General features: G+C 40.8%; 4 protein-coding genes and 2 long non-coding RNA genes across 20 annotated transcripts; 3 read left to right on the forward strand and 3 right to left on the reverse strand.

Annotated features, from left to right (window-relative positions):
* Window positions 1-9,185: 9,185 nt before the first annotated feature.
* On the reverse strand, window positions 9,186-91,420 carry ATE1 (arginyltransferase 1). Of its 8 annotated transcripts, none has more exons than XM_065843288.2 (12): window positions 91,313-91,420; window positions 89,633-89,696; window positions 89,217-89,279; window positions 88,480-88,583; window positions 87,417-87,689; window positions 81,909-82,141; window positions 78,868-78,996; window positions 67,245-67,277; window positions 60,288-60,469; window positions 54,821-54,920; window positions 28,224-28,344; window positions 9,186-12,274 (listed from the first exon to the last, which is right to left on the reverse strand). In XM_065843288.2, exons 1-12 carry the CDS (start codon window positions 91,398-91,400, stop codon window positions 12,096-12,098), a joined length of 1,569 nt encoding a protein of 522 aa, XP_065699360.1. In that variant the 5' UTR covers window positions 91,401-91,420; the 3' UTR covers window positions 9,186-12,095. The 8 variants fall into 8 exon arrangements, with proteins under 8 accessions (XP_065699360.1, XP_065699359.1, XP_065699358.1 ...); XM_065843287.2 differs by lacking the exon at window positions 78,868-78,996 and adding an exon at window positions 80,045-80,173; XM_065843286.2 differs by lacking the exon at window positions 91,313-91,420 and adding an exon at window positions 90,953-91,196.
* A 723-nt stretch (window positions 91,421-92,143) lies between these two features.
* Window positions 92,144-104,471, reverse strand: NSMCE4A (NSE4 homolog A, SMC5-SMC6 complex component). Of its 2 annotated transcripts, none has more exons than XM_065843453.2 (11): window positions 104,027-104,471; window positions 102,127-102,207; window positions 101,427-101,557; window positions 100,271-100,422; window positions 98,215-98,314; window positions 95,549-95,639; window positions 94,972-95,066; window positions 94,187-94,235; window positions 93,408-93,499; window positions 92,750-92,841; window positions 92,144-92,226 (listed from the first exon to the last, which is right to left on the reverse strand). In XM_065843453.2, the coding sequence occupies exons 1-10, from the start codon at window positions 104,310-104,312 to the stop codon at window positions 92,758-92,760; spliced, it is 1,161 nt and encodes a 386-aa protein (XP_065699525.1). In that variant the 5' UTR covers window positions 104,313-104,471; the 3' UTR covers window positions 92,144-92,226; window positions 92,750-92,757. The 2 variants fall into 2 exon arrangements, with proteins under 2 accessions (XP_065699525.1, XP_065699526.1); XM_065843454.2 differs by having other exon boundaries at window positions 92,144-92,409.
* Window positions 104,472-105,300: 829 nt separating this feature from the next.
* On the reverse strand, window positions 105,301-119,128 carry LOC139828578 (uncharacterized). The gene is made up of 3 exons (XR_011740357.1): window positions 118,985-119,128; window positions 108,417-108,586; window positions 105,301-107,623 (listed from the first exon to the last, which is right to left on the reverse strand). It is a non-coding gene; the product is annotated as an uncharacterized lncRNA (long non-coding RNA).
* On the forward strand, window positions 111,120-125,813 carry LOC139828579 (uncharacterized). The gene is made up of 3 exons (XR_011740358.1): window positions 111,120-111,270; window positions 124,213-124,290; window positions 125,709-125,813. It is a non-coding gene; the product is annotated as an uncharacterized lncRNA (long non-coding RNA).
* Window positions 125,814-136,856: 11,043 nt separating this feature from the next.
* Window positions 136,857-252,352, forward strand: TACC2 (transforming acidic coiled-coil containing protein 2). 7 transcript variants are annotated; one of them, XM_071812214.1, is made up of 21 exons: window positions 136,857-136,983; window positions 146,123-151,852; window positions 168,992-169,117; window positions 176,541-176,672; window positions 206,594-206,748; window positions 213,675-214,995; window positions 218,299-218,334; window positions 219,779-219,839; window positions 220,854-221,061; window positions 224,678-224,739; window positions 225,558-225,673; window positions 226,448-226,619; window positions 227,968-228,108; window positions 228,963-229,043; window positions 236,305-236,448; window positions 237,347-237,423; window positions 241,623-241,666; window positions 248,189-248,349; window positions 249,272-249,378; window positions 250,519-250,639; window positions 251,774-252,352. In XM_071812214.1, the coding sequence occupies exons 2-21, from the start codon at window positions 146,184-146,186 to the stop codon at window positions 251,837-251,839; spliced, it is 9,000 nt and encodes a 2,999-aa protein (XP_071668315.1). In that variant the 5' UTR covers window positions 136,857-136,983; window positions 146,123-146,183; the 3' UTR covers window positions 251,840-252,352. The 7 variants fall into 7 exon arrangements, with proteins under 7 accessions (XP_071668315.1, XP_071668316.1, XP_071668317.1 ...); XM_071812215.1 differs by lacking the exon at window positions 136,857-136,983 and having other exon boundaries at window positions 150,917-151,852; window positions 225,561-225,673; XM_071812216.1 differs by lacking the exons at window positions 136,857-136,983; window positions 218,299-218,334 and having other exon boundaries at window positions 150,919-151,852; window positions 219,791-219,839.
* An 80-nt stretch (window positions 252,353-252,432) lies between these two features.
* LYPD5 (LY6/PLAUR domain containing 5) lies at window positions 252,433-256,568 on the forward strand. Its single transcript, XM_065843651.2, has 3 exons — window positions 252,433-252,979; window positions 253,674-253,790; window positions 254,370-256,568. The coding sequence occupies exons 1-3, from the start codon at window positions 252,925-252,927 to the stop codon at window positions 254,573-254,575; spliced, it is 378 nt and encodes a 125-aa protein (XP_065699723.1). The 5' UTR covers window positions 252,433-252,924; the 3' UTR covers window positions 254,576-256,568.
* The last annotated feature ends 31,790 nt before the right edge of the window (window positions 256,569-288,358 follow it).

Raw genomic sequence — 288,358 nt, forward strand, 5'->3', positions numbered from 1 at the left:
AAGTGTGCATGAGTTTCACTGCATGTCCTCTATTAAGAAAAAGAAAAGCGAGAAAGTTGTGTAGGGAAGGATTTCTGAGCAGATATCCGATAAAGACACCAACACAAAACCAGTGTATTTGTGGACTATTCCACCAGAAAGGTCGCTCATGGTACCAGCACAGATCCACAGCCCATGTGAAAACCTGCTCCTGTAGACAGAAGTACCTCATGTTACCAGAGGCAAGAGTCAGAGGCTCAGACACAACACATTGAATAATATCTTACCCCGCAAAGAGCCTCACTGAAGCCAACAGATGAAATCATGGGCTCAGATACCATTCAACACTGCTATCACAACATGATCCATGATTACAGCTGCTGGGAAAACATTCCCACTTCTTCCCTCCACCCAATTTTTAGACAAGTTGAAGGGATTTTGTCATAGAGCAGCAAATTTTTATTTTATCTTAGTTCTTTATGGCAACATAAATCTGGAAAATCCTGAAGCAGGTTCCAAAACATGGTCCTATTAATTAGAATAAAAATCTCACAACTTTTTAAGTCCTCTATAGCAAATCGCAATGCTGGACCACACCATGGTGTCCTGGCTCTGGTGGAGTCATCAAAACATTCCTCGTGGGCTTTGCTTTAAGCATCTGCTTATGTGGTCTGCTGAGCCCAAGTCCTGCAATGCAACAGCTCCCTGCCAGAAAGTGGCATTTGTCAATGGAGATACGCTGATCTACAGCGGCTGGTGTTACCGCTGCATTGACTTTTGATACGCTTTGTATTCATTTTAGTTCTTGGTTTTACTTTGCTGACACAGGGAACGACAATTTTGACTTACCGTTAAGGCAATGACAGCCGTTATACAAGATAAAGGATGCAAACGCAGGATGCCTCCCGTTGTGCAACTAGAGAATTCACCTCTGATTTCCTGGTGCTACCCTGATTTCACAACACCAACATCCCAGCGTTTAGTCTTTGCTGCATTTGGGGTTTCTTTTCTTTTTCGATTGCCTTCTTCATGACAACGGCGATGATTCCAGTGTTACTTTAAGCAGTATATCCAATTCAAGTCTCTTACACGGCTTTGAAATTCAAAAACCCTAAACTCCCTTTCAACAAAGACATAGCTGGAAGCACAGGAGGACAGCCCTGATATACACCAATTTATCTTAATTCCCCAAACTCAAGCCAACTGCTCTCAGTAATATTCCACTGAGGAGTTAATATTGATGAAACTCTGCCAAATACAAGAGCAAAAATCCCTTTTTTCAATTAGACGTTTTTAACATCTCCAAAACAGAGTTCCATCACGCGACAACATCTTGAATTAATTGAGCTACGGGCAATCCTCGTTCTTTTTTGTGTACTATGAAATGTAGGAAACACAGATGCTGTCTGTTTAAACTGTCAAACAAGTTTCCTGATGGTAGCTATCATGTCTGCTACAGACTTGCTGGTTTTAACAAATGTTGTGAATGTGAAGTTGGAACATGTGTGCAAAATATTCCAAGCTATAAACATCGGAACCATTAGAAGTTTGGTGAAGGTTTGTACCATCATCGTGAGAAGAGCTGTAACCGCTCTGGTCTGGCTGAAGGGTTTCAGGAAGGCTTTTCTATTTCAAATATGACCACACTTCTTGTGAAAAGCCTTGTCACCCAAAACAGGAGACCCTTACTTAAAACTGCAGGCAACTAAGCAAATAGTTGGTGCATAAAAAAACCTCTGATTTTTCTCAGTTCAAGTTAAGAACAAAAGAAACACTGCAGGTAATTTATGGCATTTCTTATTAGTACAATCCTTGAAAAACAGGAGGCTTAACCCAGCAAGAACTCTGAGAAATCTCAGATGCTGCATCTAACAGCCAGATACCATCTCTCCACACACATTTCTGTAGGTAAAATTGTTGAGAAGTACGACAAGCATGAGATCTTTATGGGCCAGACACACCTGAGTTACTATTGCAGGTGTGCAGCAGGGAAAAGGGACAAGGCTACGGAGGAGAACTTCCAGGAAGAGTTGAAATCACAAGATCTGTGGTTATTCTGATGGGCTTCTGAGTCAGAGCTGACACAATTAAGACATTGAGCTTATAAATTCATGCTACACCCTAACTTTATCCTTTTAAGAAGGGCTACAAGAAGCTTTGCTATAGTACATGGTTAGTTCTTGATCCAGATGATTTTTATGTCCAGTAAAAACAAGTTGTATACACAAGTGTTTGTAGTAGTAGGTGGTTCAGGAGATCATAATCCTGATTTTACTCACTATAAAATACGCTAATGAACAATGGTACAGGGAGGTTTAAAAAGGATTACAGATGCCGGCTGGAACAGGAGCTGGGAAATCTTTCTTGTTATGTCAGAATCAACCTTTTGATTAAATATCCAACTATTACTACACATCAGGAGCAATTGCAGGACTTGTAATGAGGTCAGACTGCTGGCTTTTAAAACCACCGCATCATTTCTGCTCGATGCAGAGTAAGAAAAACAGATTACACCCTGTGGAGCCGATTCAGAAGAGAGCTCGGGCTCGCTGCCAGGCCAGATACCGGTATATTTGATTTCCCTGACCTTCCTTTTGTGAAAAGCGGAGTCACTTCTAAAGGCCTCAAGAACTATATAGGGGTAGGAAATCATTCTGCACTCAGCTACCGAGATTTGGGAGTTGCTTCCCCGCCACAGTCACACTCAGTAAGAGCGATTCAGAGAGATGGGATTTTCTGAGACCATCAAAACACTTTCAAGTACCAGCAAATTGAAAAATAAGGTGCCCGTGGGGAGAGACATGACATTGTGAAGCCAGAGCTCCGAGGCATTTTGGATCAATGTACAACGCGCTGTTCATGGGACTCAACGAAACAATTACAGGCCTCCCGTTGATTGCCTTTGTTTTCTACTGTGAATCAATAGATTATCAACTGTAAATGTCAATGCGTTCATTCTTTCCTAGGAGGTCACTCTGCAAGGTAACGGTGAAGAACACACATTACTTGACTAAATACACTTTTGAATTACTAGCTATGGACAAATGTCTCTGTTTCTAGAGAACCGAAAGTGCAAAAAAAAAAGTGAGGACACAAAAAAACCCTCAAAATGTCCAGGGAACTGTGAATGGAAAATCAGCTCTTAAGATGTATCAAAACCTTCAGGCATAGGAAGCGTATTCCTCTTTGTAAACAGGACGTCTATTTAGACACCTTCACTCCTTTGGATTGAGTGGGTTTCTGTTGGGAGAGTTCTGCCTTTTCAGGAACATCCATCTTTAATTTAGCAAGTCTCATTTTTCTCTTTCAGTATTCTTTTGTTTCCCTCACTATGGAAGCAAGAATTATTATACTTATTTTACAATACAAGGCAATAAAATAAAAATATAGATTTAATATATCAAAAGCAGATCAAAAGAAGATGCGTGAGCTCCAATTTCATTACACTGCACTGGAATTCCTAGAATATCTCTATCCTGTTAAACAGGCCCATGAATACAGGAGGTTTGAGAGGATCAGCACCCGCAGCAGGTATTGATTTGGAGTGAAGGGTGTCAGCCATGAGATGGGGGCTTTGCATTATGTCAGAACCTGAAGCTCGTCGGTGTAAAACTAAGACTACGCGTTAGTCGAGGTCCAGCATTATTCCCTTGACTTTGCTACCAGGTTCCACCTTGGGCAGGCACCTTTTATCTACGTAAATGTCCTTCTCATCCCAACTGAACACTTAAACCGCTGAAGGTTTTTATCAGGTTGCTGCCATGTTTATTTTCGCTGAGAAGGCAGCGTCTCACGTATCCCCCAGTTACAACTTGGTAAGAAAGTGTTAATTTATTCCTGGCTGAAATGTGCTGACAGCCTCCAAATGAATGAAGGAAGCGACAGAAATACTTCTGTCTCACAGCACCATGGAACATCCCTATTTTATCTAAGAACGACAACGCTTCTCCATAAAAGTATTTGTATAGAGGGAACAAGCTATAAGAGTTATCATAAAGTACACAAGCTCTCGAGGATGCTAACATAGCAAGAGGAGTATAAAAATACAATATACAATAATATTATAGAATATTATGTGATAATAATATGATACAATAACCAGGAAATCCAGTGTGGTGATTTGGAAGGCCAGCATGGGGGAAGTCCCCTCTCCTTGGATGGTCCTAAGGCACCACCAACCCTCCAGAAGATACAACATGTGGAGCAAGAGGTTCCTGTGAACCCCAGCTCCTCCCAGCCTTCTGCCAGCTCCTGGAGAGCAGTTTATTCCCTCCCTTTCCTGAAACCAGCTTAGAAAGGAGTATTTATAAAACATCTGGGATGTTGTGGACTGCAAAAAACTCAACTTGAGGATGCCGGCAGCACCTGTCGCAAGGAAGGCTCTTCCAGGCTTCTGGGCACTGCAGTAGTGTATTTGTATGAAAAATAATAAATGATTTTAAACCGGGAAGCTTCTTTTTTCAACTGATTTGTCTTTGACCACTTTCGTCTTGAGCAACAGAGACTGATACGTTCACAAAACAAAGGGGTTGCAATGCCCTTGGCAATAAAGCATTGCAGTCTCGTGACTTCTAAGTTCACTACTAGGAACCTGATTTTGGTATCACTTTATTCCCTGCATAGGTGAGAATGAAGTCCTGATATCAAAATAACTTACGATAAAAATAAAAGAGGGATAAGGAAAGCAGAAAAATAATGTACTTTTTATATTTTCCCCAACTTTCATAATCAATGAAAGAAACCTCACCAAGACAAGACCCCCCAGGGCAGGTGTGAACTGAGCATTGGTTTTTCTTTAACATAAAATGTTGTGTTTGACTTAAAATTATCAGTTGGCTTCTGAAAAAACAGGGCCTTAGCAAGGGAATGGACAAGCTATCAGCAACCAAGTGCAACTGCTAATTGCCAGTGAGCACAACACATACCTCTCCCACCGAAGATGCGACCACACTGTTCATTTTTGGAGACAGCATTCTCCCCAAGATGCACTGATTGAGTTCTTGCAAACCCATTGAGAAATACAGGCTAGCTCTCAAATTGCATGTGATAAACAGCATATTAGACATTATTAATGCTCCGACTGCACATGGTTTGATAAGAGTTGATCAATTAAACTACAACATTGAAAGGAATAACAAGAATTACTTAATCTAGAATAACATCAAAAGCATTTGGAGGTGGATAACTCTGACAGCTGGCCCACCCTCAAGTGTTCTACGGATCTTAATTTCAGTAATATACTAGCAGTATAATTTTAATAAATCTAGAACTGTAAAATCCAGACTATTAGTCTTAAAAATCAGGATTAAAAGCTACTTCAATAAATTTGTGCATCATTCAACTAATGAAAAAATTAAACTTGGAATGAGACGTTAATGAAAGAGCGCCGGAAAATGTGGATACTCAGACAAGAAGTAACCTTAGTGCTATGATGAGGTTCGCAAGCTGGACCATGCCCTCTCGTGGCTGCAGATTGAGAGCATTTAAGGAGAGAAAAATGATATTTGCTGGTAGAGTAAGGGTTGGTTCTTCACCGTATTTTACAGAAGCGTGGTAGATAAACAGAAAATACGGATCTGTGTTAAACAGAAAAAATCAGTTAGGATAGTGACAGTTACTATGTTGAAAAAGCAACACTTATTTGCTGAGGTAAAACACTGAAATAATTATGACATTGATTACTGGAGCAGCTGGCACTAGGACACCACGCTAAAAAAGTGGACCAATGGGGGAATATTTAAGAAAGCTCAATAAAACATCTTAAAAATATGACTATTTTGAAAGGTAACTGGGATTGTTTAGCTTGGAAAAAATAGCAGGTTGACTTGGTGACGGTCTTCTAAAATGCCTAGAGCTGCTGCAAAGAAAAACCTCAGTGACTGCTCTTCTCATTCAGGTAGGACAGAACAAACCAGGTTCACTTGCAGCCAAAAGTATGAAAAATCAATACCAGATATTAAAAACTTTCAATAACAAGGCTACTACTAACTGCAGAAAATCACTTTTAGGAACGTATTGAACCGCCTTCGTTAGTGATTAATGCAAAGAGTGAAGTTCACCCTGTGAGGCTTCAGCCTGGAGAAGACACGGGAGAAGCAGCAAAGAGTTTTTCTAAGTCCCATCCAGCCTACACTTTTCTGATACTTTGTAGACATTGTATGAATTCTGTTAAAATTCTCCAATTTTTTTGCTATAAATGCACTACACTGAGCTTAACTTATTCCCCCCTCCCCCCCAATATTCTACAATGCTCCATTGATTTCTCCTAGACAATGGGAAATGAATAAAACCTGACATATTTATTTTAAAGCCGGCAGCAGACTCAATTGTAAATAAATCCTGCTCCTTCTGCAGCACAAAGGTTGCAGACTGACTGTCCCTGAGGACTCTGCTCTCTTCTCACTACTTAATAGACTTTCTAACACTTTCTTTTGTCCTGATAGCAATCTCTCAGCAGGACTTCTGGCAGACACATGTATTATGTGTCAAAACCAGAGTGGAAATAACGGATGGGAAGCACAAAAATCTGATGGGAATAGTTATAATGAGGAAATGAATATAAATAAAACAGCAAAACATAACCGTGAAGAGATACAGTCAAAAGGCTTCTGAGCTGTTACTTGATTTGCCCAAGATCAGCCCCTGTTTTCAGAGTTAAGACTGTTTTGTATTAATATAGATAGCATTAACACATGCTATACTTGGTTTTATATGTTAATTTCATCTATTTACATTCCTATTTATTTTAATACTGTTAGAAAACAAAGCTCTCCCAAGATGAGCCCTAAATGTGCTATAAAATGCATATGGTAGATTAATTTATAGAATACTATTTATTTAGGAACCTACGGACCACAACTAGCGCCTGAACACTATGTTTAGTATTAGTTGTTACTGTACATCTGTTTCTGTAAATGCGTTTCAGATTATACAATATATTTTGACACCATTATCTTTGTACTTAAGCAGCTCTATTCACAACATTTTCTGTTTATTAAGTGTTTGTATACTTGGCAACTTAATCACTGTACTTTTAAAAAAAGACACATATAAAATGAGCTTATTATAATCAGCCTAGCTGGTATACTCATTCCGCTAGCAGCTACAGTTCACATATTTGGTTGACACCATGTATAAAGGGTGTTATTTATTAATATACAATTTGTTTTCCACAGAGCACTTTTATTTCCCCAGTGAGACTAACCTCTGTCTCACAACTAAAGGCAAATCACATGGTTACTTACCTGTTAATGATCCTCTGACCAGGAGCCACCTTCGGTTCCCCTCTCTGTCACACAGGGTCTCAGACTCACAGAATGTCAGGGATTGGAAGGGACCTGGAAAGCTCATCCAGTGCAATCCCCCCATGGAGCAGGAACACCCAGCTGAGGTTCCACAGGAAGGTGTCCAGGCGGGTTTGAATGTCTGCAGAGAAGGAGACTCCACAACCCCCCTGGGCAGCCTGGGCCAGGCTCTGCCACCCTCACTGAGAAGAAGTTTCTTCTCAAATTTAAGTGGAACCTCTTGTGTTCCAGTTTGAACCCATTACCCCTTGTCCTGTCATTGGTTGTCACCAAGAAGAGCCTGGCTCCATCCTGCTGACACTCACCCTTTAGATATCTGTGAACATTAATGAGGTCACCCCTCAGTCTCCTCTTCTCCAGCTCCAGACCCCAGCTCCCTCAGCCTTTCCTCACACGGGAGATGCTCCACTCCCTTCAGCATCTTTGTTGCCCTGCGCTGGACTCTCTGCAGCAGTTCCCTGTCCTTCTGGAACTGAGGGGCCAGAACTGGACACAATATTCCAGTTGTGGTCTCACCAGGGCAGAGTAGAGGGGAAGGAGAACCTCTCTTGACCTACTGACCATCCCCCTTCTAATCCACCCCAGGTATCATTGGCCTTCCTGGCCACAAGGGCCCAGTGCTGGCTCATGGTCATCCTGCTGTCCACCAGGGCTGGTCATCTCCAACCCTTCCTCAACCAAGGAGAACATCTCATCACCTTGCCCTCTGAAGGACAACCACAGAGTCAGGGCTTGGAAACTCTCCATTGCTCTGACTAACTTCAGAAAATAAACCATTTGGCAAGTGGAAACATAATCATCTTGCTTTTTTTTTTTTAATGCTCAGTATGTGAGATTATAAGTAAAAGGCTCTGAAGGTGCAGTTTTATAAATATATTGGGTACAATACATCACTGTGATGCTTCTGGAAATGCTGATGATTCCCCCAAAACGTGGTGATGGTTTCTGCCCTAGATATTGTCTACACCCTCCCAAAAGCAGGCATTCCTCTGGCAGGACTGGGACAGAACGAGCAAGAAGAACCTTTAACAAACTCACGTCTGAAGGATTATCTGGGACAACCGGACTGAGATGGAATTCAGAAATAAATGGCTGCTCAGGCTGCTTGCTTCAGAACGATCACCCAGAACAGACATTAATGGAACTTCTGACTGATGGACATAGACTCCAAAGGAGCAATGAAACAGAAAATATAAATGTTCCCAGGAGTACGATTTGAAGGACAGAGCCTTGGAAACTGGGCCACCACAAGCCTTGGCACACCAGGATTTCGAGCCCAGATGGCACTGGGCTTCGACAAAAATCTCATTCATGGAATTACATGGAATTCTGCCCCTTTTAATGGGAAAATAAATCAGTGGTTACCTTTGTGCATGTAATCCAGATTTCTGGTTTGCTTGTTTGGCTGTTTGCTTCACATAAAGTATTTTTTCAACCAGCTGGAAATGGTATATAGCTTAACTAGAATAAACAGTTAGCACTATCTAGTCTCCATCTGTGAAAATTATTCTATTCTATTCTATTCTATTCTATTCTATTCTATTCTATTCTATTCTATTCTATTCTATTCTATTCTATTCTATTCTAATTCTATTCTAATTCTATTCTATTCTATTCTAATTCTATTCTAATTCTATTCTATTCTATTCTATTCCTCAAAAGAACTACAAATTCTGTTTCAAAGCATAAACTCTCCGTTAATCTGCCTAAGCCAGAACTAACACTTAGTTGTAAAATATGGGCATATGTTTCGAACTCAGAGGTATCCCTTCTAACCACTGCTACTGTTTTTGACTCCCCTGATTCTGCTGAACACTTAGACAACCTCCAAGAGAATTAATTCCTACAAAGTAAGACAGAAGTCACACTTGTCGCTATTATTTACTTATAATAATTCACAGAGACTCGAAATAAATTTATTTTCTATAGTTAGAAATCAAACAGGCCTGGTGAAAAGCAATTACAAACTCAACATGCAGGTTGTTTTGCATTTAGTGAAATGTGTTGATGCTGAAAATCAGTAAGCTTCCCATTTATTTCCAATTAAAACAAAGAATGGTATTTTTTAGCACTGGTCACAGATCTGCACTTTCTTACAACCATTTTATGCTCATTTATCAACAGACAAGGCAACCTTAGAGATTAAATCTCACAAATTAACTACACTGAAAAACCTCTGATAAAATAGGTTGTACTAAATTAAACATCTCTAAAGTCAACAATTCTCAGTGACAACATCTTATTAAATAAAATTGTAATAGTGGTGAAATTTCAGCTCCTCTGAAGTCAATAGCAAAATTTACAGAACTTAATCCTCAGACTCTTCCATTTCTAAACCAGGGATAGAGATATCAGTCCTGATGAATACCGCACCGATTTCCTTCTAAAATAACACTGAAGAAGCGAGTCAAATCTCGGCATGCTACACCAGATGAACTCAATTTTTGAGTTAATCTCAATGTTGACTGTTTTTTTTTTAGAGACACATATATATTTGAGTTCAGTAAGAGTGAGAAGCCTGGGTGGTGCTGCAGTTCCAGGGGAGGTCAGAAAGGAAAAGCACCATGTCAGATTTCACAGAAAACGGTCATTTACTTTTAGTGGTCACGCCAATCACAACTTCAAGCTGTACTCAATTTTCCATTTTATGCTTACCTCACTTCTCTTTAACTGCAGTTTTAAAAGATGCCCAAGAGAAACAGAGCATCATGTGAAAGTCTACTGTATATCTAGAAGGCAAATCAGTAACAAATTGTGGGCACAAAAGAGAGCTCTTCAAGAACTCTCAGTGATGAGGGTGATGTTACATCTGCTCCCTTACACTTTAACAGAAACTTCTTCAGGAGCACAGCAAGAACCATCGTTAAATGGTTTTTATAATCTTTAAGATTTTGCAAGTCATACAAGAATTCCTCTGTGCCCATTAACTGATTTTATGTAATATATAATGTTTTTCTCATTTAGTTTGGTTTGAAGCCATATGGGCATGACCACCTTCCAACACACTGGGTAGGCAAAAAATGTTACATTATTTAACATTTCACTAAGGGACAAGCGTATTTTCTCCACAGAAAGGAACTCCTTATAATAATGTTCATAAGTCGCATTTAGTGGTTCTCCCCTGACAATAGGTTTAGATAAGACATGGACAAACTACATTGTTTGGTATACAGAAGCTTCTCGGTACCAGGCAAGAGACAAACACATACCAGATTTAATGCTGAGACATAATTGATTTTGTTGCAGACTGGGAGTAGATCAATACAATAAATCCCCTTAATAAGACATGAAATTACTTTTTTAAATTACTGTTGAAGCTGTGCTCTCTGTCAATAATATTAAAATGATCAAACAGATATGGAAAAAAGTTAAATCTGCAATGCACTTGAATCCCCGAATTCTTACGTCTGTTCCACATAAAAATCAACCATTAATATTATTGGCCAAGTGTTTAAGATTAAATCAAGCCCATGAGTGACAGGAGATGTTACTCTCAGAGAGTAAAACTTCCCTGTCCGGGAAAAAATCTACACATATATTCTTAAATAAGAATTTTTCTTCAATGTTTAACAAGAAAGTTCAACTTGATTCAAGGTGAATATGAGCTCCTGTTATCCAAGAAGATACACAAATGCATTGGTATCATTTTGATGTTGTGGTAGATTACTGAATTACACAACAGTGTTATTTCCCCAAATTCCTATAACTTGTATTACTTGGTAGGGACACAAACTACTAATGACAGCGTTCATATATAAGAAAATAAAGTGCTTTGATAAAGCATCACAACTTCCTGTGTTTCCAACAGAAGTATTTAGTAAAACATTATTAAGGATGTTAACCCGTGAAGCTGCTGCACCATAAACAAAACAGTCAGTAAAAATGCAGAAATATGATATTTAAGTCATCCCATACAATTCTGTAGGAAAAAAAAAAATGCAACGAAAGCCAGCAGTGGTACCTCAGGTCTTTTTTTTAGCATAGTTTTGAAATGTGCACTGAGGAGCTTCAGGGGAAACCTCCCAAGCTCTATTTCACATTAGTGATGTGCATTAAAATATCCGCTCTTTTTAGACAAAGGATAAGGCTTATACCAAAAAAACCACTGTGCCACTTGGCTGCATATCTTTGGTATATTTATAGTGCAACTATTCTCTTTCTTCTCTAAAGGGGAAAGTTTTCCAAAGCCCTGCATCATCAACTCCTACATTCACTAGGACCTCAGACACTAACCTACGGCTTTAAACAAATGAAGAATGTACAGTGAAGATATTTTCCTCCTGGTTTTTAAATATACTATTGAAATAAAATTAAACCATGCCAGATTTCACAGTAGAAAGTAACAGCACATTTCAAATTCTCTTGCAAGAGTTTAGGAGCATACAAATGCGAGCATAAATTTCATGGCAATTTTAAATGACAGATAGCCAAGGTGCTATTCAAAAACATTTGTAATTTAATTATTATTATTCTAGATTTAGTCAACCTTTGCCTCTACAAAAAGACGCCTGTTTTTAATTTTGCTTAGATACTTTCAATTACTCAAAATGCACAGAAAGGCTAGAACTACTTAATTAAAATATATTGCAAGCATGTTTTTCTAAGCTTATATTGCTAAAGCCTTGCTGTATTATAAATTTTATTGGAGCTGGCCTTTAAACACAGTACCATGTATTCACACAAGCCTGGATATATACCTGCGTTTTGTACTGCTATTTGCGTAGACATACCAACACACAACTACAGTAGACACCATCCAGTGGCAGTGCAATAAAATGTAGCGCCATCAAAATGCCATTTAATGATTTTTCTTCAACTCCTAAACAACAACATCCTTTCTGAACAGGTCTGGCCAACCAAACTTGCATACTGCTGAACGCTGGCTTCGTCGCTCGGCCCCTTCCTTCTTTTCTTGTACACGCTGTAAGGCATCACGATTCTCTTGTGAAGTACCCTCACCCTACCCAGCTCCTTAATACGACCTTCATCGACTGCAAAAGAAGCAGAGAACACAAAAAATTAGTTATGCATATTGTGCATATGATCTTAATTTATGCAACGAACTTCAATATGCGTAATGAAAACTGTATGAAGCGATAAAATTAATCTGCGGATGAAAGCAGAGCTGATCTACAGAGCTGTCTTCTTGAATCATGGCTGCAAACAAAACCTAGATTGCAACGCAACTGTATTTGTGGTGTGTGAAAAAATAAATCACGCATCGCACATTTCTAATGGTGATATACAGCATTTCTGAAAATACCTCTCTTGTTGTATTTTAAAATTCATGTTTGTTTGATGCTCGCTGGAGGCCACTTCCAGAAGTGAAACTCTATCTGGGAAATACTTCCAAACACAACTAACGAGATCTGCTGTTAATGCCATATTGCACTTAATTGCTACACCACTTGCAAAACCCACCAGCATGGAGCACTCCCCCAATTGTGAAAAGTGTATTAAAACAGCAAGAAGCCTCTGCACTGTTTGCCTCAGGTAAGCATTAGGCAATAAAATACCTTCTTCCCAGGTAAAACTCCCTGGCCCTCCAGCCCCCATCTTTTTCCCCCTCATTTATACTGGTTCCTGAACTTTCCTAGTAGAACAAAGTTAAACAAATATCCTTAATTCAAGTCTGAGTGCCCAGCTCTGCAGTGCAAGCCCTAGTTGAGTGGGCATGACATAATTCCTCAAGCTTTCAAAGATACACACACCATAGTTTAATGTTGTTAACCTCACCTACAGACCCCTTGTGACTTAACTGAACCAGAATCATGCACATAAGGCATCATGGAACAAGTTAAAACTTCCTTATTTTAATGATGACGCTACTATTGCTGAATAATAACATTATATAGCCGCTGCCTGTCAGAAAAATCTGCTCTACAGTGTTAGACGACTCTAAAGAATGTGAGAGAACACACCACATGGCCAAGGCCATTGAAGGATAAATTCATAAAATTATTATAAAACATCAGTAAAAGGAATTTCGGACTTTTTCTGAACTTTAGGTTTAAAAAGCCACCAATGTGAGAGTCAGCTTACACACAGAAGCTGAAATAAGAGTTTGAGAATAGAACCATATACATCCAAACAGTAAGAGAGATGCTCACTAGAGCATCAGCATCTGGGCACATGAAGTACGCAAAGATTCAACCTTTTTTCAGCATGAGGATATTATTCTGACTGACGAGACAGCACAGATAAGTAAAATTATTTAGCTTTAACTATTGTTTGAATCTGCCCCAAACTAAAATATTTTTTAAGTTCATGTGCTTATTTTAAGTTAAAACACTGAGGGCTCAGTGAAGAGGACGGAGATGGTGGTACCCACCCAACATCATTCCCCACCTACAGCACCCACAATGAAACCCTCTGCTGATCATCAGTTGACTCGAAATCAAACCAACTGCTGTGGAAAATCAGATCAGTTGAACAGCTACTCCATAGGCAAAACCAGGTTTTATTTATAAGAAAATAACCAGAGAGAGAGAACTTTTCAGCAAGTTTCACAAATGGCAATAGATGCAAGGCACTCAAGATATGACACCAGTTCTGGGAAGCAAGTCACCAAGTCTTGCCTTATTTTCTCATTTACATACCTGAAGCTCACTAGACTTGGCCCAGGTAAGCTGAACAACTTGTCTGGGAGAATCTGAAGAAATCCATAAGACAAATCTCTCTATTCAAATGTAGTCCTTACTTAAGAAAAACTTAATGCTCTTTATGCTTTATTAAAGACAAAGGAGGTCATTAAATGCTTTTCTTTGCAAGACATTCTTAAGACCCTGTCCTTATTCATCCACAGAAATGCCTTACAAACGTTTTCCTGCCAATTGCTTGAATTTAGTATGTGAAACTTAACAAAGTCTGCTTTACAAAGTCTAAAATGACTTCATTACTTTTATCTGTGTTTTGATTCGTGACATGAAAGCACAATGTATTTCTTAAGACTTAACTAGGAAAATGTGGTTGGAAGGAAGAAAATCTGAATAGTACTTGCTAAGATTGCATTCTCCACTAATTATTGTTGGCAATTGCTTTAGATAAACACTCAAGTAAAAAACATTTTATGGCTTTCTCTCCGTCTTTGAAATCCATTTGGTTTTTGATGTGTGGCCAACACCTTTCTGATATCCCAAGAGGCTGTTTTTCCTACCAGCCCTACCGCCTCTTCTATTACATCCTCATCCTTCTCAGAGTTCACTAAGGAAAAATTTGCAAGTTTAGCTTCTGGAGGTGACACAAGTGTAAAGTTATTTTAACTTCTTAAATTCCAAAGTTTATATTTACTGCACCTCTAGGCTGACTGTAAGTTTGTGCCCTGAAATGGCTTTAGGCCAAGCCTAGCCTCCATAGTCTCACGCCAAAAGCCCTTTCAAAGCTGTTCACTACTCACTGCTGATACTCTTTCAAGTAACACTGACGCACAATACTCTGGATGAGTTCATCTTTTGGCTCGTAGCATTTCTGGCCTGCAGATTCAGTTTCTTACAGTAACTAAACTTACCGTACCTTCAGTTTCACTACAGCCTCACTGGCTCAGCTGAACTCGGTTCTTATTGCTCAGCATATGTTTTTATACACTTACTTCACTTTTATGAACCACATCAAGTGTGGTCAGTGCATTATCCTCCTTGCACACCAGTTCTAGCTCTACAGCCACACAAAACTGCTATTATGACAAAGGGTGTTAGGAAATGTGCTAAGCACTGCATTTTTTACAATCTATTTATTTCTGTGCATCCTCTCCAGACATGTCTGGAAACACTTTATCACTTGAAATGACTGGATTTGGTGTTAGCAGTTCTATCAACTAAGACAGTACAGTACTGCTAATATCCCTTCAAGTTCCCAGGACTTTGCCTTTGTATCTGTGAAAATTACCTTCTCATGGAGCTGTTGAGTAATTGTAGTCTATAGAAGAGACACTGTCACTTCACATATAAAACATACAAGGTTTTACCCCATAATTCAGTTACATGTATCAATATTGCTTGGAGACTAGATACATAAAAACCCTAAACTTCAGAAAAATCAATTCTGTAGGTTGAAAGCACCTGTTGTTTTAGGAAACTGAGCAAGCGAGGATGCCAGATGTCTGTCTTTACAGAAGTATCGTCCTGTAAGTCTCAAAGCTAAGAATACGTCTGAATTCTTGTTGAATAAATAAGCTGTCACTTCTTCTCCCTTTTGGTCCTGAATCATAAAATTACTTACACAGCATTCACCTATTGAAATTTGAATATAGGTGAGATTTCATATATAATTCAGCCTTGCCACTGAGATGTCATACAAAATTGCAAAGATTGCAAATAGGTGTTAAAATTCTTTGTTCCCAGCCCCCTATCACTATTAAATGCAATTCATACATAGATTTCTTTTCTAAAAAAAACCAATTCATATCAGATCTGTTGCAAAGTATCAGTAAAAAACAAAGCACAAAGTAGAAGGGATCTTAAGCCCCTCTACGCAATGGTTTGTCTTGGTAGATAGCAGACACACACTGGTTTGATTTCTTGGTGCAGCTACACACCCACACCCATCTTCATCAAAGATTGTTGAGAGACACTGCATAATAAGCTAAAAGTAAGAGCCGTGGTCTTCAGAGGCAGCCCCATAAATACTTTTATACCCAAGAGAACAGGAGGAATGAGAAGAGCAGGAACCCTGACACACTCCCATAAAATTCTGGTTTTATCTCTTTGCGCAACCCAAACCAACTTCCCCCCAAAACTGCGACTTCCCTCCTGAAACCAAACCATGAGTTTCAAATCCTGATACGGGTTCCTGCTGAAATACCAACGTAAAATAAGGCAGAGGAATTATTTTACCATTTCTATTCACTGCAATAGCATCGTCATGCATTTACACAGAAATTCAACGTTTCACGTTCTGAATTTTTTCCCACAGGTAGGAATTGATTAGCACTGTTATAAAATTATTTTGGGAAGCCAACACCCAAATATTTTTATTCTCTGGGCACATTAATCTTTATTACTATTACCTAACACAAGCTGAAGTGCAAACCAGCTACATCTGGTCAGAGAGCCGGGCAGGCACGTGCGAAGCCGCATCCCCACACAGGCGCAGAGCCAACATCGCGATGAAAACAGCGCGATGGTTCAAAGGCTTTTGGAGCAAGTTGTTGCTAAACCAGCTTTTCGGGGGTGGCCGATTTGGTTCAAAGCTGGTTTTGATCAATAGTGATGTGCAAAGCCGGGTTGGAGCGGCAGCGCTCGGAGCCGCGTGTGATGGGTTCCCTCCTCCCCTTGGATATTCCACACGGACGTGACATTTTTAATTTGTCAGGGGATAATCTAGAAATGCGAGCAAGCTAACTTTCTTTTGATCGTATTTTTCCATCTACAGGAAAATAAGTGAAGAAATAATTAAAAATAAGCGACAAATTTATTGACAGGAAAAGGGACAAGTGCCAATTTTCAGGAAAAAGCTCACATTAGTCACAGGGAAATATTTCTTACGTTTTCTGTACAGAGCGGACTCAGAATTAGATCAGTAAGAAGCCTTACTGAGGTCTGGTATTTCTAATTCAAAAAAGAAATGTGGCAAGCCTGCTAAACTCTGAAATGACGCTGATTCTGATGAAAAGTTTCGGTTTCCTTAAATGATTTCGGTTTCCTTAAATGACCTTCTGGAACAAAGAAAGTATCTGACCATCTTCAGTTTGTGCTTTTGCATCCCTGATACACACAGAACCTGGATATTTTTTTCTCCATAGCAGGATGAAACAGCGGAAGAAAGAAAGTGAACAGGCAAAGAGCCAGTCCTGATTCAACATTCAACATGAACTGAAACCCTTTGAAAGCAGTCTTTGAAGGACACTCCCACGTAAATAACTCATATTATAAACTGGTATCCATTTGGCTTAAAAATGGAATCTTAGAAAAACTATTTTTACCTCTAAGCATTAAATCCACAGGAAAAAAAAAAAGTATGAAGATTAACACTTGACAACTGTTACTTTGAGACTGACCAAAGGGTATCACACACAGAATCACAGAATATTAGGGATTGGAAGGGACCTCGAAAGATCATCCAGTCCAATCCTTGGGTTTTGGTTTTGTTTCAAGTTGTTCTTGGTGTTTAATTTTCCATTTCGAAACAGTGAGGACTTGCATCGTTGTGAAAGATGAACACTGTTCACGTTTCCCAAATCCAACTAAAATAATGTGTAAAATTCAATTTACAAGGAGTTAAAAGGTTTCATGATACCCAAGCTTTCAAACTAGGTGTAAAAACGATCAAAAGCAGCACCCATCCTTTGCTGGTTACACTATAGCAATGTTCATTTTTTGGGGAAACACTACAGCCTTGTTGAAAAAGCCACATCTGGTTTACATGACCTTGTCATAGTTAATGATCAATGATCTTAAAACAAAGAAATCTTAAAAGTTAAAAGGAAGAAACAAACTAACATTTCAAATTTTATGACTGAGATATAGGAGATATGAATTACTGGAAATAGAAAACGCTTCTACCTCAATCAGAAGCGTAATGTATCTGGCCTTTGAATTTAAGCTCATTTATTACAAAATTTAAAGCATTATTTCTTTTCTTTCGCCAGCAAAGCATAGGAAGTCGTCTTCAAAAATGAAACAGACAATACACAGTGACAAAAGAAGCTACACCCATTAGCAGCAATATTTCTATAAAACAGTTGAAATGTGTTTTTTCTCATGTTGCTTCATTCATCCTAGACTCATACATTAAGAAATATTAAAGACTTGTATGCCTCAGGGTATAAAAAATACTAACTTGAACCAAAATAAGAGTACAGTTAAAATGAAGCATAAACAACAAGTACAATTCAATGAAAGGAATTCTTAATTAAAAGCAGAAAGCACAAGTCACAAAGGAAGTACAGTAATATATTCTCAATCATCCAACTCTCTGCAGTTACTCTAACAAGGAAAAAAAAATAGGAACTTCTGAAATAATTGTTCAAAAAAAGAATGTTTCTAAGGAGAAAAATGCATCTTATCTAAATATTATCATGAAGACAGAAGAAAACACAGTTTTAAAAGCATAACTTAAAGGGAACCTTAAAATGGGTAAAGATGGGAAGTTGCCATGAGGGTAAATCCTAAAACCATCTTCCATACAAAACATTTTGGGCTCCGTGCCTGAAATCATACCGCTGGTTTATGATTTGCAATTCAATCTGGAGAAGCAAGCAGCCTAATCACCCGACAAACGCGTTCAAAATCCGCTCCCCCTGCTGCGCCACGCGGAAACAATAACTCATTGTGTTTTGACTCTTATTATTCTAGTAGTAAACATGAATAGGGGCCAATGGAAAACATTTCCTGGGAATACAGGAGTTCAGAGCAGTTCTCGTTTCCAGCTGTAATTCACAGGAATTAAGCAAAGGCTCCTGGTTTACCTGGAAATACGATATTTTGCCTAATGGTAAAATACAAGAATGCTCCACCGGTTTGGACACATTTGAAAGAGATGCACATAAAAGAATAACTATAAAATCCCTGTTTATTTATGAGGAGCTCTCATAGAATAGTATTATTCTAACCTACCTCAATTAATTATCCTGAAATATGGTGTTAGGAAACAGACTGCCTGAGCTTATTGAGACCTACTGACTGAGAAATGGCTACCGAAGGCTGAGTTTAAATGGTACTGATACTTCTCCAAGGATTTGCTTTCCAGGGATGCACCTGGGAAAATGTTAGTTAAATGAGACTGAACGACTGCTTACCCAAAACCAGCATCCAGTGCCTCCAAGTCAAGACACTTAGGCAAAAAAAAACAAACAAAGGAATTTAATCTAGTAGATGGCAAGTGGACAAAGATAACTATTTCACTTTTAGATGCTCTTCCAGAAGACAAAATGAACCAGCCGATTCTTTTGAAGTTGTATCTCTGACACTATTCTTGATGACTTCAGATACGAGAAATGAGAATGTGAATTGCCAATGAAGAATATTAACTCCATATCCAGGAGGCTTTGGTGGTTGTTTTGTTTTGTTTTGTTTTCTTGTTTTTAACACCCTTCCTTTTTGGTACAGGTCAGATTTAGCTGCGGGAACCCTGAAAGACACCAGCTCTATACATGTCCCTGCTGGCTGTCCCCAAACTCTTCTGTGGCTGCAGAACCAGGTTTTGCAGATCCAACCTGGTTAGGACAAAGCTTTACAAGCTCACTCATGCCACAATTCATTTTTGCTGGACTCCGCAGGCATTTCTGATGCCCAATTCTGATCACACTGGGTTCTGGGGAGGTCTATTTGCTCTGGGTCAACATTGATGAGCCTGGCCAAGCTTTCTCCTGCAACTCATCTTCATTAGCTGAGTTTTCTGTTCTTCAAAGTACCTGAGGCATTCAGAACAACATGGGAATGTTCAGTATTCTGAGCTGCTCCTTTCTCTTTAGAGACAGAATGGGAAATCACGACGAAAATCCAACACGCACTTGGAAACAGGACACGAAAGTAAATCTCTAATTCAGTTGCTAACAGGGAATTAAACCACCACACGTATCTTTCCAGAGAGTTTAGCAAGGTACTTGTCATCTTAAGATCGTCATCAAAAGTGACTCAGTTACTGTTGGGAGAGACACATCAAACATGCCATTAAATCTGTGAATTAAAGGCTGAGAATACTAAATTAGCGACGCACCTTAAATAGAAAAGACGAGGGATGGGAAGCAACTGCCACACAAGCACTTCCTATTAGACATGAATGAAATATTTCATTCCTCATGAAAAACATTACTAAATATTTTTCTTAGATAAACACAGAATGCTTACCTCATTACTAACTCCAGCAGAACTTTAGAACTAGGAACAACACTGACATCTCAAACAGAACTGGTTAGTCCATCTATTTCCTGAACATATTTTACATAAAAAAAACCCCAGAAACGCTGCATAAACCGCATTTACCCAAGAAGCCAAATACTCAACTTCAGTAAAATCAGTGATTTTCTAACTACAAAGTGGCACAGATGAGTCAATCTCTGGTTTGTAGCACAAACAGTGACCTAAGATGATGTACTGACCTTCACACCTGGGCGAGAGCAAAAATCGACCGGCCGTCCCAGTATCTGGAATTCTGCAAATTCCACTGATTGCAAAGCTGACATTTATGACATATCAAAGTGTTTCAGACTTTATTATTCATGTCAAATAATTTTACAAGGCCTAACAATGAGCATTTTTGCCTCATTTTATATATTTTTAGAGTAATTTTGCTCAAATTGAGAAAACACACTTTGTAACTTTAATAGGCCACCATCACCCTCTGGAATATAAACTTTCATTCAACTAATTTTTTAAAAAATGTGGCTGAGATAGAAATATTAATTAAAACCAAGGGAATTTTAGCAATTCTGGTTTTGTGGGGTTTTTTGTTTGGTAGGCGAAGAAGGAAGAGGAAGGGAGGAGGGAGGAAGGGAGGAGGGAGGAAGGGAGGAGGGAGGAAGGGAGGAGGGAGGAAGGGAGGAGGGAGGAAGGGAGGAGGGAGGAAGGGAGGAGGGAGGAAGGGAGGAGGGAGGAAGGGAGGAGGGAGGAAGGGAGGAGGGAGGAAGGGAGGAGGGAGGAAGGGAGGAGGGAGGAAGGGAGGAGGGAGGAAGGGAGGAGGGAGGAAGGAAGGAAGGAGGAGGAGGAAGGAGGAGGAAGGAAGGAGGAGGAGGAAGGAAGGAGGAGGAGGAAGGAAGGAGGAGGAGGAAGGAAGGAGGAGGAGGAAGGAAGGAGGAGGAGGAGGAAGGAAGGAGGAGGAAGGAAGGAGGAGGAAGGAAGGAGGAGGAGGAGGAAGGAAGGAGGAGGAGGAAAGAAGGAGGAGGAGGAAGGAAGGAGGAGGAGGAGGAGGAGGAAGGAAGGAGGAGGAGGAGGAAGGAAGGAGGAGGAGGAGGAAGGAAGGAGGAGGAGGAGGAAGGAAGGAGGAGGAGGAGGAAGGAAGGAGGAGGAGGAGGAAGGAAGGAGGAGGAGGAGGAAGGAAGGAGGAGGAGGAGGAAGGAAGGAGGAGGAGGAGGAAGGAAGGAGGAGGAGGAGGAAGGAAGGAGGAGGAAGGAAACAAACAAAAAAAACCCCAAACCAAAACCAAATATAAGAGTCAAGCTGAGAATTACAAACGCAAGTGTTTCCATGAAACAGGCAAAGCTGAAGCAATTGGCGGTAGCTTATCAGCAAAATAAATCAGATTACAGCAATCAATTTACTGGCTAAATTAATTAAAATGTGGAATCAATTATGTTGCAAGCGAAAAGTCGGGATGATGTCAGCAGAGCGGAGTTTAAACAAGTGCTGAGTCCCGAGGATGGGTGCGCAGGGTCTGACCCTGCACCAAACTCACCGCGGCGGCTGGTGCCACGTGGCTGAGCCGGGACTCATGACATCCCTGTGGTGTCCCCTCCACATCTGCTCTGTGTCTGCCCCTAATTACAGCTTTTAACTTTTATCACATTTAGAAACTAATCCCATATGCTAGTTCTCCTCGGCATGAAATAAATCTGCGTGATGGCTCCACTTATCCACGTTATTTAATTTTTTATTTCTGTTCTTGCGTTTCTAACACCTTCTGAGTATGGAAAATGATTCCTGTGAGGTTTGGCAGTCCTTGTCCTTCCCCATATTTCGCTGAATCTTCACCCACTAATGAGTTCACTCCTGGTCTAGTCACAAAAATAAAGCAGAATTATTCCGCTAGAGAATCAAACATCATGACATTCAAATCTTGAGCACACAAAGATTCGTCTCTTCAATGTGGGGAGGGTATGCCAGGATATCTCCATTTTTCAAGCCAAGTCCCCAAAATTAATGTAATTTCAAAATACATCTGTTTGTTACACAACCTCTATAATGGTCATTTTGGATTAAAACATATTTTTAGGAATTCTGCAGCCCAAGCCAGATGTTTCATGAACTACACTACAAGTCAGACAACGGTGCTTCTTGAGAGGCAATGGTTTACTGTGCTATATGTATTATATATTTACAATATCAATAAATGCAAATTTTTAAATCACATATATGTAGCAAAGTTCAAAATTTGCAAGAACAATGCAAAATGGAGTTCACATTATGACCGTACTTCAAATCACATTTTAAAGACCTTCTGGTCCTTGCAATCGTTTTCAAGACTCCATTTCAGAGCGAATGGTTCAGAGTCATTTCCAACCCACAAGTCAATTTATGCTGTGCCAGTTGCTTAGGACCCACAAATTAAGTTAATAACATTAACTTTTTGCTACAGAAGCACTGGAATATTAAAGCATATATTTGCATACAAGGCTAAAATCCCACGCCAGTCATTTGCATTTAGTCCAAATATACTAAAAAAGTGAGGGAAAAATTTGTCTGGCTACACCTTCTTGGCACTATCATCATTGTCCAAGTATCTTGTATGCTCAAGGATCATACTAGGTTTAGAAATATGCATTTTGATGATTCCAAGTGTTTATAGACTTAATGAGAAACAGATACAAACTTGTAAGATGTGTGTCTTCTAGAGAAGCTGCTAGAAATAATTTATATGTCTGCCTTTTTCTTGGTTATAGAATTCAAATTTATTACCTATGGCTCTAATAAGAGAGTGGGCAGTTAGTTCTCTAGAAGAATTGAGTTCATGATCTATCAGGATTTATTTAAACTGTTTCCTAACTCTTCAAAGTACACAACATTGTATCTTTAAACACATTATAAACAGCAATTGTTTGAGAGCAAACCAGCAATTTCTCCCAATCAGATTGCACAGTTCTAAACAATTTGATCTTTTCCATCTGTGATAGTTCTGTGACTACACTGTCCTCATCTCAAGAACTTCGGTGCATTTATAAACATTAATCTGCATCACACTACCCGTATAAACATTAACATGTACTGTCTTTTCCATTAATCCATCCGACTAGACCCAAAAATTCAAAACCACACATGGACATCACTTTGACAGGGATCTAAACCATCAGACGTGACCAAATGACAACCACAGTTCACTTCATGGATACAAATATGTCATCATGGCCTTTTCGTTAGGAGGGGGAGGAAGAATAAGAACAGAATCACAACAATACACTATACTTTAAAAATATATCTTAAAATTAAACAGCCTCTGTACTCAATGGGGAAAAGAATATAAAGAAAAAAAATCAAAATACTCGTATTGACATACACAAAAACATAAAACATTTGAAATACGCCCTATTTATTAGCAAAGAATATCTCTAAATTGTACACAAAATTGAATGTTTTAAAAAACGCAACAGTAGAAATCAAGGTTATTGAAACAGTTGTGATGGATAATTTTTCTAGTGAAAGCACTGTGCGCACAAATATATTTTTAAAATAAATACAGTTTTGTACATCTGCCCAAGCCTGCAGACTTCTGGGTAAGAATTCTAAGTTTTATTTACTAGAACTAACCCCCAGTTTCTTGCAAGAAGCATTAAGATGCATAATCAAGTCGTTAGTAAGAGGATTCAGAAGTAATTAAACACTGGGAATGTGGTTTGCCTTTTCCTACTCTGGCGTATTATGTCCAGCAGAATAACAATGCCACAAAGCTGTGAAAATCTTCATCTTGTACTTAGCAAAGAAAATGAAGTTTCTTCTGTCATATGTGAGAAAGATGCATTTCTGAAGGAAAAAAAATCAGCTTGTGTTCCTAGAAGTTTTAAAAATTTGGTTAAAACTTGCAATAAAAGTTACAAGACTAATATGGTAAAAGTAGTGAGTAATATTCTCTGGTTCACTAACTCTTTTTTTCACTTGTATGTGAACATGAGGCAATTTGTAAGACTTTTTGGCTTTCAACATCTGTCTTCTGCACAGACACAGCCCCATCAGTTCCTGGGTGGCTGCAGGCAGATCACTGAAAAGCAGAGAGAAAGACAAATTATCTTCTCCTGATTCCAATGCCTATCGTCATTTGGGCTCCGACCAGCTGGAAATAGGTCTAAAGCCCAAATTCTTCTAAGGACCTCCAACAGGGTCTGTATTGCTCTGTGGAGGTGGCAAAGCCTGGTCTGCATCAAGAACCAGGAGGAAAGTGGGCGCTGAATTATTGGGCACTGGAAAATTCCTGGTGTTGTAAGACCTTGGCTTCGCAAGCTCTTCGGGTTTCTCATCTAGTTTCTTTCTACATAGTGTACCTAAAAAAGGCCTCTCTTACTCATCTCTACAAATATCCATCTGGATTTTCAAGTTTTAATCCTACCATTACCTATTTTAACAGCTTTCTTTTGTTCTTGTCAAGTCCTCGATGTTCTGCCTATACGAACTACTGCAAAATTTGCTTCCCCATCTTTCCATGTGTGTCACTACCAGGTCCCCACACCCCGATCACATCAGCCTGGCCTCACTTATGAAGCTGTCCACAGGCTGCTTCAAACCCATCTTCATTCCTAGCACCTAGAGGCAGTAATACCAGTTCTACCTCTGACTATGGCCTCTGAGAGCCCAGACTAACATCTGGTTTTGAAGGAAACTCTTTTATGTCTCCCCGTATTCTTAATTTCTCCAACATCTCTCATGCTGCGGAAGATTTCTCCATAAACTCTAAAAGATAACTGATGTATTTCCTTAGATCCCTCTTCAAAACTCTACTTCACTGTGATTACAAAAAAATCATACAGTCAGTTTAGTCTATTATTACTATTTAGTCTTTTAATAATTTAGTCTATTACTATAACTGACCAGACAAATGAGAGGTGGTTCTCTTGTTCTTTCTACCATCGTTTTGCATCCCTCATGGTTTATGTTAGACTATACTCTCTGGAGCAAAGAGGGTCTTGTCTCCAAGAACACATGAAGCCAACACAGAGTCCATGTATGCCTTTGTTATGTGTATTTTTCAACACTGGAGAAAGCCCTTTCATTTTAATTAATATATTCCATTTGATTCCATTTTGATTTCACTCTATTATTAAATATACAGGAAGTTGAACAGATGTCTCTTAGCTCAGCCAAATTATCAACTTCAGCAAACTAATCAGTTTAGGGGTAAAAAAAAGTGCAGCATTAAAGCCCTTTTTGATCTGCACTATTCAAAGCTGCTCAGAGGACTGAGATTGAGCTGAGATTGCCATGGGCCATGCTTCAAAATTCAGATCCCGCCCAGCTTTGTCCCTCGGGTCAGAGCAGCCTGGTCACCCTGGCTGGCACACGTACACCCCACATTAAGCGACAAAGTCAAGAGGTTATGAAACTACAAAAGCTTTGAAGCCACCACTTCAAACTGGGATTGTATCTGCCCTTATCTGAAGTTGCTTCTTAAAGGTGTTGACATCCCAGTGGTGATGGGAAAAAAAGATCTGAAGTTTCCCACTAATTTAATTACCACCCCAAAAGCAGATTTTCATAAAGGTTCTCTCTCCTTCATGAAGACATTTTTCACAGGCTTCTCTCAGGAGCAACAAACTGAAATTCTCAACAGATTTTAAAAAGACCAAGACATGTCAGTGCGCTGGTGTCAGACAAAATGGGAAGTGGAAGGACAGAAGTATTGCCAGGATATCAAGTAAATTATTTCTAATTCCTTTCATGCTACATTTGTTCCACGGGGCAAAGCTGTTACTGAAAGTACCAATGAAGTAAAACCCTGAAGACCAGTTTTCAGATGAATAGTGTGACAGACAGACCATGCCCAGCAATATTTTAGCTAGCGCTCTCGTGTGGCCAAATTTTGCTCATCAGTTTCGATATGTTGTCAAAGTGACTGACAAGTATTTATCTGCAGAGCAATCTTTTAATTACCTAATTTTTTCTTCAACATAATTCCATCTGTACTTGCATCTTCGTTTCACATCCTTATAAAGTAAAGGCTAATGGTCTGTTAAATGGAGTTCAGCACAATTTCAATTTTCAGAATGCGTCAGTATCCAAAGCCTCTATTACTGCCATATCTCACTAACTGCTCATTTATTTGTAAGTAAATGACTGGCTGCTGTTTAATAATAAAAACATCGGAAGCCTAACAAACCTCTCCCATTTATAAGATGGTGCCAGGTCTTCTGAATTTTTCAAATTGAACGGACAACAAAAACGACAAATCCGTTGTAATTTAGGCAAAACCAGTGATTTGTAAAAGCAAGAATACATGACAAACATGACCTTTCATCCATGAATGTTGTCTGAGTGCTGCTATGCAATTTTTCTTTTTGAAGTAACTGATGTTTTTTAATACATGTTAGGAACTGCACAAAAGGAGCCCACTAGTAGTTTATTTAAGTATCAAATTTGAGCATTTGCTGGCACAAGACACCATCGTTGTCTCTGTATGACTGGAGTCCTCTGAGGTTAAGTAAGGCTGAATCTCATTACACTGGCCAGAAGTATTACAGAGTTGGACCTATTTCAACCATCAGGCGCCCATGATTTTCCATCCTACACAATAAAACGTTATTACGTTCCTATGATTTTTCTTTTTATGAACTGTTAGATACTTTCTTAGACTTATCTCTGTGGTATAAAGAGTTAAGAACTTTGTTTAGTTTGCCTGTCCTCTCTTCTTCGTTCTCCAACTGTTAATAAAAGTATTCGACGTCAGAAGAGAAGGGGATGGAAAACAATACACTTTAAACCCATTTGAAAATACTCAATCATGGGACAACCACATAATGCAAAACAGGCAAAAATCCTCCACAAATACCAATTAATACTTTCTGATACTTCAGAAAAGAAAAACTAAATCTGGTTATGGGAAGGAGCTCTGCAATGTAATGTGTATGAATACTCAGAAATCCTTTTCACATTGCAGAGACTTCGAAGGTCAGAGCACAGAGCACCCTCTCCTGAAGCAGCACTTGCTGCTGGTCTATAACACATTTTCATAACCTGGAACCGGTAAATTTATTAGTTTATTGGTTTTTTTTAAGGGAGGGAAAAGAAGTTCAAAAATTGCCAAACATGATGAACAAACAAGTGTTAGGTAACGTTTCAGAAATTTTCTGACATTACAGACAATATTAGAGGATGGCTATTTCCAGGGACTGTTTAATTGCCCCAGGCAGCAATGCAAGTTGCACTATTTCTCCCAGTTGTTTACTGGATCTGATTATTGCCCCGTTTCTACGTCCAAAGTCCCACTCCTGATAAATCATGACCTACTTAAATGAGATAATTACGGGCCGTATTATAGAAAGCTGATTCAAGAGGAATAAAGCCCACCATCATTCCTATTGCTCTTTTTTAAACTCACTGTAACTTCATTAAACTCACATTACTGACTATTGCAGAGAGTGAAGAATTAAGAAGGAAACTGATTTTACTGTTGAGAAATAGCTTCCTCAGAGCTAGCAACTATTTAAACCTCCAATGCCTCACAGCAGGTCCAGTGCATTTCAACGTGTAGCTATGTTTTAATTTCCTTAAACCACAGGACACAAGCCACAGTTCCAGTAGTGTCTGGAGCGAGATACTCATTGCTGATAACGATGTAAAGTTTTACATCCTGCAGTTTCCAAATGTGTGGTATGCCACAGGAATTTCACAGAATCGAGGAGACGATGCCCCTTTGCTTGTATGGGGTTAACACCTTCAATGGCACTAATTTAGCTGTAGTTTTTGCACTTAAATGAATGCACTTCTTAGTGAATAACGCGTGTTTTGAACACTACTGGCCTCCAAAATAATTTCCCTCCTTCCTCCTGTCTTTGACAAGTACTGATCCCTGAGGCACTGCACTAGATCCAGGCCTCAACTGGACTCTGCCCCATTGACCACGACTCTCTGGCTTCTTCCCTTCAGCCAGTCCGCAGTCCACCTCACCACCCGATCATCCAGACCGCACTCCCTCAGTTCAGCTGTTATAAGATAAAACTCCTTATTTGCTAATCCTTGCTGGAGGAATTGTTAATTTTAAACTCTTTATCCTGTATAGACTTGCATAATACTTCAGTAGCAGATGATGCCAATGCATTATGAAAACAAGACAGCAAATTCACAGACCTATCATTACTGGTAACCTTACCTGCCGTTGCGTCCTGGTTGAACCGACAGTATTTCGACTGCTCGAGCAGGGGCAGACATTGCTCAATGGGCGTCCAGATGTACGTCTCTGGACACAACAAGTCTGAGGGCCTGTACTGACCCTGGAAAGGAGAAAAGGAATACAATAAAAATAAAATAAGTCATACCAGTTGCACAAGAACACTCTGGCTACAACTTTCCAGATTTTCCCATGAACAAGGAATAGTTTTCAATCTAATCTACAGCACATGCATCAGGAACAGCTTCACTGAAATCACAGACTTACTCCTTTAGTATTTTCAGCACCATCTCCAGGATACAAACTTAACCTTGGCACTTGAAGAAAATGTAAAATTAACATAACACATTTCTACAGTATCCAAGATGAACTACAATAGTTTTGGCGTTGCTTACTGACACTTTGTATTTAAGTTGTCCTCTGGAGCTCTGCTGAGCTGGTGCCGACACTAAAGAACTCAGCACCTCCAAAAGCAGCTTGTCTCAAGTGTTGGTCAGTCAAGCAAATAATGGAGACTAAAAAAAAAAATCTAACAGAAAAAACCCCACTTAACAGCAAGCAGGATGCTGTTTTTATTGCATTAGTGATAGAGCATTTTGTCGTTGCCGCTTAAATGGTAACATTTTCTTTTTAATTTACGGATTTTTTCCTGGAATAGCTTACAGGTAATGATTAGTGAAATTCCACCATCCTTTGTTGATTTATTTCAAAGATATTCTTTGCAGACATTCCTAGAGACTAAACAGTTGTAATTATTTTCCCTTTAGCTGCACAGAAAATCACCACCTCAGTAATAATAACCTTCTCTAACCAGATCTTCGTTTGATTTAAAATAGGATTATTCATCGGCCTGTAACTTAAGTCAAAAATCTATCTCTGAGACATCATTCATTTAACCCAAACGCTCTCAACATCCAGAGCCGTGTGGTGGAAATATCCAATTAATATTTAAACTGAAAATTCATTTCACGTATCAGCTTGAAAAACAGGAATACAGTAGACAGAATGAAAATGTGTAAGGATCTCAATTATACAGGTCTTGAATCAACAGTTAAAAGACTGGGCACTATATTAAGTTACACTGCAGTGACGCAATTAAGAGTTCTTCATATCAAATACTTTAAATAGGCAATGAAGATGATTGTCTTGATAAGAAGTTGATGTTTTTCCAACTTCTACTACAAAAAAAGGCAAAGCAGCCTTGAATGAGGCTGACCAGCATTTGGGAAGGGACACAGATCTAATAACGGCGACTACAGTCTGGTGATAAAGACATATTTTAAAAAGTTGCATCCACAAGCTTTGCTATTCTTCTTTTAGACACACCTTATGCAGCAACACCCAAGTTTGGAGAATCAGAAGAACCATTTTTCCAATGTTTGCAGAGATTCTCCATTCCTTTTATTCTCTTACTGTTCCACTCAACAATATTTACAGTAGAATTAAGTTTTTTTATTATGTATTTCCCACCAACTGCAAACTGTTGAGTAAGAAATACATAAATTACTTCTGATAAAAACAAAGTCATAGGTGTCCACATAAAAAAAAGCTTCATGCTGAACCTTCTCAAGTACCTGCTGTATCTTTCTGAAATGGGTCTCATTTGAAAAGCAGTCACAGTTGACTTGTAACTACAGTTCTTGTTTTATTTTTAATTAAACGCAATTTTCTATATTAAGTTAAAACAATATTCCTCCAACTCCATGCAGAAGCTTAAACCTCAAGGCCTTAGAAAAGCCTCTAAAGCCAGAGAATGAAAATGACATTATTAAACCGCTTTGAAATGTTATGCTATCTAAACAGAAACAGTTGAAAGGTATGTCTCTCTTGGTCATCATTACTCCAATAAAACAATTTAAGGACTATGGGAAAAATAAGCCTTTTCAGTCAGATTAAAAAGAAATGCTCATGGCTTTAAGCAACGATTGCTCAGCCACTTACTGTTTTCCTAGAAATTACAGTCCCTACACCTTGAAATATATCACACTTATGAATCCCATGCATGAAAATCATACCACCACACAGCCCTATTCTAAAGTTCCCAATTACTCCTACAATGTCACATTCTCTCATAAAACAGGATGTTTAAAATTAACTGCATTTCAGCATTACTAGTTTGGTTATAACAAAAAGATTCTTCAGTACTGAGCAAAACCTAACGGGGAAAATGTGACTATCCAATCCATCACTGTAGATTCAGTATTTATTTCAGGCATCAAAATACCCTACTTTGGAAGGAAAAAGGAAGAAATAGGTCTAAGGTAGTTCCTTCAGATGTTTTCTTCCCCCCAGAATTAGAGTCCTGTTAATTAACTTCTCTGGAGATGTGTGAGGCTGAGGTGATGACACACAGCAAAGAGGCAGCACCGACCAGTGACACAAAATGTAATTAGAGGTAAAAATCAAACAAGCTATTGATGCTCCTCAATATCCCCCCCTTTCTAAAAGTATTTCCAAACATACTAGAAGTATGATATGAAGGCACTTTATTTACTCTACTAGTTAAACCCACATCCCATGACTCATTTGTGGAGGAAGAGGGAACACAAAGACATTCAGAGGTGAGCTTCCCAATGAACAGTGTTGCCACTGTCGCTATATTGACGGAATTAAAAAGCAAATCCACAGAATTTGTTAAATCAAATGCAATAATTTCTGTGGGTTTTTTCCTCTTCTTTTTTGTCCCCTAAGAACTCACTCTCCATTTACTTACTTTCTTAAAAATGTTAAACTCAACATGAACACAATGAATCCACCTCGCTTTCCCCCACCCAGCCTTTTATTGCAACTGTGAAAAATTTGAACCTGAGAACCCAGCCACATTCTGCCTCATCCAGAAGCACCTATAATTCAAGAAAACATTCACATTTCATTATTCCCTCTAAAAGTATTACATCATCTAAAAAAATTGCCTCTAAGCGTGCTATTTATATTCCTTCTTATTCTCAGTATTGCTGATTTGCAGTATACACCCAACATAAATCCAAACTTGAAAGGGGATCTCCTGCAAAGAACTGCTGCAGAGCTATTTATCACAGTAGAACTTCTTCATCAGGTTTGCAAAACTGTTTTTGAAAATAATTTCTCTTTGGCTTCAGCTTAAATTAGCATACACTTTGGAAGTAATTCAGCCTATTGTGAAAACCCACAACTGAAAATATTTTGCTGTCTTTTATCTCATGATACAAAAGTTCCCGCACAGTAGCGCTGTTTATCCTGCCCAGAGCATCCTAGGAATACTTAACTACAAGATTTTCAACAATAAATATCATCTTACAGATCATCCTAAGCACTTGTATTATGTTCCAGCTTCTTAAACCCGATACCACCTGCTGATGAAATTCACTCTGTCAATAGAAAACAAGTGCCCATATTTCTTCTGTCTGCACATCTACATTTTGTTAAGAAATATCCAGCAAGGCACAAGATGTGCTATTTTGAAATGTTTTTTGAAATGAAAAATACATTTGCCTAAAATGACATTATTTTTGATGCTGTTTAAAATTTTCACAGACATCCAGAAACATCCTTCTTGACACACAGCCTTGACACATTTTGAGCTGTTATAACACGAGAATGGTCACTGCAGGTCATGCCAGATGTCCATGGTACAGCCAAATATCCCGTCTCTCATGGCCATCAATAGAAAATACTCAGTGAAAACTTAAAGAAGGTATAAAAGCACACAGCGTTACTCTGCCAGAACTCTCTTGCCCTCCAACAGATCCTTCCACAAGCAGATAACTTCAACAATAATGCATTTTGCCAGTGAATAATCCTAAACAACTGCTTTAATTTACTTCAACCTGCAAAATGTTGTTCTGCTTGATGACCATTCCCACCTCTATTACAGAAAGGCTGTGAACAGTGGTTGCCTTATCACCATGATTTTACAGATAATGTGGTATCTCCATCAGCCTGAAGGGACCTAAATTCTTTACTCGTTCCTCTCACGTAGGCCATTCCGTACCTTTAACCATCCCATTCAATCTGTCCTCTTTCCAATTTTGTTTTCTCTCCTTTGAAACAGGGGGGAAACATCCAAACTTGTTTAAGGAGCAGAAGAACACAAGGTATAATAAAGAAAAGCAAAAGAAAAATTGCATCTTTATAAGTATCCGAGTAATCGATCAAATGGTTTGATTAAAATGCAATACTAAAAATTAGTACAGCTAAGGAACTCCTGAGCAGATGGTTTCTTCTACCAGGTCAACTCACTGCAATATAAACGTGACTCTAATAAAAAAATACCTCCATGACATTTTATTTTCACTAATGTTTGGGGTGCGTACAATATAAAAGAAAGAGCCTTTAAGGTGGTTTTCCTTACACTATTAGACATGCTGCATTTTAATTGGAAACTTTTGGAAATACATTTTACAGTGCGGTCTCCAAGCCTAAATTAATACTTCACACCATGATATTTTTTGTTTTACAGTTTCCAAATCAGAACCGACCAGAACTTCTCTGAACTTTTGTTCCACAGGAAGGGCAAAGGTTTTAATGAGACTTTAGTCTAGAGATTACTTCTTAAATATTTTGCAAAATCTGAGGGATCTGGTAAGCACTTCAGATGAAAAACACCAGGAGAGTTTGTTTTTCTAGTCTAAGTAAAATTTAAAACTTAGAACTACCAAGAAAGAGAATAATCTCAAAAATGAAGAAGGTCAAGCACCAGTAGCACTGGAAAAACAAAACAGGAAGGTTAAACATACATTTAATTCTTTTATCAGGTACAGTTTACATCTGTATTCTATTTTTTTTCACAATAAACCCATTGATCTTTTATTAAAAGTGAATTAAGACTGCCTTCATCTCCATTTCCAGCCAGCTGCTTTAAAAAGAAGCTCTCAGACTACACAAAGAAAATAACCCCAAATTATCCACATCAATCCATCAGAGCCAGGCAGCGCCGCCCGAGAAAGAGCGCGACAGACCCCGGCTTTATTGAATTCAGTCTTTTCCTTGAAAGACAACCCCGCTGGAATCCCATCGGCAAAGCACTACAGCAGACCCCTGCCCCCCGATTTCAGTAGATAAACAAAAATAGAGTTTATTGATCCCCAGAAGAGCCCTCGGCAAGTCACCCTCACCACAGGGTTTGCACAGACGGGGGGTGGCCCGTGCTAGGCCGCAAAAAACCCAAGATGAATACAAATGGAACCAACCAAGCAGCTTTATTTATCAATGAGAGACCGTTAGAGACTTCAAGTTATCACCAAAAGTATTCAGCATACAAGAAGGTATATACCAAAAAGGAGTTTCATCAGCCAATGTGTAGTTTGTGGGTAACTCAATGAAGAAATAAAAACTACTTGGAGTTAGCAGTAGGGTTCACAGCTGCAAGTGCAAACCGACTGCCTGATACTCCACTGCCAGTATCAAACAAACTGTTTTTATTCCAACTGCAAACTTGGCATTAATTATGCAATTTTTAGGGCACACAAGTTGCAACCTGGAGAGCCGAGCCACCTTTCTGTTATCGAAGAATAACACATTGTAATCCTTAAAAGACGTTACGGATAATAAACAAAATTCACTTTCTAGCTCATAAAACTCAAACTGTTTTTGAGAAGTATATAAAGTGCAAGGGAAATATCCCTTCTTCAAAACGCTGTGCTGATTCTCATTCTTTTAGTTACATTATCAGAGGCACAAAACCTGTGCAAAGGGAATTTCACAGGCCAGCCAGGGAGCTGTAATGTGCTTCCCAACACATCTCAAACACCAAAATGTAGAGCAAATGCTCACCTTCTCCTATATTGTTTGATTTCCTATAAGTAAAATGCAAATATTTCAAGTTGTATTTCAAAACAGAAGCGTACCAACACTTACTTACTTCAATTAATTTGTTACGACATTAGTTTTTCATTTTTTTAAATGTGCCCCAACCTTCAAAGTGACCGACAAAGCAATGGCATAATTTGCCAGCTTTCACTTCTTTTCTGTTTATTTCCCAATTCAATATAAAGTATTAACAGAAATAATTAATGATAAAACATTTCCAAGGAGAACACAGTCATGAAACTTGTCTCCTATGTGTCTTACAACTAGTAGGAAACAAATAGTTTCCAAGAAATTCTGACTACATATACATACTTAGCTGTTCTTCACTCAATATAGAAAAATGTTTGTGTTTCAGAAGGTTTTCATAGTGTATCTCAGGTAAATATCTCAGGTAAGTGTAAAACAGGCTAAAATAATGAGTAAAAGACAAAAAAGAAGACAGCCAAGATTCATGCTCAATATCCTACAACTACCATGTCATTATTTGGCCATTAACTGTCTGCATTCCCTTAACCCACCACAAAAATTGAATTAAGTTAAATTTCTCCTAAATTTCATTCAGATTTTAAGTAAATCTCAGCACCTGATGTAGTTATGGTGGTCTGGACAGAAGCACTTACAATGAAATATTATTTTCCCCTCTTAAAATAGTTTCAGGAAGTATTTGTGTTTTCCCAGCACAAGATATACCTAGGAATCTCCTGAATTGTTTCAATTCTGCTATCTTCATAACCCAGTGTACAGTCCACATAGTTGCTTTCGCCTTGTCCTCTTCCAAAAATATAATCTGAAATATTTAACACTTTCCAGCTTGCTTTTGATACTGAAAAATGCCAAAAGGTGTCTGAAAAGGCTCATGGGCTGCTAGAGAAAAAATTGCTTTCCAATTGAGGAAAAAAATGGAAGAATTGGGACAATTTGATATTTTATCTCCTTTTCCATTTAGTCTCTAACTCTGTCCACCTCTTCCTCTTTCTATATGCCAATATTACCCTTCCCTCTGCTCAGCGAGTACAACAAGCTAAGGGAGGCCTGGGGATGCTTATGTGACTGCGGCACATCAATACACAAATGTGCCATCAGCAACATCCAAGCAGCCAACAAAGCGCTGGTTTAGATAATTCTGATTTCCAGTTTGAACGTTAACAGCAATTATTATGGCTGGCACTTATCATCTCTGTCTTACCAGCTTGGGACGCCAATGTCCAGAACTAAAGATAACGCACAACTCTGGGCATACGCCACCAACCACGTTCAAGTGTTGCTCTCTCCTCCGAGACTTCTTGCCAAGAGTTTGTTCTTTTTCCTTTATAAAGATCAGCAAATTAGAGTTTTCCATTGCTTGTTCTAAGCCACTAAAGGCACGCTATCCTAAGTCCCCGTATTAAAGCCACTATATCTGAAATAAAGCAGTGACATGGCTTGCACAAAAGAGAAACATCTCTGTGTTCAGAAATTACATAATGAAAACTATATTTTTAACATCTCCTTGATGACTAGATAGACAAACACATATTTAATGAAAAGATAATTTAAAGATAATTTATGCAAGGGGGGTAGTTGCTAGTTTTTTATGTTCATATTCTTCGCATTTTGAGATTTACTCAAGGTAATGGGTGTTGAGAGTACAGTAACATTTCTGAACTTGGACATAGCCACAAAACATCTGTGCCTATTCCCACCACATACCTGTTCTCACACCTTTGTTTTTCTGGCTTAGAAAAAGAGACGGAGAGATACATACAAACAAGTCTTACGTTTACCATTCTTAGATTTCAGTAAGCTTAATCTAAATAGCAAATTCTACTCTGTTGAGTTTGCATGAGCATTTTACAAGCCATTACGTGAAAACAACCCCAACTTCATGCCCCTTGTGGTAGCAGAGAGCTGGGGAAAACCATTCAAAATTCAACCTTATGGATTCCTCTTCAGCTTCGCTTCTGACTCCCAAAATTTCCTCTGTTTCTTCAACACAACGTATTTATCCAGAATTTCTAGTTTGTACAGTAGAAGTATTGGGACATGCTGCTTTATGATTTTTTAGGTAAGTTTCAGTTGGGAAAATAAGTAATTATAATTATATACGTGCCATGTGATAATGATAACCCACAGCACAAAATGCATGGATACAGCATTTCATACTGGACAGACAAAGTACAAAACATCACGAAATGGTCCCATCAAGACCAATAAGGAGCATATTGTACCCTGGTTCCAAGACTTTCGATGACAGAAACAGCAAGTTTATGGATTCTGAACTGCCCTAAGTTGGCTGTTTATCTAAAGCTGAAATAATAATATCCTAATGACAGACAAGTATGAATAGAACTCCTCAAACTGAGAAACAAAGAGAAATATTACAAGTATGTAGCTACTCAGAAAAGCTTATGTAACATTAGGGTCACTGTTTAAGCATGTTTTCTAAGTACTTTTACAACATCTAACTATTGATGTATCTATTTTGCGTTTTTGTACTTCCCGAGGTTCCTTTTTTTAATTATTATTATCATTATTATTATTATTATTACTTTTTTGCTTATATCTGTTAATCTGTGCTGTACACAATGACATTTAATTAAAATAAACTATAGAAACTAAGGTTAGCTTTCAGTGTTGCTACGAAAACTTGTGTTTGGCACACAAAAATAAGAGATGCTGATATGGGGTGGTACTTATAAGAAAACCACACTCTACATTCCTGCCTGGAATTCCAGAGATAGTCACCCAGAATGTTAAAACATTGTGTAGCTTCAAATATTGCTGGTTTATCTCTCTCATTGACTAATATTTACTATCGGTGACACTAAACTGACATCAACACCAGACCGAAATTCTAAAGAATGTTTCAAATTCAGAGTGTATTTGTAGATATTTAGACACTGAGATTCCCTATGAAATTACAAGAGCCATACGTTCAAAAAATTTATAGGAAAAAAAGATTTTGTGATTTTAAATAAAATATATAAAACCATTTGACATTTACTGCCAATTGCCATTAAACATCCAGTTGAGAACAAGCTAATTAAAGATGGTGCTATATGGACATACTTCTGCAGCTGGTGTCCATCTTGCCCATGGAGAAGCTACTCAAGAACCCAAAAAGAAGTAGCACAGTTAGGGAAAACTTGAGTGGAAAACAGAGAGAAAGAAGAGTTAAGCTCATACATTTGATGAATATTAGCTTCTCTGTATTTTAGCCAACTTCTTCATCAAGTATATTACAGGCAAAAATGTAATACACGTTGTCTTTTTACTTCAAAAAACAAAGGTTTCAGGGAATAAAAAATTTACGATAAGCGAAATGGAACTTGTTTATTTTAAATCTGCCGCAGAAATTCTTATGGAGACCTCAGCGTTAAACTTGGAAAGAAAGATTAAAAAAAACTATGACACAAAGATAAAACCCAAGTAGGGGCCTCAAGAGGAATGCTGCATTAGAGACACACCAACTATGTTGACTTAGGTCTTGCTCAAAAGGAGTTTATTTTGGCAGCTGTGAGAAGTGGAAAGAAAAAAAAGAAGTAGTGAGTGTTTCAATCATGTGGATCCCATATCTTTCTCTTGAAGAGTTGCCATAAACTGACAGTATCTTTTGAGATCATTACATTAAACGTGTGAAAAGAAGTATTTTTTATATTTAACAAGAAGTGCAGTAATTGCAGGCAAAAAAAATACACAACCTAATATATTATACTCACGCTTTACACTTACATATACAAAATTGTCACATTGATATCAAATAGCTTTAAACATTCATTAATACCTCACTAGCTGGAGTCATAGCTAACAGAACAGATTACAGACACACTCCACAGGAAAGCCAAATTAATGCGCAGTCAGAGGCTTCTACTACCTAGTTATCAAAGTAAAAACACTACAGACCATATTTATTTAATGCAAAAAAAAATGATCCAAACACCAAATTAAATTAATACAATTTAAATGAAAGCAAGCATGCTTTAAAGGATTTTTCTATACAGCTGCACAGGGAACCAGAACTTTAACATTCACCAGGACTAAACCACCAACAGAAACGGGTGTGAGGGCAAAGTGCACAATTTTTTTAATTATTATTTTTTTTAAAAGCACCAACTGTGATTATGATGTACCAGAAAGCAAATCAACACAAATTAACTTTTTAAAGCTTCCTAATGGAAGGAAACAGGCACTAAACCTGCAACCCTTCCTCATATGGCTCCCACTCAAATCTGATTTTTCTCGTTTTTTAAAGCAATTAATAATTCTAAAGGATGACACAGGTAAATTCTATAGCAAGATCAGTATTTATATTTCAGTTATCTATGATGTCTCTGATTTACTCTTTTTATACATGTGTAACACAAGCATCACTCTTGCAGCTCAACCCAACCAGAGTTTCTTGACTTCTGGATAAAACTCTTCACTCCAGTGCATCGACAGGGCACACAGAAACCTCTATTTCTAACTTGCCATGAATTTTTCTGTATTTTTAACCCTCTTGGTCATTTTTTGCTTATATGTCTATCTTCAAACCAAACTCCCCGTTACAGCCTCGAACAGGGTTTCCAAAAATTCATCCAGAAACACGCGAAACTTGATAAAAATCTACCCAGACAAGACTCCGAGGGCAAGAAAATAAGACCTACCCAGGAAAGTCTGGGCTGCCGGTAGCCTTATACTGAATAAATAATTTCACACTTCATGCTCAGCTATTGACTCAGTCTGTGGAATATTTGAAGACATAATAAACACCAGACTAATTGACAGCTTTTCAAATGGGGAAACACGGATATTCACGAGCTGGAATATACTCCTAGTTAAGAATTTAGATGCGAGACGTTGGCTTTAGGTTAAGATATGCTACGTGGGATTTTCAAAAGCATTTATGGTATTTTTGCAACTAAATCATGTCAAAAAACAACGTCACTTTAAAAATTTCCACTCTTTTTTTATTTCTGGTTGTTTTCATACATCTAAGAACAAGCAATAATATTCTGCATTGATAATTCAGAACAGTATATAGGATTCTGAACTTCAAAGCTTTCTATCAATATATGGTAGACTTGACGTACTTTTTCAAGTCTAACAATAAAAAAAACTGAATAAAAGCCAAATAATTTACCTTTAGTGGTTCAACACTGAAATATAGGCAACCCAATACTGAAGAAACAACTTCAATAACAGTTGTACATACAAACAAATAGGTGTTAATAGTAATATTAGCATAGTAGAAAAGAGTAAAGTTGTAGGATAAAGTGGAGAAAACAGCACAGGAAAACTCATTAGTGAAAACTTCATTTCTTCAGGATCTTAACTAAGTAATATTGTGAAATTCAAGCTTATACATCCATACACTCAAAACGATGTTATTCAAATTAAAAGTCCGAAGGAGAAAATAAACACTGAGATTGATCTTTGCCTTAAGCGTTACAATTTATATGATCAGGATGGAGTAACACGTGTCTGCCAAAACATCTAAACCTGCTTGTGTCTCCTCCATCTGCGGATTAAAAAATGAATAAATAAAAGGCTTGCTTTACCACAGTATTGCAAGCATATGTTAGAACTTAAACCAACTGCTCTCCATACAAAGTATCAACAATTATCTGTACGAAAACTCTGGACCGAAAGAACGCGCTTTAAATGAACTTCCTTGTCCCTAAAAATGTTTGTTTTCATAGGGAATTTTCATTCATGAAATAAGCAGTCTAATTTTAGGCCTGTTTTGTTTGTGGGGTGTTTGCTAAACAAGCCGGCTTTGTTTGCTGGGAGAGGAGAAGTTGTAACCAAAGTCCCTCTGTGCTGGGTCTGGGCGGGAGATGTTGCGGCTGCACCTCGGGCCGGTTCATCCTGTAGAACCAAAGCCATCGCTGATCTCAGCACCTCGAAACCAGACAGAATTCTGCACTGCAAAAATGGGTACGTTCTGCCACCAGGGAACAGGTGCTTTGTAATCTCCAAAACTAAAAAAATATAAGAATAACACATAGAAAATGTGGCTAGATAAAGAGACCTATTGAATTTTTGTCAAGCTATTTTGCCGGGAAGGACAACTACCTGAGGACATAGTATAGTAAAAATAATTCTATCCTTTCAATGTGTTATTTCAACTTGTTTTCAAACTCCTTACATTAATGAATTCTGTCTCCTTAATCATAAACAAAATATTGAACTTCTAGAACTGCATTTTTCTTACACAAAAGTGAACAAAATGAAATTGTAGCAGCAACTTCTGTGCTGGTAATTCCGCATGCAGATTTGGCATCTATTAGCCATGTAAATGCACACGTGCGTGCTTGTGGCTCTGTAAAACTGCCCAACGCCATTCTCGTAGTTGGTTAGAACAGATTCACCATTATGATTTCATCCAAATTATTACCATTACAAGGTACACAAATGTCTACTTGCATGTTTTGGAAAACATATCGTTTAACATCATGTATCCCCCAAAGTCCTTGAGCCGAAACATCAACACTTCAGTCTTCCCTTAATGCCAGATGTTTGGAAACTGTTTTCTTTATAATCACCTTCACAAAACAAGTTTGAAGGCGAGTGGGCTGGAATCAGTAACTATACCATATGCTACATTTAATCCTGATCATACCCAAACCTGGTAATTCAAGAGTATATTAAACACATACCCAAATATAGGATTAGGGAGGGTATTAAAATTAGAATTTTGCTTAAAGAAAAAAACCAAAACACCAAGCACTTTGTTGGCATTCTAACAGTTTATAATCCTTGCTTTTCAGAGTTAAAATAGTTTTAAAATTGCCCAGGCAATCACCTTGCTGTATTTTAAAATCAATGATGCTCCATACTGTATTTGAGTGCATGCCTACCTTGAAACACAAAAGCAGTTTCGGGCACTTCTATGCATTTTTAACACATTTTTAAAACAGAGAGCAAAGTATAATAAATACTTGAACATTTAGCATCATAGGCCAATAAATACTGACACGACAGTTTAATCCAGAGCTACACATCTAAAGGGCAGCTCAGCCCTGGTGGCATCTAAAGCTGCAGGGACTGGGATTGGCAGAAGGGCAGCACATCCAGCCCCACCACCAGCCCCTGCAGAAGGTCTCCAGGAGCCCCTTGAGGGACATTTTCTGCTGGTGTTGCACTGTCCAAGCAAGCCAAGGCAGCCTGGAGCCAAGGATTTGGCTGTAAACCCAGAACAAGTTCATAAACCTCGGGGAAGGAACAATATTGGCAGTTTTAAGAGACTCTCGGGAGAAGGTTCACACTCGTTCTTGTTTCTTGTTGCTCTAAAGACGTGCAACCACCACCGAGCCTAGAGGATTAAAGAAAGCCCATCTTAACACAGAATTGAGCTTACAGTGCACTAGAGATTTTGAGAGACTCTTGTGGCAGTTTGCAACTTTACCAACTTAACAGGTATCGGCGTGAAGAATTTTATCATCTGTTTACTTGGATCATCACACTAACTTCTTCCCACATCACAAGGAGGTAAATGTACTAGAATTTGATGTCATCATAAGGTGGGGCTGTTAGAACAAGCATAGAATAGAATCACAGAATCATTTTGGTTGGAAGAGACCCTCAGGATTATCGAGTCCAACCATAACCCAACTCTAGCACTAACCTATGTCCCTAAGAACCTCATATAAACACCTTTTAAACCCTTCCAGGGATGGTGACTCCACCACTGCCCTGGGCAGCCTGTTCCAATGCCTGACAGCCCTTTTCCAGGAAGAATTTGTTCCTAATATCCAATCTAAACCTCCCCTAGCACAACTTAAGGCCATTTCTTCTTGTCCTATCACTTGCTACTTGGGAGCAGAGACCAACCCCCTCCATGCTCCAAGCTCCTTCCAGGCAGTTCAGAGATCAGAAGGTCTCCCCTCAGCTCCTGTTCTCCAGCTGAACCCCCCAGGTCCCTCAGCAGCTCCTCACGAGACTTGTGCACTTGAAGATTGACAATTCAGTCACCAATGTGGTCGAGAAAACATTTAATGTACAGAGTTCCTTTCCCATCCCCCACTGACACAGAATAATTTTGTGCTTATAGATTTGTTAAACCATCATCAGCCAACAAAGCAAACCAGACAACAGTTATGAGAAAGAAACCGGTTTGTCTTCTAAAATAAAGTTGCAGTCAGGGCTTACAAATTGAGATCTATTGGAAGCACACAACCATTTATGAGAAATACATAAAACACCTCCTTGAAATAATTGAGGCTGCACAGGCGCTGTCCTTTGGATCCTTTCTCAATGCCACACCTAGTTTGGTGGGAATTATGGTGGAGCATCCCAAAGCTTCTCCCTGTGGAGACCTTCCCACCTGATCTCCCTGCCCAGCACCCTCAGATCACTCAAACTGGGACCAGCTCCCAGCTGGCACTACAGCTTTTCACTCAGCATCCTTCACTGTCCCTGTAAAATAGAAATGGAGGAGGCAAAGAGTAGCAACCACCCCCACTCAAATATACTGTAATATCTCTCTCTGCTTTCCTCTCTTTTCACCTTGAATGGAAGATAATTAAAAACAATTAATAGCAAGCCACACAATGCCAACCGGTAAAGACTAAAGAAGAAAAAATGCAAAAAAAAAAAAATTAATTCATAAAATAAATTCTGGATCAATTTTACTGACCATATTAGCACTAAGTAACCCTTCGGAACACTAGCTTCAATATCTTAAATAAATAAATAAAATCAGTGGAACAAAAAGCTCAGCTTGTCATCTGTCCATTCAAAAAACAACAGCGCATTTGTGTTGGGGCAAACAGAGAATTTGGTTCCTGTGTACTTTTGCTCCACAAACCCATTCTTCTTCAATTAGTTGACAATGGAGTCATTTTCATATCTTTTTTTTTTGTCATTCTAGTTCAGTGTTATTTTTGAAAACATTTTTATTCCGAACAAGGAAGGGGAAGGAAGCAAACAGTGCAATATTCTATTAAAAAGATGATCTTGTCCCCTGAAACCTTTCTGGTAGGAACCCCAAAATTATCCTACACATCTAACATAGTGAATAACTACTCTTACCAGTTTCAGTCATTCACACAGAATCACAGACTCACAGAATGTCAGGGATTGGAAGGGACCTGGAAAGCTCATCCAGTGCAATCCCCCATGGAGCAGGAACACCCAGCTGAGGTTCCACAGGAAGGTGTCCAGGCGGGTTTGAATGTCTGCAGAGAAGGAGACTCCACAACCTCCCTGGGCAGCCTGGGCCAGGCTCTGCCACCCTCACTGAGAAGAAGTTTTTTCTCAAATTTAAGTGGAACCTCTTGTGTTTCAGTTTGAACCTAACACCCCTTGTCCTACCATTGGTTGTCACCGAGAAGAGCCTGGCTCCATCCTCCTGACACTCACCCTTTATATATCTGTAAACATTAATGAGGTCACCCCTCAGTCTCCTCTTCTCCAGCTCCAGAGCCCCAGCTCCCTCATCCTTTCCTCACACGGGAGATGCTCCACTCCCTTCAGCATCTTTGTTGCCCTGCGCTGGACTCTCTCCAGCAGTTCCCTGTCCTTCTGGAACTGAGGGGCCCAGAACAGTTCAGTTATTCAGTTGAAAACTACCAAATAAAACAAAGTTTCCAGCAGTGGTTAACTCATGAGATAAGCAGAAACCTCAGGGCAGTGTCTGGAAATAACAAGGGCGTTTTGCGGTGGGTTTTTTGTTTCACGCTCAAAAGACAACAGTTCACCAAGCTCCCAGGCCTCGCTAGGCCTCCCCAATAAAGTAACCTTTGAAAGTCTTTGGAAATTGATTTTATTAGATTATGGAAAAGCTTTAAGAGGAGCTGTAACAAAAATACTCCACTTCTCCACTGACCCTTCTGCCTGGGGTCTGTGCAACCCCCCAAAGCTCTGGTGCCCTCATGTTGGTCCTTGTGCAAACGCAGCTCCATCCCACAGCCCACCAGGCTTCCCAAACTTCAACTACTGCCTCCAACACCCATTAAATAACATAGATTCAGTTTTAAATCACTTGCATCTCAGTATGTTGGTGGTGACCACAGGCTGAAATGAAGACAGCTCCTCTCCTACTACTGATATGCTGGTGGTGTGAAAACACCATTAATTACCGTCATCTGCAATACAGTGCTAACGAATCTTTGCTCTGGGTTTTGTTCCTTCTCCATTTCATACTTTCTTCAAGCTGTCACTTCCAGTTTTTACTATAATACAATAAATAATAATTTACTACAATAAGGAAGATAAAACTCATCCAGATCTCCATAGGCACTGTAAGGAACAAACACAAAACCCTCTATGTTTTGTCACCTCATTTAATTCAATATTCTCTCCTGAAAGAAAAAATGCAACTTTTAACAGAGACTTAGCTAAACCAGAATTAACATCAGACAGATTCAAGAGCATATACACGTGTGCCTTCCGTCACAAACCTTGGCAAATAAAAATAACTCAGCCCAAGTCCCAATTTAGCACATCCTGAAAACTTTGTAATTGCACAATTCCCTTTTTTTCCTCCTTTCCATCCTTTTTCTTTGCCTCCAGAGCCCACTACCTTCTTTGCTACAGTGAAGGAAATAACTCATGTTATACAAACCAAAGGTAGAAGCTGACCTCAGCATCTGAGGGCCCTATAGAGAAAACCTAATTTCAGACATCGTTCTCTAGGACGGACATGCATCAGTTGATGAAAATCCACTACAGTGCATAAAGAATAACAAGAAGTTTACAAAACATCAGCAGGAGAAAACATAAGAAGGAACTGAAGGGTTTTTTTTGTGGGTGGTTGGCTGGGGGTTTTCTTCAGCAAAAATAAGAGAAGCCCAAGAAGAGACATGACGGCAGTCATCAGGTTTAGAAAGAAGGGTGTTGCAAACAAAAGAGGTTTTAGGGGGTTATAAAGTGCATGGTAGGTAGGACAAATTGTATTATTTTTTAGGAAAAGTTGGGGTCAGACATGACAAAAAACATTCAATGGGAAGTCTAATAAAAACAAGAATATATAGGGATATAACCACCAATGCAGAGAGTTGTGTGTAAGTTTATTGAATGAGCCTTTTGGCACACACGTGCCCAATAGATTTTAAAACTTTGCACACATGTAGTTGACCCTTCCTTGGAGTAAGGGGATAGACGACATAATTCCCCATGGCCCGTCTATTTTCCTCTGATTGCACTATTCCAAATCATTCTCCTCTATAAGGGTCTGGAACTCTCATTCACAGACACTGACGCTGAAATTTTTGCAAACTAGACTGTCAGGAGCATTGTGTTTAATATCAGAATTGAGGATAAATAATAGAACCTCATTAATATACTTTTACTTGGAGACTCAGTACAAGTCACCAGCTAAACAAACTCAGACAAAAAACAATCATTCAAAATAATGAATTGTCATCTAGATTAAATGTACTGTGATACCTCTGTAAAATAAATGAAGTCTTAGTAAAAGCAGACCTCATTAAAGTATCTACCATTAAATCTCTCCTGGAAAATTGGAGAAAAAACATCTCTTATGCACATTAACGGACTTGTCAGCCAGCTCCTACTGTAAAGCCCACAAGGTGAACAGGGCAGAGCCAGGAAAAGTAGGAGTTCCTGGCTCTCAGACCAGATAAATTCCACCTGACAACACTGCCTGATTACAGCTAATACAATCAGCAAAATATAAAGAATAAGAATACAGTAAGACCAATAGGATTTGAAGCTGAGAGATCCAACCCTCCAAGTGTTGCCGGATTCAATAAAAGTGGTGCACAGATAAAACCAACCAGTGTTTCAGTGGCTTACGCTTCAGTGACAGATTTAAAGGGCTGATTTTTCTCCAGGACACAAGAATATTTGATATTTGGCCCAACACTCAAAAACTGGCATCGCTATGAACAACGTTACCCAGAGACGATGTTGGTAGAAGTAGAGAGCATTATTGCCATAAATATGTTTAAACCTTTTGCATCATGGCATTGCAACTCTGCGTGTTCAAATTGACTCACTTTTGGGAATAACCACAGAGACACGGGTAGACAGACAAAATTCAGAAGTAAAAAATGTTCACTGGTGTTTGAGGACCATCAAGAAATGATTCAATCAACAAAAAATGAAGCGAAGCTGACAAAGCAGCACTATATCAATTCATTTGCTTGTTAGAAACCTTAAAAATACACTCATTTCCACGCATTCTTACATTTACTATGAAGGGCTAATGGATTTATAGAGCTATAAATGGAAAATACTGAAATCTGAGTTTTGACCTCATTCCTCAGATGATGGAGAAAAATTAAAGACACATGAATATATTATTCCCTCTCCAAATAAAACCCCAACCAACCAAACCCCACACCTCTTTTGTCTACATATTTCACAGTTTACGGTTCTGACTTTAATTGCTTAACGTTTGCTATGGAGTCCCCAAATAAGCCTTCAACTAACATTTAGTACAAGTTGGCAGTAAGCAGTGAATATATGACTATACAGAGTCATGAATTAGACATGATAAATTTCTACCAGCTATTATCATTCAGAAGATGGTTTACCTCAGGTTTATTAACATGATCCTGAATAAATCTTTTTCGCAGTTATTTTTGACAGAGACGTTCGAGTTACCTCCAATAACTCCAAAAATATCCACCAGTGTAGAACTGGGCTGCAATTTAACAAATTGTGCCCCTCATTCTTATGCTTTTATGAAAATTAGGTCAGATTTTAGATTTTACTTAAGCCTGACACAAATTGACAAAATCACATTGATCAAATAAACACTGTAGGGAAGTTATCCCAAGGTAATAAAATTGCTGTAAGAAGTAAAAGGTGTAGAATTTATCCCTATTGATGTGCATATGTGAGTAGTTAATATCATCTCTATCACATTTCTGCGTTTATTCTTCAGAATATCTGAATTGTGAATCCTGAATATATGTACTTATCTACATAAACGTATCCTGTGGTGTGTGGAAGAATCTTTACCGGTAGATATTAAAATCATTAGTAGCATCAAAAGTATCATCATCAAAATCAGTAAATCATCAATATTCAGGTCTGATACTTAAATCACCTCATATTTGGAATGACTTAAAAGACACTGTATATGACTTTGAACATTTCTCTGAAATAACGTATTTGGGAACTGGTTCTTTAAGGGTTTTTTGTTTGGTTGGTTTTGGGAGGAGGGACACAAAAATAATGTAACCTGATCCAAGCTTCATACAGCAGATAACAAATGGATAGTTTTAAGAGGACCTACTCCTATTGAATAACATTGCTGTCTTCAGTATAGAGAAATAAAGCACCAAATAAAAAGCTTACTCAATTTGAGAACATTAGTAGTAAGAAGTTACACATATACAGCTGAAACTGTAGAGGGGCCAAGTCTCACAACTCACAAACAACTTCAATCCGAAAACAACATTCAGATACAATTCCTTTGAAGCTTGCACAATATACACCCCAGCATTTCTCCTTTTGGACACGTGTTTATTGACTCAAAGGGGCAATAGAGTAATGAGAAAGACTTGTTCACTTCAGAGATCAGCTGAGACCTTTACAACAGACATTTCTTTCTGCCCTGATAAAAGTCTAAAATAATACAATTTGGCATAAATATATGTATTATTTTCACTTCAATTCTGTTACACTTGAATCACTGTAAACTTCAAGTAAACAACTGCAAAGAAATCCACATGTCCAAAATGAGAAAACTAAGGCCACAGGGTCATGTTCATGTTGTTCTAACTGACAATAAAATAAGTCCAGATTACAAATATTTTAAAAGAAAAGTTAAGGAGAAAGACATGCTTGGATCTGTGTTTGTTTCGAGCAGAAAACAATGGGATTCCAACCGGTTTTAACCCTGCAAATGCTGAGTGAAATTCAGCACAGCTCAATGCTTGCACCAAAGAAAACCCATAATTTACCAATTACATACAGTATAAAACAGAGCAGCTTAGGAAAAATCAAAGAATTACAGTCACTATCTTCACCTGCTATGAAAACAACATGGAAACTGATATTTCTGCTTTTAATAATTACATTTTCATTGGAAACCCACTGTCAGCATTCAGTAACAACTGCTGCTATCCACAGCAGAGCATCTCCTTATTCCTGCTTTTTGATGCTCATAATAACGTAGTTTTCGCAACTTGACTGGAAATATCAAAGAAAAACAAACAAAACCTTAGAAAGTGGCCTCAAATACTCTGTAAGATGCTGTTCAAAGTAAATAAGAAACACTTTTTAATATTTATCACTAGCAGCACATCAAGAGCTAAAGAGCTAATGATTTTTCACCTATGGTATTTTTTACTCTGCCCCATATTTTCATAGTTGTTTATTCCAATGTGTTTAGTTCCATTTACTCAGTGTGGGTAATAAGTAGTTAGTAAGAGGTTTCCAGGTGAGAAGAGGTTGAAGGAGAAGGCTTTTATGGAAGAAAGGGACGAAGGAGGAAGAGGAGGAGGAAGAGGAGGACGAAGAGGAGGAGGAAAAAGTGGGCAGCAGCAAATTATGAGGGACACTGCAATCCTTAATATTGCAAACGACTTATCAGAGCTGAAAAACAGAGCCAGCCTTCTAGGCAAAACACATTTAATAGAATATAGGTAAAAAGATCAGGATTTTCTGCGCTAGTTACAACTTGAAGGACTATTAAAGTAACTTGATTTTCAGAAGCATTCAACATATGTACACTGTGTCAGTCTTCCAAAATACATATAGCTGTCCTGGCCAGCAAGAATCTTCTTGGGTTTAAATGCCAAAACTCCGATAGAATTCAGAATAATCTTCCTCCCCCAGTCACCAACCCAAAGAATGAGAAGGACACATGGGGTAAGTTCACAGCTCTGAAGAAATAAATGTTCTCTAGAATTACCTGAAGGGCAGTTCTAGTCAGGTGGGGATTGGGCTCTTCTCCCAGGCAGTCAGCAATAGGACAAGGGGGCATGGGCTTCAACTCTGCCAGGGGAAATTGAGGCTGGAGATGAGAAAGCAATTCTGTGCAGAGAGAGTGGTCAGCATTGGAATGGCTGCCCAGGGAGGTGCTGGACTCACCGGCCCTGGAGGTTTTTAAACTGAGATTGGACACGGCACTTAGTGCCGTGATCTGGTCAATGGACTGGAGTTGGACCAAGGGTTGGACTGGATGATCTCTGAGGGCTTTTCCAACCCAGTCCATTCTGTGTGATTCTGTGTGTGATAATAGATGCTGATGCAGAGTGTCCTGGTCAGTGGGGAAACCCGGTGAAGAAATGGGACGAAAGGAGGAGGGTGGCAGTTAAAAGTCATGTTAATAACACATATAGATAAACAGGGATTTCCCACCATTTCTGGAACTTACAATTCTCAGGGCTTTATTACTATTATGTTTTTGCCTTTGTTTACTATTTTGCTGTTTAACAGTCTTGCCAAAAACACCCATAACCACTGTGTTGCCAAAGCGTTTATCACTTTGACCAGACAATGGTTTTTCAACCCAGATACTTCAGTTCTTTATTAACTAACGGCATTGCAAACAACTTGGCACTCTATAACAAGCAGTGACTTTTCAGAATATTTAGCTGACTCTTTTTTTTTGTGTAAACACGTCATAAATAAAGTTTTGTACTCATTTGTATGCATATTTTTTCCTATAAACTGACAAAATTAATCCTGGGAAAGCCTCTAGTACAGGTGCTAACAGACTTGAGTGGAGCAATTCCAAACTACTCTCAGCTTCTCATCTTTTCCCGTTATCAAGATAAATAGTAATACCAGTTAGAAAAGCAACTTCAATACATGGTGAATGAAGAGATCACTCACAGAGGTATAAAAATCTCTGCTGTTTTTGTGCAGAATTAGTGACATATTTTCAAAGCTGTCAGCTGCACAGTGGCAGAACCCTTGCACCCCAAAATCATTGACAGTCATGTCACATTAAGTCTCTTTCCCTCACACATTTCAGCTTGCAAAGCAAATCCAAGCTTATTGAGAAGGTTAACTAAATTCCACGGTTAGAAAGGGTGAAATAGGCAGGACAAGCCAGGATGGGCCAGACCTTTGTGCATCCCGTGCGAGCCCAGGCTACCACTGCATCATTTCACTGCTGCTGCAGGAGCGATGCTGAAATTCCTGAAAGCAGCCAAAGAAATTGGCTCTCAAGTGCCATAAAATTCCAGGGGCACCGCTTAGGACCACAGTCGGTCTGAGGTATTTAGTTTAAGGATGATTAATCACAGATGAATCAGCCTTTTGTTTCTTTTCTGACATTTCAGAGCCCTTTCTAGTATTCCATCTATCTGAAGTCTGGCCATGCCTTGATACCGAAGGAGACTGTTTGAAATAATTCCATTTACTTTGGCCTACATACAAGTCTGGATAAAGATTTCAGTCAAAACACCTCTTCACATCATAGAATGGTCTTAAAATGGTACACGGCAAGAGGGCATTAAACCTGTTACGCACTTCAAAGCAACGCTTGTGGTTATTTACCAGCTTAGTGGAGCAGCTTCAGGGGATCATTGATCAAAACAAGGAAGGGTAAGTGCTCCAGTTGCAGTTTTGCATGCAAATATTGACATTGAAAAAGCCTGAGAAAACCCAGAAGGAAGGAAACTGGTAGAAAACATAACCAGCAACCTCATCCCAATACAAGAACTTAGAGGAGAACTTGATTTAGGGTGGGCAGAGATCTAAATGGCAAAGGCAGGGCTGTAAGGACACTTACTGTTTACACCAAAAGCACAAACCTAAAATCCATCCAGGTGGACAGGACTCAAAATCAGTATCAAGCAACTGCAATGGAAAGAACAGAAAGGATCCCGAATGCAGTAGTGACTGGAAAATGTGAATTTAGCAACACAGAGCCATGGAGTGAAATGCTTGACTTGGAAAGATGTGGGAGAAAACAGACAGAACATCAGCACAGGGGAAAAAAAATCCTCTCAAGCACCCCTCTGATATGGCCGTTTGCTAAAGGCAGTTCTTTGATTCCTGTAATTCTATAAAAACATTTCTAAACAAATTATCTTCAAACAAAAGGCATTAGTGCACACAGATACAGCACTTAAACACATGAGAGGCGAGCCTGAGACCAATATCATCCTCAAGTAAAATACTTTCTTATACTTCAAATCTTATCACAGACTCCAAAATGCATTAGGAAAAAGACTCTGCATCTTAGGACTCCTGGAAATTTTTCCAGGAGACTGTTTTGCTATATAAGAACTACCACATCGAACAGAGCCTGAAAAGTTTTACCACAGCGTCATGAATTCGTTCAGAGAACCATTTTAATATTGGATCACCATAACCTACCCGGAAAAAATGGAACAAGGCCATTGCTTAAGGTTTTTCATCACATTTTTCCATATTAACATAGTTAATACCACTGAAGAAATCCTTTTGTCTCAGTTTAATGTAGGTTTTATTTTACCAGTTCATGAATATTAACCCATACATGAGGACAAATCTAAGAGAACCTGGGAACTAAAAAATAATAATATTGCAGTATATTCCCTTCTCCCATCTTAAGCAGTTTCAACGTTTTAAAACGGTAGTTTCACATTTTAAAATCACATTGCAATCAAATGCAAACTGTTTGGGAACAAAAGGAAAGGGAACAGAGAGTCTACAGAAAGCTTAATTTTTAAAAGTTTCTGTAATTACGTTTGATCCATGGGATGGATGATACTTGTTAATCATCGAATTTACCACCTGATAATTCTTCAATTCTGAGCATCTTGGGGATGCTCCTCCAGGACACCCACGCCTCTGATCTTCAACTGGACTACATGCTATTTACATCCCAAATCGTACCATTCGTGGAAACACCAAGGCTTTAAAAACCAACGTTTGGCTATTACTTTACATGGACAAACCAGTTAGAATCCAGAAGAGATGTCCACAATTTGCATTGCAAGACAGCACCCATGCAGAACGAAGCTGTGACACGTGGTGTTGGATATCTACACCTCCCATCTAGGAGTCGTGTGCATTTAAAACCAAAACGTCCAGCTGCGTCCTCATGTACACAACATTAACGCATTGGTCTTGTAACACAACAGTTCATTGCACAGATCCCTAATTACTCCACCAACGTTTTGTACAGAAGACTGAATTTCACTCCATGCAAAGCAGAACATTGTCAAACTCCTTAAATCCACATCATAAAGTCACTGTTCCTTACACACCCCAATTCATCCACTATCCCTTCTCAATCAGTGGGGACACAGCTGTTTGGTACAAGCCACTAGTCAAGCTCAGCATCTTCACTAGAAGCAGCCTAGAACTGCATTTCCATCACAAACGTCACTTTAGGCATTTCCATTCATCAGTCTGTGACTACAAGATGGAAAATCTTCAAAGATTTCCAAAATCCTGTGAGTTCACCATAAATAAGTATAAGCATGCACGTGTTCCCCACAAGACACTGCCTATACAAAGAAGTGATACAGTGCCTGGCATCCATTTCTAATCATCCTAGGACAAATAATTGGCAAAATATATTACAAGTAGAGCATAAAAAACAATGGTTAGCTCTTCAGCTCCTTCCTTTTCTTTATTTAATTTGGCAAGTTTACCAACAGTTCCCTACCGCCTGTTGTTCTTCCATACTAATATCATTAAAGGAAGGGTGCCTCTAGCATCTCTATTAAACTGTAATAAAGCTAGATCTTCAACCTGTAATGCCTTCAAGTCAACTGGGAATTACTGAAATTACTTAATCCACAAAGTCAGTGCTCATCCACCCTACTCCACCATACCAATCACTTCACAAGAGGAGGAGCGTTGCCCAATGCACTTCAGAGCTCAGTGTTATAATTTGTTTCTGGTGTGTTACTTCAGTGAGGGTTAAAGTGGAACTGGAGAATAAATGTCAACCTGATTTTCATTTGGCCACTTCTACAACAAATTTATACAGGAAAACAAACAAACCCCCACACATCCCCTTGCAGTAATTCACTAAAGTGTTGCTCTCCCAATAAAGCACACGACTTACCTGCTATTGCATGTGTTCTAAATACATATGTATAGGCTTTCTCCTTCTCCCCACCCCCTGCCCCGGTAATTCTCACACTGTGCCACACTTAATGACCTAAGCACATTGATATCTATAGGTTTTTGGAAAACTAAAATGTATATTCTACCAAATCACAGTCATATCAGGTAGTCATTAAGTCGAAGGAAGGGAAGAAAAGGAACTCTTGTGGAAAAGAAATACATTATACTCTCACTACAATTTATTAAATTTCCATTATTTGAGAATGAAAACTAGAAGCACTGTGAGAATCTTATGTTTTTGGTGCAACCATTTTCAAATAACAGCACAGGCCCAACAGAAGAGATACCACATTATAATAAATAATCCAAATGTATAGTGGCTACTGAGGTTAGCCCCCAGTTTTACAGCATTTAATCTTCATATTTTAATGGTGTGCTGGCTACTTTAATACACTGACTCACATAGGAGTTTTGGTTAATGCATGTATATAAAGTTCACAATTTTATTAAAACTTCTTAGAAGCAGCTGAACACAAAGTTTCTCAGCAATGACATCTTTCACAAGTGGGACACTTTTTGCCATTATATTCAGATTTGTTTCTTCTCTTAAGTGCCCTAGCAAGCTAAATGCGTTCTTTTTACACTTCTTGAATGATGTAGGTTGTAGAATAGACAAGGGATGTTAAATTGTAGTGTTGCACCGTGAACAAATCATCCCAAACTGGTAAAAAAGAGTAGAGCAAGTAACCAGAGTCTACGGTTTAAGCAATAACCTTTAAGGTAATTTGGAGGACAGAGGTGGTGTTTTCCAGCTCACCTATTTGCTTCCTTCAGACTTAATATTCTTCTTGGTTTGGTCAGCAAATGTAGATGATAAAGTCAAGTTGGCAAAAGGAAAGGGGGTAAAAAAGAGGAGAGGGAGGGACATCATGGTCACAATAAAGCTGAAAGGTTTTTTCCTTCACATCCATCACCTCAAAGAGCCTCACAATTGTTTGGTTATTTAAGAAGTAGCTGAAAATATTTCAGATTTTCAGCACACTTTAAGGAATAAAAAGAAAGTAGAAGAAAACACTGCACCTCTTACTCTAGATTTCCTGAGCTTTGTGTCCTTCCACATTATAAACAGATATATTTGGTTATGTGTAAATGTTCGGTCAATTTCTATCCACGTTCAGTGTTCTGAAATTGTATTGTAATATTCAAAAATAAGTTATGCATTAACGAAGAAAAGATACCATATTCATGACACCTAAAAAACACAGTTGAGAGACACCCTTAGGCATTTAGATCTAAACAAAATTGAAGCTAAAGGGGTACAAAGGAGGTTTGGCGACAGATCGGTGATTCCAAATGTTCTGTGGATTCTCCCGATCCTTTCCTCAAAAATCTGCTACCTGGCCCAAAATTGCTGCTAAGCAGCTTCTCTCTGGTTGGGTCTGCAGAGCAAGTCCCCTATTTCTAACAAAAAAACACAGGGGAAAAACCCAAGTGCAGCCAAGACCACGAAGGCACGTTATCGCTGCCCAGAGTCACTAGGCAACAGTTCCACAAATATGCAAACCTAAAAAAAAGGGAGATTTTTAATCTATTGGAAGATATCCTGTAAACATGAGATAGCCAGGTAACCTAATGACAGACTATTATCTGACAGCCTTGAAAACCTCTCCATGTGAACTGCTTTTAAGCCAACTTGTAATAAATACCACATGCAGCTAAATTAAAAAAGAAATACCCTAAGCCAAGTTAAATAGTAACCAATGTTCAAATTTAACCATATAAAGTCTACGCTGAAATCCAAAATGACAATTACAAAAGACTATATTACTATGAACATTGCGAAATCCTTTGAATAAGAGTACGCTAAGGAAATACGTAAAAACACTCTTTACCTTGTATCTCATTTTGGGGCACGAATGAATGTAGAAACCCATATAATAAAAACAGAGATCAGGAGCTTTTTCATGAAGTTGCCTAGTAAAAGCAATTTCCCTGTGAAAGGAAAGAAAAGACTAATTACTTTTGAACACAATTCTTGCATTCATTTTACCTCTTCATATTGAAATATTTTACAGCTACCTGGTTCTTGACCTATTTAAAGGACTAGACTTCTAATAAATAAAACATCAGGAGAACAAACTCAAAACTAATGCTTTCAAAAATCCAAAGATAATGAACTGAAAAATAATGCTTAGAAACCAAACAAACAAAATGCAAAACACCATGTCAGACTTCAAAATACTTTCATTTTTGTGTTTTGTCCTGCCAACTGACTGACTTGAAATTCAAATAAAAGTGACTAAGAGACTCTGTTTAACAGGTTTCTTGTTCATAGTCACATTCATTGGAATTCTACAGAAATCTGGTCCAGTTATTGTACATAGACCAGCTAACGGGGCTCAGGAAAACTGCAGAGTATTTTTATAAAACAAAGATGCTGAAGGGAGTGGAGCATCTCCCGTGTGAGGAAAGGCTGAGAGAGCTGGGGCTCCGGAGCTGGAGAAGAGGAGACTGAGGGGGGACTCATTCATGGGGATCAATATGGAAAGGGTGAGTGTCAGGAGGATGGAGCCAGGCTCTTCTCGGTGACAACCAATGATAGGACAAGGGGCAATGGGTGCAAACTGGAACACAGGAGGTTCCACTTAAATTTAAGAAGAAACTTCTTCCCGGTGAGGGTGTCAGAGCCTGGCCCAGGCTGCCCAGGGAGGTTGTGGAGTCTCCTTCTCTGCAGACATTCAAACCCGCCTGGACACCTTCCTGTGGAACCTCAGCTGGGTGTTCCTGCTCCATGGGGGATTGCACTGGATGAGCTTTCCAGGTCCTTTTCAACCCCTGACATTCTGTGAAACTATTCTATGATTCTAGAAGCCTCTGTTTGTTCTATTTTTTGCATTCTAGCAATTTCATCCATCCCATGTTCGACTGTATGATTTCCTCATTTATTCTGAAAGAGAAGTGCCAATGCATTCCAAAATAAGTTTGCTTATCAGTCAGTGTTTCCACTATAATGCTCATTTTTACAGCATTCGTAACTTCGCAGTTCACTTTTGTAACAAATTTGATAAAACGTGGATGCTTGGTTCTTACTTTCAGTAAGATATAATAAAAAGATACAAGGATGTACATATAGGAAGTATGTAAATACTAGGCATTTTTATAATTGACTGTTAAGTCAGTAATAAAGATGTTTAAATATACTGAAAAGCTAACATTTCAGTCACATGTAGTTTGCTAAGACCATCAGGAGTTCATTATAATTCTGTATCTATAGATATCTGTTCAAAGAGGAGCATGTTTAGAAATAAGTTACTCCGTATCTGAAAATCCAAATAAATACAACAGATTCCAGAAGTGAGATTTATGTACCACCAAAAACGTATACACATGCACTTCATACACATAATATGTAAGACATAGCAGAAGTTAAAGAACTTTACCGTTTCACGCACATTATCCTGGACTTTAATTAAATAAATACCTTTCCGCAATTCAAAAAATTGGAACGCTACAGGGAAAAAAGGTCTTTACATTCCAAAATTTCTTCAACACTGTCCAATTGGACTACATTATCTGATCTAACAAAACAAGAAGTCTCAGAGTGAACAGAAAGTGAAGTAAATAATGTAATGAGGTAAAAATTGGGCTGCAGCAGCAAGTATTATTACTTGGAAGTGAGCTGGTGCAGGTGAGACCAAAGCTGGGTTATTTACAGCTACTGCCAGGGTCTTCACATGTCCTACGGTCTTTGTGATACACACCCAGGTAAGGACCCTTAGCTCAAGTTCTTGCTCTATCTTTCATTTCTCTACTCCATCAAGCCCACTCCAGGCAAAGTTTTTTGGGGGATGCTATAACATTTTGCATCTGTTCAGCCTGGAGAAGAGAAGCTGAGAGGGATCTCATCAGTGTTTGTAAATATCTCAGGGTGGGTGTCAGAGGATGGACCAGACTCCTTTCAGTGGTGCCCAACGACAGGATGAGGGGCAATGGGCACAGACTGAAGCACAGGAGGTTCCATCTGAACATGGGGAGAAATTTCTTTCCTGTGAGGTGCTAGAGCCTGGCCCAGGCTGCCCAGAGAGGTTGTGGAGTCTCCTTCTCTGGAGACATTCAAACCCGCCTGGACACGATCCTGTGTGATCTGCTCTGGTGACCCTGCGTGAGCAGGGGGGTTGGACTGGGTGATCTCCAGAGGTCCCTTCAACCCCAACCAGTCTGTGATTCTACTTTTCAGGAGCTCATTCTGTGATCCAAGACAGGAGAATCCTCCAACTCCATCACGTTACACGAGGAGCAGCAGTGAGGTGTCACCGTATGGCACAACACACCCACATTCCTCCTGCCCAAATCATTCCTATGGAAAAGGGACTACAGACTTGTAATCACCTTTTTGTAAAGCTTTCAGTTATGGTACAATATCTCAAAACTGTTAGCGTTCGGCAAGAGCGGCCAGCTAGTGAGGAAGACATATATTACAAAATTCAGACTATTTCAGTGCTACATCACCCAATTTCAAAAATAAGTTCGAGTATTTCTCCTCCTACTAAATAGAGTTTATGAATGCTATGCTTGTCTAATATTCATGATTTTAGGTAGTATGGAGAAGGTTTAACTTTTTCCTGCAAATAAGACTCACTCAATATTTCCTGATGATCTACCTTCCTTTGGCAAGACGGGTAATTCCACAAGTAGCTTCTTCTCCCCTCATTCTTTACTTACACGCCTACATATTTCGCATGATCTTCAAATCCCATCCTTTCCACGACTCGGCAGCAAAAATCCTCAAAGTAGCATGAAGTGGAAGTGACAGCGCTGCAGAGCAGTTCAACCTCCTCAGAGTCAAATTGGCAACAGCTTGGAAGGTATCGGATTCCTTCACAACTTCCTAAATCCTCCCTAACTCTCAAGTTGGGTTTTTTTTCCATTTTTGAAAGAAGAACAAGCTTGGTCCCCCTCTAAGACTGTTGAAAACTCATTTTTATTGCCTTAAATGCTGCGCAACTTAAAAGCTGCTTTCTCACTAGTTGAGACACGTACACATCGCACCGACAAAGTTTAAAATTAATCATGTAGAAAATTTAAAATAATTTTGAGAATTCGTAGAAATGGGTTATGTCAGTCCATTGTTACATAAAGCAGTGTAATGTGTACAAACACTACAAAAAAACACTCTTAAAAGGACTGAGTATTTTATGACATATGCTCTCCTTGTATGGAAAAAATAAAAATCAGTCTGATTTCAAATACCTAGCATATGTAATAATTCTAAAAATCTAGACCATGCATAGACAAAAAAAGATCAATTCTAAATTATAGGAGTTGCAACATTTTTTCTATATATCTTAATTCTGATTAACTGTGTAAAACCACCAGCATCACTGAACGTCTCAGAATAATGACAATTCAGACTTTTAGATATAGACCACTGGAGATGCTACATCAACAGCGACATTAACCCTCATGATGACTTTGAAGTTGGCCCTGATTTGTGCTGGAGCTGGACCAGATGACACCAAGAGGCCCCTTCTGACCTAAACTCTGCTATGAATCTACAGTTTCTCCTTCACAAAGAACCCTTCTAGTGACTGCAACACCTCAGTTCAGCAGCTATAAACCATTAGACTGACGTCAGAAACTTTACAGTGCACTTTGTGGGAAAAATCCTTTGACGTATGCATTTGAACAACTCGTGTAAAGATGATGCAGAAATCACAAAATTCACCACTGCAATGAGAAGAATACACCCAAAAGGAGAATTTTTAAAAAGTGTATGAACTGTGATAGGAAGAGGTTTGTGCTCCACATATCACAGAATCACAGGATGTCAGGGATTGGAAAGGACCTGGAAAGCTCATGCAGTGCAATCCCCCCATGGAGCAGGAACACCCAGCTGAGGTTCCACAGGAAGGTGTCCAGGCGGGTTTGAATGTCTGCAGAGAAGGAGACTCCACAACCCCTCTGGGCAGCCTGGGCCAGGCTCTGCCACCCTCACTGAGAAGAAGTTTCTTCTTAAATTTAACCGGAACCTCTTGTGTTTCAGTTTGAACCCATTACCCCTTGTCCTATCATTGGTTGTCACCAAGAAGAGCCTGGCTCCATCCTCCTGACACTCACCCTTTCCATATTGATCCCCTCAGTCTCCTCTTCTCCAAGCTCCAGAGCCCCAGCTCCCTCAGCCTTTCCTCACACGGGAGATGCTCCACTCCCTTCCGCATCTTTGTTGCCCTGCGCTGGACTCTCTCCAGCAGTTCCTTGTCCTTCTGGAACTGAGGGGCCCAGAGCTGGACACAATATTTCAAAAATCATGTGATACGTAACACTAGACAATATCTAAGAATCTCCACCTATGGAGAAGGTGCCTCTCAATGGGATGTCTTAAGAATAAAGCTGGATCTCACAATTCTGGCACTTCTTTCACACGTGAAAGAGTGTAGTGCCGATGCTGATACTTTTGCTAGAACTTCTCAGATCCAGGAAAACCTGAAAATAGACACGTCTGGCACAAGGTTCAAACTCATTTGCTTCACAAGAAGCTCCCTGGCAAGACCACGTGTCTGTGATCAGCTCACTTCATGTAAACAGAGGAGCAAAAAAGCTGCAAAAACAAATTGAGATGCACAAATATTTCTACTCATTCAGGGGTTTTTTCCTTATAATGGAATCATAAAATTGCTTAAGGAAGAGAAACAGTAACTTGCATTTTAGCACAGAAGTCTTATTCACAGTGAAGTGTATTACTCACTATTCCTACTGCTTTGCAAGACTAGGTTGGTAGTCAATTTAAGGCTTTAAAATTCATAGGATTACTCTCTCCATCAGGCTTTCGAAAGACAAAGATAATGAGATTAACATACCTGAAAAATATACATGGTGCTAGTACAGCAGGAGACTACTCATTCAGAAGACAAGAGGTTTTAGGTACTCTGTTATTTATGATCTCAATGTGCATAAAACTATAAAAGTGATTAATTTCATTTGGTGATGGGGCTAAGAAAAAGGTCAAAAGAGAAATTATTCCTATTCAAACAAAAAAGCGTTTTTTCCTGCTGAAACCAAGCAATACTAAATTACTTTCAGGAGCAATAAAAACTAGGTATTTAGTTTCTGAGTGGGTTTTTTTAATGTCTAAAAGTATTTAGCTCACTACAAAGACGCATCCCTATTCAAGGATGACAATTAAACATTTATTTGGAATACAACCAAAAGTTGAGAATAAAAAGAACTAAAAAAAAAAATGTACTTTGCTAGAGATAGTGTTACCAGTATATGTTTAGACTGGAAATACGAGCTCAAGTTTAGGAACAAGTATCAATTCTTACTATTACATCTAACCAGATAACAAAAACGTCGTCTTACCGTAATGCAGAGTAGACTCCCAAAGATAAGAAAGAATAGTCTGGATCATAGTACAGATAGACGGAGGACACGCAGTAGGGCAGGATATCAATGACACCCACAGCAATTATCTTCCCATCCAGCCAGTACTGCTGGTGGAAAGAACCATAGCCACATTCTGGTCCATTCGGTCCATCTTCTGCCTAATCAATCACAGAAAAAGGGATATAATTGTCTGACTCTAAGCATTAAAAAAATATATATATATAATTTTAAGACAAAAGCAAATATTGTGAGAAATTACTCCTGCTATCCTTGTTTAGAAAAAGGAATTTGAGAAGTAGGGAAAGCAACGCTAGTTCACGGTGTTTATCTGACTTTCGTTGTACTCATGATTGGTAACCTCTGCACATCCCCCACGTCAAACACAAATCTTCAAACAGCCTCTGTCATCCACCATTTCTAGCACCGACACGATAAAACAATGTGACTTGCCAAGTTGTTAACACATTATTACATGCAAACACATTCTGCCGAAGCCCAGAGGCAGAGCCTGTGGACATGAGATGATGCTGTGTTGGCACAACCCAAATTTGGCTGTGACCGCCACGATCCTCCAACACTTTCTGTCCCCACACAGACCTACAGCTTCTCTCCATTCACCCCACCAGGGGAAGCACCTTGGCCACAGAAATTCCACTTCTCAGAGTGGCCATTAAAGTTGCTCAAGAACATTTATAAAAATAACTGAACAGCTTACTCTGTATGTGAGGTTTACTCTTTACGAGGTTTACTCTTAATGACCAATGAAACACATTTTATCTAAGAACTTGAAACTCTGTGTTGCAATAAAATCTGTGGAACTGATTCTTTGCCAGCCCACATCAGAGTATCTTCTGCAAAATCACTAAGGAACTCGCTATTGTTTTGTGTCGCAGTTTTTGTCATGCACTGAATTAGGTCTCCGGACGGGGTAAACCACCTAGAGCCACAAACCAATGCTTCAAATTAAGAAGAAAATGATCTCCTAGTTTAAAGTGTATTACACAACCCACTTTGGCATGCCATTTTCTCCCATGTCAAGTTTGCTTTAATCCTGAATTCCACGGTGCTCAACTTAATTATCCATCTAGTCATGTTTTTCAGTGCATTGCCAGATCTTCAGAAAGCTGCTTCTCACTCAATAAATCTGACAATATTGCCTACTATTGCCAACTGGTTTGCATTACAACAACAGAAGGTGGGTTTAATCACGTATTTTGATACAGTAGCGCAGACTGAAGAGATGATGGGCAGTAGAAGTTATTCTAATTGGTACCACATGTGTCAAAAGAAATCAATCACGTGAACAAAAAACCATTTCAACCGACTGACCCAACCAATAAGTCCCAAAATAAGGGCCATATAATAAAATGTTTGCGTAAAACTAGACATGGAGCTACAGATACAGTAAAAGTGAAACAATCAAACATTCAAGGGCTCAGTCTGAAGTTTTTGAGGATATTAGACTCGGATGCTAACATATTAAATGGGGTTTCTTCTCATTCAGGTAAAGTCTACTTCTTCAAGAGTCGTGGTTTCATGTAATATCCTCAGCTTTTCCGTAGAGCCAAATGAAATCGTGCGGTCAGTAGTAAAACCCCAAAGCTGGGACACAGTTGAGGAACAGATTTTCCCTGTGGATCCCCCAGCACAGGTTAAGCTCTGCTCAGCTACCAGGGTGTAGTGGGTGAACCATCTCCTGCAAGCCAAGGGCAAATGCGATGGGTAACACAGCACAGACTCGCTTAAATAAATATCAGGTAAAACAGATTTTCTTTCTTTGTCAAAAATTCATCATATGGGATTTAATGAATGTTAAAAAGGGTAATTTAAGCCAACATGGAAAAAATTTTCACTCGAAGCCTCGTAAAGTTAAACAAATGTTGTGTCTGTGTGCGATCCCAAACTCCACGTGGCGTCGTGTGGGTTTGCTCACCAGACCTCTGCAAACTGAAGCAGCAGCATCAGTTAAGAATGTCTAGTAAGTATAAACTACAGTTATTCCTCTAATGCAATTACAGTGAAATGTCATGGGCATAAAAGAGGCTATGTTCTGCGACAAACATAGTAAGCACAGCACTGATTTCAGGCAAAACGTTCAGGGATCTCCATTACATTAAGTAAATAACATTTTAAAAAGAGCAAGATTTTCCTCCTCCCTGAAAAGCTTTCATACAATGTAACCCTTTGTAATGCTTCCCAGTATTATATTTTCTCCAATTTCTCAATGCATACTTGGCTCCTTTAACTTGGTTTCTCGTGCACCATCCAGGCAATTTGACGCGAAACAGGTCAAGGATATGAACCATTTTCCTGAAGCAGGTTGTACCATTTCACACCATTCCCGTGTCCACCTGGGACCGTGTTTGTCAAATGTGATGTAAAATACACCAGTGACACGAGGGGAGCGAGTCCCACGAGAGGGCTTATCTTATCTACCTGAAATAGCAGCCATTAGCCCTGGAATCAATCCAGGGGGGTAACTAATTTAAAATCAACAGTTTATACTCAAACTTTAATACAAGGAATTATTATAATCTGATGATATAGAAACAATCAAAAAAATAAGAACTAAATCCCGGACAAAAATTAAAACAAATGATTTTTTCTACAATGTTTAGACTACAATGCAGAGAAAAACACAATATATTCCTCCACGTTAATTCTACCTGTCTTCACATTCTGCTGTAGCTAACGATTCCGCAAACACGTTTGATTGCTCATATTTTATAACACATTATTAAAATTTAAATATTTAATAGCAACTGGTATTACTTATTGCCCCAGTTAGGATACCTCAATGTAACAACTGCTTACAATTTAACTTCAATGATGTTGAGAGCACTCTATTTTCTTCAAAACACATTGGTCTTTTTTACTTTCAAGATGTTTTACTACTTTGTTATTATGATTATTGTTAACCCACATGCCAGATCAGCATGCAATCGCAGAAGGCACTGAATACTCACCTACCAAAATGGGTCTTGACCACACTCACTGCATGATTATTTTTTCTCTGGAAGGTTTAATGAAATTTCCTACTTTGAACTTTTTCATTTTCCCCTCTGGTCTGCATGGAGGAAGGAGGAAGACACGAAACCCATGCTACCCCTTACACAAAGTAAATAATGAATGGGATAGGATAGGATAGGATAGGATAGGATAGGATAGGATAGGATAGGATAGGATAGGATAGGATAGGATAGGATAGGATAGGATAGGATAGGATAGGATAGGATAGGATAGGATAGGATAGGATAGGATAGGATAGGATAGGATAGGATAGGATAGGATAGGATACTAAAAGCCAGGAAACGCTTGACTTCTACACTCCAGTGGTAATTATTTGCCAAAGAAGCCAAGTGATTAATTCCAGCAGTTCCTTTCCCAAAGGCACACACACAACCTACCATATGGTAGATTTCTATCTCTTGGTTAGCAACATATTTCCTTTTCAGCACGACGTCCTCCTTTCGTTGGGGATTAGTGGAGATGCTGTGAAAGCAGCCTACAAATACCGGCTGCGTCAGCACAGAGGTACCACTGTGTGTTTTCATTAAAAACAGCCAGAAATGGACCCTCTCAAAAAATTTGGGCTGGAGTGGGCAGAGCGGTGCCCACGGGGTGAGGTTGCTGAGCTTTCCTCTCTGCTTCGCACCAGTGAGGCTGCACTGGGACCAGTGCTGGGCTCCCCAGTACAAGGAAACACAGATTTACTGGGTTGAGTCCATAAGGGCCATAGGGATCATTAAGAGGCTTGAGCTGGGACTGGTCAGTATTGAGAACAGATGATGTGGGGGAGGTTTTATTGGTCTGTAGAGATACCTGATGGGAGGGAACAAAGATGAGGGAGCCGGACTGTTCCCAGTAGTCACCTCTGACAGGAGAAGAGGGAATGGGTGCAAATTAAAACACGTGAAATTCAATCTGAACAGAAGGAAACAGGTTTAGCTGAGAGAGTTTTCAAGGAATGGCCCAGACTGCCCAGAGAGCCTGTGGTGTCTCCATCCTTGGGGATATTCCAACCCCATGGTCCTGGACAACCACCTCCAGCCCACCCTGTTCAAGCGGGGACGTTGGACTGGGTGATCCCATGAAGTCCCTTCTAACCTGGACAATTCTGTGATTTTGTATCAAAATAAAGTAAATCAACTGCACCAAAACCTAAGATGCTGTCCACAGAGCTAACTTCTCTACCTTCTTGGAAAAGTATCATATTTCAGCTATACTGGCAACTATTTAATCAGGACAGTAAGCTTAAAATGCTAAAAAGATTATTGAAGGTACAAGGAACTTCAGTAGCAAGAGACCTTGAGTCTCCCCATATAGATATTGTGGGGATGTGTACACCACTATAGGAAACCAAAGTAACTTGCCAAGATTTCTGAATGAAAGAACTTTTGATCTGGTCCCGGTCAGTGCATCAAATGTGACACAGACACAACATTTGACAAAGGTGATCCTGGGAATTACAGACCTGTAACCATATCATTTTTTATTAGATCTCCTAAAAACTAACACATAGCAACAAACAAAATAATGCCAAGCAGAGCTGATGTGTTTTTCAAAGAGCAAAGAGATTCACAAACATCTTTCAGTTCTTTAGGATTCAAAAGCATCTTGATAGAGATAATAGGAAACCAAGTGAGAAGAAATGTTCATTTACATAACAGAAAGCAGCTCATTTTCCATGTTCATTTTCTGCTCTGTTCTCCATGGTGCATCACTGGGGACTGAATGATGCTGCAGCAAACTGAGCTGATGATTTAGAAGTATTCAGGATGGTTAAACAAGAGTTGAGTGTAAAGAACTACAGAAAGATGCCATAATATCAAGTGGTTAGAAAGGCAAAGGAAATACCAAATGTTCATAAATGCATGGGAAAAAATATTGCTATATACACACATCCAAAATAACGGGTATAAATCAGGAATTCACTCAAAAAGATGCTTTTCAGAGCCCTGTGCCCTCCTACCACAAACCCCCTCACCTTGGCAACAACTGGGTACCAGCCCAGATGGGTTTCTGGTTAAGACCCCTCCATGCAGTCCTCCTGTACTGAACCATTATAACCAATCACCTCCAAGCAAGGTAATATTTGCATATATAAAGTGGTAAAATGGCAAATAATTAAATGTAGGTTCTAAGACAAAAGAATGAATTAAAAAAAGAAACATATAGTTCTCTCCACGTTATCCTGTTTATTGCTAAAAAAATTACCAAGTTTTCAGCTACTATGTCCTGTATCTTTTTTTTTAAACTATTCATTTTTGGTGCCAGAGCCCATAGCCAAAACTGGAACTAAACCAAATAATATAATGAAGGAGTAAAAAGGACAGGAAGAGTTTGGCTGTTCATACCATTCACAGTTAATAACATTATCAAAAATTCAAAAAATTACAAATTGAAATCATGTAAGGTTTAAATCCGATCTTCGATTATTTTTATCCAAAAGAGCAAGCAGACTACAGACTACTAGATTTGCTTGTGGCAACTGTTTCAGAATAAAGAATTTCAAGAATCCCTTAGTCTCCGATACACAACCCCTTTTATTTAACTTCATCTAATCGAAGACATCTGCAGCGGTGCCACACAAAATTTAATTCAAGCTTCAAAATGTCAATAAAAAGTGTCTGTAAGAAACAATAGCGGTATAAACCTGGCAGGGAAGCGTGCATCAACATCGACGTAGCCATACAAAATTAAGACTATAATGGCAGTCTGCTGCCTGAGTTGACGAGGTGATAAAAGCCCTTTTCCTATAAAGTCTAACGAGCTCTATTACTCTTCAGCTTTCAGGAATGCAAAGGCCAGTGGACTCGCAGAGAAAAGCAACAAGCTCCCCACACATGGATTCATTCAAACTGCGACGTATCAAATTACGAGTGTAATTACTATAACCTGACAATTTCATTACAGTCACACGGTATTTAACTCTTTAAGACTAACGAGAAAGACAGCGCAAGGAATCCACAGCAGTTCACTTACTTGAATGAAGCAACAGCATCTCCCCTCAACTTTTAACTCGGATCGTAGTCGGCATGTTACTTAGGAATACATTCTTTCATTGCGAAAAAATAAATCAAGAACAAAAAAGACACAGAACTTTCTGCTACTGTGCAGTGATATGAAATTCAGTGGTAGCTTATTATCCAGCTTATTATCCAGCAAAGGTGTCCTTTGAAAACACAGCACTGCCTTCCTTACTGATGGGTGATGACACAAATATTGTGACACTCACCTACACCAGGGGCGTCAAACTCATCGTCACCAGGGACCACATCAGTTGCCTTCAAAGGGCTGAATGTACTTTAGGACTGTAGAAATGTAACTACTCCCACATAACAGTCTATTGAGACCACAGCTGGAATATTGTGTCCAGTTGTGGCCCCTCAGTTCCAGAAGGACAGGGAACTGCTGGAGAGAGTCCAGCGCAGGGCAACAAAGATGCTGAAGGGAGTGGAGCATCTCCTGTGTGAGGAAAGGCTGAGGGAGCTGGGGCTCTGGAGCTGGAGAAGAGGAGACTGAGGGGGGACTCATTAATGTTTACAGATACATAAAGGGGGAGTGTCAGGAGGATGGAGCCAGGCTCTTCTCGGTGACAACCAATGATGGGGCTAATAGGTACAAACTGGAACACAGGAGGTTCCACTTAAATATGAGAAGAAACTACTACTCAGTGAGGGTGGCAGAGCCTGGCCCAGGCTGCCCAGGGGGGTTGTGGAGTCTCCTTCTCTGCAGACATTCAAACCCGCCTGGACACCTTCCTGTGGAACCTCAGCTGGGTGTTCCTGCTCCATGGGGGATTGCACTGGATGAGCTTTCCAGGTCCCTTCCAACCCCTGACATTCTGGGATTCTGTGGTTTGCTGCCTACAGAGAGTAGAGAGGAAAGAACACACTCCATTCAAAACCTGGGTCCAGAAGGACTACGTACCTCCAGGGGAGAATCACAGAGGAATCGAGTGAACTGCACGGAGGGAGGTTCATCAGAAACATGTGCGCAAGAAGATGGTCCAAATATGCAAAGCAGATAAACAGGAAAAATATTAGCAGTACTTCAGGATGCATTAACAGTCAAACAAACACACTTTTTCAAAACCATGTATTCGAAAACACCATCACATTTTAAGTTTTAAAACCAAATTTCCATAAACCATCTCCCACTTAGTATTTTGTTTACAAGTACAAATAGATACAAATAATTAACCATCCAAAGTACTTCGTTTCTATAAAACAGAAATTATTTTTTAAAATGGCATGTGAGAGAATTATCACCTTGTAATACAGGTCTGTTTATCATGGTTTAATTCTAAATTACACATGACCCTTCTCTATGATTGACAGTAACAGGGAGTCTTTTCCCACCATTCCATCGGTACCAGCCCCATCACTAAAGAAAGGGGTTCTAGGGCCCTCATATCTCTTAATATAAATTGATTACATCGATTTATATTCAAAATCATACATAAAACTGTTTTAAGTCTAAAGAAGAGGAAAAGGAGAAAAAGAAAATCAACTTCCTGAAAGTGCAAGCATTTTCAAAACTCAATTCTTCACTCAATACGAAATGATGTGTTGCAGGTAATCAACCAAAAAGTCAAGGTTTTAATGATATGGAGTTTGTTCAAGGTTCCAAGAGTAATCAAATACAATAGTTATTTACATACCATCATTTACTTATTTGATACAAATACTTCCTTCTTGGTAGATTCCACATTAAACACATTACAAAGTTCTAACATATATTCAACCCCAAAATATTCCTTTCTTAAAAAGCCAGTTTGTGCTACACAGTTTAATTCCCTCACTTGTAATAACTGGATGATTTACTAGGTCAGCAGCTCCCAAAGAGCAAAGTAATAGTAAATGGGAACTTTTAATTAAAAGTTTGATAAAAAGAATATACAAGACACCTACAAAAACTTGAGTGTGGCCTAGATTTTGTTGTCAAGAATTCTATAAATTTCTGAGATAAATAAGAGTATTCTATTTAAGGGGTATACAAAATATGGGGTGATTACTTATCAGTTATCCCATTTTTCCCAGGGAAGGGGAGGAGAGGAGGGCAGGAACAATAAAAAGGGCCAATTCTGTAAGTTTCGTTTTTCAGACAGAGTTCCATATACAGCCTAAGCAATTCAAATTTTCTCTTCAGAAGACGCTATAAAGCAGATTTTGGAAATAAAACCACAGCAGCTGGTAGATATCTACATATTGCTCTGCAAACATTAACTGGACCATTCTCATTGTAGCTCAAAGGGAATATTGAACCTGAACCTTCTCTAAGATGCCCCGGGAGGTGCTTCTGTTGATGCTAAAATAATCAACTCTATGGAAAAACACTGAATTTCTCTAAAGTGCTGGTGAAGAAAGGGGATGGTGCATTTCCTATAATTAACCGCTTCAGATCATCCCCCCTCTAAATTACCCAGAGTTTGGAAAAACAAATGACTGCAACATCTTTATTAAATTCTAGAATTTGTATTGATTTGGATAAGGAGAGAGACTAAGAGGGGTCGGAAAAAAGAGATTCAAAGTTTGAATTATTGAGTTATGTTCCCATAAAAAGAACAGACTCATGAATTCCTGCCCTGCGAGTGCATCAGTCCTTACAGCCAGTGATGCTGGAATGTGCAGGCTTCAGAACAAATCAACCATGTGTTACTCATTTTCATGTCAGAAGACCCCCAAGAGTTCTTAATCTGTAACTTTAGCTTTATAGGGCAAGTTAAACCCTGTGGGTGAGAAAACGGAGCCAACGCCACTTTTCAAGCGGTTTTCTCCATTCTGCAGGCCCTGCGGTACAAACCCTTGGCCTTGCGGGTAGGGGGGGACCATTTAAGTGTATTTAAGCCCAAACTGCTTGCCAGGGACTATAACACTTTTCAACTATCTATACTGCTGGCTAGAAGAAGAAAATCTTAACTGCACTTGAATTTGTATCATAATCATATGGCGAAAAAAACAACTGAAGTCCTGTTACGTATTATTTCACCTGTTGGTGCTGAAGTTCCCAGGTGAGACAATTTTCATAATCAGGTCCTAGAAAACTTCAGAAGATTCTGAATCATCTCTAAAAGTCAATTAAGCAACTTTTACCCAATTATTTTTTTAAAGAAAGAATTTGAAACATGAAGCTGGAGAATTTCATAAGTATTTTATATCCACTGACCTTACTCTCCCCTCCCACCCCCAAATCCACTTTCTTCATAACCCCGGAATATACCCAGTCTACACATTTCTTCAAACTGAAGTAAACGTACGATCCGGTTTCTAAATTAACAAACTCATTTTAATACCGCAAGATTATTATGAACACGATTCAAAAGTGATTCAAAAAGTCATGAAAGAAATACATGCAACACCAGCTTCTGACTGTAAAATAACTCAATTTGTCACAATTAAAATTCCTTTCACAAAGGCATGCTTTTCTAATTTTAATTTCAAATGGAATTACGTGAACTTCAGTCTTTTAAAATCTGTCTAATATATATGAAATCTACAAGATTTTTGCTTTGGTGAGAACTAATTGCCAGAAAGAACCAACAGAACAATGGGAAATGAGCTTAAACATAATTAAGGAAACCAAGAGAGCAACACATCACTGAGAATTAAATCAGAGGGGGGAGGTTTGGTTCAACCCAAAGCTACTGGCTTGAGGAATAGCACATGCACAGCTTTTAAAAGCTGTAATAAACCTGGAATGTTAACACTTGCTTCTTTTTACAAGCAGGGGAAGATCTTCAGATGCTTTGGGTTCTAAACCAGAAGCGGTTTCACTTTGTGAAAGTGAGAGTGATGATGTCACACAATGACATCATAACCTTCTCGGGACAAAGCAGTTTTGAGCTGTCACCATCAGGAACCTTAAAATTCCATGAGATCTTCAGTGCAAAGACATCACCGAAAGGCGCTCATTTATAATTTTCCCTTTGACAAAGCTTGCTCACATTCACAATTCACTACCAAGGAAAACTGAGTATTTGCCTTTTCCCTTTGATTAAACGAGGGGTGAGGAACAGATATGGGATTTAGTCCTTTAAAAAAATCTCAATGGGATTAAAACAAATCAAGGCTGTTGGTTGTTATTATGGTTTTGTTGGTTTGTTTTTTCATAAAGGTGCCAGGCTCAAAATAAGAAATGATAATTTTCCATACAGAAGACAAGTCATACAAGCTACGGTTCCAATGTATCATGTGTATCAAGCAAGTTTATTCTCTCTTTCCTTCCCGTGTTTCCAAGACCAATATAATGAACGCTTCTCATCTTGGGAACTAAAAGCGGCGAAATGAATCTTGGTGTACACCAGAAACGAGCCACGAAAAGACGGCATTATTTCTAGAGGGCTCCTGGCATCTTCATTTCACATATATATATATATATTTATATACATACGCATATGTGTATTCTTATTTGATAGAGAGTTTCCTCCTCAAGTAGGGCAATCATTCGGTATCTTACATTTGGAGAGAAACGAAGAGCTCCGATCCTTGTTGAGAGGATGGAGGATTCTTGGGTTTTGCTTCTCTAGAAGCTCCCTTCCAGGTCAAACTCTTTCCTGTGTTCTCCATCTCTTCTTGGCTTCATTCAAGCCCTGCACAAGCACATAGGACACCCTCCTACCCCAAAGAAAGGAGCCACGTCCCCCTTTTCAGCTCTATTACTTTCTAGAATAAATAGGTTTTTGCTCTCTAGTATCAACTTCTTGTTCGTCAACAAAACCTGTTTCTAAGGCAGTTTACTTGTTAGAGAACTTGGTCTGCAGTCGCAAGTACAATTGGCCCTAGGAAATGTGTTAGGATTTATTCAGTATATTGGGTTGCCATATTTTAATTTAAATAAGGCAAAACAGACTAGGATCAATATCAGCCATAAAATTGTGAAGTGAAAAAAGGAACAAATATGCGATCCAAAAAAACTCAGTCAAATTTTCTGTAACGCTGAAAGAAAAATCATTTCCCACCCCTCCAAAAAAGAAAAAAAAAAGGAGAACAAATTGGAATTAAACTAGAAAACAAACAGAATTTTGTAACTTTCTGTAAAAATTGGGAAAATGGGATGAAATGTAGCACATTTACAAGGAAAAGCGGTGCTGAGCCACCCTGCTGTCCTAAAGTGGACAATATGTTAGAGCTGAGGTAGCAGAGGAATCAAAGCCTTATCCTGGGGCTGGCTCTATTTGGCATTTTCAACAGTGACAAAAATACAGGAATGCTATAAAAATACAATTTCAGAGGTATCCACAGACCTGAAGGTGAAGAAAGGGCCTTCAAAGCACAGTATGTAAGGGAATAAATGGATTTAAAGTTGAAATGCGGGTCTCAAATGTAGCTTTCACTACAAGCATCAGCCTAATGAAACAAATAATTGCTGATGGGACAGAATGCACATTTCAGAATTCAAATTTCAATTCCCTTAGTTGAAGATGTCCCTGCTCATTGCAGTGGGTTGGACTAGATGACCTTTAGAGGTCCCTTCCAACCCAAACCATTCTATGATTCTAAGATGAGTCACTGTGGCTTTGTCTGCTCGGAAGAAACTTACTCAAAATAAAGGAGATCTACCATTCCTACAGTAAAGTTATTATTATTATTAGTTTATACGGATTTCTACAGAAAACAGTGCCAAACATCAGGAGGAACATTGTAAACTACTACGCAAAACGAACCTGAACTGAAACGACTATGGACAAGTTGGTTTAGCATCTGGCCACCTAAACTCTTCGGCTGTTATAGGCATTGTAGAAAGATACGGCTGCCAAGGCAAGCTAGAGAACGTTAAAAATAACCACAAAGGCTATTGATCTTTTCTTTTTAAAGCATTGTCTCACTAGAAGATTAAAGAAAAATGGAAAACTAGGTTAGAGAGACCTAAAAGTTTGTAAGTGGTTGCTGATATTAATGCCAACATCAAATGGATGGGGACGTGCTCCTTGGCACCTCCTAGGCTGCTCGCTCCATCTTCTATATTGGTTCAAGTGGGTTTTTGGGAGGTAATTAAAAAAAGAGGGGAAAAGAATAAAAAAAACCCACCACACTATACCTATTTCAGTAATTTTTTGCACCTTTCCAAACAACGTATCTTTTGTGTGTTGCGAAATTCTTCTCTTCCAAGACAAATATTTGGTTAAGCACAAAGCAAAGAGAGCGCCCAGCGAGCTCTGCAGAGGGAACAGAGACACACACTATTTTGCTACAAGTTTGTCATTATAAAACACTTATGAAAAGTTAAATAAAACATTCGCTTCAGAAGGTCTAAACAGCAATAAACTGCTCGCTCCGACTCTTTCTGGAAACTACTGTAGAATTATTTTATGATCTTTTATGGAAGTGTTTTCTGACTCGTGTAGCTGCCACATCGCTTGTTTCGGTTACGCTTCAGCCGTATTTCTTAAAGACAAAGACTATTGTAATAAGATTTAAAGCCTTAAAATCACATTAATGTTTTAAACCACCCAAATCAATCGTTAAATGCGCTACAGAAGCAGTAGGAAGGAAAAATACTTAATTTCAAACTTTGACTTGACAACGTTACACATAAAACTCAGTTTGGAATTATAGGCACTATTTTTTTAGCTAAAGAACAGAATGCAGCAAAACAATTAAAGCAGCTGAGAGGTTTTAGATATATACGTGTGTGTGTGTCTATAAAATACGCTGACAGCTTCTATAATTGACTTCAAGAAGCACTTTGAAAAATGCATTGGGTCAGAAATGCAATGCCTTTGGTGAGATGATACTTCATTAAGAACTGCCACGGATATGCCCTTTATTCTTTCCAAATGAGCCATTTATTACATTACTGGGATCAAAATATATATATATATTTTGGGGATGAAAGAGCCAAGAAATGTTTTCACTGTATTCATTTCATCTTTGCCTCCAGAGCTACACAGCTCCACGTCTGTGTCTATCATTTAAATACCACAAAATACATTCCAACACCTCATATAAAACACAAAAGACATGTAGGTGGCTAAGTGTTCTGAAACATTTACATATAGATTTCCACACGTTCACCATCCTAAAGCTGGGGTAGAGTTGGATTGTAGCATCTTGCAGGTGATTTGTGTTCTGCGAAGTCCTCCCTGTATCTCTTACCTAAAAATACAGGTGGCGAGCAAGAGTTTAAACGTTTGCAAATACAGATTGCTCTTAGCAAAGCACAAGTCGAGCCAGATCTATTACAAATGCTTCCTTAAATCCAATGTTATCACCTGAAGATCCAGCCCTTGGACCCAGAGGCTCCTTCTATCTTGTTTCTTTCTATCACGTTTCCACCTTCAGATTTTTGTACTGTAATTCTACAAAGTTTAAGCATCAAGTACCATCGGGTCACTCTCATATTCTCTGTTTCTTGAAGTAAGGACTGTGGTATATCTGTAGAGAAACCACCCCTAACCACACTGCCCAGCACCAGCACTTGGTTCCATGATTGATCACAGTGTTTCTACCTCTTGGGATTACATAAGGCACATAAACAGTTCACCCTTCTGTCTTATTCTGTTCATAATTCCATACATTAATCTGCACATTTTCTCCGAGAAATATAAACATATGATATTGAAAATTACTTAATTAAAAAAAGAGGCTTCAAAACCATATTTGTCGATTGCTGTGTGCATGAATTACGTGACAAAGCTACGTTACGATTCATTATATTTCTTATGACAAACTAAAAAAGGTGAACAAACTGCCATTCATACCATTTGTGTAACTATGGTAGTCTTGGTCTACTGATCAGCTCCATCAGTTGTGCTCCAACTGACCTTCCACTGATAATACAGGGAACCAACACCTGCTCAATAAAGGATGCTCAGCCCGTTCTCTCCTCTCTGTTCACTGCAAAAATCTCCTTTTTCCAGTTTTTCCAGGCTTTCATGATCTCAGTTGTTTCATTATAGCTTGACTCATTTCGCAAACTAAATATTACAACCCTTCAAGCAGAAAAAAAACCCCAAGCAATTAACCTGTAAACACGTAAATAAATCTTTGCAATTGATTACATCAGTGGCTTTTTGTTTGCTATGGGGACAGACCCTTGTATCAAACACGATTACAGTCTCCTCCTACTCTAGCAAAAAACAAAAATAAACACAAAAAAGCCAGTGAATAACAGCTCTATTATATTGGGAATAGGGCATGGTAACTACCGTCTTGGACCTGAGGTAAAGGTCCATTTACAGCATCTCCATAAAGGGCCAGAAGAAACACATAGAATGTGACAAACACTACAACACATTCTTCCCTTGCACATTTTCACAGCTTCCAAAAACGAGCAGTTCAGGGACTTGGCTGTTTCAGGAGTAGCCCTGAGTGAACTTTTCCAAGAGGCAGCGATACACCTATTTTCCATCACAGTATCTTACCTCATTCAGAAGCTATTGCTACTTCACCACTTGATAATCTGTTGAAGTTTCCCCTAATCCTTCCCAAATCTTCCAACTCTTTAAAAGATAAGAGTACGTACATTATAATACCAAAACAGTAGATGACTCTGCATTAATAAAGTTTTGTGTTCCCACAGAGAAAAACCAGAACATCAGTTCTTCTCCAGCACTATTTAAGAGCAAGTATTATGAAGCAACCTTTAATTAGAAAATCGTTTGCTACGTTTTTCCTCAGGACACAAATTCAATTCAATAAAAACATGCTGACTTAAATATTTTTAGGTGCCAACAAGTTTGTGTAACACCAGCACTTGACTGCGCTCCGAAGTGCAGAGACAACCGGGTCTGTTGTGAAGCTGAAATCCTCCAGGAACCCACTAAAAGTTTTGGAGAGGTTTGAGATTTCCAAGGGAATCTCAATTTATACAAATTATGAGAAAAGGGGATCATCAACAGTGTAAAAGCCTATGCAGAAAATAGTTGTAAGTTTTTATGTTAAGATAAAAACTGACCTGATTCCAGGACCAATGAGATACTCAAACGGCTCTTGGATATTAACTTATTGAGCAGATAGCAAATAAACTTTACCCTGTTCTCTGACACCAAAGATTGTGAGGATACTTGCATAGAAGAGGCAAGTTTCACCACCACAGGGGCAACACCAACTCTGGGACTCGGAAAATGTTTGTTCTGCTATGAAATTTCTGCCTTGTTTTTTATGAGAACAAACAGAAGCCACCGCACCAGGCAGGAATCGGCATCACCAAAACCCACCGCAGGACTCTCTCCAGCAAAATCTCACACTAAAGTCTTGTTACTAATACTATTATTAGTGCTACTGTAAGCTCCATCAGAGATGCAGAAGGGGAGGAGAAAGTAAGGAGGAAAACACTAAATTCAAAAAGCCCCACAGTCCAGTGAACCACCGGTTATTGCGGGGCCCAAACTGGCACTAATGAAAGTGCCCAGAGGTTCAAAGTCACCTTTGGTGTCACGTATTCCATGGATTCCCTGCCCTGGAAATCAACTGTTCCCTCTTCTCACATCGAATCATGATTAAACAGATATATAAAGGGTGTCAGGAGGATGGAGCCAGGCTCTTCTCTGTGACAACCAATGATAAGACAAGGGGCAATGGGTTCAAACTGGAACAAAAAAGGTTCCACTTAAATTTGAGAAGAAACTTCTTCTCAGTGAGGGTGGCAGAGCCTGGCCCAGGCTGCCCAGGGAGGTTGTGGAGTCTCCTTCTCTGCAGCCATTCAAACCCGCCTGGACACCTTCCTGTGGAACCTCAGCTGGGTGTTCCTGCTCCATGGGGGGATTGACCTGGATGAGCTTTCCAGGTCCCTTCCAACCCCTCACATTCCGTGATTCTGTGAAAAGCTGTACAGATGTTGCATGGATGCAATGAGAGGTCCTTCTTCCACACTCCTTCAGCAGCATCAGCTTCATGGTTCACATACTTTTTCTTAATATTGTGAACCGGTTTATAAAGTTCTGCATTAGTGTTATTTTCAAATAATCACCAAAATTCAGAATCTATATCTAAAATTACCTTTTAATGTAATAAGGTTAATATTAAACTAGCAGCTAATATAGGCAGAGAGTATATTGTAATATTAACAATCTAAGAATATGTTCCTAAAAGAAGTTGTCACCATGCCCCGTAACAATTTTTGTTGGATTCTGAATTTAAACATATGCAGGTTTCTGAATGTGAAGTGTTCAGCCAAATATCAAATTAAATACTTTTCCTAAACTAGAAACTTTCCAAACACAAAAGTGTGCATGGCTCTCCCTGAAAAAGAGGTTCATTCACCTTACATGGATTAGCTTGTGCATTTTAAAAGCTAAATTTAATATTTAGATTTATATATATATAGATATCTTGGATGTTTGCCAGTTTAAAGCCCAAAGCAGACTTGTTACTACCCTGATATAAAGCCCTGTGTATAGGGCAGAATTAATTCTACCTTTACTTAAAAACCTGCTCGGCTCCATAATGTCTGTGTGATCTATGGAAATGGCTGAAAAAGAGGAGGAAGAAAAAGTTTGAGCTCTTTCAAACAGCATTTTCCACCCCTCCTGGTAGTAACTTGGATCAGTTTTACCCTACCTGGTATATTCTGTTCTTAAAAGTGACTCAGCTAATTATCCTCCCACACAGATTCAGTATTAAAGCAAAACAGGCTCCTAATCTATGTCAAAACACATTTTGTGTAAAGTATTCTTCAGTTTTCTTTCTGCAGGGATGAAATACAAAATGCTTTTGGTTGAAGTGACTGAGCTTTAGCGCCTGATAACTGTGAATAGATAATCACAAACACACAACATGATTTACTAGTGCTCTAGAAGCACCTAAATTACAAACCATGAGCAACAGGTTGAGTATTTACACTTAATAGAAGCTTCAGACAAGGTTCTACATCTCTGGAATATTATACTGAGCCAGAACAAACCTGATGCCAGAGAGAGGAGATAAAGGCAGAGTAGGGAAACACCATTGGCAAGTAACAAGGGGAAAGAGGATAAAAATCCATTAAATTATGGGCAGTGTGAACAGAAATTCACCCCATTATTCAGCAACAACTCTCCCACAATCAACTTTACACCTTAAGATGGTGGAAACCTGAGCTGTCCTAAATGCAACTCTATAAGCTTTCCCCCCTCTAGACTCCTCCAGTTAAAAAATTAAGTTCCATGGGTGATTGAAGCCACCAAACCCAAATCTACACCAAACCACACACTGAGCAAAACAGAGATTTGAGGAACTGAGATAACCGCTATTCAGCCTGAACTGCAAGCAGCCATTGCGATTTTGCCCTTGATTCTTCATGATGTGATAACTGTATTTAAAAAATCCATAATTTTTAAAAAGACTAAGTATAAAAAAATAACTTTTGAAAATAATAAGGAAGTATATGAAGTTCTTACCACCTTCTCTGCAGCAACAGAGTTTTCAGAGCAAATTCACAGTGGAATACACGCTATAGTGAAGCATTAGAGCTGCAAAACACTCATCGTGACAGACACACCAAGTCCCCACTGAGGGCAGGTAATGCCTGCTACAAATCCAGTAAAGAGCTCAATCTTTCTCGGCCCGTTTCCAATTTTTACATTATTATAATTAACCCGGTTTATGTCAGTAGTTATAAAAAGCGCAGAGACTGCTACTTATTGTTATGAGTCCTATTATTTTACAAAACAAAGTAGAATAAATGTTATGGCTTTCCACAGGAGCATTGCAGAGGTCTCAGAAAAAAATACCACTCTCCTTACGCTCTTTTGAACTAAAGCCAATAATGATTACGTGGTGTTATTGTTCTACCTGGAAAGCAGCCGCAGCTCGCCCGGTATCACTTCTGCAAGTATTTTTCTCAAAACCAGAGAAGTCTGACTTATAGCTGATCAATATTGAAACATTTCTTTTGCAGTAGATAGAAATGACAAACCGGAGATAGCAGATTAATTAATTCCGCTAACGAAAACGTTGTGCCCCCTGCCAGAGAAAGGGAGAACTGCTGCTTGTTTAGAACCCCACCAGCACTTTTTAGAAGTTATTAGATTAGGGTTAGCATCCTGTAAACAGCCTTTTCTACTTTAAAAGCCACCTTTATTCAGTTGCAATGGAGTCTCGTTGTATCTCAGACAATCAGCTGCTGAGAGTATTTTTTCACTACTGCAAAGGTGAGTTCCAGCTGAGAGGTATTAGTGATACAATGGGAATAAAACTGAGATTTTTAAAGCCTTCACCTGTTAAATTAAGCAAGACAACAAAAAAAAAAAATAAGGAGAAATGTGGAAAACGCAGCAAACAGCTTTACAGCAGAAGATGCTTTTGCTGTTAAAAAAGCACTGTCATGTCATTACCCCATTTCCCGTGGAAATCTCACTTCCAGACGTCTTTACAAATCAGGTACAAACAGCAGTTGTACTTAACTCATCACTAATATTAGGGGTTTTTGTTACGATGGTGCATAATCCCTCTCTCTTCAGCTCCGTTTCCCCCAGGCTGAAGCACCAGAAGCTTCCCCAAAACCACAACATCCTCCCTCCCAAATGGAAACTCCAACATTTTACTGCTCAGAATCACTCCAAGAGACACCAGCGTTTAATCGCGTATTATAAAAAAAAGGCTTGGATAGAGGGGCATGCAGTGAACTGTACCTCGTGTTCGCCACAGTCAGCAGGCGTGTCCTTATGTATGGCCATCTGATACTTGGCAAATAAAGAGGCTGACTGGCTGAAGGATGATTTGAACTGGGGGTCCTCAAAGGAGACAGGTACTAACCTCACCTTCAGAGCAAGGGAAATACAAACAGACTGGTTTGAGTGCACGTAAGCAGGTCACACGCTTCTGAAGGGAAGGCTAGTGAAAGATCTCCTCCTCGCCACTTCAAAGCCTCTGAAGTCGGTTTTCTGCTTTAAACACGGCAACAAGAAAATTCTCCGATGGGGGAAAAGCCTGACCTAACACTAAGCTTAAACTAAGCGTTGATACTTTCATTAAAGATTAAAAATTGCATAATGCTAGAACACTCCAAAGAACGAGTTTAGTCAACCTATTTTTTGACACAGTTATCTAATAAATCAACCACAAATTTTATTTTCATTGTACGGTCTCAAGGCCTTTTAAAATGTAATAATTCTAATGGCACATCACTCATTGCTCTGGTTTAGCAATTACATATTCTTGCTACGTATACTTTTTCTCTAAACTCCTGATTTTTTTCCTTCACAGTATTAGAGATGTAATATGTCTGACGGTCAGCTATTACACAGCGCCTGCTCATTACAAGAAGCAGTAACGATGTGTAATTTAGATGGAGTGCACAGACTACTCCTTAAAGGGCCTGAATTGAAAGTGAAGATGTTTATAAAACTTCTGTGAACCTTAAACCAACAATTTGTACGTGCGATAAATTCTTCACTCATGTTGGCCCTGATCACACTTGTTCCTCCTTAGGGAACCATTCAAACCAAAGCCAATGAGACTCGTTATCAGGGTAAGTGTCCCCCTGGCTTTAGTTCTGATGAGATTTATATTTATAAGGCCCACAAGATCCACCTCCCAAAGCCTCCTCCTCTCCATCTCTTCCACAACAGCATCCCCAGGTAACTCCTTTAACTTTTCTGTCTGTAATTAACACCAAATACTTGTGGTACTCACAAAAAGATATCAAAAGAGTTTGCACTTTCAGGACGTTGATTTTATTTGAACGAGTATTTTACATGCTCCTCATTACACAATGGATATAAAATCCACATTTGTTTCTCCTAGAAACAAGACACGTGAAATGGAGGGGAAGCTGAGCTTTGCACAAAATTCATTTGCCCTTCTGACCTGATTTATAGTTGGTTTATCAGGTGGGTCCTTGTGAATAACCATCTGGTAACGTTTATAGACCTGGTAAGACTCCTGAAATGTGGCTTTGAACTGTGAACTTGGCGGAGATGATCTCACCACCCTCACCTTCAGAAGAAGTTAAACACATTTTATTCAGTATCATGCAATAACTATATATTTACACATATACAAACAGCACAACAGAGAGAAATGTTGACTTTCTGCACAAGGGTCCTAACAATTTCATTACTATTAGCCAACAGCCTTCCAGTTCTTCAGCTCAATTTAGGCTATTGAAGGCTTTTATATTGACACTGAATAACACAGAAGGTTTTCAAACTGCAAATTAAGATAACTAAAATGCCTATAGAGAAACTCCACAAATAGTTCTCAGGAAATAATATCAACAAATGCTATGCAGATCAACATTTTAAAGAGATTTTTCTGTACTTTTTTAAACCTTCTCTTGTCGGGTCACACATACTGAAAAATACTTAAAGGACCCATGCACATGGAAGACTCGTATCCGTGCGCTTTATCTGTGCTTTTATTGTAATAATCCCAAGGGGATTTGTTGATATTTTTCAAATTGAAAGAGGAGGAGGAAACAACGTTTCCATATTCAATTATGAGTTAATTGTAATAGGAAGTTTTCCATCTTCCCCACCACCACCCTTACACACACAAAAATATACTTAAAATACAAAAATCTATAAATTAGAAATTCTTCTGGGTAAAAATGACTGCTTCCTAACCAAAATAATGCGATCACATTAATAACATTGCATTTCTTTTTCAAGCATGTTTAAGGACATGGTCATTTCAATAAAACCCCACGTAATTTTCAGTATGGTTCTATTTTCAAAAATGGCGCTGGCTCTGAGCTATTAAAAAAAACCAAAACACAAAATAAACCCCAAAACCACCACCCTTGACAGCCATCGTAAGGAGCAAAGTCAATTTGGGACAACACTGCTGGAACCATCCTCTTTTTCATTCTCCCTACATCTTCCAACTGAAGATACATAGAGAAAACCAGCAGAATTATGTTATACAACTCATCAGAAAATCCGGAGGAGTTTGTGAGATGGATCCATTTCATAGCTGCTTGTCAGTTATTCAGTGAATCTTTTCAGTCATCATCACTGCCTCTTTGAATAATTACCAAAAGAGGATTAAACACTGAATTTCCAATATCATCACTGATTATCAATAACTACAGGAAAATGTTCATATTCAGATAGTTTTCCAGTTTCCAGAAAAAAAAATATTTGGTTTTATGATTAATAAATGTTAAAAGGTCCAAAAGTCTTCGAGATGACTTTGTATTACTAATAGATTGAATGGCAACCAGTATATTAAGCAAAATTTTCTACCATCATTTTTACAGCTTCCAAAGACATCAACATACATGAATGATATATAAAGAGCAGCTGTCTTCTTATCTGCTTATTTCTAGAAGCAGTCACTGCTTTCTTGTCAAGACTGATTAGCACGGACAGTATAAGTATTTCTATACTGCAGAACTAAATATTGAATCTCTCTCATTATTCAACACTCAAAGTTAATTCAAGGTATTTCATTTCCAAGTCACACTGCATGGCATCAATTTACAAGTTATTTTGGTAAATGAACTGGTCTCTGCTATGACTGACTGCAAGTGCACGAGTACCCTCTTGTGGTGACACAGAGCTCAGCTCAACTATATATATATTAATATATATCATGCCATACCATGTATACTGCAAGGTTTAAACTACAACCTTTCCATTAAGTCACAGATCCAGAACATCTAAGCATTTCAAAACCTCCTTAACTAGACTCTTCCTTAACTTGCCTCAAACAACGAATGAGACATTACCTCTAATTTGTGTGGTGCATCATCAGGCAAAGAGACAAAAACGAAGTCCTCAATGGTTTTAGGTTGGTTTGGTTTAGATTTAGAGTTTTGCAAGACGGAACCTGGATCTCCTGCTTGAAATTGTGAGCCCTCGATCATGCACGGCTGGTTCCGAAGGAGCTTCTGCAGTTTTCTTTCTTTCCGTATGTCCTTTGCTTTGCGACAGGGTGGCTTGCTCAGGTCAGCCCCTTTCCCTACAAGGGCATGGACAAAGAGTTAAACCCCACATTCTACAACGAACAAGTAGTTCTTACATAATTACTGCAAAGAAATGGTTAAAAATCACCATTAATATCTGAACATGACATGGTATTTCACATTTGCAACTACCACCAACGCCCAACGCCAAGTGAAGTTGCGATGATTCTTCCTCTACAGCTGTTTACCACGGCGCTTTGACCACGATTCCATCCCAGAGCCAAGGTTATATTTAACAATTAAAATGAAAAGGCTTCCTGTCCATAAAGAAGTCTGAAAAGTCTGTCCATAAATCATTACACCACATTTCCCCCTCAGAAACAAAAGCAAAGCTCCTCTTTCATATGTGGTAGGATGATGTACTATATCCAGACAGCTACGGGATCAGCTTCAAATGCTGAAAAGAACAACCCACACCAAAACTACAAAACCTCGCTGCCAAACTCATACAGAATTGCATTAGAAACCCAGGTGGCTGTGCAACAGACCCATGTAGAAGAATGATGCACAAAATAATGCATTTCTTCTTTTTGTCATCTGGAGTCCTTATGGAGTCATAGAAGTACCCCCAACACCGCTAATGTCATGGAAAAGAAGAGTAAAAGGCCACATGAGCTTACATCTTTGTATAAAATTATATTCAGATTGTATGCTTTTACTAATCGATTCACTGTTGGCGATTTACATCTTTAACATCCCAACTGTTCATAATGTTCTATTTGTGAAAAGTTAGTTACTCAAAGGAGAAGTCAAACCTAGAAAGCAAATGGATCGGCGTCGAAAATAGGACGTAGTAGTACAAGAATTTAGTTTTAAAGCAACACAAAGACGTGCACACAATAAAAAGAAATTCAAGTGGTCCAAATTCCCCAACTAAGAGGCCGGATTAATTTTATACTTAGGACACTAATGAAAAATAAAAAGTCAAGAAAAAATAAGAAGTCCAGAAGCTGTGCAAGAGCCATAGGAATCTGCTGCATCACTGGAAGCAGCGGTGGAAGAAATGATCCATTTTCAGGGAACATCTGTCTCAGCTCAGCAGCTGCTGGGGCAGGTTCCATACAGAGGGAAAGCTGCACTCCAAATTGCATCAGCAAAAGTAACAAAGTAACTCTAATTCTGCATTTTCTTTATTATTTGGAGGGCACTGGTGGATGAGTTCGCAGGCCAAAAAAAAAGTCATAATATTAAAAATTTCAAAAGCAGGAAGACTGAAAAAAACTACTCCCATGTAGGGAAATAGAGTCATATATCTTGCACGGAACCATAGCAGTAGCAAATATTAAGACAAACTGCTTCTACTCCATTCGAATTCTCCTGAAATCCATGTATTTGCAAAAGACAGACTGGCAGCTTCGCAAAGACCGATCTTTTGGAATGGGAACGTTCCCTGAATGCTGAGGTGCTTTCATTCGAAGCATTAAGAAGACACATTTCCAACTGTTAATATTTATAAGTAAAGAAGAAACACAGACTTAACCAGGGCTTATCCCACTTGATTCTCTTGAAGGCCTGAAAATTACATGGAAATTGTTTTTTTTTTCCAGAACTCCTACGACAGCATAATAAGAGCTTTCTCTCCTCACCAATAATTTATTAGCCAAAACTGACTTCTTTCTTGTCCTCTATCCACTCCAGACTGTCCCATGGACACCAAGAACAGCGGAATCCTTCTGCAAACTGAAAATGCTGAGAGCGCTGATATTTTACAACCTCACCAATGCGTTCAGAGTCACTTCACCTGCAAAGAATCACAACCCTCAGAGCTGCTGTCTGTATCTCTCTTTACCAATAGATACACCACAGAAATTGGCAAAATATAATATTGGGATAAACTTTAAACTATCGGTAAAGGCTGTAAATTATTCTTTTTAATGTGCATCCTTTACAGAGTTTATAAGTGCACTCTTGGGGTAAATGAGCAGCGAGCTCTGGGCGGTTCACCCAGAAAAGTCCCGGTTTGGCTTCTCAACGTGGATTCCATGGCAGCTGAAATGCTGAAAGCATCTCAGGGACTCCGAAAAGGAGCAATAACACCCTGGTACTCCTCAGACATCCCATAATTCCACCGGCAGATTCTATGATGGAGTGTTCTTACTTCCTAACTAAGGCTTTTGAGTATTTGTTTCACCCACACAGCTAAAATTGTTCACCAGAAAAGGACAAATATTATGAGGAAATGACAGATATTATGTGACCTGGCCGTGGGCAAACAAGTCAGAAGAACATTTTATTCAAAATACCCGTGATAGATTTGAAGAATGAGGACTTCATTTGTATGGGGATCTGTTTCAGGTCTCGTATCTTCTATAAGCTGTAAGAAAAACTCCTTAAAACAATGCATGTGCACACAGACATAAACAAACCTTCTTTTCTATCTGAGACTGTGCAGAAACAGCCCATTATTCCTAAAGGACAATGACCTGGGTTGTTTATAAAGGAATAAAAATGCAATTAAACAATCTTATTACGGAATAAGTCTACATTTTCCATGATGAAAACTAAACAACTTTCTATCTGGAATATTTTAAACTATATTTGACCTGTGACACCATCTACCCTAAAAAAAAAAATATGAAAGATTAATTTAATAAGCTTGCCAATGCATTTATTATTCACTTTAATATTTCATTTAAAAGTTCCAGAAAGGAAGCAGCACGCTAATGAGTATTTCACCTCTATAAAAGCAAACCCTCTTTTTCTGAAACAATACAAACAATGTTTCAGGATTTCTTTACCATTTTCAGTGCTTAAAGTTTTACCCCATGTTATTCTTAATGTAACTGAAGACCATACCTCACGTTTTGCAAAACATGGGCAGGTTTACACTCATCATCTTTAGCCAAGACCGCCACCTGCTGTCCATGTCCATTTCAGTTTGCTTCCAATATGAAGTTTGCATAACCCAACGCTTTTCATTATTTAAAAAAAAAGGGGGTTTTGAAAATTTGCACAACAAACACAAGTTATATAAACTCTTTGAGGGCTATAAATGTTTCGACTGCATTTTATAAGATTAAAATATAAAATAGAGTCTTAAAAATTCTGGATAAGTCTTCTAGGAATGGGTAACAGTATTGCTTCTATGCAGCAGTTTTCTGATTGAGCGTTTCTGAAAACTTTGCTTATTCTTTAAATGCAAAATTCCATGTTTGGACACGGCACTTAGTGCCATGATCTGGTCAGTGGACTGGAGTTGGACCAAGGGTTGGACTTGATGATCTCTGAGGTCTTTTCCAACCCAATCGATTCTGTGATTCTGTGTTATTCTGTAAACTCGCAGTTATCAGGTTGAGCTGCTGAAAACCTGCACCAATCAGAATGAGTGTTCATTAAGGACAAAACCTTAATTTACTCCAAATTAGCCAACAACCTATTGAAGGAGACAAAAATCTTTACGAAGGAAAAAGTACTCTGAAGTTCTCATAAATACTGGCACGACACGGAATAACAGGCGAGTGAAATTAGGAATTAGTATGATGTCCCAACACACACAGAAACTCTAGAATGTCCAGTCTTTGCTAAAATTTTAACTAATATTACTCATCATGTATTGGTTAATTGCAATTCAGAAAATACTCTTTATTTTTGCAAACAGGCCATTGCAGACGCTGTGCAAAACTGGAAATGATCTGGAAGCCAAAGGTGCCTCATCTGCAACCTCTGGGCCACAAAGAGCCCATCAGCAATTCCACCTTCTTTCCCAGTGCAAGCTGTTGGTCAAACTCACTATTCTGGCACTAATCCATCCATCCCTTAACCATCTTCCTTCCCAAAATCGCCCATGTCCCACAAGAACACAGTCAGGACACAAAAGAAGCTGCAGGAGAAGCAACCCACAGCTTCCAATGCTTCCTCAGAGACCCTCGAGGACTCCTCTGCCTGATCACAACACAACATAGAATCACCCACCATGGCCTTCCCCATCACAACAAGCTACCCAAAAAAGATGAGGACTGGCAACGAGATCATTCTTTTTTAGGGTAAAGATTTCATGGTTGAATTCAGTCCAAAGGCAGCATTTCAGAAAACTTCACAATTACCATGCAAAAGCTTGACCGAGGAATAACTTCCATACTGAAGAAAAAAGTGACCACAATATTAAAATTAGTATTATAATAGAAAGGCCACATAAAACTCTAGAAATGAATAAGCATTTACTTTCAGGTTTTAGCACATTTTGTTGCACTGTATGAATGCGCCAGAAAGTAAAATGAGGGCGACTGCCTGACTTCTTGTCCATACTTACTGTAGTTCCTTAAAGAAATGTAACAGTAACTTCAGAGCAAGAAAAACAGTAGAAATATCTACAGTTTTTCTTAAGTTCAAATCCTCTTCCGACACTGCTTTTCTAATCTAAAGTTGATGAAAACCTAAAACAAGGCAAGCTCCCATACGGACAAAAAATCTCAACTAGAAAATGTCTTTCCTTATATAGGACCAAAAATACCTGTGGTTTTGTTTTTGCGTTTGGTTTTTGCTTGTTTGTTGTTGTTTTTCAAATCAGCAGAAAGCTACACAATTTCCTTCAAGTCTAAGAAATAGAAACACAGTAACATACTAAATATATTTCCAGTGCTGGTTAAGGTCTGTGGCAAATAGGCCATGAAAGCATAAGAAATACAGCCAGAAATAAGTTACTCACAGAGGGGTATTCACGGGGTGTAGACAATATAATTTATAGAACAACAAGATGACTTGTAGAAATTAATAAATATAAAAATGTGGGTCTTAAACTCGTTTTCTACTGCGGCACAAGAGACAAAGTTAAGCCTTCACCTACCCGTGGAACTTCCTGCAGCACCGGCCAAAGCCGCGTCCAGCTCTTTGTCCTGCACGACCACCCCTCAAGGTACATAAAGCCTGAGTCACATCTCATAGAATAAAGGGAAAGCTGGATGTACACCTTATTCTGCACATAAAAGTATCCCAAACTAGAAACTGGTCTGATGAGATTCAATCACCTTGACCTGACAGCTATCTAAATAGCTTACAGAAAATAAAAGCATACAGTATCTACAGACACAGGTACGTACTCTCAGGAACTAAACTAAAAAAAAATAATATAACGAAAATCAATGCAACTTTCAGGAAAAATTAAGAAAACAATTAAGACACAGCACCTCTCGATTTATACACTATCATTCCATAAATTGGCAAGAGTGTAGGGAACAAAAAGAAACAATCATTGGTTTTAGGCAAGATAAGAAGATTTTCACCAACATTTACATCATGATACTATATTCCAATTACTACCAGAAACTTGCCCACCTGGCTTAGGAGGTGCGTGACCAATTTTAGCCAAATGTGCTGGTCCTCCGGTGAGCGGCGTGTCTTTATCTGCGCATATCTGACGAGAACCCGATTCCACCTTCTGCTCATTCACCTCTTCTTTTGTTTCTCCTGTGTCCTCATCTTCATTTTCCACCCTCTCTGTGTGATCCACACTCAGGGGAGTCAGCTCAGACTGACTGACGTGAGATTCAGCTTTGTATGGAAAATCACACGCGACCGCATCTTCTACATGGGAATCCATAGGCTCTTCTGTAAATAATTAAAACTGCATGAGTGGATTTCTCTCAATATAACCACAGCTCACACTTTGCATGATTAACATTCTTTCCAATTTCACAACTGTTTTCCAACAGATAAAGTAACTGTTTGCAACAGTCCAATAACAGAGAGCTTCCTTTATAAACCTGGATTACTAGCACCAACTCAGAGATCAGAACAGCTTTATTTTCTTCACTAAAAAGGGGCAATCAACTAATCTCATGTCATAGATTCAAACAAACACAGATACAAAAATACCAACACACACACACCAGAGGCAAATTATAATGATTCAGAATCAACACAAGCTTCACCACAACTGAGGACAACTGGGTTTGGTGTTGGATAAATGAGGGGTGATTGTTAAGTCACCTGGAAGAAAACCCTCCTTTCCCTGCTCGCTCTCCCTTTTCTCTGCCACCTGCTGCCCTACTTAGTCCTCTCCAGATTATCACCTTTATAACAGAGGTAAAAATAGGGTCTAATTCTCTACAGCACCCAGCTAGAAAGCAAACACATGACCGGAGATGAAAATAAGCTGATCTGTATAAAAAATAAGGAAACATATTCGTCAACAGAGCAAGTCAGCTGCACGGTTTGGTCTCCGGGCTACAAAGAGCTTGATTCAAAACACACTGTAAAGACACGACCTGGCCAGCTCTTTATCAAGGGGTTTATATACAAAAATTTGATCTGTGTCCAGCCATCTGATCACTCCAGCAGGTATCTGATCCTCCTTTCAAACATCAGCACTGGTTTTCAAGCACTAAGGAATTCTTACCTTCACTCGCTGCTTTGGAAACATCTCCTTTGGAAATAAATTTCAACATCTTCTTCAGAACTTTCTTGTGAGATTTGGAGGCCTGAAAATGCAAAGCTTGGCACCTTAAAAGGATAAAAAATATGATTAATTATTTTGTGAAAGATTATTTCAGAAAAAAATAAGTGTTAAGGAACCACTTCAAAAAGTTACGTGGTGTATATGATTTCTAATTCTATCCTAAACTGCCTTACAGTAAGTGGTCAAACAGTTTACCGACACTTTTGAGTTAATAAAGTTATGTTGCCTTGTGCTGCATAATATAATTCTTAATGTCATGTTTTGTGTGTATATAACTATAATATGCCACGGGGGCCTCAAGCACTGCATTAAAAACCTTTCTTAGGAGGCTAATACACCAGGATTTTTCACTTATGCATCTTATAGATGTACCAATGACAGTAACTACTAAAGGCAGAAAAGTATACCTACAATTATTTATATTCATTCAAGTGAGAGCCTCTTATTTGGGCTACTAAAGCGGTGTTTGTAGGATACGGACATGCTGGCTCACCTAAAACCAGTGAGCAAGAGAGCCACTGGTGTGCCTGTGCACAGACCCAACAGCATATATTCATTATTCAAAGCATCATTAAAGCAGCTAAACTTATCAGGTATTCGTATTTAAAGCAGTAAACATAAATAGTTGGACATATTTGAAGAGATCAAATCACAGTAATATATCTTGAGCTTCTTACCTTATTGTGTATTGAGGACAACATGTTTGGTTCATGATAGGTTTGTAGACATACTTTCCACATCTAAAAATAATAATAAATATAGAACGATTTATTGTTGCTTATACTACAAAGTAATTGGAAGACCGACTTTTTTTGTTAAAATATCAAAATATTACACGACAAGGAACAAAAGTCAAGAATCAAGTTCTTCACCTTTTTGCTGCTATGCTAAAAAACTGTTCTTCTAAAATAACCAAATATTTTCCTGTTCAGTAGTACCACGTTACAAAAAGTCACGGACCACTGGACAAATACTTCTACCCCAGTTACTTAGAGAAATTAGTTAACTGGTTTCACAGATCTAAACTTTAAATCTGCATTCTAAATTGAATCAAAATAGAAAACACGGCTTTGTGCTTCCTTTTTCAATTTACCTTCGCCATCCTCTGTCTATGAGATCCTGGTAATCTTGAACTGTCATTGAATGCGCCCACATACCTGAAATAAATGATACACTAATATAATTGGCTGACCACAGCTATGCTTTAAAACATTAAGATACAACGTGTTCTACAGAAATATCACTATAAATCTGAGTAGCTAACCGTAAGTTTCCAATAGATGTCTTGCAAGGTTTTGGCATATTCGTAAATCTCGTAAATTTCCTTCCTTTCTTGTAATTTTTCTTCTGACATCCACATTAGAGTAAGAAAAAATAAAATCAACATAAATCTTGGGATACGATCAACTGCATTGCCCTGACTGTACAAGTTGAAAATTTGCCTCTCCACCTGCTGTCTTTCCCAAAGATACACCAAGAAAATAGCATAAAATTGCTCCTTAAGTTTTGTAATTTGTTGGAAATGTTGGATCACAACTCTCCCAAGGACGCTGAAACTGACACAGACGGTGCACAGGGACACCCTTCAGAAGAACTGACCCCCAGCTGAGCAGAGCTTGGGGACTGTTACCTCTCCACCCTCTGCTTCCCACTGAGCTGGCCTAAGCAAAACCAGCCACAGCTTTACTGGAAAGAATGAAATTTCGTCCTTTACAAAGCTTTCACAGAATCACAGACTGGTTGGGGTTGAAGGGACCTCTGGAGATCACCCAGTCCAACCCCCCTGCTCACACAGGGTCACCAGAGCAGATCACACACGATCTTGTCCAGGTGGGTTTGAATGTCTCCAGAGAAGGAGACTCCACAACCTCTCTGGGCAGCCTGGGACAGGCTCTGGCACCTCACAGGAAAGAAGTTTCTCCCCATATTCAGATGGAACCTCCTGTGCTTCAGTCTGTGCCCATTCCCCCTCATCCTGTCTTTGGGCACCACTGAAAGGAGTCTGGTCCCTTCTCTTGACACCCACCCTGAGATATTTATCAGCATTGGTAAGATCCCAAAGCATTTATAAGGTCCCGTTATGTTTGATGTTTTGCTCGCAAAACAGAGCAGCTCCCCTCTATAACCGGGTCACCAGGTGAGGTTTCCCGCCGAGCCCCAGCCGCACACCGACCCCTCTGGCTGTACCCCGAGCCCGCGGCTGCCGGGCCCGGCTCATCCCCTCCGGCTGCCCCGGGACGCCCGCAAGCCCGGAGCCGGGCGGCTCGGGCACCTCCCGCTCCCGGCGGGACAGACGCGGAAGGGCCGGGGCTGCTGCCAACCCCCCGGGCAGGAGCAGCCCCGCGGCCTCCAGCCGCCCCTGCCCGGCCCGCTCCCGGCTCCGCTCACAGCCCGCCCAGCCCCCGGGCCGCACCGTGGGAGAGGTTGCCGGTGTCGCTCTTGCAGTAGCCACAGCGGTAGCCATCCTCTCCACCGAAGTACTCGACGATGCTCGGAGAGCTGTCGGCCGCCGCCATCTCCCCCACGCTGACCCGCCGCCCGGCTCAGGACAGCGGCCTCCCCGCCGCTCCCCACCGCACCCCGGGGCGCCCGGAAACAGGCGCCGCCGCCGCCATCTTTGCTACGGGCAAAGCACCGGCAGCGCCCACAGGAAACGGCGGTTCCGCCATGTTTACTATGGTTTCCCCATCTTTAGTGCGGGAGGCCGCTCTTCCTCACCCTGGGCCCCTGTCCCGCCACCGCCCCCCGGCCGGTCCCTCCTTCCTCGGCTTACCGGCAGAGACCTTCCCCCGCTCCGAGGCGCAGTACCCGCAGCGGTAGCCCGCCTTCCAGCCCTTGTACTCCACCACGGCGGCAGCCATGGCGCCCGCGGCCCCACCGCGTCCTTCCCGCCCCCCCAGCGCCCCGCCCGGCCCGGCCCGGCCTACCCGGTTGCGGGAGCACGGACCGCCAGCTTCCATGTAAATGACCAGAAAATGATCAAATTCACAGCCTGACCTCATGTTATCACCCTGAGAAACGTGCTCTAAGAGGGGCGCTAGCAGCAGGACGGGTCACTTGCTACCCACAACCCCAGCTGCTCACTCAGAAGCTGATTATGATAAAAGGACGGAATCCTAAAAAAATCCAGAAATATTTTCTGGAAATGGAGGTAGAATTTATTAATTTTGAAGAAAACACTTTTCATGGCCTAGTAGAGCTGTCCTGCTTAAGTTACAAAACCAAATACACATGATGGACTAAAGAAAAGGAAAAGGAAGAAGGAATTTTTATCTGTAATTAAGATTAAATTTCCAAAGCCAAACCTTGATTGCCAGAAGAGTGAGAAAGACAATATTAAACTTCTCCTGCAGCACCCAAGATCATTTAGACAAGATTATCACAGCAGAGGTGGTTAATCAGGTATTAATAAATTCCACTTGCAGGCTGCTATAGGGGAGAGACAGGGGATGAAAGGAGGGGGACAGCATCTCCTTTTTATGGAAGCTTGTAAGTGTCAGGAAACTATATAAAGTAGTAAACATAGCCATAATAAATAGAAAATACACGGTAATAACCTTGTGACATGTGTAAACAAGACGGCTTATATAAAAGCGCTGAGATGTTCCAATAAAAATAAATTTAATTTTACAATATATACATATAAAATTCTTTCTGAAGAAAACATTTTAAAATTCTTTAAGGCACCTAGAGGGAAATAAAAAGATAGAGAAGACCATCAGACAATATGCATTAAGATTTGGAACTTACCAAACAACTGTGACAATAAAATAATTCAGTCTTATCTTTTAAAGCACTTTAGAGGGAACCAGAGTGTCTTCCCTTCCCCTGCTCCCCTAAGTCCTTCAGATTCATGTATTCACTCATGAGCTGTCAGTAGGTTTAAAAAAGAAGTACAAAAACTAAGCTGTTTCTTCACTGTACTGCATCCCTAGTATATATTTCCAAAAATTATCTCAAGCATATCACTTAACAGACCATCAAATGTAAAAATAAAGGGTTATTTTTCAGTGAATTACTGAAGACTAGATGACATTTTGTTCCACGAAGAGATCAAGACTATAGAAATGTTGCAGACCTTACACAGTTCTCCTGCTTATAGTTTTTCTACATTTACAAGTCAGAGGTGGCTTCCCTGCAGCTCCCTCCACATGCATAAGGAACTCATACACTGTACCCTTATTTAGCTTGATTTATTAAAAGAACTTACTGTAAGAATTAAGCTATCTCCATTTCATCTTCATTTCCATCATCAGGAGGGCTAATCATGGGTTCTGTTATTTCGTATGTTTCTACGATCTCCTGTTTAGAGATGACAAGAGTATGTAAGTTACAACAGCTCAATTATTATAATTTAATTGCAGTTACCACCAGGTAAGGAATAAAGTTTCTCATATTAAAGCACTATTTCAAATCACCAAGTTTCTTGTGCACATTCTGAGTGAGGGATCAAGGAGAAGAGCTGTGTATGGTAAAAACGACTTTTTGTCTAAGATTTATTAGCAGTGAGGCAATTGTGTCTTCCCCACTAGAAGCAAGTATCTTACAGAAGGGAAGAAACAGACTCCAGACTTACATCATGCTCATATAAAAATGTAAAAGCAAGTCACTGCACAACTTAAACACACTTAAACTGACCAGGCTTCAAGGATCAAAGATGAAATCGCTACACCAATCGTCAGTTTTCTTGCAGTTAAAAGCATTCTCTAGATTTGTGATTGTTCTGGAATCCATAAAATTAAATGAAATTATAATATACACGGGAACGCTTGCCCTCATCACAGTACTTAACAGCACAGCACTCAGATTTAGTCTCACACTTCAGGAAAATACAAATAATCAAAAGTATCAAGCGCTCTCTATCATACCTTCCATTCTTGCTGGTTCAGAGATATGACAATCTGGTTCCGCGCTCCAGCACCACGGTCGTTCTCTCTTCCCTCGTTGTCTTTTGAAGGCTCTGTTCAAAGTAGAGTTATTTTTATAGTCTTTACACTTTTAAAGTCAGTTCTCTCCAAGAATACAAAAGCAAACCAATTATACCTGCTCCACTAAGCCAGGCTCTATCAACAGCCGGTACCATATGCTTAAGAAATTTCTTCAATCTTACCTCCTAAAAATTTAGAAACTAACATTTTTCAGAGTCTCAGAAAGCCATAAGTATTTAATCCTTTCAGAAATCCCACCAAAGTCTTAATCCTGTTGATATCCTGTGGGAATGAAAGCCGAACACCTCATACATAGGATGGAGTTTCCTTTTCAATTTGGAACTTGCAGCCCTTCCCAGCTCACACAGAGGAGACTTCTTGCACCCCAAAATGTATCTTCTCAGCAAAGTGTAACATTGTTCATGTATTTATTAGCAAAAATATCTCTTAAAAGGAAAGGTAATAACCTTTTACTTCTATTAATAGAATTTGTATGAATCAGCATAATGGCCTTTTCCTGTATTTTGATATGTAAAAAGACTTAATCTTCCATTTAATCTCATTAATCTCTTTACACCTTCAGTTACATTCACTGCATGTCCCCGAGTCTCTACTCTTGCAGTGAAAAATACACCTAAAAGTTTGTGAACACGTAAAACGGAGCTACTTCTCAATGTTGTAACAAAGAACAATTATAGTATTTTAAAGCTAGATTTTACCTATTATTGGCAGTTTATCGTCATCCAACTTTAATCTTGCAAAACCATCCTAAAAGACAGTAGGATTTAAAGTTTCAGAAATTAGAACTAATTAGGATAATGCACTGAGATTTCATATATTTAATAATATTACATCATCATAAACAGGTACATATATCGATAAATAATTGGCATATCAAATAAGAAAAGTTATTTAAATATAGCACTTTATTCATAAAGAATGTAGCTGATATAGGACAGTTGGTAACTGATGGACTTTTTAAAAATTGATTTATTAAAAGTAATTATTATTCATTATATATACTTGAGTCAACCCTTCACAATCACATCACTATTCACTATAAGCCTGCATTTAGTCAAAATATAAGTTTCACCCTTTTTCCAAATTCATTTGTTGGACAAACTAAGTACAGTTTGAAGTGCAAATCTACAAATTCAAAGAGAATATAAAACACTGCACTGACAGACTTTCCTACAACCTCAATAACTCTTCTATAACCTAAAATAATGTGAGCTAGAATCACTGTTTGAAAAGTGTATTGACAACCAATAAAATAATAGTGAAATTTTTGCTGTAGTAGAAAAAGCTAATTAAAAAATTAGTTTGCCAACTCTGTTTTCTTTTTTATTCAATTACCAAAATATCATAGACTGTTCGTAGAAAACGAATTAGGATTCCCGATATTTAAATGCTAATCTGTCAATATGAAAGTCATAAAGCAAATCAGTATTTCCCGACAATTCCAATATCTAAAATAAGATTTCAAGAAAATGTCACGCCTTACCCTTATAATGAAGGACACATGAAAGATGTTTTCCACAGTGCGTGCAAAAGAGTTTGGATCAATCACAAGGTCAAAGAAGGAAATAGGTGTATCGGCTAGAGATGAACAAATGGGTTTGTTAACAAAACCAGCAAGTGGTATCGTATACACAGAGCTAATACACCTGACACAAACTTAAGGAAGTCACTAGCGGCTTTTCAAAGCTAACAATGTTTATGTCAATTTAGTTACAACGCTCAATTCACACTTGCCCTCAGAAAGAAACAAAGTTTCAAGGGACTATTATTTTCTTCCCCTCTTTTGCCACATGCAAACACATAGGCAGCCACTCTTTGCTTTCTAAAAAACCCCATGCTCCAGTAAGAGGGAGAGGGTAGGATTTAAACTTACTTTTCTAACAGAAACTGAGCAGTGTTTGTAAAACAACACATAGTATATACCCTTCAACATAAAGATTTCTACTTGCTAACTCCACCGAATTTTGTTTCTGTAGTTCAATCACTCCTAACTGTAAAAGATTAAGAGTATTCATTTTCTCAAATCAATGCTTTAAAAAGCTTAACTGAATCATACTTACGATCATTTTTAAAATGGGTTTGCAATAATCCCAAAATCCTCTCTACTTCTTTTTCGGTAGCTTCCTGATGAGACTCTTCCATTTTTTTTAACTGGAAAAAGAAACATAGTTTCATCTCAAACAATTACTGTTGTAAAACAAGAATAACAAAAGGGCCTTTTACGACCACGTAAAATAGATTTTTCTCTCTATGCCAACATGCACAGTTACAGACACACGCAAGCATGAGACAACTTACAAGGTGCTTTAGCAATTAATTCCCATATTACAAAGGTCAGTTTACTGAAGAAGTTTATTTGTAAGAGTAGAAGGCCAGTTCATTAAGAATCATAGAATGGTTTGGGTTGGAAGGGACCTTCAAAGCTGATCCAGTGGCACCCCTGCCATGAGCAGGGACATCTTCACCAGCTCAGGTTGCTCAGCGCCCCGTCCAGCCTGGCCTGGGATGTCTCCAGGGATGGTTCATCCACAGCTGCTCTGGGCAGTCTGTTCCAGGGCCTCATCACCCTCATGGGGAAGAATTTCTTCCTTACATCTAAGGTAAATCTCCTCTCTTCCAGTTTAAAGTCATTACCCCTTGTCCTATCAATACACGCCCTTGTAAAAAGTCCCTCTCCAGCTTTTTTGTAGGCCCCCTTTAGGGCCTGGAAGGCTGCTGTAAGGTCTCCCCCCAACTCTCAGCCTGTCTTCAGAGGAGAAGGCTCCAGCCATCTGATCATTTTCACAGCCTCCTCTGGACTTGCTCCAACAGGTCCATGTCCTTCTGATGCTGGGGACTCCAGAGCTGGACACAGCATTGCAGGTGGGGTCTCACCAGAGCAGAGTATCACCAGGAACAGAATCACCTTCTTTGGCCTGCTGGTTATGCTTTTCTTGATGCAGCCCAGGCCACAGTTGGCTTTCTGGGCTGCAAGCACACACTGCTGGGTCACACTGAGCTTCTCATCAACCAACACCTCCAAGTCCTTCTCCTCAGGGTTGCTCTCAATCCATTCTCCACCCAGCCTGTGTTTGTGCTTGGGATTGCCCCAACCCATGTGCAGGACCTCGCACTTGGCTTTGCTGAAATTCACAAGGTTTGCACAGACCCACCTCTCCAGCCCATCAAGGCCCCTCTGGAGAGGATCTCTTCCCTTCAGCCTGTTGACTGCACCACACAGCTTGGTGTCACTGGCAAACTTGCAGAGGGTGCACTCTAACCCACCATCCGTGTCACCGACAAGGCTGTTAAACAACACCAGTCCCAGCACTGACCCCTGAGGAACACCACTTGTCACTGGTCTCCACAAGGACATCGGGCCGTTGGCAGCAACTCTGGGAGTGACCATCCACCCAACTCCTTATCCACCATCCATCCATCAAATCCATGTCTCTCCCATTTAGAGACAAGGCCATCGTGCGGGGCAGAGTCAAATGCTTTGCACAAGTCCAGGCAGACGATGTCAGTTGCTCTTCCCCTATCCACCAACTCTGTAACCCCGCCGTAGAAGGCCACCAAATTTAACAAGCACAATTTGCCCTTAACAAAGCCACATTGCTTTCATTCTCCCAGTCCCTGCCTTTGCCTTCTACAACTTGGGCAGTGCACCCAGAGCTCCTCCCAGTGAAGATCTTTAACTATTTTTCAGGAAAGGAACCCAAGTTTACATGGAAAAAATGTCATGGCATGAAGTTTAACATGCTCAAAGGACATGCTTATTGTCATTTTACAGATTTGTTCATTATCTCTAAAGCAGGGTACCCCAAATCATCCTTCAAGTACTGTAACCAGCAGAGTAGCAAATTGACTTTTCAAGTACAGTCTTCAGTAAGCTGTTTGCTATTGCCATGAACCACCACTTTCCCTTTGACCACCTCACAATAAAACAAGTTACAGAAACTTTCACACAGCACCATGTGTCTAACACAGGTTAACCATGCTGATCATCAGCGTTAATCTAAGCAACCCACAAAGAGCCATCACTCACTTCTGGAAGCAACTCTCTCCAACTCTCCAGCTCCTCTTCTTCCCACTCCAAACTCTATCTGAATCATTTCTATCACTATTTGGATTATTATGAAATAGGCTGTATTTAAAATACATATTCAACATTTTGCCTCTATGTACTGGCATTATCAGCCAGAGGTTCCCCATAACAATGTGGTCTACATTTCCAAAGTTTCAAATATAAGCCTCGCAGTATTCTCAGACTTTTGCCTTTCTGCCAGAGTACAACAGAAAGAAGAGGGAAACAGTAAACATGGAAAATAGTGTATAAGTGAGCTAATTAGCTTCCTGTTGTTAACCACATTTCTGTGCAAATGCCACACAGTTAGACATTTTTAAAATAAAATTTGAAAACACACTAACTTAAAGAAGGCGGGGGGGGGGTTGTTTCTTTTCAAAGCAATGAGCAGAGCAAATAAGCCAATCTGAACTTGAAAAATCAGGCTGTAAATCCTATTTCTGAACTTGAAATCAGTCTGTGCATCGTATTTCCTTCCATTCAGTGAAATACTGCAGTCCACACAAAACAAATCAAGAAGCCTAATAACCAACTCTCAATCCTTTGGTACTACACAAGTCGTAACCACAAAACCCAAACCACCATGAACAGAAAGATTTAAAAGCCACTTGTAATAACTATGCCATAACAAATTGTTAATAAATGTAACACTTCACAAACCTGGGCAGGCATTGCCCGTTTTTCTTGTCCTCCTGGAGCCTTTCTCTGCCTTTCGATCCGTTGCCTTGGTACAGGAGGTTCAGACTTGAAAGATCCCAACCTAACCAAAAGAAAAAGAACATATATATGGAAATATGTTTTATATTGTACGCTAAAAAAAACCCCTAGATACCGAGCAGTTGATCTCCTGATAGAAGTGCAAAGTAATGACTCATATCTAAAAATAAAACATTCAGAGATTTTGGTAAACAACCATCCCCAAAAGTTGCTCCCAATTTATGTTGGCAGCCTCATACCAGATTGTCAACAGGATGTACAAAATTTGATGCAATTATTCCAATTCTTTTTGTTTAAACTGAAAAGTTTAAATCTACTTTTCTTAAAACTACTTAGGAAATGAAAAAGACTATATGGTTCATATTCTCCTATATGTCCATTTCTATTTGTTACATTTCTCTGCCTGAAGACTCTCTCCATACGATATTTATTTCTTTTTCATCTATTGTTTAGTTTCTGTAAGGTCGGGTTTGCAGTAAGCTTTTTTTTTTTTTAATAAAATAAAATACAATAAATTTGAAAAGATAGTCAATTAATAGAACATTCAGTACACTAAGAGATCCAAAGTTTCTCATTAAACAACATAGGCGTAATATACCTGTTAGATTTAGGCACTTTCTGGAAGTGCTTACCTCTCTCCATTGACTATATAAGGAACTTAGGTTCCTAACTTTGGTTGCCTTGAATCTCCATCAAGTTAGATGCCTAAAGGAGAGAGTGTGAATTGAGACTCAATTCAAGTTAGTTCAGCAGGCACCCAAAAATTCTGCAGTACATAGTTTTCCCTATCTTGAATGAGTTGCAACTGCTCAATTTCAGAAGTCACAGACTGACCGTGAAAAAAACCCCACAACTCAGGCCCCACATAAGAATAGATGGAGTAGTTCTTTTCCCAAGCTGAGTACTACGCTTTATTATTTAAAATTAACATTTTGCTAATATTCACACATCTTCCATCAAAAGAAGCCCATCATTACTTAAGATGTCAAAATGTAACTAATGAGAAAAAAAAAAGTCTTTCTCACAATCAGTTTTGTCTTAAGATTATAAAAAATTATTGGAAAATAGACTTATCAGCTAGAGCTTACAGCTTGAAAGTGCAAACACAAGTTTGAAATACGTGAATTAGCTATCCAACATCAAATATCAGGTATTGTATGATCAAGTTGTTACATTCAGCAACTTTCTTACAGTGATATTTACGTGGGAGTGGAACAAGTATAAATGCACAGACAACTCAATAACAGTCTATCAGCTCTACTCTTGATAATATAATTTAACTAGACCCTGCTATTGCCAGCTGAATTCATGAGAGATTTAAATTGGAGCATCATCTATAAACTAGGCAATTACGGGCCATTTGACAGCAGCTAAAAAGGCTCCAACTAAATGGGTTGTCTACACATCAGGAGAGATGACGCTGATTCTACATCAGGCCACTTCCCAGGAATCAGGTGATTTTTTTCTGAAGGCAGAGCCAGAACACAAGACTCTAAATGACAACCCATTAACACAGACATAAGAGAACTGTTGGTCTCTTCACAATAATACAATCATCAGATAAAATATACAGACCCTGAGAAACTGACCTTCCACAACTGTTTAGGAAATAATAAAACAAAATGTTCCTTTATTCATGATTCTGGCTTCAGCTTGTATAGGGAGAGAAAGATGAGGGAAGAATCAGCTTTTAAAGGAAGGAGGATCACGTCTACTGGTTTTGGTCTGAAATGGGTCAATCAAGAACACCCTGCTATCACTACTAGATCCAAGCAACATTATTTTGTAAGTTAAGACAAACCAAAATCAAAGACAAAAATCTTATTATGTATTTTGTAGTCAAGGAGTTCACTGCACCATAAGAACAGAGACCACACAGAAGTTCTTGTTGACAGTTTGTGACCCAAGATTAAACTCTATTCAAGCTCAGGGCATTAAAGAATCAAATAAGGTCATTAGTTTGTGCTGTAACATATACTATTCCCTTAAATAAACTTACATATAGTGAAAAGAAGGTGCTCTTCTGAAGTACTTTTCCGTTTCTTCTCCCAGCTTATGCCAGGCATTACTGGGTAAATAGCCACCTGAAATGCCCTCAGAATCGCTATCATTTTCGTCCATTTCTATGCGATTTATACCCATGAAGGTTAGCTACAAAAGAAAAAAGCTTCAATGAAAATTCAAGATCAGTAGATACACGAATGGTGAAACACTGTATTATGGTGTTTGTCTTGCTAGATTAATATTTAATATCACTCCATAAGGACCAGAAGATACTGTGTGAGGATAAAGACACTCACAGACTTGTGTTCAGCAAGCATCAGCAAGCAATGATTAAAAGAGCTATAGATAAATGGAATCGCCTATATTCCAATATTCTATATTTCAATTATGTATGAATTATTACTTAAATTGCACTGTGAAGCTAAGATGTCGCACAGTTTTCGAACCTCCTCAAATATCAAAGAAGAACTTAATTGGTCTAACCCTGCCTCTACCAATACAGACTTCCTCAGGAAAAACTTCAATAAAACAATGGAACTTGTTGGGGTTTTTTTTATGTCACAGAGCTCTAGACTGGATCAAAGACTCAGAATCCTTATTAATCTACTCTAACATAAGAGAAAATTTTCAGGAAGAAAAGGAAGTCTGTTCAAAGCTATTCTGAATTGACTCTTCCACCCACAGTACAAAGAGACAAACAGGTCAAGTCTAAAGCAGGCAAGTACTCCAAAATCCCATTTCATGTCAGTTACACAGAGCGTGGAGAACTTCATTCAAAAACATATAAAGCAGCAGACAGGATAAAGAAACTACTTAACTGCTGGGAATCCACAAAATAGTGAGTTAAAAAGAAGTGCACAAGACTACCTTAATGGCACGAACCGACTGAACTGTGATTAAGGAGCAATGCAACACCAGGGAGGGTCGTCTGCATTGGAGTTAATTTTCCTCTATGCGTATTGGAAACACTTATATAGTTTTAAACAATTAACAACACTAATATTAAAGCTAATCAAAGCAATTTATAAGAAGAGTTAAATTCAATCAGAACTGCCCCGTACTGCCTGACAACGAGGCTTTTACTTTATGATTCTGTCACAAATCAGGCAAACCTCTTGCAAAATTGTTGGCAAATTCAGTCTAGAACTTACCAAGTCCTCTGCAAATGCTAGTGAATCAAACGCTGTCATCTCAGAATGCAACTCATTGGCCTTCTCCTTTCCTAGATTTGATGCTAAGACAAGAAATTGGGCATCCAGCGCAGCCTCTCGTGCACAGGAAACTGTTACAGAAACGATTTGGGGTTAATAATACGAAATTGTCAAAAAAATGCAATAATAAAATTCAGCATATATCCTGAGTACAGAGCTTTGTAAATAATTTTATTGCAGTGACCTCTAACACAATTCCTGACAACACCTGCATTAAAAAAAACAGAGAGAGAAAACGAGAGGACAACACTGACAAAGGCAAGCATGGAAAAATAACATTCTCTTAAAGAATAAAATGCATTTTTCATTGACATCTTTTCCATCTCTCCAAGTGAAATGAAACCTTCTACACCAATATCTTTTACATGTACTACTTACACATATTGTTCTACAGTGTCGAGATAAAGCAAGGGGTATTGCTAAGTGCAAATAAACACTAATTATATTTATTATATTATTATGTATAGATCCTTATTCAAACAATTCATCTTCAATTGTTTCAAGTTATACTTTAATAATTCTCATAAAGTACTTGGACCTCAACTCCATTCTCTTGCCCAGTTTTGTTCATAAGGCATCATTACCTCACACTTGGACAACTGTCAAACACCTCTAATAAGGACCAAAGAACTGGTTTTACCTCCACTAAAAAGTTTATTGGCTTCTTCCAAAGCTTCCGTCAGTCTGTTGCTTTTTGAACTCAGCATATCCTCACGATTTTCTGGGGGAGGAAAGAACACAAATGAAATCCTAAATTACTTAAATATTGAAGCATCAAGAAACACATACTTCATATACATATACCTATATATATACTTAATATAATATACATATAACTATACAAATATACTTAATAACATACTACCTTAATCAAAAGTGGCTGGTTCGTAGCCCATCACACACAGAAATATATAGAATACAGTTACAGTACATTAATTGCAAGACTATGTAGACTCCAGTTTTATTAATGCTTATGGACTAACTCAGTTTGAAGAGGTAATTTTCCACTTACTTCAATGAAATAAGATTTATACGGTTCCAGTTAAATATGTAAAATATGTATATCTGTGTAAAGGCAACTATCAGATTACCACTGTTTTCTGCCTGTTACCATAACCAAAAGTCATTAAAGATCTTCACTAAAGAAGCAAATAACCCCCCCAAAAACGCATGCTTGGTGATTTCCGAGGATCAGCATGTCAAACACAGTCACTTACATGTAACAGTTGGTATATGTATGATTTAACAAGGGTTTCAGATGTCCAGTTCTGAACAGCTACTCACAGTACTGCTTTTGAGGATAAACCCCATCCTCAATGCACTGACACACCACTGCTGTTTTTCTGCATAAACACAGCCTGGGTCATCCATAAACTGTGTTGTATTCTCTTGTAAAACAACCCTACAAATTTACCAAGCATGCAGAAAACAACCAACCCCACAGGTTGCTTAGTGAAACCACCATTGTTATGCCCTCATGAGAAAAACAGCACACTCCAAACATACATGGGGGAAGTATTGACACATTTATCTAGAGAGGTGCTAAGAATCCCACAGCACTTTCTGTAAAGCCTAGGAATAACTTTCTGATCCAAATACTGGTACTTGCAGTTTCAAGACCAATAGCTTCCCTGCATCAATGTAGTCACACACACATTATATGCAAGCAAATATCTCACAACCTTCCTAACCCTGGGCATGCAAATGCTTCCAGGGAGCCAAATTTTTACTAACTACAGGCTCAAAATTTCAGCAGCCCAGGGAACTTGGAGTTCCCGCAAAAACTTGAAGAGTTCCTCAAACAATAAGGCCAGGCTACCAGCCTGACACCAAAACAACACAATCATAGAATTGCTTTGGTTGGAAAAGACCTTTAATATAATTGAGTCCAACTGTCAAGTCCACCACTAACGCTTGTCCCTACGAACCTCATCCAAACGCCTTTTAAACCACTCCAGGGATGGTGACTCCACCACTGCCCTGGGCAGCCTGTTCCAATGCCTGACAACCCTTTCTGGGAAGAATTTTTCCTATTATGCAATCTAAACCTCCCCTGGTGCAACTTGAGTCTGCTTCCTCTCCTCCTGTCACTTGTTACCTGGCAGCAGAGACCAACCCCCTCCATGCTCCAAGCTCCTTCCAGGCAGTTCAGAGATCAGAAGGTCTCCCCTCAGCTCCTGTTCTCCAGCTGAACCCCCCAGGTCCCTCAGCCGCTCCCATCACACTTGTGCTCCAGCCCCTTCCCCAGCTCCGCTCCCTTCCCTCAACTCGCTCCAGCACCTCAGGGGCTTTCTTGGCCTGAGGAGCCCAAAACTGACTCCAGGATTGGAGGTTTGGCTTCCCCAGTGCCCAGTGCAGCGGGACAACCACTGCCCTGGTCCTGCTGGCCACACTATTTCTCACAACAAGCCCCAGCACCCACTCGCAGCCCCCATTTCCCCGGCGCACACACACACACACACATCCCCGCCGGAGAACGGCGCCCGGGGCCGGGGCCGGGCACAGGCCGCTCCCGAGGGCGCAGCCGCCCCCGGACTTACGCTGCACGTTGTAGATGAGCTCCCGGTACTGGTTCCGGATCATCCTCCTGCTGCGCTCATCGCCGACGCCCCCGGCGCTCTCCGGCTGCCCGGGCTTGTCTCCCGTCGTCTCCGGCTCCTCTCCCTCCTCCCCGGAGGCCGGCGGGCGCGGGCGGCTCGACAGCCGCTGCTGCCGGTGCTGGGGCACGGCGCCGTTGCGGGAGGTGGACGGCAGCGAGAGGCGGCCGCGCTCCGCGCCCTGCGGCGAGGAGGAGGAGGAATTGCCGCTTCCACTCGCCTCCGACATCGCTGCTCGGCGCCCCGGCCCTTCACCAGCCGCCGCAGAGGAGGCGCGGGGAGGCCGCCGCCCGGGCAGCCCGGCCCCGCGCAAGGCGGCCTTGGAGGCGCCGTTACCGGTCGCGACGGCGGCCCGAGAGGGCCAAACCCGCGGGGAGGAACGGGGCGGAGCGGGGCGGGGCCGCCGGAGCGGGCTCCGTCGCCGTTGCCACCCCGCGAGGTCGCTGCCGGGGCGGGAGGAGAGCGGAAGCCGTGGGGCTGCGCGAGTGCGATCGCTCCCGCCGGCGGGAGGCGGCGCGGGGGTGGCGGCCGCTCGCTGCGGTACCGGCCGCTCGCTGCGGTACCGGCGGCCGCTCGCTGCGGTACCGGCCGCTCGCTGCGGTACCGGCGGCCGCTCGCTGCGGTACCGGCCGCTCGCTGCGGTACCGGCCGCTCGCTGAGGTAACGGCGGCCGCTCGCTACGGTACCGGCAGCCGCTCGCTGAGGTACCGGCAGCCGCTCGCTGCGGTACCGGCCGCTCGCTGCGGTACCGGCGGCCTCGTACCGGCCCGGGAAGGCAGGAACCGCGGCCACCAGCGCTCGCAGGCTCGTTCCAAAATAACCTATACCTACATTTCGAATAAATCCCCGAAAATCGACCGCTCTCGCACATCCGAGGCGTGACTGTTTGCCTCTTGGGTTAAGCGAGGGGTTTTTACCCGCTTTTGAAAAGTTGAGCAGAAAAGCCCCTGTTTGTTAATGGTCGTGAAACTGATGGTTACAAATCTTTAATCTGCTTTTCATCTTCTCTCACATCTGAGGAGCAGAAGAGGTGAAAATTAGAGACGAAGGGATGATGCACTTGACTGAGCATTTGTAATGCATATGTCTCTGTATAATATGTATAAATTAATCACTAAGCAGGGACCTGTGCTCTGGCAAATAAAGGAACATCTTCCAACTGAGTTTTCTTTTGCTGTTAATGTGTGTTCATATAGCAAGCTATGGAAATAAGACATTCAAGGCATAATGAACAGTTACATTGGAGATTTTCATTGGTACAGAATGAAATATACATTGTATTACAGAAAAGGCATTAGGATTAAATATTCTGTAATTTTAACAGAAAATTAGTTTTATTAAGGGGGCAGATCATTAACAAAAACGTGTTGTTACTTGCACTGATGAATCCCAGATTTATTAAAAGAACACATAAAATAGCTGAGATTTCCATCCCCATTTCAGGTCTCATATATGCAAAACATTATTCTCATTGAAATGAGAAGACTCACATAGAGGTATCCTAAGTATTCAAAATTTATTAGCAGAGATGCACTGTGTACATATTTCACCATTAATTCTTTGTCTTCCTCTGGAGAGCAGAAGTGCACATGAAGTTTCTGGCATTTAGGAGAGGATCTCCAACTAATTCTGATTTTTGACACCACCTACTTTGTATACACCGTGATACACAGCAGCTCATATGGGTACAGCATTTCAGCAGGCAATACGTGGTCTCCATTGTCATCAGAAACAGAAAAATAATGTTTTTTTTTACAGTACTGAGATGTGAATTACCAATGGTGTTGGCTGTGCCTCTCCTATATCTCTAGAGCTGCCCAGTGTGCTGGTGTTCATCAAGACCAAATAAACTGTGGATCAACCACCATTCAATTTAATATCACATCTAATCATACATCCAGATCTAGAAGACTGATCTCCTGGTGTGAAGACCCCCAACCTGCCAACAGATGTTCCTACACATGGAATAATACATGTTTTCAAATGAAACAGTTTAGTCACTGCCCAGGAGTGTTGCATATGATTCTGAAGCATAAACTCTTTGGATTTCTCTTGAATACATCAAAATAAATGCTATTATTCCAGACAAAGAGATAAAGGAAGAAATTATTTGTCTGAGAACATTGCTGCACGGGACCTGTAGCCCGGTAATGACTGTTACTGACATAAAGATAATCCTGGTAGCCTGAAATGGGCCTGGACTAATTGAAAACATCAGAAACAAAACATCTGAGATGTCACACTTGCCACTCGGCTGCCAGCTCTGCAAGCAAACACAATTAAGGGAATTCATTTTAATGAGTGCAGCTAACTTGAAAAATTGTTGTAGCAATGTGTAAGTGTGAGTTCATATACTTGGTTCTTGCAGAAGTTTTTATTTCCCTATTTACAGATAATTCCATGGGAGGTAAAAATCTTGCACCAGGTGTTTTTTCAGCAGAGTGGATAAGGTTACAGCCCATCAAATCACAGTATACGGTGTGCCGGTCGAAGGTATTTTCAAAGGAATATGAAATAACAATTATTAACAGAACTACGAAAAAAACCTGGGGCCCAATTGGATGGGATGTTAGGAAAAAAGACCCTGTCAGATCGAACCCAGGAACTCTTTAATGACTTTGAAGGTTTCATTAAGTGAAAGACTGAAACAAGGTTGCTACGACAACATGTGGAAGTCATGCTGACGGAGATTAAAGTGCTCAGAACCTTCCACTTTTTCCCTACAGTCACACAGCAATTTAGTTTAGGAAAATAATAATCATCAAAAAAAAAATCTTTGCAAGAAGGAACAGGAAATATATACAAACGTCAATGATGCCTCAGAGCGGAGAAGAGCCAGAGAGCTGCTGCCTTGGTGGTCCAGCCAGTACATTTCTAATGGAGGAACAAAGCAAATGCAGAACAATGTCAGATTTTTGCAAAAGAAGAAGCCAATTAGTGCTCTGTAGAGCTGTGCCCATATTTTACATAGCTGCATGGCAATTTTTTGGACATGGAAATTTTAATAAGCAAATAATTCCTGAATTCCCAGAAAATTCGCAGAAATTCGCTTTTCTTTATAGCAATCTCTAGAAGTTATTGCCCATCAGACGTTGCCAACACCATGCAAACAATTGACCCTGGTGCTCCTGTGATGGGTTTAATCCTGCCACACAAGCGTTTCTTCATATCTTGTGCTGATGTGAATATAGTTTCGTTACATGTGTTTAAAGGCTGGTAACTCACAACCTATTGTGAAAGAAATAAGTTTTTCCTCTCTGAAATAATGCATTACAAGGGAGGCCTTTACAAAAATACCATGTAACTGAAAACATGTTTTACTTAAAAGTCAATTCTACGATTGGTGCGGGTTTCCTCTTCCAGTGACACGTGCTTTGGGGGTTTAGAGTTAAGACAACTATGTACTGAAGTGGCATGTTTTATATTTCCTGAAAGGCTCACAGATGTAACAGTGACTTCAACCACCACATTTGGAGTGGGCTGAAGGATCTGTCGCCTCCATCACGAGAAGAAACAAGCTGCTTTCCCTCTTTTCTGACCCTGTGGGCAAGAGCAGATCGAACACAGGCAAATGGATGAAGAATGGAATGAAGGCAGGAGGCTTCTTTTTCCTTCCTTCCTTCCTTCCTTCCTTCCTTCCTTCCTTCCTTCCTTCCTTCCTTCCTTCCTTCCTTCCTTCCTTCCTTCCCTCCTTCCTTCCCTCCTTCCTTCCCTCCTTCCTTCCCTCCTTCCTTCCCTCCTTCCCTCCTTCCCTCCTTCCCTCCTTCCCTCCTTCCCTCCTTCCCTCCCTCCTTCCCTCCCTCCTTCCCTCCCTCCTTCCCTCCTTCCCTCCTTCCTTCCCTCCCTCCTTCCCTCCTTCCCTCCTTCCCTCCTTCCCTCCTTCCCTCCTTCCCTCCTTCCCTCCTTCCCTCCCTCCTTCCCTCCCTCCTTCCCTCCCTCCTTCTCTCCCTCCTTCCCTCCCTCCTTCCCTCCTTCCTTCCCTCCCTCCCTCCTTCCCTCCCTCCTTCCCTCCTTCCTTCCCTCCCTCCTTCCTTCCCTTCCTCCTTCCCTCCTCCCTTCCCTCCCTCCTTCCCTCCTGCCAGGTAATCCACCAGCATTCCCAGACTTGGAATGTTTATTCTGCACTCCAGCAAAGCATTCCTCATGAAATATGTGGAGCAGTTCTGACTTGCCGTAGTTTTCCTAAGGCAGCTATCACTTTTAGCCGTGCTGTGTGCTTATAACATTCTAAACTGATCCATTTTCCCAATGTCTCATTGCTGTAAGCAAACAGTGTACTAACAACCCAGCAGCCTGCACCCAGCGTGCGGGACCTGTCTCGGGTTATTCTCACCCAGCTACTGAGAATTCCTGTGAAGAACTGATGTGTCACAGCCCTGCAGCTCCCTGGGTCAGATTCCTTACACTTCATAGCTGTCCAGCATAGTGTTCTCCAACATCAGCCAATTCACATTAATAGAACACTTTCATGTGATCCAGGGGGAAAGGGGATCCATACAGCAGCTAGGAGTGAAGGAGTGCAGAAGGCTATAAAAATCAGGGACTGGTATATTTTCATTTTTATTCTAGAAGAAAACGGGGTAAGTAATTTTTTATTAGTTCTTTAAAATTTAAAATGCCTAGGCTCAAAATAGTTTCCTAATCGTGTTTTAGACATTACAAAAGTACAAAGGTAGTGTCTTATAAGTTACAGAAACTTTTCTCCTTACCAGTAAAAAAAAAAACAAACAGTGGCTCCTTTGAGGTTCTATGGCTTCATGGTCTCTTGTATAACTTATTTTACAATCCACATAACCTATAGAGTAGTCCACAGGATGATCTCCGTTTAGTCAGTATCTAAGATCGAGAGGCTGATCATTAAATGTGCATGTCCTAAAATAGCTGGTTTAAAAACATGTTACGACATTACAGACTGTAATAGCTGTTTGCAAACGCTGGAGTTTTTAACTATGGCTCTCTTCTAGGGTTTTGTTTCGAGAAGGATTGCTTGTTGATTTTAAGTTGCCATGTAACAACAAGAATGTGTGTTTCTTATGCAGAAATTCAGAGATAAAATTAGCTGGCTAGTCACTAGAAAGATTATGCAGGTGTTTGACGATGTTCTTAAGTGAGAAATGACTAGATGTTCTGTCCTTTCATGCATAATGACATTTGCTTCAGGCTGTAAAACATAACACTGAACATGTGTATGCAGAACATTGCCTCTGGTGACCCACGCCTTTCATAGATCTTCAGGTATTTGAAGTCACTTCCAGCCTTTCCCACTAGGAGAACTAATTAGATTATAATATTTCACTCATTTGAGATTAACAAGAATTTGATTATGTTATTATTTTGAACATTGATGGCATTATGTTGAAATTTGTTGTCAACATAGAAGACCATTGCCACTTCCATTTTATTTATTTTATTTTTAATGAGCAGGGTGTATATTCCCACTATGTTTTGTATGTTTTGGAAACTATTTTTCAAGTATTCTGCCTCTAAAAAGAGGTTTCTCTTCAGGCAGAAACTAACAATCCTATAGACAGATGCAAAACGATAAGGCAGGCATGCTTCTATCTGTATTAGAAAGTTGGTATTTCATACAAAATCTGATCTTATAAAAAAAATAGTGCTTATACCTGGATTTTTTTTCTCATGATACATTTATCCAGGATCAAGCTGCTGGTTACCTAGGAGCAGACCTTTTTCCCTTTACACAGCCCAAGATTTGGGTTAGAAACCTGCTATACAGGTAGGAGTTAAGGAAAAAATCTCCATCTCTTCATGTCAAAACTTTTAAATTATAGGTTCAGAGATTAATTAAGTAGATGCAAATACATACATCCATAAATATTTAAAGGGATTGTGGAAAGGAAAAAGTTTGAAAGGCTGGTAGTTGGCCTATGGACCATGGATGGAAGATTTAATCTCCATTGACTTTTCACTACCCTGACTCATCAGTACCCTTTCCGGTACCCTACCGTCTGCATCTACAGCTACAACCACCCAATTTTCCACCTTTAAAACAGAGATCTGTGTCAATGACAGGCTTGGACACCCTGGCTTAAAAAGAACACCAGTTCAAAGCCACTCAAACAGCCTACTGCAGAAAAGAAAGAAAATAAATATCCCCGTTTTCAACCTTATACTTGCTACTCACAAGTATGCCTGCAGACCATTTCCCACTTATACAAAAGAAAATGATTTACATCGTAAATTGCCTGCTTGTTGTTTTGCAGGGCTTGATACAAAACAAGCGGGATAGAAATAGAAATAGAAGCAATAGTTTGGAGAGCTGCCAGAGCAGGCAGCGGAGTGGGGAACAACACAGTATTAGAGAACGCCACTATTAGAGAACAGCGGCATTAAAGAATGCATTTGTGGTAGTGTTAGAGAAGGTTTGAGCTGTAATATTGGGCAGATTTTAGCCAGTGCTGTGCTGCCCTTTCAGTGAGGGAACTCAAACCAAACTTTCACACTGACCACCGGCCTTTTTTCTGGAAATGTGGGTGTTCATTGTGAGGGAGGTGGGAGCATCTATCAGGCTTCAGATCAACTTCTGTGTTTTCTGCTGCCAGCGGAACAACGTTTGTAGAAGCCCCTCAAGTCTGCAACAAATCTGAAAAGAGAATAATTTTACCCTGCATCTATGATCTAAGCTTAAAGCTGAACAAATAGCTTAAATTCAGTTAATTCTACATTCACTTGCAGCAACTAATGGTTTGAAGAGTTGTGCTGCTGACAGCCGGTGTAATAGTAGAGACACTGCAGATTATAGTTTTCTTTTTCTTGACATAATCTTTTTGAAACACTGGCTTTTAAAAATCACACGGTGAAACAAAGTTTGATTTAATTTTGGTATGATTTCCTTAGAACCTCCTGAATTCGGGATATCATGAAAATATATCAGTTGATTGAAGTACATATACAGAATATACGAGGCTCAGCAAGTTTGACAAAATACTGAACTATATATTCTTGCCAAATTAAATTTGTCATATAATGCTAGTTAGGACTTGACAGGCTCATTTACTTCTCTGGTTTCACAGCAAGCGTGTGATCCAGCTTGGGCTCTTGGATCTTGGTGAAACCCAAACCTCAGCCAGCTCCGAGTCCTGGATTAGGATATGTTTGTTTGCTTCATGTGTCGTGTGCTGTGGGGAATTTTATAGGACTGTAACAGGACTGTACATAGATAAAAGGTAAGACCAATTTATTCTGTTACCTAGATAAATTGTGCTTCTTCCAAATATATGTCATCAGAAAAGATTGTCTGATTCATGGCAAGCTAACTGGGTGTATAGTGTAAACACTTGTTATTGAAACATGATGCTAATATTTATTTTGTATGTGAATGGTTGCTGCATTTGAAACAGAAATATTTTAGAAGGAAACAGGACCAGCATAATTGTAAGAAAACAGAACCACGAGATGATGTCCTTAGAGGCAATGAAAGAAAACAGAAAACTTCATTAGCGAACCAACACTGCAGCTGTTTCTGCCAAGTAGATCTGACTAAGGAATTAGTCAAATTAGACCAAAAGGCATCTATTTTCAAAGGAGTTCTTTGGGAAATATGATTTCAGAACATTTTCTCCATTCCCACAATGTGCTTCCTTCAGCAGACCTGTAAAAAATACAGCTATTTTGGGGAGATATAGACTAAGATAGAGGAGGATCCGTCCCTCAGCCCTGTTTTCTATGATTACATGAAATGTCAGCCAAACAGCACCATTTCTGTGCACTGAAGGTGCTGTGTCAGTTTTCATTCATCCTCCAGAAGAGGCAGAGAGGAGCAAACCCAGGTTTTGGTGGTAACACACACGGACATCATGAGCAACTCCTAGTTGAAGCCAGAAGTACAAAGTTTGCTGCAGTGAGGAGAGGGGGAAAAAGTACAAAAAAACCCAGTTAATAAGTACCAAAAGCCTAATTTTTACAGCACAGCTTAACAAATCTGCACAGCTTAATAAAAATGCCTAGATTTTATTGTACCCCATTTTGTTTTTCACATGGTATAGACTGAATTCTCCAACACTTCCAAGGGATGTGTGTGTGATGTATTATCCATACAGAGCTGTCTTTCACTTTTGTTACTGTCAGCCTAGTATAATGTGAGCTGTTGACCTATTTTTCATCCTCACAATAAAAAGCTTTTGATTAGACTATAAAGATTTCTGTTTCCTATTTCTGTATGTGCCTGTGTATTATATGTGCAGCATATTGATACAATTGAAACTACAGTAATTATTATTAACTGTTGGAATAATTTTGCATGACTACTTGTTACATTGTCTATTACTCACAGTTTCCGTACCACTTCCAACTGTAAACTGAAAATTATACTTAACCACTTTCTTTATGAGAAAAAGCTGATTTTACCCACGAATTTGGAGCATTGCATGATTTTATTGAACCCATATGAAAATCCCTGCATGATGCAAGGAGGCAGGAGGTTTAAATTCGTGGTCCACATAAAGCTGTGGGTTTTTTGAGTTTCTCTGATAGACTCTTAACTCATTGCAGTGTTCATATCAAAAGGTGACGTGTCAGGACCTTTGAGCATGGAGATATTCTTGCATTCTAATAAACTAGCCTGAACATTTCTTAATTGTCACACATCGAGTATTTAAGCCCTGCATGAAGACTTGCCAGCCCAAAACCAATATTCAAACCATTGCACTATAAAACTCTTTCTATTGGTAAAATATTTCAAGAGTTTTGGAAGCTGCACTTAAACCTTTTGCTTAACATATCCTACAATGTCATTATATCTTTCTATGGTAAGTTCTGTTCTTACACGTGAAGTTTAAAGAGGTTTGATTATACATGTAGGCTATTAACCTTTTCAGAGAGGAGTGTTTTTCCTTTCTAGTTATACAGGACTTCACCAAGAAACCCTTTGGAGTTTTCTTATACAACAAAAAAGAATCACATCTGCATACATGAAGGTCCCAAACTTGATTCCCTCTAGCCCATTTATTACAGAAGGTGGCACTGTATCTACTCCAATTGTACATGAACTTTGAACTGGACAAACAGTTGTAGGCCTTATTTTGTGGTCTTTGATCTCAAATACTGTTAGTATCCACTTTTTTGGGTACTAGTGACTGATACTCGGTTCCCTACTTTCTGTCATAGTCACGTTAAGAGTAGAAGTTTTGTATTTTTCCATTTACTAATATCTCAAAGTGCTTTGTGATTAAAAATGATTGATGTTACTGGGAAACAAAAGCGCCACCTGTGAACTTGCATGTAGTACCAACCTAGGAATTCTTTTTGATATTGGCTCCTGCTCTAACAGGAAAAGCTGTTTTTCGACAGCAAGTCAAGGATGTGCAGCACAAAAAGGCGCCTGGATCTTTAATATCCAAAAGAACCAGTCAGAGGCTTGCATAAACATGTAATATTTCTACCTGAAAGATGAAATCTCAAGAAAAATCTGACAACCGAAAAGCTTGAATTCTACTTTTCCTGTTGCGCTGGTCTTGTGGCATCATTAAGATATTGGTGTGGACTCTTGGGATTTCAGACCCCAATGAATTACCATGTTTACTTTTGAGTCCACATCCAAATATGGATCCAGTCACTGGATTACAGTGATAGCAGCGATACCTTTTGTCATTTTCTTAAGGATGAGAACAGCTCTATGAGAGTGCACAAATAAATATTAATAAATAGAAGTCAACTGCAATATCAAATTTCATCTGTCAAATTCTGTCTGTTGTGATGACCAAAATCGAAATAACTAGAGCCAATGTTCAGAAAACATTATTAGATTTTGATGTTAAAATCTTACTGAGATGAAAGGTGAAATTCCCATCTTTACGAACTGGACTGTTTGCAGACTTGGGAAGCCAATATTGCCACCATTTGCAGGTGATTTTGGAAGATTCTTCTCCCAACTTTTAATTCAGTATTACAATCCCTGCTGAAAAATGTAAATACAGTGCCTAATTATGTATAACAACAATTACTTTATGAGCCTGGTTTCCAGGGAACCGTCTCCAAATCAAAACTGAGATTGAGTTCAAGTACTGCAAAGCCTGCGACGAAGTTATTCACCGATGTTGAAGAAGTGCCAATGGAAAAATATACCTGTAAATTAAGAGTGAACTTCTGAAACCGGATATTGTTTATATTAGTGGAAAATGATGACATGAGTATAAATAGTGTAGACCTAGCAGGACAAGGCAATATGTTATGAGTTTAAATCTGTCGTTAGCAGAAGCTGATTAGGTTTATGTCTGTCAAAAGGATGAAGACTCGGGCCATCTGTAACAACAGTGCGCAGCTTAGTTAACTTTATCTCCTCCAGCCACCCTGGATCACTAGGACAACTTCCCACCAACCTGGCATTAGATCATCTTTCAAAAAAGCCACCACCCCTAAGGCAAACGTGAAGAGCTCCAATTTAGAGGAGCAAAGGCAGTTTAGGCACCACTCATTGCCCCAGATCATCATCAAAACTTCAGGGACTGTCTTTAACTGACTTCTCAATCTTGTTTTTCATGCCTGTTTAGTTAAATCAAAGCAGTCAAGGGGGAAAATAGGTTTATAATTTGCATTCATATTCATCTTTAAACATTCATTCATTACACTAATTTTAAACATCGTAGCAGTGACAAAGCAATGGTAATGCCAGTAAGAAAGCATTCTTGTTATTATGCAGTTGTTATCCTTTGAAAAAAAAGCACATAAAGTTATTTTAACCTTACTGTTTTTCTTTATTTATGATATCTTTAATGATACCTCTGTGATGTTACTGTGCAGAAAAATGTTCTCGGCTGACCCTCACAAATAAGCCTAAGGAAGTATCTTGGTCCTGATTGGCTCTGAGATGTGATGGAGTCTCTTTGTGCAGGGCTAAATCAGTGTAACACCCTTGAGAAAAGTCCCTAATCCAGTCCATATTCCATGTAAAATATAACCTATTATTTTAGAACAGCAATATTGAATCAGTAATCATATCCATTCTGCACTGATATTGCGAGGGCTGAACACTAGCCCTAGTTTCCTGCTTAATCCAGGATAACACAATATATTAATGGCCTAATCACTCAAGCCCTCTGTGCCTCAGTTTCTGCTTTTGTCAAATGTCAACAGTGTTATCCCTCTTTGTAAATCAGTGAGGAATTTGCATAAGTAATACCACCTAAATGCTTACAGTACATCAATGTAAGTGTTGTGCTTACTTAATATCATTATTCTCAAGGTGCAGAAAATTGTAGAAACTCGAGTTTCATTTCAAAGTAAATATTTTTTCAGCCAACTTCAGGGTCTTTGTAAAGAGGACTCATGTCTTTATGGAGACTATCTTGACTACAAAGTTATTTCAGATGTCAGTGACTCACTTCCCAGAGTTAGTCCTGCAAAGATCTAATATATTTGCTTGGACTAGAGTCTGAAACCTACCCCTGCACTGGCCATTCATAAACTGCTTTATGTGCAAATCTCCTGAGACAATTATTTTCATAGCCTGCCCTCGCTACTGGTAGAATACAGCACATCTGGGGTGAGAATAATGCTCACTGCTAAATATTCAGTAGCCGAGTTTATAATCTCATTTTTTCTCACCCAGTGATCAAACAGCTATTATGAAATTATGAAAAACGGCTTCAGGCTAAATGGTGTCTAACTGAGGATGGAGGATATAATCTGTATAGCCTATATGCATTAATATATACATGATATGTAATATATACATGTGTGTATATGTGTTTGTATACATTATGTGCCTGTGTTGGGTCAGCACAAAAAATCAATAAGCATGCACCCCTCAGCATGAGGAAAGTCTCTGAGTGCCGTGGACTTTCCAGAAGCCCCAGAATGAGTCCTCTCCTGCGATATTTGTGTGGGCATGGAGGGTGCGCGAGCATGGAGCCCAGAACACAGCTGCGAGCTGCCAACTCTGCCGTGTCACCACACACCTCAGGCCAAGGGAGCAGGGGCTGGAATCCCGCTGCCACCCGCCATTCGGAGAGACAGTTGGCGACAGCTGGTTCGGGCGCCACAGCTGAAGGGGAGGATTGTCCCGCTCTGCCGCCTCACCTGGAGCACTGCGTGCAGGTCTGGGCGCCACAGGATAAAAAGGATATAAAGCTACTGGACAGTGTCCAGAAGAGGCTATGGAGTTAGTGAAGGGTTTGGAGGGGAAGCTGTGTGAGGAGAAGCTGAAGTCACTGAGTTTGTTCAGCCTGGAGAAGAGGAGACTGAGGGGAGACCTCATGGCGGGAACAGCTTCCTCACAAGGGGAGCAGAGGGGCAGGGCTGAGCTCTTCTCTTTAGTGACCAACGACAGAACCCAAGGGAATGGCAGGAAGATGTGCCAGGGGGAGGTTTAGGTTGGACATGAGGAAAAGGTTCTTCACCCAGAGGGTGCTGGACACTGGAACGGGCTCCCCAGGGACGTGTCACGGCCCCAAGTCTGACAATATTCAAAAAACAACTGGACAACACACTCAAACACATGGTGTGAATTTTGAGGTTGTCCTGTTCAGAGACAGGAGTTGGACTTGATGATCCTTGTGGGTCTGTTCCAACGGAGGACATTCTGTGATTCTATGAAGAAGGAAGGAAGGAAGGAAGGAAGGAAGGAAGGAAGGAAGGAAGGAAGGAAGGAAGGAAGGAAGGAAGGAAGGAAGGAAGGAAGGAAGGAAGGAAGGAAGGAAGGAAGGAAGGAAGGAAGGAAGGAAGGAAGGAAGGAAGGAAGGAAGGAAGGAAGGAAGGAAGGAAGGAAGGAAGGAAGGAAGGAAGGAAGGAATCCCTGCTCTGAGCCGCTTCTCGCCCTGCCTCTTCTCTCCCATTCTCCTCAGCTCTCGGAAAACCAGACCCTGCGGCAACCCTTGGCTCTCACTTGTATTTCCACTGAGTATCTTGGCCAAGGGGAAGAGAAAAAAGAGAATGCATGGACAGATGAAACAGGTAAACACTACAGAGGGAACAGCAGAGAATATAGTTTGAAGGAGAAAGAACCTGAAAAGAGGCAAGAAATAACTCCCCTTGTGATGCATTCTTCCTATGCCTTAAAGGTGCCTCTAGAGATGTTAAACAAACCAGCCCTCACCTTGCTTATATCTCCTTTTCTGACTCAATATAATATGGGTTTTTGTCTCTCTGAGTTGTGTCCCACCATCCCCAGTGCTGTGACTGGACACCACAGCAGGCAGACTGGGAACAGAGAAATCCATCCTTTACCTCAAACCTCCCACCACTCCTTCCAAATCTGCCCCAAGTCAGAATACTGTTGTCCTGCCTCGTCTTTGAAGTTTAGGAACAGTGATCCTTTAAGTGACAGACTGTGCATTTAGAGCATGGAAACACACATGCGCTCTGCCAAGTTGGCTCTAGACTTGAAATATACAGTCATATCTGTCTCATAATCCAAATATGGGTGAGATATTTTTCATAAATCATAATCAGCTCTTTATAGAAGGCAGGCAGTAATAAGAAGGAAATAATTCACAGTCCTGCACAATGACAGGCACAGGGTGACCAGGTGAGCTATATAGGTCAGCCTCCCCTATAGCTACCAAGCCCTGTTAGCTGTTTGTGGCATTATGAACTTAAATACAAAGCCTTTATCCAGCTCTCTCCATTGGGAGATATTCCATGTGGTCAGAAAAAGCGTCAGTGCCGCTGCGCATAGCTGCGTGATTTGTCTGGATCAACAGCCTTCCCACCAATTTCAGTACTGCATGTGGAACCTGGTGAAAAACTGCTGGTGTAAATGTGGTTTGGAAAGAGGAATGCTCCAATACTTGGATGTTATTTTTTAGACCATATATATTTTGAAAAATACTTTTGGCATCACTTTGAAAAACTAAGTCCTCTGCATTACTTTGACATCTTCAGTTGGTGCAAAGAAGAGGGAATATATATGTGCTTGAAACACTTAATGCACCATTCTCAAGAGAAAGATTATTCAGATCCAAAGGTATGGGCATTGAGCATCCTCGTGGGACTGGGAACTAAAATACACAACTTACCTGAGACTTATGTTTTCAGAGACGCAGTTGAGGGATGGGCAGGATACCCTGTGGTGTCCAGTGTGACACTCAAAATTTCTTTTCAGCAACAGAACCACACCTAGTATTTCCAGAATCACTTTTATTTATTATTGCGTGAAACTATCGAGTATTACGAAAGTTCAGTTAAAAGCTGAAATGACAGACTTCCTTTTTTACATCTGGGAGAATATTCCTAGGTAGAATATAAAACAAAGTTAGCCCCCCCATGCTGTTTTGGGCAGGATACCTCCTGGTGGAGGCTTGAACAACATTAACTCAAATTCCAGCATAGCCTGGCAACTGGAGCATGCTGAGGAAGCCAGCGCTGACATCCCAGTTCTGCCACTTGGGGTTTTCATTATTATTATTACTATACCTTAGGCAAATCAATTAATCTCCAAAGAAATATGAGTCCTCTTCTACACCATTTGTGCCACAAATGTTTAGACTAAAAGATTTGAAGGAGGAAGGAGGTACTATCCTGACAAAGACTAACACAAAAGGTAAAGTCTTGCAGAAACTTAACGTCTCTCACTCCTTTCTAAAATCACTTGTAAGGGTGCTACGCATGATAAGGTGGTCACATCTTTCTATAAGTGTTCTCACTAGCATATCCAAGCATGTCTTTACTGTGAGCCTGAATAGAACTTTCCCAAACACTTTAGCTATATGAAGAGGTTGAACCCCATCAGAAGTCAAAAGAATTTTGAAACACAATGTTGTTTCTTTTCCAGGTTTCACACTGTAGCAAAATAATTCCCATTCAGTTCCACCCCAAACATTGTGATTTTGCAACCCAACCACCTCTGGTGCTGCGGTTGAAACCCCACAGTGCACTTCCATCCTCTTAACTGTCCTAATCTGTTTTTATAAAATATTGTTTTGTCTCTTAGTAGCAGGTACTCACAGTTCCTCTGTTTTTTCCTTTGATACTTGCACATTGAGTGGAGCGAATCAGCCAGGGCTGGGCTGCATCAAAGACCCGTTTCACTTGCTGTCCTTTAAATCCTCATTCCTACCCCGTATTCAGCGGTGCAGCCCCACCAGACAATTTCTGCTTATCCTGGGGGAAGGGCAGCAAAACACCGCTTCACAACTTGCACAAAAGGCCAAGCTCAGCTTTTTGTTGCCAAGCGACCTCACGATTTTACAGCAGATCCAGCTGCTGATGTTGCTAAGCAACATCTTTCCTGTCAAGTTGTGCGCTTTTAAATCGTTAGGTGTTTACTAGTTCTCACAGGATTATGTTTTCCCCCCCAGATCTTGATATATGCTCTTTTAGAATCTGTGAGAAAACAAGGGGTGAAGGCTATCATAGATGAGTTCGTTCTTGCAGATCTCTACGATATTGTTCTAATATGCAGAAACTATGAAAGACTTTACATTAGTTACATCAAGATGAGAGAAGAGAGAAATTCTGAGCACCTCCCCTTTCTTCTCTCACCTGTGGGAGTAGCTGCGGTGCAATGGCATGCTCAGTGCTTCCGCAGAGCTTTGCAATGCTCTATGTGTAGCATCAATCATGTGAAAATAAGGAACATAAAAACATTTCCCCTTATTTTGGCAGTATTTATACCGTAAAGTAAAATGAGCTCAGACTAAATTGTCTTACATAAATACCTAAAGTAGCATGTATTCAGTATATAAGAAACTAACATATCTGAGCAGCGTGTGGTTGGTAAGCATACCGAATATTGTATATAAGAGGATTAAATTTGATCACTCATGACAAATTATTTGGACTTACTGAAATGCCTAACTCATTAACCCACTACATAGCTTACCTTTAAGTCTGAGCTATGTTGTCCCCTAGTTTGAGTCCCCCAGTCCTCCTGGGTTAGATCTTCGTCTGATCAAGAAAAGATGGAACATGAAGTGTGGATGAAGAAACACAGGGGAATTCCAGCATATAATAGTAAAGCAGCCTGATGTGAGCACTTCTATCATGAAATCAAAGAGAACAAACGGAGACATCAGAGGATGAGGAATGCTCTCGCAGTTAGTGGTTTATGCAAACTGATTTGAGTTCATACTGGAACAGAGCAGAAGAGCAGCATCTGTGTAGGTGGGAACAACTCAGTGCTGCTCAGGATGGTTGGGATAAAACCTGAGTGTATCCTTGTTTAGACATGAGAGTGGGTCAGAAATCACGATCCACTACCAGAAGGTCCTTTTCCCCAAAGTCTGTCCCAGACAATTGTTGTGCAAGGCAGCGTCTTCACTTCCGCTTTGTGACGTTTTCTGGCCTTAGCTTTAGAAATGGAATAGCACCAAATATGAGTTCGGTTTCTGTTTATGAGGAAGTAATGTGGGTAGCAGGAGTGAGGATGTATTACCAGGCTTGTGTTTACTTGAGCTCCCACAGGATCCCAGTTCGTCAATTCATGGCAAAGAGCCCAAGCAAAAACATTGCATAATTTGTTGTCTATAGGCAACGAATTTTACGATGTCCTATTTTGTTTTCTATGGTAGAGCACACTAGAATTTTGATTTGATGAACTTCAGCTTTTCTGGATTCTGAAGCAAGCTGGGGAGACCAGAGAAAAGGGAACATGACAACCACTTCCATGTCTTTTAGTTTTCCAGCGTCACTATAGATCTTGCCTTTTCCATCTTGAACTCTTAGAGGTATAGCAAAGATTTATTTGACGTATTGTATTACCCACACGCCACCAAAGTGACTCGTATATGCTTTATGACCTGAAAAAGCTCAGGGAATGCAAGTAATTTATTTCTGATCTGTGGAATTCTTTGATCAGTAGCAGTGGCTTAAGGTGGTATAATAATGCTGGAGGCTTGAATTGCTGGATCACCAACAAGAAAAGATTATAGAAGTAGTCTCTGACTTTGCGACTGTTCATTCAAGCTCTTCCCATACCTAATGTTCTCCAGTCAGATGTTTGTAGACCAAGGCTTTGTGGAAAAGAGAACAACCACAGGAAAAACAGCATGCAATATATAGCTACCTGGTGAAATTCTTGCCTCTTATTCACATCAGATATGAATTTGTCATGCCAGAGTCAGTCATGCTGCCCAGCACTTCTCTGAGGTGTCACCCACAGGTGACAACTCCTTTGCTGTGTGGCACCAACAAGCACCACTGGTGTCTACAGAAACTTGTTCATCATGTGGAGTTGCCACTAATAATAAATACAGTGTCTTTTGTTATCAGCCGTCTTTCCAAGCACCACTTGGTGGAAGCATCGCTGGAGCGGACAATGAGCATTAATAATGACAATTAGCGCAGCCATAAACCAGTACTTCTTGCAACATCGCATTTCAAAGGGTTTTTGTCATGTCTCCACCCTTCGGGATGATTAAATGGGAAATTATTTCAGCATAACCTGAAAGGGAACACAAACATTTGTTAGCAGGTATTGCCGAGAGCTGTCGAGAGTAATATGAGAAAATTAAAGACAGACACATAAACAAACTTGAAAACAAAATGCTGAATAGATATTCCCCCCATACTAATTTTCCCTTAAAATATATCCATGCATAGCTTCAATGTGGTGTTTTTACTGTTGACGGAACAAGTTTTGTGGTGCAAGAAGCATCGCTTAAATCCGTAAGCCAAGGCACAGTAGAAGTGAAGTGTGTTTTAACCAAAATCCGTATTCTCTGGGGTTGCTTTTGTGAAAAACCTGAGCGCTGGATTTACAACACACAGAGCAATGGCAGGATCCCAGGAGCCGGGGGAGGAACTTTAACTTGTTTTCTTTCCTTGCCTGGGGTGGAGGCAAGTTGGTTGTTCAGCAGGTTCTGAAGGTGGGTCCCTGCAAGAGAACCCACAGTTCATGCCAGGCTGAGGAGAAGTAGGAGGAAAATAAGGTGAAAACCTGTGAGGTGAAGATGGAAGGAAGGGTTTGAAGACGTGCTCTAGAAGTGTCAGTGAATCCAAAGCTGCAAGATTAATCGAGGAATGTAAGTGCAAAGTTAAACATTCTCTCACTTGCTTTCAGGAAAACGGGTCTTTTTCTGCACAAGTACTAAAGTCTTTATGGGCTGATCAGACCAATTTGTTACCAGTGAGCCATTTTCAAGATATATAATGTTAAAATAATTTTAATAACGACATGTAAATTTTAAAAGATAGTATAGAAAGATGAGAAAGATTATCTTTTGGTTAACCTATGTTTATTTAATGTATGGATTTTTAGCATGTTTATAATGTTTATTTGAAATTCTGTACACATCATAAAGCGCTTGTAGTTTGCAACCTAAGTAACGCTTGTGCATTAGGAAAATGTTTCAGAAATAATGTATGTTAAAAGGATTACAATAACATTGTAATCTGAAATATTATCATAGTTACTCTTCAATGTAATTCATGAATTATTATTATCACGTCTCATTATTGGAGAATCTATAATGACTTTATTCCCTATTTATGACATTTCTCTTCATTACTAAGCAGCTGGTAATGCAAGAATTGTGTGACAATTGTGAAATTTCATACTCTAGGAAAAGAAAAGGAGCTGGGAAGAAAAAATCAGGGGCACAGAAATGCCAGTATACAGGCTGAAATTGAAATGACTTTGAAATTGGGTCCATCTTTTTGAAACACCCTGTATACACTCCTAGGGAAATGTGCTGCCTGTTGCAGGAAGCTTATTGCTGTTGCAAAGTTACTATTTATTTTCTGTCCATTGAAACCTTGGTTATCTGGTCTAACAATGTGAGAATATTTTTATATCAATACATTTTTAAAATATTATAATCTTCACTTCTTTTCTTGGAACGTTTCACTGAGCCAGGCCTGAAAACATTTGGTTGTGCACATTGCTTCATGCTGGAGTACTTCATACTTGGGAATGGTGATTGTGTAAATATTACATAGAATCTTTAATTTAGTTCAGTGCTATTTTAAAACAGGAGAGGATTTGGCAGTAATCTCAGCAGACAAAACCTAGTGTTGCTAATTAATCTCCAAACGTGCAATCCCGGCCCCAGGGATTTCAACAGGAGCAAGTTCAAGCACCAATATATCCCCTGAAGATTCTCAAGTTTAAACAGAGCATGGCACCAAACTTTTCTCTCTCTCCAAGCCTCCTGTGAAGAAAAATAACCTTTTAAGTTTAAAAAAGTGTACTGTAGGAATAAGTAATAACATTCCTTAAAAGCTTATATGGTTTCCTTGGCTAACATACCACAATCTTTCTTTTACAGCTTGACTTTAATTAAGTTTTTCTTGACATATGCCATAGATGAGACTCACATTTGGGAAAAAAAAATAATAAGAGAGTGTGTCATTTTTACCTATCCAATCATACAATAAACACAGTGAATTTAAATTCCAGGCTTTCAAAATAAAATGTCTGGAACAAGAAGTAAATATCTATAAGTGAATCTTTATTGGGTACATTTACTGTTGAGTATCCTTTACAAAATAGTACAGACTGAGTGATGCCTGGGGAGACACTCATTCCACAGCTGCTGGTTGCAGTTGTAATGCTCCGAGGATTTTTTTGAAATTAATTAATTAGAGTTGAACTAGTATAAAGCCTATAGTAATTAAGGCGGGCGGATACTGTTAGCTGTAAAGAAAATGTGTTTAGATCATAAAATTGCCAGCAAAATAATGCCTGTGAAAAGCACTCCAGTGATAAGGATAAAAAAATTTGCTTGTTCTTAAAGCTGAGCGCACATATGGAAAATTGTTTGTGTTACAGTAAGGGTGGTGTTTAATGTTGTGGTTCTGACCATGTGAGTATGCGGCTCAGTCCAGGATCTCCGAGGCATAGGAGTGGGTTGAATACAGCTAAAACAATAAGGTTTTCGTAAGGGCTGTCCATCCAAAGTAACTTGGGCAAAGGAAATGCCTTTCTGCTCAAATGACACGGGATAATCCAGAAGCAGAGTAACAAAGCTGAGTTTCAGGGAGTGTGTTTCTGGGTAAATGAAGCCAGTGTAGGGAAGCCAGCAGAGACACATTCTGAAATAAAACCATTAGGATTTATGGCTTAAAATCATGATTTGACTGAATGCCAAGAGGGTGACTGAGATGACAAGCCTCCAAAATGTCCAGAGTTTTGTGTTGTGGCATTTTTTATTCTCCTTTCTTTAGGTTGGTTGGTTGCTTTGGGGTTTGTGTTTGTTTTCACAGAAGCCTTACAGCTTTTTCTTTTCTCCCAGTGATCTTTCTTTACTTGCTGTGTAATACTGGATGCCAGCACCACAATGGGCAATGAGAACAGCAGTGCAGAAAACCAGGTGAGTGTGACAGCGTTGGCTCATTCCTTCCCTGCCAGCCCAGAGCAAACCCTACAGAAATGAGTTTCACCACCCTCTTACCCCATATTTTTCTTCTCCTCCCAGTTACACTCCTATTTAAGTGTCATTAATGGTAATTGAAGGTAACGTTTTGTTTTGTTGTTTTTTCCTTTGGCAATGACACTGCTACATGGCACCTAGTGCTGGTGGTTGCTCCCTGGGGACACAGACACGAGTTATGGAGGATCCCCATGGGGTGAGCAGGGCTGGAGCATCACCCTCCCCAACCAGGGAGTTGGGGGGCAATTAGGGGTAACTAGGGGGCAACCAGTGGCAGCTCCAGCCTCCTACTGAGATGGATAATCCAGAACTGGTCCAGGATGTCAGTCTGTGGGGGCCATGGCTGTGGTGGAGCAGGACACCAACACCCTACGGCATTGCTGAGGGAACCGGGATGGGATCTGGACCATGGGCAGGATGGGGAGAAGTCCCAGGAGCCAGGTGGTGCCTGTGGTGCCCTCAGAGCACTGAGAAATCTACAACCGTTTCACCAGGATGTGTTGTTGATGCATGTTGGTGTGTGTTGATTTATTTTTAAATACTTGAAATGAAGGGAACCCATATGCCATGGCAAGTGGTGTGCAATTACATTAGAAGTTACTATGTTGATATAAGTTTGAATAAATGTTGTAATTCATTTATTGCAACAGTTAAAACACCAAGACATGTTTCATTCTTCTTCCATACATTATGATAGACGATAAAATGCACTAATGTTAATTTTCCTTCCAATTCAGGTCTCAGCAGATCTGCTGTACCTTGTGCATTGCAAAGGGCACCTTCTCAAGGGAATCGGTATTAAAATTTAGCCAGATATTTTGTAAGGAATTTTTAAAAGAAAAATCTTCTATAATTCTCAGTTGTTCTGGGCAAGTTGTATTCTTAGCCCGAGATTTGGTCCCAGCTTTTTTAAGGGATCACAAAGAGGGGAATATGTTAATTCCTATAACTAAGTAATGAGAATGTCTTCTCCAATGCATGCAACTTTCACTCCGGAAGTTTTTGAAAGTCAAATACATTTCTTCAGGAGCCCTTCTGAAGCTGAGAAGTCTTTAGTTAAAGTTATTGAACTTATTAAGAAATTTAATAAAAAGCTTTTCTGATAAGGACAGTAAGCTATTGGTGTCCATTTCACGCTAACAAACAAACAAACAAACAAACAGCCAAAACAAAACAAATGCTAGAAAATAAATGCTAGAAAACAAAATTAACAGTCACTGTTAACAGAGAAAAAACAAGAAATAATAATAAAATCTTAAAAGCTACTTCATCTGCTGAATAGCTATTGAAAAAGTATTGCTTAATGAATAGTGAAAATCTATGCATCCACTGAAACGTTTAAATATGTTCATTTTTAGTCAGAAGTTCCCAGCGCAAATCAAGTCATCCTTATGCCACCAAACCAAGGAGCACAGCAGGTAGTGGATGATGAAACTGCTTTGCATGGTTTGCATTTCAAAATGTCAGCATCAGGCTTGGCCGCGCTTTTTCTTCTGCATCTGCTTCTGGCTTTTGTTTTTCACACTGACGGGAAGTTTGCGAGGCAGCAACATTGAAGTTTTCAGCAAGTTGTAAAAAACAAATCTGTTTTCTTTTAACTTTTTTGCTTTGGTGGCAATCTACGCTTTGGAGAAACGGCCTCGATTTGACCCTCTTTGCACGCTGCTTTTCCTTCCAACTCCAACACAATTAAAATAGCTCAGTGGGTGTTGTTCTTCTACCAATTGACAGGAGCTGTTGTTTTTGTTTATGTATTTATCAGAGAACACCATGGCCCAGCTCTGGCTCTCAGCTGAGTCACTTGGAAGCCATACACATGGTTTGTATTAAAGATGGGAGAGCCTGCGCTAAGTTTAGAACCCATTTAATAAAAGGGAAGATCTGTGGAATAAATGTGCTACTATGAAGAGTGTAGTGGGCACTTAAAAAGTAAATACCTAATCTGTCTCATAAAGACCAGCCTCTGAGGAAAATACAATTAAATTTAGTAGAAATGAGCGAAGGTAATGCTTGGGTAAAATAGAACTGGGGCCAGCAGTATATTTAACAAAGTTATGTTATGTATATTAACCGTGTTCTGGTTTGGTGTAACAGGATGCGAAGTCCAGGCTGCTGAGTGGTTTTAGGTTTGTGCCCTGTCCTGTTGGAACAGCAAAGCTGGCTTCCAAACAAGGGGCTGTCAGTGGCAAAGCATGTTGGGCTTATCCCAAATATAACTAAATATAAGCTGGTTTTGAGGTGTATTTGCCTTGGAAAGCAAAACTCCACATGAAGAGAAATGTGTTGAAAATGAAATCGTTTAGAAGAACAGGTATTTTTACACGGGTAAAATAGGGAAAATACAGGGGAAGTAAAGGAAATGTTCCTTAATGGGAAGCTATGGAAAGTATCAGTTTCTGGAACTTGAGAAGGTCTCAGCTGTCGTGCTGCCCATTAAACACATCTTCCTTCGTCCATCCAAATGCATTGGGTGGTGTAGAGGAATAACAAGATCTGTTCTCAGGCTTTTCCCTGACTTTTCTGGACAGCCACATGATCAAAAATAATCTGTGTGGCCATAATAAAATGAAAAGGCTCATAGTTTTGTAGACAGTGATGTATTTGTGTGCTTTCTCAGCCCTTGATACTCCTGATAGCCTGGGCTCAGATGCCAGCTGATAAAGTTCCACTTATAAACAAACCCAAGCTCATTTTCTAATATGTAATTATTTTAACTGAGGTTTTTAATTCTTGCCACTGTGAAGTTGTGAAGAGGAGAGCTGTCATCTTTCACAGCCTTTCTCACGAATACAGAAAAGCCAAAGTTACCAAGTAATTTTAAAGCTCTTTGAAGGTGAAAGCTGCTGCTGAATTGAAATTCTAGCAGCGTGTATTTTGCTCCACAGTTGAAGAGGGAATTTCAAAGTCAATTACTGCATAAGTTATTCCTATATATTTTGCTTTGTCCTTTCTTCTCCTCTATTTTCTGAATAAGTAACTAGCCAAACAAAGCAACTTATCCTAGATCTATGTTATTGTCCATTTCTCTTTAAACATAGATCTTAATATGTGGCTATCTTTTTTGTTCTTGTTTGTTTTCTGCTGTAAAATGTATAAGGTACATGACATATGCATAGTGGCCAGAAGGACCACAACTTCTGAAGCGTCTGTTTGTCTGAAGCATCATGTTGTGTCCCTGCTGGGGTTTCTGCATTTAACTGCTACGAATAAACATGACTGCTACACATTCTATAGTTAATATTCTGCATGATGACTTTCCCCATATTTCAACTTCTCTATGTCTGTGCAAAATGCTGGATCTGGTTAGTTGACACGGTTCTTCTTTCAGATCCCAGCATTATGGGGATCAGCAGAGGGTGCACTGGGCACATTAGCAGCTTCCCAGCCTTTAGTCTCCGTTCCCACAGATGAGAACTGGGCAAATTCCTCTCAGCTCAGGTGCTTAAACTGTGTGTTTACATACATTTTGAATAGCGCAAGAACATCTGTATACATTCCATTGCTTATATTCAGTTTGGAACAAAAATACATTCCCATTTCCTGCATAATAATTCTGCCTATAGTGTTTTGATGAGATACCTCATACAGACTTTTGAGTTTGTTGTATCCACATCCTTCACGTCTTTTACTTTCTAAATTTTTCTTTCATTTTCCTTCCATTTCACCCGCTGTACATCAGGAGTGCACAGGACAGAACTGTCCCGCATCCTTTCAGCCAACGTTTGCCCACAACAGGGTGTCGCTGGCATTTGGGTACTGGCCAGCGAGCCCATTATTGATGCTCATGTCACTCTAGCATCCCTCCCATCACCATACTCATTAATGCTTACTTATAATCATAATTACTACTGGTCCAATATTCTATGGTGAGTAATGCCAAGTATTTGTTTGAGTTTACACAAAAAGAGCATTGTCTGTTTTGAGAGATTTATACATCCACTTATGCAAATGCAGCAAATTCTGGGACACTTCTCACTGCAATGAATAATTATTATACATGTTCTTGTCTTCCTTGTGACTGAAGAAGGGAAGATGAAAGAAGAATAAAGATTCAAAGTTGTGACAGGGTTTTTAATTTGAAAGAATAGCAAATAGGAAGTTGGGAGACTATTCCTTCTCTTCTGAATTAATGGTTAAAACTTCCTTTGCAAATGTGATGCCACCACCATTTCTAATGGGAAACATACATTTATGGGTAGAGATGAAAAGTATTTTGTATTTATAATATAATTGTTTACCACGTTTCTCCATTTAGAAATAGTGTGAAAATGTTGGACCTTCATTTTCCACAGCCATGGGTAGTTAGAAATCACTAGGCAAGCAAATGCTTTCAGCTGGGGAGCACAACAGGGTTTAGAACTCAGCTTGGAGATGATTTTGCCAATAGGACTTCATATAAATTTCACAGCACCTTCCTAAGTGCTTTGTTGTTAGACTGCTAAAAACCCCTCATCAGAAAGCTGCTTTAGCTAAAATTCTGTTGACTGAAACCAACAAGTTATAGGATGAAGATTCTTTTCCCAAGATAACCAACTTTATTCTTTTTCCTGCTGTATCTCATGCACCTGCTGTTGTTAAGCAAATTATCTACATGCTCATCAGGCCTTCATCCAGCTCCAGGAAAGGGACAAAGCAAAATAAGAACCTGCAGCAAGACTAGGGGATTTACAGGGATAACCAGGAACTTTCCTTTGCCTGCTGAAGACAGATGATATAAACAGATGGAAAAATATGGTTAACAAGAACCATGAAGCCAGTTACAGACGTGGCTATGCTTCATTTAGCCCAGCGCAGACTCAGACTATTTATGTTCAAACAGACCAAGGCTTAAACAGAGCAGCAAGTTTTTGGGAAGATACTTATGTTGACGTGATAAGGACCTGAAGATAAACAGTTTAATGCCTTCAGTGGATGGGAAAGGTCATAAACACCACTAACGAAGCCTGAAGGTTTGAATTGCTCTTGCTGTAGCTGAGAAGTTGTATATTTTGCGAAGAATGCTAAACCAAGGATAAGATGGTGACTATATATAAAATATATATACGCACACATCCACCAGTGTTTATTTTTACGTTTGCAGCCAGCAGGTATTTCTCAAAGGGGAAAGAAACCCCTTTTCTCTAAAGAACAGTTGTAAGTACTTACAGTAGAATATTATAATCAACTTTTTTAAAGTATTGTTGTTACTGTATCACGTTTTGCTTTGATTCTTGTATTTGTAAGAAGCAGATTAAGTGAGGCTTCCACCAAATGCCAATTTTTGGATTCCTGTCCTGTTGAGGATTTGAATTAGAAAAGGCGTGAACTTAAAATTCTATTCCTGCAAGAGGCAAATAAACCAAGCCAGAAGCAATAGCAAATTACACCATTAGTGATTAAAAGAACACCTACGGTAATTACAAAAATCTATATAGAATCTCCCTTAAGCGAAGAGTCTGCTTTGTGCTTCTGATCATGTCATAGTTCTATCCAACTGATCAAGGAGTTATAAAGTTCAGGCAAAAAACAAGAGTTCATGATCATCATCCCCCTCTAAACTGCTGCACTCCAGCTGCTCTCAACAAGGGGCAGGCACTGAATCATGCAAACTGCTGCACAACTTGTTTATTAAAATCAGAATTTAGCTCCCCTGCAATGTGACAGAGACAAGTTTTGGTGTAATTCTTCAGATCTTGATTGTCACATAGAGTTCAAGCTTGACCCAATATCAGATACCAGTTTGTTACTGTCCTGTGATGGTTAGTTTGGCTGACCGATGATTGCTGATTTGATTGCAATGTTCTGGTTGTTACAGCAATATCAACTCATTATCTAATTTTTGTCTATTTTGGTACTATTTCTCCAAACTGTGGAGAAACAATGATTCTCGGCGAATATAAAAATTGAAAAAGTTAATTTACTACTCAGTTACTGTACCTGCAGAACAGTAGGAAAAAAAAATAGAAGAGCAAAAAAGTAGCTCCTAAAAACTGCTCTGTCTTAAAAAATTTCAACTGCCATTTTAAAAAGATGATTTCCCAACTGTGTGCCCTGTGCAATTCTGCCTTTAGGAAAACGTAGACTTTGAAAGTGTTCTTAAGTCCAGTTTTCTGACATAGACTGGGTTATTCATTTTGATTGATTTCTAGCAAGTATCAGGTATTAGGCAGACTCGTTCATGAACTGTTAACTTGATTGCTTTAAGAATCGCAGCAAGCCATTTTCTCAGTTTCATTTTCAAGGAATAGATTTAATGCTAAAGTGCAATAAAGATAATGAGGAATGGCGTATTGATTAAGGCTGTGGATGAACAACGTTTCACTCCCTGTCTCTACAGCCAGTCCTGCAGTGAAACGAGCAATTGCTGTAAAATATTGCAGAGGGACCTTTCCAAAGAGCCCCATGTGCAGCTTTTCTGCTCGATGCCGCAGACGTGTGGCTGTGACAGGGACAGTGTCCCTGATCCTGAAATCAGAGCCTGAGTGCTGCAGGACCAACCTGTGCTCCAAGTCCCAGCATTCACCTGTCCCCGTCCCCAGAGGAGGTGGTGGCACGTGAACCAATGCTTCTCGCAGGCAAACTTTAAAAAACCCTATGAAAAAATAACAACAACTTGTGATGGAAGATATGGAGAAAAAGAAAAGGTGAGTTCTGGTTTATTGATTGAGGTTTGTAAAGGCTTATTCCAGCTTCCCCCCCCCAATTACCAGGGGTGGTTAGTGGGAATGGAAACTTCATGTAACTCCTCAAATATTGTGTTGGCCGAGTCAGAGCGATGGCATGTCCCAGCAACTGCTATAAAAGGATGTATGGCAGTGGAGGAATGTTGCGGAGGGCAGATGTAAAAGGAAACAACTTTTATTGAGGGAAAGGAGAAAGAGGAATCAAAGACAGTTCACTTATTTGGAGGGGTTTGAGTGTGAATGCTGCGGTTTATTAATAAAACCAGAGCTGATTTGTGCTCTGGGACCAGGAGCCTGGTGACTTGTTGAGATACAGGAGGTTCTGGAATGGCGGTGACACAAGGATGTGATGGTGCCTGATGCTCTTGTGGTGACTTTGAACCGAGAGGGGACAGTCCCTGTTTTGGGGCTGCGCTGTGCACAGGCTCCCATGGAGCACTAAAGGAATTTTCTGGCATGTTAACTTCAGCCGGAGTACAGCAGAGCACATAATCCTTTTGGCTACAGTGTTAATGGAGTTCTCCTCCTGTTCAAAGTCAGCAGGAAAATAAAGTGATCCTGTAGATTCACTCTGTGTTCCTGCAGAGCCCAATACTTATGGAAAGGTTTAATGCAAATTACATTTCCTATTTTGAGACAATGAGTTTTATTCATCTAAATAGTATGCTGGCTTAAAGGAAAAAAAGTATGGGCTGTTCAGTTTTCCTTCTGTTGTTTGTGTAATGTCTGTGACAAACTTGGTGTGTTTGCTGTTGCTGGTTTTTTAAATTACCCTAGATTTAAAGAAAAACTGCTGAGAACCTCTCTGTTCTGATTTTAATGCAATTATTTCTTTAAGTCTTTCTATTAAGTAACATTTTATAATCTCAGAATGCTTTTCAAAAAGGAGTTTGAAATGAATGTAGAGCAAATTTGGCTGCAAGCTTCTGTAGTAAATCACTTCAGAGGCTGTATGTGTTGGAACCTCAAAGTAATTTATTTAACAGCAGCTTTCTGATGATAGTTTTGAACAAAACATAGTATTTCTAATTGTTTTTATGGATGTTAATTAAAAATAAAGCATGCTCTGTAAAGCGAGTTCTGCACCTGATTTGCATGAAAAACCTTAAATTTGAAAACCTGATAGAGAAACTCAATTAGGTTTTTCTGCTGGCTGGCAGGGATTCACAGAGCATGTTCTTTTGTGATGATTAAATTAATACATTAAATGTAGAAGACTAATATATAAAGCTTTCCTATGTCTTGGAATATTAGTAGTTCCTTTTGCATTAAAATATTTATAGTAAGGTGTATTTTAAATTATTAAAATCCTCCTTTGAGCTACTTTTGAAAATATACTTTCCTGGCCATGTGTGCTCTTACCTGAGTAGGTAATAGGGCAACTTCACTTTTTGATCATTCAAACATCTGTCAGACAAGAAAGAAAAAGGGATGTCAACAATTCTGACTCCCTTCTGCTCCAACAGGAGCTACGTTGCAAAGATTGTTTTAATACATATTAAATTTGGTCATGTTTGGAATTGCAAGAACAGGAGTCACATTTTTCTGTGGCCAGTGACAGTTGCTTAGGGATGGCTGGTCTCGAGGGTTAAGATTGTGGAGGTGACAATCAAACCCTGGCAGATGTATTGTTAACCTCCTCTCACCCCCACTTCCCCCTTTTGCCCCTCTCTCTCCCCCCTTCCCACTCAGCACAGGCGATTGGGAGGGAAAGAAGGACAGAGAGAAGAGAGTTGGAAAAATTAAAAATGTTTTACTAATGCTACTGATAAGAATAGAGAAAATAATACAAAATATACAAAACCAATCTTGTAAGTCTCAGCAACTGCAGAGCCAGCACCCAAAGTCCTGGATTAGACTCTGTAGCCAACCGGAGCTGGATTCAGTCTGTCACTAGGCCTCAGTTCGCAGGGACAACTAGCAAGGTCCTCTCCTAATGTCGGCCATAAGCAGAAGGGAAAAAAGGGCAAAGGGCCGAGGTCCTCGTGATCTTCCACTTTTATATGAAGTATTCACGTGAATGGAATGTTATACACAGTTGGTCAGTTTCTTGGTCACCGGTTTCTCGTTGCCCCTCTCGCGAGATGTCCATCCGTGCTTATCAATAAGTTTGCACTCCATTGCTAGGTTTACCAAAACATGTGTCTCGTTCTCCAGGAAAATGCAGCTAATATGAAGGCTTTAGCTGACCGGCAAAATTCAGTAAAAGAGAAACTTGTTTTTTAACAAAACCAGGACAGCTGGGAGAGGAACTGTAGCTTCTTAAACATTAGATTGCTGAAAGCACAACATTATTTAAAAATAAGAAATGTCAAACCCAAAAAGAAGGAAATAACCTCACCAGTCTCTCCCAGACAACCTATGGAAAATATTAGAAGTAGTTTTCGAAACAGTGCACATAACAAACCAGCTTAGTTGTGATTGTTCTTCTTGCCATCTCGATCTGCCCCTCTGTTTTTGTTTAGATATTAAGATTTGGTATAACAGCGGATAATATCACTGGGACATGGGCCATTCTCTGTGTCTTGTGTGGAAACATCCCGGTTTGGGTGAGATGAGCTGTCCATGTATAGCAGGCACAGAGATGTCTGTAAGACGTAGTTAACTTGTGAATTATGGAGATGAATAGTAAAAGTAAAATCCAGCAAACTCCCACCAAAATTATTCTGGCCCTAAAGTGTTCTGTGAAGGGAGTCAATGACAAATTAACATGAGCCCATGTTACGGTTTCAAACTGTCCTGGAATAATTGCACTGCTGACTTGTAAGCACCTACCAGGTGCAACCACTGAGTTAAGTCTCTTTGTATTAATATTTGTTGGTGCTATTTGAGCTTTGGTAGCGATGTGCTATAGGATTTATTGCAAGACAGGCTGACGAGTGGTGTTTCTAGTGCCATAATTGAGTCCGTGTTGCTGATGAGATTATCATGTGGCTGGTGGCATCCATGGCTGTGCATGGACACTCAAAGGATACCTGTTCTCTGCACATAAAACAGTTTTACTTTAGGGATTTGTGTGCAGGAGGCATCCCTGTTATGTTATGGCTCCAAAAGTGGGATGACTGCAGGTCAGTAGAACAAGGGGTTAAAACCTAAAGGCGCCTTTTGAGTTAAGTGGCTGATCTTGTGAACAAGAGATCAATTACAAGCAATGTGTGGGTGCTAAGAGTGAAGTAGGTTAATAACTTAGTTATTTGCTGTGTTCCTTTCTGTGGTGGAAGATGACAGAGGCTTTAGAAGAAGGAGACAAAACACACAGCTCTTCATCTTCTGAAGAGAGCCGTGAGGTGTTGCTCCTGCCTGGCAGCCAAATCAACTGAAGAAAATTTGAGGTAGTGGTAGTATTATGGAAAGGAGGGAAAATAAAGAATTTGTTCTCACAGCTCTTGCCAACTGCTGGAGGCATCTGGACAAATTTGTAAATTGGCCTAATTTCTTGAGGTTCTTTGTGTGGTTCTCTCCACCCTCCCGGTCTTGCTGGGAAAGGAAAGGAGTCTTCAAATGGCCTGAAAATTATGCTGCTCTTGGCTGCTCCTGTGAGACATTAATTTGCGGCTCATCTACCAGACTGACCCAGCTGGAGCTTGAGCAATAAGATGTGATACATCGACCAGGAGTGTGGGACCGTGACTTGTTGTGAGATCCCAACCCGCTGCCTTCCCTGTCCAGCTTCCCCGGCAAGTCACGGCTCTGAAGTCTGACTCTCCATGGGGTTGGGTCCATCTAGTTGAATCTCCTCTTCTGCCAAGGTGTAAATACCTGAACCTTGTCTTGCTGCGCTCTCTGAAACATTGGACAAGCAGGAAAGGTTTTGGGGTACGGACAGTGATTGTCTATGAATGGCAGGTGGGCCATGAACATCCTCCAGCATGATCACATATGGCCCCCAAAGTCACTGCTGTGGTTGGTTGGGGTTTTTTTTCCCTGATCTTTAATTCACTAATGCATTTTTTGTAGTTCTTTCTGCACACGTGTACACATGCTGAAATAAATTCTCAATGCAAACTTTTTCATTGAAACAAAAGCAAGGCTGCCCAAAACGTAGCACCAAGAGCAAAGCAGAGCCCTCTAAGCCAACTAAGTGCGTGCATGCTCTCTCTATATATATATTTATATACGCATATTCTGACTGGAAGAAACAAATTTCCTTGTATAAATCTTGATGTTCTGGTATTTTTTTTCCATATACTGTGATTTCGGGGCCAACATATATACTTAGATAAATACTCCAAATGCCAGATGTCAGCACATGCTGGGCAAGTGTTTAATAGTCATGAAACCAAGAGCCTTTGGTCTATCCCAGCGGAAAGCGGTGAGATGAAGGAGACTTCTGCAAACAGAGCTGTAGTGAAGGGGTTCCTCCAGGGAAAGGCAGAGGATATGAGAGTTAATCAAATTTGCCTTAAGTCTGAGGGAAGTCTCTTTGTATTTTGAGTATGTCCTGACCTTTCGGGTTGCTCGTTACATGAGCTGTTGTTGTCCACTGGGTGTCTCTCATTCCTGGCTCTGATCACAAGAAGCCTTTGGCTGTGTGAGAGCTCCCCATGTTCAGTTTTGTAAATAATAGCTACTTCTAGAGCAAAATAAACCTAAAAACTCAGAGTGGAAAAAAAAACCCTAAGAGCTTAATTGGAATTGTGTGCTGTGCATTTGATTGATATTATTCTGAAGTGGTTCCCCCTGTCGTCAGTGCATACATTTATGTGTCTTTACATTAAGTGTGCTTTAGGCTTTTTACAGTCACAATTAAGAATTACAACAACAACGAATGTATGTTGAGGGTGACCTGATTGAGCAGTTTTATTTCTCTTTCACTATTGCTTGATGTGCCAGAGGATTTGAAATGGAGTTTCTTCATTCAGACTTCATTTTTTCTCCACACTTAATTGTTTCTCTCAAGTTCTTTTGTTATTCTTGAACACCCTCAGCTACTGTTCGAAGCAGCTCTTCCCAGCTCTTCTGTGCCTTCTAAAGATACTTCTGCAAAGAAAAACATTCAACAGAAAGGTGCCACTACCTGTTGTAAGCAGCCTGACACTTGCACAGGATTCTCTTCCTCCTGGGGCAAAACCAAGTTTGCAATAGTAACAAAATAAGGCTAACACGCTCATGTAAAGGCATGTCTTCGTGCGTGAAGATTCTGGGTAAATATTTACCTTAGAGAAGAGGTGATGCAGCATTCCCACATATGTCTAACAGCATTTCTATAGCTATTTGCTACAGCAACTGCAGAATTTCCAGTAGCTGTTATTATGGAGAGGCAGAACGGTGGGGGTCAGGCCCTGCGTTTCAGGTCAGAGATGCTCTGAGCTTTGCTGAAATGGGAGGGAAAGAATCTGGACTTGGGTTTAAGTGCTGGGTCTTGACTGAGGTTGGCTTTATCTCGTAACTCCACCCCAAAGATACTGCTAATACTATGAGTGTCAAAGCTTGTTTCCATCCTTCCTCATTTTAAACTTGCTTAGCAAGGAAGTGTTTGCCAGGCTTGGAAAAAGAGAAGACGATACCCTCCTTGGGTTGGTAAAGGCTTTAGAACAATTGTTGCATTCTTCTCCCCCTGTTCTTTTCCTAGTATTTATTTTTGGCTCAACCACTTCCTTCTGTTTTTCTGTCATTAAGAAAAAAAAAAAGTGGTTTGGCTTGGGAACCTGAAAATTCCATCAAAGTAGTGAAATCTACCACAGAAATTGTCCATCAGTGGGCAGAAAAAAACCTCCTTATGCTTATGTATTCTCCAAAATTTCCTGTACTCCAAAGCAGCAGTAGCTATTCAAATATTGTTCTTCTTTTCATTCTAGAGCACTCCACAAGACTCGGAATTAGGCCAGACTCCTGGTCGTGGGCACAGTTTACAAAGGAGCCCTCAGGAAAACAGCACAGAACGATCTGGAGGTCAGGACATCTCGAGTCTTCTTCCTGCTGCTCTGCAACTGCCTGAGAGTGCATCCCTGTCCCTTCCAGCACCTGCAAGGTAAGAAATGGGGTTTCTGGGAACAGAATCGAAGCCCTGCTGATAACTGGGGGGTGTTCATTGCCTTTCTGTTCTTCCATGACTGATTTTCAGAATCTACCATCCTGATGGATGGTGATGATGCATTCTTCACAATAACCTGACCAAACAAGGCTGCTCACTGGTTACCAAACTCTCTCACCTTACTGCAGAGCTCTAAATGAGACTCCAGCTGTTGTAGTAACCCCTGACCTAAGCTTCCCATGCTTTTTGCTCATACTAATAAACTCTCATCTGAGACAGAGAAACTTCAAAGTTTTTTGTAGCTATATGTGATTGTGGAGATGTACACAATTGCAAAATGCCGTTCTCGGCTCTGTATAACAATCCTACTAAAAATTACAGACCCAGCTAATATTTATTAGCATTGCACTCTTCTAAATATCTTTAAATCCACCTGATTACATAAATAGGACTGCTTTTGGAGTTAAAGTATTCTCCAGTGCTATTAAGGATTGCAGAAGATAATGTAATCTGGATTTTATTAAATATCCCTAAGGGAATATTTCGTCTGAAGTATTAGCACTTTTTACTTGGATTTTCCCATGCTACTCAAGTTTTAATCTGCTGTAATGAAGAAATTATCTAATACCAGCATGATTTTAATGTAGCACTGAATACTTTCCAGATCGTCAATGTTACCTGGGATAGAATGACAAATACAATTTAAAAGGAATACCAATAACCTGCTGATAAATGCATAGGATTTTTAGGCTGTGGGCACCTTTAAAAGTGTTTTCACATGTTTTCTTTATGATTGGGGAATTCACTGCAGAAAGATTCGCTGCATCCTTTTCAAGTGTGGATGTGTGATTTGAGCCTTTTTCTGTTTCCATCAACCCTGGCTACCATTTCTGATTGGCACTGTCTTTGAAAGATGTAAACTTGAGAAGTGAAAAACAAGAATCAACAGCAGTAAAGGAAAAAATTTCAAATGCTGTTAAGTTAATGCCATCCCGGGCAATGAGCTCTTCTCCTTCTTTTTTTTTTTTTATTAATAATAAATTATGATGATTTAGCATGAAATTATTGATTTCATGCAACAGTTTGTGGCAGTTTTAAGTCCTTCCTTTTTGGAAGGAATAGTCTGTCTGTGTCATGGAGCTCTTCCAGTTCAATAGGTTACCACTGGCACATCCTAGTTATTTACTGAAAATAATAAAGTCTGAGCAAGGTTAAGACTGCAAAGTTAGTTTACAATGATAAAGGCGTTTCGACTTGAAGTTTAAAGTGATGAACGGTTGCACTTCTTTCGTAGAGATCTATCACTATTTCTCTTCCAATGTGGCATCAATTTACTATGTATATTAATAGAACTAGGTCTATACATGAACCGTCTTCCTCAGATGAGTTCCTCGTGTCTTTGAGAGTGTCTCTCCATTTTCATGTCGAATGAGGAAAGTCATAGATGTCATTCACATTAGTTAGAAAAAAATGAGTTTGAAGTAGTGAGGTAAACTTGGACCAGAAGAAAGTTTTTGGATGCATATTTTGTCCATTTCTGATTATGGTTAAGAAATACTATATGTATCCTTGAACTTATAGTTTCGCTCAACAGTATTGTGCATAATGACTATGTGGCATGTGTGTGTATGTATGTGTAAGCTACTTAAAATGTGATTGATTGTGATTTGTGACAGCAGAATTGTTATTTTCTGCTGTTCTTATCAGCATGCAGGTTATATTACGGAAAGGGGAAAAGAGAATTGGGAGGGAAATGATGAGTGCTGGTAACTGCTGCATTTTAAATGTAGGCCTATCATGAGTAACATTCCTGCAAATTAGAGTTTTGTGAAACTGCAAAATCACGAATATTAGACTGTGTACTTAGAACTGCAACACCGTAAACCCTTGGGCTGACAAAGTTGGTGGCCTTACTGAGAGACTCTCCCTTGAGAATGCAGAAATCTATTAAACATATTGCAAAACATATGCTGACTTTGGCATCCTGGGACAGAGCAGAATTTAACTTTTTAATTATTGTACCCTTGCTATTCTTTTTCAAAGCCTGCTGTAATTAGTACTGATACTGTAGGACCCACAACAGCGGTTTTTCAAAGTATTTAGTTTTTAATCTCAAAGTAGCAAGTGTCTCTCTTCTTCCTACTCTAGTGGTAGAAATAGCTGGTTAATAGAGTCTGATCTGAAGCCAGAAGTCATGTGGGCCAGATAATTTTCTCTCTGTGGGTCTGGATTTCAGTGGAGGCTCCAGCTCTGAGCAGGATGAGGAGCACGAAGCATGAATGGAAAAATAAACGCTGGAGCAGAGGTGTGGTGCGCCATGGTTTACATTAGTGTCAGCAGTTCCTACATGTGCCTTTTGGCAGACTGTGTTAAGAAGCAAGTAGTTACACACTGCTGTGGCTTGAAACAATGGGCTGAGTACAGGTGATTAACACAAGGCTATGCTGTCGCTCACCCAGAATATTAAGCCTTCCAAACTGGTGTTAGAATGGGTCAGAGTAAGTAACAGAGACTGTGGGGTGAGGTTTTTTATCTTGAGCTTTGAATATTTGTGGTTTGGCTGCAGCAAATGCAGTCTTGCCTTTTTTAAAAAATATATTAGTATAGGTATTTCTATATTCTGTGACCAATTTGCATGGCTTTTCAATGCGTTACTCAAAAATGGCATAGCTGCAGTACTTTAGACATCACTTTTCAAAATCGAAGTACCAAGAACGCTTAGGCTTATGTTCTAGCTGGCTAAAACAGCTTTGCACTTCGGCATGCAAAATTATGACTCTTGCGAACTGAATGTTACACAGATGAGTCAGCTTGAAGGGATTCACGAGATTCTTGTTTCAGGAAACAAATTAGATGGGCAGGAGCTCAGGCAATTACTTTTAATTTCGCCTTACTCCCGAAGCTGCTGCCACATGCCTGTTTTGCGTGGCTTCTAAGTTATATCCTGCCAAAATAGAAACAAAGACAATAAACGGAAAATCTTTGAAGTTTCAGATTCCAGGCTGTTTATTTTTAACTTGCTCCCGTATGCTGCTTTGAACACATCTTTTCCGCCCTGAAGTGAACTCTTACAATCTTAGAGTGTATGAGCTACCATCTTGGGATGGAGTGGAAAACTACTATTGGCTTCTTTCCAGTTTTCTAGGTGTATTTCTTTCATCCTCCACAAAATCTCAGAAATTGTTTCCATCACTTCTAAATGCTTATGGTTTAGAAGTCACAATGTCTATTACTTATTTTAAAATACTCTGTTTCAGTCCAAGATTTGTTACCTATTTCTCACTAGTCCTGTATGCTGAAAAGTAACACTGTCAGCAATTAATCTGCAAACTTTCCATGTGAAATAAAAATACTGGAGAACTAGAATAATTAGTAAGCCTCAGGCTTTGCCTCAGTGTCTCAGTGAGATGTAACCGTGCCTTCCTGTGCACACACAGAGGAAAATACCTGAGGAATCCTTAGCTGGACAACTCTACCCCAGAAAAGCATGTTTTTTCTGGCAGGTTTAGGAAAAAGCAGAGACAGCATCAAAAGGAGTGCGGCCAGCAGGTGGAGGGGGTGATTCTGCCCCTCGGCTCTGGTGACACCCCACTGGAGTCCTGGGTCCAGCTCCAGAGCCCACAGCACAGGACAGACACGGACCTGCTGGAGAGGGGCCAGAGGAGCCACCAAGATGATCCGAGTCTGTAACAGCTCTGGGAGCACAGGATGAGAGAGTTGGGGTGTTCAGCTGGAGAAGAGAAGCTCTGGGGAGACCTTATTGCAACCTTTCTGTACTTGAAAGGGACCGATAAGAAAGATGGGGACAGACGTTTTAGCAGGGCCTGTTGCAACAGGACAAGGAGAGATGGTTTTAAACAAAAAGAAGGTAGTTTCAGAGTAGATACAAGGAAGAAATTGTTGCCCCTGAGGGTGGTTAGAGCCTGGCCCAGGTTGGCCAGAGAGGTGGTGGATGAACCATCCCTGGAGACATCCCAGGCCAGGCTGGACGGGGCTCTGAGCAACCTGAGCTGGTGAAGATGTCCCTGCTCACAGCAGGGATTGAACTGAACGAGTTTGAAAGGTCCCTTCCGAACCAAACTATTCTAAGATTCTATTAAAAGGTACACACCCAGTAGTCATTCAGGGGAATAAGCACTTTTCATGGATGAACTTGGCTGCTCTCCCACCTCAAGTGCTGAGCACAGATCCTGCGGGACCCTCAGAGCCACTGCTGGAGCTGCCGCACGTCCCGTGGGACCCTCCGCTCGGTGCCGTGCTGCCTGCTGACCCCCCAGATGTCTCCAACAGGGACCAGGAGCCGGCTGTGGAACCGGAATTGAAGATCTGGCCATGTTTGCTCACTGCAGCAGTAGTACAGCTTCCTTTTTAAATGTTAGAATGATTTAGTTCGGTCATCCTTAAAATACTGCAGGCCCGGCATTTCATTCTGTGTATGGAACAAGGAGTTGAAAAGTGGTTGAGGGTGGGGGGAGAAGGGGAGGAAAGTTCCCAGGAGGGTCATACAGATCGTTATTCCTGCTTCACTTTTTCCTGAAAGCTTAGATATTCAGAGAGGGCGGGGGAAGCTGGCTGCTGTTAGCAGCCCTTTAGCGATGATGGATTTCTCATGTGTTTGTTTACACTGAAAAGTTCAAATAGTGACTTGCTCTGCCTCTAAAACTCCGGCTTCTTTTTTTTTAAAGGGGATGTGGAAATTATTTCCACGTTCCTAATTAACTTTCAGAACCTCTTAAAGAATCCGGCACTTCAATCTATTCCTAAGTCCTCCAGTATGTATCCAAATGTGTAAACTCAAAATGTAAACGCCGATCTCTCGTGTGTCAGGGGAAACAGAACAGAAACATTCGAGAAGCAGCTCTAAGTGTACCACAGTTGCAGAGCTGCCTGTGCATTTGTCCCCTTCAGTGCTTTCTAAATTCATCCTCAGATTTCAGGCTCTTATCCTCCTGGGAACACAATCACTCAGGCTGGGGGTTACATCAGTATGGATGGCAGCCATACGTGACCTCTGGGTTCCATCAGCACTTGGTGTTTTTCCCTCGCAAGCACGACTGGTTTGCAAAGGCTGCCTGCCCTTTCAACAAATACTGCATGTTTTAGAAGGAAAGCAAAAGAATAAGGAAAGGGAGTTTCAAGTTATCTACGATTTTCTGTTGTTGCAACATCATTTCATGTCGTTTATCAAGCAGGCTTAACATCTTTGGGTATTTCTACCCCCAACCCCTCCAGTTTCCCTGCAGATAGTAAACACCAGTCAAAGAGTTTTCGTCTAGCTGCCGCTGGTTTTATCTTCTGTCCCCTTGCCTTTGCTATGGGTGGTAAAACAGAGTAATGGAAGTTCCAATTGCAGGTATGGCTCTTAATCTGGAATTATTCGTGGGAAATGCACCGTAAATCATTGATTTCTTAACATCCTTTATAGATTCACACCCTAAACACAAACCAGGCGATGCTGTCCTAATAAACATCTCAGTAACTGGGCAGTGCTCTTCAGTTTGTTCCAGGATAATTTGAACTTGCCACAATATATTTTGAAGGTGGAAGAGGGTAACTACAGATATTAAAAATTAATTGGTAAATTAGCAATGTGCTTCAAAACAAGCAATTTCTCAGTAATTATTTATGCAAAACAAACACTTTGGACATATAAAGATTTAACTCATTGTTAGTTGATATTGTGACTGGAAGGGTAACATTCATATGGTCAGTATGTTAAGACCTTGAACTTGCAAATCCTTAATTGTGTGCTTAACTTCTTAAGATAAGGAAAAAGTTCCCTCTGATAACCCTTGAGTGCAGCGGGACACATATGCACATTACATATGCATCTAGGTCTTTGAACGACTGCATTTTCTCTTTCTTTTAACATATCATAAAATATGTGCAGCAATTTTTTCTAGCAAAATGACTCATGTCCTAAGCTGTGCATGAACTATGAGAAACTCTGATGTTCTTTCATGCTTTGTTATTTGCATGCTTTATTTTAAATATGAATGAATTTTTCCCTTAAATATGGCTATCTAGTTCAGGTTACAAACAAAAGAGATCAAGTAACCATAAAAGAGAACACATTGTATTTTCCTGTATTTAAAAAAACCCAGCTTTTAGGGTCATAGCTTCATGTTGATAGTATTGAATGGGTTGTCTGAAAATACACGCTCTCTGCAGGTAATTATTGATTACTAATACATTTTCATGTAGATTGAGTTCTACTCAGGGGAATTATCTTCAGCATGTGGTGTCATTTCCCTATAGTGTTATTCCCTTTAAAAAGAGTGGAAGATAATGGGACTGGGTATGACCTGAAGAGGTCATCTAGTCCATCCTTCTGCCCTAAAGCAGATCAACTGTGCTTAAGTCATTCCCAACAGATGTTTGCCTCACCCCAGCAGTGTCTTGCAGACAGAAAAGATTACAAGAAATGAAAAGGAAGATGTAGGATATGTTCCCTGTGTAGTTTCCTTTGTTACCTACATCAGAAAGAGAAACATAAATGGAGATATCCGAACAGGCCAGTGTGGATGTGTCTTATTATGATTGGAAACTAGAATCTTTCAATTCTCTGTTATGTCCTGAGTAAAATATTGAAGCTAGCTGAAGTAGCACAGACAATGAATGTGTACTACTTCATCCCAAAAGTCATAGTTTGAGTTGCTGTCACAATATGTGCCAGCACTGTCATTTTAATTCTGTTCAGCACACATTAATTACAAAGTTGTCCCAATTCCTTCATCCACTCCTGAGGAAAATGAACAAGTTTTTGGCATTATCAGACACCAGAAAAATTGTATTAGTTAGTTCATGATGCTGAATAGCTTTGTTTATCTGCCCTTGAACCTGCTAAGTCACAGATTTACTACTATGACTCTTTACTCAGCAGTAGAGAGTTCATGGGTTTAGCAATTGTATTCCAAAAACTTAACCACTGCAGACATATTTGGAACTGTTTCATATTTAATAGTTGCAAATAGAAATCTAATGTAACAAAGAAGTAACATCTGTAAAGATCGTAGAGAAGTTTCAGTCAGCCAAAATGTGCAAAATGTAAAAATATAATGATGTATGGTCTCTATGATGAACATTAACAATGTTTCAATCCCACATTTATTACCGTGCTTTTTCTAACTCAGATGACAAATGGGATTAAGGAGTAAAGAATTGTAGGTTAAAGATAAGTGATAAGGAGAAACTGTAATTGTAGGTGGTGTTTTCCACTTTGTCTAACACTTGGTTTCACAAAGGTGAGAGGACTTCACCTCCCCCAACCTGCACCCACCTTTATTCTTGCCCTGAGTACCATGTGTCTGACAGCAGCATTGCTTCCAGGTTGAAGAACCCTGGACACACAACTGCTAAAGAGCAATTTAATCTGTAATAAGATAAACCTGCAACACAAACAAAAAGCTGGAATGGCAATTGACTCCCGCTTTTCCCTCCCCAACTCAGTGTTGTGGTTTCTGCCCCTCCTTTTCTAATTAAGAGTCCCTGAGTGCAAAATTAATGTCAGATGATAAAGTCTATTCCCTCCTTAGGGGAAGCCTCCTGGCAGCTCCTCGTTGTTCATGTCCCATCATACCTCATGTTGTCAGTGATCCAGCAAACACCAGATATTGCATCGCCACTCTTGTTGTTCCCTGTGTCAGTAAGTTTTGTATGGATAGGTGTCTATCATGTGCTAGGAAAATCAAATTGAAAAAAAAAAATGGGGGCAAAAGAACTTTTTCAAGTTTAAATAAAATGTATTGGTGTTATAGATTGAATGTACAAACTGATGCCAAGGATAGCTGAAATTTGTTTAAACTATAAATTAATTGTATGGTATGGATATTTTACCTTGAATTTAAGGCTTACCCCAAATATAGGCAAATTTCAATAGCTCTTTAAGGACTAGGTTGGCCAGAGAGGTGGTGGATGAACCATCCCTGGAGACATCCCAGGCCAGGCTGGACGGGGCTCTGAGCAACCTGAGCTGGTGAAGATGTCCCTGCTCATGGCAGGGGTGGCACTGGGGGAGCTGGGAAGGTCCCTTCAACCCAAACTACCCTATGATTCTATGGTTTTCCATTGTAATGACTCTGAAGGATGTTTTTAGGATCTAAGACAGACCTGAGCTGCAGGGACCTGACATCTGGGCACTGACTCACTCCTCCATCAAGTGTTTTGTGTGTAAAACTTGGGCAGAGAAGGGGAAAGATACTTCTTGGATCTTGCTTTGGAATTCCTTGTCAAGGAAACCATGTCCCTTGCTCCTAGGTACAATTCTACATTCAGTTTTGAATTGATATTTCACTGCATGTTCTCTAAGGCAGTGAAAATATGCCCAGGGAGGTGAGGGAGAGAGCAAGGTTAAACTATTTTATCACCTACAAACCTGGATGTGAAAACTGAGGGCCACATGGTGCATGTGAAAAGTATTAAAAATAACTTCTTCTCTGCAGTTAGTGCACACACATCATCTCTACTTCAATCTAATCTTTAATGGGTGGGGAGAGAGATCATACAAATGCTTATAGCTTATATGCACTGAAATCAAATAGTAAAGCAATAAAATGATCTCATAGGGCGTGTGTTATTGTATGGCAACGTCATTTGGCAGGGTGAGACCTTTCACCTTTCAGAGAGAACCAACTGTGCTGATTAGCTGGAGAAAACATTCAACAGATGGGCCCTTCTTAATCTTCTGCTACACAACAGAAGTATCGCCAGATAACAGCAGTTACTGTAGATCACACAGCCTTTAGCTTTGGACAAAGTAGTCTCATAGAAGCAGAAATTAAAAACCTTTATTTGAGGTACTGGTGTTTTTTTCCAGTATTTTTGTCACTTTTCCCCACGTTGCTCCTTTAGTTTGTTTGATGTATGGCCCCTCTCCCCATGTTTAACTAAGACAGATTTTGGTCATGAGCATGGTGGCTGTCAGGTAAGACTGGGAACATGTTTTCCAGAATAATGAGCATTTAAACCACTGTAGTATGTGTCTGATGGTTTAGCTCCTGAAAGCACAGTATCAGCTTCTCAGTGCATGTGCTGCATGGCTTTGAAACATCAATGGCATGAATTGTTCTTATTCTTTGCTTCATATTCTTTGCTTCTTTATTGATGTGAAACAAATAAACATTTCCATTGTTGGCAGCATCAGTAACGAAGGCACCGGTAGCTACAGTGCTGAAGATTTATCCAATCCAATTTCAAGCATGGTGTCTTCAGAGGTGACAGGACAGAACAGGATCTTTCAAGAACACGGAGGACAAACGAGCTCTAATTACTTAAAGCAGGCAGCTGAAGCAAGAGGGGGAAGTCTGCCTGCCCCCGTGCCTTCAGCACACTGTGCCAAAGAACACGTCACAGTAGATCTCGCCAGCAGCAATGACAAGTTACCAACCTCAAATTGCAATGAAGCAGTGCCATCCCCAGGTCCAGCGGACAGCAAGGAAGGAGGAACAGCACATGCCGTACCTGTGGACAGAGGCCCGAAATGTGATTATATTGCTGCCACTTGTAAGGAAAACAGTGAGAATGATCCCAGAAACCTACGCCTGGAGCCCAGCCCTCCTGCGGCAATTACAGAAATACAAGGAGCTGCGCAAATGAATTTGAGTGAATTAGGATCGCTCTGGCAGGGTGACCAGCTGGGTGACGTGAGGGAAGCCCAGGGCAGCACGTTGCCCCTGGGTAAAGAAGCAGGAGATTATTTTACTGCTCAGGAGAGAGGAGTTTTGGAAGTAGGTCAACCTCAAACTGTAATGCAGCAAGGTAGACAGAACACAGATGGTGGAGAGGGTCTGCTAATGAAAAAGGAAACCTTAATCCTAAATTATCCAGCAACAGGAGGCTCAGACAGTGAAAAATTTGGAGCAATTGTGAATGTTCAGGGCTTCGCTGAAATCAGTGAAGTCTGTAATCTACAGATGGGGGTTGTAACAATGGCTAAAGGGGATGAGGCAAACCCAGCTCTATCTGGAAGCAAAGGGGAGCAGTCAGAAGCCTGTACTTTAATGTCAGAATTGCCTTCTAACCCTCCAAATCTCTTCTTGGTACCGAAACCTGAAGAGCCTTCGAGGGAATGTGTGCCTGGAAATGACTCTCAAGGTGCAGTGAGGAGTGAAGCAGTGAAAACAGCCTCTGAAAAAAACAAACCCATTTTTCAAAGGGAGCTTCAAAAGGAGGCTGAGCTTGTTAGTGCTGAGCCTTTCAGTGTGCCTTTATCATTTAAGCGAGAGGAAGAACAAAAATCGGCTGTCACGACTGAAAGCCCAAAAGATGAAGCCGGTAGCAATGAAATTATAAAAGCTGATGATGTGTCTAGAGAAAGCACCACACTTTCTGAAACAGAAAGCATTATCAGTCCCACCAAGGAAAATTCCCTGGTAGATAAAGGATTATTACTGGAAGAATATGCATTAAATACTTCTCTGAGCAGATCCACAGAGCCAAATCAGAAAGAAACTGAGGCAAATCTAATAGGAGAGAAAAACAAAATCCGAACAGAAGAGGCACAAGTGACAGAAACCAGTGAATTACCTGAGGGGTCAAGTGGGGCAGAAAGACAACTATTGAACTCTGTTAGTAGCCATGACCAGGACACAGAAAGCACCTACTTGGAACACAGTCCTGAAGAATTCAGTCTTTGTGAAAAGACTTCAACAGGTGACCCACAGGAAGAAGCCGGAGAAAAGCCTCTGAATTTACACAGTAACTTTAAATCACCCAAAGACAATGCACAGTCTCTTGGTTGTAAACCTGAACAACACATGAGCAAAGAGAAAACAGCTGCCCGAGGGGACCTGGAGAATAAGCTCGTGGGTTCACCACAGTTTCCAAGGGAAGAATGTCCGCTGAGTTTTGATTGCGTTAATACTGAGGCAGAAGACAAAACTTCAGGCCAGCCAGGCTGTAGCGGGGCTGAAAAGGTTTGTTTAGCCAGTGCACACAGTTCACTGCTCCTCCACCCTCAGAACAATAATATTAAGCAGAGTAAGCAGGATGAACCCTGGGAAAAGGCTTTTGCTAGAGAAACTGTGTTAGAATCTGAATGCAAATTGGAGAGTCCAGAAAATACAGAGACCTATAGCAAGTTAGAAGAAAGTGCAAAAATGTCCACATCAAAACTCGAGCTCCAGGGCTTGAATGAGTTGGCAGGGACTGTGGATCTTGTGGCTTTACAAACTGAGGTGGCCTCATGGGTTTCAGAAAGCAAAGACGTTGCTGATGTGTCTTGCAGGGATCTGGAGCAAGGACCAGGCAGTGCTGTGGATGGTAAAGAAAAAGAGGGTGTTCAACAGGAGAAGCATCCAACTACATCGAAAAGTTTAATGGAGGACACAGGTTTGGCACTAAAAAGTGAATCAGATGTGGCGATGGAAGCTACGCTGGAGCAAGTGGCTACAGAAGGTCACAGAAATGTGTCAATGGCTTGTTCAGAAACCTCCCAACCTGCGGTTGGTACTTCAGGTCTCACTCCTCAGCAAGTTCATGAGGAGGACGGGGGTGAGGGCCACGTCAGTGGAAACAGCTACCCCTCTGAAAGTGACCCGTGTGGCTCCTCGGGGGGCCTGGGGTGCAGCATCAGAGAGCTGCAGGAAAATGCAGATGTTCCAGCTGCTCTTCCCCAAGCGGAGCAAATGGAGAAGTCACTGCCTGTTGCTGGCGACAGTGACTGCATTTCAAATACAGGAGACGAACAACAGGAGCAGCAGAGCAGCCTGACGACTGTCACAAGAGCAGATGATCAGGAACACAAAGAAAGGGCTCTAAAACCTGAACGGCCATTGGACCTAAATGATCACAGCGACATACCAGAAATACCTCTAAACATTTCAAACAACCTTAATAAAGACTTTTCTGTGCCAGGTGCAGCACCGATCCAATGCGACTCTGACACGGCAAAAGCGAAGAAGAAGGATAAAAGCAGCGCCCTGGTGTCAGGGGGTGTGTGCAGCACTGAACACGGGCAAAATAATTCTGGTGGGACCATGCTTAATTTGCAAGATTACGACCAGCAAAACGAAACTGATCTCAAGGCAGAAGAAAACTGCCGCAGTAAGCAAAACTCCAACAAGCCCGAGCAGGGTGATAATTCTTTGATCTCAGCTAGTCAGCATGAAGCAGCGTGTCACGCCGATACGTTTTCTAAAGAATCTGACAAGAATGAGCAGCCAGGCAGCGTATGCTGCATAAAGGATAACACTGGTGAGAGCTGTGCTGCTGCTATAAACGCCCTTCCTGGGATGCAGAATTCAGCAAGTGCCACTAACATATCACAGGCTTTGCTAAGCGATACAGAAATAGCACGTACTTCTGATAATTCTGAGAAAAATGAGCCTCAAATATCTCATCCAGAAACTCAAGGGAATATGCCATTAATGGCAAAAAAATCAGAAAAGATTGAAGGTCTGACTGCTGATGGGGGGATCACGCAGAAAGATGGAAACACAGAGCTAAGTTGTGAGGATGGTGCTTCTGTCACAGAAACAAGCAACGTGAAAAGTGATAAAGGTCCAGGGACACAAGGATCTCCTTCACCATTACAGGCACACGGGGAAGTAATTCCCCCTGATAAGTTGTATAAATCCAGCTGTGTTCGAAAGACACCAGAGGAGCCTGGCTACTGTCAAGCAAATTTTACAGCACAGACCTCTGCACTCGGCCATCCCAATCAGCAAACTGGAACCAATACGAACAGTGGCACCGGAGGGGAATTGCTAAATAATGAGCTGGAATTTGTAGCATGCCAAAACGCCTTAGAAGATAACTCTAATTTGCAGATTGCTGCAGATTCTCAGCTGTCTGAGCACTTGGGTCCTTCACCCAGGGTAAACGCAGGTAAAACAGCAAATTCAGAAAACAGCCCTGTGGGGAGTATGGGTGTGAATGAAAAAGATACTCCAGACCAAAGTTTTCAGGGTGATGGAGACAGAAGTGTAGCCCTGTCAGAGACTTTAAATTTGGGGCAGAGTACAGGAAACTTATCACAGTTCAATTGTGAGAAGCTGAAGAAAGAGATCTCTGCAATTAAATCCAAAGAAACAAAAAGTGAGGTAAACTTCAAAGCACAGCAAAGTGACAGTTCAGCAGAGTCTCTCTTCGCTCTCCGTGCTCTAGAAGGGAAGCTGCTGAGCCTTTCATCTGCAGGTAAACAAGGAGGCTGTAATGAGGAAATTGCAACCAATATCTGCAGAGATGACAAGTGCAGTAAGATCTTAGGGAAACCTGGGATTTCAGAAAAAATGGAAGAGCTTTCAGAAGAGAATAACAACATAAGCGGGGCAGAGATCAGTATTTCTGAGCAGTCTGCGGAGAACTCTGGAAGGGAGCATGAGGCTCTGACTTGCAGCTCTCTGGACATTGGCTCCAGCCTCCCAGGCTTTAGGGACCAGATCAGCCAGATATTTAAAACAACTGTCCACAGCACACTGAGTGCTGAATTACCTCAACTTTTGTCCGAAAACCATGCAGGCTTCACGCAGAGTCCAGCGGCCGGGGACACAGCAGAACTGTGCGGTGCTGAGAACTTTTCAGAATCAAACAAGGAGGGTGAAGGAGCTCCTGGGGGCGCCCCAGAAGCAGAGGGGCAAGAGTTGTCTTTAGCTACTGAGAACTCCTGCAGAGCTGCCGAAGGTAAATCTCTGCAACAAGAAAACACGGTGACAGAGCTGCCACCAGCAAGTCTCGGGGATGCTGAGAAAAACACGCAAGCCGGTGGCTGTTTAGACGTGGTCCCTAGCTTGGATGGCACCGCACCTGCTGAATGCGCCCTGGAAAACCTACGAAAGCCGCACAAAACCACGGAGCATCCAGAGAGCAGTGAGATGGAAAGAAAGGAAGACGTGTGTGCTGGTGGCAGTGATCCTGAATCGCTAATAAGCTTAGAGATAAAGAAGCAAGGACCGGCTTCATTTGATGGGGCAGCTGCTGAGAACTTCCCTGAATATTCTGACAATAAGCAGCAACCCACGGTAGCTGTTATCTCCACAGGCGATGTGCAAGAGAGTGGCTTAGAAGATGCTGTTACCGCAGAGGGAAATAACTTAATTACAGAGTGTGGTGCAGAACCAGCTTCATCTGAAGAGGATGTAAGTCTTCCTACTGAACAGTGCCAGGATCCTAAGCCAAATGAACAGGAGAAATGTGAGCACGGCGATCCAGACATTGCCAAGAGCATCTCTGACATGGCAACTTCAACACCCGTCCCGGGAGGATCTAACAATCATGAAAAATTGCCAGACAACTTTAATGTGTCACCTGGGGAAAGCCAGGAGACACACATTCACAGCAATTTTATGCATGACATTAAGTCTCAGAGTGACATGGAGATGATACAGGATGATCCATTAAATAGGAAATGCTTGGAAACATCGGAAAATTCACAAGAGGCACAGCAAGCAGAGGAAGTGAATGTGCACGGGTTAATAGATTACTTAAAAAATGAAGTAAGCCAGGAAGATTGCTTGCAAACTGTCTTTAAACTAGAATCTAGCAATGTGGCTGAGAGAGATGTAAAAGAAAACAGCGACACAGTGCTAAGCACAGCAAAAATAGGTGAAGAAAAACCTGGAGACATGCCTGAAACAGGTACTGCAAGGATGTTAGTCACTGGGGAAGGTGACTTAGCTTTAAACAGGAGCACTGAAGAGCAAGAGTCAGACCTGGACAAAAATCACTCTCCAGCCATTTCTGTGATGGAGCAGGGTGAGGATTCTACATGTACAGATATCACTGTTGCTAAAAATCAGCCCAACAAGATGAATTCGGAAGGTGAAAGCTCACTTCAGAATGCCGAAAGAAAGCTATCACCACTTCCATCAGCTGAGCCCAAGAACCCTGACCTCAATGAACTTCAGGACTCAGAATCACCTGCTGAAAGGTATTTGCTTTAAATTACTATGTGGAATGGTTGTCAGGACCCTGGGGCTGGATAGAGATACAGTTTTCAAGGTGGTTACCCATTGTTTGGGAGGGCATGGCAGCTACTCTATTCTTAAATTTCTACTAAATTTCTGTTGCTTCTAAATGTGGACTAAGTGGAAAAATTCTGAAGCAATTTGTAAGGGCAGAGGGGTCATAAAACCCAAGGAGCACAGTTCTTACCTGTTCCATGTGCTGGTCCAGATTCCTGCCCTTCCCTGTGTGGATTTGCTCACACTCCACAGTGTGCACATCTCGTAGCCTAAAGTTAGACAAACAAATAGCACTTCCCTAGCCTTAAGTTAGTAGGTTTTTGCCTAAGTTTTGGTGACCTAGTTAAATGCAACCTGCAGCACTCACTTGGTGAATTGCAGTATTTAAAAACAAGCCTACAGTTTAACCCAATTACACTGTTAGTTGTCTAGGCCTCCCTCTTATCCTCCCGTGTAGTGTAATTGTATTGACAGTGCCTTTGATCACTGTGTTATTCAGCGTTTCTAATGACATGGAATTGTTTTAGATGTGAATTCTTCTTAGCTGGGATTTGTGGAGCCTGAGAGTTGTTGGATTTTTTATTTTCCAAACGTAGCAGTAACTGCTTTAAGAAATTTAAGACTGTTTTGGTTTTGTTTGATTGGTTTGTTTGATATTTTAGTGGTTTGTTTTGTGGGTTTCTACTTTGCTGGCTGAATTCTCAGTCTGGTGTGCAGTTAATTCGGAAGAAATATGATCTTTGAATCAGTGCTCTCCCTTTATCGAGTGGTGTCACTGCTTTCTCTGTAACCTCAGCAACTTTCTTGCCCCTGTGCCTGCCTTTCCATACTGGAGGAGGCAGCTATAGCTGGAAATACAACAGCAGAGCACAAAAAGCTGAATTATTTCAGACAGCATCAATGAATGCTCTGCATAGACGGAATCTAAGTATTAGCAAGAAATTACACGATTTATCTGAGTAAGGAGGGAAAATGTTTCAGCCACACATTCCTTAAAAATTTAAGCGATAAAACTTTGTTGTAAGTGAAAATACCAGAAGTGTTTTTTGTGAAAATGTGAGGGAGCTCTTCCTGTTGGATGTGAGTCTGGGACAGACACTGAATACAATCTAATTTTATAACCAAAATGTACATCAGAAGAATATTAGAAGTATTGGAAGTCTGAATAGCTATATGACTCAGGATTTGCTTATAAAATGACAAGAAAATTAGACCCTGGTATTTCTCTCTAGCTCCTTCACTCTCTTTCTTTTGTTTTTTAATCTTTTCCCCTTTATATGATGGGAAGCTTCACTGTGGACAGCTTTGGAATGACCAAGCAAATTGCTTGCATGGCCTAGTTCAGAAGTTTTAAGGGCCTATGGGGCAGTGCACACGTGTCTACACATGTGTTTTATATCAGGGCGTATATCATACTTCAAATAAATACCTGTGGCAAGCAGGGCAGGGCTCTTGAAACAGCTGCTGGTAATTCGTGGAGTAGTTGCTTAATGCTTGCAAATGCTTTAAGAATTCATTATCACCTGTTTTTCCAGCATGAGGGTTTGTATCAACAGGCAGCTGCTGCTTTTGGGCTGCAGCTCTAAGTGGTGTCGCACACACCGAGTGGAAACACTGTGTGCAGAGCCCTACGCGATCGCAGCGTTGTAGACTTGGACACTGGGGACTCTCAGAGGTACAAGGGGAGTCTCTGCTTTTTATCAGACTCATTTATTGGAGGAATATGCATTTATAATGCAAAAGAGGCTTAAGAAAGCATTAAAACTGATTTTGCGTGGTTAAATTTCAAGCTGTACTCCATACTCCATCTACTCCAATCACAACCCTTGTTGCTGTGGAGTGGTTTCCAGTTTATTGCCCTGTAATCCTCACAGAGGACAAACTACTATAGCCATGAAAAAACAGTGCATATTTTTAAGAGCTGGCTGTGGGGATCTGGGCCCAGTGGAAAGAACTCCATAGAGAAAGAATTCTTCTCTGCTCTCAAAATAAATAAATAGTGGTAAGAAGTACATTGTATTTAGGAGAAGGAAGTGGGATTTTCTGCATTTGTTTCTCCTTTTTGTAATGTCTACACCCATACTGCTTAATTCTTTTAAGAAGGGAGAAAGGAGGTTCATGTATGTACAGGGAATCCTTACACCTCATGCCACTGAAATGCTTCTGTTTGCATCGTGGGGTATGGCAGATGCTGAGTGTGGAACAAAATTGGAAATGACAGCAAGATTTTAGATATGTTTAGAGGTGACATGGAGTTTTTGACAACCTCCTGTAATTCACCTGGCTGGTACATGCAAACTGCGATTGTCTCTTGGAAAATGTGCCGAGGGAGCTTTGTGAAGTGGAGCCTATGAAGTCATTCCCAGATGTGCGTCCATAAGGTAGGGAGAACAGATTGCATCATTCGCTGATTTGTTGGTTTGGCAAAAGGCTCAGCTCGTTAACAGACCTTTGGGTGTTCCAGGGTTACCGAGCTGCTCACAGACTCATCTTGGGGCTGTGCTGGAGAGGGCAGAGCACGGGGAGCCGTAAGGGCGCTGGGAGTAGTGACACTTGTTTTGCAGTGACGTGAGGTTTGCTCTGCACCCCCAAGAAGAACCGGTTTGCTTGCAGAGCAGAACGGGCCGAGCTTGCTGCAGGGCTGAGCAATAAACCCAGAGCCTTCCGCTGCCTCAAGTGCAGGAGGCTCGGTGTTCCCAGAGCTTCTGGGGCTGCCGACTTCTTCTGCAGCTTATCCTGCCAAAGCAATCCTTTCTCCCTGCACTCGTGAGGCTGCACCTCCACTCCTGGGGTCAGTTTTGGGCTCCTCATGACAAGAAAGCCCTTGAGGTGCTGGAGCGAGTTGAGAGAAGGGAATGGAGCTGGGGAAGGGGCTGGAGCACAAGTGTGATGGGAGCAGCTGAGGGACCTGGGGGGTTCAGCTGTAGAACAGGAGCTGAGGGGAGACCTTCTGATCTCTGAACTGCCTGAAAGGAGCTTGGAGCATGGAGGGGGTTGGTCTCTTCTCCCAGGTAACAAGTGATAGGACAAGAGGAAATGACCTCAAGTTGCATCAAGGAAGGTTTAGATTGGATATTGGGGAAAATTTCTTCCCAGAAAGGGCTGTTGTGCATTGGAACAGGCTGCTCAGGGCAGTGGTGGAGTTGCCATCCCCGGAAGGGTTTAAAAGACGTGAAGATGAGACTCTTAGGGACGTGGTTTAGTGCCAGTGTTGGGTTTACAGTTGGACTCAATGACCTCAAGGTTCTGTTCAAACCAAAATGATTCTATGATTCCAGCCGGCCTGTGCAGATCACCAGAGCAGATGCGGTGATTTCAGAGCTGTGCTCATGCAGGTGCTCATTCATTCTCTATGGTACCTGAACTTTACTTGCTGCCTGCTCCTCGACCTGCTCCTCACTATAGGAGTGGCATTAAAGCTGGATGTAAAGGGCAATGAGGCTGTGGCACTGTGGTGCTTTGCAGACATGCGTTTCCTAACAGTTTTTGACACTGCAGGAAACTTCGCTGGCCCTTTCCCAGTGCTAGAACCATGTTGTAGACACCTATATCACTGCCATTGTTTTTTAGAGAACAGAGAGTTCTGTTGTGTTGACTCACATCTCTTATAAATCTAAACAATATTGTGATATGGGAAGTACATTGCAGCAGCTGGCATCAGGAAAGCTACTTGAAAAACACTCTTTATGTCCTATGCATGAATGAGACAAGATCTCTAAAGTTGACCCAGACATACTTTTGGATTTGCTGCGTGCTTCGTTCCTGACGGCAAAAATTGGCATGTTCAATAAGTCAGAAAAGAGTGTTCACTCCTTAGTAAATACTCACTTGGTCTTTTTTGTCTGCATAGCAAATACAGTATTAAATATTTTAACAGTCTTGCTGGATGAGATATGGAATGTTGAACTGCTTTTCAGATCAGTCAAGTGGGTTTGAGCATTAGGGCTTTGTGTCATTAGCATCTGAAACAGGAGTTTGGAGTTAAAAGGGAACTTTCAAAACAGCGATTATGCAGTTTGCTTTATTTCCTTATTTTTTGAACTTCAGAGCTATCTCAGGTGTGCAGCATCTCAGGATCACAAGACACAGGGAAAAGTAGCTGAAGGTGTTTTACACGTACATGAAGTACACAAAATGAATCAGGCTATTTGTGTCTCTCTCCTGCTCTTCCCCCTTTGCATCTGAATGATTTGTATTTATTCTCCCCCATCTTGCTGTCATTGTTCTCAGTAGGTGCAATTGTCAGTACAGTTGTGCTTTTGGAGATGCAAGCAGCTCAGCCTGGTGTCCTTAACTAAACTGGATGGGGAGTTCTGTGGGAATTTTGTCTGTCTGAAGCATGCAATATTTAATTTGGGGATCTTTCTACTCATGAAAGAACAAAAATTAAGATAAGTTCACACCAAATGAACATCTCACATTGCTTTTTGGGAAATGAAAGGGAGTTTTACCATCTGTTCTCATGGATGCCCTTGACTGAACCAACCGCTATTTTAGGCAGCATCTAAGTCAGTGTAAAGTATTTATAAAATGCTGATTTGATATTATGCCCCGTGGAAAACTAGCTATGTGATGCCATTCTGGTTACTTTTTATTTTATTTACACAAAAATAGGGAAGTCACTCATTTCTGGTCCTGCCAAATCGCTGGTACTTCTTGCTGTATTGAAAACATTCTGTAATACTCTTGAGAACTGTAGCCACATATTTTTAGGTAGGTATTGACATGGATGGATGATACATGAGCTGCTTTTTTCACACACCATCTTATGTTTCTCAAGAAATTACATTTATTCAATCAAATATAGGCATTTGCTAAAGAAATCCAGCAAGGACATTGATACTTTGTCCAATGTCTGGACAGGCAGTTTAGCGTCAATTTTTGTCTTCTTTTCTCATTAAGTTAAAAATTACTTTCAGATTACTGTGTTTTTTTCTGATTAGCTTTCTCCAGATGTTTTTTTCCACCTCGCTTCTTCCAAGTAAGCTGCCTATTTTCTCCAAATTGTTTTTGCATATCCTACAGACCCCCATATTTTCCCTGTTCCAACTCTGTCTTCTGGCTTCTTGCAAAATTGGATACCAAGGAGCAAGTTCCACTGCCCCTGTTTCTAATAGAATATGCAAAGTAGGATTAGCCCCAGCTTTGAACCCCGCCGGGGGCAGCTCTGGGAACAGCAATTACAGACACAGGGATATTCTCCATGACTTGGATGTGGCTTCCTTCCAGTTTTCCTGCATCTTGGCGTGCTTGCATTGCACTAGTGCTGCTCAATGGAGACTCCTCTGGAGACACGTCTGAAGAGCCAGAACTCTGTAGTTTTTGCTTTGTCCCTTGCTTTCTGCTTTTCCTCCTGCTATCTTTCATTTGACATCCTTGGAGCCTGTCTTATCAATATTGTTCCAGGTATATGGAAGCTCAGATAAGCTTTGGTAAGGCTTATTTAGATATTGCTATTCCTTGACATTTGGGTGCTCTGGAAAAGTCAAAACCTGTTCTTTATGGATCTGTATACACTATGTTCACCTACACTCACCCTGACCAGTATATGACAGGTTAACTCTTATAGAAGCATGTCTTTGGCCCATAAGAATCTCTGCATCTCAAATTGCACTAAGTGTAGAAATGTTAATTGCTCCAATCAAAGACTCCATTGTTTGGGATTCTAAGGTCCCTGTGAAATGCTGAGTACCACCATTCTGTGCTGCTGTCAAGAAGCAGCCCTGGTGTGTTATGTTAATCTCGTTCTCCTTGCTGAAATGCGCTTGGGATCTCCAGCCAGCCTAAGCATTTCCTGATAGAACTCGTCTTTGTTCAGCCAGGCTTAATCCTTCCTCGTCCCTGCTCTCCCTGTGCTGTACCTGCCCATCCATCCACGGCCCTCAGTGAAATAACCAGCTGTCCAAAAGCGCCCTAAGACCCTGCGAAGGTGTTTCCAATCTAATTTCACTCATTTACATTCTTTGCCTCTTGGTACATTCCTTTCAAGACAGCTGTGTGAGACAAGGCTACGGCTGCAGCCTACCCTTGAAAGTCAGTAAGTGCTGGGCCAAAATCTCCGCTCCAGCAGAATGATATCAGCAAAGAATTTGGCCCTGAGCCTCCAGCAGATCCACCAGGGAGAATGCTGTACAGTCTCGTGATCCTTCTTCACCCAGACTATCCTACAAGCACTGTAATACCACTTACCCTGCTTTGCTTAAATGAGGGGGGTGTCTAGGTGCTTCAACTAATAAAAAAATCAAATTCAGAAAATAGGCGATATAGGGACAAGTGGGATTTAGCTAATTCATTGGCCTGAAGTATCTGGTGTTTCCCAATCCCAACCTGTAAAGCTTGGCTGCTCTTCTTAAAAGATGCTCTGAAAAACGTGGGACACTTGCTTCATCTGAAACTGATCAAACTGGTTTTTTTTGTTCTTTTTCAGCCTCTTTTGGCCAATGAAACACAAACAGTGTAATCAATAAAGCCGTTTAGTTGATTTTTTTAAGGCACTCAAAAGCTTATGTAAAATCTTTGGAATTCGTTAGCATGATAACATTGTTATGCTCTCCTAGCTGATAGGAATATCAAAGCCAGCTAAGAATAACTCTGCAGCAGACAGAGAAGATTGGATTTGTTTCCTGGAATGAAAGCAAAAAAGCGTGTATGAATTGCTCGGTTTCTAACAACTGAGGGAAAACATTTAGCTGTAGTGAAAACAAATGGGCACTTAAAACACCCATCTCCCTTTCCTAACAGTGTCATTAGAAGAATCAAAATATGGTTAGTTTGTCCTGAATATTTGAAAGGTTCCAAGTTTCCTTTTTTTGAATGCTGTGATGGTACATGAAACTTTTGTTGCGTGCAGTGTTCTCCAAACCTTATTCTCTGGTAGAAACTCCAAATAAACTTGGTTTTCTAGAGAAGTTATCACTGGAATTTGTGAGGCTTTGAGCCTAGCCTAGCCTAGTCTAAGCCTTTTCTAAAAATCAATCTTGCTGCTTTGGAAATCTGCAAAATGATAGTTTCTCATCACTTTGATTCTCCAAAATGTAATGGGCTAAGGTTAAACTTTCAATTTTTTCAAAGCAGAAGGTTAAGGTGAAAGAGGTTAAAGAGGCAACCATCCCAAAGCCTCACCAATAAAACCTACTGGGAATTGGGCAACCTCATTTCCAACCATCATAAATGTTTGTTGTGGGCACGTTGTATGTGGAAAGTGATAGAAATATAAAGTTGAGGTGTTTGTTACAGAAGCAGTTTGGATATCTCAGCCAGACTGTTCCGCAGCACTTTGGGTCTGTGGCTTTGCAGAGTGTCTGACTATGAACCTCTGATTAGGGAATGCAAAAGAGAAACTCCTCTTTCATTTTAAACACATTGAAGTATATATATGTGGATTCCTTTCTTGCAAAAGGCCTTAAAAATGGGCACTAAGTTTTCACAAAGGACAATTTAAATCACACATACACACGTTTTCTTAAAGATTAGTCGCATGATGCAGCCTTATTGTTCAGAGCAAACACAGGCGTTGCTGTTTTATCAGCTTTTTTTGCAAGTTTATTACAAATATTGTAGTGTTTGGATTTGCTTATAAACTGGTGATAACCCCAATTTAAAGAGCTGGAGAAGAAAGAGCTTTGTTTTCATGCTTATAGGGAAAAAGTTGACAATCTGATCTCATTTCATCCTGTATTCTCAAAAAAAAATGTCCTGGAATCTAGGTACTGAACTTGAGTACCTTTAATTTCTCTGTAGTTCCATTTCCCATCTTCCTGAGAGCAGGGTAAAAATGTTGTGTATCTGAGGAGAATATTTGCATGTTGGTCCTGTAGTCTGGAGCACTGTGGGACGTGGTAGCTGGAGTGAAATATATATATATATATGCTCTGCCTTCCAGCACCATGTGCTAATGTAATGTCAGGTAACTGGTGTCACCACAAGAACTGAGTTATACCTGTGCCATGATCTGCCAAATTAAAAAGACAATTATTTCTTTAAGGGCATTCTCCTCTGCTAAAATTGCAACCTGGCTAGCATATGTCATATAGCTTGGTAAATGTTGTTTTAGTGGAAACGTATACATATAGAAAAGGAAAAAGTGACGATCTAACAAAGAAAGGTGCCTGAAACAGAAATTACCCAGCTAAAGGACCTCTGGTCCTTTCAGGTCCATGTGAATGGCCCTTTAGGTGGTTTCTGCCCTTGGACAAATTTCAGCAGTTTTGGCAGCATCTCCCCTCTAATGTGCAAATGCAAAATAAAAGAAAATGGGATATACATTAAAAAAACCCAACAGTCCTCAGCAGTATAAGCCACCCTGATGCTTTCTATCCTTCCCATGGGGGTGACTGTACCCTGGGAACCAGGAAAGGGACAGGCTCCACCAGGGCCATCCCACAGGTTGTCTCCTGCCTCTCATCAGCACCTTCACTGCTCCTACCCAGCTTCAGCCCTCTGGAGAAATCTGTAAGGTTTTCTTGGGTGGCTCTTTGATGTGGGGCTCCCAGCTCAGCCAGACATCGTGTCCCCGCAGGCTGAGCCTGGGAGCCTGGCCCTGTCCTGTCATTGTCTCCCAGCCTTGCTGGGAGGTTGCCTGTCTCTTGTTTTCCTGTTGCCTCTCAGCTTCTTTCCTCTCTCCTCCCCCAAGGCTTCTATTAACACAGATCCATTAATTCTCACAGGAAAATCAGATCATCAAGCACACCGTGTTCCTGGAGCTACTGCATATCTGTTTTCTGATGTTTAAGTAGCAGAGGGCACTGGGAGGAAAGTAAATGTTCTTGTGACCAAGGTGGGTTGAGATTGCTCAGCAGCAGGCAAAAGGGTTTTGGTACAGCAAGAGGCTAATGAATAAACAGGGAGAGGCCGATTATTTGAGTAGAATGACCGTTTTGTTCCAAAAAGGCTAAATTTGGTTTTGTTAGCAGGAATGTAGTTCATCTGTGTCCGCGGCTTTGCGGCAAATAAAATAAAACTTTATTTTAATGCATCTCATTCTCTCCGGGGTCTCCCTTCTCCTCAGGATTGTTGTACCTGCAGAAGCTATTTGTGAAATGGTTTCCAGATGACAAAGGAGTTTAATTCTCCCCCAAAAATGAGAGGGTGGCTGAATGCCTGTACCTCTATCAGAAGTCACAGTAACGTTTTCCGTGCCTGGTTTCCTGCTGCTTGGGAGGCAGAGTGTGAGAGAGCTGCTCTCCCCACAAACTTTAACTCTGATCTTAATCCTCCCTGTCCCAGCGGATGCTACTGGTTCCCAGTACTGCAGCTAAGCCAGCTCTCCACAGTATATTGTACCATATGTGGTGTTTACCCCTCAATAAGCCTCACCTTGCAGCCCAGGTGATGTGGGTAATCAACATTTTTCATCATTTTCACCCATTACAGTATCTGATTTGATTTCTGGGGGTCATTTGGTGTACTCTTCTATTTCCTATACAGGTCTCTGAATTGTTAAAAGCAGCGATGAGCATAACCTTGTCATACGTTTGCAGACTCATAAGTGTAAAAGTTCTTTAACACAAAATTTACCTTGGCAAAAATCTGTTCCCTCCTTAATTAACTTAGTCATTTTAACACAAGCTGGCACCGCAGTTGAATGTCCAGAGTCTGGGCAAGACGCACATGGAGTCAGCTGGGAAACTAACTTGGCTAAATTAAATCTCTGTAGCTCCAGTATTTTATCTGAAATATCTCGATTGGGCGTTTGGTAAGCAATGAATCTACCTACTGCCTTGCTGTGGGATAGATATTACAGACTTTTAGTCTATAGTTATTGTATGACATGTTATAAACATGATAATCACCTCCGTGGGTAGAGACTCAATTAATTCCTTGGGCGCTGGCAGCTTATATATGCAATTTGGTGTATCTGAAATGCAAAGCCTTAATTACCTCTAAAGCCATTCTTTTGTGTTATAATAAACCCACAGGAAACCTAAAACACGCAACTAATTAAAACTGCTCCATTTCCTTATAGGTAAAGAAAAAAAGCTTGTGTGACTTTAGGAGCTGGAACTTAGGAATTGAGAGCAAGATTAAAAAGGGTTGGTTTAGATTTACAGCTGTAAACAAACCAAGTTTCAGTGGAAGTTGTTAAAAACTTTTTTCCCCTCTATCCTGAGAGTTTGCAAAGGTGCCGAACATGAGCAATTCAACGAGGTTCCCTCGCGTTCTCCGCCCCAAACCGGGGTCGGATCCCGCGGGGCTGCGGCCGCCGCCCGACCCGGGGCGAGGGGGGAGGACGCGGGGAGCGTCGGGCTCGATCGCTGCGGCCTTTCCTCGGGGGAACCTCATGGGAGGAGCCTCCAACAAGCAGCTCCAAGCTCCTACTCCTCGGCCTTTTCTCTTTTTTTTCCCTCTGTACGTTCCGGAGCTCGCCCGAGCTGCAGCGATCGGGAGCGGGGCTGGTTTGCGGCAGAGCCGCCGCTTCCCCGGGCGGGATGGTGGAAACGGCAGGAATCGGGGTTCAAGGCAGGGGTTGGTGCGGGGTGTTGTGTTGGAATCGAGGATGACTGAGAAGAGAGAAGCTGGTGATTATTTCCCGGCCTTGGTAAGTCGAGATTTTGCGGGGGGAATATGAGCCGATGAAATAACAAAAGCAACGTGCAGTTCCAGCCTGTGTCAGAAATGAAAAGTTCGCCCTTGTTTGTTGCTGCTTTTCTCTCTCCAAAGATTATTGCACTTTTATTTTTCCTCCTTTGAGCAACTCTTTGGAAAGTAACGCTTCTAGCGAGTGAAGTGCTCTAATGCTCTGGGAGAGGATTCGCTCTCCCCACCTCCAAGAAGGGGACGGGATGGGTTTTTTTGTAGCTCCTGCCATGGCTTGTGCTCGGGTTTGTGCTAAGCCGGAGTTGTCAGGGGGTGCGGAGGCTTTTGGGATGGCGTGGGGGTCCGATCGCACTTCTAAGTTCAGGTTTACTGTCTGGAATTTGGAGACTTTTAAATTCTGCAGCGGTGACATCAGGACGTGACTGAGAGCCCTTGGGAGGCTCTAAAAGCTGCACGGTGGTGACGTGATGGGATTTTTATAATGGTTGACAGTTATTACAGTAAATATGCTTATTCATCCCGTGCAGGCGTGATTTGTACTTGTAACACTTTTATGTGGCTTTTCTGTTGTCCATCTTTTTGCTTGCAAAGGAAGTAATGCTGTAGCACGTGTTTCAGTCCCCGTAAGTCTTTTAATCTAAAATAATTGTATTTGTTTGTTTGATGCAATAACTCACCATAACTTTAAGGTTTTAGGGTGATCACAGTAATGTGGAATACTCTGGCAAAAAACCGAATAAAATAAATCTTTTTTTTCCGTTTTATGGATATGACTAATCACATTGATGATCAATCTAGATACACGCGTTACAAAAATTAAGGGACTTCTAAGCAAGAAGGGGTGGGTGGCTGAGGAAGCCCAGGCCCTCAGGTAATGTGTGACTAAACGCTGTCCCCTGCCAAGATAACTCGTATCTTGTCAGGATTTCCACCAGCACTGCCAGAAAAGTATCGCTTCTAAGAATTACTCTCCATCGTCACGTGTGTGGATCGCCTGACAGCGATAGCACTGGCATCCCGCTCCGCCGACTGATTCGGAGGTACCTGCAGGGATTGCCAGCTGCTGGGTTTCCTGGGCCGCTTTTCATAGGCGAGGTATTACCTTCAGATGGTCTTTTAAAAGATGCTTCCATTGCTCCAGAATGCGGTTGCTACGTTCGTTTTCCTTCCTTACTTTCTTAGTAGGGAACTTTACAGTAAGAGAAGGGACTCCTGTGTTGCTGGAAGCTCAACCTTCTGTCCAGAGCTGGGCTGTCCCACGTTCCCCCATGCACGGTGGGCAGCCTTTGGGAGATGCAGCTGGTCCCTATTGCTCAGCCTGGGTGATGCTGGTTCCCTTCCATGGGGACAGGAGTTACTCAGGTGCTGCCAAAGCCATGGTGGGCTGGACTGGCTCTCCCTCAGCATGGTCACCCAGCATCCAGACCTGTTCTGCTGATGGCCAGAGTCTGGCTCAGAGGAAGAGAATAATTCCCCCAAGAACCTGTTCTGGTATCTCGATGATGATGTCTTTTTTTTCCATAAGTGCAGAGATGTTGCTATGCACAGTGCTGTACATCAGGCTCGTGTCATAGAATCACAGGATGGTTTGGGTTGGAAGGGACCTTCAAAGCCCATCCAGTGCCACCCCTGCCATGAGCAGGGACATCTTCACCAGCTCAGGTTGCTCAGAGCCCCATCCAGCTTGGCCTGGGATGTCTCCAGGGATGGTTCATCCACCACCTCTCTGGCCAACCTGGGCCAGTGTCCCCTCTACAACAGTGATTTTACTTGTTTAATTAACACATACCCAGTTCATCCCTTGGATACCTTCATTACTGTGTTTGTACAGCCTGACTGAGACATGCAGAAGGTCCTGGGGTGTAAATACAATGTGCTGATGTGGGGCACTAAAGGCATAGTTTCTTCTTCAGAGCACAGAAGGAATTTGAGAGATCTTTCCAAAATCACGTATTTAAATACATAAGTAAGTCTTTATTTGATTTACAAAAGGCGGTATATTTCCCTAAACTTCAACTTTTGACTGTTAGTGTGTGTTTAGCTGTTAAAAGTAAAGCCTTGGTTATATCTGTGCATAGCGACCAGCAGAAGTAACCAGTACCCCCCGGTCACTGCGGTCACAGAGCTTTTAAAGCTCTTGGTGGCATATCATCTTGCCCTGGGGGACATCATTTGGTTGTATGGATGTCCCTTTGGTTCACTGGGAAATAAAGTTAGATTTTCGTTTTCAATCTTAGAATCTCGTATTTTCCCTAAAATTCTATTAATATTTAAATTGATCTACAATTACCTCACAAGAAGTGAAAGAAAGGGGAAAAAAAGAGAAGGTTTTAGTTTGTTTTTAATCCTATGCTGGTACCTTTTGCAGCATTCCTGAACTGTTTCTTGTGCAAGATTAGTTTTAGTTTCTGATACCAGTAATGCTGATTCGCGATCTGCAAATAACTTCTTACCTCCTACCCTGCTATATTATATTGACAAGAATCCAAATAACAATAATGAAAATACTTTTAAAGAATAGAAATACCAAAGGTGCATAGAGTCACTATAGCAGGTTATTGTTGGATTTTCTACACATGAAGTTCATTTCCATGAATGTGGCTAATGTATGAGATAAACTACAAAATAGAAGATAAAGATTAATATTATGAAGGAATTACTTAACAAAGTAGAAGAAATTTTGTGAGGTAAAATGTATTTGAATGAATTTGAGCTCCTGTAGATGCTGCTAGATATCTTTCCTTTGCAAAGAATTGCCGTGGAAATAGTAAATCCTCTCAATATTTTTTCTGCAATGACTTAATATCTTTTTCTTATGCATGTGTAAACTGGAGCTCAAAAAAATGACTCGTCTGAGTTTTTACAAAGCCAAATATGAAATCTATAAGATTTTATCCATCAACCTTGCAACCTGAGTGAACAAAATCTTGTTTCTTGAAGAAAATCATACAGCGGGTGCTGAGAGTTCAGTCCTGCCTTGCGCTGCTTGGTGCCATTTTCCAGAGAGTTCTGGAGTAAGGGCAGGATCTATAAATCTTACCGTTATCTCATTAAAAACAACCAAATGTTTGGGACTAGGAGATAGCAAGGCTTGAATCGCTTATTGGTTTCTCTCGGAGTAAAGTTAGAGCTGTTGTCTGTTCAAAGGGAGCCACATCCAGCTCTGCTGATTGGAAAAACATGGGCAGGGAGAAAATGCCAAGACCTGGAGCTGCCTTCTGTCTCTGGCACCAGTGTCAAAAGATTTTAAAACTTTAGTATGAAATCGGTGTTTTAAGCTTTGCGTCTCACAGATGTCAGTAGGAGAACAACACATGGACTTGTGGAGCATCCAACCCTCGCTGTGCTCACGGGGTTGGCACCAAGGAGCCGACCCTTCTGGCCTCTGTGCTTTTTAACGTATTTTAAGTACATCTCCTGCCTTGATTCAAAACATTCTTACGTTAAAAGAGGTCAGACCTCCTATATTTAAACAGAAGAAATTTCATAGGCTTATGCAATTATTTCTTGTTCATTCATTGATATTTAATGACTCCTATGGGTCAAGCTTTACCTGAAACTTGCTACTTGTGTACCTGTCTTCTACCAGTGACTTGGAAATTCTTGTTTCAAGGATAAGCAGAGCCCTTAAAAGTGAAATTATGAAACTTAAGAGCCTATGCACGCTTGATGGGCAACATCTTTTACTTGTGACTGAACCCCTTGGTCTTTGGGCTGAATTTAGTTTGCTCGCTGCAGCTGTCAGTAAGCAACTGTTTGTTAAACTGAGGTATTTTCCTTTGAGAAGTATTTCAGTCATGCTTGCCGTAAGCAGAATTTAGAAGTCATTTTAAGCAGATCCTCTTCCAGACTTGACTCAGAACTCGGGCACTGAAATGGAAAAAGCACGTGGCCTTTTTACAGAGCACGAGTCGTGAAACAAGTTGCCCCAAAAGGCCAGTTGCCGCAAAGGACTTTACAGCAGAGACCTGGTGACGGGCGCCCAGGAGGCCATGCCCAGGAATGTCACTTGTGGAACAAGTCTGAGCAGCTTTGGGACAGCTCGGTTGTTTGTGCTGCAGAGAGCAGGGTGCCTTGGCAAGGAACAGCTTTGCCATCACCTCCCCGAGCCCGAGTTTCAAGTTACGTTGTCCGTAGCCTGGATGGAAATCACTGTCTGGGAGTTGTTTGTGCAGCAGATGTGAGTGGTGCAGGGCAAAGGCTTCACTTCTCGACAGACTAGGGCACACAAGAGCTTCAGCTCAGTTCTGGTTTGTGCTGGGCTTTCTATACATTCACAAGAAAGACCCTGAGTGTTCTGTCAGACAGGACAAGACCTGCTCATCTGCCTTTTACTCCTTAGGTAAGGAGTACTGCTTTGGAGTGCTGTGTCCAGTTCTGGGCTCCCCAGTTTAAGAAGGACAAGGGATTACTGGAGGGAGTCCAGTGGATGGTTGATGAGGGGTCTGGAGCATCTTATGAGGAGAGAATGAGAGAGCTGGGTCTGTTCAGCCTGGAGAAGAGAAGCTGAGGGGGGATCTTATCAATGCTGATAAATATCTCAAGGGTGGGTGTCAAGAGGGTGGATCAGACTCTTTTCAGTGGTGCCCAACAACAGGATGAGGGGCAATGGGCACAGACTGAAGCACAGGAGGTTCCATCTGAACATGAGGAGAAACTTCTTTCCTGTGAGGTGCCAGAGCCTGGCTCAGGCTGCCCAGAGAGGCTGTGGAGTCTCCTTCTCTGGAGACATTCAAACCCCCCTGGACACGATCCTGTGTGATCTGCTCTGGTGACCCTGCGTGAGCAGGGGGGTTGGACTGGGTGATCTCCCGAGGTCACTTCAACCCCAGCCAGTCTGTGATTCTGTGATATAAGAAAGAAGTTGCAATCTCCTGTTGTCGAGATCTGCTTTCTAAATGCTCAGTTTAAGGCAAAGCAAAGTGGGCACCCCAGTTTGTGCTGTAACTATACACAACTCTTAGCAATGAGTGAAAACCTAAAGTTGGAAGAGTTTAGAACTTATAAATGTCTTAGCTCAGAGCTTCCTATAACAGGCTGAGACCTCAAGTGTGGTTAAACCAGAGAACATGTGGACAATTAATTGCTTACTAGTGTAATGAGACAGAAGTAATATTATAAGTTTTGAAAAAATATTCAGTGTTGTAGGCTGTTATCTGTGAAGTGCAGTTGGTGCAGTGGCTCAGCCCTGTGGTGGTGGAACAGAGGGGAGGGTGACACTTGGCCTGTCAAGGATGCTGTGGACAAACACAGTGCTCTGAGTGCAGAACGAGGCTGTGACAACTCTGGAAATGAAGAACAGAAACACTGGCTTATAATGGATCCCAGGAGTAATTAACTAAAAATAAAATAAATCAGAAAACAAGCTTGACAAATTATTTTTCCCATATGAATGTGCTACAGAATCCTTTAGATGAAATATGTGAAGTGTGAGTATATTCAGATGGTAGCCTTCAGTCGTTACCAGAATAACACTGACAGCATTATAGAGCAGTTTAACTTCTTATTATGTTCTTTGAACCAAAATTAAACTACAGCAGCAAATCAGAACAGCTGGATTTGTGGTTAGGTGAGGAAGTCATTGTCTAGTCTTAAAACTGAGATCCAGGATTTAGGGATAGTTATTTTTAAGCTGAAATTCCAAATGCTGAGTGACCGTTTTAAGTTTATACACTTCTGCTCAAATCTGTCTATGATCCCACCTGTCTGCGTACAGGGTTGTATTCACTTGGTGGTACAGGAAACAATAGATGGGGGTTCAGGAAAGTGGTACCTCAGAACTGACCCACGTGGGTGAACCCACAGAAGTGAAACTGGAACCCCAGTTAAAGGTTACAATTTATGATTTACAAAAACCTGAGGATTTCAGTGAGTTGTAGGGAAAACTGACACTTCCAAGGCCCTGATCTCTGGGTGGCCATATGGGAAAGTCAGGTTGAAGTAGGCAACAAAAACATTGTTTTCAGGAGGTTCCCATGGTTTGGTGTCTGTTAAAAACAAACAAAACCCTCTTCTTCAGCAAAGCTCCTTTCCTTATTGATTCAAGAGTGTGTTTCCAAATTGTTTTATTTTAGCCACATGGTTCTGGTACTCAGCTGCGCTCTGCGTTAGCTGGCGTGGGACAGGGCTGGTGCCTTGCCTGTGGTCTCTGTGACACCAGGGACACCTTTGTCCGACTCTGTGCCCCTGGCAGGCAAAAGCTGGACTTGAGCTCCCTCTGTGTCACCTGGTTTCTGAGCAAGGAAGCCTTGCAATTTCTCTTGTTGAAGCATCTTGTTTTCTCATTTGCTTTTAAAAATTCCAATCCAAATGGGGTTAATTTGCTGCTGGATTGTACCATCTCATTGCTCCCGCTGTTGTAACACCAACAGAAATCCAGTGATATCAGTTGGGTGGGAACAGTAGAACTGTGCACAAAAGCAATTTATATTAAAAAAGCCAACTTTTGCTGTGCTCCCTAACACAAAAATTAATACTAAAGTCTAGGGCTTCAGGCAGGGAAGTGACAGTAGTTGTGCAACAACTCAGACCTCTAAGGCTGCCTTTTCCCATGTCTTTTCTCTCCACAGCCCTTGTGGGCCAGGTGATGATATACAGTTGGCTTCTCCCCTTGATCCTTCTGAGGAACCCTTTGCTGTTTCCACGGCAGATGGAGATGTTGGCCCCACGGATGCTGCTGAGCTGACTGAGGCGAGGTATTGTATGGAGCCACTGCGGGGCTGGGAAGCAGCTGCAAACTGCTTACTGGTGTGGGCTGATGGGGGACCCCTGAGGTCAGCGTTAGCCAAGAAATTGCTGTCACTCTTCTTGGATAGATATACAACTGGTATGACCAGTTGCCGATGAGTTTGCTGAGTCTGTCTATAGTCAGTGGAGCGTCTGTCAATGGAAATCTTTACCAGAATGTAAACTTCCCTCTATCAAAACCTTAGAAGAAAGATGCTATTTACCTTTTCCTGAGACTGAGTCACTTTGGCACGTAGGAAGACATTCTATTATTCTATGATCTTGAATTGGAAGGGACCCACAAGAATCATCAACTCTAACTCCTGTCCCTGCACAAGACAACCCCACAGTTCACACCTTGTATCTGAAGGTGTTGTTTAGTCACTTTTTGAACACTATTACACTTGGGGCTGTGACACCTCCCTGGAGAGCCTGTCCCAGTGTCCATCACCCTCTGGGTCGTGCCACATGAACCTGCGATATATACCTTATATTTTTTAGGTGTTTGTTTATATATATATCTTTTATTAGCACAAGGTAACTGATCCTTTGAGCATTTTTTAATTTTGAGAAGTTCCTTAACAGCGTAATACTAATTATAAAGTATTCAAGTGTCTCATCTCTGCTGAACACTGGGGGTTTTGTCTGCTTTTACTTGCATCAAGAAGGGAAACTGTTGCTTTACTTGTGCTGGTGGCAGTTGGGTTGTCAGGATCTTTGGGCATATGAACTTGTCATAACTGCCAACAGGAAGCCTTGAAGGGTGTGTTTGCCCTTCAATCATTGTAAATTCAGCGGAGTGTAAACATACACAATATATTTAAGCTAGCATTAAATTGGTTAGCTGAAGTAGCAATAATATGCTATCAAAGGCGGAAAGGAGCTTGTGTGGTTTGCTCGATCCACCTTAAAAGCTGAGTGACTTTGCCGTGCAGCCTGTACTGGTCTTCCACCAGTCCCAAGCTGGTTAGTCACTGGTGCTGGCTGAGTGAATGTGTGAGAAACACACTTTTTCCTACAATCAGGGTAAGATGATCTAGTGAAGTGTACAGTGAGCAGCTAATGATGTGGATTTCTTCCAGTTCTTCTAAGTTTTCAATCAGAGAGTTGTGTTTCTTTGTTTTTCAAAATGTAATTGAGTTACTGACGAAATTTTGGCTTCTGTTTTTTTTTTATTTCCTTGTTAATGGATTGTTGCCCATAGCAGCAAGGTGGTTAGAAAAGAGTGAGCGGTAACTGAAGTGGAGCTCTGAGCTACTTTCTGAATATGGAGGAATAAAAGAAGACTAACAACAAAAGTGCGGTGAGGATTTATATACGGTCTCTGGACTGCAGTCAAAAATAGAAGACTCTGTTGCCCTTGGGGTGATAGTTTGCTGTTTGTAGGGAAAAAGGCACTTGAGCTGTCTGTGATTAAATATCACCTTAGGAAACAGTTAGGAAGAGCAGTCCTGGTGTGCGTTAATTTACTTCTTCTTGTAAACCTTGTGGATTCACGCTGGTCACATTCTAATTTGGATCTGGAATTTACAGTTAATTATTTTACAGCTTTTATTTTCATCTTCTTTGTATGTTGTGTCTTTAAAATATTTTGACTGTAAGTCTCAGGGTTCCTTGCGTCATCCCTGTTGTGTGGGCTGCAAATGCTGGTGCTGAGCTCTGGTTTGCCCAGACTGGGGGCTGAGCTCAGGGTCTGGCTCTTCTTTCCATAACCTGACCTGGAGGAAGGCGTCAGGATTTTTGTGAGGGTTCAGTGCTAAAAAGTTGAAAACCTGGGATCCTCAGCGTGGAAGTAGGTAGTTTTTCTGTATCTGAAATGAAGGAAAGTGAGAAAGAAGTACACTGTGGTCAACTGGAATGAACCTGGCTGCAGGTAGTTCTGTGTTTTTTTGTTTAAGTTAGTTTGTTTGTTTTAAAGCTGCACAAGTTAACTCTTGTCAGTATCGTTTGTTTTTCTTTCTCCTTTATTTTGCATCCTTGTTCAACTTCAAACATCAAACCTCCCTCTTCTCCTTGCATCTGTCTGTCCTGTCCAGGCTGTTGTCACTTGCCAGGTTCTCAGTGAGCCTTGCAGAGACGTTCTCTGGTGTCCTGGCAGGACAAGGGCAGTAGTTCCTATGTGTTACCACCCGCAGATGCAGCTGGTTGGCAGAAAAGGGGTTAAAATCAGTGCAGCTGGACCCTGCTTGATCTCCAGTCTGAAACAACCCTGGCACAACTCTTCCCACAGTAACAAACACTGCTGGCTTCTCTGTGGTTTGCTCAGACCCGATAACAATATAATGTTGATAGCAAATGAAAGGAGTACTCCTAAAATGCGTGGGATTATGCTGGCAATGAGGATCGGTAATAGCAGGACTGGGTTTTTCTTATCCAAGGGAAGAGTTTCAGTGATGTTTGTTGTTTCATGTCATTGCTATATGCCTCATCTTCTTTTCACTGGTGATGTGGAGCAGATTCTTGCCTATATAGTAAGGTGGTCATATTAAAGCCACTGTTTTTTTGGCATTTTGTGTAGAAATACTGCACCACTGCTTTTCAATATGATTGCAAAAAAGTTATCTAGTGCATACATGTGTCACTTTCTGGTTATAACTGTGAATTATACTTTTAGAATGTTACCAGGGCTATTAGATAGCATGATGCTATTCCAGTCTGTCTGCAGTAAAGTAGAAGTATAAAGTGTTTTTCCCCAAATATACTTCGTTATTTACTAATAAGTTCCTTTTGTTTCCAATGGGGGTGTCACATAATGCAGATGGCTTGCACTTTGAGATGGGGAAAATAATAGTGCATATAATGCCGGGGTCAGTTTGTGTTAAATGTCTTCCAGATGGCAGTGCATAATAAGAGATCAGGTTGTCCCTCCATCTGTCCAGTCAAGAAACTGTATCTTTGTTTTACTTCTTGAGGATGACTGTCTGCCTTTCTCCTCCCCTGCTGATAATACCTTGATCAGGGACAACATGGTATCATCTGCTCCGTAAGCAGATTTTATTTACTGTATCTACAGAGGAGTGCCCTGAAAAGAATTAGGTAAAAAGTTCACTGGCTGTTCTGCCAAGCGTTTTTGTTTAGCAATCGAACTGAAAGGCCAAGTTCACTTGGATTTTCCAGCACACGTTGCACTAGGAGAAATTTTGGCTAGACACGTCTTACTCTCTGTGCTGCAGGTGCAGAGCTCTGCAACAGGACTTCTGGTTTATATGAGAAATGTTTGGGTTGGAAAAACAGAGAAGGCAGATAAGTACCTGGGTGGTACAAGAGCACAGCTTAGCTCAGGTTTGTGGTTAGAGGTGTTAGACATTTCTGGGCAGTGTCCGTCTGTTCCCTGCAACTTGCTGCCCATCTTGTGGGCAAAATACCCTGCAGGTGCCTGAGAAAAAAATGGCAGCTTGGAAAGCACTTGCGGTGTGAGTTGGCTTTAGGGTCAGGCTGTAGGTGACAGGCAGGAGAGCCTGATGTGCTCCCTTCCACCTGCTAAAGAAAGCTTCTTCTCTTGCATTTAATCTCCAGGTAAGGTTGCGGTGTTTAGTCCAGACCAGACAGAGCTAGTGCAACTCAGTTGTGAATACAAGGGAATGAAAACTGTTCTAAACCTGAACTGACGCTGGAAAATGTTGTGCTGCCCTGCATCAGCCCCTGTCCCAGCTCCTGTTGTGCAGAGGGTGCATTAAGTGGTGATGTGGGATACACTAAAACCCGCGTTGCTTTATCTGCAGATGGACCTTTCCCAGTGGTGTGGTTCACAGCCTGGGGAGCTGTGATGCTCTCAGGGTGTGCTCTGCAGTGCCATCAAGACAAGCTGCCAGGAATACCCTGGGACATCTGTACACACAGACAGGCACAAAATGACTTTTGAGAACTTCTTAAAAATCAACAGAGGTGGAGCTTGAAAAAATGTTTGTTCTCTAATCAGCCCAACTCTGCAGGATGAAGACTGCCCGATGCCTACCTAGTTCATTGTGCACTGGGAAGACTTGGCTCTTTCAGTAGTATCCTCGTTACAATGGTTTGAACGTAACTAATTGGAAAACAAGCTTAATGGCAAAGCTTGTTTTAGTAAGAACTGTGGAGAAGAAGAGGTTTTAATGTAGCCACTTCATGTCTGAGCTGCTACAAATACCGCGAGTTGATATGTGTACAAAAGTTGATGTAGACAGGCTGGGTTGTTTGAAGTGGACAAGAAGTGTGTGTTTTGGACAGGGTTGCTGTGCTGTGCTACTCAGCCTCAGTTTGTGCTGTCTGTACCATTTCTGAGCTGCTCTCATTCTGCCACGTCCCTTTTGCAGTTATCATGCTACCAGTGGGCAGCACCATCTGCAGGCAATGTCCATCTGGTGATGGGCAATCACCAGTAACACAAGGCTGTTGCAATCCTACCTGCAAACCACGCTGGACAGTGCCAAAATTACCATGTGGCAATATTAGCCCCAGACCTGGTGTGATTAGTCTTGCAACCTACTTTCCACTGCCTTGCTCAACACCCCTTGGTACTGTGGACCCCTTATCAGAGCGAAAGCAGTGAGGAAGAGGAGTGGAGACTGCACATGGTACCTTGTCCCACAGTCCACCCAAACATGGAATGTGTGTGGATGGCTCCCAGTACTCGTGTTGGTGCAAGATGTCTGAGAAAATGCAAAAACTGCATCTCCGCTGTGTTCATTTACAATCCCACTTGCACATGTAAGGCAGCTGACACTTGGCAGGGGTGGTCTTTATGGGAATCCAGATCGGGGTGTCAAAATAACCAGGTGCCACATCAGCCTCGCAGTTGCCTTCAGAGGGCCGAAAGTAATTTTAGGACTGTATAAGTGTAGGAGTAGTTACATGTATACAGCCCTAAAATTACATTTGGCCCTTTGAAGACAACCATGAGGCTGATGTGGCACCCAGTGAAAATTAGTTTGACACGCTTGGTTTGGGTGAAGCTTGGAAAGATGAATGAAATTTATTTGTGGGTTTAAGCACATGTAGATTCTATAGCTCATAAAAGTGTCATAGAACCACAGAACAGTTTGGGTTGGAAGGGACCTTCAGAACTTCCCCAGTGCCACCCCTGCCATGAGCAGGGACATCTTCACCAGCTCAGGTTGCTCAGAGCCCCGTCCAGCCTGGCCTGGGATGTCTCCAGGGATGGTTCATCCACCACCTCTCTGCCCAACCTGGGCCAGGCTCTCACCACCCTCAGGGGCAACAATTTCTTCCTCATGTCCAGCCTGAATCTCCCCTCTTTTAGTTTAAAACTATCACCCCTTCTCTTATCACAACAGGCCCTGCTAAACAGTCTGTCGCCATCTTTCTTATCAGCCCGTTTTAATTACAGAAAGTCCATAATCAGGTTTCCCCAGAGCTTCTCTTCTCCAGCCAAACACCCCAACTCTCTCAACCTGTGCTCCCAAAGCTGTTCCAGCCCTGTGCCTTGTGAAGCCTGGGGAGCAGAGCTCTTTAAAAAATGCCTGTGTTTTGATAGCTAGTTTTGCTTTGCAGAGAGCGTCAGGAATGACATTAGTCGAAGTGTATCTCTGAAAATGGTTTGATTTCATGTAGAAAGGGGGAAGCCGAAGGGCTGCGATGGGCAGCAGGGGGTGGGGAGAGGGAACAGGTGCTGCTGTGGGCGATTAACTGGGACGGTTTTATGTGTTTGTAACATAAGGTCCATAATTTTATGAGTGTTTGGTATTCTTGCTTGGCTGGGCCCCCTTGTGAATTGTTTGGGTTTTGCAATTCTTTGTTTACTCTCCAAACAAATGTTCAGCACTCGCTTATTTTTAGCAGTTCACTTTTTGCTTGAAAATTTTACTTTCTCTAATCTTTGTGTGACCCTATATAGTCACATTGCCTCTGTATATGTTAGATGCTATTTACTATATTAGGACAATGACATTTTTAGCAAAGGGAAAAGTCCTTTGCATGAAAAAGGAAACAGCTTGCTTTATTTATTTATTTGCTTATTTATGTTGAATTGATGTGACTGAAAATTTAGGAAGCCTATGTCAGTGTTGGATCAGCTTGGACAAACTGGGGAAAGGGACAGAAAGAAGAAAGGAAGAAAGGGAGGGAGAAGTGCTTAAAACAAAGTTAATATCTTAGAAGAAGTAACTGAGTAACCATCCTATATGGTACAAAGCAACTTAATGGATATGAGCTAATCAAGATAATCACTCTCAGAAGGAGCTTTTGTGATCTTAGTAAGTTAGTGGAGAAACTCTTTGGGGAATAATTGTTCTCGTGCTCATTTGTATCATAACCAAAGTTAGGGATGTGACTTACGTTTGTCCTCTGTTTGTATACATGTTTCTAAAGAAAGGAACAGTCTGTCCCTGAACCTGACCAACTCTCACTCAGTAACGCAATTTAATTGACCTTCTACAATTACAGTATAATTACTGAGGGGAAGAGGAGAGGAAATTTTAAAAGGAATGGCTAAGATAACTGTTTATATTTAGTTCAGGAAACCTAAAAGAAGCTTCTCAGCCAAGGCCTGGAGCCATCAGCATTTCCTTATTAAATGCTTGTGTCTGGATGTCTGGAAGCAGGAGCTGGTGGGATGGGAGGCCATGGTGTGTGGGACATCTGTGTCCCTCTGTGCCCAGGGAAGGGCAACATGGCGTAACAAGACCCTACGCTGCTCCTGCTTTTGAGACATGAGGTCATTGGTTATTTAGTCCCATTTTTGTCATTAGTGTAATGAGTGTGGTCAAGACACCAGTCTGCTGTGAAGAAACTTGGTCCTTCCAACCTGCATTTACACACTCTGGAAATCACTATGTGGCTGTTGTGCTTCTGAGCTTGGATGTTGTGGGGCTTTGCTGAGCAGAGGGACTTGTAGGAATTAGCAAATGCAGCAGCATTACAGTCCTGTAATCTTAACAGTCATGCCATGAGTTCAGGGATTATTGTGCTTTTGGTTTTGCAGCACAGGGAGAGCTTTTAAACTGAGAGAATTTTTTCAGCCTGGATTTTAATTTTTTCCTAAAGGGGAAGTCACTCAATTCACTTAATTGAATGTTGGTATTGTACGCTGAGGAGAAAAGGCTGTGTGAGAACTGCAAAGGGGTCCTTAGAGATTTATTTATTTTCCTCATTTCATATACAGTTAAATTCCTCTGTCAGTTAATGTTATGGTCTATAAGAGCTGTCAAAACTTTGCAGTATTACTGGTTATGCGGCGATCTGAGAAATTAAATGAAATAGCAAGTGTAGAGAAGCAAGTGTTGGAAGAAGCAATTTGTGGGAGGTGGGATAGAGACAGTATTGGGGAGGGGACGATGTTCTCCTTAGAGCTCCTTAGTTTAGATCCAGCCAAAGTTCCTCTTTTAAGGAGACTTTGCTAAAGTGTCCTGGGCGCTTCTGACATTTGTCAGCTTCTTGTTAATCATTGTTTTGCAGCACTCCCAAGCCCGATAGCTGCGAAGAAGTTGATAACCTTGTTTCTGGGGATGCACCTTCATCTGTGGCCCCTGGTGATGGTGTAGAGCTGCCTGCTCAAGAAGCTGAAGGTTTCACAAGGGAAAAAAAGAGGTATTGTACAATGTTATTTCATACATTAAAATAAATGTCTATGTTTGTACATCCTTTGTTTAAGAAAACATAACTAGCGTGAAAGAGGATAAATAACTTGAGCGGATGTTTTATCTAAGGTATATAAACATTTTGCTGCTGTATTTTGAAACCAAACAGTAGACTGACAATACCTGCTTACTCCAGGATATTTACTCCAAAACACCAGAAGAGGGAGCTTGGACTACACCGGTTATTATTATGCTGCTTTTCCCTGCTATTTTGAAGTTAATAAATTCTTAGGTTTTTTTCCCGAAATATTTTCCTTTCTCGAAGTTGAAGATACTTTTTTATTTCATTTTTTTTTGGTGCAACTGTGCAAGATCGGGTCATATTCAAGAGGACTATTCTGCTCATTCTCCATCAGATGCTGCCAGCATCTTCTCTACCCCACACCGGTGATTTGCATTGTAGTTGTCAGTACTGAAGGAAGAAGTTCAGCTTGATTTTGTTCTTGCTGAAGAACCGTTGAATTATCTTGATTTCAGAGTTGATATTTCCTTCAGATTTCCATTGATCAATCCCATAGTGTTGCATAGATGGCCTAGGAAATTTTTTGCTTGAAAAAGCCCCGTCTCAGATATAGTCAAGACAAGACATGTGCTTGGATATTCATGTCAGAGCTTCAGATGATGCCTGCTGTGTGGGTGATTAACCAGTAAGCCGTTGTGGCTCGGCAATAAAGGCATGTCCATGTTGTGACATCTATTAATGGAAAAGGTCACAGCGCAGCTGAGAATATTACACGGGCGCTCCCTGGAGAATTGTGTTCTCCACCCTACAAATACAAACCGGCAGCTCATGACAAGTATGATACAAGACAGGAGACACCACGGGAAACGCAGCTATTCTGCTAAAGCTCTGTTCAGAAATGTCTAGAGACGCCGCTGTCAGCAGGAGGATATTCTGAATCACGAATGAAAACGCACACAACACACACGTTCTGCTGTGGATCAGTGAATGAATAGCTATCAGCAAATGTTATTCAAAAAAACACCCACCATATAGTATCTAGGAAACATTGGTTAACTTTTTAAAATAAAGTTCTGATTATTTTGATCAGAAAATGGTTTCCTCAGCTCTAGTCTATGTGCTTGCTGTAACACAGTTAGGAAGAGTTTTGTGTGTGATGTTCCTCTGTGATCCTGTACTGGACCTGTGCTTTTAAACCTGTGTATAGTTGGTGGGGAACAGAAGTGCTCAAAGGTCTGTTCTGCACCAGTATGCGAGTTTTGTAATCGGGAGAGAATTTCCTGAATGAAGAGTAGATACCATGGCCGTTCTCTAAAAAGGGAGAAAAATGCTTAGGTGAGCTTGCAAGTTAAAAAATATTCACCCCAAGATGTTGGTTCTTTCCAGAGAATTATCCAAATTTGTTTAAACTTTATGGATACCCTGGACTGAATTTCATATTCTGAGAGTGCTTTTGTTTGCTCACAGATGACTGGTATTTACAAATCCTGATTGAAACCACCAAAGCACATGGTGATTTTTTTCCTTTTCATCAGAATTCGGTCTCAAGGAGAGGAGAAATAACTTTAGAACTCTGCAGACAAACAGAGCTGCTGTGCTCACATATTTAGATTGGCTTGTGCCTCTGAAGTCTGTTTGGTTTTGATAACCATGCACTGTTTAATAATGTAAATATCTATGTGTGCATAAGAATCTCTTGGATGTGGTAAACAATGCTAAATGTAATTAAGTAATATTAGTAGAAAGGTTCAATGTAGAATCACAATCCAACCTAGGATGTCAGTAACCAAAATGTATACTGGCAAACATCCTTGTTATGCCTTCTGAATAGTTGTTTTATCACTTGCAACCTTCTTTCTCTGGATCTGACTTGAACATTGATTCTTTTTGTAACATGAACACAGACTTTCACAGACCGTAGTGGAAATTAAGGTGCATACAGAGGTGAGAATTGGAGATATCTGTGGGACAAAAGATAATTCTTGCATCCTCTCGAGAAGCAAATACATTACTGTCCAAATAGCTCTTTGCTGTTATGATCAGCCCCTTATGTAAATACTTCTTGGACTATCTTGCATTTTTATGTGATTCATGTGTATCAAGTAAAATCAGCCATGGAAAATGATAGCATGCAAATCAGGTTATGTTTCAGTTTGTCACGTTTATGGTGAATGCTTGGATGGCAAGGTGCTAAACTTCTGGAAATGCTGTGACACGGCAGAGTTTTCTGCAAAACGGAGCCTTGAGGCATTTCAGTTTCCTCTGTGATTATGATGGTCACGTTATGTACTGTGTCACTTCATAATCTGGGAGAAGTGCTGAAATATTGCTAGTGAGTGTAATGTGTCCTTTACGGATGGAGCTGGAAGGCTCTGAAGAGCCGATTCACCCCTCTGGTTGTCCTGTGGGGAAGAGAGATGGGTCTAATCCATTCTGTAGAGCAAAAACCGAATGCATGTCCTCGCCTGTAGCCTCACTACCTGCTTTGAAAGCCATACCTGTCATCTTCTGTGTGGCTTGTGTGGTTGAGAGGTGGGTCCTCCTTGTCACACACAGAGTCGGTTTTCTTTCAAAAGCTAAACCAGATTGTGGTCAGATCATTTTGAGAGACTCTGGATGGATGGGGACCTTCTACTGATCTCTGAATCTCAGAAATTAAATACATTTCTCTGTCTTAGCAAGTTTTCCTGAAATGAGCCTGGAACCAATTGGAAGCACAACAACAAATCTTTCTGTCGAAAGCAAAAATTCATGATAGTCTTTACAGATGCCAAAAGGTGATTTCATAATACATCACTGGGGGGGAGCAAAGGTGAGTTATTGATGTCACACAGAAAAACAGGATATAATAATCACATAATCATGTGATCATGTGTTGAAAACAGGTTTTCTCCTTTTGCCCATCTATGGAGAGTCTTGGTGTAAAACTATGTAAATAAAAATCAAGGTATTGCCTTCATTTATGACCAATACTGATAATCCTAGACTGAGCTGCTTTTAATGACATAATCAAAACCAAGAAGGGTTCAAATGGGATTTAGAAACACACAGCTTTTTTCCTTGAGTGAATTTAACCCTTTTGAAAGGGATGAGTTATTCCAGTAAGTCTGCAAGTGCACTGAGCAAAGACAAGATGGGAAATGAAAGTAAGGGATACAAATGCAATCTCAAGGCCTCATTGTTTCCAAAGTGTGAGCTTTTGAGGTTTGTTTGTGAGTTTTTTGCTTGTTTGGTTTGGGTTGGGTTTTTGTTTTTTGGAGTGGGAGGAGTGTTGGGGTTTTTTTGTGTGTGTTATATGAAGGGGATAATACTTTACCTCTAATGTGTGCACTGGTGCACACGTGAAGTGATGATGGGTTTTTTACAATAGCAGCAGAATGAAGGTATTGAAATTAAGTTGCTTAGGACTTGGAAACTTAAACCCATTAAACTTTTAGGGGTTTCACCATCTTCTGGGACACAACATAAAAAATAGACACCTTCCATCTCATCAGCCGGTCTGTAGCAAATGGAGAGGAATGAACCCCAGTTCTGCTCTTCGTTCATTTCCTCCATTCCAGGTTTTTAAGAGGTGGTGTCTCCTAAGTGACCTGTTCAGAACTGCTCAACCCCAGGCAGGAGGACACTTTGTGTTGCTCACTGTAGGTCTCTTCAACCTATTACTGAGCCATAGCTTCAAATCCTGGGATGTGTTTTAAGCCAAAAATGTTGTGGACTAAGTGCATTTTCTTGTAGCTGACTGTGACACTGGTATTGTGGGGTCTCCAGGGGAGGGACTGGATCCTGTGGGGGACTTTGGGTGAATCCATGACTGGGGGTATGGTCCTGTGTGTGATGGAGACTCCCATGTTGTGTGCTGGCAGAGGACAACTTCCATAAACCAGCAGCAAATAATGTCCAGTAACTGCATTTTTAAAAGGCAAAGCATTAATGGATGCTCGGCAGAAGTGGGAAATTTCACCGGCTTTCTAACCTTATTTTTGCTCCAAATTTAGGCTCTCTAGGGTGCGTTCTGCCTGCATGTTTATCCTCAAAGAGAGCAATTATTTGTGTGTGTTGTAAAGCTTCTCTCTGTATGTGGCAGTGGACAAAAGGGCGATGCTAGCCCTCTGTTTGCTTGTTATTACTGTATATTTTACAGGTTCCCTCAGGCAATATATGGTAATTTCCTTGCTGCTAGAACAGGTTCAGCAGCATGAAAATGAATATGTCATTACACTAATTAATCCATCCACAAGGAATTTGAGAATAGCATTAATCATCTTGCATCAACCCTACAAAACTGTGGCAGTACAGACTCAAGACGGAAATATTATAAACATGGTGTGGGCATTGGTTCCCTGGCAATGTGGCACACATGGTGACAGCTCTGATGGCACCAGAGGAGGGTGGGGGACTTGCAGGGTATCACCTCTTGTCCTACAGCAGGTAATGGGTGGTTTAAAGCTGTTGGATCAGGTGTAATTTGTATTTCCCAGTAATTAATGTTATGCTTAAATATGGCCTGTGCTTTTGGAGCACTCTGCCCCTAATGCGAGATATTGACCCTTCTTTTAAAAATAGAAGCAAAAAGGAATCCCTGAAAAATACCAAAAATGCTTCATTTTCTGTTAACTCTTTTGAAATCAGATGGAAGCGGTAAGCTAACTTCTTAAAGAAATTACCCAGTCGTCATTTGACCACCTGTCCTTTTCCATCACAGCAAAGTCTTGCAACAGGCAGGAATCTCGTTCTTGTCTGATTTCTTCATCCTGCGTTTTCATATTCTGATTCTTCATGTAAGCCCTGAGGGCAAGAGACCTTTGGATTCTGCTGCCTGAAATCTCCCACAACGAGGTGCCCTCAGAGAGTTATTTGCTCTGATCTTGTCAGCTGAGGGCAGGTGCACAAAAGCCCTTAAAATGTCGTTTTCCTCCTGGCGTTACGCAGCTTCTTCCCTAACAAGCCTGGCCCAGCTGTCTTAGGGATCTTACACCTCGGGGTGTTTACGGGCTTAGAAAGCAGCATGGAAGCAAGAAAAGGTCCCCTGGTCTGGAATGATGGTTTTGTAACTCCAGTGCATGGAAACATCAACAGAGCTTTGAGCATTTAGCTCATGGACGTGGTCTACAGAGGCAGATTCAGCAGTGAAAAACCTCCCTCCTTTGGTGTGGTTGTGTTTGTGGTCCCAGTCTGAAGGCTGGGCCAAAAATTTGGAAAACAGGGGGTTTAAAGTTTTTTTGTGATCCAGTGAATTCAGGCCTGGTTCATACAGCAGTGGCACAAGACAAATACCATCCAAAATTGAAGTGACTGTCCCCCAGCAGGTGGGGAAAGCACAGGAGCAGACAACAGGCGAGAAGCTGCACAAAATCGTGCTGGACAAAGAGCTTTGGGCAGGGGTTTGCCTGTCCTGGAACCTTAACTTGGGTCTTCTCTGTAAATCTGCACCTCGAATCCTGAGGTCAGTTCTGCGCCCCTTGTGACAAGAAAGCCCTTGAGGTGCTGGAGTGAGTTGAGAGAAGGGAGCGGAGCTGGGGAAGGGGCTGGAGCACAAGTGTGGTGGGAGCGGCTGAGGGACCTGGGGGGTTCAGCTGGAGAACAGGAGCTGGGGGGAGACCTTCTGATCTCTGAACTGCCTGAAAGGAGCTTGGAGCATGGAGGGGGTTGGTCTCTTCTCCCAAGTAGCAAGTGATAAGACGAGGAAATGGCCTCAAGTTGGATCAAGGAAGGTTTAGATTGGATATTAGGAAAAATTTCTTCCCAGAAAGGGCTGTTGTGCATTGGAACAGACTGCCCAGGGCAGTGGTGGAGTCACCATCCCTGGAGGGGTTTAAAAGATGTGTAGCTGTGATGCTCAGGGACATGTTTTAGTGCCAGAGTTAGGTCAATGGTTGGACTCAATGATCTTGATGGTCTCTTCCTTCAAAAATGATTCTGTGATTCTGTGTGGTAGATGGATCCCCTGTTCCTTGGGTGACATCTCTGCATGGCCACCATGGACACTTCCAGTCTTGAGGGAGCAGCGCTCAGCCCTTGGAAACCTGATCTCCCTGTTTGTGTGGCTGCTTAATTTCATAAAACGCTTTTGTACGTGGAATCTTCTGGTGTGTTTAGTTCTCACGTTACTGATCGTGATTCACTGCTGACCTCTGAAAGAATGTAGCCCCCTGGCATCCTGAATAGCACCGCACGGAGGCCCCTTTTGTTGTCTTTGCTGTGGGCTTCCCATGCAGGAAATTTCAATAACTAAGCAGGCATCTTGGTTATTCATAACTCGTAATGCCATTAATCTCACTTGCAATTTAGATTAAGCAGTGACCCTAGCAACCAAACAGTCATCAATGAGAGTGGGTGGCACATTTATTTATCTGTTTATTTGATTTTAATTTTAATATATATTTTTTTTAGAAACCCATTCTAGTGTTTCTTTCCAGTGAGTTGCAGTGATTTGGTGGATGGAAATATTCTGTCAGTGTGCTCAGGCTTAAAATTCTGAGACAGGGTGTTTTTTCATGAACTAACAATGTATCAATGCAAATGAAGCACTCGTGCTGTGTTAATCTAGATAAGTGATGGAGCAGATTGTATTTATCAAAGTATTTAATCTATAAAAGTTAAATCTCTGAAGCTTTACACCTAGTGTCTCCTCATGTTGTTTTGTGGTGCAGTATAACTTTACATCATGGTAACACAGATGGGGCTGTGTTATGTCAGGTATTGTACAGAGGCAGTTGAATTAATTGAAGAGAATATTGAAAAATATCCCACTGATTTAATACTTAGTAATTATTTTGCTGCTTAGATTTCATTTACACTCTCTAGTCACGAATGAATAACCTGCTCCAAACCCATTAAAAAAACCCAGAAAACAAAACAAACACACACACACCAAAAAACAACAACAATAAAAAACAACAACAACAACAAAACAAAAAAACACCAGCTCCAAAAGTCCCCAACCTCAACAAGACTGTGGTTTCAATCTGAATGTCTATCGTTCGTACTGTAGGGCTGAATTTCTGATTTATCTGCACTGGAGTGGCATTAATTTAGGGATAGCTGGATATTTAAAGGATGGAGATGAATGTGCCTTTAAATTGCTAATTATAGAACATAATCATATCTTAATTATACTGTGGACATGAACTGCACTAAATGCCAATTTATTAGGCACTACTAAAGCATAGGTGTTACAATTTATGTTAATGCTTTACTGGGTTTTGCCAGTAAACCAACATGGGATGAATTTGTTATGTGTTTTAGGTAACTTTTCAAACTTATTCTTTCATTTGTAGCATGAAGTTGCGAAAGGAAAGGAAAGGAAAGGAAAGGAAAGGAAAGGAAAGGAAAGGAAAGGAAAGGAAAGGAAAGGAAAGGAAAGGAAAGGAAAGGAAAGGAAAGGAAAGGAAAGGAAAGGAAAGGAAAGGAAAGGAAAGGAAAGGAAAGGAAAGGAAAGATCAATCTGCTTTTCTTCCACTGCTCTTGCTACTTGATAGCAAGACATTGTTCCTCTCTTCAACAATTTGTGTGGCTCTCCAGGAGGTGGCATTTGCTTAAGTTCTCTCTTTAGGATATCGTCTTTCCATATAATAAAGATTTTAAGTTTTACATCATGGTATATTCACATGCAATACTGGGGCTATTCCCAGAAGCAAAAGAAAAACTAGAATTGCACCTCTGGGGACAGAGAGATCGAAGGGGTTATGGTTGCTTTCTTGCGAAGATTCCTCCTGGCACATCTCTGGGTGTAACATAAGAGCAGAGTTAACTGGATAAAGAAGTGAAGAACCAAAGTGCAGGGTAGCAAATGCCTTGTAGCATTCAACCAGCAGTCCCAGCAGCTCATTGCTTGAAGAGATCTTTGAAGTGACTCTCCTCAAGGCAAGTGGAAATTATAGGACAGATCCTTTCTTGGTCACTTTGGAGATGGAGGTAAGACTAAGGAGCAAAAATCCGTCTGCAGGAGTGAGAGGGACTGATTTGGAGAATAAACAAACAAAAGAAATCCTAAGTGTCCAAGGACTGAAGAAACGCATGGTGAGTAAATTGGCGCAGGAATATGAGTAACATGTCTAGAGCCATGTATTTTTGTGCAGCTGTAGCGAAGAATGCTTGATTCTTTAAAAGACTGTAAAACCTTCTGTATAACCTTCAGAAAGATGAACGCCAAACCTGGAGTGGTTGAAAACAGTCTGCTTGACCTTCTCTGTAACGTCAGGATCAACACTGGTCCTGGGAGACCTGTGTTTCTGGAAGGATTTTGCAGATGGAGCGTATCAGCAAAGGCCAAGTGACGCCGATGATCCTTGAAGGGTTTTAGAGTACAGGAGTCTCCAGCCTTAGGTGTCCTAAAAACGCTGTCACCACTGCACTTCAGAAGGTGTTAATGCTTTTATGTGTTGATGTGTTCTCAGTAGTACAGCCAGCCTCTCAGAGGCACCGCTTTGCCTTGCAACTGTGTCTATACAGAAGTGTTCATTTTTTTTTAACAGTTTGGTGCTTTTAGGCCTTTAGGAAAGATGTTGCTATTTCTTAGCAGCATGATGTTGTAGATGCCCAAGCCATGAGCCCTTTGATACTTGTCAGCCTAGTAATAAAGGAGTTCTTGGGTTGAACGCTTTTTCCCAGGCTGCACTCAAGGCTTTGGCATCCAAAGGCAATATGTACATTTTTTATAAAGAAATTGTTGCCCCTGAGGGTGGTGAGAGCCTGGCCCAGGTCACCCAGAGAGGTGGTGGATGAACCATCCCTGGAGACATCCCAGGCCAGGCTGGATGGGGCTCTGAGCAACCTGAGCTGGTGAAGATGTCCCTGCTCATGGCAAGCAGTAGCACTGGGTGAGCTTGGAAGGTCCCTTCCAACCCAAATCATTCTGATTCTAAAATATAAATATTAAAAGAAAAAATAAATATTATGGCAGAAGGAGGATTCTGTTTGAACAAACATCCTTTGTTAACATTTTCCCTTTTTTTTCATTTGCTTGGTTTGTTGCTTTTTGTAGCCAGTACTGTTCTTTAGAGCTTTGGCAGCAGCCTCCAGGATACTGGAGAAATCCCTCTTTGTTATTGGGATGTTTGGTTTTGCTCTTTTCTATGCAGTTTGCTGTATATAGTGCTCATTGCTGCACAGTACCTCTATAACACATTCCAGCAAAGAGGTGTAGCTTAATATTCATCCACTCCTTCCCAAGGGGGTGATGTGTGAGGGGGTTTTTCTTTCAACATCTTCTTTGATGTTTTTTCCTGTGTGTATGTGTGATCATGTTTATAACCAGCATTAATGCCTGGCATGATGGGCAATGGAGCCAAGAGCAAAGAAACAGAACATAAATTTTAGTATATCATAAACCTTATCACAGTCCTGTCCAGCTTTTTGATGGAAGCCAAAAATTTAAATTGAGTGCAAGCGACCCAAGTCTGAATTTATACATAAACATGAAATGTAATAAGACCAAATATTTAGTGTCCTGTACAGCATTTTAAACAACTAACCAACAGACATCAAGTTTCAATAAAACATTCATTTTGCGTAGGCCAAAATATGGGTTTTGTTTAAACGGATGAAACAGGCAGCAAGAGAAAATGATACATTTTAAAGGATGCTGCTGAATACTTAAATACTCTTTTTCAGCAGTGGGATCACAATAAGTTGTTATGTGGCTTTTCATCGAGAACAACCCTGGGATGAAATGCCTGGGGCATCTTTTAGAGTCCTTTGATGCCACAGTGGGATTTTGGGGTTTTTTTTTTGAGCTATATCTGTGTGTTTTTCAGGTCCTAGGCAAGTTCTTACAAAATGTACTCATATTGTCAATGCAATTCTTACATTTTTAAAAACCGTCACTAAATTTAGCACTGGCTGCAGGGAAAATCTTCCATTGCCGCTGGTCACCCCCGTTTGTGTTCACTCTATGCTTCTGCCCCACAAAGAAATCAAAGAGCAGAGCCAGCTCTGCAAGCTTATTGCTGGGGTTGCATGATGCTTAATTACACATCCCCTCCCTCCGAAGTGCAGCAAGTGAAATGAGTGGCATGATCCTCTGAGCACCTAGTTTAAAGAATACGTTGGATTAGGTGAATGTAGTGACAAGCAAAATGACAGATTCCTCTCCAAACCTCAACCTGGGGTTGGTCCATAGACCATTTTATGGCCAGGTCAGAAGTAAATTCACAGTTTTGTTTCTTGCACGGTGTTGACCAGAGACTTCAATCTGTTATTACACTTGCATCCCTCTGGACAAAAAATACTTCCAAGTCCAAGGCTCAGTTACAACACAGCTTTTTTTGAAAGACAGTCTGCAGTTTTAAAATTACTAAATGTGTTCTCACTGTACTCACTATTAGGAATTTGCATGTAAAGGTTGATTTGATTTTGTTTTCCTCGTTTTAGTTTCTCTCATTGGATCTCATTGATGTAGTACTTGGTCAGGGCTCCCTCTGCTTTTGAACGTGTAACTTCTCTTTGTGCCTTTGGGTGCAATGGACTGAGCTCCATCATTTTTGGTCTGAAATACTTTCCTAAGGCTCCAAGCAGCTCCTTTGCCCAGTCAATGAAGTATTGACACTGAACTGACAGAAGCACATCCGTCAAGGTCTCACTAGTGTTCCAGCCCATGTTCTTGTTTTACCAGTGCTCCAGTTCACGTTGCTGTAATTGAGCTGGTTGGGTGGTTATTTTTCAAAGAGAAGAGTTGAACCCTGTCCCCTTTATAAGCAGGAGTGGTGTGGAGGGGTTGAGCTGTCCTTGTGGGGAATCTTTAAGCCATGCCATGAGCTGAGTACATGAACTGGGGTGAGAAGGAGGCAACATCTTGTCCGTGACACTCCGCACGATTAATCAGAACCCTCTGCTAACCCAGAACGTACGTACAGAGAGACCAGGGGTATTTCTGGGCTCGAAAGCCTGAAGGCCTTGATCCTGCAGACTGTCAGTGAATGTGTTAGCCAAGACCTGTGATTTCTAGAGGAACCTGGATGCCTGTTGCATAGAAATGTTGGGGAATGGGGTAAAAACTTTTTCCAATAACCAGCTCCTGAAAGGACCTTGTTGCCTTGAAACAGAATTCAATCCAAGACTTTTTTAATTGGATCTTTGCTTATTTAATAGATATATGCATGAAACTTGAGAGAGTTGACATAGGTGTTTTATTTATGCTTATAAATATCTTATTTATGTTTACAGTATCTCCAGGGTGGGTGTCAAGAGGATGGACCAGACTCTTTTCAGTGGTGCTCAATGACAGGGTGAGGGGCAACGGGCACAGGAGGTTCTATCTGAATATGAGGAGAAACTTCTTTCCTGTGAGCTGCCAGAGCCTGGACCAGGCTGCCCAGAGAGGCTGTGGAGTCTCCTTCTATGTCTTCCTTTTCTCTGTTACAAATGAAATCCAGGAGGGAGCTTTACTACATTCAAAGGACCAGTTCTCTGTAGTTCAGTAGAGCTACCACATGCAAAACCAAAGCTGAGCTGTAACCTCAACCTAATAGGGTCTCTGGATACAGCTGTGTAATTTTAGTCTGTTGGCTGGCACCATTCATTTCCCGTATTGGTTGGAAATACTGGAATTATTAACTCTTTCCAATCTACTGCCAGAGTGTACATGGGGCTTTTCATATACTGTCTTCAAATTCTGTGACTGACTTACTTGGGAATGGTCTTGACAAGTGTTCACCTAACATTATGTTAACATTTTGCACACTCAGTTGTGTTTTTATTTGGCTCTGCTGATTTTCTGCCATTAACAATGTTGTCCAGTACACGGCATATTATGCTTATCCTGATAAATGTCTGATAAAGTAAATAGTGCTGTAAAAGGTTATAAAAACAGCCCATATTCTCTAGCACAGAAGAGGTGCAAACCTATCAAGGGAAGGGGCACTGTTTTCAGTTCTTGCTCTGCAAGCTGTAGAGCTGTGACAAGTCTAGTTCCTCATCTCTTGCCCCATGATGGCTGGAAATGGCTGGTTGGGCAGGTCAGGGTGCCCAGGCAGCTGGGAGCTGGCAAATACAGAAGGGATTTGACACACAAAATCAGAGCTGGGCTCTGCCTCAGAGTTTCGGGGTTAACCATGGCCCAGGCTCCCAGCCGGGCACCAGAAATTCTGGAGCTCAGTCGCTGGGTGAGGTGGTGCCGCTGCTTCTCTGGGGGACTTGAGATGAGAGTTGAGCAAGGAGACACTAGAAATGAGGGTTTGGCTTTCACCAGCAACAAAACAACCCCAAAATTTGGCAGTTTGTGGCTAAACAAAGTGCTGGCTTACTGGCTTTTCCCCTTAGTTGTTTGGGGGTTTTTTAAAGAAGAAAAATAAGCACTTTTATTTTGATGCTGTTCATAAAACAGAATTTAATTTTAGACTATCTCTGGAAGTGAAATGTGCTCCTTGTTTACTAAGCATCTTTGTTTCTTCTTATCCCAAGAACAATTTACTGTGGGTGCACCCAGAGAGACAGAACCTTGCACATGTGGACAGGGGTCCTTGTTTCTGTAAAGAAAGCAAACACTATGGAATTTCCCTTTTTGCAAGCAGAGAAAAAAAGCCCAACCAAACAAAAACAAACAACGAACTGTTTAAAGTGTGAGCCGTGTGAGTCCTCCACTGAAACATGAAAGCCCATGCTGTGGTAGGTGCTTGGAACTTAGTGTGTTTTAATATTTCTGTTAAATTTATCTGATCATTTTGACCTCTCTGCCCTGTCACGTATCCAGAATTGTTACATAGCTTCAAGCCATTTTTGTCCCTAGAGTTTAATTCCTAGTATAGATGGTAGTGCAAGTCATTATTTATTTTTACTCCTTTAGCGATGCAAAACATAATGTGTCTGAGGAGCATCTGTTATTTGCTAAGGATGGTGATGTGGCAAGCGATGTGGCCCAGCCCTTTCAGCTTGTTAATGTGTGTGAATTCCCAGTACCCTGGTACCTCCGCAGTGGCGAAAGGATAAACCTATTCCCACGGTTTGGAATGCTGTTTGCTTGGGCTTGTACTTTCTGGGCTTAAACATCCTCGTTACGCATCTCACTCATGTTAGATGATGAGCATCCCCTTGGTTCTCCAGCCCACGGTCCTGCTGGGGGTCTGTGCCGGCAGAAGCGAGCGGTTAAATGCCCTGAGCTGTGGGATGGAGCTGTGCCGGGTCGGGTGGGCTCCCACATTGCCTTGTTTACCTTGGCTGCTCATGATATTCTCCCTACGTTCCTCATGGAAGAGTCCATTTTTTTGCAAGAGGGATGAGCTCATTTGTTTAAATGAAAAAAAAGGAAAAAAATAAAAGGCAACCGTTCTGCTTATTAATCCTCTCTGCAATCATCCCGATATGCACAACTTGCCTGTTATTAAAGGGAAATGTATGCACGGCATCCAGTGCACACGTGCATTTGCATTTCAAATCAGCTGAGTCAACACAATATAATGGTCCTGCCTGTAGGTCCTTAGGGAACCACAGTAGCTGACAATGTGTGCTTAAAGGGAGGGTCTGCTTTTCTTCTTCTCCTATTTTTTTTTTTCTTTTTGAAGCCAGTTTCAATAGCCAGCGTGCTAGAGGCGCTTGCACCGTAGCTGCTTGGACCACTGATGTTTCGCAGATGATTAGCCTGTCACAGTGGCTGGGATTTTATTTTCTTTTATAAATACTGTTCATCTGGACCAAAAAAAAAATAAAAAAGGAATAACTGGCAACAGTTCAGAGAAGAGAAGCTGCTGCTGAAGTGTTTCTGCTTGTGCTGCCACTGATGCGAGCAGCTGTTCCCATCTGCACTGCAGCACTGCAGGCTCTGCACAGCCCGAGCTGCCGGGGCTCCTCGCTGGGGGGATTTTGGAGGAACCTGCCCTTGGTCGCATCCGGCACCCACGGCGGGGCTCGCTGAGGATGGGCGGCTCGCAGTCCCTGCAGCAGGCACAGGCGGGTGGCCTGAACCGGGAGCCCTCAGAGGCCATGTAAGTGTGATTCCCTTTGCTCTCTCCTCTTGGCGTTTTATTTTTGCTCTGTACCACTGGGCCTTTCCGCACTTAACCTGTGCGGTGCGTTAAGGAGATGACTTTTGTGTCTGAGGCCTTTGTTTAATGCTAATTGCGTTCAGCTGGAGACATAGTTAGGGTTTTGCTGAATATTGCAGGTTGTATTTTATAATGCGTTCTAGCATGAAGGCAACATCGCCTGCGCTGACCGCCTCAATTCATTTGTGTCGAGCAATACTGGGTACCATATGTTTTGTCTTTTTATGTCTTGGATGCGTAATCAATCAAACACAATGACCATTTCCAGTGAACAAAAAACACCCCTTCCCCCCTCCCAATCCCACCACCTCTGTGTTTTCTATTTAAACCGCACAGCATGGAGCTGCATTGCACTGGCTTTTTAGAGCTGCTTTTTGCTTTTCTCTATGCAGATACCGTTTTTCAGGTTCGACACCCTTGTCGGTATCCGTCCGTGTCATGGTATTATATCCTCTGATGAATCATGAGCAAGGTGTCCTTAGATCTTTTCTCACTAGAGACCAACTCTGAAAGATTCATTATGGGGAGGGAAGAAAAAACGAACAATTATTGGTTATTCAGAAGCAGTTATCACTTTTTCAGATGGCTCAATGATACAGGAAAGTGCACAAATATCTATGTGCATGCAGAAATAGCAGAGTCATTTCCCATTTGTAAATAGGATTTTGTCATTTATTGGTTGAGGATTTATTGGTTTACTTAGACAACAGTCTTTTCTCCCTAACCCTCCACCCCAAACTACTAAGCTGGAGCATGGGCCTTCCCTTTGAATGGATTTTAGAAGATTTGCCTTGTCTGCTACTGTCATTTCAGTTACATGAATTGCATTTATCTCACATGTCTCAACACCGAGTTCATGTCCAGTCATATATTTTGATAAGTTTTAGGTATGTATTCAGCAGGACTAGTCTATAACCAGCTTCATGTAGGTCTCTTAATTTTTTTTATGTAATGTCTGCTTGTTAAGGTAGATCTGATTAGAGTTGAGACATCATTTGTATGTTTGAGATAAGTGCTTCAGAGTCACTGGGGAATGATAAGGCAGTAACAGATAGTTTTGCCTCTATAATAGACCTTATAAGTAGGTATATGCTCCCTATTGTCGTATTCCAGTACATCAGCTGCTTGCTTTGCTTGATACTGTCTTGTTATATCTGTAAGATAGAGGCCTAACAGCATTTCTGCATCCTTTGTTCCTTTCATGTATAGCTTCACCAATTAAGATTTTTTTCTGTGTAGTTCCATCTTATATAGTACTGACATTCCTATATGTAGCATCTATTTTAATGATATGGTGGAAGAAACTGACAGCTCATTATCTTTAAAGTGCTGTAAATTACATTTTCATCTGCACAAACTGGGGTTGATTTTTAACAGTGATCCAAGGACTGGGCAATAAAAGAGATATACCTAAAGCAGGGTTCAGTGGTTTTTATCTATAATTTTCACAGGCTTTTAAGAATGCGTTCTGTTGGAAAACATATTGATAAAGCTGTGTATATATTTGGAGAGCACATGAGTAAATTATATTGTTATCTCTTTCAGTGGCTCCTTTTATATATAAATATATTCATCTTTTGCTGTTAGTCATTCCTATGGGGTTTCAATATGATGTTTTAAGGCCCAACATGATCAACAGAGACACTTTTAGCACAAGTGTCATTCAGTAACTCATGTCCTTGGGAAGAGTTTGCAAAAGACATTACTCATCTTGTATTAAATAAATCACTAAGAGAGTGTGCCATTGTCTTCATTCCAACTACAGCACCTTTAAAATAAAGTAAGAATGGAGATATTTCTTTATCCTCAAGGAAGTATGGACCTGTTTTCCCAAAACGTGAACCTCTTCATAGTATGTCATGGTAATCAGTTCTGGTCTGATGTTTTCATTTTGTACCCTAATAACTATAACTATTACCAACACTTTTTAAAATGAGGTTACATATGACTTTGCACACACAAGCAAATTTCTTAGTGGCAGCAATAGTCCAGAGGCAAAACCATTTGGCCGTGTCCCAAGCGGGTTGGGTAACTGCCTGTGCAGCTACAGCGTCCCCAGAATCATCATTTTCACCATCAGCAGAGGCCAAGCACTTAATGGAGACGGCTTCTGTACAAAGGGAGAGCCAAGTTGGATTTGGCTGCCCTGAGTTCATTAGATTAGAGAGGTGTAAATCAGAAACCATTGCTGGAATAGATTCATGGTAGCGTCAAAACAGTGTGGAGACCAATTCCTTAAATAACTGCTGGTGTCAGAGTTTCTCCAAAGTGTCCGGTGATGGACTTCTTCACTAAACACTAGTACAAGTTATAGAAAGAAATTGATGGTAGAATCAATGCTGAAAAGGGGTCTAGGTTAAGATTTTAGAGTGTATCCATGATTAAACGTTCTCTTTTTGCATGTGTATGCCTATTTCCCAATTTTAATGTAAATTTGTTTCAACAAGAATAGAAGTATTTGTAATAAAACGAGTATTGATACTGACAGCCTGGGCTATTCTGTTGTCCATTGTCAATTGTTAGTGACTCAGTCACTGGTAATAGACAATTGCCCTTTTATTTAAAGAAAGAAAAAAGTCAATTTTGAATGATGAAAAAGGGAAAACCCAAGGGAAGCCCGTGACAATAAAAGTTAACTGCAGATAAAAGTGGTGTCTCATGTGCTTTGCAAATTGCAGCAGGCACCCTGGTGTTCCCAGATTGAGCTAAATCAAGGGCACGTTTCAATCAGATAATAGGAATGGACTGGCTTGAAATAAAAGCAAATGGCAGGCTGATGATGTTTAGTGTGCATGAATTTGCTCAGGTGCACTCGTGACGGTCTCCTGGCGGGCGCTGTTAGTGCTGTGCTGAATTCAGCTCGCCGAATGTTGTATATCAATGGGTTTCTTTTTAAGGCTAATATATTTCTCTCTGTTGGTAAACTTTTTGGATATGAGAAAACTGGAGATGCTGGAAGGTTTTGAAATGTTGGTAGCTCTTAGCCAGTTGTCATCTCTGAATCATTTTCTTTCTCAAATGGAAAGGGTTCCTTTCTCCCGAGCATGAACCACACCTTCCTTTTGTGGAGCACTATGTTAGCTGTCCTGGCAAAAACCAGGCAGGATTTTGACATTTAATGCCCATTTCTTGATCAGCCAAAGGGCTGATGCTGTGTTATTTCCTCCCATCAGGCGCTCTACATGCTGCGTCTCTAACATTTTCATCCCTTGCCAATCCAAGGGGAAAATGACTGAAGCCTGAGCCAGCTCCCACTGAAGCTGATGCTGAAATGCCCACTGACTTCGGTGGGAGCTGGGTCAGGCTCCAAGAAAGAAATGGAATGTTACTGATCGTTGGGAGCAGGCCAAGACTTTGGTGCCTTTATGGATTGTGTTTCAATATTTCTTCTGCTACATTTTTTTTTTCTTTTATTTGTTGATTGCTGGAAAGATTCAGAAAAACATTAAACTGGATTGACTCAGCCTTGTGCATCAGAGGTGGGATTAGCTCTTCTGTGTATACATGTGAATATATGAAAGTTATCTGTGCTTGCATACAAAAACGCAGCCCTTGCTTGCTACCACATTTTTTCATTTTCCTCCCAAACTTAAAAGAATCCACTGTATGGTTCTTCAAGGTTTGAATGAATCAGTCTGCCAGAACATTTGCACAGTTTTATATGCTCTTATATAAGAAAATCATCTTAATGAATATATACATGGAAGAGTGGGATATATATATATCAAAAGTATTGAGAAGATCTTGGGTCTTGGGAAGAAGAGAGGTTTCTGTTACTGAACTGGTATTTAGTCTGAGTTAATCAGATGGTTCTGCCCGTTGTCAGCATTCTGTGTAAATTTGTTTTCTTCTTATTGACAGTCATCAGTAAGGATGTCCATCAATAAGCAGAGCATACTCTGTCTACTAGATTTGTCTACTGAATAGGGTAAATGGCTGAAAGACATGGGGGTGTTTTACTTAAGAGAAAATGGACCAGAAGTAACAAACAAATTCTTCTGTCAAGCTCCCCTATCTCTTATTCCAGCCTCCCTTATTTGAGCCCAAAGGATCTCACCGCTGAAGTCAATGCAAGTGTTTCCTTTGATGTGAGAGGTTATTACATCAACTGCTACATCTGTCACTAAAAGTAGCCAGGTCACCTTTAGACTTGAAAATGAAATAAAAAGACCCCAGAATCACTCACCCTTCTATCAGCAAGGCGTGCCCCACATCTGGCTAATACGTGTTTATTATAAAGCGCTCTATAGCGAACGGCGTGCCCTATGCCATACATAATGGGGCTGCTGTCATCTATTATGTATTATGACATGTGGGCAAATTGGAAAATACAAACTGATGTGAGGTAGTAAAAACATGAATGAAAAGGCGTTCCTGCACATGCTTTGTGACTGTCACTTGTAGTCAGATTGTTTTCCCTGCCTGCTTTTGCTTTTTGCTTTGCTTGACCCAGCAGTCAAAGTAGCTGCTTGTTAAATTTAAATCAAAGATGCTCTTCAATCCCATGTGTTTCAAGAGGTCTGGGTGTTTTTAATGTGTTTCTAACATGATTATAGTACATAGAAAAGTGGCTTTGTCTATTATAAACACATTTCCTTTTCTTTGAGACCTTACACCTATAGAGATTTTGTAGTTGCTAATGTCTTAGGTACCATTTCCTTATCCATCTCTGATGCCTTGTAAGGATTGAACTGTGTAACAAACTTCTTATTTAGTCCAGGTAAGCAGACTTTTCAGTGGCAAAAGGCAGAGTTTTAATTATAGCTGGAACTTCAATGCAGTTTGCGTTTTCTTTGAGAAAGTGGGAGTGTTTGCTGTAAGACACAAACAAATATATTTTCTGCTATGGTGAAACTTCTAAGAAAAAAAGTTGTCGTTTCCCTTCAAATCCTTAAATGCTCTGGAGCAACCATATGAATTTATTTGCTGTCATGTTTTGTGTTCCCAGTAGCACCAGAGATCCCGCTTAATGGGGAAAAAAAAAAAATTGAATTAGTTTCCTTTTTCCACCACATTCTGAGGTTTCAAATGTTTCTTTTGAGGCACCTTTTGGCCTGAGAGGTTTCACTGATTTTGCTACTGGACAAGATAGTAAGATCGCTCCTTAGCTCTAGAAACCCCAGTGCAGTTTGCGATATAGACTGTCTAAATGCATAGCATGCAAGCTAAATTTTGGTTTAAGCAACTGTATATATCTCTGGGACAGACCCCAGGGTAGGCCTCTATTAATATTGTTTGTTGTTTCCCCCCAGTTGTGTTTGCCACAGCTCCTCTCCCTCCGCTCCAGGGCTGGTTGGGAGATGGATGGGTGCTGGGGAAGCCTCTTGCTTCCTAGAGGAAGAACTGGGGCTCTTGGTTCCATGGGGATGAAAAGTAACTTCGGGAAAATCTGGGCCATTCCATTGCTTTGATTTTCATTAAACAGGATCCTGAGGGTTCTGTTCAAATTTACAAGATGTTTTTTTTCTAAACAAAAGATGCTTGTTTCTAGGGCTAAATATAGACCAGATTGTATCCGAATCCTAGTAGTCATTAGAATCGCATAAGCTCCTGCTTTTGAATTTTGACTTCCTTCAGCACAGAAACCTGTATTTATTGATCTCATTAGTAACAGTTCATTGCTCTCATTAGGAACGAGCCCAGCGTTGCGCTGGGAAAAGGGTTTGGTTGCTCAAGGAGGGGGAGGACGAGCAAGGAATTCGAATCCTTTTGTTTAACTTCCCAAGTGCAGGACTGTCCCCTCCCAAAGAGGGAGCCCAGGAAGGGAATTTGGGCACGTTGTCCCTCACCCAGCAGAGCTGTGGGCAGCACAGCTGGATTCCAGCTGCTGAGGTGCCACCGCACATCAGGGATTGCTCTCTCCAGCTTGCCGTTGTGCTGAGTTGGCGCTTCCCTGCGCTGGGCGTTCACGCAGCGCCCACCCAAAGGGAGGATTCATTGTGCTGCCGAGAGCCGGAGCATCGCAGGGTGCCCGCGGGAGAGGGGAAGCTGGAGTCAATGAGAAACCTCCCAGAGTTACACCAGCAGAAGGATCACACCCACCCCCGAGCCAGAAAATGAAATCATTATAGCCCCGTGTGAGGAGATGTTGTTATTAAGAGGCTGAGATTTTCTTTTGGTCATTAAGAGGTTGGGACGTTTGGTTTTTTGTCCTTTGCTCCTATAGCTTCCTGGCACTGTATCTGTCTATGCAGCTGCTTCACATGTTGAACTAGAGTAAGAAGGGTTAGTGAGGATATGTGTGAAGCTCTGTGCAGCTTTATGGAGGTTTACAGGGGTAAAACAGGCAAAATACGGAGCAGGTTGGGTGCAGAAGGACTCTTTTTTTCTCCTCTTTCCCTTTTAGCAAAGAGACTTCTTGCCTCCCTTCTTCTCCACCCTCCATGTAGTCCTTATCTCCTTTCCGTAATGAAGGGCCATAAGCATTGCAAGAACAGAGTCTTTCCACATGCCTCTCCAGATAAGCTGGTTCCCCAGGGATTAGGGGTGTTGTATATTTTTGCAGCTCACAGTTGCTGTTTTGTCCCCAGCTCCTGCGTTTGAGCAGTGTGGCTGAGCAGAGCTGTAGCTCCAGCAAACCTTGTTGCGTTTGAAAGGTAGTTCCAATAAACAAAAGCCATTTTGAACCTATGGCTCTGATGAATTATTGATTGTTTTCCCTTGGAGCCGTGGCATGAGGCTGTGTAGCAGTGAGCACAGACACATGGATGCTTTCCAAGGAGGTAGTTAACAGAAGGTTGTTTTCCTGGATTAAAACTTTAGAGCTTGTTACCAAAGGTGAAGGAAAGGTATTAAATACTTAAACATCACCTCCTGATTCAAATATCAATCCCTAACCTAGTAGGGTGAATAACTGCAGCAGTGATTGGGATTATTATGTATTGACTGATTATAACTGTATTTTTGGTGACAGTTTTGTACCTTGGATATTGAGGTATCCTGCACCTTTACTGTTTCTTCTTATCTCTTAAGAGATTTATGTGTTTGAATGTTTAACAACCTCTGGTGATTTAGGGACACATGAGTATTTTTGCTGTTGTGATGCCTGAAGACGAGTGCTTTTAATTAAATGGTATTTTCCTGTTGTTCCTCCAAGAAAGAAGCATCTGCCTGGAATGAGCATATGGATTAAAAAGAGCTTCAGTTCTGGGTCCTGTTTCTGTTACGTAGACGTTTTCACTATTCAAACTAAAGCCAGTAAAAGGGAAAACAGGCTGGCCAGAAAGGATGGGGGCTCGTTTCACTATTCATTTGTATCAGCAGTGTTAAAAAAACATACCCTGCTATATCTCAGGAAAAGCAATAAAAAGGAAAAAAATTAACATGATTGAAAGCAGTATGGGGAACTTCTTGTTAATCGGTTAGAAAAATGATTGAAGTAGTCTGAGGTGCTGCTCTAAGTATGTCATGTTATAACCCTCAGTCTTTTTTCCTTCAGATGTGGCTTCCCACAGCTTGAGAGGTTTCTTTCTGGTGGCTGTGTGAAAGCAGGAAATAGCTGTTGTTGGGGGAGTGTGAATTTGGCTCCTCCACAAAGTGCTTTCGAAATCACCGATTAAACAAGCAGAAAAAGCAGGAAAAAATAATTCATTCTGGCCGTATAAGTTATGGTAGGTAGGAAGATTACTTCTAGTGGTAAAAATTACTTATAGAGGTAAAAATAAAAAAATAATCATCATTATTTTAAGGTGATTATGGTCTTTTAATTCTCCTCCACTACTGTTCTAATCCTGTTCTCCAGATGTAATCATCCCATGAGGAAAAATTGGCCTTTTTATAGCAAGTGATTAATGTTTAAGGGAACCTTAAGTTTCTCTTTGGAATCAGTACTAGAAGACACATTTCCAAGCTGATCTGTGTGGTTTGGATGACATGCAATATATTATTTTCTGTTGCTAAAGACCCACACAACAATTTGAAAATGGATGCATTTTATTTTCAATATTTTAAATCAGATTCTTGTATCTCAGCTCAGACATCGCTGCCCAAGGACTTGGCGCTGGAGGTCGGATGTTATCGGAAGGGCAGTGGAGTTGCTCGGTTGAGTTACATCTGCAGCATGTGTAACTGAGCCTTATTTACCCATTCACACCAAATTTACACTGGTGTAAATCATTAACACTCCAGCTGAACCGTCTGGGATGTGCCGGGCAGTGGAGGATGTTACACCCTTGGGCTCATGGCGTGGAAGGGAAGCAGAAATCTGCACAAACACGCATGATGCAGAATGATCTTCCTCCCTTGTGTCCCTGAATTAAACCTTGTGCCTGTCATGACACATCCCTTGTGGGCCAGGAGGTATCATCTTTGATGTAATACTCATTATTTTTCCAGGGAACCACGTTTTCCGTGGGTCTTGTAGGAATATTTATGCTGAGATGATATGGAGATCTTTCTCTGGAGAGGAGTGCCTGCCCTGCTTTCTGCACACGTCAGTGTCATTATGGGTTCTTGTGTAATTGCGTTGCACTGAAGTAGGTCTTTGTCGTTTTGGTGGAATGGGATTTATTTGATAAAAGCTTTATTCTTAAGTGAGAACTGCAAAGGATGCTTCTCCACAGCATTGAAGCTCAGGCCATAAAACGAACACTTTACGTTTATTCTGCTCTTATTTTGGGCAGAATACCTTTGCTGAGCAAGGAACTGCGGATGGCTTTGTGGAATATTACTTTTGCTGCAGAGACCCATGAATGCAAGATACAATTCCTATTTAAACTGCCTCACTATGATTGGATATGTTTTTTCACAAAAAAAAAAGTCTTATTTAAAAAATTGCTATCTGCTTTTCTGTCCTACAATATTGTTTTTATTACGGTTTTAATGCATCAGAAAGACAGCAGGATAAAGAATGAAGATACCTGGGAAATTAACTTCAGCCCAGTTCAGGGATTTCTTCTATAAAATTATGTTAAATTGCTGTGATTAAAGAAGCTGGAGTTGTGCCTGGTTTTCATTGACCCATATCCAGTTTTGAAGTAAAAATAAAGACAATATGTAGGCCAGCAATGATGAGCGTTTTAAAGTAAGACTAAAATTATTCTCCAGCATTATTGTTCAAGATGAAATAATCCTGTGATTAAATTATGGTTTCATTTTGATGATCAAGTCAGAAATCTATAAAATATGGCACCAGTGTTGCAATTCAGGTGAGTAGCACAAAGTGTAATTGCCTTTTCTGGTGGGCGTATGATACATATCCCGTGCATATGGAGCAGACCCTCAGAGACCAATACATTCTGGTTTTCCTGTGGCTACCTTAGGGCTACCAAATATTATTTTATTTTCTTTGCAAGGCTTGATTCTCACCTTGGGTGTACAAATCAGTAGTAATGTTCTGGTGGTGCCAGCAGGAGCTGAAGAAAAGGTTGGTGATCTGAGTGGTTCCATCTCAGCATCCTCCTCTTGTGACCCCTTTTGCAGTTTGTCTTCTCGCAGAATAGGTTTGTTGTGAATTTATTTAATCATAGGATAGATGATCTTGTCACTGAATAGCCTTACAACAGTGTGAGGGAAGTCCATTAATAGTTAATGGTCAGAAATGTCTCCCTAAAGGAACTGTCTTGTAAATGGAGCCCGGTGACATGGAAGTGACGTGTTTGTACCTCCCATGGCTCCTGACTCAATGTGAGGGTCAGATCCAGCTCTGAGAACATTCCCCATGGGACAGAGGCAACAGATGGCTCTCGGGTTCCCCAAAATTCACCCACTCTTCTCTGGGCAAACCATTTTCAGAGCTGTCTGTGCTGTTGAATTCTTTTGAGGAGTTCTATCATTTCAATGGTGCATTTTATTAGAGAAAAGGGAAATATTGTTTGTGAGGTTAATGCCAATGACTGTTTGTGGTAGGTTTTAATACCATGTGTTTGGTAGATCCTTGGATGCTAGGTTTCAAAGGTAGACTAATTCAGACACTAAATATTGAATACCTACAATAACCAGATAAATCTACCATGGTATCCATGTTTTCTGTACATTGCTGTACAAATTTAATATTAAAATTTTAAATCTGTACGGATGTTTCATATTCAGAAGATGTAGGTGAACAATGACATAGCTAAAAATCATCACGTTAAAAGAAGCTAATTATTGCAAAATGTCACATTAGCTGGAAGCCACTAAGTAAGCAAATACTGTACAAAAAATGATAGCATACAAAGTTGACCCATCTTTGCTATTATCCTAACCTGGTGCTGGGATGAAAAAAATGACCTTTTGTTGTAGCTGTAGGATACTCTTGGTCTTTGTGATGAGGCCCTTGGGTCAGCTAATGGCTGCTGGCCTAAATTGGGAAATTGATCCCCAGGAAAGGAATTAGCATTTGGGCTCTCTTGGCGTTTGAATTATGATACAGAGCTGTACTTGCAATCTGTTTCTCCATATTAAAGAGTTGTGTGACTGCGATATGTGTGATATCGCAAGACAGATTATAAGATATTGTTACTGAATTCTGTATAAACAAAAGAAAAAACCCTCAAATATAATGTGTACCAGTACAACAGTCATTTTTTTCCCTCTGGACATGTCCACAGCAAGAAGCTGTTTGTGTCATTGAGAGATCCCAGCCCAGAATAAGGCAGATAAGGCAGAATTCAGGTGGATGCAGAATTGAGCTGACCAGGACCATGTACATGCAGCGGATCAGTGGCAGAGTTGAGTAGAATTGATCTTCTGTCTGGAGAGATGTATTGCTCAAACATCCTGCCTCAGGCTTCTTTTCTTTTGTCTATTTATTTATTAATAAAAATCACATGGAAAAATCAGTTTAACCATCAAAAATGACACCAGGAAATTTGAGAAGATTTTATCAGACTGTTTACAGCGGAAGAGCTTTGACTGAAATTAGTGCACATCTCTGAGTGTTTTTTCCTCTCTGGCTTTAGAAACTCTGAAGCTTAAAGTTACTGAGCGTCTTCTCAGCGGTGTGAGCCTGTGTGGCTCTTGCCAGTTAGTCTGCGTTCCTGCTTAAGGAACATGCAAACCAGATCAGCCTCAGAAGTGCAGCGCCAGACCTGCCTCCCTGGTTCCAATCTCATCAGTAAACCAGCCCTGAATTATTCATGCAGGTTTTACGAGGATCTTCTCTGAAAATCGATGGAGGGGACAATACAGAACTCATTCCTCCTTTCTATTTCCAGCTCATCTCCCAGTGGGATTTACAAGAATGAAAACCAAAATTCATCTTCAGTAGTAAATTGAACATTGTAAGAAGTTGCTTTTTTTTTTTTATTTTGTTTTTTTCTGATTTAGATTCCTCTCATGGTCTATGATAAATTGTTCAGTAAATACCAATGTGAAAATTGTATCTTAACATTTTGATGTAAGAGATACAGATGCTTTGGAGGGCCAGGTCTGATGGAATCTGTACATTAGCACATACCGTTTCCAGATTTGCTCCCTTACAATGCTACTGACCTCGTTCTTTGTGTCAAAGCCCTGCTTTTTAGCTTATTTTATATATCAGATATCCCTTTCATTCCCGCGGAATAAATCCAGAGTGCACACTCGCTCTGGTTATATTGCTGTAGTGTAAATATTAGAAGAACCCGAGACAGATGGCAGGGCTCCCAACACAGCTGAAGGCCACAAACTACCTTTTAATGAACCGCGTTTCCAGGTGACAGCTGGGTGACCTCACTTCGATGGCTGTCGTGCCTGGAGAGGGCAAACAGGGAGGAGAGGCAGTGGAACGATGAAATCTCATTCTTGCTTACTGAATGCTTTCCAGCTACGGTGACCAAAAGGCAATTTTTCATTTTGAAATCGGGGAGGATTTAAAATTATAAACATCTGTGGTTTACAAAAGAAAGTAATGTAACTTATGAGGCTGGATTTCCTCGAGGCCAGAGGTGAGGAAGAGAAGTCAACCCTAGTGATTCCCTGCAGTATTTCCTCCGGAGATTTATTTACCAGACTGGATAAGGCTCTGAGTTCCCAGATGAGAGCAGGAGTGTTCCTGCTCCGTGGCTGATGCTGTGTTGCCTGGCTGGATGGATTGGGCTGGGACCATTCTTGCGTTTCTCCGTTCTCCCCCGCTTCTTTCTACCATCTCTATGTGTTGCATTTACTGTTTACTGGCATCTTTCAAAGTGAAAGAGATGGACTAGAAGAATATTTCTAGTCACCTTGTACGCAGTTACTATCATCATTCTGTAGCTTCTACAATCTTTTTATGTAACGTAAGCAAAAGATACAGATAGAAAGATATGATATATGCTATCAAGGCAAGCTAGTTTCCCAAGCTGGCTAAAAAGACATATGAATGTATATTCCTTCCTATAGCCTTTACATACTTGCTACCCCACAAACTAGTCCTGCAGACTTGGACTCTGCACCTGCACATCCTCCTTCTTCACAATGTGATGAGCTGGGGCTAGAAAATGAGTTCTCCACCTCTAAAACCCATGTGTCCTATCTCAGCCTGCTTCATCCTTAGCTGGATCTTCAGAATAACATTCTAGATGATCAAAGGACAAGAGGAAATGTCCTCGAGTTGCACCAGGGAAGGTTCAGATTGGATATTAGGAAAAATTTCTTCATGGAAAGGGTTGTAAAGCTTTGGAACAGGCTGCCCAGGGAAGTGATGGAGTCACCATCCCTGGAGGGGTTTAAAAGATGTGTAAGTGAGGTTCTTAGGGACATGGGTTAGTGCTGGATTTAGGTTGTGGTTGGACTCAAGGATCTTAAGGGTGTCTTCCAACCAAAATGTTCCTATAATTCTAAGGGCTTTTCCTTTCGTGAGAACCTGCCCACAGCTGGATCTGTGGCGGCTGCTCCTTGCGCAGTTGAATTGGTGCTGATTCTCACGGTGTATCACAATTTGGCGATCTGTTTTACACCGTGTACTTCACGGCAGCATTATTTTCTTTCTGTGTATTCCGTGTCTTTCTCAGAGAAAAGACATTATGAATAGAACTGGCTGAAATATGTAATTTCCTTTTCACAGGAAATCCTGTTGTTCTGGGAAAATCTTTACTGACCATTTGAAAGTAGGACTGTGGTCTTAAAAATACGCTATGCAAGAGAGACCATCCATATTTTCACTAAGGAAAACTGACACAGGATCTCATTTTTCCAGGATATATGTAATGTAGACCTTGGAACGTAGTCCTGGTATGTGCTTCCAGGCTTTATGCTCTCTCGCAGATCCCAGGCTTTGACAAAGGACGTTTTTCTGGTGTTCAGCTTCCCTTCATATTTCTTTGTTAAATACTGTATTTTGCTGACATGATTGCTTCTCATAACAAACTCAGCAGCATTTGGATTATGGTTAAGATAGTTCTTACTGCTGCTTATGTAGGGGGTGCAGCTGAAAATGAGGAGTATTGCATCAGGATCTCCTGGGGATTATTAGATTTATTAAAACGTATATTATTAAATTAGTTTTTCTTTAATTTATATTATTAATTATTTTATTAAAATGTATGGTTGGACTCGATGATCTTGAGGGTCTCTTCCAACCAAAATGATTCTATGATTCTATGAAATATCAGCAAAACAAAGCCGTGCACTGGAGCTCAGGCACCACATCTGTCTGTCCACAGACTCCAGAGGTTCTCCAGCCCGGAAACTCATACAGTGAACAAAAAAGAAGACATTTCTCTTTACTTCAAATTCTTACACCCACCTCATCCAGGGAAGAGACCAAACAAACAGAAGGAGCTCCTTTAAAGGGGTGATAAACATGCAGATTCTCTCCATCATTTAAAGGACACACAACTGCTCCATCAAGCCAGTTTTTACAAAGCAGTTACAAATGTACACAGGACATGAAAACAGAGATTTTTTTTTACAATTTCTTTTATATTATTTATATGTTATGTGTGTTATACAGACACTTTGGAAAAAAAGGCATCTGAATGTGTGTAACTGTTATTGTTTCAGTATTACAGAGCAACGCTTTGAATTCAAAATGAAGTGAAACGCTAATTAAGTACAGTGCAATTATAGAATTATGTGAAAGCCCAAGAGATATGAATTACCTTTCATTTTGTTGGTTTGAATGATAACTTCCTAGCTTTATTTTTATGACACAAGAAACATGGATCTACTGGGAAAATATCACACAACTGTTTCTCTTTGATTCTTCAGCTTAAAAGTTTCCCGAACCAGCTCTATGGAAGGAAGAGAAAGTGTTATTTTGTTAAATACCTATTGTGCAGCTTTAGTTACAAAAGCTCTTTGTTTGCAGCTGTTCTTACACTTAAAATATTTTGAACTTAAGACACAATGTGTCTTTGAAGGGATATAATTTAAAATGCTGCAGCCTATCTCTTCCAGTTTGTTCTGTGGCCTGATAAATGAGAATGGTTTAAGCAATGACACCGAGAAGGTATTTTGAGGAGCTGCAGCAATAATCAAAAGCCAGACACGCTATTTTAGTGCAGTTCCCCAGGCAGTGACGTAAGTTTGAGGAGAAAAAAGTCTCCAAAAATCCCCAAGTAAGGCAAATATCCAAAGCAATGAGCTAGTGGGGCTTTGGAGGCGGCTGGGGGAAATCAAGTCCCCTGTACTTCTCAAGCTACCAGGGTGACACTGGGGCCTTTTCTTCCCCAGCTCGCCCAAGGCTTTATGCTGCGATAGATTTAGGCAAATGTAATGGAATGCAAATCCTCTACTTGTACTTCTGCTGACATCGAGCTGCTTAAATTAATCACGAGCTTCAAGAACCCAAACAGAATCCGGCAGCTCGGAGTTATCTTTTAACTTGAACAAAATGAGAGGAGTCTTTGATTCAGGGTGGTTTGTTGAGTGCTTCTGGGGGATGAAATGGCTTTTAATTTCATGGCAAATTTTGTCCGCTTTGCTCTGGTGTGGGGGTATAGGCACAGAATCACTGGAAATAGGGAAATCAGTGCTGTCCATTAGGAAGCTGTCATATTCGATTAACTTTATTACAGACCAGCAGTAAAAATGTGCATGTGACCAACAGAAATGCTTCTTGAACATGCATTGAACATATGTTCAGTGCATATTGAAGGTGACGCCATGGTTACTGCATTCCTTGCTCCCAAAAAAGGGTTTTGAGAAGAAACATTTAAAAACTAAAATTTGGTCTCAGTTTGGTTTAAGAAAAATAAGATCTATAGTTTTCAGATCTAGAAGGACAATTTGCTATGGCTGTAGCCATGTAAGAGCAAGTTGTGTATACTTTTGTGCTTTAGATCTTCATTTAATGTTTAGGTTACCCATCGTTTTGCACAGTTGCTGCATTTCAAGCTTGCGTTTCATTTGAATGGCCCCGTTTTGGTGCTGATGTTTTCTTGCTGGGTTTTTGTGTCTGTATGAGCACACGGTGTTAGGAAAGGAATATTGATAATACCAGGACCCTGTGCATTTTATATATTGTCTTAATTTGTGTAACAAAGTAACACACTTGAAAAGGGTAAAATTCTATGGTAAAACTCTGCTAAAAGTAGACTGTAGTATTTCCATAGGAGCAGGATGCACAAGGATTTTCTGCACCTCAGGTATCTCTGTATCTGCTTTCTCACCTGTGGGAGCACACACAGAAATATGATGCTATTTTAGAAAAGTTTCTCTGTAAAGCTATTAAATTATCTTCTCTTTCTTTTTAATTGATTTAAGTACACTTGTGCCAAGAGCAGTTTTAGAGGCTGTTGGTGGTGTGTGTGTGGTTGAGCCTCCTTCACACTGGAAAGCAGGATCTGCAGGACAGATTTATTTCCAAGCGTGTTTTTACTTTTATAACACAAAGAAGTCTTAAGTGACAGCAAGACTTATATACGGAGAAGACCGCAGCCATGTTATCCTGCTCTGGAAACCAGATTGTAGTGTAAAATCTCCTTTGGGAAATGCAGAGGTAGCCTGATAGCCGAGGTCGATGCCATCAGCTCGGAAAGCCCTGCATTTCCAAGCAGCCCGCAAATGTAAATCTTCACTGTGCTCACTGGTCTCTCGTTTGATTTTCCCCAGGAGCTCTGACTCTGAAGAAGCGTTTGAGACCCCGGAGTCCACCACACCAGTAAAGGCGCCACCTTCACCTCCACAGCCACCCCCCGAAGCGGCAGCGGTTGTAGCAGACGTAGCAGAACAAGAAATAAAACCCCAGCTGCCCTTGGAAGACACAGGTAATGAGGGTGTGATGGGTAGAACAGGTTACTAAGGAAGGTGAAGCTGCAGGGAGGTGTTTGTGTGAGCACAGGCAAGGAATTGAGGCTGATAAAATGTCTTCTGGAAGATGAGTTAGTGTATGCTGGGCATTATCCATGTTGAGAGGAAAAACCCTGTCGCCTCCTGGAATAACGTATTGGACAATGTGACCATAGCGTTTGATAAATAATAAAGGAAAGAGGAGCTTTCTAGAGAAACCTTTCTTCCTTTTGAATCAAACTTCATTCTCTCTTCTCAGAAATATAGGATCTTTAGAGAGGCTAATGAGTAGAAAAAAGATGTGAGATACAGTTCAGGTACCTGGGTGAGCACCATTAGCAGTGACAATTAACAGAATCTTTGTTTCAAATATATTGTCACCTGAAACAGAAGGTGAACGGAAGACCCATTAGAACAATAGAAATACTTGTATTGCCTTTATAGAAATAACATAGGGGAATGTGTGAATGCATGTGTAGTATACATACATAAAAATGGTTACATACTGGGAAAACAACCTTTAAAAAGGGAATATCATGTTTAAAAAAAAAAAAAAATCCTTTCCGTTAAAAAAAAAGTTCTTTATTCTCCAAACTGAGTAACAGAATACGAGGGAGTTGACAGCACTCCATTAGCCCAAAATAGCTTTGTTTGGGCTGTCAGATGACAGCTCAACAGTTTAAGATTGAATTCCCCATTATGCTGTCTATTTTCCGTCTGAAAGTCTAGTCATCTGGATCACCTGGCTAAGTTATGTAGAGGTAATTTTACTTTAAGCAGACAAAAGTTCACTGGCATTTCATTTGGAAAGATGTATGGCATTGCCAGGCAGTGTTTGAAAGCTCCTGTTTCCACGGTAGAAGTGGGTGCATTTAGCAATGGACAAAGTCTGTGACTGGTGTGTGTATTATAAAGGCTGTCAAGCTTTGATTTAATCCTTGTGACAAATAAGTCTTGCAAATGTCTCAAGCCACCTAACGCATTTCTGGGACTTATGCGTTAAGAAATGCTCTTTAAGATCATGATATATGATACGAGTTTAGAAGAAGATAGAAAGATGTTCAACAAACTGATTCCAGAAAATAAAAATGAAATACTGCGATGTCTTGATGCTTTCCTTTCTGCTGTTACACTTCCCTCTTCATTGTAGCAAACATTACTCATTCTCCATCTTCTTTCCTTTCTCTAATCTTTTGCAACCTAGCGATTGCAAAATAAATGCAGAGAGAACAAAAGAACGCATATGCTCAACAGGATCGGAGTGTGTTTTTAATTACTGCAGTAGATTATCTTCAAACCCTTGATTACACATGTGCTTCCCTGGCACATGAGATTCTTTTCTCCCTGCACCCCCAATCTCCCCTTCCTTTCTTTCAGATATTTCTGAATAAAGGTAGGAAGCTGAATATATCTACTCATAGCTTGTGTGAACTCTATTGAAGGCCATTGGATGGCAGAGATGAAAACATTTCATTTGCAAATAAGATTTGTCCATGAGAGGCAAGTTACCACAAACTAACAGAGCTATGTTCAGCACTCCAAAATTATGCAAAATGCAGTTATACAACAGGGTAATTAATGTGAGGGAAGGAAGATGCGTAATGCAGAAAAAATTCAAATGTAGGAGGGCAACACAAAGCATTCATTTGTTTGGGAAATCTTCAGAAGAAATTAGTAATACTAAGACTATAGCTTAGGTGTTTGTGTCCTTCTTCAGAAATGTGGACAGTGGACATGTGGTTTTATAAACCACATGAGTAACAGTTGTCTCCTAGTTTACTTGCCTCCTGTGGCTGCACACAAAGAATGAGTCCCTTCCTCGTGGGTTATGGGCAGTTGAAGCAGAGTTCCTCATTGCTACCATACAGTTGAATAAATAGTTTTCCATAAAAAAAGGAGTGAGGAATCGGGGCAGTGAGCCCAGCACACACACAGGGAGAGGCAGCGACCTCCAGCTGGGCTTCTGGTTCACCACCTGCGAGGCTTTGTCTTCTCCGTGAGGTTGGGTGGAAGGAGGAAGCATTGTAAGTTTTTTTTAAGGATTATTTCATCTCTATCTGATAATAATCACTTATGCAGACGGTTGCAGTTATGTTGCGTGATTATCATTAGCGCAACAGCTGGACTCCACTGCTGGAAAGGCGAGAGGAGAGTTTTTAATTAGGCTGACTTCAACGCTAACTTAATAAATGTGATGAAAGTGAAATATAGGCAGACTCAGCCTGGGTTTGTCCTGGTGGGGTAAAACCTGCTGCATGGCACTGGTCCATCAGCAGCCAAGCAGAATAATCTGTGGGGGAGAATGGAGAGGAAGAGGAGTAACAGAGCATGTATGGAAACTACAACACTTCTGAACCCCAGAAAGTGCCACTAGTGAGCCCTTCATTCCTCTGTAAATGCTTCTGGTGGTGGGGAACATGGGTTGTATCATTTGCTCAAGGCAAACGGCTTTGAGAATGCTTTTCTTTGAATTTTATTATTACTTTGCTGGTATTTTGAATTATCATTGCCTGTCTCATCAGCATCTCATCGCAGTGGCCTCTTCTCCCAATCTGAGCACCAGAAAGTGACTCAAACCCTTTCTTGCAAATACCCCATATTTTGGGCTGGAAATTCCTGCCTGGACAGGGTTATTTCTTCCACCTCTCACCACTTTCCCCAGTTAATTAATAAATTCTGATTATATACACAGGGGAGACGTAAGAGTCCCCTCTATGCATTATAGCCGTGGATCAGGAGATGGGAGACCCAGATTCAGGTCCTGCTTGTGCCAGGGAAATTGAGGTCAGGCTTTCCAGTGGAGAGATGGTGACCCAGACAAAAACAACCCAATTTTTCAGTAGGAAAACATTCTTCTTCCATGTTTTCCCTCTTGAAAACTGACACAGAAAAATCAAAAACAAAGTTTTTAACTGAAGTTTTATCTCAGAATAAATGGCAAAGTATTTTAGCGGTATTTTTGTTTTAAATATTACTAATTGATTTCATAATTTCAAAGACATCTCATAACAAGCAGGAACTTCAAATAAACTGTGTTTCAAAATTTCTAGTATTAGGTAATTCCAATTCCCATATACTATAGGTGAAGCGTACCTGTCTACTGAGTTATTTAATTATAATGCAGTATGTGTGTGCAGCTTTGTGCGTTTTCCAAGGGTTCCTCTTTGTTTGCTTTTTTCTAGAAATGAATTTAATTTCTTCTGGTTTTGCTGTATTAGATCTGTTTATATTGTGGTTTTAAGCCTTTCCAAATAGTGTTTCATTTTATTTCCATCTCAGCAATGTTAAGGCCACCTTTTTTCAGCCTTTTGGGTTTCCCACTATTTTAGAGATACTGCAACAAAGCACAAAATGTTTGACTGTCCTATTGCACAGTGTAGCTCCATCTCTAGAATAATTTGTTGTCATTTAAAGGGAAAATATTTAAAAATAGCTGGAACTACCTCATATATTCTAACCCCTTAACATATTTTCATTCTTCATACAAGAATAATTCAGCTTTTGAGTCAATAAACTCATAGCTGGTGCAGATATGTCATTTTCTTTAAAATATCTTTACAACAAACTTGAAGTTGCCTCCAAAGTTTTTGGAAATGTGACTTTTTGTGACCACGTCACAGGAGAGCACCCAACCTGTGCTATGCCAGATGTCCCCTCCTAAGGCTGTAAAAAGATATAAACCCCAATACCCATCCTGATCTAAACCTATAAATGCCTCCTATCCTTTGATATTCAACATAAAACAGTAGTAGCAATTTAATTAAAATTTTATATGCTCATTAGTGGACAGTTAGGACAGTGTGTGGGATTTGTTACTGCTCAGACCATTTATGGATCTTTATTTGAAGAAGGCTGAGCTAAGTGAGGCGTGTGTCTGCCTCACTCTTCTTGAGGGACACTGAAGCTTTACTGGCATTTTGGTATTTTGTAATGTACCAAAATATTTCTGCAGTTGAATAGAAGCATTTTTGAATCCTTTTTGTTGATACAAACAACAGAAATTTGTTTTGTTTATCGATGCAAACACTCTTATGGCATTTTTCTAGCAACTGTTGCTTCTGCTGCAATGGGTGACAGGTGAAAATGCCAAGTATTAAATGTGTCCTGGAGCTCTCGTTTAGAGGTCTCATCACCTCAATACAAGAAGTTTGGGGGTTTTTTGTTGTTGTTTTTGAGTTTGGGATTGTTTTTGGTTTTCAGACTTGATCCAGGCAAAATTTTACTGAAATCAGAGAAGTTTCCATGTGGAAGGAGCAGAACTTGGACCTTCTTTTTTTAATGAATGAAAAGGGGCGTTTTCCTTTGGGGATTGCCTGTTTTTTATGGCAACATAAGTTTCCCTGCTGTCACTCATGTTCTTGGAATACTTTATAAAACTTAATATCTACCTGTGGGCAGCTCTGACCAGTATGAACTGGGGTGACTGTCAGCACCAATAAAGATCATAAACCTTATTTAAAACTTTGTGCTGGGCTCTAAGGCAAGTCCTGCCTCAATTTACATAGCTCGTATTGGAGTGTGTTCCTTTGGGATCAAATTGCATTTTAATTAATTGCTAATAAAGATTTACTTAGTTCTGTGATGTGAGAGGATAAATGGCGCTGCTCTCAGGACAGGCTGTTAATGTCAGGAAAGAATCGTCTTCATATGGCTTCGTAGCAATAAAGCCGCCTTGTTTTGTGATAGTGAGTACTGTTCATATCTTCTCCTCTGGCATTTCTGCAGTTACTCATACTGAGCCAACTCTGCTCTAATGCCAGAAGAGTCAAACACAACAGCATTTCATTTCTACCAAAAGCCATGTTTTCGCAGGCAGTTTCACATATTGTTCCGTAAAGAAGCAATAAAAATACCACAGTAGCAAGTCAAGCGACACTCCGCAGAACTCCATACTCTATGTTCAGGATTTGACTGGGAGGAAGTTGTGAAATCAGCAATTAAAGAAGATTAAAGCTCCGCGCTATGCGAAACACACCGAATTTGAATGTTGTTCTGCTCTGAGTAGCTGGAAATCCTTGTTCGCTTCTTTACTGCTGCGATGCATCCCTAACCTCAGCTCTACCACGCCTGCTATTCACAGCCCAAATCCTGCAGGGCACTGGTGTATTTTATTTTATTTTGTTTAAAAGCAAGTTTGTACTGACTTTAAACAAGGGGCCTCAATCCTTTTGAGGCCTTTGGTAGACATTGGAATGAAAACAATGCGTAATTGCAGATGACTTCTTGTTCAGAAACCCCTTTTATTTCATCCTGACCTACATTTGTACTCTGCTGATATATTAGAGCTACACCAGTGTTTATTGTAATATATTCCTGGTGTCTTCCGCTCCTGTTCCAGTGTAAAATGCACAGATCAGGCTAATGCTGAAGTGCCTTTAACAGACGCCACATCAGTGTCAGAAAGTGATGGATGTGTAAAGGGAGCAAAAACGTATTCGCTCAATTGGCAAATGAAGCGTGATTAATGACCTCTCAGCCAGGCTGAAACCAAGCCCACCCAGTGGAGATTAAGGAGAAAAACAAACTGTCCTGAAGTTTGCTGTGTTGTTGGCATTAATTTAGAAAAAAGCCACGTTAAAATATTGTTTTAATTGATGTAACTTAGTAAACTTCCACAGAGAAACTGTGTAGCTGTCATTCCTTTGACAACCTCTGGAAATACGTGCTGCCACTCTAAGGTACTGCTTTAGAAAATATGTCCAATTTCCTTAAATCTTTTCTGTCCTCTACATCCATAAATAATAATTGTAATCTCTAACACAGAGGCGGATGTGACTGTGTCACATTCAAATAGGAAACAGTACAACAACAGCAGGAACAATATCATATTTTCGTAAAACATTTTAGTAATGAACTTTCATGAGCTGGAAGGCAAAAAAAGAACCATCACCTTAATCCTTTCCTACCTACGTATTTTCTCTCTTTTCAATATGCACTGTGTATTTTTTTACTTCATCCAATATAGCTGTTATCTCCCAAGTCAAGAGACTTCTAGAAATCATTTTAGGATTCCATTCAATAAGCAAATCTTTAATTGAATTGAAAAGCTGCTGGGTTTAACCATTTTAGCAAATAATTGTCTCTATAAAATTTTCATCTATGAGTTAGAAAGGCACTTTGAGATCTCTCTTTTACGTAATTTGCAAGGAGCTTCTAGTGGTCTTTTTCAAGGAAGATTTTCAACTGCAAATATTTGTACAGTTCTCTAATTGACTAATTTTCTTACCTTTACCATAATTTATTTCATATGAAATTTGCAGTGATTCACGTCTCATTATAAACTTGGAATTATGAGGTCAAAGTGGAGCTTATTGACTGCTTGGGGCAGAGAGAGGAGCAGCATCGATGGGTTGTGGAGAGGAAGCCACATTCCTCTGGGAAATCGGTAAAAATAGCACATGGGAAACAAAACTTAATATCAACATGTAATTGCTGAAGAACCAGTCAATTTACAGGGAATATACTGCATAAGAACTCTGACACAATTCTGTGAACTCATTTTATAACAGTAGAAAATGTGAGTAATTAAGTGCTTGATGTTCAGATTTTCTCATGCTTGGCGTATTTTGCGTGTTATAGTAATATCCATGTCTTTAACCAAGTGATAATTGGTTTAGAAGAGATGCTCTAGAGGCTATTGCAAACGCATATTTTATGTTTTCATGAAACTTGCCTTGAATCTTATTCTGGGGAGAACAGAACTGTTTTTTCCCCTAATCTAGTACCTATATTGGAAAAGTCACTTTGGTTTGTATGTCCTTTAATCATTGCTTAGTCCATTGGTATGATTTTAATCCTTTATTTCTTTTTCGCTAGTAGTAATATTAGATTATACTAAAATATATTAAGCTCCAGTCTTAAAAATGTGTTTAAAATTCACTGAGTTTTCTCTTTCTTCCCACAGGATCATGTTCAGAAACTGTACCCGTAACTGATGTGTCACATAGTGAATCAGTTGAAGAAAGCCCTTTCCGCCCCCCTTCCCATTCTTTTTCCACCGTCTTCGATGAGGACAAGCCAATAGCCAGCAGTGGAACTTACAACTTGGACTTTGATAACATTGAGTTGGTTGATTCTCTCCATGCCTTAGGACCAAGTACTCCAGAGTCGAAGAATCGTGACCCCAAAGCGAATGTTCGAAGAAAATCTACTGATTCACTCCCAGTTTCCAAATCTACCTTGTCTCGATCTCTTAGCTTGCAAGCTAGTGATTTTGATGGGGCATCTTATCTCGGTAACAGCGAGACATTAGCGCCGGCAGCAGATGCGTACGGTACTGGCTCAAGTAGTGCTTCTAGTACCCTTAAGAGAACAAAGAAATCCAGACCAGCTTCCTTAAAAAAGAAGCAGACAGCAAAAAAATCTCTGGATGCTCCACCGGTGAAGGAAACACCTAAAGAACCATCTGACCTTGGCCAAGCAGCTTGTGCCGCAGGTGAGGATAAAACAGCACCTGAAGGTAAGGCTGACTCAGTAAAGCCTGAATGTACTGAACCTTCTAAAATCTCTGCTGAGAAACAGGAGGCCCTGCCCGTGCCTGAAGGATCCTACCCTTTGGATCCAGACAGTTTTGAAGGGATTAGTGCTTTTAGCACTGGAGGCAGCAAAGTACAAAATTCTCCTCCTGCCAACAAGAAAACGCTACCTCTTACAACGGCACCGGAGGCTGTGGAGGTGACACCACCCGACACCGGAGGACAAGAAGACCCTCCGGTCAAAGGCGTTGCCGTGAGGCTGGAGTTTGATTATTCTGAAGAAAAAGGGGTGAGTGAAGACCAGCAGGAGAGTACCCCTCCTCCCAAAAAAGCAGGTAAAAAACCGGGTGCCAAAATGCCGCTACGGAGGCCAAAGACTAAAAAATCAGTGGAGAAGCTTGACAATGCTCCAACCACACCGACCAAGTCACCCGCTGATCCAAACGAAATCCCTATCACGAAAGGTTCTTATACTTTTGATATTGATAAGTGGGATGATCCCAATTTTAACCCCTTCTCATCTAGTACAAAAATGCAGGAATCGCCCAAACTGCCTCAACAAACGTACAGTTTTGAGCCAGACATGTGTGAGGACTCTATTGACCCTTTCAAGTCTTCTTCTAAGATAGCCAGCTCGCCCTCTAAATCTCCAGCTTCCTTTGAGATACCAGCCAGTGCCAATGAAACAAATGGAACGGAAGGAGACAACTTGAATAAACCTGCAAAAAAGAAGAAGACGCCACTAAAGACGTAAGTTAAAGGGCACAGATGTTTCTAGATTACAAGCAGCACGGTCCTACCCCTTAGCACAGTTACACCCCATTTGTAATTTAATAGCAAAGGAAAAGTATGTTGAATTCACATCAGTAAAGACTATTTTGTGAAGCATCAGTTTTAAGAGTTGGACATGAAATAGCAAGGCAGTGATAAATCTCCTATTGCACGCAGCAGGAAGATGGTTTTATCCAGGGACTTACAGTATTTAAAAGAAAATAACCAGAAACAGAAGAGTACGGTATTGAAGTATATATTTTTAAATACAAGACTAAAAAAATGTGAAAAATTTCCTTTCTCTGAAAGAGCTTACAGCTCTGCAGAAGGGTTAGAGTCTCCTAAACTGCTACATCTTGGGGAAATATCCAGCTTTTAGACACAGCTGACAAATTGCAGGGTACTCTAACTTGTTGTATTGGATATTTGGTTGATTAGTTCAGTGGCTAGTTGTATTGATTCCATGGTGAATTTGCTGCTGTGCACATTATCTTACCCATTCAGACATGGTTATTTTGAGCTGGTAATAATTAAGTTTACATCCGATTTATCTGAAATTGGTATCTTATGTGTATCTATAAGAAAGTATCTCTCTGCATGTCCCTTTTTGATTTAAATGTTTCAGCTAACTAACAAAAATGTGACTTAAAATTACAAAAGCCTGACAATTCGAAGATAATAAGGTTAACGTAAAGCAGTACAAAAAATTACCTCCTTTATGGAGCAAGGTGGAAAATGCTCAGTTTTTTCTGAGCAACCTAATGACCTCCAGACCTCTAATTCATGTCCTTTGCCAGATTTGAGGAAGCTTGTGCCATTTTTTCTTTTTATGGGCATTAATGGCTTATGAAAATTATAGTTGAGTTTGAGCTGTTCTGATGTTGCTTCTTTTTGAGTTATGCCTGAGGTTTTGGGGAAATTAAGGTGGGAGTTAAGATGTACGCTAAGGTGACAGATTTTCCAAGCCTACGGTCCGAACTGGTTTTGTCCAAACCAAGAAGGCTTGAAAATCTGACTGCGAGAGAGGAACAATTTGAATGTTGGTGGGGAAGTGCAGAGGGAGAGAAGGGAATTTCAATATCCTCAGATTCCTAAGTCTGACACTTGCAGCCAGCCAGAGTCTCCCAGTGCCTTCCAGCAGCTGCAGTGGAGTTGCCAGACCTCCAGGATAAACCTCTTGGGTCTACCCACCTGCTTTGAATATTAGAATCAATTCCAAAGTCGTTAATTTAGGGGTGACAGGAGTTTACAAAGAGTTCACTAAACCACAGCCGTCCTTGGGACAATCCATGGTGGGAAGGCTCTGTCCTACAGTCATAAAGTTCACCGCTGGTCTTTATCATGGTGGAAGAAGTGACACCACTAGAACAGGGTTCCAGGTTATTCGGTCAGGGGGTTCAAAGGAATTCCCAACCCTTGCCAGGGAAGGATTTCACCATGTTGTGTTAGGTGTCTGCCCACTGCACCCCCATAACCTACTTTTGCAAGTGGTTTCTACCTAAGAAGAGAATCTACATATTAATACACAACACAGCCTGGAGCCATAATACTTTTAAAATGAGCCTAAGGCTTGTTGGAGGGTGCCAGGGGAAGCAGTGGCTCTGTTTTTTTCTGCCTTTCTCTGGTCTCCCCACCAAAAGGGCCCTCAGCATCACTCCAGTGCAGGAGAACCCATGGCTGGGCAGGGAGATGGGGGCAGGACCCTGCGTGGTGCTGCTGTCTTGGTGAAATGGGAGAGGGAAGCTGGTGCAAAGTGCTTTGGCTGCAAGGGGCAGTTTGAAAATGTGTTCCTTATACAGAAGGGTAGCAATTCCTAAATTAGATCTATGGGAGGTGAAGAAGCTAGGCATGAGTTTAACCTCTTGCTAAACCTGTACTGCTTTGAATTTGTACTATGTGCTAGGTCTTACCCGTGTTAAAGCAATAAAAATAATATTTTTTTTATTCTGGAATGAAACCTGCAGCAGTCTAAGTGTTGACTTTCATGTGAAAAGATGAGATTTTTAGAAGAGATGTTGGCTTGATGCGGATTTGAGAGTTGGAATTGTTCGACATGGAGAAGAGAAGGCTCCAGGGAGACCTTTTTGCAGCCTTAAAGGTGGCTTAGAAGAAAGATGGGGACAGACTTTTTAGCATGACCTGTAGTGATAGGACAAGGGGTGATGGTTTTAAACTAAAAGAGGGTAGATTTAGACTAGATTTAAGGAGGAAATTATTTATTGAGAGTGGTAAAACAGTGGCCCAAGTTGCCCAGAGAGATGGTGGATGCCCCATCCCTGGAGACATCCCAGACCAGGCTGGGCAACCTGAGCTGATGAAGATGTCCCTGCTCATGGCAGGGGTGGCACTGGGACTGGGTGAGCTTTGAAGGTCCCTTCCAACCCAAAATACTCTATGATTCTATGACATTAATCTCTGGGTCTATACCTAAGTGTTGAGCTGTTTTGAGATAGATCCTCTTGCTCAGGTGATAGTGAACAAAAGATGATGCTACCTGAGTTCCTGCTTATGGTGATAGGTAAAAATAGGTTTCTTGTATAGACATTGCTCTCGACGTGGCTGGATGACTGGAGGCTATGTTTGGAAACAGAAGGTGCCAGCTTTCAAGAGCATTGCTCATGAGAAGAGCCGAGCAAAAGCTGCCAAGGTTATAAGTAGATGAAAACTTTTTGTAGCCTTGATCGCTTGGCAAGGTGTGCTTTGGTTTTCAGGGCAATTTGTTCTGTCAGAACACAAAGTTAGGCTTCAAAAACAGACGAAATTTAAAGAAATGTCATTTTCTTTCTTGATATAGGTAGATAAATTGAAATGGTCAGGTAACTTTTTCCGTATTGTCGTAACAAATCAGCAGATATGAAAACACCTGGCCCAACTCTGCTCTTTCCCTAAGCTTAGCTGCCATTCAAGAACAGTTTTACATCCCATATAACAACAAATACTGTGTTTTGAGAAGAAAGCAGGTGGCTGCAGTCAGGCGAGGCAAGAACAGTTAGAATGTTGGTAGAAACTTAACTCAGAGGCCTCAGCTTTGAAAAGTATGTTTTGTAAGATGAAAGTGTGTCAAAAATAGAACATTAAATTTGAAAACATTCAAGGACTTGATGAATATTTTTTTTCTCTCTGTGTATTTCACAACAAAAAGTAGAGGTTAAGATTATACAGGTAGAAAATGTGCATGATCAGATTGCCTTAACACATTAACATTAGCCAAGTATTTGTAGGTTTATCTTTTTTGTCAGTTCCTTCTGTCTGTCTCTCTTTTCTTTGTCTTATTTGTCTTAGGATGGTAGAAGATGTGATGTCTGTATGTTCTCTGTTGTAAGTAGTTCTAAGCTAACAATTCAAGTTTCCTCTTTGATTTATGGCCTTTTTGATTTTACTTATTTATTTTGCAGCATGAACAGTTATTATTCAGCATGAATCTTTTATGTTAACTATGTCACGTCACTGGCACATTTGAAAGCTATTTTAAGATGCCTGGCTGTGAATGAATTTGAGGAATTTATTGCCTCGTTATCTGTTTGCCTATCACAGATGACCCTTTTTTCAAAACTGTATAGATTTTGTATCCTTGAGCTAAAATAGGAAAGTTTTATTTCTACTGTGGTACAACAACATTGCACAATCAGTCGTTTGTAAATACTTCATAAAGTGTTTCTCCTTCTTAACAGCGCAAGTTATCCTAATTACTTCTAGCATCATAACTAGATAATTAGTAGCATTGAACACTCCAATATTCAGCTGTCCAATTTATTTTCCCTTCTAGATGTGATATTGATTTACCCTTTAACAATCGAAACCCATTGTAATTTCTAGTATTGATCTTCCCATCGTTGAGCTGGGATCAGCTGGTGGGCAGTAATTTTTGCCACTGCATCTCAGTGCAAACATTAAATCTTTATCAGTGAGTTTGTTGGTGTAGTTTTCCCCCTTTTCTAGTTAGTAACAAAAACATCTTTGAATAGCTTCAGCAGCATCAAGAGAACAAGTAGATAATTGGTTTATTTCCCTGTTAGAAAATATTTTTAACCAATTGTGAATAAACACAACGACAACATTCACCATTATACACCAAGACATCATCCATATTCTTCATTCCTTTTGCCTGATTGAAACCTGTGGGATTTTGAAGGGCTACAGTGTCCAGTCTGCCCTGTGAGCTCTCGGGGGATCTGGAAGCAGAATTGCCATATTTTCTGGTGTTTTGAAGAGGGAGGGGGGTCTGTTCTGCACATTTGTGATGATAAAGCTTTGTTCTGGCATCTTGAGAGCAGCGTCTGCCTCAGCTGGGTTTCTGTAGTTTATCCAAAGCGCACCAGTTTTATTCTTAATGATTTATGGGGTCATTGCACCTTACTGCCTGAGTTCATCCCAGTTTTAATTCTCATTTAAAGATGTGGTTTAGATCTAATTTTCAGATGGGAAACGGAAGCAGACAGAAGCTAAGCAATTTGCTTAAGGCCACTCTGTGCTGGAACAGGGATCTGAATTGCAATTGCTCTGTAAACGTGTCAGCAGCTGGCATGAAAAATATGGCAATCCTGCTTTTCTCAGCTTTTTTGGGAACTGAGGCCTGTTCCAAGTGCATGACAAGAATATGAACCTATGGCATGTTTTTCTGTGGTGCTGCTGCCTAATGGATGGGATTTGAAAGCAGAAGGGTTTACAGAGGTTGCATTGTCTGTGGCTGCCTTCTTGCTAAGTGTGAGATGACCCAGTTCTACCCGTATTACCATATTAACTGCTTTAACTTTTTTTTCAGTGATACATTTAGGGTGAAAAAATCGCCAAAAAGATCCCCACTGTCTGATCCTCCTTCGCAGGTAAAGTAGCGCCTTCTTTTGATGCACGGAATTTGTGTTCGTGTAGGGATGAAAGAAGGAAATTTTATTTCTTTAATGGTAGAATTGTACATTTAATAAAAGAAGAGGATTTTGTAAAGAATATAAGCATATTGCTGTTCAGGTATAGCACATTGGGCTACGATCATAAGGTATTGAACTTTTGGCCTCTAGAAGCATGTATACAATGTATAATTAGATCTAGTATTTGCTCTGGGAATTCCAGTTAGACTATTTATGCATATACTTTGGAAAGTTCTATGTTAAAATGGAGCGACAACGTGCATAAATATCTTAAATCAGTTGTGTGGAAAACTAGACTTAACTATCCATCCTGGAATTTTTAGATTAGAAAGTGAGAAACTAAATACATCAAACTGGTGGGTTGGAAGGGAAATAGAAATAAAACAAGTGGGCTGACCTACCAGGAACGTGTGCTTAGATGGTTTTATTCCTTGTTGTAAACTGCCGGCAGGTGGTTTTCTTGGAAGAGAATTTAACAGAAGCTGCTCTGCCTACAAAGGCCTGAGTGTTTTGATGTGGCTCAGCTGCTTCTATGCTGCTCTTCATCTTCCTCTTATCCATCCTCCCCTTTTATTTGTGCTGCGTGACAGCCCAGAACTGAAGAAAAGGGTTCATGCCCTTGCAGACCCATGAAAACTTGCTCCCATGAGAGAAGCCTAAAAAGTCAGTTTTGGCAGTCAAAAGCTTTGGTTGTGCCACTTATGTCAAGTGCTTAACAGATTTAAATGGCTCTGGGTTTTCTTTCTTCCCTGTTATCAAGTCAGCTTTGCAATACGAGTGTTTATCATCAAAGGGATTGGTTATACTGGGAAAACTTGCTGCTAGTGGAGTTCTAAATGAAGTATTTAAATATTTTTCCTCTTTAGGATGGAATTAAAAAGACGACAGCCATCCTGCAGAGGAATTTAGGGAGTTGACTATTCAACGTGTTAATGAAAGATAACAGAATTAATTAGCGCTTGTTTTCTGCAGGATCCCACTCCGCTGCCTACTCCAGAAACACCTCCCGTCATATCCACAGTGGTTCATGCGACAGATGAGGAGAAACTGGCGTCTACAGTGACCGGTCAAAAATGGACCTGCATGACCGTGGACCTGAACACGGATAAGCAGGATTACCCACAACCGTCTGATCTGTCTACGTTCGTTAATGAGACTAAATTCAGCTCTCCCACAGAGGGTATGCTCTACAAAGGACTGTCTGCATCCAACTAATGTTATATTTATTGAGAGAGGGGTTTTGCTTCACTCAAGGATGTACTTTGTTGAATGGGAACTGTATTATTTGGGAACCCTAAAAAATGATGCTCTTTGGACCAGTCTGAGGAACTTGGCTGAATGTATGACCCCTATAGTCCTACCTTGAGTTGTCAAGAGTAGAGAAGAAGTTTAAAGGAAAATGAAAAGGGCTTTTGCTTCCTTTGGATGGTTAATTGTATATGTGCTCTGTTCTCTCCGTGCTTTCACAGGAGACTGGGGTCTGTTACCGTTCTGGGTTAGTGCTCTTGGATCCAGAGTCACTATAATACTGATTTTACCCAAATCTTTTCCTCTAACCTGAATGGGAGACTGTACCAGTTCTGCTCAAAGAATAATGTTTGTGTAATGCAATAAGACCCTTAACATGCCATCTCTCCTCCAGGTTCCTAGGATCCAGGTATCTTTATGCAAAAAAACGTCCAGGATATTCCATCTGTTAGCTACTTACCATTCACATGCCAGATAACATTTCCTTCTAGATAAGCTTATTAAGATTTTTCCTGTCGTACCTTCCTGTAAGCAGTTCCGAGCTAAAGCTGGAAGTTTCTGTTAAGAGAACCGTCGTTCCAGGTCTGTGAATTGTGGAAGAGGAAATTTAGAAAGTGCGTGTGTGTGGCCGTCCTTGGGGTTACCAGAGGGAATTCTGCTCTACAACATCTGCTCCAAGGGCAGATTTTCAGCTTTGTGGATGGGAAGAATGCACAAGTTTAACTTGGCTTAAGCGTTTTCTTCTTGGTCAGAATTTCCTTTCCTTCTTTAACCTTCAACCCGTGTCCCAATCTACCATTAGAGCCGCTTTCTGCTGTTTTAGACCAGGACTGAGGAGTTTTTGCCTAATGAAGAACTGCTAAGCTTTTAGGTCAAATGTGTTCTGCATTAAAGGCATGAATAATCCCAGTGCTTTTAACAGGACCACATATGTTCATACGCACATGCTTATATGTTTGCATGGCCTGGGCCTTTTGGAAATCTTTTGAGTCTTCTTTACAGATAAGTATTTCAGTCTGGATAAATTCATTTGGCTTTGATGTCAAGTTATAAATTTTAAAACAGGCTCTACTTCATTTGTATTAAAAAAAAATAATTTAAAGAAATATTTTTTAGAAAATAAGCCCCCCAAATCTGGGAAAATGAAAATGATATGGAAGGAAATGGAACAAAAGGATAGTGAGAGATACTCTAAGGCAATCATTTTAGCTATCAAAGTGGATAGAAGAAAGTGAGCAAAGCTCCTAATTAAATGCTAATTGTCTGGTCTCATGTATGCTGCATAGTATAGTCAGAGTTTCAGATTACATGCTAATTATAATCAACAATTCTTCCGCTTTTCAGATCTCTTAAAAATACTTTTTTTTTTTCCCTTGACAGTCTTGCTCCTGCAGCATTGAGAAATTTTTGAGTAATTCCAGGGCTGTTTCTCAGTGTGAATCTTTTTACCCCTCCCACATACCAGTACGAGGGTTATCCTGTAACCTAACGCGGCTTTCGTGCAGGTACAGCCCGACTACTGAGTCAGCCAGTGCATCCAGCTCTCATCTGTTGCATTCGCTGCTTATAACCGCTGCCCTTTTCATGCTGCACAGACCAGAATAAGCAGTAATTATTAGCAGAAAATTCTGATGTAATCTTGCAGCTATTTGAGGGAGGAGTTGGAGGACATCGCTTAGTAAGTCTATCATATATATTTATAAAAGATAGTTATCTTACTTCAGGGGATATCCTGGGCATTTCTAATTTTGAATGTATAGAGATAACCTGAGCCTAAGATTTTGGAGATGATGTCTCGGAGGAGATACCCAGGAGAGGAGATCGTATCTAATTACGCTGGAAACTTCCAAGAGCAATGAGATGAAACAAACTGCGTTTAGTGAGCCATCTTATCCCTTTCTTTTTCCTAGTTGAAGTGTTTCCATCTGTGTTCTGCCTTTTTGACATCAGTAAATTCGTGTTGGATTGCGGTTGTAAAGCTGCTACCACCAAGAGGGATGATCCTACCGGGGAGCTCGAGGATGTCTCTGGGATCATAAAGCTGCCCCAAAAACATTGACCATGCACCTCACTGGTCTGCGTGTAGATAAATGAAATACAGAAAGGCAGTTACTGAAGTGATGCTGTGATCTGATATTTCATGCTTTCTCCTGCAACCTCATAGGTGGTTTGAGTTCATCGTTTCGGTTTTGGTTTTGCTTTCACTAGGAAGAAGCTTCTATCTGGTACCAGGAGGTTTTCCATCTCACCTGGCTCCCTATCTACTATTAAAAATACATGGTGCTAAGAATTTAAACATGACAAGCCTGCTATTATAGCATTATCTCCACTTAGACATTTTACTAATAATATCTCCCCCGTGCCAGGTACTGAGAGTTTGTGACTGTTCCTCTCCAGTGGTGGTTCAACAGAATACATAGACTTGTACAATTAGTGCTTGTACTCTCTGATGCTTTTTATTACAAAAAAAATATTTGAGCATTGTGAACTTACATTGCAACCTTTGAAACTTTTTTTTAAACAAAACAGATAAGAGATTATCTTTAGGGTTTGGGGTTTTTTAAAGAACAAACATTTTAGTGATGGTTTCTGTCTTCCTGAATTTTAGCACATACTTTTATCATAATATAAATGCTAGTGTGCCATTCATTAGAATTTATCTGTAATGGAAATGAAATTATACAAGTGATTTATTGAATTAACTCAAGAAAACAGAATACAACACAGCATTAGGACAAATTAATGATGTTTTTAATTTTTAAATTAAAGTGTCACTGAACAAAGTCTTTGCTTTTATTTGGGAGCAGGAAGGTGTGCTCTCTGTCTGTGTCTATATCAGATCACTACTGGGTGACCACAGATTGGAAAGAAATACTGGCTGTTTCTTCCAGTGTAATTAGGAGATTAGAAGTAGAGAAGCAGGAAAGATTTGCATTTTCATTAGAGTTCAGATTTGAGGTTCTTTGTAAATCTTCCTGCCTTAGGCTTTTCCTCTGAACCTAAAATGTGAAAGCAGCCCAGTAAGCCAGGCTGTTGTCTCACCCCTTGTCCAATGAGTACACAGGTATTTTATGTATCTTTTTATCTTAATTGATACCACAATAGTCTTTTTGAATGAAGGATTGTGTGATAAACACAAAGTTACTTCATTCCTCCACAGTTTATAAAATCTTTTTGTGTACATTAAAGAAAACTGGTATTAGCATTAGCAATTATTGGAAAGTGTTTTCTGTGATAACATGATAGAGGAAGGTTATTGGTGCTCTGGAAGCACTCTGAAACTTTCTTAATATTTTGGCCCCTGGGGCAGAATCTTCAGCAAATTGATAAAGCTGAAATTTTTCAGTCAAATGAATTTGCCTGAAATGTGTCACAGGTTCATCGTTGAAAGTTGATGAAAATCAATGCGCCTTCTGCTTTTAATACCTCGTAGAAGAGTATTGAGCAGAGCAGGAGTGACCCTCGTAAAAGAGAAGAGATTTCATTTACTTCTGCAAGAATAATTTCACAGCATGTATGTAACGGCTCTTTTTTTGTCTCTGTTGCAGAACTGGAATATGGCAACTCATATGAAATAGAATATATGGAGAAAATAGGCTCCTCTGTGCCTGTAAGTTCTCACTTCCATTTCCATTAATTTGCATTCCCCTGTCATAATAGACTATCCTGATAATGCCATCAGCCTCCCTACCCCTTAAATTAATTATCATGTGCCTGCAGCAGATTTGCAAAACCAGTTCCTTTAAGTTGGCGTAACTGGGGTAAATTGCATGTGCTTTATTGTCCTGTATCCTGTAGAGCTCGTTCCATCTTATTATTTGATTTTTAAGCTCGCGTCATAGTAGTTCTTTCTGGAGATTAAAAGCAAATCAGTATTTCCAGTGATGTCTACACAAGCTACTGAACTGTTTTAACAAACTAAGAGTAAAAGTTTTAAGAAGATGGAGGGAAACAGGGAGAATATAGAATGAATGTGAAATATGGAATGCAGCACTGTGTGTTATCAGCTATTCTGCCTTTCTTCTATTTAATCCGTGAATTAGATAGCTTGACTAGATTCAATGGGGGCCTGTCCACAGCAGAAGTTAGAAAAATCAGCATGTATGTTAAACTGATGAAAATAACATTGGTTTCAATGAATATTTTAGTAACACATTCAGTCAAGAGATGTCTCCTGCCTGACAGGACCAGAAATCTGATTAACCCCGAAATGGGAGAGGAAGAACCATTACAAAGACTGAACTGTTTAGGTTTTGTTCTTTAAAGGTTTATTCCTTAAAGGGATCATCCTAGTATCAATGTAGACTACAGCCATGTATTATTCGTTGTCTGTCAAGTCGTTTGGTCGCTTAAGGCTTCGGTGACCTGAATTAGCTTTAATGGAGAACGGCTAATTTGCTTAATGAGTCTTTCTTTTCCTGTCGCCAGCAGGATGATAACACCCCAAAGAAACAGTCTTTGTACCTAGTGTTTGATGCACAGCAAGAGAGCCCGGTCAAATCACCTCCCATCAGACTGTCCGACTCCACCACGCCGTGCTCAGGGTACGTCACTGCAAGCAAATCCGGCCATGGAAATGGGTATATGGAAAAGGGTTAACATCATAGCACGTACACTGGCAATTCTTCCTCCCTCTGCTTCTGTGTTGCCGAGTTGTTTGTTTAAAAATAGATTCCCATCTGTGTACACATATGATGTAGAGAATAGAGGGCAAAGATACAGAAATTTAGTAATGGGAAGGAATAAGGACATGTATTTCTCCTTTGTACTCTTTCTAAATAGTCACAGTGGCGACTGTTTCACTAGGCTGTGGTTTCCTACTTGCACTTTTTTTCATATACTAAAGTCATTTTCATGTCAATCTAGAAATCTCCTAACTGCAACTTTTCACTTGGCCTTTCCTAGATATCTGTTCCGAACAAAGAGTCTAGTTCATAAGAACAGGATGTGGGGGTTGTATTTACTTCCACAAATTTTGCTTGTTAAGGACATCTGTTCTTGTTAGTAAAAGTTGTTTGTTGGGAGAGATGCAGGTCACAATGAGAAAGGAGTAAAAGGCAAGTGAGAAATATTTAAGGAATGTGCATAACATTTCTGATGGAATTGGCTTTATTTAGATTACTCCGGTGCATTGCTTTGAAAGGATATTGCCAAGTGTTATGAGATATAATGATATAAAGCTGAGTTGAAACAATGCGTGGATATAAAAATATATACACATGAAAATAATGAAGAGGACTTGCTTAGTTGTTTAGCAGAAGCAGAATTGTAAGGGCTTTGTGCTCTACCCTGACAGCACGTTCACAATCTTTCTCCAGGTCAAGTTTTGAAGACCCTGAAGCCCAACAATCCTCTGGAATGAAAATACAACATCCAGCTTCCCGAGTCCTCACTGCCAGCCAGGAGGCACATTTACAGTCACCCGACAAGTCAAAGCAGAAAGACCTAGAACCCATGACCCTAGGAACAACTCCAGAGGCTATTGAGATAGTAAGTTATTTGTTATAAGAGTTTAGGAATAGTTTTCATGCAGAAAGTACTCTTGTCATTTAAGAGGTACCAAAGGTGTATCTCACAAGTAGAGTGAAACTTAACCTGATATTTAAAGATCTTAAAGGACCCAAATGAGGGAGGTAGGTTGATGGAACTGATGGAATTCAGAAGAATTTTCTGACAAGTTCTTGTGATCATTTATTCCAAGATGGCACTTTGAAGTGCTTTTATTCTCACACAGGCCTTTTTGGACTGTGCTTTGACCCAATATTTGAAGAAATATTTCTTATATCAAATGAAAAGGTTTTATATAAACATAGACCTGATTTATTGTATTGCATGTACTGGTGGGAAAGAACAGCTGCTCTTTCACATTTTCTATAAACTGTTAACTGTATCATTGATCTGATAAGGTAAAATTCACTTCTTTGATCATTAGGACTCATTCCAACTTTCAGTGAAACCATTTTCAGTGGCTTCTCTGGGTTGAATTTGAACTAGTGCCGAGCTCTTCCTTGCTTCCAGCCTGCACAGCATACAGAATCCAGAGCACTGGTTCCCAAATTCTTCAAGGTTCCCGCAAAGCCTCCACTTTTCCAGGCAAACCTGTTTCTTAATTGCCTACAGCACTAGCCATGCTAAGCTATATGACAACATATTTACGGAGCAATCAAAATATGAAGTGGCTCACTTAAAAACTATGCTTGATTTATATTAATGATGCTGTTGATACCATCTCACAAAATACTTTTTTACGAGCTTGGATATTTTTCTTAATGCAGGGAGTCCTGGGTACTCAAATGCCAGAGGTCTTGTTTTTGTCATTCTAATTCTGTCCACTCTCAGACTGTGGATTTTTCCTGATCATGTTGTAATTGTGAACATAACTTAGTTTATCCCCAGTAAGCAGCAAAAGACTTTGTAGAGGCTGGAAAAAGAGCCTTGCTGAGGTTCCCCTCAGTGTTGATGGTTTTCAAAGCTTTTAGACTGCCTTAGAGATGTCTGAACTGAACATAAGCTATTCTATGAACAAAACCTATGGTGATTGTTTGAAAACTATTGTTGAAGTATTGAGAGTGGGCTGTGGTCCCTGGTTTGAGACCTGTTGCTTTATGAGTCCTAAAGTTACTTACTTCATGTTAGTCTTAGAAAATTTACTCAGCTTTTAAATTGGGAAGGATTGTTCTTGATGTTTGTCTGTTACACCTATGAACCATGTATTCAAAAGTTATCTTCAGAGGGACATGAAATTAGTAGGAATCAAAGATTTGCAGATGCGTATGTTGCTTTTGGTGTCAACTATTGGGCAAAGTGTTAATTATTCTGCATCCTCCTTGCCCTTCAGACATCTCCTGAAGACTCCTTTGTCTCTGCTGATGCTCTTCTCAATAGGATATCTAAGAAAACCTCAATATGTGATCAGCCTGAATATCTAGATCCTGACTTAGCAGAAAAGAACCCACCAGTATTTGCTCAGAAACTTCAGGTATGTAGCAGAAATCCAAATGTCACTTTTAAGTTTGTCAATACACAGGCAGAAAGGGCTGGGGGTGGCTTGGGGGGAAGGTGGGAAAAAAGCAAAACAATGATTAGATTCTTTCAACAGTAACTTTGGCCTTTCAAGGACTTAAGGAACAAAGATATTTTCATTTAATTCATATAATGCATAATTTAAACTGAAATTTCATCAACACTTTCAGCTGTCCTATACCACTGATGTATATATTTTCCAGAAGTCTTTATAAGGCAAAGCTTTTAAGCTTAAACGCAGGACTTGGCGTATGAAGAGTTGTTGACACTTGGCCTTAGTAGGTCTGTATGTATAGATTCATTTTCAGAGATTTAGGCTCTAATTCTGCTGAACTGAAACTAGGCTTTGTTTTTCCGGTAATCGATCTAATGCAGAATTTGGTACGGCTTCTTCTAGGGTAAAAAAATTGATCTGCAGAGCACTTCTGCATGTCAGAACGTATTTTCTAGAACGTTTATGAAATTTTAAAGCAGCAAAGGTTGAATTGGGAGCAACAGCTGCCATAAATTCACATAAAAATGGAAGGACAGGAGTCTGTGGAAAACAGCTTTAGCTTTTGAAAATGTTTGCTTTACCCAAAGTGTTGTTCATACTCATGCCATGATAAAAATTGATTTTCTATACAGCCGCCTCAAGACTAACCAAAACCTGGAGTTTTATATCAATGAAAGGAATATGAGGTGTGTTTATCACCCAGGAATTATACATTAAAGTAGAACATTCTATTTTTTTAATGCATTAATTATTTTTTGCTCTGTTCTTAATACATATTTTTTCCTGTGGATTGCTCACAACCAAACACTTGCCAGGAGGAGTTAGAGTTTGCTGCAATGAGGATAGAAGCGCTGAAGTTAGCCAGGCAGATTGCCCTGTCTTCTTTCCGCTCCGAGGTACCCGTTCAGTGCCTGCCACGGGTGTGTGAGTGCACAGACTAAGAAACCGAGTGCTGCTTTGTGTCTAACAAGGTAACTCAGGCTCTCAGAGTGCGGTGCCAAGCCGGGCGCACCCCGTGTGACACCCAGCAGCATGCGGAGAGCCGTCCTGCCCACAGAACTGCTGCCACTTGCGCCGCTCGCAGAGCTCCGCTACGTCCACCTTAACAAAAGGCAAATTCGAAGGCGAGAAGTAGGCACGTACCTTTTGCAGGAGACACGTTCTGCAACCACGTGGCCATTTGTCTTCTGCCTGCAGCAGGATTTGTCCTAAAATCATAGAGTCATTTCAGTTGGAAGAGACCCTCAGGATCATCAAGTCCAACCATAACCTAACCTAACTCTAGCACTAACCCATGTCCCTAAGAACCTCGTCTAAATGCCTTTTAAACCCCTCCAGGGATGGTGACTCCACCACTGCCCTGGGCACCCTCTTCCAATGCCTGACAACCCCTTCTGGGAAGAATTTGTTCCTAATATCCAATCTAAACCTCCCTTGGTGCAACTTGAGGCTATTTGCTCTTGTCCTATCACTTGTTCCTTGGAAGAAGAGACCAACCCCCTCCATGCTCCAAGCTCCTTTCAGGCAGTTCAGAGATCAGAAGGTCTCCCCTCAGCTCCTGTTCTCCAGGCTGAACCCCCCAGACCCTCAACTGCTCCTCATAAGACTTGTGCACTTGAAGACTGACAATTCAGTCGTCAGTGCAATCAAGAAGACATTTAACATAGAGAGTTTCTTTTACTTGGGAGAAGAGACCAACCCCCTCCATGCCCCAACCTCCTTTCAGGCAGTTGCAGAGAGCAAGAAGGTCTCTCCTCAGCCTCCTTTTCTCCAGGCTAAGCAGCTAAAATGTTTGATGGCAAAAGAGTACTAAATCTACTTCTTGTAAAAATGCTACAGATTTTGACTGTAGGGACATTTTGCCTTTTGTTGGTATTTTCAGCTTGAAATCAGACACCTTGACCCTCAGGGTTTAGAAGTGAGAAATTCAATCAACCCTGCCTTAGGCATCTGAAGAAAGTGACTACAACAGGTTTGGAAGGACTGTAGAGCTCCCAGTGAAGAAAGGCCTCCCAACGCACAATGTGTGTTTATTCAGGAAGATCTAAACCTTTTTGGTTTTTATTATTGCTACTTGTCATACCGCCTGGTGCCTCCTCAGAGCGATGCTTTGCGCTGCTCTAGGGATGCATGTGGTCCTCACTGTGTTTGGAATGGGATGAAGAGCTTGCTCTGATGTGCTGAGCAGTTATTTAGCCAGTTGCACAGCTGGTTGATGATGCCCTGCGTGGTGCTCTTAACAAACAAGTCAAACCAGAAATGTTAGTGGCTTTCTTGGGAGGTGATATGAGCTGAGTGGGATGTTGATGGGATGGCTGTTGCCGTGAGACATTTTATTCCAAATGAGCAGAATGTGCTTCTGACATGTCCCTCTCCAGTGACTTTTCTTATACTATATTAATAGATGAGTGGGAAGTCTTTAGCCTGGTCCTATACCATCTTGAGTTCATTGCATCATAGCATTTGTGCTGGTTATAGGGTAGAATTTCTTGGTGCTTTAAATGTCAGTCTTAAAGTAGCTAGTTCATAAAAGCATAGGTGGTGGGTTTTTTTAAGATTAACTGTATTTTATGAAAAAAGAATCATTATATTTGATTTATTTTGCTTACTTTAAGTAGCCCATGAGCCAGCTGTTTCCATGGTGCACGTACACTTACCAAAATAAACTCATTCCTCACGTATTTATGGGTGCTTTTAGGAATGTGGCTATCATCTTTTATTGAATGTCATTGACTTCATGAGAAACCTTGTAATTAGGAACACAAAGGACAAAGGAGGGTAAAATAAATACCATTTTCCTGTTCGAGTCCTAGCATGTGTGTGTCCCCTTGCTCTGGAGTAGTGGGTGTCAGGAGAGGGTGAGGTGGGATCCTCTCCAGATCCTCTCCTATTCTCTCTCTGCCTTCTTGTCCTCCCAGCTCTCTGCTGTCACACACAGCTGTCGGCATATTCAGCACCAGCAAACACTTGAGGTGAAACACGTAATAATACCTAGATACTCTTCATAGGTTATCCAAAAAACTCCTGTTACATATCTGTATTTTTGCTACCAGCCAGCAGTTCAGAAACTCACAAATTGTACCATTTTAGACTGAAAATAATAGGTTTGTATGTTTGGGAATTCTTGTGTGTTACTCAGGGAAGTTTCTGAGCTGCAAAAGTGTTATAGTATGTATTTGATTATGTGGAGTTATATTTTAAAGATGCTTTTTAACGTTGTTACAGCATCTTCTATTGTCTAGAACAAGTTTATGAACTCCTTAAACTTTGGAAAAGGGGAATGGATGTCATGTGACTGTGTAGAAAATGCCATTAATCTGTGTAACAAAGACAGCCAAAACGAGAAGCAGAGACGAGGAGAGAAAAATAAGCAGAACTCCACCCTCTGACAGAGAATCGGTGGCATTTTGACGTTCACAAAGCCCCAAGTCATATGAATGGTTTCAGCTGAATGCTGTGGGTGTCATTTTAGGCTGGGAAGGACTCTTGTCCTTGTGTAACTTTATTATTTCAGTGGGAGGTTGTAATGTTAAATTAGCCTATGATGACAACCCTCGTGACCTACGGAGACTGATGGCCTGGATTAAATATAATAGGATCCAGCAGATGACTGCAATGACTTAAATTTGGATGTTACTGACAGAATTCCCTTCTGGTTGTCTGGCCTCAGTTTTTTTCTTAATGTTGAATAATTACATTTAACGTTTGCTAAGCCATTACAGAATGGATAACAAGAATAGGATGCTAAATGAAGGCACAGCAACTTGTTATGGCAAGTTAGCTCACCTAAAATAAAGATTAAATACAAGCATTTTCTGCTAATACTAGGAATGAGAATAGGACTGTTCTCGGATAGAGGGGAGTTATTTTGCCACTCCCAAACCAAAGTCATGAACTTCAACAACAGCAGCACTATTTGTCTATTTTTACATTGCCAGAGATTTCTGTCTTCCAGCATTGAGATGAATTAATAATTCTTTATTAAACAGTCTCTGTTAGAATGTCCTGTGGCCATTTTTTAATAGGTACAACGTGAACAGAAAGGGTTTGTGTTCATCACCCTACAGACGCTGAGATGATGTAGAGTTTGGTGTTGAAATAAGATCCAGGTAAAAGAAAGAAGCTGAAAGAGAAGGTCTGGGCACAGATGGGGTTGGTGCATCGTGGCTTTGGGGGGCTCTCCTGCTACTGAGGGAAGAATTTTTCCTTCAAACAGGGATACAATTTTTTCTAGCAAAACTTTACAACCAGAGAACTTATGCTTGAATTTTACTTGCTTCTCAATGTGTTTTTAAGCACAAATAGGTCATGTTTTGCCTCCATCGACCTGTCTGCACACACATCAATTAGTTACAAGAGTAGGTCATTTGATACGCATCCGAGCAGTATTTGATTGCTTCTAAAGGGCAAGCTGATTTTCAGCAGAGCTAAATACATACTCCTCTAAACAGTGTCATAAAAACTAGTTTCCATTTTCATTCCAGTGCCCTTTTCTCTTTTCTTTCACTTTGACCTTCTTGCAGTGAGATAACCTCCGCGGGTTAATCAATGTGCATTTATTCCCTTTCTGGTCAGATATCTGGTTTCTGTAAAAGATGCTGGGAAGAGAAGAAGTGCATTGGGCTCTCAAATATTTACACTACAATTGCCGTGACCTACATTTAGTAGTAATTCCCCTGTAGACTCTAATCTTTCTGTGCGAGGTTCAGTGACTTACAAATCCCTACACTTATTATTACGCCAATTAACTGCTTACCATCTCAGCCATTAGGCATTGAACTTAAAGCACTGACAGTTATTTTGGGTAATACCATCATTCTGTTGGTCAGGTTATAGTATTTTCTCACGATAGGAATATTTGGAGGCAGCGAATAACAGTTTGTGAATTGTAAAGCAGTTTGGAGCTGTGTAAAAGTGGCTTTTGAAATAAAACCACAGAGACTTGTAGTGATTTCTCCTCCCAAAGAGAGGACCCAGCAGCCCGGGTGGGACTCGTGTGAGATGTTTCCAGAGTCAGGACAATACTGGTTGGACCGTTACCACAAGTGTTTTTGTTCAATGGTTAAATTCCAAGAGTTTTTACAGTGGGTTTTGGAAATTTTAAGTTGTTTTACATGTCACTATTACTATTCTTTTCTACAATTTATTCAAATGCAAGCAAGAACTAGAAGAAACATATTAGTGATGGGTTGAGCATGATATAAAAAATACATAAGTATTTATTAAATGCTTTAAATGTTCTTTTTTCCTTAAAGATTTTCCTTATCCTTTCAGTTACTTTGACACATGTTTTTGTACAAGCTTAAGGAAATTTGTGTTTCTTTTGCTACAATTAATATTTTCCAGCCATCTCTTCATGAGATCCAGCAAATTAAGCTGCAGGAGACTTTTGAAATATGATACAGTTCAACATATTGATCTTCAGGATGACCTTTCTTTTGAGGACAGCTTTGATGATCTAATGACTCTTTGTTATCTCTCGGTTTTTCTTGCCCTGTGTTTAAGAAGGAACTAAAGTACTTTTTTTTGAAGTTAGGATACTGAGTTGAGCCAGCAGTACTTTCATTTATTGACTATTTCAGCTTTACTCAGGTCTGTGAACAGCACCATCGGTGTTGTATTTATGCATTAACATAAATGTCTGAGCTTGTGTCCCAGATGTATTTCTTTCCTACATAGTTGTTGTATTTTTGGAGATACTTTCAAGAATACAGGCTGTGTAATCTTGATAGATCTTGTGATGCTTTTTGCTCAGGTAGGAGAAGCCACTGGATCTGAAGTTGTATCTCCTACTTATGTTGGCATTGATCATTATTTTGTGTGCTCACGGTTAAACGTAGAGAAGGGATGGCCTGCTCCATAAATTCTAAAAGTAGTAATCTATTGTCTCCCATGTTTAAAAATGAACTAAAAGTACAGAGCAAATTAGTGAGATTCTCTTACATATTATAAATGTGCTTTGTCAGTACTGTTTAGCTTATTCTTGCTCTAATTAATTTTTCTTGCCTAGTCTTTTAATGTTGCTGGTGTGGTTTCTTCACATTGTGATATCCAGATCATCTAGTCCTGTGTTTATCTCGAGTGAGCGTTCTATGTAGTTTTTAATAAAGCTTCTTCAATAAGGTTGATGTGAGAACTCAGAAGAGATTGCAACAAAATTGACAGTGGATTTGGATCCGTCCTATTATTCTAGACCATGCAAGAACAACTGCGAGCAAATGAATGATTTATGGAACAGCATCTGACAAAATTTGCTTTATCTGTGTTGAAACAAGAGCACGTGGTGTTGAATTAATGAGGCCTATTTGTGTGCACATTGTGGGGAGGAGGACTGAACCTTGATTCAGACATTATCTACTCACTTTCCATGTTTTAAAATGCAGTTTTGACACCGGCTTAGCAAGCGACTTGTGAGTACAGAAACGGTGAGAGGGGGATTTCTGGGCATTTGTGTCCTCCCTGCTGGAGCCAACGTGTTTGAATATTCTGTACCACCTGAAGTATCTTCTTAGGTCACCGAAATTCAAGGAATTTCAGCCATACTCAGACACAAGAGTCTATGAAACTTCTTCTGGTGGGAGGATTTCATATAAAGAGAAAGGAAAATACTTGATAAGTTGAAGAGCAGGTCCCTGGGCAAGGCCAAACCCATCATCCCCACCGTGCTCCCTGAGCTGGGGCTGCCAGGGGTCCCTGGGCAATAAGGGGACCAGAGCAGGTCCTCAGCCCCTGATGTGGAGGTTCTTTGGCTCCGTCACCCAGAATTATCCTGAGGGTGATGTAGCCTGTGCTGGTGTAGTGTAGTTGTGAGGGTCCCATGGAGGGATTCCCCCTTCTCTGCTCTGGAGCCTGGAAACATCACAGAGCTCATAGAAATGCTTCTTACCATCAACTTGCTACCTGGTTCTGTTTCAATGAGGGTTTCAAAAAAGTAAACTTATTTTAATTTTTGGTGACCTTTTGATTCTCCAGCCTGTTTTAGCGCAGTGTTGTAAGGAAGCAGCGTTTGGTGATACCCACAGTGTCTGTATCGTTTGCCCCTCTCCTCCCCCTCCCCAGTATCCCTGGTTCCTTTGGCTGGTTCTGTGCGTATTTAACAGTGAAACATCGAAGCTCAGCCACAGGGATATGGTCACCTCCACCCCTAAAATTGTTTAGTGACCCCGCAGCAGCTGAGAAAACAGGTTTTTCAGGGGCAATACCCAGCCGAGCAGTAGGACATGCCTGTTGGCTGATGACGAGATGCAAAATGTAGGCAGGGGACACAAGGACATATAGGGGGACATACAGCTGTGGTGGCGCTTCTGCTGCAGAGGCACCTGCTCTCAGGGTTGCTACAGGTGGTGTCTAAAAATATGGTGGGTTTTTTTTGTTTAGCACCTTCCTAACTGTCTTTTATGAACTCGTTGTTTTTAACGCACTGTAACTTGAATTGTTTGTGCCTCGAGTGTTGTTTGCAAGACGTTGCATCCCGGTGTCACAAACCTCTTTTTTGCTCCATTCTTCAATTCACGTGCTGCTCTCCTCCCGAGTTAATCTGGGCTGCTGACACGAGCAAAATTGGCAGCTACAAGTAAAACCTCGTTTAACTTACTAATCGCATGCTAAATGCCAGTGGGGCAGCAACATCACCTGTGTATTCTATGATTCTGTATGATAGTCACAGTTGTTATGAAATATCATTTATGACAGATACTGGCAGGTCAGACCTAAGAAAGTGAGCTGTCCCTTTGCTTCTGGTTTCTTGATCTATTTTTATGGAAGCAAAATCCCCTGTAACAAGGTCTCTGCCCCAAATTCTGACTTTTTCTGCTGATGTGCATTTCTTGTGAATAATTTTGATGAAATTTCTGCATCAGAAAGTGGTGAATCTTTTAATATAGGAACCTAAAATATTGATGGCAAAGTGCTGTCTTCATTTTCTCTCTATAAGGGTAATATGGCTCTCTTAGTGCTTATTGTGGATCTTAAATGTGTATTTTATGATAGTTAAACTCGGTTCCTTGTCACTGTTATTGCTGTTATAATTTAGCAGTGCACGGGATTCTAGTCCTAGCTCAGGACCCTGGTGCCTAGCACTACACCCAGAAAACATCTGAGCCTCACACGTATTTAATGGTTCATTTCTTTGTATTTAAAAAAAAAATAAACACACAGAGAGAACCTGCTATCCCAGCAGATGTGTCCATCTCTAAAAGTGCACTGTACTCCCGGATCGGCGCCTCGGACGCAGAGACCACCACGGCTCTTCTTTACCCCCAGCAAGACTTGGACTCTGCGCTACGACTCGCCAGAGCAGAGGTAATTTCCTTCAGAATTTGGAAAAGGAAATATGTACCCCTTGTGGTCTCCTTCCTGCCTGTTTTCTCCCAAATGATTCATATTACGAACTCTTGTTCTGTTGTTGAAACTATTCTCAACTGTGCTAAAGCCGCGCTAGAGGCTACCAAGGCAAAAGGTGCCGCACTGTGAGTTTTGCTTCTTTGACACAAGTGAAAAGCAGACATTATATGAAAATAAATCTTCATTGTTTTTACCTCAAGTGCACTCTGTGCATCTTGACATAGCTATGTAATTCTATAAAAACTGCAAGATGCTACAAATAGGAAAAAAAATATGTATTTTACAAAATTACATCTAAGATTAGTCTGGCTAAGATAAAATGGGCACAATCTAGGGTTAGAATATTCCCAGCTTTATGATAGATTGTTTGAATGAAAGGACCACAACGGAGCACAGTCCTTTGGGTATAAAATCTCCTAAACAGGTAGCCCTAGATAAGTGTGTAGAAGCCGTGGAACCTCCTTAGAGCACAAACCATGGGACCATGTACAGAGATATTTCAGGTTTGGCACCAGGTCAAATCAGACACAGCCTAGTGTAATATGTTATTTCTTGAAAAGTGTCATTTTTGTAATCAGGAATGAAATGTCAGACAACAACACTGCGTTTACTTTCCTAAGTTAGTTTATCAAAACTGGATTTCACATCTGAACTTCTTTAATTGCACCTCACACTCTGAAAGAGAAGAAAATCACTGGGGATGCTTAAATTTGAAACCATTATGCATTCGAAAACTATACCTCTGTTAATTTGAATTTGATATTAAATAAAATATGGTACACTTATTTAATTTCCTCTTAAATGGATCACTCAGTTTAATTTCTTTTTTATTTTTCTTTTACTTTCTTTATTTGAGATTGTGGCCAAGGAAAGAGAAGTGTCTGAGTGGAAAGAGAAATATGAAGAAAGCAGAAGGGAAGTGATGGAAATGAGGTGGGTTATTAACATGCCACTGATCACACTGACAGAGCATGGATACTATGCAGAGTACCATGGCTGCACAGCTGGTTTTGTTAGCTGAATTCGTTTAGTTATTTTAACTGCAGGCTTTGGATTAATCCTAAATTGATATTTTGACATTTTTCTGCATGGTAAGCACCGCTGTAGAGCGTAATCATTGAAAACTTCTATGTCACTAATTCATTTACATCCTTAAAATACTGAGATAAGGGGTCTTAACCTAGGTGAATGGAAGGGAAGAATTTCCCCCAGTTTGTGCTGTGAATTCTGCCGTGGCTTGCACAGTGGCATTTCTGGCAGAGATGTGCATGTGCCAGTTTAACATTCATTCTCCACAAAGAGTTTTGCCAGCAGAAGAAAGAATGTGAAGTTTTGCAGATAGGTGTGAATAGTAGAGGCTTCCTCCAGGAGATTGTTCAAACAAGTTTCTTTAAAAATAGAAAACAATCCCCCATTTGTCAGTAGGAAAACATTTCTTGCAAGGGAACCACTCTGGCATCTGAGTGTTGACTTTCAAAGAGATTCTATACCGTTTTCTATGAACTTCAGTCATTACACACACTAAGCTTGATTCCAGTTATCAATTTGGATTTTGCTGCTCCATTTGAGAGCTGATAGAAGGAACCTGAGCTTTTATGTTTCTTCTAGGTGTATCTGTTGTTCTAATATATTCTGTTACATTAAATATCTGTATTTGGGAACATAACTGGTTTGACCTTCCTTCCTAGACCAGGTCCTGCCACACACAACGGTGACAACAAAGTACTTTTCAAAGAATCGCTATTTTATTCTCCCATTTAGTCAGTTGGAAGTTTCAACCTTTCTGTTTTTCACATTGGTAATACCATAAGAACAACATACCAGTGAGCTTGACCTGTTCATCGATCTGAATCTGAGAGAGTCATCAATTGTAAAAAATAGTGTATAAAAAGTATTTCATGGAGTCTTTAAAGCCTGTTATTTTCCACTTTCAAACAGACAGACCCCCACCTCTTAACTCATAAATGAAAGTGTAAGATTATTTTAGCACCCTACTTCTAAGCAATTTCTGCGATGGCTTCTGAGACTGCATTTTCTTCAAAAGCACTTCTGTTCTAGCATCAGCTTCTTCCCAAAATTAAATGTCTTTGTGGTTTTAAGCTAAAGCCAATGAGCTTTATCAGGTCATGACTTGCAGATGCAATTCCTGCTCATATCCAGGAAAACTATACTTGGGGAATAGGGGAAAAAGGGAACTGCGGTGCAGAGCTCAGCAAACACTGGCAAGGATGATGGAGTCTCACGTGGCAAATTGGAATAGCGGCAGCGCAGGGATTTGAGCCAAAGCATCTGAAGAGAAGCATCTGCAAAAGGCAAGGGCAGCCGCTTTATTTCTTTAGATTGAAAAAAAAGAGTCTCCCAGTGCCCAGCTGAGTTCTTTCACCTCTCTTGCACTTTGCTTAGGAAAGAAAACAAAACCTGGGCACAGCACTCAAATGCATAATGGGGCAAAACAGAGAGGAGATGCTGCAAGTAGTCAAACCGAGGAAGGAAAACAAGGGATGAGCAAAATTAGGAATTGTGTAAGGAATGTCTCAGCATTCAGCACATGCTCAAGTGTGGAATTTGGTCTGTTCTTTAGAAACTGCCTGGGTGCAGATGGGCACTGGCAGAGGTTGCTTATTCCTTAATGAAAGGAGAACAGGGGGTGACACAGAGCAGCTGGCACACTGGAAATCTGTACCATCGTCTTCCTCATAGTGATTTGCTGTGTGTTTACACCCTCAATAAAATTTAATTTGAACCAAAAACCATATTACCTAAGCCGAATTTCCCCCAAGCACATCCCTAGGACACACAGGAGGAAAAACAATCTGACTACTGTTGTCACAAAACGATAAAATATGCACATGTGCACAACGAAAAATTTCTCTTGCAAGATTGAATGTTGAAACAGTCCTTGTGTGGTAAATTAGAGAGCCAGCTATTAGATATGATGTAATGATCAGCAAGGAGTGAAGGGGTTATCTCGAGTTGCAGGTTCAAAAGTATCACTTTCCACAGACAGAGAAGCAATGCTCCTTTGCCTAAGTCCTGCACGCTCTGCCTGGAATATCCTGAGTTCAGCTTAGTTTCCAGAAAAACATCAGGCTGGAGGGACCTGGTGAGCTGTACCATAATCCAAGGGTACAAGAGAGGCAGGCAAGAAATATTTAAATATGGTTATTTGGAGGTGTGATGATGCCTCAGTAAGGGAAGTCAAGCAAATGACCTCTGAGATCCTTTGTAGCCCTGGATTTTGGTGTTTTCATGACTTATGAAATTGCAGGAAGTCAATACATAGGCTGAATATCTAAAATATGAGAAGTTAAGCCTATGCAGCATGTCATGCTAGGGTTAAGATGTTTCATCACAGAGGGGAAAGATGTGACCAGCATCCTCTGGTTCTCCAGCCATAGTGACCATTATTTAGGCTGCTGGACTGAAAGAGACCTCTGAAACAAGACTTCACTTTACCTTGCTTTCCAAATTGAATATTATTGAAACGAACGTGCCATTGCAGCATCTGCTTCTACTGATCAGCTGCCATGTGATTCATAACACTGGATGATGGAGAGACTGTGGAACCTACTTTAACTAGCAACCTGTTCCAGGTGAAGATGTCCCTGCTCGTTGCAGGGAGGTATGACTAGATGAACTTTGAAGGTCCCTTCCAACCCAAACTAGTCTATGATGATTAGTCTAAGCTGCTACAAATAAGAAACAATGTTACTTCACTGTGCTACCAACTTTCATGGTGCAACCTGGGCTGGGAAATGCTGTGGTGTTGTAACAGTGTTTAATGTTGTGTTTGTTGCCCCAAGTCCTTGGCTTCATTTTCTAGGATGATAAAACTTCCTAAAGGTGCCTGATGTTACAAGGACATGACATGGCTTTAAAATCCTTATAGCTTACAGCAGGCTTTTGAAGTAATCTTCTTTGGACATGAAACCAATCCCTTCCTTTTAGGGGAAAATCATTGCAGTTGTCTTTGCTCTCAAAAGTGTCATTTGTGGTTAAAAAAAAAAGAGATCCAATTAAAACAACAGGACCGACAGCGGGGAAAGCAGCATTGGAGCAGATGCCGGTGGAGGCAGCGGGGAGATGTGCAGAACCAGGCTCTGGTCCCAGTCACCAAAACAGGGGTTTTTAGTTAGTTTTTTCCTTACTGACTTTTGTCTCAGGGTTGCCCCACATCTCTTCTGTAACCTCACCGGCTGCAGTGGAATTATCTGAAAACAGCAAGTGCAAGCGAGCTAAGACTTCAAAGGAGACCTATTCAAACACCAGTGGGCTATTTTGAATATCCACTTCAGATGAAGCGTGGGGTAACTTTGTTTTTCATAGACAGTCCTACGCGGCTCATGAATCAAAGCACAGATCAAGCTAGTCTCATTTCATTAGCTTTATTTGGCTCTGGAAAGCGATGGATCATCTTTCTAAATCACATTTAATCTGCTTATTTTGGCTAACCTCTTTTCAAGAAGGAAACTCAAAGCCTACTGTGAGTATATGAAACAACATAGTCTTAAAAGTAACGTTTTGCTGCCTCTGTTTCAAAAACAGCTTTGGGAAACAGGACACGATGGACTTTGTGTGCTACATCATTGCGTATTTTTGTCTTGTTCTCTTAAGTGCTAATGGATCATTTTGTCACATTTGGAGAGTGGAAAATTAGATATATTTTGGATGAGGGCCAACTACGCTCCTGTTAGGTTTACTTGCAACCAATTATAACTTCACTTAAGGTTTACATTAAAAATAAGCAAAAACAAACATGGAGAAGAGAGGAGAAAGAAATGGAAAAATCAGACATTTTGTAACTCTCGAATTAAACCAATGTGCTTATGTTGACAGTTAAATCATGATTGGTAAAGTACTTTGGACATGTTTCAAAAAACAGAATGTGTTTGAAAGCAATCCCTCTTCCCTCCTCCCACCTATATTGATTTATATGGAGAATTAAAAACCAGGTGCAATGTTTGAACTGTCAGTTTTATTTATTACTCGGGTATTAAGGAACATATAAAAATGTGAAGGGGTTCTTTCCGTATTCCAGTTACTGTGTAGCATTATTTTCTAAGTAAGCATTAGCAATTACGCTGTTTGCCAAAAGCATTTCTTCTTCTTTTTTTTTTTTTTCCCTCTTATAGGAAAATAGTTTCAGAATACGAGAAGACGATCGCTCAGATGATAGGTAGGTGTTTTCTACTCTGAAAGATGCTGTCCTCCGCTCTTGATGTTCTGAAGAGAGCGATAGAAACGTGGTCAGAGTTTGTGGGCTTCATTTGGATGCTTGCGGCATCTGCTGCTGCTGGGAACTGGGAATGCAGCTGAGGACCCCGTGTGTGCTGCCGGGCTGGGATGAAAAGCCAGGGCTTCGTTGTTCAGAAAACAGCCCCTGAGGCAGTCCAGGTAATACAGAAAGGTCAGGGGTTTTCTTCTGCATCAAAGCAAACTGTCCCATAGGAAACACGTTCAAGTGCTTTGCCTAGAATTCATGGGTATCTGCAGGAGAGATTTGCAGTGACCTAAAAACCCTTTAGTCATTCGCTCCCAACTGTTTGATGGGAGATACCAAACTTAGCTCTTTACAACAACAGGGATTATCTGTGCTAAGTGCATTGGGCAGACCAAAACCTAGATTAACTCCAATCCCAGCTGAGAGATTATGAGTAACCAGTCCACCTCACCAGTTATTTACTGACAGAGGCTTCTCCTTTAAGATCTAGATTATGACATGTTTTGCCTCACAATAATTAGAAAACGCCTTTGTTAACCACGTGCCCCACAAATTAAAAAAAGCTACATGTAGTAGAATTTCAAACCCCAAAGTTACAGGACTTGTGTGCTTCCTTGGCACTGGAGATCTGGCGCCTGGGCTGTGATTTTAAAGCCTCTTCATAAGATTTCCAAAGCTCTTTTTCTTAGTCTGGCTACAGAAAGCGCCGGCGGTTTATGCCACCGTGTTCTGCTTCAACTCAAGCTGTATCTCAGAAAGGTGAATGGCTGAGCAGGGTCATGGGTTCTCTATGGCCAAAATTTTGTAGAATAGAGCGGGATAGGATAGGATAGGGATAGGATAGGCATGGAATGGAATGGAATGGAATGGAATGGAATGGAATGGAATGGAATAGAATAGAATAGAATAGAATAGAATAGAATAGAATAGAATAGAATAGAATAGAATAGAATAGAATAGAATAGAATAGAATAGAATAGAATAGAATAGAATAGAATAGAATATTGGTTGGAAAAGACCTTTAAGATCATCAAGTCCAACCGTTAACCCAGCACTGCCACATCCGTAAAAAACTCATAAAGAAGCAGTGGCTGATGAGAAAGCAGGACTAAGCTCATCTGGACAAGCTCGAGTAAAGCAGTGGAGAACTATGAAACACTGTTAAAAGCCATGAGGAGTGGTCTAGGAGGTAAACCTGAGCTGTGAGATGCAAAAGAAAGGCTGGCCCGGCTAACAGAGTCCGTGAGCAGAAGGTGTTGTGAATCCAGGCTGTTTGCACTGTATTTATTGAAAAATAAAAAGAAAGAAATTATTCCTCTTACTCCCCCTGAGAGAAGTGGCACAGAGAGCACAGTGTGCCTGGAACACGACAGCCAGACCCGCATCTTTCTGACAGCTTTTTAATGGGGAAGGATTTTTATTACAGCTATCAGCATATATGATTTTGCCCCTTTTAAATTTGGCAGTCCCCTTATATATAGTCAGTATTGTGTGACCCCCAAATATTTCAGTTTAAGTTTTTTTGTTTTTCAATTAATGTTTGAGTTGTGTTTACACACATTTGTAGTGAATTTACTTATTTTTACCCCAAGAGAGTGAGGGGAATCAGTTCAATGTCCGGTGCTTTTGCTGCCTTCCTGCGTTTCTCAAATGTTGGGAGACACCCCAACTGCCTTTCAAGTGAAGGGAAAAATGGCCCTACAAATAAATGTTACTAGGCTAATAATAAATAAATAATAAGGTATATAATAATGAATAATATATAATAATAATATGCCTGGCTTCATTCTCTATGGTGTTATGCCTCCACTGCTTTTTGTATGTGCAACTGAGCAAATCTGCCTGCCTTCTGACATAGTGTCTGTCATTCCTGTCATGCAAGCGTTAAAATAGGAGTGACCAGAGTATGCAAAGAGCTTAATTCATTTTGCTTTACACCAAACATACTCTGGTGTGGCTTTGTCCCTGAACCTGCCCCTTCAGGTGTACAAACACAGGACCCATCCTTTTTCCCAAGTATATGCATATAGGTAGCAACAGAAGTTAATTTTTTATTATAAATTCAAATTCTATTTTTGAGACACAGTTTAAAAAAAAAGAATCAAATTGTGAGACTGCTGTGCAAAAAGAAGGGATAGAATAGGGGTCTTAAGACAAAGGCACAGCCATGGTGTACATAGTGAATTCTACAATTGCCATTTCCTCTTGCTGCAAAGAAATCAAGAATAATTAAAGCATTGGGCCATTGATCACAGAGGAAATAGAAAGATTTTTAAACTTCAAATGCAGAGTGTCAGTCTGAGTCTTTCAAATGATCTATGGCAAGTTTTTAAGAGCTCTGGCTATAAATAATGTAATTTGCTGTCCATTTGCAAAGGAACTGAAACAACAGCAGCGACACAGAAAGCATGTGTAAATTAGAGCAGTATTCAAATCCTACAGCATGGTAATGCGTTAAATGCGGGGCTTCCTCTCCCTCCGTTTAATGTCAATGTTTGATCTAATTGTCCCACTTTCTTCCATCATTTGTCATAAATTACTGTCCTTTTAGATGAAGGAGTTCACTCATCCAAGTGGCACATTGTGGAGGGAAATGATTGTCTGTGTGCTATTTGCATATACTTCACTGAACCGTTATCACAACAACGTCTTACTGCTAAAGCAAAAGATGCCTTTTAACAAAAGAAATGCCTGTGCTGTTTCATTTATGATTTAACCCTTCTGAGCTATTTATCCGGCCCAGTTAGGAGGCCATTGCAAGCAAACCGATTTCACAAATCCCTCTAATGAATATTCAGTGTGGTCGATAGGTCCTGCTCAGCTCTTTTCAGGTTGTCATGTGTATGTATAATGAACATTGAAAATATTCCATATTAACTATATGATTGTGCATGTTTGCCTATAAAGGCATGAAAACATGCATTGCAAATGCTAATTGCTTTGATTTCAAGGGCTGTGGCAGGTCTAGTATTTGCTGTCACATATATATAAAACCTAATATCACCCAACTGAGCTGATGCAATTAGTTCCATGCCACACTCTGCACAGGCAGAGCTTGCAAGCTGTCAGTGTAGAGACCCCTGTTAGCATCTCTTTGCTTATTTTTTTACTGATTCTTTAACTTTGTTTTTCCTTTTTTCTTACACTTGCCTCAGCCCCTAACAAACTGTTATTTTTACTGAGGAGGGGGGATTAAAAAGCACAGACTTTCCAGCCCAGCCCGCTGCTTGTGCTGCTGCTTTGCTGACTCTTGCCCGAGTTTTGCAGCTGAGGACTGAGCGGCACTGCCAGCCCGTGTGACCCCAGCTCCCTTCCAAAATCCCTGTCCAGGATTTCCTTTTTATTGATGGATTTGTCACGTGGTGTTTTTTTTTTTTACTTTATTTGTTTTTTCCCCAGTTAAAAATGTATCCTTATACTTGTCCGTTTAAACACATAATGAAATTCTCATTATGAAATACAAACAGATGTTGTGCTTTGTGCATTACAGGTTGTTGCATTACTTATTTTCTGCTTTCCTAACAATTCCTGATTTTCTGTTTTGCTTCCGTTTTTGTTGCTTCTTGCTATTTGCTTGCAAAAACAAAACAGGCAAGCCTGGTAAGTAAAGCTTTTCACCAACTTTCACACCAGCATTTCGCATTTTTAGTTTCTTTTGCTTTTGTTCTCTGTTTGCTGCATTCCCATTAAGTAGTGTGAGTAATTCTGAGCTGAGCCTGAAAGCGGATCTGCTGTGGTGGTGCTCTGATTCTGTCAGTTTGGATAGTGTTAGTGCTGAGCATCCTGTTGTTATTGTTGGTGAGCCATGGACAGTGTGTGTTGCAGATGTGGAAGCCATTCAATTACAATATTTTAATCACCTAACCTCATAAAAATGGTTAGAAATAAGTATCCGTAACTGCTTAACTACGATTTGACTGGCAGACTATTGTCTGCATGGTTCCACTAAGCAGCTTTCTCATTAAAGCTTAATCAGAATTTTAGAAAATATCTCCTAAATCTTCCAGTTCCCTTCCAACCAGACACCACCTTCTGTTTTCTGTAGTGTATAAACCCATTGGTTTAAAATCTGTCTTAACTGTTATCTCAGATTGTCAGATGCCCCTTTCCTAAAGCACGCTGCAAACTTCCCCTCTTTTCAATTTATCTGTCGCTTCTTCCTTCCCCAATATAATTTCTTGTTCTCACTTGGAGCCTAACAAGGCCTTGGGATCACTTCCTGGTCCCTGGACAATGTAGCATGTGGTGGGAGAGGAGAACAGGAGCATCGGGTGTTTCATAGAACGTCCTGGGTTGGAAGGGACCCACCAGGATCATTGAGTCCAACTCCTGTTCCTGCAATGACAACCCCACAGGTCACACCGTGTGTCTGAGGATGTTGTCCAGTCTCTTCTTGAACACCATCAGGTTGGGGCTGTGACACCTCCCTGGGGAGCCAGTGTCCAGCACCCTCTGGGTGAAGAACCTCTTCCTAAAAGGTCTCTTGCCCCTAATTCCCATGTAGAAGCTGAAATGGGGCTGAGGATGGTTTGAAGGAGCTGGTCCAGCCGAGGAGAGGGCACCACGATGCACTGGGAGGAATGGGAACCGCTCTGTAGTTGTGAGGGAGTGAGTCACGAATTCCTGACTTTCTACATTGCCCTAGAAACAAATTAGGAAAGAAGTTGCTAAAATACCGCAGACAACAGTCTGAGAAAAAGTGAAGTTGTGACATTAAATACATGTAAGTACATTACGTGACCGTGCAAATGGATCCCTCCTGCATGGAGTCGCAGTGACAGAGGTTTTCCCAAAGAACAGGATCCTGCCAGGAGGTGTTTTGGAATTAAGCTAGACACTGTGTAATCTCCAGCGCGATTAAACAAATCTGGTGCTGGAACACAACGTGACAACTTCTCAGATTTGGAAAAATAAATGAAGGAGGGTAAATCAGTGAGTTTCTCGTTTTCCTTGAGAATACACTTATTTTGACATTACAGATGATCACCAAATGTCTTTAGGAAGTCAGAACAGAATGTTTATTTTTAATGAAATGTTAAATGTTGTCAAGCTGACCTGACGTTACAGGGCTCTGTGTTCCTCAGTTCTGCCATATCAAAGGTGTTTGTTCACCAGTAAAATAAAAGTGCTACAACTTCCAGTGCTGCAAACTCAGTGCAGATCCTGAGAGCTTCTCTGGTTCTTTCAATCTTCTCCATCACGTAGAGGAAAATAACATCAAGTCAGGCTCTGCCCCAGGAAGATGCTGTAAGGGGGTGGGCAGGGGAACACAGGACAGGGACAACATGAGCTGATGCATGACCTGGCATCACTGCTGCTCTGGGCTTAGTTAGGCTAGAAAAAAGCATATGAAAGGACTGAAGATGTAAAAGGAAGAGATTCATCTCAGTTTGGGAACTGACAGTTTCAACTCTGACATTTCAGAGCCAACCAAAGCTATGAAATAATGATTTCAGATGAAGACCTCTATTCAAATTATAAAAATAAACTCTTGTTTAGTTCTTTATATTTCAAATTATAAAGGTCTGAAGGAAAAGTGATAGATTTTGAAATGCCCCATGCTTTTCACTTCTTACCTTATTTTAGTTCCCATCATAGAAAACAGTAATATGAAACTGCTGTATTTTGTGGGTTCATTTTCATTGCAGTATCATTCAAAGTAGACCTTAAAACAGGCACGAGTCATATTTTAGGATATGAAGCAAACAAAGAAGCATTTTGGAAGACAATGCCAGATTTTTTCTTCCTGTGTTATACGGGTATTCCAGTTTATTACGAGGTCAACACCTCTGAAAATTTCTCTTCCATATGGATTTGGATTCCTGTTGTCTTCTTCCCACCACTCCTGCCTCAATTTTAATTATACACAGGAGATGCTCGGAACATGTTTTCTGCAAACCAGAACTTAGAAAGTCAGTCTAATGTTAGATTTCCTTTCTGGCACTTGCCTACAGTAATCCCAAGAACAAGAGTTTGCAAAACACTGTTTTTCCAGGGGAAGAATTGAAGTTCAGTTCCATTAAATGAGGTGTCTTGTTTGGGCAGGATTAGAAGAGATGCCAGGAGATGACAAGCGTGTATCAGCAGTGGCAAATCATTTATTGCCAGTGCTCGTAGTATGAATAAATGTCCTTTCCTCCAGCTACTGCAGCTTCAAGCAAACAAGGGAAATCCAACACCTACCTTTTTCATGGGAAGAGCTGAGTTCTAAGTGAAATAAATCAGTACAGAGATAGATTCACATTTTCCCCCAACATCACCATATTTAAATATCACCGTATTTAGCAACCTTCTTGCAAAACAGGATTGTGTCTTTATATAAAAATGAGTTTTCTGGATCCCACAAACTTACTAATACCCACCGTAGAGCAAAGTATAGCAGAAAATATAGATGATAGTGAAATCACTTATTATTATTATATTATTACCCTTCTGAAAATTGCTTTTTTTTTCCTCCTTCTCTCTTCTTTCTAACAGAGGATGAGCAGAGAGAGAAATCTGTCTCCCATCACACTGTTCAGCAGCTGATAGTGGAGAAGGAGCAAGCTTTGGCAGACCTGAACTCAGTGGAGAAATCCCTGGCAGACCTTTTCAGGAGATATGAAAAGATGAAAGAAGTGTTGGAGGGGTTTCGGAAGGTGAGTCATGTCCAATTCCTCCCTTTTGAAGAGCAAAGCTGAGCAGGCTCAGGCAGTGCTGCCCGACAGAGGGCACATCTTCCATTCCAGTCAAATCTGATGAACCACACCAGCCTGCGGTGTGCTCGGGGGAGGGTGTGAATGCTCCTTTCTACTTTCTTTTTGGCTTGATAAAAAAGATGATTTGGCACAAGAGTAACTTGCTCCCATCTGTGACACTGCGATGTCAATAGATGTCACAGATCTGCAGGACCTGAGCATATGTCAGGGCTGCCTTCTGGTCTTCTGTTACAGCCCAGGACATGGATACCTCAGGTCAGAGGTGGTGTCTGTAGTGTATGATATACTGTAACCCTCAGATGAGGGATCGCAGCCATGTGTTGAATGCAAACAGAAGAATTGTGAAAGCTTTTTGCATTGTGTAATGTTGATTCAGACAGCATCTGTGTGGGGGTGTCCACGTTAGACTACATAGAATCATAGAATCATTTTGATTGGAATAGACCCTTGAAATCATCGAGTCCAACCATAACCTAAATCTAGCACTAACCCATGTCCTTAAGAACCTCATCTACACATCTTTTAAACCCCTCCAGGGATGGTGACTCCACCACTGCCCTGGGCAGCCTGTTCCAATGCTTCACAACCCTTTCCATGAGGAAATGTTTCCTCATATCCAATCTGAACCTTCCCTGGCACAACCTGAGGCCATTTCTTCTTGTCCTATCACTTGTTACTTGGGAGAAGAGACCAACCCCCTCCATGCTCCAACCTCCTTTCAGGCAGTTGTAGAAAGCAAGGAGGTCTCCCCTCAGCCTCCTTTTCTCCATCCCTTAAAATATCTAAGTGTAACTCCTGCAAGTAGGTGCCTGTCCTACACTTCGTCTCTTGGATTAAATTTCATGTAACCTTTTCATTTAAGAATGAAGAAGTGTTAAAGAAATGTGCGCAGGAATATTTGTCACGAGTGAAGAAGGAAGAGCAGAGGTACCAAGCACTCAAAATTCACGCTGAGGAAAAACTGGACAGGTAACTGACTGCAGACATCTCTTCTCATTCCGTTCATGCTGCAGGAAGATTCCTGTGGCTGGACCTTGCATCCCAAACCTGCTCCTTCAGCCTGCACAGCACAGACTGTGATGGAGTGGGGTGTGAAATGAAATAATGAGAATTTCTATAATGTGCTGGTATTCCTTCCATTCATACAGAAAGGATTATTTTCATATTGAAAGGGTCCTGCAAGAAGGGACCATACAGAACACCTTAAATTTCTGTCTTTATCAAATGTCTTCATGTTTCTTCAATGTACTTTCTAGGGAAGGTCAAGAAAGAAGCCGTTAGCTAGGTTTATGCAGCTATGGAGGGCTGTGCTCTGATATTTGCACCAACAGGTAGTGTGACTTGCTACTGCCCCGGACTGTGTTACTGCCCCTGCCTCAATCAGCAGAACAGAACACGCAAGTGTTGCTCTGCTGGTTCAGTGCAGAATCAGTCAGGTGGACTCTCCCCAGTAATACCAGTTGGATCAGCCCAACTTGTGCTGAAGGTGATGAGGAATAGTTGCACGAAAGATCATGCCAGATCTGCATGGATAGTAGCTCCTTAAGCCACAGCTAAGGAGTGAATACTGGATTGTGGCTTAAGATAGGCAGCTCCAGTCTATTTTTTAAATTCCTTTTTTTTGCTATGTTGCCATGTAATAACCAAGTAAGCATTTCTAGAGATTATGTTCACGGTTCATATTACAGTCCTCTAGACCCATGAGATGTGTCTAAAAGGTCACTAGGACTGATCAGGGACTAAAACCAAGAGAGACGTGGGTTTGCTTTCTAGCACTTGTCCCAGCTGTGAGTCTGCAAGAACTGGAGATCAGATTTGGAACCTTTCGTAAAGCACCTCTACCTAAGTCAGATTTATGACCCAAGCGCAGACATCTGAGAGAAGCAAGGAGGGAACAACACGGACATTAAAAAAAGACTTTGCAATCTCTGTTGAGCAGGAGAGAGAGTCAAGAAAAGTCTGTAGTAGTGAGGCTCAGGATACTTTCAAAGACATGCAGAAAGCAGCCCTGTCCCCACCACCCATCTGCTAACGTGCAGTCCGTCCTTCAGTACCTGCTGTCCTTTCTTCTACAGAACCTGACATGACAAAAATCTGTGTTTTTTCTAGAGCCAATGCTGAAATTGCACAAGTGAGAGGCAAGGCGCAGCAAGAGCAAGCAGCGTATCAGGCCAGCCTTCGTAAAGAGCAGCTGAAAGTGGATGCCTTGGAAAGAACACTGGAACAGAAGGTAAACAGCAATTCAGCTCTTTTAACACAAGTCAATGGGATGAACAAAGTTCAGTGAAACCTCCTCCCTAGAGTGACTGTGTTCAGCTCTCTGGAGCTCAGAGCACAGCCAAGGTCTGGCCAAGGACCTCTCCAGCTCCTTGTGTCATAGAATCATAGAAGAGTTTGGGTTGGAAGGGACCTTCAGAGCTCCCTCAGTGCCACCCCTGCCATGAGCAGGGACATCTTCACCAGCTCAGGTTGCTCAGAGCCCCGTCCAGCCTGGCCTGGGATGTCTCCAGGGATGGTTCATCTACCACCTCTCTGGGTGACCTGGGCCACGCTCTCACCACCCCCAATGTAAAAAATTTCTTCCTCACATCCAGCTGGCCCAGGGAGTCCTGTTGCCCAACCCTTATAACAAAATCAGCCCTGTGCACCAGTTCGGGCAGGTGGACCCATCTGCTGGGCTTTGACCTCAGACACAGGCCAGCACTCAGGGCCAACAGACTCGCTCAAATCTCAGTATGCACCTGGGCACCAAGCAGGACCCCTGGTTTCCTTTGGTTCTCAGGTTTAAGTTCTTCTTGGTTCAGTTCTTCTTTCAATTTTTGTTTCCATTTTTAGTTTCAGCTGTAATTCCAGTGCTGGCTTACGTGCTTCCACTGCTACCACAGACAAAATGATGGGATACAAATCTGTACAGCTTAGGGGAAAAGTGACTGTCGGAAATCTCTATTTATATCTCGTGTTCTCTAGCTCAGCAGAGGAGCTTCTCACAGTACAGAACAGCTCAGCCTTGCTTTAGAGCCCCTGGAAAACAGGGTGAAAATGCTGCTATAAAAGTGCAGCCTAGAAACAAATTTATGCTGTGTGTTATTGCCATCTACTAGGAATGACAGTTGTAAAGCTGCGTGCTCTAGTGCTAAAGGGTATTTATTGAAGTCGGAGGAGCCGTATGTGGAAATAAGTATATTGTCTGAATGTGTTATACATAGCTACTATCTATGCACATACTTATATTCTATTCTCAACGTTGGCAAAAAATCTAATTCTCCCACACTTCTCCCAAGATAGGATAATTAAAAAAAAAACCCACCAAAATTCATCTTAACAATATTTTTCATAATACTTCATATTGCCTTTTGTTTTCCAGAATAAAGAGATAGAAGAATTAACAAAGATTTGCGATGAACTGATTGCCAAAATGGGGAAAAGCTAACTTTTAACCAAATCTCTGGACTTCGATATTGAGTGCAATATGACCATTGGCACACTGATGTCCATACATTTACATGGACAGGTTATATTTTCACTTTTTCGTATGCACTACTGTATTTTCTTTCTAAATAAAGTTGATTTAATTGTATGCAGTACTAAGATGACTATCAGAATTTCTTGCTATTGTTTGCATTTTCATAGTATAATTCATAGCAAGTTGATCTCAAAGTTCCTGTATCAGGGAGATTGTCAAGTTCTCTAAGAAATTACAAATTGCTGATCCTAGCCTTCCCTTTGTACATGAGTTCCCATGTTGGATGTCTTTTTGGATTTAATATAAACATGTATTACTTGCATGGGGACTCTTGCCTTAAGGAGTGTAAACTTTATCTGCATTTGCTGATTTGTAAAATAAAATTAAAAATGGAAAAAAAAAAAAAAGAAGAAAAAAGAAAATGCATGTCACTTAAATGAAATTCTCTATTGTAAATAAATTTTTTCGTTGAAAGTTGAAGATGAGGATGGCTCTATTTTATGTTTTACTTCACTTGCTTACTTCACATGCAGCACCTTTTAAGGATTTGCTACATGGAAACCAGTGCCTGGGCCACTGCTTGGAGCACTCCATGGGTCACAGGAATGTGCTACTTACCTGCACTTATCTATGTCTGCGTCTTCCTCTGTCCATAAATATAATACATATATGCTCGATTAGAACCATTCATGTCCCAAGCATAGAATTAATCCTCCAAAATGTTTAATACTCTGACCCAGCAAATCACAGAGGCAAATGGAATGAGACTGTTGGAGGCTGTGGCGTGGGATGGTGGGTCTTAAGCATCACTGAAAATTGAATAATACATTTTCTTCTTCCCACCACTGGAAGAATTTTCCTGTAGGGTTTGTGGAGATGAAGTCCATGTGATTAGGAGTACAGCCAGAATCAGCTAGATAAGTAGCATTCTCGCACACCTCTTTAGCCTCTAAGTTATCCTCTGCAGAGGATTAGGAATGTCAGATAGGCATTAAGGCTTTAATAGCAAACAAACTGCTTTTTGTGGCTAATGGTGCATCTCCTGTATCTCCATGATGTGGACAGTCTTCAGCCTGCTTCTTGTCAGCTCCCTTTTTGTACTCAAAAGTAAGTCAACTCCCTTTTCTTTCCTTATTTAGTTTATTTTTCATCTCCCACTTCAGGCATTGCTGAAGTGGGAATTATCCTCTTTGCTATTCTGGCTTCTCAGTTTGCTTGGTTTCAGAATACTTTGTGTATGTGGTTGTCAGCACAGAATTTCACCTCTACTGTGTAATGTAAATGTAAATGTGTGTAAAAGCTAACAAGTTTAAATGTAAATATCCCTATAGATATACTGTTTGCCTGGGTAGATACTTTAGGAGGAAATGAAATATGGATCGCAGTAAGATTTTATGTGTTTACAACGTAGTTCTTCATGGTACGTGGACCAAAGATCATGACGGAGCGGGGAAAAGCATGATAGCCCCAATTGTTACAGGGCACGCTGCTCTGAAATCTTCATGAAGGTGTGGGTGCAATTACAGAATATCGGCTGCTCTTGGATTATTTTAAGTGCAAATTCTAACAACTAAATAATACATGGCTGGGTTTTTATCTTTAAAATCAGTTGTCTGGACCGTGTCTGAAAAAAAGAAAAATTGATAGAACTTGCAGAATCTTTAGTTATTTTTTAAACCTTTTTGCGATTTTGCATGTACTTGAAACAAAATTAGAAAGAGTGCATAGCTGATACTTTAAGATATTTTTTGTAAACCCTAAACACTGCTGTTATAAATGGTCTTTTTTTCCTTAATGGCAGGCGAAGCGCTGCAGTGTTACACCTGTGTAGGTTCTAGCGATGACGACTGTAACAGACAAGGAACCCAGCAATGTCCGGGCCATTCAGATGCATGTGCGGTCTTTAGGGGACAAGCAAGTAAGTTCTCACAAACAGTCCAGACTCATTAATTCTTAAATAATACAAATATATAAGCAGTATTGGAAAGAGAAGTGTGTAAGATAAGGGGAGAAACAAAGGTAAATGTTTCCTCGCAGAATAAACTCTATTAATAATCTCAATCTCTAGTTTTGTTGGTTTAGCAACAATCCGGTGCAAAATCCCAGTGAGTTCGATTGTCAGTATACCACGATGAGCCGTATCTAAGCTATGGGAAAGCTGTAAAAAAGCATTTTAAGTATTCCCTACGTCTTGGTGAAATCTGTCCGTTTTAAACTAAAAGTCTTACATGGAAATTAGGAAGGAAAGGCTACTGAAGCACTGGACTTGAGCATGTTCAGGGATATTTAAGGTGCATCAGGTGCTTGTAAGATAAATTAAAACTATTTCACTTGAGGAGCTCATTAGTGTGCTGGAATCTGATGCAATTGTATTTACGTATTTCTAAGGACCGGCCAAACCTGATGTTGTTGCTCAGGGCTGGTCCATGCGGAGCGGACGGAGGGGACAGGGCAGGCGCGTGGGCAGGTCCGTGCACTCAGTGTGGCTCTGTTCCAGGTGGGGTGATGAAGTCCTGCTCGTTCAGGTCCTTCTGCGAGCGGGCAAGGAGGGACGGATCCCGAGCGCCCGGGATGAGCGTTCACTGCTGCTACTCCAACAACTGCAACGCAAAAAGCCCGGGGTCCAGAGTCACCATCTCCACCAGCTACATCCCTCTCCTCATCTTCACCTTGCTGTGGCACCCGCTGTTGAAGGTGACATGAAAGAGGAAAAGAAAAAGAGTATCCTGAAACATCAAATCTGCCTCAATAGAAAGGGATGATTACATTTCCCAATCGTGATACTCCATGTACCATACTTCTGGGTAGGCAAAAAGCAGTAGGCAGACCTGACAGATATTCAGATAAAAATCGTTCCCTCTGCTAAATGTATCTTGACCTATATGTAAGAAACGCTGCCCTCTTCTTCTATATCATAAGGGATTGACTGTGTGCATATGTAACATTTTTCCTACAATTTACACAGTATATATAAAGAGAACTCTTAGCCGCAAGTAGCCCTGTAGAAGGGTAAACGACCAATGTCTTGCAAATGCTGCTTACTGTTGGCAGCCATTCAAAAGCAACCTAAAGTTTTCAAGCACAAAGTGACTGAAAATTCTAGCACCCAAATTAGTCTTTCAGAGAACATCTGCTAACTGGACAAAGCCAGAAAAATGGAATTAAAAATTATTTACTATTAATACAAACTCATAAGAGGTCATTGAGAGGAAAATGTATGGAGGTATGTTATAGCATGTATGTTTCCTGGAAAAGAAAAAGTTCAAATTTTCTCTTTTCTGCTCCTTTGAGAATCTTAACAGAACACTGGAATTAAAAAAAAAATAATAATAATAAAGAGCTTGGAGTTGTTTTGACCTGGTAAACGCCCTCCAAAGTTCAGCTCATTCTATCTCTCTTGCTGGTTTTGAGAACAGGTGGTTAATCCCTGTTTCCTAGTCAAATTATAACTTGAGTAATAACATTTTTGCTTATCCAAATTCTTCTTGCAGTTTCAACTATGTGATGAATTCTTCACTGTCCTAAACTTTATTCTTTGAGAGTAAGAATATATTGAGTTGATCTGTGGTGGTTTATAAATCCTTTCTATTTTGCAAAGTGAATGAAGTTAATTGGAGATCTTTAGAGATGTGAGGAACTAAATCAATATCTTTAATAATCAAATTCATTGCAGTCTTACCAAGTAAATGATCCAGAATGTCGTAGGCAGATGGTCCTTTGAAGTGGTTATGTTGAAACCAGGCAAGACGGGAGAAGTGATGTGACGCACGACGCGATAGCGCTAAGCGGGGTCCTGGGTCTGTGATACTGGAGAGCACAGCGGATCCTCCTTTGATTCAAAATTGAGACAGAGAGGCAGATGAGTGATATTTGTAGATTTTAATGTCCAACTATGATGATCTGGTCTAATCTCCGGCACACAACTTGCATAGGACTGGCTTAAAGTCCAGCTAGTGTTATTGAAGTAGAGGTGGTCTTTCAAGTTCTAGTCTAGTTGCCCATTTTGAAAAAATATTTGGTCATCAAGTTTATGGAACTCACAAAGCATATGGCAAAATAGTTTTTCCACTAGATTTGTGTTGCGACTTTTTTTCAGTATAATTCTCTGAAAAATCAGTTCCAGGCAGTGTGTCATAGAACTCTGCACATTCACAAGAAGAATTATTAAGGTTGCAAATTCTAGAGAGCTTCTCCAAGCGGAACAATCACTGAAACCTCAAGTAGAGTCTAACCCTGACCTGCCTTGTAGCTATTGCCTATCACGTGGACCAAACCTTCTCCTTCTTTTATTGTATTCTTTCCTCTGTCTGGGTCATCATCTCCTGTAGATTTTGGCTTCAGACTGGGACTATTCTTCTGGGTTTTGTTCAAATAGGCTCTTAGACAAGGCAGTTCTCTAAGCACAACTCTAATAATACTGTTAAATATGAAGGTTGCAACAATGCAACAGATCTCAGCTAAGAAAGTTAATTTAGACTTAAATATCTCATCTGTGTCAAAATCCCTTAAGTTGATTTGAGTATTTTTCATTTCATTCTCAGCTTGAATCAGTTCCTTCAATCTGTTCTGCTACAGGAAATGTGTATTGATTGTATCTTTATTTTCTGATTGTCCTGTAATGATGAATCTGTGTTGAATGTAATCTCTATATGCTCAGCGCATTTCCTTAACGAGAAAATAAAATACATGCAATGGCTGACAACGTCTCTTGATAAACAAAACTGCATCTTTTAATTGGGATTTCCAGTTGTATCTGGTGCTCTGTTTTTTAGCAGGAATTCTGGCTTTTTATTCTCCTGTGGGATGTGTTTCTTAAATCTGCTAGATAAAATAGTGGATGTTGATGTTTTTCTTCCTGTGATATTTCCATGATAAAATAAGAAGGTAAGGCTCTATCCTCTTGACAAACACCATCTGTCACCACTGAGTGCAGCCAGGACCTGGCTCTTCAAGCAATCCAGAGCCTCCCACCACCCCCCTTTCATTCTGCCACCGGCACAGAATGGGCTGTGTTTTGTTTTTTATGGGTCTGACAGTTTTCTTACCTCATTATGAGCCTGAAGTGTCCACGCATGTATTTATCTAGAAGTGATAAACCGTATTTATGGAATTGGTGATATCAGAGGTGCTTCACAATGGTTCTTGGCATAAACACTAACAGAAAGACAAGCGCAGAAAAAAATGAATGAAATAGAAGGAATATTTTTTAAATCAATTAAAAATACAGAAAATATTGTTTTTATTTCCATCGCTATGACTGTGTAGAGCTATTCCAAGTCATCTGTAAAATAATAAGAGGTTGTCTCTAGCTTGGTTGTTCTGAAGTCTCAAAACCCACTCATTGTTGCCAGTACAGTGTGTACTCCTTCTTTAACGCTGACAGACAGTTGGGACAAAAGGAGCAGAAACGGATAATGAAATGCCTTCTGCTGCAACTCAAAATGATAGGACTTCCTTCTCATTTGTTGTATTAGTTGGGTCTATGCAGTGGGTCAGCTGGGTAAGCACTGGGTTTGAGTTTAATGCTGCCCTCTCGCCTTCAAGAAAAGGTCTCCAAAGCAAGAGGTTTGTAATTTCTGATTTATAAAGGAAACTCTCAGTTATAACTGTAGCTTCTAGGACTTGCAGATAACCCTTAATCATAATTTCCATAATTTCCATTATTTCTTTATATCCTTTTCTCAGATGGTGTTTCCTTATTTTTCCAGTTATCTCAAAGTCAACACAAGTCTTCGGGGACCTACCAGGAGGGCACATCTGAGCAAAGTGCCCTGCACTTTCTCAAAGAGCCTACATGCAAATGTACGACTTAATTTGTGTCAATATTTATCTGAATTTTCCTGCAGTGAGAGCAAAGGTTCCAAGCTGTCTTTGTTCTTGATGAGGAATAAGCATCTCTTGGAGACTTGTGAGCTTTCACATCTAGATCAGAGAAAATTTACCTCAATACCACCTCTGCTATTTAAAGTAAGAAATTTGAAGTGCATCTTGGTGTCACAGACCACAGTTTCTTTTTTAACCTTTTTTTAAACCTTCTTGTGAAATGTGGCCCTCGTCAGCTGGGATTAAAACAAAGAAGACCCATGTACCTTGATGTCTTTGTGTTTCTGAAAGCCCCACTGTGACAGGTTTCATTGTGAGCATCACTCCAAAAGACCTCAACCTTTCTGGACCCTATAGATCTTTAGGATGCAGCCCACAGCTGTTGGCTGCCCCTGGGGAGGAGTTTTATGCTTTTAAAATCAGAATTCCTGACTGTAATCCATAGAGCTCAAGGTTATCACCCTGCATACACGTAACTCCCTCTGATCATCCAAAGCCAGCAGCACAGAGGGTATTTTTAATTGGTAAGTTTATTACGTGCTCAGATGTAGCATATTTACAACCAGCCGAGTGGGAAAAAATTATAAGAGCATTAATCCAAATAACAGTGTGAGTAAAGAGTACAGCTAGAAATTCATCGTGTTGGTGGCGTAGGTGCAAGTGACTTCTTTAGCATCTGAACAAAACAGGGGAAGAGCCAATGTGGGAAGCAGTTCAGAAAGAACCACACAAGCAGCGTGTGATACTTGGCACTGTGGCTTTAAGGAAAGCAGGTCTTGTCAAAAACATCTCATTTGAGGTTACGGATTTTTGCTGATAAAGGTAAATTCATCGATTTTGCAACACGTTTCAGATCAAATTGCCATCCTGATGTACAGACTGGGAGTTCAAGAGCAAAAAGAGTGAAAGACTGCAAAAACATGTAGAAAAATCATGCAAATGGTATCTTGGATACAGTTGATGTCACATCATCTTCCTGACAGTCTCAGGATGTCACCGTAAGAAGTGTCACAAAAAGAAGGGGCTGTCAAAGTACTGGCATGTCTGCATCGAGACAGTCCTATATGTTGCCATAGGGACGTGTTTCCAAGGGAGACATGTAATGCACTTCTCTGGAACAAAACCAAAGAGGAATGAGAGTGGGAGGAGATGCTGAGCAATTTTTAGGCAGCCAACCCTCCCTGTCTGCACTTAGCACCAGTAATCTGCGAAGTTCACTATTGCTAAAATTGCTTGCACCTGTTCTAGCAACCTGATTTAGCCCCACACCCAATATTTCTTTCAAAAAACACCCTTTTAGCTGCTAGCTCGGAAAACGTGTAAGTATGAGATAATGTTTAAAAGGTGAAGGGGAATTTCTCACCTGAAGTCATTTCCCTTTTATAAAGACTTCCTGCCCTTTATTCTCACCAAAATGTTTTCCAATTTTTGCTTTAAACACTCATGGGGGAAGGGATTTGAACACCAGCAGAGACTTGGCCAAAAAATTAAGGCTGGCGTTCAAAAACAGTCACTGATTCCTATCACCTTTATTTGAGGCACCTGTCTAATTTTAAGCAATGCTGGTTACCCTCAATTTCTGATTTTCAGTGCAAAAAGGTCGGTGTCTGCAGAACTGGAGCTCGGCCGGGCTGGTTGGCATCTCTTCAGCAGGTCAGAGCCTGATTTTGCTCAAAGATGCATTTTTGATGCATGATTTTGCTCCTCTGCTCTCCCAAACTTCACAGAGCTTTCGTGATCTTGAGGATGTTCTTTGTGTCCCTTTAGCAACTTGTTCTTCTCCCCCTTTGCAGCTTTTGGAGGACTTTTATCACAGGAAAAAAAGAATAACCGAAAGTGTGTATTCATCAATTTCAAGTTCTCATATAGATGTGTCAATGGAATTAAGTTTCTAATAGCATAATAATATGTAAATTGTGTCTCCAAATTTTGTGATGATTATTCATTTCAGTCTTTATCAGCATGATAGGTTTTACTCTATTTTATTTTATGCTGAGTGTTTGAAGACTTAATAACTAAGACAAAACAGCTCTGGAGAAAAACCTCTGCCCCATCAGCAAGGTGGGCCAGAAATCCAGAAGCTGCATTAAAGCAGGATGGATCCATTTAAATCACAGTTGGTTGTAAGCATTGAACCTTGCTGGAACTGCAGAGCTGGGGCTAAAAACAGATTTTTAAATCCATCCACTGTCACAGAAGAGAAATAAGCACCTTTGCAGCATCAAACAGCCTCGGTTCATTCTTGGGTCTCACCTCCGTGTTTCCCAGCATCTGTGAAAGCTGCCACCACCAGCTGTACCTGGGCAGGTAAGAGCAGTGACAACCCCTGTCTTCAGCTCTCCCCTCCTTCAGTCTTTCTAAGGGTTAAGCTTTACGTTTGGGAACTGTCTTTTATGACATTTCTCTTGCACTGTACCGTTAACTGTGCTTACGAATATCTGGCAGTCTCCCTCACTTCAGTTTCCACATTCTCCCAGCCAGCTATGACTCCTCATATTGGATAAACACGTCTGGTTTTGTTAAGTATTCTGTTTCAATGAGTATGACTCTGGAAAGAGCAAATCAGTTACCAGCATGAAGCAAATTCATGAGTGGGGCAGTGAACCAAGCCAGGAAAAACGTTCATGGGGAATTAATCTGAGTAAGACCATGTCTGTGGGGCATTGGCAGCGGGTTTATTGGCATTCCTGTAATCAAGGATAGGAGGAGCTCGTGGAGAGGAGAAGCCTACCAGGCTGCTTTGCGTCTGGTGATGTTTGTGCAGAAGATTAAAATGAAATGGTTTGATTGAGGGATTGGACTAAATGATCTATTAGGGAGCAGTGTAGGGGAAAGGGACCTGGGGGTCCTGGGGACAGCAGGGTGACCATGAGCCAGCACTGGACCCTTGTGGCCAGGAAGGCCAATGGTACCTGGGGTGGGTTAGAAGGGGGTGGTCAGTAGGTCAGAGAGGTTCTCCTGCCCCTCTGCTCTGCCCTGGGGAGACCACACCTGGAATATTGTGTCCAGTTCTGGGCCCTCAGTTCCAGAAGGACAGGGAACTGCTGGAGAGAGTCCACCGCAGCCACCAAGATGCTGAAGGGAGTGGAGCATCTCCCGTGTGAGGAAAGGCTGAGGGAGCTGGGGCTCTTTAGCTTGGAGGAGACTGAGGGGTGACCTCATTAATGTTTACAGATATCTAAAGGGTGAGTGTCAGGAGGATGGAGCCAGGCTTTTCTCGGTGACAACCAATAATAGGACAAGGGGCAATGGGTACAAACTGGAACACAAGAGGTTCCACTTAAATTTGAGAAGAAACTTCTTCTCAGTGAGGGTGGCAGAGCCTGGCCCAGGCTGCCCAGGGAGGTTGTGGAGTCTCCTCTGCAGACATTCAAACCCGCCTGGACACCTTCCTGTGGAACCTCAGCTGGGTGTTCCTGCTCCATGGGGGGATTGCACTGGATGAGCTTTCCAGGTCCCTTCACATTCTGGGATCCTGAGTTGGTTTGATCTCCACAAGGTTTAGGACAAGGTAAATAATTTCTGCTAAAGCATCTTCCCAACACAGCCCCGCTCTCCCGGTTCTTCTGGCATTAGTAGATCTTCCTTCTGAATCGCAGCACAGCTGCAGGGTCAAAACCCCAGTCCCGAGGTGGATGTTTGTATGAAAAAAAAAAATCTGTGTGTTTCGGATGCATTGCTCTTGGAATTAGGGCAGTTTTGCAGCTGAGCTGGTTTCACCAACTGCTGGTAATTTCCTTATGGCTTCAGCTGTGATATTTTAGGAGCTGTGCAAGTCAGCAAGGCATTCAGAGCTGGCCTTTTTGTGACTCTTCTGAGGGTGATGACAGAGAGAAAACTTTGATTTGACAACTCCTGTTATTAATAACATTACAGAGAAGCAGTCCCTGAAAAAAACATCTTCTTCCCGCTCAAAAAATCAGGGTGCCTTGTGGAAACTGAAAATAATACTTTGCTCAGAAATGACAAGGCAGTCTAGTGATCTCAGCTGACCTTTGCCTTATCATGGCTTATCCAAAGCTTTTTATACTTATCCAAACTTTGGCTCCAGCTCACACTGTGAACCCAAGCTATTTGGGGCAAATCCTAGTGACCTCTCTTTCAGCTTGCCCTCTTCAGGAGGATGAAGAGAGGATTACCATGGATGGGGTGTTCTGAGCCAGCAAATAAAACAACCATCCCCATCTTGGAGATGATTTTTGAGTCCTGGTGTGCTTGAGGATCTTTCTGTGCCCAGTCTCAGAGACCAGTTCTGCAGGAGACAGATGGTCTGCGGGCTGCTTTCGTCTTGAGAAATAGAGTCAGCCCCAGTGCTTAAAATAGTTTTAAAATAGTTCTCTCTCTTTTTTTTTTTTCCCTTTTTTTCTTTTTTATTTTTGTTAAGCAATTTTCCTCTTGATTTGCCCAGCAACTACAGCAGCATTTTCCTTCACGTTATTTTCATAACTGGGAAACTGAGGTCAAGGTGGCCACGAGCCCCAGTGAGGCTGAGGAGATGGGATCGGAGCCAATGGCTGAAATCAGGACAAGGTTTAGGGATGTGGCTGCCGCTGGAAGTTTGCCCTGCAGACAGACACCGACCCTCAGGTGTCTCAGCCCTGTCTCAGCTCCAGGTCCTCTCTCAGAGCTGCTCGTCTGGATGTCAGCCTGGTCCCACTTTCCTGCTGGGAATTTGGATGCATTTTAAATCAGATTAGACTCTTCTAGCTCTTCATGGAAAGCCTAAAGAGGCCACAGTGCCAAATCAGGGACTCATTGTGTGAGGGAGATGAGCGACCCACAAAAGCCATACCTCTGTAGGCTTTCCTGTGCTATTTTATTTGCACTACGAACACAAATGTCCAAACGCAGTAATTGCCGTGTGTTTTGTCTAACACTACTCTTCATGGTCTGGGAAGCCCCACTGAAGCGTGGTTTTGGTGCAGGGTTGGCTGTGGCAGGTTGTGATGTGTCTTATCCTGGAATATTGGCCGCAAGTCATGTCAAAGACCCGCTGTTGTCCGCCATAGCTTGGAGTGAAATGGGAGCCTGGCAGCAGCACTTCTCACACCTACCGGGTACATTAAAACACCTCCAGCTGCATGTTTGATTTGCTAATCCTCACCACTGGGCTGCATTAAAACCCCAGGGGGAACAGGGCTGGGAAGGAGGGGGGTGACACAGGAGCTGCAGCTCTGCCAGATCCTCATTGGGGCTTCAAGACAGGATGGAATGGAAGCAACTTCCAGCCACGCTGGCTCTGCTGAATCCAGGCAGTTCTCAGAAGAGCTATTTGCTTTGTACTATTTTTGCATTCCTCACTGGAACAAAAAACGTGGCCATTAGCTGAAGGTAACCACCTAGATTAGCAGAGACACGCGGGAGCGCACTGAGTGGTATCGCTCTAGCTCTTTAATTGCTTTTAAAAATAGCAGCGTACACAAAGCAGCGTGTTAACCCGTGAAAAGCCAAATGGTCTCATTGATGGCAAAGGAATAGCGCACACACACACACACACACAAAACAAACACCACAGAGGGCCGTTGATGGCAGCAATCACCAGTTTTCGCTTACCCATCACCGGGATGGGGCTGCCAGGCAGCAGGAGCTGTGCTGGCCATTCATTTGCTGCTCAGCATCCGTGAAATGCTTTTTACTGGACAGGTTCCCTAGAAATAGCTCCAATTCTGCAGCCAAGCTGTTCTCTCAAGATAGCTGAAGCATATAATTTTATATATGTGATGATATAGTATAGCTCTGTTAAGCTGGCAAAGCTAGCCCAGGAATGAAAGCGGTCTACAAAACTATAATATAACCCAGGAGAAGTAATCCCTGCTGCAGCCTGCGTTCCTCTCAGCATCTTATGTACTGAATAGCAGGGATGCAGCCGTCTTGTTTCTGAAAGCTGGGGACCTTTTGAATCGAATAAGATTTTGAATCAAAAAAGAAACAGACAGCAGAAGGAAAAACTTCATATTGTCCAACACTTTCAACCTTAAGTAAGTGTCTCACTATAGGGAAGGGGATGATGTGATCTCTAGTGTGAAGGTATCAGTGGAAACCCTCCTGTGCACTCTGAACCCAGTGATCAGATTCAGATAAAGCTTCCAGTGTATCATAACACCTGAATTAATTTGAGAATGAACCCATTTTTGCATAGCGCCTCATTAGACTGTCTGCACAATTTCTTGCTGGCCTGAAGAAGATTCAGACTGTTCTATGGCACTCCCGGTGAGGAGGAAGGTGTCTATCACACATCCATAGGCATCCTTCATCCTGGGACGACTCTTCAACATAACCGTGCTCCGAGTGAGTATGGGCAGTATTTATATAATATTTGGGTTAACATGGTTCTTGCAGTTGAAATGCAGCCAGGAGGCTGCAAATCTGGTCACTGTCACACACATGATGCTGTTTAGATGTTGCTGTCCCCGAGGTGCACATCAGGCTGCTGGTACCTCAATTGCGCTACTATTTCCATACTGCTCTTTACTCACAGTACAGACCTTGATGATACAATAGTATTTTGACCCAGATTTTACTTTACTTTCCCTTTCAGGGTTTTATTTTCGTGTCTCTCACCAGAAAAGCTTTACCCAGAGAATCTTCAAAGTGAGACAATGGCAAAAACTTATTGTCTCTATTATCTTGCTGCAGCACGTGAAAATAACATTAATCACAGGTATAAAAGAAGCCTTCTTAATTTGGTATTTAAACTAGTAGATAAAGCATAAATATTTAAAATTTTAGTATTTTTCTTGATTTGTCAGAATACAAAAACCTCTTGGCAAGCAGCAACCAGATAAAGTTATTTTATAGACAGAGATCATTAGTATCTTTCTTTCGTGTATCTGTATTTGCCTTATTTGATTTCTTCAGGTGTTTAGTTTGGAAATCTCATTTTTGCACATCCAACATAATGACAGTGATTGACAGGAATTTTGAAAATCCAATATCAAAGCCACTACAATTTCATCTGCAGCCCCGTTCTGTTAATATTTAAGTGTCTGTAAGTCACACTTAATTTACACATGCACGATTTGTTCCTTTGATGGAGCAAGTTATGAAACAGCAATAGAGAACTGACTGATTAGGATCATCAGCAATCACTTCTTTTTGCTTCATTAAATCACTTCACAGCTGCCTAATGTTCTCCAAACAGCATTAGAGGAGCTTTCATGCTCAAGTCAAGTGAAAAGAAATTAACCCTTCTGGAGAACATATATAAATGGCAAGGAATATATGTACAAATACAGATATCCACTGATAGCGCCCAACAGGGTGAGGAAGTTTAGTGTGTGTGTTACCTTTTAATCCTGATGAAAATTAAATTGATTAAATAAATATTTTTCCTCCGTATACTAAAACAACGGAGCCGTCACTTATTCATTCTCCTGCCACTCCAAATCATCTTCAAATTCCTTCTGAAAACTCATTTTTTCTCAGGAATTCCTTCCCTTTTCCAACTGGCAACAGGGCTTGGCCCCTGGTCCACCATTCCTGAGCTGCTGCCCGTGCCTGGCCCGGCCTGGCGCTCCCACGCAGGCACCAGCCTTCCCAGGCCCCGCTCACAATCGTAGGAAACCCAACACCCACTCTGGAGACCGCTCGAGTGAAAAGATCTTTTGAGGTTTCCCCAAGGAAAATGCCAGAGAATGTTTTATTGGCAAACAGCTGTTAGCAACCAGAGTCCTCAGCCTCTTTAACTATTAACATTACCTTTTTAGCTTGCATCTTTTGCCTTGCAATCAAAAAGTTAAAGCGTTTATTTTTATATAATGCTTTAAATATTTTTTCCCACTGTATCACAGGTGTCAGCCCGTCACAAAGCCTGACATTTGCTCATCCACATCTGTAGCTGCCCAGGTGAGTCTGAGACGTAGCTGAGATTGCGGAACACTCCTTGGGGTGGGAGGTTTCAAGGTGAAAAAGCTGGGGACCAGCTCAGACACCTTTGAACTGCTGTCGGAGATCTTGATGAAATCCTTTTGCATGCATTGACTTGCATAAAACACCACTGTAGGTGTTTTTGTGTTGTGTTACTTGATAAAAATCAGGCTTGAAATCTGTTAACAACGGCATTTGCCCAGATTTAAAGCTATGAATAATTCACCCATGGGTTTACGTCTGACTGGGGCGAGATCTTTTCAGCCGCTGCATTTCTTTTCTGCCGAGCCTGAGTTTTATGAGCATGAACAATGTGATGAAATCGACTTGAAAATAACATTCCATCCATTAAACTCCTGCTCCTGAGTGGGGGATGGATGGGTGGATGATGGATGGAGGATGGATGGATGACGGATGCTCGGAGCCCGGCAGCGCTGCCCGCGCCCACCGGCAGATGGGACCCGGAGTTCGCAAATCAACCTCCTCCGGGGGGCCTGGGCTCTCTGCTGGTTGTTTAACCGGCAAAAACACCAAATCCCGACAGGCGACTTAAAGTGAACCTTGCTCCTCAGCTCCCCCACCAGACCCGACTAAGGAAACCGCTCCAAAATTTAGTGCCCTCGGTGCTCCCTCCCCTAGGTCAGGCTGTCTCGGAGGTTCCCTTTCTTCAGGTGTGACATTATTTAACTGTCCTCAAAAGTAATACTGTCTGCTAAATACACCATGCACTGGCCATTTCTACCGCTCCCTGCAAAAGTGATCGTCTGCTGAACACAAATCTCACCAGGCATGGCCAAGCTGCCGTGTGCTCCGTGCTGTTACAAAGGTGAAGGATGGGGCTGAGTCTGCAATATAAACCTGGGCTGAACTCAGGAGCTGGTTCCACACCTGAGTTTCATTTCTACCCCAAAATCCTAAAACACAGTTGTAGGTGCCCACACTTTTTTAGGAGGAGGATAGTAACGTGCTACATCACAAATTGACAGCTCTCTTTCTGTCCTTGGGTGACCTCTTGCAGAAGTTAAATCAGAATAAGACCTTTTTCCCCAGCCAGGTGCCCGCAGGTTTGTTTTTATTACATATGTCTTGGCAGATCTCCCTATATGCAAACACTAAATCTGGTAGACATTTATTCCCACCTCAGCCCCCTGCCCCAGGACAGAATGGACGGATCTCCCTGGGGATGCAGTTGGGGAACACTGGGGAAGTTCTGGAAATGTACACCAGCTTTTCCTGGTGCTCTAAGGACTGGCTGGTGAGTTTTGTCCTGCTCCTTTTCACAATTTCTGCTTTCTGCAGAGACCCCAGACTGGCTTCTGGACCAGTTAAGCTCTAGTTTTTCACTTACACAGAACGACTTCTTCTTCACGCCCATGTAGTAAAGTGAAATCAGGCAAGTACACTGTAGAATGGCCAAAAAATATCAGTATGTAAAACAGGTGTCATGGATTGTGCTCAGAGTGAGAATTCTGACACTGCACTGGTTGTAATATCGTACAAAAGAAAGCAAAACCAAATCAAACAAACCTTCTTTCTGTTTAGCTGTTTTATCCACATCTATTTCAAACTCCTGCAATTATTCTATGTGATATTGGCATAATTAAGAATTTATTTGTTATGAAGACTCTGAAGTTCATGGTCACGTCTTTCAGCTGCAGGGGCAACCAGAAACAAACTGAATCCAGATCTATTCTGTAAACACGACCAGAGTGACCCCGAGCAGAGAGAGGGCTGATGGGACGAGGCTCGGAACTGAACATCAGTCTTTTACACCCAGATACATAAATAGCCTATTTTTAAAAGATAGCTAAATCTTTCCCCCCAGATTTATAAACATTCTCCCATGTCTGGAAACACTGTGTTGTAACATAGCATACCATGGCCACCAGCGGAGTGGAGCATTTTAAAACAAACAAACAGCAAAGAAATGACGATGGGCACGAAAACATGAAAGCAAATTTGTTGGAAGATTTGTTGTTGCTGCCCTTTTGAAATGAAACTTTCTGTAGATCTGGAAGAATGTTCAAAATATTGACAGTCTAACCTCCCCGGCTTTTCCTTCTAAGCTCTTCCACCTCCAACTGCAGTGCAATTTTTTGATATTAAGTGTAGTTTCTTGCTAACAAAATCCCATCTGGTTAATTATGTTCTAATAAGAAAGATACTTGAATTTAATGAAAGACAGCAATGATTCGAGTGTGCAACATCCCACTCATCACAAACACTGACTTTGGATAAATGTGATGAAGGGCTTTTTCCCTCCAGGTTCCTGGTTTTAATATCTAATGAGGATCTGAAATTCAGTGAAATCTTGGCAGATAAACACAGCCAATGCTTTGGCAAACAAGAGCCAGCCCCTCCTCCATGCAAAATTCTCATTAATGTTAATTAACTTAAAATGAAAGAGTAGGCTGTAAAATTTATCGAAAATATAACTCAGCATGCTCACTGATAGCCGAGTGAAGACCAGTGCTAAAGCAAGGGTTTCTTCTTTACTCTTTCACGTTTGTCATTTACCAGGGCCTGCATTTATTCAAGCATGGGTTACTGCAATTGCACAAAAATGCAATAGAGACGTTTAATTGAGAAGGGCCCAATGTCAGTATCGCTATCTATGACTTGCTGTTCACCACCCGATCCTTCCTTCACAGAGGTTCCCATTTCAGACTTTTGACATATTAAGTTACCAGTTACACTAATTGGATTTTCTTTCCCGAACCAAATTTTCCGATTTTAATGTCAAGCGTTAAGCAAAAAACAAAAATACATGGCTGCTCCTGTTCGGCTTCTCCACTACAAAGTTTGCTTTTCCGACTTGTGATGTAACTCATCCTGACGTCGCCTTTTCCACTGGAAAATCGGCACTTTTTCCTTTACACCGGCTGTCACCACAAACACCCGTGGCCACTGGATTCCTCCACACACATTCACCTTTCGAGCGGTCTCCTGGACACGTAGGTTTTCTCTGGTGAGACTTGATGCTTTATGGTTGGCCAGAGATAACTTCTGTCTTCTTCTGCCTGGACACCGCTCCCTCAGAAAATCTGCTTGCAAGTTCCTTGGTTTCTGCCTCTCAAATTAATACTGGGTATGGACTAGATGGCTCCCAGCACTGCATCTCCTGCAGCCTGAGCTTGCTTCAGAACCTCAGCTCTGCAGTTCTCTGTATCCCTGTGATGCCAAAATGCGTCACCCATCACCTGTGCTTGTCCCCCGGGCTGTCAGTGCTACCCAGCTGACCTGAAATCCTCACACCCCATGGCAAGTCATGGTGTAGTTCTCACTCCAGCTGTTTTGCTTTGAATGAGTAAATCACCTGCCACCCTTCTCCCAGCTAATCAGGCAGCCACTATATAAATCAGAACTATTTCCTTGTGTTGAAGGAGAGTATGATAAGTGGTGGGGGTTGGTATAGTTCTAGTACTTGCTAAGACACAACAGAAGTCTGTTGTATTTATAATTTTGATAAGGGCATTTGATGAAATAGGCTTTTGAATTTGGGGCTGAAGTATTTTACCCCCCTACAAGCTCTAATGTAGGAGGGTGGTTGGTGAGTTGCCAGTGCTGCCACAGGCACCAAGGGCATGAGTGACACTGCTGAAGTGCTTTCTGAAATGAAAGGTATGTTCTCCTTGTTCTTTCTGTGTCTTCTAGAAGGTGTTTTCACCCCTGAAGCCGAGTAAGAACAAGATAACCTAAAACCAGGAAAGCCCTTGGCTCTCATCTGTGGTCTGTGAGGAGCTGATGGGGAGACTTGTGTCCATCAGTGTGTCAATTTGAGATGGTTTAGCCCTGGACCCTCTGGGGTAAACTTCCATCAGACAACGGCAAGAGATGCTTTCATCTGTATTACATCTTCCGGGGCAGAAGTCACCCTGGATATACAGTCTTAAAATGTCCCAAATATTTGTAGAAGTCATATTTATGACTCCCCTCCAGATGCTTCCAAATGCATCATGGTTGGAAATGGCTGATCCCTCCCTGACTTGATAATATGGAATAAATAAGTCATTTTATTAACAAGTCTCTTCTTCTTGTAGGTTACTTACACTCCATTAATTTCATCTACTGAAAATGACTTTCTGGTGGTTCTTCCTGGGGTCAATCCAACTGTCCAGATAATTCCAGCTTGTGAAATGGTTCTACCATATTTTAGCAGGTAAGGAAGTGAATTTTAGTGGAAAGAAATTATATCAGTTCCAATTTGAGCTTTTTTTTAAAAAAAAAATACAAATTTTAATTTCATATTGTATTTTCCTACATTATCAGGAATTAACTCTTAAACAAGAAACTGTTCCAAAGTGCACACTTTAATTTGATCTTTGAAGTGTTTATGGAGAACTGGAGAAATCTGTTTCAATTATTAAAACAATCATAGTATGTAAATGTATAGTTAATTTGCTGTAGCACCCATATGTAGGAAAGGTGCCAAACAGGAAATCACCCCAAGGCCCCGAATTATTTCTTGCTGGAACCTGAATCTCATTTCTTTTGAAAGCTCCTAAGACGCGTGGGACAGAGTAGTGATCTGTACTGAGATAATACCAATAATGTTCGAAGTTTTCACAGACTGAAATGAATTAGTTCTGAGCACAGCTTTAAATGTGTGACATTAAAGAAGCACGTAGTTACCCCATAGGAATAAGCTACCTGACATTTTAATGTTGCGTCATTGTCTTGCTTTTATTCCTGGCCACATGATGTCACCTTTAGAATAGGAGGCAAGATGTTTTAATTACTCATAAATAATTATGTAGATGTACATAGCAATGCTTGTTGAAATTAATCATCCATTAGCACTCTGGTAAAACAAAATGAAATGGAAATCAGATGAGATATTGCTGCTGAAAGCTGAGTTGAAATTCTGATTCACTTCACAATAAGTGTTCATGAAATATGCTTGATGAATATCCATTTACCCGGCTGAATAAGTCTACCTGAGGGAGGAGACGCTTTCCAGAGAGGGCAATAATATTTGTAATAATTAAAGGCTCATCAAGAAATCACAAAGCAACTTATGGAGGAGGATGAACTGCTTTGATTTGCATTTGTGAATAAGGAAAGAACAACGCAGACGCTGTGAAGACCACAGGATCAACACAAAACCAGCTGAGGGCCTTCTCTGACCTTTTGCCCTTTATTTGATGGCCTGTTTCTTTAAAGCGAATTTACTTATGGAGGTTTTTTGTTTAGTTCTTTCTCCTGCTATCCCCATGAGGCATTCTTTCCTATGAGTCATGCACACCATAAAGAAATTACTGTTTGGCTCAAAGTTCTGCTCTCATGCCTGGAATCAACATTTTTTCAGTGAGAGATAGGAAATGAGCTGAATTTGTGGGTGATTCATTATTTACTATTTTGACCTGAGATGTGTTTTTACCACTAGCTTGAAAAGAAAAGAAAATCATACAATAAAATCCCCAAAACACAAGGCCAAAGCTACGTATGACTCCAGACACTAAACATGTTCTTTAATGGTTTCTTTATATCATATGTAGTAATAAACCTTTATCTTTTCCCATTGATTTTACATTTTGCCGGGATTAATAACCTGATTAATTTTATTCTAGAATGATATCTTGGTTGTTTAAAGTACCCTTCAAGAGTATGTTTTCCTCATATAGCTTGGAAACGTGGTATTGCTTATGCTTTTATATTCTTTCATGTGTGTATGATGCAACACAATAAGGCGCTTTTTAAACAACTGATATAAAAATGATACAGGTATATATAAAGAGACAAGTCCTAGGCACTAAAACCCATCTAAGCTTAGAAACCCACACTTGAAGTAAAACAGAATTCCAGATGATAAAAGAGCAATTCAGACCAACACCTGGCAATCAAAATCTGATGCAACAGCCAGAGGCAGAGCCCCAAAAGCCACGTCCACCATGGAGAGTTGGAAAGACCCCAGCAAATAATGCTGAGAATTGGAAGAACATGTGGAGGCTTTCTTGTTAGCAGCATTTTTAAAGGCATTTTAGTATTGACTCCAGGTGAATTATAACCATTTAGAGTTGCCAGACATTTCCAGCAGTGCCATTTGCCTGAGCTCCAGCCCAAAGGAGACCCCAAAGGCAATGCAGCCCAAGACACCAAAATCCTTCTGGAAGCCAAGAAGGTGAAACCCAACCACTGCTGCTGTTAGCAGGGATATTTGCAACACCCCTGGAAAGGTTGATCCTGGGATCAAAGGTGATCACAGACTGGCCAGAGACAGGATTTCTTGAACTATACAACTGCTGCAGGTTTGCTAAACACCGAGGTTTGCCCATTTTTCTTCAACACGATATTGAAACGTTCTCTCGGCCTACAGGCTTGTGTCTCAGTATGTCAAACCATTTGTGGATTTGAGGGCTTGATCCTCCTCCATCTCCATCATAAACAGCACTGATGGGCTTCTCTGAACACGTGGGGGTCTTGTCCCACACACAACTGCGTGTGGGTCCCGTTCTGCTCAGGGCCTCATCGTGGATCTGTAAATTGACAACGACTGCGTAGATGCCATGAATCAGCCCTTCGCTGAAAGGAGAGAAAATGAAATCCAAACCAAGCTCTGAAAGCCTTGCTTGAACCTTCGCAAGTCACTTTCTAAAATTAAATTTAGACATTTAGGTCATTATAAAGCAGATGCTGCCACCAGATTTGTTTGGATGTAACTTACTGCGGCACTTTTGCCAGGAGAAACAAATTAGAAAATGCTGGCTAACTCATCAAATCCTACTGATTTATTCATTTCAAGTTAGAGCGGCTGCAGAAAGTTCTTAAGTAGTGCATCTCCATCCTTGGCAGATGTTTGTGAAAAAGGCAATGATTTTAATTTTTACTGCAGGAAATGGAACACATCTGGGATCAAGAAGTCTCTTTTGTGGTGGCCATCACTTCAGGTGGGAGGGGAGGAGGAGGAAGAGAAGCTGAGGAAATTAGTTTCCCAGAAAAGGCCACAATACATTTAAGGAAAATATATAAACTAAGATATTATTCAGAATGCTTTCTCTTGGTTGAAGTGAACATTATCTGTTTTATTCTCCCAGAATAGCTTCTGGGTTTGAAGATGGGTTTTTGCAGTGCGGCTGGCATTTGTGATTCCAACCATGTAGTGATGAGATTTCACAGCATTGAGCTTGTCTTTTTATGGTCCATGCAAGTGGATGGAGGAAAGTACAAACTATCAGCAACCTCTTATCCCATAAAACGCACCCAATATATGCACAGTGTTGCCAACTTGTAATTTTTCCATAAGTCCCGTGATTTTATAGTTGCGAGGAAGAGTGACTTGAAAAGCCCCACACCCTGGATGCAGCTAAATCAGCTTGTACCACCCTAAAATATCTCGAATTGCACAAAACTAGAGTGAAACAATCAGATCCCCATAGCTGTAATTTACAAACAACAACGTTTTAAGCCACCCCAGCGTTTTTGGAGTCTGATTAATTATTCTGAATGGCAGTGTGTACAACCAGCACGCAAACAGCATCTAACATCTTCCCATTGCTGCTTGGCTATGACTACTTTAAATAATTACTTCAGAAGGACCTGATGTCCAGTTGGTCATATGCTGTGCTGTTGACCATCACTGGACACATCAGGGTTGATTTCTTAATTACTGCCCTGAGCGTTCTCTCCCTCTCCCCATCAGGTCTAGAGATGAGATCTCTGCTCCCCATTCAAAGGGTTCTTTCAATTAAAAGCAGGCTCATTTTTAGTCTTTTTCATCTTGAATGAGTGATTTCAGGAAGATGTAGCAGATCTTACAAGCCACGACACTACTCAAAACCCAACGTAGGATGGCAGCGACTGAAGCTCTCGCCAGGTCCTGCGCAGGAAACGAGATCTCAATGGCATTTCTGTCTCATTTCTGAAGGAGCCTGACCCTGTTCCTCTTCCTTTTCAGAACACGAACGCTGTGTAGAATGGTATATACATTGCTACTGTGAGCTGAGGCTTTGTTCATTGTTAATGCAGTGAAAAATAGACTTTTCACACAGTTTTCTTTGTAAAGCCAACAGTTGGCTACAAGAAAATGTTCTGTAAGTGCAGATGCACATTACAAATAATTTTACTAGACTGGCAAAGTCAGGTCCACAAAAACGCTGAAGTTACACGATTAAAACTTCCTATGCCATCTTAATCCGTGGCCCTTTTGCATAAGCATTATAATAAAACCTTATAACAAATAACCGAGGAACCATTTTTTGTCATCACATCCCTGTTGCAAAGTGGGAAAGTGTCCAGAAATGAGGTGTCTGCACATTTTGTCTTTTTCTTGTTCCCTACTGCACCTTGCAATATGCTGTTTAAACACTTTTTGGAAATCATGACAATGTCACCATCAGGTTTATGAGGGTTCTCATCTCAGCCTTGCCCAGCGAACATCGCAGATGTTTATTAATAATGTACTTCCATACCAATTTGCAGTGTGAAGATTCATCTCCTCTGAATTACCCCCTGGGGGAAGAAGGACAGAGGTGAATGAACATCAGAAGTGTCCAACCTCTCTGCTCAGCTGCTGCCTTGGACTTCTTTCAGAGGATTTAGAGGTATGTAGCATTTTGTCTCTTTGATATGCAATGTTATTGGACCCTGGTTGCAACAGGTTATTGACAACTCTGAATCAGAGGTCTCCAGAAAATAAACCATAAGTATTTGGTGACTATGTGGGGAATTGATTAAGGCACCAGCCCGATTTATGCCTGGAACAGGTTCATCCTCTGCAGGGAAACAGGCGGGTGTCACATATGAAAAAGGAAAAGTACTGATGTTCATAGGGCTGACTTATGTCAGCCCTTTGGGGGTATTTTTAACTCATTTTCATGCTTTAGTGTGTACATTTGTGTATGACTTCCCTTACGTCTGGTTGTGATGCTGTCCAGAGGGACGTGTATCAGTTCCCACTGCCAGAGGCACGAGAGTGCACGTTCTGGGTTGAAAAGAGTAAATATGGGAAAGACTCATCAAAAGCACAGCTGTCACATAGAATTCCGTGCTGAGGAGACAGAATGGATTTGTGTTTGGATGTGAGACCTGGAGTGAAATTTCGCAGCATGGTTTGGCGGTGCTGGTTCAGAACAGAAGAGAAAGAGGATCTGGGGCTTTTCCAGTGAGACTTTTGCCGTTGCAATATTTTAAAAGGTCATAATGAAAAATCCATTTGCTGGATACTCGTCTGGGTTTCCACCGCGACTTATTGGATGAGCTAGCTCACATAATGCAATGAATTTGTGCCTCGGAATTCACGTCTGCTCAGCAGGCTGAATGTCAGAGCCTTTCAGTGCATTCCTTGTTTTCCTGAGGCTGAGATTTTCCAACGTGGCCACGTCTTCCAGGTGTGGCCCTCAATTTGTGTCCGACCTGAGGTGGGATTCAGCAAAGCCCAGCCAAGCCAGAGACACTGTGCACCTCAAAGAGAAAAGGTGTTGTGAAGCATTAATGCTTATTTACCCTGGAAAGGAGCAATTCAAACAACATATTTTCTTCCAGACTTAAGATGAACTTGTTGTTTAACTCCTTTGTGTCCAAAGGCTGAATTCCCAGGCAATCACGCGGCTGAGACAAATCACCATTTCCTCTTCAGAAAATGGAAGTGGTACACAATTGCTCTTTTTTTTCTTTTCTTTCTTTCTTTTTTTTTGTTTTTCTTTGTGGGAAAAACAACTTCTGAGTTCCTTTACCACTCTCTGAGCTGAGCTACAATAGGGCTCAGCCAACCGTGACCTTTAACAACGTGGCGGAGGAGACACAATGGAGCTACAGCTCATTTCTGACTTGTAATTATCCCTTTGCAAAATAGTACCTGTGTTTCCAGCGCCCACAAATGCACAGTTAATCTTTCATTAATGATTAATCTTTCGTTTCCTTCTAAAGCCGCGACAGTGGCAGTGTCCAGCCGACCCATATTTATATCTATTTTATTTGCAATCTGAACATTTAGATCATTTTAAAATGCAACAGCAAAAGGCAATATATGGAAAATTCTGATTGAAAACATATGGGAAATTGCATCAGAAACAGAGACTTTTTCTCTTGCCTTCTGCGGATCTTGATTTACTCCACACACAACTCTTTGGGGGAATAGCAGGGAATATACATTTAGTTTTTCGCTGAGCACCATCTAAGCCCTGTGGATTGATAACTTCAGTGTTACTGTGATCTCTACCGTGTTCCGCCACCTGAGAGACTTCTTTATCTTGAATCGCATGTTTTCTATTAATAATTACTCAACAAAAATGTAGCTATGTATTATTCATAGCTTTTCTTGAAGTCTTTGACAACACCTGCACTTAACTCCAAAGCCCAGTCCTGAATGAGTTTTCACAGATCTCCACCAGATCTGGGTGTCACCAGATGAAAAGTACAACTTTTGCAATGAAACAATTCTTTCCTTTTTTCCTTCCTACAGCTAATTGCTTTAATTATTTACCACTTGGTGTCCCACTAGCATTCAGCTGCTTCTTCTTGCCCTGCCTGTAATTGTGTTCATTTGTTAATGTCAGAGACAGAGAGAGAAGCTGCTGCTGTAAGAGTGGAAAGAGTCTTAAATCACCCTCAGTCTTAAATCTCACTCAATCCCATTCATCTACCAGAGCTAACATGGGTTTGTAAATCAGGCCCTACATTCTCACACCAACGACAAAATAATCAAAGTGAACCAACTACAGACTTAGGAAAGAGTGTTGATGGTTACAAAAGGTAAAATCGCTGGCATTAAGTGTAGTGCAGGGGGATGTGGTGCAGGAACATAGGCTGAAATTACTTTTTCTAGGCAGTCTGTCAATGCATTTATCATTCGCTTTCGATAACTGTGCTTGCATGGGATGGAAGACTCCACCTCACAGGGTTTGTTGTAACATTAACTTCAAGAAATACATTAATAAAGGTGTTATTTTTTAACGTGTTCAAATCAGTGTGATTTTTAAAATATTCACTTTCTTAAAAATAGTTGATTTTCTTCCCTTCCTCTTCTTTCTCCGCCACCACCGGACTGAGGTGAGCAGCAGATACCACTCAGTCATCGTTTCGGTGATAGATTGGGAACCTGATATCTCCTTACCCTGGAAAGACTCGCACCACAAAAATGATGCGATTCTCAGTTAGGTACGAGAAGAAGCACTTTGCTGTGGTCTCCAGCTTCCCCAAATCCTGACATCCAGCAGAACTACTTGCTCTCAATTTTAGAGAGTTTCAAAGCATATTTGTTACTCTTTCATGCTACTTGCAGAACCTATACACCTTGAGCTGAAGGCAGTAAAAATAATTTCTGCCCTTATAATTAGATGTTTAAGAAAGGCAGAGACAGAGGGAATGAATAAAGTTTTAAAAGCTTTGCAAGCCATTTGTTGGATGGTTTTTTCTCTGTAGCAGGAGGCTGGCAGCAGTGACCTGTGCTGGGAAACGCTCCGTGCACCAGCGTGGCCTTGGGATTTGTAGGCTAATTTTTGTTTTGAGTATAACTCTTGACTCATGGAAAAATAATCTGAGTGTTTTGGGCTGGTCCCTGACTTGATCTTCCTTGAATTAATGACTGTCTGTTTCAAAATAAGCGTGGAGAAGCTTTTATGATGGTGTTTTTATCCTCTTGCTCTCTCCCTCGCCTGCTCTTTGAGAGACAGAAGTCACTTCCCAGCAGCTGTTCCCTCCGTGGGTGTCTGGGCTTTTCCAGAGAGCAAAATTCAGCCATTCAGCCTCCTACCACTGCCGTCTCTGAACATAAAGTGAAATTTCACGTCAAAAATTAATGCTAAGATGCAAAAATAAATCAGTTTTAACCAGAGTGCTACAACAGTTGCTTTAGGCAAATGGCAAGAATCCCTGTTTGTAGGGAGCACGTTGGGAGGCACATACACCAAACTAAATCTAAACAGCTAAATTTAGTCCACATAGGAAATCAGCTTGAGGTTAAGTAAAGTTTTCTGCTACTTTGTTTTGGTTTTAGATTACCCAAGAGATGTTCCTTCCTGGAAAGGGAAATAGGACAGAGATACATAGCTGTTTTCCAATCCCTTCGTTTACATGGACTCACTTCAAGTACGTTTTACTGTGTGTTTGTGATTTAAACCTTACTGACTCCTGGTTTCAAATGGAAAGACTCAAGCGCCGGTGCCAGGTCTGTGTTCAGCGCGGCTCCTATCGGCACCTTCTCCTGGGCCAAACTCTTACCTGTTGTGAACACAGGTGGACAACGTAAATTTTTACTTAGAACAAAAAAATTCCTCTGCACCAATAGTTAGAATCGGTATTTATTGCAAAATTGCATTCCAGAACAGATGAAAAATGACGAGCTCTGCTATGTAGCGTCTAAGCCAGAGGAGACAGAGCTCCTCAATCCAGCAACTCCAGCCAAAGCACAGCAAAACCTAACCCACAGACCTTCTGGATTCGGATTTTATCATCTCGAGCAGCATTTTGCTTAGAGAGACGCTTCTAAACCTAAATCCTGGAGCTAAGCAGCCACGACTGGCTGTGTGTCTCTTTGCATACATCAAACCAGATCTAAAATTTCTGACCGTTTTCATTAAAAACACCAGTTTTCCTCGTATACATGTAATTTTTTCCTACTTGTTCTATTTTGCAACAATCATGGTAGAAGTAACTGTAGGAAAGCATACAGCTACAGGTTTATTTACTGATCCAGGATATAAATCTAGTTGCTTAAGCAAACATAAACTGTTTAAACAGCTATTTAAGCAAACATGGAGGATGGAGTACACTGGAAAGGATTCTTAAAATGCTTTGAAAGGTGGGGCGTTGATGGTTTTTTTTGTTTAACAAGGCTACACCATCACTTATAAGTGCTGGGGAGGTGATGGGAGAGGAAGAGGATCCTCAGCCCCTGTATATTGAGGTTTTTTTGTTTGTAAACCTGCTACCCGCACTGCTGGGAAGGTCCCTTGCAGGGAACTTGTACCCCTAAAGCCTCCTGTAGCCCCCCCAAAAATGTGCACAGGGCAAAAATAGCCCTGGCTGGGTGTGTCCCCATCCCATTTTGCTGGAAGCATGGCTGGGTGGGGATTTGTAGGGAAAACCTGGTGACAAATTGCTTCAATGGCACCGAGCGCTCGGGGACTCCCAGAGCTGCCGCCAGCCAGGTCGACCGGCCCCACGGTGGAATCGTCCTTTGGCGGCTGCGATTTGCTTACACCAAAGTTCTTTTTTTCAGAGGAAATGATAGGAATGTACAGTTTCAGAGCAGGAAATACCACTGTCTTAGTAACACCAGGAGTTGGGGTGGCACCGAGTGGGATGGGCGGCTGTTGAACCCAACCTCTCCCAGCCCCTGGCTCACTTGCGGTTGGAGGGTTTGCAGGAGGTTGAGCTCTGCCCAGCTCCTCACCACGCATCCGGGTGGAAGAACCATTTGCAAAACAGAAATAGAAAATGTTGGACGTTATTCCTTGAAACTCAGGTTACTGCACTTTTTTTATTGCATCCTTACAAAGTGCCTTGAAGTCCTGGTCAGATTTGGGCCGGAAGGTTGTCAGGAACAACCTTAGAATTTCAAAGCTTTTACTTCTGTGTTGCATGTATAAAATAGCTTTAGGGATACACCTTGGGATATAAGGTACCCTGTAAATGACGCTGAAAGTAGAGGACAGAAAGAAAGGTATTTTTAGCTTAGTGGATAGACTACTGCTATCCTTACATGCACTTCATAAATAATTTTTTGACTCTGGAGGTTTCTGAAGTGTGCGTTATTCAAACCATCCAGCCATTCCGAGACTCTGTGTGTTCACTGGCATCTTATGAAATGCTCACTGTATTCAATTATTAATATTTTTTCATGTATCCATGAGCTTTTTTCCACTCCGTACAACATGTGCAGATTCACCTCTCTAAACGATAAGGAGGAAGATGGAGCTGAGGGTTATCTTGGCTATGACACCTTTCCATTGCATTTCTTGCTGACCTCCCTCAGGACTCTTGTCGTGCCAGCCTGGTTTCATCACAGCATTTCAGCCCATGGCTCCTGATGGGGTGAGCTGAGGATGCTGCTTTTAAAAAGGAAAGAAAAAGAAAATGAGCAGAAAGTGAATATTGAAATTAATCACTGAATCAGAACTGCATTATGAATTTCTGGTGCACGTTCTGGCTTAGCAAAAAGGTCTGTCCTACAGCTCCCAAGACCCCATCTCCTTGGATCTTCCATAGTCCTCTGTGCCACTGGAAATGCCATTACAAAATGGCACCATTTTGAATCATTTTCTTCATAAAGTGCAACCACTTTCTGTTCAGCTGGAGAATGGCGATGACACAAGAGACAACGAAGATTTTTCCTTGTGAGCTGTGGGATCTGGTTTGGTATTTGAACAGGTATGTGAAGCAAAGAAACAGAAACAATATCATACAAGCTCCCAAGATCTAGCATGTTTTCCAGAAGGTGCCAATATGCTACATGCGTAATGCGCATATTTCTGGAAAATTATGAATCACATACTTTTTTTCCTGTAAAAATGACAGCTGTTTTCTAGGATGTCCAATCTGTAACTCCTTCCAAATAGCAAAACAAATTAAGTAAGACCAGCTAAACTGGTAGGGAGAATATTTTGAAGAATGGGAAGCAGAGCAGATCGCATCCCGTTTGGCCGCACATCTGTGATGGGGAAGGGAAGAGGTATAACATGGTCCATGCATGGGCCTGATGCATGGTCGTAAAAATGATTTATCAAATGCCAGCTCATTCTGGTGGTGACTAAAAGGGGATTTTATTAAGTATGTGGGCTTCTTTGGTACACAATATAATTAATACATCTTCCTGTTGATCTTCCTCCTTGGTGCGATGGATTAAGGCTGCAGTAGATTAAGTATCTACACCAAACCAGGTGAGAGCTGTTTCAGTCCAGCTCCAAATTGGCAAAGACCTTCCAGCAAACACTGTCCATCCCCCTGATGTGGGAAGGAGCCAAAAACCAACAATCCGAAAGAGCACATGTTGTACAGGCAGGAACAAACTTGTATATACTTGAAAAAGCTTTCATGGCCTTTGCAGTGCTACAAAAACATGTTGCTTTGTGATATTTGCACTTATTATTGAGATTACCTGGTACCGGTGTTTTTCTTCTTCAATCGTCTTTTCGGAGCCAAATCACCACAAAGGAATAATTCCCATTTATGAACTCTTCTTTCAGGTAGAAGCAGTTAAATATGAAGTTTCATCATATAGCTTTTATGCTGGAGCAAGAATTCCCATAGCGAAAATGGCGTTTCTGCCTGTTTGTGAAATTACCTTCATTTAAAGTAGGAATTTGATGTTGAGAAGAAAGGCAAACGATTACAGCAATCGCTCTCTGTGATGCAAGTACGTTCATGCTTTTTCTGCCCTCTGACTGCAAAGACAATATTTACATATGCATGCAACTCATATCATGTATAGAACATGTGCTAGAGCTGCAAATATTCAAGTTGCAATGACATTTTGTGGATATTTCACACATTTGATGATCAAGAAATGCCAGGGCATTGATAAAACAGCTGGTTGTCAGGTGTTTTGCAGCGCCCATCTTTGGGAAGTCACTTTCCGAATGTCTGCAGACATTGAGTTTCAGGTAACTTATTTCATCAGCCCCTCTCTAACAGGGCATGACAGAAAAGATCCATCCTGGTACTCAATGTATTTTCCACTTGTTTTCTTCCTGAGGAGCAGGTAATGCTCTGGGAACATAAAGAACAGCACGAAAATTCCCTCTGCCTTCAGTAGCAAGATGCATGTTGAGATGCTGATGGAGAAGATTATCATAGCACCATGTTGCCATTTAATTATTCCCTTTCCTGTAAAGAGCCTGGTTTTAATTAAATGGCAAAGCAAAGTGGGAACTTCTCTCCAAGCCATTTTAAAGTGCTCACTTCCTCCTCTGTGTTCTGCGGTTTATTAGATTTGAATGAGTAATGGGGTGGTTTCATTTGTTTAGTAAAATTAAAGTGGTCAGTAACAATTTCCTGTCTAAGCAAACCGTGGGCTGATTAACAATATTGGTGATGGTGGCGAATATGGGGGTTTTTTGCTTTATTTGCAGCACACAGGTTGTGCTGCTGGGCGGCTGCTTCTCGGGGTTTTCCAGAGCTGCTGGTATTTACCAGGCTTGGGCTCAACCCTCACCCAGACACATTCGTGCCTGAAATTTGTGCTTGCAGAGCTGGGCTGGCACAGGAGGAGTTGAGAAGGTGTCTTCGGAACTGAACGTGAAACCAGCATAGAGGAGATAATTTTTGATGCTACTTCTTAGCCAAACATTTCATAATTTGTGCTTTCAAGACCAGGTCTGGGTGTGGTAGGAGCACTGGGCGCACCAGTGAGGTGTCCAGGTTTGGAAGGTGCATCTCTCATTTGGGATGGTAGAGAAAGTGTTTGCCTGATCCTCTCTGACGTGTTTCCCAGCATCGCTGGCAGGGATGGATGTTGCAGCCAGGCAATCCCTTTACTTTTCACAGAAACAAACACATTTTCGTTTAACCTGCATATAGCAGTTTTGCAGAGCCGCATGATCCTGGGTCAAAACAGCATCCCTTGAATTTGAGCTAACAGCAGAAACAACAGGGAAATCAAATGTATCATGCAATCCTTGTCATGGGATTCAGTATTTTTACTCCTGCTGCAAACACCTTGGAGAACTTTATCTCTGTTTATACCTGAAAAAAAGCCTCATGTAACCAGGGGTTACAGCTTCCCAACCTAAATTGCAATTACCAGCTGATACAGACAATAGAGAGCGGTCAGGTTTCCCATACACATCACAGATTTTTGCCTGAATTTTATTCATTGCCTTTTCAGAGAGTCAGACACACAGACAGGTACTGATCAGCTCACCCAAAATCCAGAGTGACACCACCTTGCGAAAGGCTTTTGGAAAAGGATGAACTCTACCGCACTTATTCTTGCCGTGTCTAAACACTGATGTGGTATTTGTGGCAAGTTAATGCTTACTGCACATAAAAGAGTTTGGATTCTGATATGACATATAAAAAATGAAAAAAAAAAAAACAACATAGGCATAGTCCATGAATTTTACAACGTGGCTGCAAACACGGAGTACCAGAGAAACATCAGGCTTGTTGCAACACCTGTTGAGTCAATGACAAAAATGCTGTCTCTCATTATTGTTATTCAGCTGATGATAAATGCAATGCCTTTGCCATTCGTAGGCTTATACACGGGTCTGTCAGCACGTAAGACTTCAAAACCCAACATCAACATCCAGCAGTTTGTTAAAAGAGCTGATTTAATGGATTGCTGACATGGGGTTTTGCTGGGCTTACTTCTCCAGCCTTTGCCCATTGATTCTCATGGCTACATATGAAAATTATCTAACTTGGCTCATTCTAGAAGCTGCAGAGTGTTTCAAGGGTCACAGTTGGCTAGAGCATTGAAACACAGGTTCTGTAAATAAAATAACCTTGTACATCAACACCAGTGCTTTCTACAAGGGATGCTCGAGCATGTGGAGCCTCCACAAGAATAGTTCCACCCAAGGTTCAACTCTGGAGTATTTGACTCCCTTAATTTTGACTGAAATAGGTGTCAAATGTAGATGCTTAGAACTTCAAAGAAAATGGACTCAAGCCCTCATGGAAAATGGTAATTGGTTATCTCAAGAGTGTAACTCACCAAAGCAAGATTTTCAGCTTAGGACAAAGTAAAATGACTTCTGTGAAAGGAGAAGACCAAACTAAACCAAAAAACTTTAAAAAAGCATGTTTCTTTCCTTAATCATACTTCCTAGCGCAGATAACACCAAGCCTTTGCACAGAAAGGAAGTCAAAGAAATGACGTTGTTCCACATGAACAAGCAGGTTGCGTGGGCGTAACCGAAATCAGAAACTACACTAATAAATAATGTGTCTCCTCTGACAACCTGAAGTGCTCTGCAAATGTTATTTCAGTTGAGCAATAGAGATGGGCAAATATTTTACAGTTTTAGAGCTGAAGATTCGGAGAAATTGAAGAATTTAAGCATCTTGCTTGAGCTGGCTCACAAAGAGCAGGAACAGTACCCCTGTGTTACAACTTGCAGACCTGTGGTCTAACCACCAGACAAGAAAGGGCTTATTAAAATTTACAGTATTAGACAAGATTACACTCCCCAGCAAAATACCAAGTTCCTGTGAAGACCTGTGAACCGCTTGCACAGCTTTTGCAAAAAGTTATTCAAGAGACATCGCCTGTGGTTCCTCTGTCTGCATCTATGTCAGGACTTTTGAATAGTTACTCAGAAGTCAAATGTGGTTCTTTTCACCTTGTCTGCGAAACTCAGATTTCAGGTGGAGATTACACCTCGTCTGCTTCACAGCAGGAAAACAAAGCACCCAGACCTACCCCTTCCTCATTTAAAAAGAAGCTTTATTTTTGCTGAAAGTTCAAAGCAATGATACTGCAGCTATTTTGCCAAACCAAATGCTTGGCCAGAAGTCATCTTAGAATTTTAAATTACTAATAAATTAGATCCATTCCTCCAATATGGATCCTGGTTTTGGTTTGGGAGTAGATGCTGAAGCATAGCAACCATTCATTCTAAGCCATGATACACATGCTTGTGTTCTTCCAGCTCCTTGAGTCAGTGAGTCTGAGTGTTTTCTCATGTAAAGAACCAATTTTACCACCTGATGGGGTTGATGAAGGGGGACTGATCAATTTATACAGTAATCATCTTTGTCACAGAATGAAAATAAGCAACTGCAGCCTCTCCTTGTGTCACACTCATTTGAAGGGTAAATTCAATTAACAGCCTGTTTCCATTACCCTTAGGTTCTTGCTGGAAGTTGGCAATTCCTCTATATTAGACATGGGCTTGGATGACAAAACCTGGCTCTAGATTATAGGAAGAGAAAGTTTGGGGATGTTCACATCTCAGCTTTCCCGCAATTCCACATGTCTTTTCTAATTTATTTTTGATTGAACAATATTTTCCAAGTGGGCTCTAACTTTACAAAAACCAAATGAGCCTAATCTAGATCACTTGTGCAACTGTTTTTGTAAATCCTTATGAGTTTACATGCTACTCTGTGCCGTCCCTGACCCTCCAGCCTATGTCCCTCCCTCCTACCTTAGTTTGACACTTTGAATTTTCATGCATGACCCTTGGCAGCCTCTGGTCCCTGCAGGTCTGGCTTCTGCAGCCACCCATGCAACCCTGCTGACTACAGACTGGACAAAAAACAGCCTGTTTTAGAGTAAGGGATATTATTTAATGCCATTAGATCCACACCTTGGGCATAAATGGTTCTTTCCAGCATGACTCTATTGCAAAATTTCCGCGGTACAGCTGAAATGTTGTGCAACGCTGATATACAGAGGGGCAGGCTCAGACCAGAAGCGATGCAGCAGTGCCATCCCGTACCTGGGTTATGATTAATTCTGCCCTTCAGCACATGAAACATTGGCTATCAATCTCCCCCTTCTTCAATCTCCCCTCTTCTTCCACTTCAATAACAGCAGAGATGCTACCTGCGATATTTTACGGTGCCATAAAGGATGCCGATTATTTATTTAAAATAAATGAAATGTGGTTTAACGGAACGTGCCAGTGCGCTGGCACCAAGCCAGGGAGCAGATTCTGATGTTCAGGGCTTCAGCGTAGATGCTCCATAATCAGGGTTTTCAAATGAAAATGAGGGATGACTCGTGAGCAATTTAAAATCTCGTCTTCGCTCTACCCCAGCTCTACTGCTGGTTGAATCGCAGCCCTTTGCCTGAGCCTCCCATCACTTGAGATGAGAGAAAAATGGGTTCCACCTCTAGATGAGCTTTTGATTCCTGCTGGACTTCAGATCCAGGGCTCTTAAAATTGCATTTCCAGACAGGCAGAGACTTGCCCGTGGGAGCTGGAGCTGCCTTCTGAGCAAGTGTTTCCCACACACGAGGAGGAGGCACCCACAGGGACACCGATGGATACATCAGAATATTGTCTGACCTTGCCTCAAACCCGGGCAGGGCAGCAAACGCCCCCGTGCCGGCCGTCGTGCAGGTTCCCGGGGAAGGTTTTGCTTGGCACTGGGCATCCCCCAGTGAATGTGGATTGGGATGTCTTAAGGGATTTAAGCTCAAACTTCAGTTTCCCATGTCCTGCCAAGTTCTCACCATGCTCTCCAGCAATCCCAGCACCATGGGGATGATACGATGGTCACAGATGAAAAGGAGCATGTATCAAAACGAAGCTGTGCCACTGGGGAATAAAGTCATGTAGCTATGGGAAAAACATGTGTCTCTGAAGAATTCCCTTGACTTTAGCACACACATTCTGCTCATTATAAACTGTCTTTTTATATAACTTGACCTAACAACATCTGCTAAATTCTTGCCTTTTTGAAACAGCTATGAATAGGTCACTGTTTATTTCTGATTAAGCCCGATCCATTTATCATTCTGGTCAGGCTTTCATTCCTGTAAATACATTTACTCTCAAGATTCTCAGTATTTAAAATACATGTTTCATAGTAATTCTGAGGTCAGGAACACATTCTGCCAAACACCATGTGCGCATTTCTGCAGCATAAAGCTTATTTTTTGCTTGTTAAAAAAAAAAGGCAGTGTGCTTGCACTAAATCACAACTCTGAAAGGAAATGTAAGGCAATCATTTCGGTAATAGCTTTAGCAGTTAACAGTTGGCTGAGTATTTAAGTGTGAACTGTTCCTAGAGACAGTTCAATAAAACTCCTGTTCAGTTAGTTGTACAATTAGTTGTACATTGACATATTGTAGGAAATGTAAAACGTTTAGCTGTTGGTAGATAAACTGTATAGCTAGTAAGCTCCCAAGCTCACACCCATAATTTTTCACATGTTCTTACACAGAAGCCAATTTTAAAGCAGAACGAAGGCTAAAATACATTTTATCAGAACTCAGAACCCACTGCATAATTGAAATCAGATTTGCAAGAGCCTCACAAACCCCAAAGATAATGACATCCCTGTCCATATGACAAGAGTTGGCAGGGGATAGGGAGAAGGGACGTGTGTTGGGATGCTGATGGAGAGGACACATGGTCCTTGGCCATGGTCCTGCCCCAGGGGATGGCTGGGACATGGGAAGGGGCTGGGAGCTGCACAGCACATGGGGATAAAGGTCAGACATGAATCCTTAAGGTTATTACTTGGCCATGCAGAGAACAGCTTGTTTCTTTGCAAAAATCTCACTTGAGGCTTTGACCTTGTGGTTTCCGTATATTTCCCAAATTTTATTTCCCTCATTGACACCAGACAACCCCATGGGATGCCCCAGGAGATTGAGCTGCAGGTTGAACCTGCTGCGGGATGCACACGGGATGAGCCAGAAGCTGCTCCAAGGGCTCAAGGGACTCATTTATACTCAGCCCCAACCCCAACTTGCAGCCATTTCCCAGGTTTCTGCTCTGGCTGCTGTGAAACCAAGTGACCACATCAATTCTTCAACAGGTATTGGACTAATTTTGGCCTGATGATGGAGGTGAAAAATGAGTTGCCTCTTCTCGGCACAGCTGCACCCTGATCTTGTTATGATTTCATCTGTATTTCTAGAAATCTAGACATTTCCAGAAATATCTGACTACGTAATCTCTCCGTGGCTCCTCAGCATCCACACCGCTTCCTACCACTCAACCTCTTTGTTAGAATTAACAAAACATTACATAGAGAACAGGACACTTCCTCCATTGGAATTTTGTCATTTTGGTGTTGTGTTAAGCGAGTTCAGCGAAAGTTGGTGTTTTAATGAACACAAACTAAACTCACCTTCCAAGAAAGGTTCATGGGCCAGGGTGAGAAATTGCAGGAACTATGAGGTAGTTGCTAGACAGAGGCAGACAGATGTCAGAGACATTTCTCTATTTGTAAACAAACAAACAGCCCAACACGCAAATGGGGCCAGTCTGGTGGAAAATATCAAAGTCATGACCTCCATCAAATGAAAGAAAACAGATGACACAGTAGCGGTACTCACCGTTTTCTGTGTCTTTGGGTACATCGTGCTGGTTTTACAAGGCTCTCCAAGGGAGCTGAACTGAAGTGACCGCTTTAACTTCCAGTGAGGTTATTTTATTTCACCATCATCATCCTAAAGAGGACAAGCCAGTCTCCATTTGTTTTTGTTTCCTTCCTGGTTTTATTCTCCTCTATAATTTCCTTTCTTTCTCTCCCTTTTTTGTTTTGTTTTTTTTTCCCCACTTCTGTTCTCTTCCTTTCCTCTCCTATTTTACCATTTCCATTGACTTTTCCCACATTCAGCTGTCTATCTCCTTTAGAGCTCTACATTTTTACTCCTTAAAACTAAGTCCTTAATCCACCAGTGTTATTTGCACACGCATTTTTTCAAGCAGTTGAGCTTAATATGCCACTTTTCATTGAACCATATTCCCCAGCTGCAAACAGGCCTATAACCTAATGCAAACATAAAAAATAGATATTTTAAGCTAGTCTTTCGTGTATGTGAATTAATGCGTTAGACACAATAAGCTGACCAGTTGCAATTGCCTAACTTTACCTTTAGTTCTGCTGAGAATAGTCACATTGCACTACAGCTCCATTTTTATCAGCCCGGCATAGAGTGTAAATGCCGCATGGGTTTGGCTACTGCTCTGGTCTCTTCTCCCAGGCAGTCAGCAATAGGACAAGGGGGCATGGGCTTCAACTCTGCCAGGAGAAATTGAGGCTGGAGATTAGAAAGCAATTCTGTGCAGAGAGAGTGGTCAGCATTGGAATGGCTGCCCAGGGAGGTGCTGGACTCACTGGCCCTGGAGGTTTTTAAACTGAGATTGGACACGGCACTTAGTGTCATGATCTGGTCAATGGACTGGAGTTGGACCAAGGGTTGGACTTGATGGTCTCTGAGGTCTTTT

The sequence above is a fragment of the Patagioenas fasciata genome, chromosome 8 (genome assembly GCF_037038585.1).
Source record: "Patagioenas fasciata isolate bPatFas1 chromosome 8, bPatFas1.hap1, whole genome shotgun sequence".
Lineage (NCBI taxonomy): Eukaryota > Metazoa > Chordata > Aves > Columbiformes > Columbidae > Patagioenas > Patagioenas fasciata.

Bases quoted from the DNA above. Each gene is read 5' to 3' on its own strand.
- NSMCE4A (XM_065843453.2), bottom strand. From the start codon at position 104,312: ATGTCGGAGGCGAGTGGAAGCGGCAATTCCTCCTCCTCCTCGCCGCAG. The intron at 94,236-94,971 runs GTAAGGCGTGAC...ACTGTCTTTTAG, and splicing joins ATGTGTCCTTCATTATAAGG to GATGGTTTTGCAAGATTAAA. The intron at 93,500-94,186 runs GTAAAATCTAGC...TACTTTGAACAG, and splicing joins CGATAAACTGCCAATAATAG to AGCCTTCAAAAGACAACGAG.
- TACC2 (XM_071812214.1), top strand. From the start codon at position 146,184: ATGGTGTCTTCAGAGGTGACAGGACAGAACAGGATCTTTCAAGAACAC. The intron at 236,449-237,346 runs GTAATTTCCTTC...TCTTTATTTGAG, and splicing joins TACGACTCGCCAGAGCAGAG to ATTGTGGCCAAGGAAAGAGA. The intron at 241,667-248,188 runs GTAGGTGTTTTC...TCTTTCTAACAG, and splicing joins GACGATCGCTCAGATGATAG to AGGATGAGCAGAGAGAGAAA.
- LYPD5 (XM_065843651.2), top strand. From the start codon at position 252,925: ATGATGTGGACAGTCTTCAGCCTGCTTCTTGTCAGCTCCCTTTTTGTA. The intron at 252,980-253,673 runs GTAAGTCAACTC...CCTTAATGGCAG, and splicing joins CTCCCTTTTTGTACTCAAAA to GCGAAGCGCTGCAGTGTTAC. The intron at 253,791-254,369 runs GTAAGTTCTCAC...GCTCTGTTCCAG, and splicing joins GGTCTTTAGGGGACAAGCAA to GTGGGGTGATGAAGTCCTGC.
- ATE1 (XM_065843286.2), bottom strand. From the start codon at position 91,055: ATGGCGGCGGCCGACAGCTCTCCGAGCATCGTCGAGTACTTCGGTGGA. The intron at 89,697-90,952 runs GTGCGGCCCGGG...CATTTATTTCAG, and splicing joins CACCGGCAACCTCTCCCACG to GTATGTGGGCGCATTCAATG. The intron at 78,997-81,908 runs GTAATGTCTCAT...CTTGCTCTGAAG, and splicing joins ATGCACCACACAAATTAGAG to GTGAGGTTAGTACCTGTCTC.